Source organism: Sparus aurata, chromosome 16, assembly GCF_900880675.1.
Source record: "Sparus aurata chromosome 16, fSpaAur1.1, whole genome shotgun sequence".
Classification (NCBI taxonomy): domain Eukaryota; kingdom Metazoa; phylum Chordata; class Actinopteri; order Spariformes; family Sparidae; genus Sparus; species Sparus aurata.
The window spans coordinates 27,374,682-27,604,539 of record NC_044202.1 but is presented as its reverse complement, the minus strand read 5'-3'; the positions used below and the strand labels follow the sequence as shown (position 1 = coordinate 27,604,539).

At 41.1% G+C, this 229,858-nt stretch overlaps 7 protein-coding genes across 17 annotated transcripts; 3 read left to right on the top strand and 4 right to left on the bottom strand.

Moving 5' to 3' along the window:
- Positions 1–51,950: 51,950 nt before the first annotated feature.
- ccr6b (chemokine (C-C motif) receptor 6b) lies at positions 51,951–55,138 on the bottom strand. Its single transcript, XM_030443861.1, has 2 exons — positions 54,905–55,138; positions 51,951–53,509 (listed from the first exon to the last, which is right to left on the bottom strand). Exon 2 carries the CDS (start codon positions 53,498–53,500, stop codon positions 52,424–52,426), a length of 1,077 nt encoding a protein of 358 aa, XP_030299721.1. The 5' UTR covers positions 53,501–53,509; positions 54,905–55,138; the 3' UTR covers positions 51,951–52,423.
- Positions 55,139–57,067: 1,929 nt separating this feature from the next.
- Positions 57,068–109,306, top strand: crybg1a (crystallin beta-gamma domain containing 1a). Of its 2 annotated transcripts, none has more exons than XM_030443859.1 (23): positions 57,068–57,447; positions 75,119–75,260; positions 79,357–80,738; positions 82,628–83,760; positions 86,107–93,611; positions 95,415–95,453; positions 95,559–95,677; positions 96,031–96,208; positions 97,149–97,288; positions 97,685–97,811; positions 97,903–97,938; positions 99,464–99,624; positions 99,787–99,913; positions 100,174–100,319; positions 101,582–101,708; positions 101,902–101,931; positions 102,027–102,139; positions 102,442–102,574; positions 102,680–102,819; positions 103,091–103,214; positions 103,626–103,784; positions 107,865–108,027; positions 108,495–109,306. In XM_030443859.1, the coding sequence occupies exons 1-23, from the start codon at positions 57,113–57,115 to the stop codon at positions 108,581–108,583; spliced, it is 12,648 nt and encodes a 4,215-aa protein (XP_030299719.1). In that variant the 5' UTR covers positions 57,068–57,112; the 3' UTR covers positions 108,584–109,306. The 2 variants fall into 2 exon arrangements, with proteins under 2 accessions (XP_030299719.1, XP_030299720.1); XM_030443860.1 differs by lacking the exon at positions 57,068–57,447 and adding an exon at positions 74,006–74,049.
- Positions 109,307–110,807: 1,501 nt separating this feature from the next.
- On the bottom strand, positions 110,808–138,823 carry rtn4ip1 (reticulon 4 interacting protein 1). Of its 7 annotated transcripts, XM_030391512.1 has the most exons (10): positions 124,304–124,379; positions 123,349–123,448; positions 122,810–122,961; positions 120,034–120,102; positions 119,528–119,652; positions 118,739–118,787; positions 118,190–118,326; positions 117,663–117,846; positions 111,682–111,774; positions 110,808–111,603 (listed from the first exon to the last, which is right to left on the bottom strand). In XM_030391512.1, exons 2-10 carry the CDS (start codon positions 123,416–123,418, stop codon positions 111,481–111,483), a joined length of 1,002 nt encoding a protein of 333 aa, XP_030247372.1. In that variant the 5' UTR covers positions 123,419–123,448; positions 124,304–124,379; the 3' UTR covers positions 110,808–111,480. The 7 variants fall into 7 exon arrangements, 6 of the variants coding, with proteins under 6 accessions (XP_030247372.1, XP_030247376.1, XP_030247373.1 ...); XM_030391516.1 differs by lacking the exons at positions 123,349–123,448; positions 124,304–124,379 and adding an exon at positions 138,802–138,823; XM_030391513.1 differs by lacking the exons at positions 123,349–123,448; positions 124,304–124,379 and adding an exon at positions 124,815–124,934.
- Positions 124,945–139,249, top strand: qrsl1 (glutaminyl-tRNA amidotransferase subunit QRSL1). Its single transcript, XM_030391510.1, has 11 exons — positions 124,945–125,074; positions 126,093–126,252; positions 126,327–126,425; positions 126,529–126,625; positions 126,786–126,947; positions 127,043–127,218; positions 135,751–135,863; positions 137,526–137,718; positions 137,838–137,955; positions 138,213–138,418; positions 138,839–139,249. The coding sequence occupies exons 1-11, from the start codon at positions 125,051–125,053 to the stop codon at positions 139,048–139,050; spliced, it is 1,560 nt and encodes a 519-aa protein (XP_030247370.1). The 5' UTR covers positions 124,945–125,050; the 3' UTR covers positions 139,051–139,249.
- Positions 139,250–150,801: 11,552 nt separating this feature from the next.
- Positions 150,802–175,503, top strand: iars2 (isoleucyl-tRNA synthetase 2, mitochondrial). Of its 3 annotated transcripts, none has more exons than XM_030392281.1 (24): positions 150,802–151,270; positions 151,712–151,834; positions 152,020–152,173; positions 152,264–152,412; positions 152,631–152,680; positions 152,781–152,890; positions 153,002–153,089; positions 153,637–153,752; positions 153,859–154,028; positions 154,297–154,387; positions 154,541–154,692; positions 154,811–154,971; positions 155,116–155,218; positions 157,498–157,591; positions 159,581–159,661; positions 160,363–160,471; positions 164,494–164,596; positions 165,158–165,280; positions 165,377–165,508; positions 165,600–165,706; positions 165,864–166,009; positions 166,135–166,325; positions 166,911–167,055; positions 174,686–175,503. In XM_030392281.1, the coding sequence occupies exons 1-24, from the start codon at positions 151,004–151,006 to the stop codon at positions 174,829–174,831; spliced, it is 3,111 nt and encodes a 1,036-aa protein (XP_030248141.1). In that variant the 5' UTR covers positions 150,802–151,003; the 3' UTR covers positions 174,832–175,503. The 3 variants fall into 3 exon arrangements, with proteins under 3 accessions (XP_030248141.1, XP_030248140.1, XP_030248142.1); XM_030392280.1 differs by having other exon boundaries at positions 150,803–151,270; positions 152,999–153,089; XM_030392282.1 differs by lacking the exon at positions 159,581–159,661 and having other exon boundaries at positions 150,804–151,270; positions 152,999–153,089.
- A 65-nt stretch (positions 175,504–175,568) lies between these two features.
- Positions 175,569–204,405, bottom strand: rab3gap2 (RAB3 GTPase activating protein subunit 2 (non-catalytic)). 2 transcript variants are annotated; one of them, XM_030392278.1, is made up of 35 exons: positions 204,001–204,405; positions 202,937–203,025; positions 202,540–202,657; positions 202,381–202,462; positions 202,065–202,112; positions 201,861–201,936; positions 201,609–201,710; positions 197,188–197,287; positions 196,434–196,532; positions 190,791–190,939; positions 190,184–190,263; positions 189,579–189,671; positions 189,320–189,459; positions 188,940–189,135; positions 188,554–188,697; positions 186,021–186,103; positions 185,875–185,939; positions 185,678–185,768; positions 185,383–185,504; positions 184,993–185,203; positions 184,590–184,687; positions 184,030–184,138; positions 183,754–183,914; positions 183,325–183,499; positions 182,971–183,156; positions 182,717–182,823; positions 182,339–182,405; positions 182,070–182,140; positions 181,943–181,978; positions 181,659–181,787; positions 180,826–181,041; positions 180,634–180,723; positions 180,330–180,554; positions 180,041–180,205; positions 175,569–176,293 (listed from the first exon to the last, which is right to left on the bottom strand). In XM_030392278.1, the coding sequence occupies exons 1-35, from the start codon at positions 204,107–204,109 to the stop codon at positions 176,141–176,143; spliced, it is 4,185 nt and encodes a 1,394-aa protein (XP_030248138.1). In that variant the 5' UTR covers positions 204,110–204,405; the 3' UTR covers positions 175,569–176,140. The 2 variants fall into 2 exon arrangements, with proteins under 2 accessions (XP_030248138.1, XP_030248139.1); XM_030392279.1 differs by having other exon boundaries at positions 176,141–176,293; positions 181,713–181,787.
- Positions 204,406–210,298: 5,893 nt separating this feature from the next.
- On the bottom strand, positions 210,299–221,766 carry kcnk5a (potassium channel, subfamily K, member 5a). Its single transcript, XM_030392409.1, has 5 exons — positions 221,284–221,766; positions 214,061–214,172; positions 213,613–213,779; positions 213,314–213,482; positions 210,299–213,088 (listed from the first exon to the last, which is right to left on the bottom strand). Exons 1-5 carry the CDS (start codon positions 221,467–221,469, stop codon positions 212,136–212,138), a joined length of 1,587 nt encoding a protein of 528 aa, XP_030248269.1. The 5' UTR covers positions 221,470–221,766; the 3' UTR covers positions 210,299–212,135.
- Between the last annotated feature and the right edge of the window lie 8,092 nt (positions 221,767–229,858).

Genomic DNA, 229,858 nt, shown 5'->3' with positions numbered 1-229,858 from the left:
AGCGTACTCTGCAGACTGTTTGACCAGCAGGCTGTATGACAGTGTACAGTTTTCACTCTGACTTAGCTTCTGCTTAATAATGATGTATGTGGCTCGGAACGATGGCTTTAAGTAACCATTTGAACGCAGTGCGGAGTGAAAAATACCCGATGTTAACCGGTGTCACAAGGTAACCTGGACGCTGCGCTACAGCGAGCAGCTAACAGCTAACATAAGAGCTAACAGGGGTCTCCACACCGCTCTCGAGCCGACTTGCAAACCACTGCTAGACGAGCGCTATAGAGCACAAATCGTCCAAAAGTGCATGTTGTCGGTCTCATATCTTTGTCTCCGTCTGCACTCTCAAATAACTCATGGGTGGAATAGGCTGAGGCATTTGTTCACGCCGAGCGGCTCGAGAGCACCGTGGAGACCCTTGTTAGCTCTTATGTTGGCTGCTCGCTGTAGCGCAGCGTCCAGGTTACCTTGTGACTAGGGTTGCCAACTATCTATTATTCATCTATGTATTACTTTTATGTATTATTTATCTATTTTATGTATTCATCTATCAATTGTATGTGTTTATTACACTAAACATTTTTTGGGCCACAAAATACTGACATTTATTGGACTTAAAAAACATTCTTATTTTTTCTACATACCATATCTGCCTCTGGTGTTGCCTGGTGGACAACAAACCAGTCAAGGGTCCACCTGGTTGTCCCTCACGTGTAGACCACTAGATGCATGCTGTTTCACGTCAAACAGTTCACCATGGGCAACAGAAAAAGTGCGCCAGCAGACATTATCTACACTATTTCCAGCCACGTTTTCTTTTTCTCATTCGAGTCTGTATTTTTGCAGCCTTTTCTTTTTTTATCGGGGGAGTAACGTTACTGCACATAGTGGAAGGCGTACCGTCTGCAGTGTCCTGTGAACCTGTGTCGTTGTGAGCCATGCTGGATTGTTTTGCCAGTTGCCTCAGTCTCTTCTCTTCCCGGTATCTTCTTGCAAGCAACAGTACCTCGACCAATAAGAAGAGCCGGATTCTGCATTGTTATTCTCGTGTGTGAGGGTGCTGTCAGCTCATTGGTCACAGAGCAGGAGAGGGCTGGCAGTAAGATTACCGTATATTTTCATATAAAACACCCTGTCATTCATTGATTCCATTGACATTTTAAAGACCATTTTGATTCTCACGGAAATACGGGACAAAGTGCGTCCCTTTTAAGCTCAATACAGGACGCGTAACTTTGTTCCTAAATAAGGGACGATTCCGTTTTTCAAGGGACGGTTGGCAACCCTACTTGTGACACCGGTTACCATCGGGTATTTTTCATTCCGCACTGCATTTGGGATTGGGATTGCTTGGGATCAGGAATCGTTTGCTTTTGTCTGGCTCTCCGATTTGACCAATCATGCTCTTGACTGAGGTTAGGACCTCCTACCTCCTCATTAACATATGGACACAGAAATACAGAAATACAGAAATAAATAAATGTAGGTGAACAGAAATGTAGAAATAAATAAAAAGCATTTATTCTTTTATTTATACTTATTACTTATTTATTTAACATTTATTTCAGCATATATTTATTTATTCATTTATTTATGCATGTATTTATGTATTTATCTATGTACTTCAGCATTTATTTATGTATTTATTTATGCATTTATTTATTTATTTATTTATTTATTTATACTTATGTCAGGTTTAGTCCTCCATATCCCAAAGCCTCTAGGCCCTAGAGACATTCACCTTTTTTTGTTTGCTTGAGCCAAAGAGCCTCTAGCTGCAAGTAGACAACAACATCCGACAATATCACCTGTCTCCATTAAAGAGCAAAAGAATAATTTGTCATTATATGCAGATGATGTCTTGCTTTACGTGTCTAACCCACATGAGTCCTTATCTGCAATTATGGAGTTGTTTCACCACTTTGGTTCTCTCTCTAGGTTTCAAATTAACTGGGATCGAAGCAAATTTTTTACTTTTCACTTTTTGAACAATCAAGGAACAAATATGATCTCTCGGCTCACACTTTTTTTCGATATTTGCAGACCTGGAACTTTATAAAAAGTCTCATATAAATACATTTGCTGACATACCACAACATCAGATATTTGGTCTAGATAAAAGGTCTAGAATGGAGTGGGAGACAGAAATGGGGGTGTGCCTCACTGAGACATTTTGGGAATCATGTCTTATAAACATTTGCCAGCGCTCAGTAAATGTTAGACATAATCTGATATAATTTAAAGTAAAACATAGGTTGCTACTCAAAAGGGAAAGTAAACAAGATGTATCCCATTGTATCAGCACTGTGTAACAAATTTAAGAAACAAGCTAGCACTCCTACACATCAATTCTGGATATGCCCCAGTCTCCACTCGCTCTAGACTTCTATATTTGATTTTTAATCTGAAGCATTTAACAAAAAATGGGAGCCTGACCCCCTTGTGTCCATCCACATGTTTCAAAACAGGGCGGTTTATACTGTCATCTCTGATTGCAATGAGATGGACTGAGATCGAAGAAACCTGGAAGGCCAAAAATAACCTCCAAGAGCAGGCTAAATTAGCTTAAAATGAGGGAGGCTCAACATCTTGCAGGGAATATGGAACTATGTAGTAAGGGAGTAAATCACAAGTTTCACCAGTATTATGTATTTTATCGACTCTTTGGGCAATAATACAATATTTGCCGAAATCACAAAGTTTGCTGCGTTTGCTGCGTTTGATCCCATTCAAAGGCCTGTGATCTATATGAGATGATATCATTTAACCATTTTCTGTTTTTCACATATAAGAAAAAAAACAACACATACATAATTGTAAAGAATTGCAAGTAGTTAAGTTTTTTTCAGCCCATCATTGTTGGAATAGAGCAGCTAATGTTACTGTAGCAAGAGCAACATGTTAGCAGACTGCTGTGTGAAATACTTAATTGTTCCCAAATCCAAAATATTTACACATTGAAGATTAATTCCTTAAAGTAGTAAATTCAGGGGGACTTCCGGTTAGCACTCTGATGGAGTAGACGCACGCATCCGAGCTCCCGACCATTACCACTTCTACATGGTCATTTGACCGCATCTATCCCCCCTCAGCCTACACGTTTTGCATCTCACAAAACTCGAGAGAAACCATGGCGAAAAAGGCGAAGAAGGAAGAATAGTGGCGAGAGGAATCTACCGTCACTAGCTCGATCTCAGCACAGCTAACGACGCAGCTAGCAGAGCACAAACAGTCACATTTGGCGGAGATAAAAGACACCTACGCTAAATACGAAGCTAAACTGGACTCGGTACAAGCTACCGTGAATAACTACCAACAACGCATTGAGAAGTTGGAGCAGTTCGCAGACTATATCGGAGATGTGGACCCTAAGCTAACTGCTATGGCTTCTGAGAATGCTAAGCTTAAAAGCTAAAATAATAGACCTTGAGGGGAGAAGTCGCCGCAACAATATACGCATCAGCGGTCTCCCTGAAAACATAGAGGGCTCCCAACCGACTGCTTTCTTTTCCCAATTGCTTTTCGATGTGCTTGGTACCGATGTCCTGACGTCTCCACCTGAATTATGCCGGGCCCACCGCACTCTAACCGCCAAACCGGGGCCATCGGGTAGGCCACCGGCTGTGCTAATTTGCTTTCACCGATTCCAAACCTCGGAGCAGGTGGTGCGGGCGGCCTGAAAACTGCGGGGAAAGTTGAAGAACGACGACCACCTCATCCACATCCTGGAGGACTACACTCCCGAGGTCGCAGAACAACGCGCTCAGTACCGAGATGTCATGAAGAAGCTATATGACCTGGGTCTTAAACCTGGAAGACGGATTGAGGAAATTTCCCCCCAGGGTCAAAGAGGCTACAGACTTTGTTGCTTCGCGTCTCCAAGACGTACAGCCTGCTGGTAACTGATATTTCACCTGTTTCAGTTTTAAACACAGTCGTCACTACTGTGCTGTTTAATGGACACAAGCTGACTGTTACTGACACTTCACTTAGTCGCCATGTTTGCAGTCCTCACTACTGTACTGTTTATTGGACACACACTGACTGTTATGAAGTGATGTGAGGCGGTGTTATGAACCCATCTTTTTTTTTTCTTTTATCCCTGAGCGCGTGCCCTTGTTTATATCTTAATATGTTTGCTCTTTTCTTTGTTGTTTATATAGTTATCAATGTTGGCAGGATATTTCTGCCCGATGATGTTTAGTGACCAAAACCTAAAATGTTTTATTGAAATGGGAGGTGGGAACTCCGGAAAGAAGGAAGTCTTATAGTGCAGTTAGCACTATGGTGTAATGGACACAAGAGCTTGTTTTTCCTTTCATGTGGGAGTTTGCAGGCACACTTTCTTTCTTTCCATCTTCTTTTCTTTCTTTTTTCCTCTCTCTCCATTGTTCATTTGTCTTCCCAGTCTCTTCGCAGAGGCTTACCCTTTCTGCCTCGCGCGCCTCCAACCCAAATTGTATGTTACAGATCTTCATACATCCTGGTGCCTTTGTTTTTGAGGTATGACTTCAAATATCACACTAAGGTTTATTTCCTGGAATGTGAAGGGGACGGGAAATGCCACAAAGCTGAGCCGAGTAATGACCCAGCTGAATCAGCTTAAAGGTGATGTATACTTTCTCCAGGAAACGCACATGCTTAACAGGGAGACAATTTGGCTTAAAAAAGGCTGGGTTGGAGAGGTTTTCCACTCAACATTTAACAGCAAGGCCAGGGGTGCTGCCATACTAATTCGCAGGGGGGTTCCATTTACTGCAGATAGATCAATATCAGACCCGCAGGGGAGGTATATGATGGTTTCGGGGAAACTCCAAGGAATTCCTGTTTTGTTTGTCTGTGTCTACGGCCCCAATTGGGAAGATAACCTCCTCATATCTAGATTATTTACATCCACCCCAGACCTTGAAGGTCATTATATAATCATGGGAGGCGATTTTATTTTGGTTCAGGACCCGGTGCTGGACCGATCATCCAACAAAGTCGCTCCACTATCCAAGTCAGCAAAAACTTTATCTACCCTGTCACAACAATTTGGCCTTGCTGACCCGTGGAGACATAGATTTCCAGATTCCAAAATGTACTCATTTTTTTCCCACGTCCACCACTCCTACTCTCAGATTGATTTTTTTCTTTTAGATGTAAGGCTACTTTCAAAAATAATTACAACAGAATACCATAGTATCGCTATTTCTGACCATGCCCCAACCTCTCTTAATCTGGCTTTGTTCACACGACTGCAGCCACTGAGACCCTGGAGGTTTAACTCTGTCCTTCTAGCGGAAGAGCATTACAAACAATTTCTGCAGTCGCAGATTACCATGTTTTTTTGTTGTTTTTTTTTTAATTTATTTTTTATTGAAGTTTTCTTTCAACAATTACAGTTTCAGGTTTAACACACTCCATAAAGCAATAAATCACATATCGGTGTCATTACTGTCCAGTAGTACTGGTGGTGTCCTCTTGCTGTGTTCTATAATCTGTCCATTTTTTCCATTTTTCCTGAAATTGTGTCTCTTGAAGTCGTAGTTTATGTGTAATTTTTTCCATTACATATATTTCTTCCACAGTGCTCACCCACTGCTCCACGGTTGGTGGTTCTGTTTTATACCATAACCTTGTAATGGCTTTTTTACTAGCCGATAGCAAACTTTAACAAGATACTCATCTTCTTTTCATATTATGTCTTGTGTTAGATTTCCCAAATAAAGTATCTTACATGACTCGGGTATCTCATATCCTATTATTTTTCTTAAACCCCACCATATTTTATCCCAATATCCTATTATCCCTTGGCAAGACCAAAAAATATGCATATGGGCAACATTCATGTCTCCACATAATTTCCAGCATGGTTGCTGGTTACCTGTAGTTTCCTTCCTAATGTTTGGGGTTATGAAAAATCTGACCGTATTTTTCCAATTGAATTCTCTCCAACTTCTGGAGCTAGTGGCTGTGCACTGGGTTTTACAAATAACAAACCATTCCTCCTCCGTAATTTGTTCCTTCAACTCTTTTTCCCATTTTTCTTTGATATAAAGAGAGGAGGTCTTCCTGTAAGACAACAAACCTTTGTATAGGGTTGAGATGACATTTTTTCCCTTCATAGGCTTTCAAAAACACATTAATAACTTCATTATCAGTGTCAGTTTTTATCTCCTTCTCGTAATAATCCCTTATTTGTCGGTATCGATATAGTTCATGCTCATCTAGTCCAAATTTATCCCCCAACTTTTCAAAACTCTGCAGCTTCCACCGCTCGACCATGGTACATATCGCTGTAATGCCTTTTTTTGTCCATTGTTTAAACCCTTTATCAATCATACCAGGTACAAACCTCGAGTCAGATGCAATTCAACTCAGAATCTTTGTCTCTTTCTCCCATTTGTGTCTTTCAACAACCTTGTTCCATATTTCAATGTAGTTTTGGTTATTGCATCCAATTGGTTACCTAACTTGTGCAATAGTCCTTTGTGGGCTATTAAGTTTCGTATTTCGATGTCCTTTTGCCCTAATTCTATACTTTTCCATCTTGCAACATACTCATCCTTGCACCAATATATCAGAGGTCTTATTTGTACGGCATAAAAATATTCCCTAAGACTTGGTAAAGCCAGGCCTCCTTTGCCCTTTGGGAGCTGCAGAGTTTTGTATCTGATCCTGGGTTTCTTTCCTGCCCATATAAATCTCGATATCCACCTATCCCATTCAATGAATTGTTTTTGTGGGATCATCACTGGCAGTGATTGAAACAGATATAGAAGCCTTGGTAAGATATTTATCTTAATTATCTCTATCCTTGAGCTGAAATCAAAATTGGCTATTGACCATCTCTCCAAGTCCCTCCTAATTTCTTGATTTATTTTTGTGTAACTCGCCTCGTAAAGCTTGTCTAGTCCTTTTGGGATATTTACCCCTGAATACTTTATTGACTTAGCATTCCACTTGAGCTTGTATGTTTCCTTTATCACTTGAGATGGAGAATAGTTTATTGACAAAATCTGTGTTTTTGTGACATTAATTTTGTATCCTGAGTAGATTCCATAGTTCTCTAATAGTTCCATAATTTTTGGGAAGCTTTCATTAGGTTGTTTTAGGAAGATTAATATATCATCCGCGAATAGCCCTATCTTGTGCTCCTCCTGTCCTATTGTCACCCCTCCTGCCTAATCATCTGAGGTAATGGTTCGACAAACAGCGCAAAGAGACTTGGTGAGAGGCAACAGCCCTGCCTCGTTCCCCTTTTCAGATTGAATCGATTCGTCAGACTACCATTTATTCTGATCCTTGCCATTGGTTCCTGATATATTGACCTAATACAGTTTACAGATTCCTCATTAAATCCAAATTTTTCCAAGACCTTATACAGAAATGCCCAATTCACACTGTCAAAAGCCTTTTCCGCATCTATGCTTACCAAAATTACACTTTCTCCCTCCCTTTGTACCTTCTCAATGACATGTAGAGTCCTTCTTATGTTATCTTGTGTTTGTCTTTCTTTAATGAAGCCAGTCTGATCTTCATCAATCAAATCCTGCATAAATGTCTCTAATCTCTTGGCTATAATGGAGGTGTAGAGTTTATAATCTATATTTAGTATTGATATTGGTCTGTAATTACAGCAATATTCTTTATCTTTACCTTCCTTTGGAATAACAGTGATAATAGCTTCTTTCCATGAGGGAGGGATCTTGCCTTTCTTGAGAGTATAGTTAAATTAGTTGCATAATAGTGGGGTTAACTCCTCTTTGAATGTTTTATAAGAGGAAGCACCCAATCCATCGGCTCCTGGTGATTTCCCTGATTTTGCCTGACTAGTTGCCTTTTCTATCTCTTCTACTGTTATTTTTGAGGTCAACGTCGCATTCAGCTTTGTACCTATTGTTGGCAGATCTAACTGATCTAAAAACTTCCCTGAATCCTCTTCACCCACTGAGGGAGGCTGTGCATATAATTTACTGTAATATTCCACAAATATTTTCTCTAATTCTTCTGGTTCATATAGGATTTTATTGGTTTTAGGATCTCTTATTTTATGTATATTATTTAATGCTTGTTGTTTCTTTATACGTCTCGCAATACTTTTTGTGGCTTTAGATCCTCCCTCATAGTAAGTTTGTTTTATATACCTAGCTTTCCTTTCCACCTCTTCCAACAGGATATCATCTACTTTTTTCCTAACTTCTTTTATCCGATTAAGTATGGCCGGATCTTTTGTCTGTTTATGTTGGTGTTCCAATTCTCTCAATTCTTCAATTTGTTTCTGATACGTTTCTAATCTGGCTTTTTTGGCATAAACTGTGTATGAAATCAGCCTCCCCCTTATTACAGCTTTTAGGGCATCCCACAAAATTGTTGGGTCTACTTCCCCATTATCATTTTCCTCCCTGTATCTAATTATTTCCCCTTTTAATTCTTCAACTAGTCCCTTGTTGTTCAGTATACCTTCGTTAAGTCTCCATACTGTATTTCTCCTCTTGCTGTTCAGATTAATTTCTAGGTAAATTGCACTGTGGTCTAATATATCAATTACCCCTATCCTGCATTCTTTCACTTTATATATATCTCCCTTATTCATTAGAAAATAATCAGTTCTGGAGTACATAGCATGAGGGGCCGAGTAGTGGGTATAATCCCCATCAACTGGGTGGAGTTCTCTCCATACATCTAACATATCCATTTCTGACAACACTGTCTTCATAGATCTATTAACTTGCTTTTTGTTTTTCTTCATACTTGTTGTGTCCAACCTGTAGTGTAATACCACATTGAAGTCCCCGCCGCATATCAATGTCCCTTCCGTTTCCAAATTTATAAGATCAAATATTTTCTGAAAGAAAGCTTTCCCGCTTTCCGGAGGGGCATACACATTGAATAGTGTCACCAGTTGGTTTTCTAATTTACCTTTAATCATGATATATCTTCCCTCCTTATCAGCAACTTCCTTGATCAATTCAAACCATATCGTGTAAACAATCAGTATTGCCACACCCCTCTTATCATTTTGACCAAAAGAACTGGCAAATGAATTCCTGTATCCTAATTTTTTAAACTTTTCGTGCTCCTCTCGCGATAGGTGTGTCTCCTGTAAAAAAATAATCTGCATCTTCTCTTTTTTAAACTTAGTTAAAGCTTTACCTCTTTTTTTATTATTGTTTAGGCCATTGATATTCAGTGACACCACCTTTATATCATTATATTGCATTGTTTATGTCTCTTGCAGTGATTCCTGACCCTTCCACTGTAATATTATCAACCCTCATTTTCCTACGAACAAAATAAGAACAAACACAGAACCTGAAACTGAACTCCCAAGCAAAAAAGGGCCATATTCCCCATAGGCCCTGTCTCCCTGTTGGTGGGAGTGAGGGATGACCTTTGGTGTACAAAGGGCCCCCCCCCTAGCGATTTGGGGTAGACCTGAGAAGGTTCTTCCCATCCTACTAGATAAGTCCAACAGTCACTAGTTTAATAGGTCTCCTTGTCGATTCTTTTGTTACATTAGAGAAGTCTTGCATTTCTGGAAGAGCGGGGAGGTATTGAGAATCCCCATCCCCCCCTCTGTTTCAGTGGAACCCTTCTTGTTGAATTGAGTATAGTAAAATGAAAAATAAAGATAGAAGCCCCAGTCAGAATCACAACACAAAAGTTAACTATAAATCAAATAGTCCCCCTATAACCCTTGTGTAATATCAAAGTAGACTGGTTATCTGTTCCGTTATAGTGGCTCTGTTTACTCACCAACCACTGTAGAGGCTTTAACTCAAAAATAGGAGACATTTAATTCGTCTGGGTTTCCTGTGGGTTCTTCCCCTGCATTCTCTCCCCCCCATACAAACTCAACTGAGCTTGCCTTTATCAGTCTCTTGTTTGTTTCTAATTTTTCTCCCTTGATCATTTCTTAAACACTTGTAGCCTTTCCCTCGCACGGCTCCCTGCGTCTCGGCGTTCCTCCGAGGCGGTGGTCCCCCCGTTTATCCCCGGCTTCCTTCCAGCGCGCTGCCATGTGGAGGACCTCAGAATGTTCTTCCAGTGGGGGGTCGCAGCTGCGCCTCTCCAGTACCTCCAGCCCTCTGTTCCTCATGTCCCGCGCTGCTTCTTCAGCGTTGTTGTAGATCTTGGGTCCCTCCGACCAGTGGATCCTAATCCTACTCACCGGAGTTTGGAAGCGGATCTTTTTGCTTTTTAGAGTCTTTTTAATCTCAGAGTAGGATTTACGTTTTTTCATCACCTCTGTGGGATAATCATGGTAAAAAAATATCTGTCTCCCATCGATTTGTATTTTCTCCTTCCAAGCTTTGGACAGAATATTTTCTTTGGTCTCGTATTTCAAGAAGTTGACCACTATGGACCTCGGGGTTGCTCCCGGTGGTGGTTTCTTCCCCAGGCTTCTGTGTGCCCGCTGTATGTGCAGTTCAGTTCCCTCCGGTATCCCGAGCTCCCGGCGAAGGAGCCCGTCCACTAACTCTGGTACAGATTCATTGTCCTGTTCAGCCACATTATAAATTCATTATGAATTCTGCATCGTCTTCCGTGTCCTTCAACCTCGGTCAACTTTTCTTGTAATTTCGTTTGCTGTTTTAATAGAGTAACAAGCGCCTCTTTAGCGTCCGTGTTCCACTCTTCCAGCTCTGAAATCCGCTCCTGTGTCTCAATGATATCTTTTCGCTGCTGTTGTATTTCCGTGATGTTTTCTGCCATTTAAATTTGTCTTTGAATTTTGAGAGGTCCTCTTTCATTTCTCTCTTGAGGTCTCGTTTCTTTCTTCGTTATACTTGCGAGGCCTTCTAGCACCAAGCTGAGTTATTGTTTAGGGTCGCCATTTTCATCGTCGGCTAACTCGTCTTCAAAATCGTCTTCTTGGTCTTTGGATGTCATTTTTTTCCTTAGGCTTCTCTGTTTTCGCCCCCCACTCATTTTGTGTTAGTGTTAAAATTGTATTCTCTGTCCTTTCATAGTTTAGGGGGTAGTTTTTATTTCATCGACTCAGGAGCTCTGCTCTACTCTGCCATCTCGCTCCTTGACCCCGGAAGTCTCCTACCATGTTTTTTTAACTGAATGACTTGCCCGACACAGGCAGAGGAATACTTTGGGAAGCATCCAAATCTTGCATTAGGGGCCACCTTATCTCCTATATATCAAATTCCAGGAAGGTTGAGAATGCAAAAACTGCCAGACTCCTTAAAGATATAAAGGCTATTGACGAACGCTATGCTGCCAATCTGCTACTAAAATCTAGACAGCGGTTCTACGAATTGGGAGACAAAGCTGGCAAGTTACTCGCACACCAGGCAAGGGCTGAATCAACCTCAAGTCTAATTCAAGAAATTAAATCAACTGCGGGAGAAATATTTAATGACGGTTTTACCGCTGAATATTATAAGTCCTTCTCAAACTTGCTTAGCCCTTATCTGACTGATATGTACGACGAAGATTTCGCCCTAGGTCGCCTCCCTGAAACCCTGTCGGAGGCCTCCATCTCTCTCCTCCTCCTTAAGAAGGATAAGGACCCCCTCCTTTGCGGCAGTTACAGGCCAATTTCGCTTTTGAATGTCGATTTTAAAATCCTTTCAAAAATTCTCGCCCTACGACTTCAGACTGTTTTATCACCTATCATAGATCCGGACCAAACCGGTTTTATGCCAAACCGACAATCCTTTCACAACACCAGGCGCTTGTTAAACATTACAGCTTCATCCTGTTCTCTCTCCCCAGAAGTTGTGGTCTCCCTCGACGCGGAGAAGGCCTTCGACCGGATGGAGTGGGGTTTTCTACATGAAGTGTTGGCCAGATTCGGGTTGGGTGGTGCTTTTGTTAAATGGGTTAAACTTCTCTATTCGTCTCCAAAAGCCTCAGTCCGAACCAATGATATTTCTTCTTCTCCGTTCCCTTTAGGCCATGGCACGAGACAGGGCTGCCCTCTCTCCCCACTTTTGTTTACTCTTGTCATAGAACCACTGGCTCTCTGGTTACGCTCGGACGCTGGCTTCCAGGGTATCACTCGTTTAGACACAGTACACAAAGTTTCCCTATATGTGGACGACCTTCTTCTATATGTTTCAGACCCAATCAGTTCATTCCCAACTATTTTTAAAATTCTCAATGAATACAGCAGCGTTTCCAGATATAAACTCAATTATCAAAAAAGTGAGATCTTACCAATAAACGACTTAGCCAAGCAACTTCCCCAGTCCATAGTACCATTTAAATGGTCAAATAATGGCTTCCAATATTTAGGTATTCACATCACCTCATCTCTCTCTCTCTGAACTTTATCACAACAATCTTGCCCCCCTGATTTAAAAGACTGAAGAAGATTTTGGCCGCTGGTCGGCTCTACCCCTATCGCTAGTGGGTCGGATAAATTTAATTCAAATGGTTGTTTTCCCCAAATTCCTATACCTCTTTCAGCACCTCCCTGTTTTATTGACTAAATCATTCTTCGACGATTTGGATAAGAAAATCTCGACATTTCTATGGAATGGCAAACCAGCAAGAATCCGCAAATCGATTTTGCAGGCCCCTAAAGACAAAGGCAGTTTTGCCCTCCCTGTATTTAGATACCACTATTGGGCAGCAAATGTGCAAAAGCTTCTCTTTTGGGTGTGTGAAGATCAAGAACCCCTGCCTGTGTGGGTACATTTGGAAAATAAAGCTTCCCCATTTCCTTACGTTCAGTTCTGTGTGCACAACTTCCGCTGCCTGTGTCGAGTATGGCTAACTGTCCTATTGTAGCGGTCTCTTTAAAGATCTGGTGTCAGTTTAGACAAGCTTTTGGCCTTCCGGCTCCATCTACTCTGACTCCCATACACAGAAATTGCGCCTTTGAACCATCTAGGTCGGACTCAGCATTTTGGATTTGGCATAACAAAGGCATAAAATCAGTTAATGACTTATACACAGACAAGGTCTATTCCTCTTTTGCACAACTCCTAACGAAGTATAACTTCCCGCGACATCATCTCTTTCGCTCTCGCTTTCAGGTTTGTGACTATGTCAAAAAACTATTCCCCTACTTCCTGAATCGCCCCCAGAAACCTTAGTTGACACTCTTTTAAACAGAGATCCGATCGCTAAGGGATGCATCTCTTTCCTATATAGATCTATCTGGGCTGCATCTTCAACCTCCCTCAATGCTGTTTAAAGTGTATGGGAGGAGAGCGTCAACGTCAAACTAACTGAGCAACAATGGGAATCTGCACTCTCTCTTATTCACTTATCATCAATCTGCTCTCGACACAGGCTGATTCAATGCAAAGTGTTCTTCAGAACCCACTATACAAATGCAAGACTCGCTAAAATATACCCCTATGTCAGTGATGCTTGTGGTAGATGTGACTTTTCCCCTGCAAATCATGTTCATATGTTCTGGTCTTGTGCTAAACTGGGGTTGTTCTGGTCGTACATCTTTGACATACTATCTAGGGCATACGGCTACGTTATTGCTCCAAACAGTCTATCTGCAGTTTTTGGTATTGCTCCCCTTACTGGCGCTCCTAAAAATTTGAAGCAGGCCTTGGCATTTACTACCCTGTTGGCCCGTCGGTTGATTCTCCCTAATTGGAAACTTCCCAATCCCCCTGCACGCTCTCGCTGGGTTGTTGAGGTGCTTCACAACTTGAAACTTGAAAAACTCAGGTTTACACTAAAGAGCTCACTGAAATCGTTTCATGTCACATGGGATCCCTTTCTGAGCTATATACACTCCTTAGACTTCTCCTCTGAGCTGGAAGACTAATATTTGCTATTGTATCTTTTAGTATTCATTTACCAATTTTTTTTTTTTTTTAATTCATTTAATTTATTAGTTAATTTATTGTTTATTTAATACTTTATTCTACCTATTATTATAAGCTTGAGCTGTTTTTTTTGTTTTTTTTTCCTATTTATTTATTTATTTTTCCCTTTTGTTTGGATTTCGTGGGGTTGGCCTGCCAGTGGGTGGGGGGTGGGAAACGGGGAGGGAGTTGACATTCAGTTGTGATAATCGATGCCTTTTTGTACCCTTGTGGTTGGTGCTGTACACCACACCTTCTGTCTAAAATGTTCAAAAGGCTCTATAAATAAAGTTGGAAAAAAAAGAAAAGAAAATAAGTAGTAAATTCATCATTTTGTCATTTGTCATTTTAGTTTGTTGTCATTGTAGCATGTTGTCGTGCAGATTTGTCTGGTTTTGTTTGCAGACATACAGCAGAGGATACTAGGAATGTCTTAACCTCCCAGGCTTACTGAGCTACTTGCTAATGGCAACTAGAAGCTACAGTTGAAGATAGCTATGGCAAAGAGTAGCAAGTCCAGTATAGTGAGCAGCGATATGCAGTGATGCTGCCCCTTATAGTTTTGGAGCTACCTTTGAATTCTGGCAAGTCTTACAAATTAATCCTTTGAGGACTTCTATTTGTTCGTGCTTTTTTCAACAATAACAGTTTATTAAGTTTACTTAGACATTACATTAACACTCCATTACAATTGCAACAGTACCGCAAATGGTAGCAGATCAGATTTTTTGTCTAGTAGATGAAGGTAAAAACAGACTTCTTCATAGGACTAGATGTTAAAGATCCCTAAAACAGCACAACAATTGGGGTTGGAGCTGTCCTCTTGGGTGGGATGGAAGTGGCCACCAGTCATGCAGTGCTACCAGCACGACACATCATCAATTGTGTGCCCCAACGTCATTGGGTGTTTCGGCCACTTATCACAAGACACCCTCTGTCGAGGTTGGCCCACCACAGGCTGATCAGACCTGGGCGTGTGTTGCACGGTGGCACCGCGTGGTCATTTGGCAGCCCATGTTGCGTCTCTACGCTTCAGCCATAGCCAGTGACTGCTCCGTCCTGCTGCAGTGGCAAGGTCTTTGATTGCCTTCGGTTGGGCCTGCCCTCTGATCCCTACCTCCTTCAGGAGCCTTGTGGTGGACCTGGCTACAATGCCTCTGCAGCCCACCTCCACTGGCCACACCTTAATGTTCCAGCCCCGCCCCTCTGCCTCAGCTGCTAAGTTGGCGTACTGCAGCCTCTTCCATTCAAATGCCTCATCGATGGCATCTTCCCATGGGACTGTCAGCTCAACGATGAAGACATGGTGGCAGGACTTGGTTGCTGCAATTTCGGATGGGAAGGTGAGCCTCTGGCTGAGGTCCACCCACATTTCCCAATCCCAAGCTATGCTTAGTGGGCCCGAGTCCTAAGGGCGGTCTTTGCAACTGCGACTGCTGCAGATGGCTTCCATTTCCTCCCCGTTGCTAGGGTTGGAGCAGCACCTCCGATGAATGGATCCCGGGATTCTGCAAGAGTCATTTCCAGCCTTGATTTGGCACAATTCTACTTCTCCACCAGGCTGGAGATTGGTAGGGAGAGGGCTCCGTTGCCATACAGGCCAATGCTGCTAAGACATCTCGGTAGTCCAAGCCACTTCCTCATTTGTACATTCACCAGTCTCTCCAGCCGTTTGGCACGTGATAATGCTACCTCATAGATGGACATTGGCCACATAAGGCAGTCCAAACTGAAAGCACCACAGTTTCAGCTTCCCAGGGAGAGCAGTGTTGTAGCAGTGTCTGCTTGAGGCCACTGATGGTATCCTGCCTGAGTTGTTCCAACTGCTTCGAGTCTTTGAGTTCTGCGCGATACCAGCGGCCAAGGCTTTTGATAGGCTTCTCCAGAATTGTTGGTATTGGCTCGTTGTTGACGTGGAACCTCTCATTTGCAAGCTGGCCTTTGACAATGGAGATAATGTGGGATTTGCTGGGTTTAAACTCCATTCGTGCCCATTTGATGTTTCCCTGGAGCTTATCCAGCAGGCGTTTGGTGCATGCGCTTGTTGTTGTTATTGTCGTCATGTCATCCATGTACGCCCTGATTGGAGGAAGACGCAGCCCGCTCTTCAACCGTTCCCCTCCAACCACCCATCGGGATGCTCAAATAATGAGCTCCATTGCCATGGTAAACGCCAGTGGGGAGATGGTGCAGCCCGCCATTATGCCTATTTCGAGGTGCTGCCAGGCAGTGGTACTAGTCTGTGCTGTAACACAGAACTGAAGGTCCTGGAAGTAGGCTTTGACCAGCCTTGTGATGCCCAATGGGACTTGGAAGAAGTTGAACGCTGTCCACAAAATCTCATGAGGCACTGACCCAAAGGCATTGTCAAGATCTAGGAAAACCACATGCAGGTCTTTCTTCTCCTTCTTGGCCATCTGAACTTGATGCCAGATGACATTTGTGTGTTCCAGACATCCTGAGAATCCACTTATCCCTGCCTTCTGCACTGAGGTGTCTACAAAATTGTTCTTCTGCAAGAATACTGAGAGCCTCTGGGCCACAACACTGAAGAATATCTTTCCTTCCACATTCAGAAGACTGTTTTGGCGGAACTGGTCGATGGTTGAGGAATTCTTCTCTTTGGGAATCAGGATCCCTCCCGCCCTTCGCCATGACTTTGGTATAATTCCTTTATCCCATGCCACTTTCATCAGCTTCCAGAGGTACTTCAAGACGCCCGGCGTGTTCTTATAGAGCCTATATGGAAAACCGTTGGGCCCAGGAGCTGATGCTGTTCTTGCCCGTTTTACTGTGCTCTCAACTTCGCTCCATGTAAGGGGCCTTGCTTCCATCTGGTGCTCAGGTGGATGGATTGGTGGCATGTCATCCGGAATGCTGGCTGGCACATGTCTCTGGTTGTCAGAGTAGGTTTTCCTCAGGTGCTCCCCTAGCTCCCTTACGGGTGCTTTGAGGGTCCCAGATTTCTCCTTGACAAAGAGGTCTTTGACGAACTTGTAGGGATCTCTGTAGAAGGCAGTCCTCATTTGCTCCTTCTTCTTTCTCAAGCATTCTGCTCTTCGCAGTGTTGCAAGACGCTGCTTGATGTCGCCCTGTAGTGCCTCAAGTCCTTTCCTTTCCACTTCTGTTGCCTTCTTCCACCGTTTTCTCAGGCATCTTCTTTCTTTCACAAGTCTCTCAATCTCTTGTTGTCTTCTGGACTTGAGATGGGCTGATGGTTCCTTCTGTGTCCTCTGGTTCTTACTTTTCACTCCGAATCTCTCTGCTCCATAGCTGTAAATGATCTCTCCAATCTTGTCCAGTTTTCTTTCCACGCACCCGTTTAGATCTTCTAGAAGATGGACTAGGTCTGTGTTGATGGTTTCCCACTCCTTTTTCTGGCAGGATTTAGGCCACAAGATTTGGGGCTTTTGCCCATTCATCTTCCTCTCTACTGCTGTCTGTGGCTGGATGGGCTCTGGAATCATGTTCGTTGGTGTCTCCGTGCTTGGTTGAGCAGGTTGAGGAATGTAAGAGTGTAACAGAACTGGAAAAAAATTGAAATATTGCACTGAATCTACAAAAACACTGAAAAATGCAGGTCTAAATACTGTATGTTAACTTACTACTACGGTGATACATTGTGAATGAGTGCAGAGAACATCACACTTGGGCCCTGCTTTTATGCAGAAGCATAATATTGCAGTTACATTCTGCTGTGACTTAAGCATTAAATGTCTGGAATAAAATGACTGGAAGCTTGTTGAGGCTTGACAGGTCACACTCTGCCAATAAAGAAAACAGAAAGAGTGACACTGCCAGGCAGTGGTAGATAAATGACCTGTCTAACTGCGCCTGAAAATGGCAACACAAATATGTCCAATTATACTCTATTCCAGGTTTGACAGGCTATTGCTCTTTTAGCCTAATTTCCAATTAAACTGTTAAATACTTTATTACATGTCCTATTGCCTCAAGTACTTACTCACATTAGCCCTCATTTATCAAATGACCGTACGGCAGAAAACCGTGCGTATGACCATTTCCATGCAAACTTCGGCATTTATCAATTTGGACGTGAGCGGAAGCTACGATCAGATCTCACGTCAGGTCTGAGCTCGTGTACGCAAATCTGAGTCTGTGGATTTGCAGTGCAGCCCAGCAAAATCTGGCTGAGTCTGAAAATAACAAACCTCAGCTTTCATTAAGCATAAGCAGTCACATATTTAGATCAGATCAAAACGGATTCTTAAAATGAATAAAACAAAAACAATTTTTTTTAAAAAGCCCACTTTTGTACTGATACCACTTTTTTGTAATATAAAATATGATAGGCTAAATAGCCTAACATGACAACTAATTAACAGAATAGCTAATAACCCTGCTACAGAGCAGGAACGCAGATTCAATAGTGCGCACACACGCACACGGGTCACAGTGGAGCTGCTTCGGGTTGCTGAAGGGCAGGTGGCTCTGTCTCGGACCAGCAGGGGGAACGCTGCTATATAACCCGGAGAAAGTGTGCAATATTATTTTGGCCTGTCAAGTTTTGCACCACATTGCATGAATGGAGTGCCTTGGATGTGCCGGCGCAGCCAAATGAGCCAATGCCCATGGAACCGTGGCCAGCACAGCCTCCACTGGGGGCTATACAGAGGAGACAGGACCTCATTCATCGCCTTTCAAACGTAAAGTATACCTTGAACTCTTGCAAATGCTCTGCAGTATTTAATCAGTAATGTGAAGTATTGGTGGAATTGGCTAAAGCCATACTAAACACAGAAAATGGACAACATTTAGTAATTTTAACACTTTATTAAGGCTTTTTTAGAGTTTCATTAATGTCTTTTAATGTGTTTTTTATTGCCTCAAGTGCGCCGACAACTGAGGCCAATAAACTGCATATCTCTGTTTTTCTGTCCAGGACCTCTGCCGTGATGATATTTGGTCTGGGCGCAGCACCGGGGCCGGAGGGCACGCACTCTGGGGAGGAGACCTCGCCGACATGATGCTGGTGCCTGGCTCTGAAACATTTAAAAATACAATAAAAATGTATACCCATGTAACATGTGTAAGCCTAATTATTTGTAAGAAATGTGTACAGTCAGAGTTTGATAGATTTTACAATGCAAAGGGGGTTGTTAGTTACCATTCTGCTCTGGCTCTGACGTGAGTGCGTCTGCGTCACCTCAGCCGGAGTCCGTTCCTCTGGCAACGCTGTTGACTGCCTCCGTTATTCTCTTCCATACAGCGTTTTTATGAGCTCCTTTAATTCCATTTTTCAGACTGCCAAAAAGCACATCTTTGTTTTGCTCCAACTCGGATGTCAAGATGCATATCTCCATTTCGGAAAAGTTTCTCTTCTTGCCAGTGTTTCTTCTCTCCATGTTTGACCTCAGTGGGCGAGGCCTCCGAACCAGGAATATTTAAGGGCGTAACATGTTAATGACGATCGAATTCAGCCGCCGCATTTATCAAGACCCGCCCGCTCATTTCTACGCTGAGATTGGTCAGATACGAATGTTTCATAAATCACACGTGTGTCCTGTTGTACGACCAATTCTGCGCTCAGATCTGCGCCCGTTTTCACGCAAGATTGATAAATGAGGGCCAGTGTGTTTTCAGCGCTGTCATATTAGAATATCGTCATGCATACTTGTAGCTCTTCCAACCAGGCATATCCAAAATATGAAAAGGAGTAATGAACCTGAGTTTCATATTCATTTTGAAATTCCGTCCCAGTCTGTTTGACACTGCAGGGTTGGAGCTTGAAGAATAAGGCTTAAATCCTCAAGAATACATCACAGCAACACATTATGGAATACACAAATGTATTTAAAGTCAGATATACTTAAGCCCTAATGATGCTAGCAGCAATATATTTTTCAGCTGTCCTTCCTGCATTTGGAAGTTGTAATTATGTGTTAATGTTTGTGATTGGTCATTTGTTGCAAACACTTCCCCTTTTATGGGAATAAGCTATTGCAAAATTTTGGGGATAGTGAAGCCAGACAGAAAGATATCCTGGTTATGTTGAATATTTTTCGCCGTACAGGCATCTTAAGTGACTGGTTCAGTTCATCAGAGAAGTTGCTTGTGGAAACGAGAACAAATAATACTCTCTTGTCCCTCCAAAACTACTACCAAAGTGATCTTTTGCCATGCACTTTGACAGTACCACCATTTCTAGAAGGTATCAGGCATTATTTTAATAAAGAATTATCATTATGGAGAACTCAAAGCTGCACTAATTATATTTTTTATCAGTTACGAAAGTATTTTGTTATATGTCACTCAAAATTACAAACCTACAAAAATGTTTTTGCAACTTGCAGTTCACAGATCTGTGCAGGGATGGGTAGTAATGAGGTACATTTGCTCCTTTACATGTACCCCAATACATTTTTTGAGTAAAAAGAACTGGATTAGTTTTTGTGGCGATAGGAGCCATTAGCTCTTCTATCTACTAGGTGGCAGCCTAGTCCTGAGTTCTACTTGTGTCGCACAGTTACGTTGCGTAGACACACAGGAGTAAGTGGCGTAGAAGAAGTATATACAGTATATGACCTGTTGTTAAAATACATTAAATGGCTGAGCTTGCCAACAGAGAGTTTTCTCAGATGTTTTATTGAAAACATTACAGTTTTAATGCGCCATACTTTCCACTCTTACTTGAGTAGATTTGTGGGGAACAATCACTACTTTTACAATGTTGGACACTTTCATTGGGTTAGAGGCAGGTCAATCTGTTATCTTATCCCTACCAAAGCCCGATTTCCACATGATTTGTTTCCAAGCATAACAATGATGGAAGCTACAGCAGCAGTATGGCTAGTGCGTACTGCTAATCTATCTATAATACAAAGAATCTCTGTCTGTCTGTGTGTGTGTGTGTGTGTGTGTGTGTGTTCCTCAAATATCTCTGCGGATCAGGGTCAGACTGACCTGAGACTTTCAACATGGCTGCTGCGTGGTTCAGTGGTGTGCAATAAGCATTTGCTTGGACTGCAATGATAGCGTGAATAAATTATTTCATAAATGCTTTACAAATTCTGCAAGCATTGTCCACCAGAGCAACCACAGTCACGTGGGCACCAGAGCCAACCACTGCACACCGTGGCCACGTGCGCACCAGAGCCAATCACTGCAGAGCTCAAACCCACGACATACCTTAAAAAACAATAGGATTTATACCTGCAGCGGCACGAGTTGGACCGGGATTTTGCCGGCAGTTCCGTCCCGTTCTGTGCATCTAAACTGACTGTTGTGGATTAATGAGATTAAACAAGTCCAGACTGAGTCTGTTCGGGTCTGAGGAGATCCGGAGACACGCGGTCAACAAAGTGGGATCGGAGTCTGTGGATGTTCGTGTGTAGCTAGCTGCTAGCCGCTAGCCGACCCACACGGCCTAACGTTACCTACCGAGTTGACGGAGCGGCACGTCCAAAACTGGATTTAGGGTAAATAATGTCCAACATGCTTTTTCGCGAACATTGCCGTTACGTTTGCTTTATGTCTAGTGCTGGAAGAAACAGTAAATATGTGCTTTTGTCACAAAAGTGTCCAGGCAGCAAGTTTGGTTGTTGAGGAACAGGATGATGTGGGAGGGACATCGGCGGATGATTGACAGCAGCAGTGATGTGTTGGAGACGGCGACAGAGATAGCGAGTTTTGAGAGTTAAGAGATTTGTGACATATAGCGTGTTTGGAGTGTATAGTTAGTGTGTTATGTAGTGTTTGGTGTAGTGTGTTTAGTGAGTAGTGGAGTCGTGTTGTGAGGCAAACCAAGGAGGAGACAGCTGAATGTGGAACAGGCAGGAATGAGCTGAGGAGCCTGAGGCATTGCCTGCATTTAAATGTAAATAGTTACACATAGCTTTGTAAATTTCAAAAACTTATGCACCAATTTAGCAAACAACAATTTATATTTGCATTATAACTAATGCAACTGGTCCATTAAACATATTTGTGGTTTTCACAGTAAAAAAACAAACTTTTTCTACTCTGATTTTATGTTATTTTGTGATTTTAGGTCCATAGTGTTAATATAGTACCTTAAAATGAAAAAATAACTGTACAGTCACACATGTGAGGTTGTGCTAAAAATAATTACACCAAGTAAGGCAAGGTAAATAGTTTTTAAGGTGACATATAATGGTATGATCAAAAGTAGTCAAAAACAGCCAATTATATCCCTGACGACCCACCTTCAAACACAGCCTCATTTGGCCATCCATGAAAAAGCTACTTAACCTCCCACTTTTCTAAAGAAATACATGCTTCCTACGGGCAATGCACTAGTATTGACAAAAGAATCAAGATTACATGGTGTAGCAGGCTGTAGTTGCGAAGTCATCAGAGAACGTAGCTGATACTGAGCTGACCAAGAGCAGTAAGTGTTTCTTCTTTGTTAATGCTAATAACTTTGATAACATACAGTATATTTTACACAGTCTGTCACTCTTCAAAAATACTGCTACTCATGCTTCTCAGTGCCGTGTCAGTTTTGTTGACTCTTGTTTGCGTTTTCCTGTTGTGTTTTTTCTTGACCTGTTTTCCCCCGCCTTTTCCCTGCTCCTTCCCAGTGTGTGTTTGTGCTTTTGGGCAGTGTTTCCACTGCAGCCGAGAGATGCACCTAAGTCAGTCATATGTACATTGTCCATCCTGTCAACCCCATCACAGGAGGTCGTGGTCACGTCTGTGAGCTGTGAAATAAGCTTGTCCGCCACAGTGACACTAAAAATATCAGTCTGCTTCAGACAGGATCCACAAAGTCCATATGTAGAGGCAAAAGAACAGTTCATAGTGATAAATACACATTAAAAGCACATCAGAATTCATGTTTTATGTGATTTGGTACATGTTGATAAAAAAAGTGTACTTTCCCTTTAAGACTGTATACGTGCGCTGGATATTCTGTTGATTTGGGGGGCGTGGAATCAGTGCTTGAGAGCTATGGAAAGCAAATGGTTTTCTTACCTTCTGTTCAGTGATTAGTAATTAGTTACAACAAGTGTGTTAACCAGCCACATTCATTTGTAAGTCTGTGGAATTATAACTTTGAATCGGAATAATAAACAGATTTTTTAAATTTTCTTTAAAACAACATTTCTGAAGTGGACTTATGTTGAACTGTATAGCTGGGCAGGCTCTGGACACTGCCTGTGGAACGTAACTTCTTGCTAGCAATAGACAACCGAGTAAGCCATTGCAAGATCTCAAGACAATTCAAACCTCTATATTAGTAGGAAAAACCCACTAAACATTGGACACGGAGCCTTTGGAGAGATTTGTGGAAAGTGGAGCAAGTATTCAAGATTCAACGAGGGACCTCTCATTCGTGAGTACTTAGCTAACGTGTTAGCTAGCAACGGACAGTAGCGATCTCAACGAGGCTCGTCTCTGCTTCTTTGTGACTGTTGGTTAGCAAACGGGACCCGTGTAGTTACTGGAAGGACCGACCGTAAAGCAATCATGTCGGGGACAGGAACAGAAGAGACGGTAGGACAAACTGAGGAAAAGGAAAAGAGAGTTGTTAAACCAACACTTAAAGGATTGGAACATAATCTGCAAATGCAAATAACCTCAAGAAGAGCCATACTGGGCCATCTTACTGAGAAAAAGAATGGATTGCATGCTTTAATGGATGATGATGCACATGTGGAACATGAAGCAAAGGAGCTGTTGACCAAATATGAAGGACTGATAAAGGAATTCAGTGAAATAAATGTGACCTATTTTACCAAATAGGATGTGAAGATAACATGAGCACAGATCAAAGGGATTGGTTTGAGCCAAGAATTAGTGAGCACATCGGCTTTGTACAAGATGTGAATCTATGGATACAGGCGGTTAAGCTACGCCAAGAGGAAGCTAAGAAGGTAAGTGATGAGATACAACCTGAAGATAGTGTGTCAGTCACATCCAAGAAATCAAAAAAATCTAAGTCTGTCAGCGCTGCTTCTAGAACATCGGCAGCTCATTCTGAGCAGTTAAAGGTGGAGTTGGAAATACCTGCTCTGTTAGCAAAGTCAGCTACATTGAAAAGAAAACAGGCTTTAGAAGAGCACAAACTACAGCTCAAGGCTGAAAAGGAAGAGTTAGAGCTACAGGCCGGGCTTGCTGCAGCTGATGCGCAATTGGCTGTGTTAAGAAAATATGAAGGTTGAGAAGCAGATCCAAAGGAAGTCGGGTGTATGTTCTACTGTCTACTCCAGTGAAGCATGATGTCAGCTGCAGTAAGAGAGGTGTAGCCAACGGTGGCAGTCAGCATAGCCACACAATAAGAAGAGATGCAGGTGACAATGTGATACAAGCTCCTGTATACTCAGTGAATAATTTTGTGAATACAGATAATCTGGTTACCGTCATGCAACGTCAAAACGACATCACCGAAAGCCTAATAAAGCGGCAGAAGCTCTCTACATTGCCACCAGAACATTCCTGTTTTAAAGGGAGATCCAGTAGAATATTGTCCCTTCATGAGAGTGTTTGAACATGGCGTAGAGAGTAAGACTGAAAATAGCAAGTCTTTACTATTTAGAACAACGCATGACTTAGTGCGTAGCTGCTTTCACATGGACCCAGAACACGGCTATGCTGAAGCCAGGAGACTTCAGAAAGAACCCTTTGGTGATAAATACAAGATATCCATGGCTTACCTTAACAAGGCTTTAAACTGGCCTACCATAAAAACAGATGACAACAAGGCACTTGAATCATACACCCTCTTTCTCACAAGCTGCAGTAATGCAATGTCAGACCTCGAGTGCTTAGATGAGATGGAAAATGCTGCTAACATGCGCACGATCATTGCAAAGCTTCCCTAGAGGCTGAGAGAGAGATTCAGGAGTGTCGCCATAAATATTCAAAGAAAGCAAGATCGGCGGACAAAGTCCAAAGATGTAGTGACGTTTATTAACACGCAGGTGGAAATGGCATCACACCCTGTGTTCGGTGAAATCCCAGGGCAAACAAAACGCCAGACAGACAGTAAACAGAAAAGTCAAGTGGAAAGAAAAATATCACAACACTGGCCACCTAAGTAAAGCACAGAAAGCTGAGAAAGGTGCAGGTGCTGAACACAAGAAAACTCAGGAGAAGGGAACAAATGTGAACAAGGCCTTCAACAAACCAACTATCTTCTGTCAGGGGTACAGATAGTATTCTCGCCATCGTTCCTGTGAGAGTAAAGGCAAAAAAAGGTAACCAGGTGCTGACTTGTTATGCATTCCTGGATCCAGGGAGTAATGCTTCCTTCTGCACTAACAAGCTGGCGAATGACCTTCACCCGCAAGGAAAAAATGTGAACATCCTACTCACCACCATGGGAGAACAAAAGGCATTCTCCTGCAAAGCTGTAGCAGACCTAGAAGTGAGCAGCTTAAAAGGTGATGACTTCATCGAGCTCACAGAGTTTTTTGCACAAAAAGATATCCCTATGAGTAAAGAGAACATTATAACTCAAGAAGACGTGGATAAGAGGCCACATCTGCAAGGTGTACAAATCCCTTCCGTCAGCGCAGATGTCGGTCTTCTGATTGGAACTGATGTGTCGAAAGAGGTAATCCGCAGGGTCAAAGACGGACCATATGCAGTGCCCACAGCGCTGGACCGTAAACGGACCACTGCGTGAAAACATCAGAAGCCGGACAAAGCATGGATATCCACAGATCATGATGAATCGCACCTCAGTGGCTTGACTGGAAGAATTATGGACTCAGCAATTCAAGTATGATTTTCCTGAGAACGCTTAGGAGATCTGGAAATGTCCAAGGAAGACCAGCTGTTCATGGACAGAGTCTCGGAATCAGCCAAGCTGGTCAATGGCCACTACTCTATTGGTTTGCCGTTGAAGAACAAAGATGTGAAAATACCGAACAACAGAGCAGTGGCAGAGCAATGAGCACTCAATGAAGAAGCTTCAGAGAAAACAGATGTTCAAGAAAGACTACATTAGCTTCATGAACGACGTGATCAACAAGGGCTACGATGTAAAAGTCCTAGAGGAAGAATTAAACCGGAGCGGCAGAAAGGTGGGGTTTATCCAGCATCACAGCATCTACTACCCTAAGAAGCAGAAAATACAGGTGATATTCAACTGTGGAGTTTTGTATCAAGGAACCACACTCAAGGTTCCATCAAGAGCAAGTTGCAGTAATGGCGGATGTGGAATCAATGCTCCACCAGGTGAAAATCCCACCAGAAGACGCTGACCTTCTCAGGTTCCTGTGGTGGCCGGATGGCAACGTTTCACAAGAGCTGCAAGAATACAGGATGGAGGTTCATTTATTTGGCGCCACCTCCTCACCGAGTTGTGCTAGTTACGCTTTGAGAAGGTGTGCCGAAGATAACAAGAACAGTTTTGACGCAGCAGTAGTGGATACGGTCTTACATAATTTGTATGTAGACGACTGTTTGAGATCTGTTGCCTCCGAGCAAGAAGCAGTCATACTATACCAAGACTTGAAGGCCATCTGTCAAACAGGAGGATTTAGACGAACGAAATGGATGACCAACAACCAGGATGTATTGTCAATCATTCCACGAGAGGACCAGGCAACAGAAGTCAAAGACCTCGACCTTGACCAGGATTCACACGCCATTGAGAGAGCTTTGGGGATACAGTGGTGTATCTGGTCAGATCAGTTCAAGTTCCATGTGAACATCCAGCAAAAGACTCTCACCAGAAGGGGAAATTTGTCAATGATGAGTTCAGTCTACGACCCACTGGAGATGTTGTCTCCAGTCATACTGCCTGCTAGAAACGTCCTACAAAAACTGTGCAAACTGAGAACAGGATGGGACGACGCCGTGCCAGACCATCTCGCACAACAACGGTCGACGTGGATGGAAAAGCTTCAGCAGCTCACCGACTTTGGAGTGGATCGGTGCTTCAAGCCACCAGAGTTTGGAGAAACAGTGGAGGCTCGACTACATCACATTAGTGACGCGAGCGAAACAGGCTATGGTGCTGCCACTTACCTGGTCCAGAAAAACAGCAGTAACCAAATACACTGCTCATTTGTCTTGGGAAAGGCAAGGGTTGCCCCTCTCAAGCCCACAACTATTCCACGGTTGGAGCTGACGGCTGCTACCTTAGCTGTGAAGGTGGACGTCATGCTGAAGAGAGAACTACAGCTGCCACTGTCAGATTCCAAGTTCTGGACGGACAGCACCGCAGAACGAAGTATGAATCTCAGGGCCTGCCTTCCTCAGCAAGCCAGAAAGGCCTGATCATTTAGAGGAGCTTACAGTAGCAGATCCTGAGGTCAAGAAAGGCATACTCATTGCACTGATGCAATGTAACAACTAACAGAATACTTCTCTTCATGGATAAGGTTAAATAAGGCAGTGGCGTGGCTCACTTGAGCCAAAGAAACCCTGGTAAACCTTTTTAAAGAAGAGAAAAGAAATGAATGTATTATACAAGGATAAAGAACAAGTCAACAAAGAAATGAAAAGCTACAAGAGGAGTCTCAAACAAACTTACCTGACCGTGGACGATTTGCGACAAGCTGAGCTGGATATCATCCACCACTGTCAAAAGAAGTTCTGAGAGGAAATGTCTGCTCTTCAGAGAAAAGAGCCCATCAAGAAAAGTAGTCGAATTCACAGACTGAATCCACAACTTCAAGAGGGAATCCTTCGCGTTGGAGGGAGGCTCAGTCGAGCATCCATGCCAGCCGAAGCCAAACACCTGATGCCTCTGCTAAAAGACCATTGCGTAGCTGATCTGATTCTCCACGATGCACATGAGCGGCTGGGACACAGTGGACGTAATCATGTCTTGCCCATGTACGTCAAAGATACTGGATTATTGACGCTCCCTCACAATAAAAAAAACCACTGTATCGCTGTACTACCTGTCGATGACAACATGGTGCATCAGGCACACAAATGATGGCAGACTTACCAAGAAACAGAGTTGTACCGGATGAACCACCTTTTACCAGAAGTGGAGTGGATCTGTTTGGACCATTCAATGTAAAACGTGGCAGATCATCTGTAAAAAGGTATGGTGTCATATTTACCTGCCTCGCAAGTCAAGCAGGCCACATCGAAATGGCAACATCGCTGGAAACAGAGTCCTTTATTTACGCTCTGCGTCGCTACATCGCAAGGAGAGGTCAAGCGATGGAAATTCTGACCACGGGCTCAGAAAGGCTATAAAGGAGTGGAATATCGTCAAGACTATGTAGGATGAACATGGAATGGTCAGCAAGGTTCGAGTCAAGACAAAGACTAATGAGCTCGAGAGGCCGATAACGAAGCTCTGCTTACTTTAAGAAGCAGTGTGAGTAGGATTGTTATTTACCTGAGTGTTACTCAGAAGAAAGACATTCTAAGAAAAAATGTGTTCTTCAGATAAGTTGTAATTGTTTCTACCCTTAAAAGCAATTATGTAGAGGCAAAAGAACAGTTCATAGTGATAAATACACTTAAAAAAGGTTAAGAGTTTCAGAATTCATGTTTTATGTGATTTGGTACATGTTGATAAAAAAGTGTACTTTCCCTTTAAGACCGTATACGTACGCTGGATATTCTGTTGATTTGGGGGGCATGGAGTCAGTGCTTGAGAGCTATGGAAGAAAATGGTTTTCTTACCTTCTGTTCAGTGATTAGTAATTAGTTACAACAAGTGTGTTAGCCAGACACATTCATTTGTAAGTTTGTGGAATTATAACTTTGAAACGGAATAATAAACGGAGATTGTTTATATTTTTCTTTATTACAACAACGTTTCTGAAGTGGACTTCTGTTGAACTGTATAGCCTGGCAGGCTCTGGACACTGCCTGTGGAACGTAACTTCTTGCTAGCAATATACAACTGAGTGTACCATTGCAAGATCTCAAGACAATTCAAACCTCTTTACCATCCATCTCTCCATAGACACTGTTGGAGCCAAAATTATAATTTGGTAATTTAAAGTATTGTAGTGGTATGAGGCACCACTGCCTTATTAGACTTAGTTTGGCTGCACCACGGCCCCTCTGGCTTATTAGCCAATCACTGCTCTTCCCAAGGGGATAAAAGTAGGCTGTGTCCCCCCTCCTGACCTCTCGCTTCCTGCCTTTTCGGCCCGCCTACTTCCGGGTCGTCGTATGTGCCGCTAGCGCCCGAGCACAGGTAAGCACACATTGCCGTGCTGTTTTGTGTATATTCGTCCGTGTTTCATTTAATTAAAACCGTCGTTCCCTAATAGACTTGGCGTCTTCACCGCGGTCGAGCCAACCGGTCAGGGGCTGTTTATTGCTGCAACTAGAGCATTGGTGAGTGATGACATGCTTCTGCCATTTATTGCTGTAGCCAGGTGCTAAGCCCCTCTTCCGCTCCTCTCCCTCTAACAGTCTGCTGGTTGTGTGCTGCATGGTGGCTGTCTTCCCTGCTACGTTTGGTTTCTTCACCCCTCTCCCTCTTTGGAAGGGATGCCAATGCACTCTGACTTATAGCTTGAACCACGCCCGCCGATAGGGGGAGACAAACGGGTCTGTTGTCCCGGGCCCAGGGGGGGGGGGGGGGGGGGGGGGGGGGTCAGGCTACAGGTGAGAGAGAAGAGAGAGAGAGAGAGAGAGACAGTCACAGTGGAGCGGGAGGCGCTCGCTGCCCCGGAGCAGAGGGACAGAGTCAGGCTACAGGTGAGAGAGAAGAGAGAGAGAGAGAGTCACAGTGGAGCGGGAGGCGCTCGCTGCCCCGGAGCAGAGGGACAGAGTCAGGCTACAGGTGAGAGAGAAAAGAGAGAGAGAGAGAGAGTCACAGTGGAGCGGGAGGTGCTCGCTGCCCCGGAGCAGAGGGACAGAGTCAGGCTACAGGTGAGAGAGAAAAGAGAGAGAGAGACAGTCACAGTGGAGCGGGAGGCGCTCGCTGCCCCGGAGCAGAGGGACAGAGTCAGGCTACAGGTGAGAGAGAAGAGAGAGAGAGAGAGAGTCACAGTGGAGCGGGAGGCGCTCGCTGCCCCGGAGCAGAGGGACAGAGTCAGGCTACAGGTGAGAGAGAAGAGAGAGAGAGAGAGAGAGTCACAGTGGAGCGGGAGGCGCTCGCTGCCCCGGAGCAGAGGGACAGAGTCAGGCTACAGGTGAGAGAGAAGAGAGAGAGAGAGACAGTCACAGTGGAGCGGGAGGCGCTCGCTGCCCCGGAGCAGAGGGACAGAGTCAGGCTACAGGTGAGAGAGAAGAGAGAGAGAGAGACAGTCACAGTGGAGCGGGAGGCGCTCGCTGCCCCGGAGCAGAGGGACAGAGTCAGGCTACAGGTGAGAGAGAAGAGAGAGAGAGAGAGAGAGAGAGTCACAGTGGAGCGGGAGGCGCTCGCTGCCCCGGAGCAGAGGGACAGAGTCAGGCTACAGGTGAGAGAGAAGAGAGAGAGAGAGAGAGAGAGAGTCACAGTGGAGCGGGAGGCGCTCGCTGCCCCGGAGCAGAGGGACAGAGTCAGGCTACAGGTGAGAGAGAAGAGAGAGAGAGAGAGTCACAGTGGAGCGGGAGGTGCTCGCTGCCCCGGAGCAGAGGGACAGAGTCAGGCTACAGGTGAGAGAGAAAAGAGAGAGAGAGAGAGAGTCACAGTGGAGCGGGAGGCGCTCGCTGCCCCGGAGCAGAGGGACAGAGTCAGGCTACAGGTGAGAGAGAAGAGAGAGAGAGAGACAGTCACAGTGGAGCGGGAGGCGCTCGCTGCCCCGGAGCAGAGGGACAGAGTCAGGCTACAGGTGAGAGAGAAGAGAGAGAGAGAGACAGTCACAGTGGAGCGGGAGGCGCTCGCTGCCCCGTCGGAGAATCTGAGCAGGATGGATCAGAGACTGATCTCACACTTCATTTAAGCGATCCTGCATTATGGCCAACTAGAATGACTGACGCTGATAGAGTGAACCTCGTACGTGTGATGGCAAAACGAGCACCTTTCTCAGAGAGGACAAAGGAATTGCCAGCAGATGCAGAGGGCAGGGAATTCCCAAACTATTTGACGTATTCCACATCCCACAATGGAAGGGAAAAAATCGACAGGGACTGGATAGTCTATAGCAGCTCAAAAAAGGCCTTATTTTGCCTACCATGCTTGCTGTTCTCCTTTGAAGTAGAGAAAAGGTCAACTAGTGCACTAAATTCCACAGATGGGATGGAAATATCCAATATAAAATACAGAAAGCTTTATGAGAGATTTCCAGAACATGAAAGAAACCGCGCACACAAACAAATTTTTATTGGAAATGGAAGAACCTACAACATTCTGTCCTACAGACTTCTGGAATTGACAGCCAACAACAAATATTAATGGAGACAGAAATCGAAAAAAACAAAGCACTACTGAAGCGGCTGCTGGATGTAACACTGTACTTAGCCTTCAGGAATCTGCCATTCAGGGGCAGCACAAATACACTAGATGAGCCAGACAATGGAAATTTTCTTGGTATAATTGAGCTGTTGGCAAAGTATGACAATATCCTAAATGACCATTTACAAAACATTAGAGAGCACCGGCAACAGGGAAAGAGACTCCAAGCTCATTACCTTTCACCTGACAGCCAAAACGAATTTATTAAACTTTGTGCTCAGCGTGTTCTAAACACTATTTTGAGGGAAAGGCAAGAAACAACATTCTATTCCATAATGTGTGATGCAACCTAAGATGTGTCACACTTGGAACAAAACGTACTGTTGCTGAGGTATGTCAGTCAAACGTCCCCTGAGGGTGGGTGGGAAATCAATGAACGTTTCCTTGAATTTAAGGACTTTTCAAAAAAGACAGGAGAGGAAATCGCCACAATGGTGGAACAATCACTAGATGAACATGGGATAGATCTAGCTGATTGCAGGGGTCAGTGCTATGATAATGGAGCTAACATGGCAGGAAAAGTGAGAGGAGTGCAAGCGCGCATACTGAATAAAAATCCCTTGGCCACATACTCTCCATGTGCATCTCACACGTTAAACCTAGTTGGTGTCCATGCAGCCCGGGCCTGCCCAGAAATAGACATATTCTTTGGCTTCATCAATCAGCTGTACAAACTATTCAGTGGCAGCCCTCATCGATGGGAAATCTTGCAAAGAGTTTTGGGTTGTTCTCTGCACAGCTTGTCTGACACACGATGGAGTGCGCGGATAGAGGCAGTGCGCCCGGTGGCAAAACATTTGCCCGGTGTGATCCAGGCATTAGACACCGTTATCACTACAGGTAACCTCACCAATGAAGCCAAAGCTGAAGCACAGGGTCTAAAGACCTACTTTCAGTCCTTTAATGCAGTTTTGCTCCTCACTTTTTGGGTCAAGGTGTTACAATGCATAGAGGATAGAAACCTTACCAGCCAGTCCTCAACCATCTCACTTGATGTGCAAGCTGTCAATATAAAGGAACTGGAGGAGGAGATTGCCTGCATGCGTGCATCATGGGACAGTTTTCTGACAGAGGCAACTGCTGTTGCCATGTCCATGGGCATCAAATCCCAGTTAGAAATGAGACAGAGAAAGAGGAAGCGTTTCTTTGATGAGTCAGAAAAGGAAGGGACAGAGGAGCAAAGCCCAAAGACCCTATTCAGAGATAGAGTGTTTCATGTTGCAATGGACAGCATAATCTCTCAACTACATGTACGGTTCTCATCAATGCAGCAGATATGTGACGAGTTCTGCATCCTGTGGAAATTCAGAGATATGCCACAGGACAGCATCAGTGCATCATGCTCACAGCTCTCTGAGAAATATAAGAATGACCTCACAGAGTCCCTTGAAGACCAAATTCAGCACTTAAAGAAAATATATAGTGCAACTTTTGAAGACGGTCTTGGACCTCTGGACCTACTTAATGCCATATACACAAGGGGACTACAGAGCATTTATGGAGACCTGTGTGTCCTGCTGCGTATTTTCCTGTCTCTGCCTGTGACTGTGGCTGGAGGTGAGCGGGCCTTCAGTAAAATGAAGATAATAAAAAACTACTTGCGCTCTAACATGTCCCAGGAGAGGCTCAACGGTTTGGCAATGCTCTCCATTGAGCGTCAACTTGCCAAGAAACTGGACTTTAAACACATCATAGAAGATTTTGCCACAATGAAAGTTCGGCGCATGGCATTTGGAGTTCAAATCTAAACATGTCATACAGCAGTAGCGTAAAATACAATGGTAAATATTAATTTATTTCCTGCTAGTGTCAGAATTCCAGTACATATGAAGAGTGTATTTGGCAACAGCTTATGAGTAGTTTGTTAATGTTGACCATTATTGTCAATGCTTGTCACTTGTCTTTCGCAGAGAGAGATGTGAGGAGAGGAGAGGAGAGGAGAGGAGAGGAGAGGTTTTTTTGGTTTTAAAAGTCCCTTTATTGAGCCTTTTCAAGACGCCAACAACATTACTCGTTCGTTTACTTTAGGATACCAACAACAACAGCACCAACAAAGCAAAAACGCGTTTCAGATATGTATATCCAAACCCCCGTCCTCCGCCACAGAGCACAAAACCTCCCCAACAGCCCATATATGTTTAAAAACCTTCAAAGTGTCCATCATTTTGTAGTAGGCAAATTCCACCCGCAGTCGGGCCTTCAGCAGTCCTCTCAGAACTGACACCGGCTCCACACTGCCCACACTTTGCACTTGGTTTCTGCGGGTCAGCCAGATGGCCAACTTTGCAGAACCAGAAATAAAGTTCAACAGTGTGTGGACAGACTTCTTCTTGACACAATATTTTGGGCCAAAAATAAACAAATCAAAAGAAAAAACCTCCCCAAGACCGCGAAACCAGGTTTTTAACAGTTCAAACAAAATGTCCAGACGAGGACACTGAACAAACAAATGTGCCAAAGTCTCAACCTGTAAACAAAAAATGCATCCCTCCCCGAGCTCAGGATCAAGGTGCACTCTGTATCTGTTTGTAGCTATTGCCCCGTGCACAATCCTCCACTGGAGGTCTGCTGTCCGTTTTTCAACGGGCAGCTTGTACAGGGACCGCCAGCTGCCTTTCGGGGAAATGTCTGGGCCAAAGAACTCAGTCCACCTCGACTCCTCCATCCCTGCCAGAGACTGCACATTCAGGGTTTTTATGCTGATGTGATATAGTGCTTTCTTTTTTACAGCCTGAAACTTGTCCAGGTGAGGAGTTGCGAATGACAGCAGCTGACCGTCTCCCTCCCGCCACTCCCCCACTGCTGGGGTGATGAACAGAGAGGGGAAGCTGTATTCACAGTCCTCACTCCACTGATCACACAGCATGCGATCTTTCGCAGTCTCTCTAAGGTGTTGAGGCAGGGCAGCACAGACTTCCTCCACCACTTTATGGATCAGCCTGATAGAGGTGATGTTGCTCTTCTTTCTCAAATTGTCCAGAGATGTCGCCGTCATCTTCATTAGATGTCCGAGTTTGGTGCAGCCAGCTCCTCTAAGATTAGCCCGCAGGCTGGCAGACTGCAGCGTTTGAGTGCTGATGAAGCTGCTGAAGAACAGGGGTTCCTCAAACAGCCACATCCCCGGAGTCTCTGCAGTGTCGCGCTTGATCTTGAACATCTGCCAAGCCTGCAGGACCGAGGTGTAGAATGGTGTCAATCCACTTATGTCCATGTTCTCAGATTGTAGGAGGAACAGGTGTTTGTCATAGTTCAGCCGTCCGGCTTTTCTCAACAGCCAGCGAGCTGTGTCGCACCAGCTTGGGACACAGTCATAAAGAAGTTTTTGTGCTGTTCTGAGTCTAAAGGAGGCGATCTTAGATTGGATGCTGATCAGTCCCTGTCCCCCTTCAGCTACAGGTAGATAGAGGGCAGCTGCACGGATCCAGTGTTTTCCAGACCAGAAAAAGTCCAAGATGGCTCGCTGAATGTCCTCTATCAGGCCTCTCGGTGGTGTCAGTGCTGTTAGTTTGTGCCAGAGGGTCGAGGCAACCAAATTATTGGCAACCAGAACTCTTCCCCTATATGACAACTGGGGTAGCAACCATTTCCATTTAGACAACCGAGCACACACTTTCTCCTTCACTCCCTCCCAGTTCTTTTTCTGGTAGCCCTCTGTGCCCAGAAATACTCCCAACACTTTCAATCCCTCTTTCCCCCATTCAAGTCCTCCAGGCAGACCTGGCATCACCTGACGATTATTGTATCCAACCCACAAAGCTTCGCTTTTTGCCCAGTTCACCCGTGCCGAAGATGCCTTTTCATATAGGGACAGGGTGTCCTTCAATCCCTGTACATCCCCCTGATTGGAGAGAAAAATATACACATCATCTGCATAGGCAGACAGGGTAGGGAAACCACGTTCAGGTTTGAAAAAACCAGTCAGTGAGAGACCACCGAGGCGATCTCTCAGCCTGCACAGCAAGGGTTCAATGGCCAAGCTGTACAGCTGGCCCGAGATTGGACACCCCTGTCTGATCCCGCGCTTTACAGGGATTGGCCGACTCAACCCTGCCCCCACCTTCACCAAACACTGTGCATCCCTGTACAACAAACTCACCCAAGACAAAAAACCATCACCAATACCAAACGCCTTGAGTGCAGAAAACAAATAAGCGTGATCCACCCTGTCGAACGCTTTTTCTTGGTCCAAGGAGACAATGCCAACGCTGACATTATCGCTTTTACACACATCAATCACATCACGAACGAGGAAAATGTTGTCCATTATTGTCCTGTCAGGTATACAGTAGGTTTGGTCGGGGTGTACAATTATTTCCAAGATGTCCTTTAGTCTGTTTGATAAGGCTCTGGAAAGCACCTTATAATCTGTACAAAGGAGAGCCACAGGCCTTTAAGTAATGCCAGGTCTCCTTTTTTTGGCAGCAGGGAAAGCACTGCACGCTGACAGGAAACAGGAAGCGATCCTGTTCTAAAACACTCCACTAGAACACTGTGCAAGTCAGGTCCGAGTATATTCCAAAAATGTTTAAAAAAGTCAGTGGAAAGACCATCAATCCCCGGTGCCCGTCCCGATGCCATCTGGTTGACAGCAACCGTTAGTTCCTCCAGGGTCAGCTCGAAGTCCAGAGCAGCTTTCTCTCCATCACTTAGCTGTGGAAGCCCCTTCAGGAGCTCCTCACGGCCTTCCATGTTGCATGTTTCTTCTGCAAAGAGATTTGTATAGAAGTCCATTGCATGGCTCCTCATCTCATCTGGACTGGTGGTCACTCTGCCTCCTGGCAGCTCAAGGCAGGTCATCTGTTTCCTTTGCGCCACCGACCTCTCCAGGTTGAAGAAGAAAGAGGTCGGGGCATCCATGTCCTTCAGCTGAAGGAAACGAGACCTTACCAGAGCTCCCTTCACCCTCTCCTGCAGAAAGGAGCTCAAAGCCAACCTCTTCTCTTGTAGCAGCTGGCCTTTAGTTGGATCCGAGTCTCCCTGTAATTCCACTTCCATGCTCTTTATGCTTTCTTCAAGTTTCTGAACTGTTGATTTTATCTTGGCAGTTGAAAAGGAGGTGTACTGCTGGCAAAAAACCCGAATCTGTGCCTTGCCCACCTCCCACCACAGCTTCAGAGAACTGAAGTTAGCTTTTTGAAGCTTCCACTTTTGCCACAGAGATTTAAAGTGCTGGCAAAAAACAGTGTCCTGCAGGAGCTTGTTATTAAAGAGCCAGTAGGACTTAACCCTTTCACCTGGTGAGATGTTCAAAATTAAATTCACAAAATGGTGGTCAGTGAAACCAACTGGATTTATCTGGCAGTGAATCAGTCTGGAGCTTAGGTTTGGGGAAATGTAGATCCTGTCCAGTCGTGCAGCACAGACCCTGTTGTTACTGACCCTCACCCATGTGTACTGTCTGGACTGTGAATGTTTTACCCTCCATGTGTCTAACAGATCCAGATGTGTGATGATGTTATTCAGGCTTTGAGCTGACTGAGGATGAGGTTCCTCACTTGACGAAGCAGAAAACACTGTTATGTATTTCTGCTTGTACAATGAGCAGACGGCCCTTGACCACTTCAGTGCAGGATAAAACTGTTGCATTAGCTGTTGTCTTAAACAAAACAGCTACTCCTGCACTGCAGTTAGTGCCATGACTGAGGACACATGGACCCTGCCACCATAATCTCCAGTCTGTTTCATCTGCCGTATTAGAATGTGTCTCCTGCAGGAACAGCACATCTGTATTTTTTAAAGTGGAAGCCTCAGAAATCAGAGCTCTTTTGTGTCTGTCTCTCCCTCCATTAATGTTCAGAGACCCTATTTTAAGACTCCTCATGAAGAAGTTTGAAAGAGGGAAAAGACAGGAAGAAGCTATCAGAAAACAGTAAATTGAGAAACCCAGCATGTTATTCATGATCGCGTTTTACTTTCTGGTCCTTCTTCTGAGAGTTTTGCCTTTTGTTGCTTTCCTCAACGTTGTTAAATGTTTTTTGAGGCGAAAGCGCTTCTTCTCGTCCAAAAGGTCAAAACCAACCAATCTTTTTAAGACATCAACCGATCTTATGAATTTGTCAGTGTCACTGAAATAATCACTGACTTTAACAGATTTTTTGTAGGTTTCATCCAGAAACTGATTGATGTCTTCTAGGGAGTAAAGATCTGTGGTCCTGGTGGTTGTTTCGCCTACAGAGGTGGCATCTGACTCAGAGTCATACTCCATCTCATCTGCTTCCCCTGACACCTGGCTGCTGAACACAACCAGTCCTTCTCCAGTGATCTCACTGTTCTGTGTGTCAGCCACACTTGTAGATGTTGTCTCAGTCTGTCCTCCCTGAGCTTCAGCAGCTGCACACTGAGAGCTGCTCAGGTTTTCTGCAGCTGCATCAGCCTGCTGCCTCTCCGGCTGACTATCTTCCTCCCTATTATTTTTGAACAGTGCACCAGTAGCACCGGCCGCGTCCACTACACCATCATCGGCACTGGCTTCGGGTCCGCTGGGTCGGACCGCGGCGCCCCTGCCCGCAGCACCGAGCGCAGCACCGACACCGGCCGCGGGCCCGGCGCCACCACCGCCGCCGTCAGCGGCAGCGGGCCTGGCACCGCCGCCGGCAGCGGGCCCGGCGCCACCACCGCCGTCGTCAGCGGCAGCGGGCCGGTGGAGGTGTAGCGCTTGTGACCCACATCTCCACATTCAAAACACTTGAGTTGTCCTGAGCTAGCGTACACCATGTAAGAACCGTCTCCGTGTTTCACTCTGAATGACACCTCCAGTGTTTGTGAGGGCGAGTCTAAAAACATAAACACCTGTCGCCTTAGAGACTGGACGTGTTTCAGTTTCGGGTCCTTACACCCTAAACTCACAGTTTTAAAGCCGCTGGCAAACTTCCCGTACCTCCGCAGCTCATTCTCCAACAGCTCGTTGGGAATGAACGGCGGGACACCGGATACGGTGATCCGCGATGAGGGAGCTGACAGCGGGGACACCTGCACAAACAAATCTCTGACGAACACTCCACTTTGCACCAGCTGATGAACAAGTGGCTCGTCTTTAACGAACACAACCACTGCTTTGTTCATCCGCGATGCAAAGCAGAGGCTGTCGTGTCCCACCTGCTCACCTGCAGCCAGCAGAACCTCCTCCACACTTACGCTACTATCCGGCGGGACTATCCGCACTCCCTGCCGGATAGACGGAGGTGGCGTCTCGGCGGACGCCATCCCTCCCAACAACCACCAAAAACCCACTGATTAGTCGGTCACTCAGTAAAAGTCAAAAAGCTTACCTGATCATGCACATACAGGTGAAAACTGATATACAGGGACCGAAACAATTCAAAACTCCGCGCCACTCGCACATCCACCACCACCAACCACTCACGCTCACTCACGCTCACCGGAAACGGAAACGAGGAGAGGGGAGGAGAGGAGAGAAGAGGAGAGGAGAGGAAGAGCAGAGGAGAGGAACAGGAGAGGAAGAGCAGAGGAGAGGAACATGAGAGGAAGAGCAGAGGAGAGGAACAGGAGAGGAAGAGCAGAGCAGAGGAGAGGAAGAGCAGTGGAGAGGAACATGAGAGGAAGAGCAGAGGAGAGGAACAGGAGAGGAAGAGCAGAGCAGAGGAACATGAGAGGAAGAGCAGAGCAGAGGAACAGGAGAGGAAGAGCAGAGCAGAGGAGAGGAAGAGCAGTGGAGAGGAACATGAGAGGAAGAGCAGAGGAGAGGAACAGGAGAGGAAGAGCAGAGGAGAGGAGAGGAAGAGCAGTGGAGAGGAACATGAGAGGAAGAGCAGAGGAGAGGAACAGGAGAGGAAGAGCAGAGGAGAGGAACATGAGAGGAAGAGCAGAGGAGAGGAACAGGAGAGGAAGAGCAGAGCAGAGGAGAGGAAGAGCAGTGGAGAGGAACATGAGAGGAAGAGCAGAGGAGAGGAACAGGAGAGGAAGAGCAGAGGAGAGGAACAGGAGAGGAAGAGCAGAGCAGAGGAGAGGAAGAGCAGTGGAGAGGAACATGAGAGGAAGAGCAGAGGAGAGGAACAGGAGAGGAAGAGCAGAGCAGAGGAACATGAGAGGAAGAGCAGTGGAGAGGAACAGGAGAGGAAGAGCAGAGCAGAGGAACAGGAGAGGAAGAGCAGAGCAGAGGAACATGAGAGGAAGAGCAGTGGAGAGGAACATGAGAGGAAGAGCAGTGGAGAGGAACAGGAGAGGAAGAGCAGAGCAGAGGAACATGAGAGGAAGAGCAGTGGAGAGGAACATGAGAGGAAGAGCAGTGGAGAGGAACATGAGAGGAAGAGCAGAGCAGAGGAGAGGAAGAGCAGAGGAGAGGAACATGAGAGGAAGAGCAGTGGAGAGGAACATGAGAGGAAGAGCAGAGCAGAGGAGAGGAAGAGCAGTGGAGAGGAACATGAGAGGAAGAGCAGAGCAGAGGAGAGGAAGAGCAGTGGAGAGGAACAGGAGAGGAAGAGCAGAGGAGAGGAACAGGAGAGGAAGAGCAGAGCAGAGGAACATGAGAGGAAGAGCAGTGGAGAGGAACATGAGAGGAAGAGCAGTGGAGAGGAACAGGAGAGGAAGAGCAGAGCAGAGGAACATGAGAGGAAGAGCAGAGGAGAGGAACATGAGAGGAAGAGCAGTGGAGAGGAACATGAGAGGAAGAGCAGTGGAGAGGAACAGGAGAGGAAGAGCAGAGCAGAGGAACATGAGAGGAAGAGCAGAGGAGAGGAACAGGAGAGGAAGAGCAGAGCAGAGGAACATGAGAGGAAGAGCAGTGGAGAGGAACATGAGAGGAAGAGCAGTGGAGAGGAACATGAGAGGAAGAGCAGAGCAGAGGAGAGGAAGAGCAGAGGAGAGGAACATGAGAGGAAGAGCAGTGGAGAGGAACATGAGAGGAAGAGCAGTGGAGAGGAACATGAGAGGAAGAGCAGAGCAGAGGAGAGGAAGAGCAGAGGAGAGGAACATGAGAGGAAGAGCAGTGGAGAGGAACATGAGAGGAAGAGCAGAGCAGAGGAGAGGAAGAGCAGTGGAGAGGAACATGAGAGGAAGAGCAGAGGAGAGGAACATGAGAGGAAGAGCAGTGGAGAGGAACATGAGAGGAAGAGCAGTGGAGAGGAACATGAGAGGAAGAGCAGTGGAGAGGTAAAAGGAGAGATCTGGGCGCGGGGGGGCCCATCTAAGATGATCTTGTCCCGGGCCCAGGCAAGACTGACAGCTGGCCTGGCTGGAACTGTAACGCTAACGCTAAAGCTAATGCTAACGTTAGCTGCGAGCACAGCTCATCAATCACGGCTTTTACCACTGCTACCTTGCTACCGCTGCTTCACTGCTGTCTGCAGCTGTCCTGCTGCTTAGCCGCTGTGCTGCTGCTGCTGCTTTGCTGCTGCTGCTCCGACGGCCTGGCTCTGGTCCGCTCAGCCGCCGGTGGTCAGCCTGTTTCCTGCTGCTAAGTGCAGTGCTGCTTCGTGTGTGTGTGTGTGTGTGTGTGGCTGTCACTCGTACTGGATGCGACGAGTTTGCCAGAACTCTCAGCCACTCACTAAAACTGTTAATTATGCGTGCGTTTATGTGTGTGTGTGTTTTAAGTGCAATCTGGCAAGGTTTGGTTTAATTGTTTATTTATTTATTCTCTGTTTAATGGTTGAATTTCTGTTGTTAATTTGATCAATTTGAGTTAAAACTGTTAAAACTGGTTAATTGTTGAGTTAATATCTCTGGCCAGAGACTCGTTTCATTTGTTTGTTTGATTTATTAATCTAATTTAACACTTTTCAGTTTATTAATTGATCATTTACATTTGTGGGCACACATTATAAAAGATTGTTTGGACCACTGACGGTGGTGGTGGTGGTTCTCCTGGGTGGTGGTGGTCCCCTGTGTGCTGTGTGATCCCTTTTCAAGATTTTCTTTGTTTACACGTCACTTTTTGCTGTGTGCGTGGGGTGTTCTCCTTTTTCTTTTGGATGTCACTTCCCCTACCAAACCCCTCTTCCAGCCGGTAAGCCTCAGCCTATGTCCCCCTTTTTGGTTGGGCTCCCTTCTTCCTTCTGTTGCATTGCCAATCTTGTGCTTATCTTTTAATAAAGTATTGTATATGATCATTGAACGCCGTCTCTCTCCCTCCCTGAGTGAACGAACCTGAGTGTCCTTTTCGTTTTGAAGGTAATAATTGACCTTTAGTACGGGTCCTTGGGCCATAACCCAAGGTGGCGTTGTTGGTATCTGGTGTATAACGTAGTAATAGCCCTCGTGGCGCCACATAATCATAGTAAAATTATTATCGTTACTTTATTATTTTGAATTATTTGAATCGAATTATTATTGCAGAAATTGATCATTTGTTAAATTAGGCTTTGTCCTGACGTGCAGCCACTCTGACAATCAGCTGTTTGTTGTCAGAGGGGGCGGCGTCATGTCAACCAGTTGATCAGCATGTACCTGATTGCCGTCAGGCCCATCAGCTGGTGTATATATAGGTCAGGAGCGGTACGTGAGTTGCTCCTCTTTTGGTTAAGTAGACGCACGTTTTTTTACCGTTTGAATCCAATAACTGAGTTTCATTGAGTTCATTTATTGCATTTGTTTTGTTACTTTCAACTTGACACTGCTCTGCTGCACTGGTAAGAAAATCCTTTGTTTATTCACAAGAAGAAATGGACAATAAACGTAACCAAAAGGAATCGTGGACTCAGTTCATATTTTAAACGTGTCAACCAAAAGCTCAAACAAAAAAGGGACCTGTTGGAAAGTTGCACTTTTACTCGTCAAAAAACCTCCGCTGCTTTAAGAGCCGTTCAAATTGTGTTGGATCTGTGGACTCAAAACCCCAAACAACCTGTCAAACTACCACTCAAAGTTTCCTCAGCGTCTGCATCAATGTCTCCTTTTGTTTATGAATGAATGACGGGACCGCTCCGCATGGATGGACTTGTCAACTGTGTGTAATGATGGTGCGTTCAAAGGACGTGAATTCAGTGGGAATTTCAGAAGCGTATGGAAAACGCCTTTGGACCAATGCAAACAGCTGCGCAAAGCAATGCAATTCATTGGAAGTTTTAAAATAATAAAGTGAAATACAAAAGGAGGACTTGGAGTCAAAATCAAAATACAAAATGGAGTTAAATGAAAAAACTGAGGATTTGGAGAGCTTGGAAAGTGACATTGAGAATGTGTTTGGGGAAAGGCTCAGGAGATTGAAAGCATCAAGGAGTGCAAAATTGGGTGCATTAACAAGAAAAAGGAATGAAATCAAAGAGTAAATGGAAAATGTATAATGTTGAAGTTGTGAAATCTAAAATGGAAAATGAGTTTCTTAAACTATGCAAAGAAATGGAAGAGTTGAATGATTTCGTTCATGATTTAATGAGCACTCAGGATGCAAAAGAAGGAGAAATTGATCAGGTCGAATGGTATAAACCCAAGGCAGCTGCTTTAAAAGAATTCACAGATGAAGTGACAAAATGGACTGCTGCTGCTCCTGTATATGTGTGTGAGGAAAAGGACGTTAAATCAAAAATTATTACTCCACAGGACAGTGCTTCAAATATAAAGAGTACACATTCAAAAGGTTCAAAGAGGTCCTCACGATCTTCTATTGCATCTGCAAAGCTCAAGCTGGAAGGACAAAAGGCTGAATTGTTGGCACGTGCAGCCATGCTGACTCAGAAACAAGCTCTGGAAAGAGAAGAAGCTATCTTAAAAGCTAAAAGGGAGCAGCTTGAGCTGGAAACAGAAATAGCGGCTAACACAGCAAAACTTAGTATCATTAAAGAGTTTGAGCAACTACATGTTGCCCCACCCCCTTCAGGAGATGGGATGAATGACTACTTTGAAAATGGATTAATTGAGGACCCATATAATGAAACGAGTGAAGTATACACTCAGGGAAAGGCCCTGCTTGCAAGTACAACCCTGGAGCCTGCTAACGCACATACAAAAGCAGACAAGCAAAAAAACAAACATTCAGGTGAGAAAACCTGGAGGATGATTCTGATCTACTCCGGTTCTTGTGGTGGCCTGACCAGCACACTGTGTCGACCCATCACAAAGCTTGTTCTGCTGTTGGAGGCCAAAAATGGACTGTAACATCGCGCCCCCCCCTTTTCACACACACACACACACACACACACACTGCAATCATGGACTGTTTAATCGTGTGTTGAAGATGGACATTACATGAAGTGGACTTTACGTCATTAACATGAATTTGAAAAAAAAAAAAAAAAAGGGGGAGTTGTTGACATTTATTGGCTCCATTATATATTGTTTGTAATTGTCATGAGATGTTCTATGCCAATTAGGGGACGGGATGTTGGAGCCAAAATTATAATTTGGTAATTTAAAGAATCATAGTAAAATTATTATTATTGTTACTTTATTATTTTGAATTATTTGAATCGAATTATTATTGCCGAAATTGATAATTTGTTAAATTAGGCTTTGTCCTGACGTGCAGCCACTCTGACAATCAGCTGTTTGTTGTCAGAGGGGGCGGCGTCATGTCAACCAGCTGATCAGCATGTACCTGATTGCCGTCAGGCCCATAAGCTGGTGTATATATAGGTCAGGAGCGGTACGTGAGTTGCTCCTTTTTTGGTTAAGTAGACGCACGTTTTTTTTACCGTTTGAATCCAATAACTGAGTTTCATTGAGTTCATTTATTGCATTTGTTTTATTACTTTCAACTTGACACTGCTCTGCTGCACTGGTAAGAAAATCCTTTGTTTATTCACAAGAAGAAATGGACAATAAACGTAACCAAAAGGAATCGTGGACTCAGTTCATTTTTTAAACGTGTCAACCAAAAGCTCAAACAAAAAAGGGACCTGTTGGAAAGTTGCACTTTTAGACACTGAGGTCCCCAGACTGTCCAGTGTATCCTAGATAGGGAGGAAATGTATACCCAACAGTAGGCTGCTGTGAACAACCTTACACTGGCCCAAGACATCACTGATTTTGTAGATGTGCGTCTTGGGGTTGCTCTCGACAACAGTGTACACCACAGGTTCCTGCTTGTCAGACAGTTTTTTCTTGCCCTGTTCTCCTTCGTTAACAAGCAGCAGTCGATCTCCAACATGTGGAGAGACACCATTGACTCTCTTATTGTACTGATGGGCCTGGTGTTCTTGCTCTTTGGTGGCATGCTGCTGGGTGATTCCGGTAGCCTCAGAAAGGTATGACAGGAAGAGTTTTGGAGTAGTTGCTTAAGTCCGCCACAATGGGATCATGCCAGACAGATTTGAACATAATGTTGACAGGAAGCCTTGGAACACTGTGAAACATCAGGTGGAAAGCTGCGCAGCCAGTGGTATCCAGGCAAAGGTCAATGTCTGGATCTGTTGTGGCCAGTCTCGCTTGGCTCTGAGAGGGAGGGTTCGCAACATATTGCCAAGGGTATGGTTGAACCTCTCTTTGCCACCATTGCCGTGATATGAGACTTGGTAACGCCAGACGGCTGCAGCAGCTCTGACACTAGTTCACTCTCAAAGCTGGGACCCTAGTCTGAGTAAATACATTCAGGGAACCCATAGACACAAGAAAACACAGTCCCACAGCTTCTTGCAATCTGCTTGGTAGTCTGGTTCCTGTATGGGAAGGCATGTGCCATTTTTGTGAAGCTGTCAGTCAGCACAAGCACATCAACAGAGCTTGTGTTCTTGTCTTCTGCCAACCAGAAGTCGATGCTGACGAGCTCCATGGGGACTGAGGTTTTGATTTCCATGGTGCTCACAGAGGTTCGGCGACGGCTGAGCACAGAGGCATGATGCTCTGATAGAAAAAGAAAAAAAAATGCCCCAAAAAGATTTGTGCTTTTTCACAGACGGAGTGCAATCATCCTCTTCCACTAGGGCTTCTCTCAACATGTTAGAGATCTCATCAACCTTAGCAGGATCCACAGTGACACCACTCAATGACATGATTAAGAAACCTGACTGACTTCCGCAGCAGATGACATTTCTTTGGGGTTGAGCTTAAGATTTTGGACTCTCAGCTTTTGGAAGACCACCCGAAGGGCATCTTCTTCAGATAAGAAGGTCATCCAAATAGCTGAGCAGACTGGTGAAAGTGAGATTGCTGCATAAACGAGGCTGGACTGTTGCAGAGCCCTTGCAGCATCCTGTTGTACTCACGCAGGCCAACATGCAGTGTGACTGCTTGCACAATTATAGTTGGAATTTTTTTATGGTGCTCAGTTTGTAATAGACCTTTTTCATAGCAACATTTCGTGTGACAACACACTGACTGACGAAATTACTGGTATTTTACATGCTTGTTTACCACTAGCATGATGTAATGATACACCTAAAAGAACAGTGCCACCATTAAATGTCCCATACTGTAAACAGTGAAATTTCCATGGCATTTTTAATTGTAAAGCAGGCCAAGGTGCTATATAAACTGTGTGAAAGTACTAAAATGCTGAGCCCACAGAGAAATGCACACAGCCTGTATTCAAAAACTATGCCTTTAATCAAGCTGTCAGGACACTCACCACATTCAGCCCTGCCCCAGCACACCACTGTTACAAAAACAAATCTGATACATAAAGACAGTGGGCGGTGTCTGTTCAGGCGTATGAGAACTGACAAATCAGAGCAGGATGTGCTTTTCTCGAGCAGGGCCTTAAGAGACGGGCACTATGTGATGGCCGCAGTAGCAACCCCACACTGAATAACACACAAAGGGTGGTAACTCATCTAATTTATTTACTTTTGTTAGGTTTCTTTACATAATACTCATAAAGACAGAAATAACTGGACACAGGTTTTAACCATTCTGTCAAAACTACTAATAAAAAGTGTCATATGAAACATATGACACTTTTTATTAGTAGTTTTGACAGAATGGTTTCCTTTTATAGTGCACACATTTAGATAACTTTTCTTAGTCAATTTTGCTATTTGTTTCAATAATGTCATGAATTGCATGGAAAGTTAATGTGATATTCTTTGAGTTACCAGTTCCTGGGAGTTGCAGTGGAGTTCCTGGCTGGCCAGCAAAAGGAGGCCAATCTGCATCAGCTGGCCTTAAATAGTGCTGGCTGCTTATTAATTTTCTTCCCTAAAGATCAGGTAGACTAATTAGTGGTGATTTGTGTTTCTTTGTAGTCTTGCTTAAGTGGTTATGTCTTTGTCTATCCCCCAGTGTGTCTAAAATGGCCTGATCAGCCAGTATATATGTGAACCCCTATGTTTCATTTGGTTGCTGTTAGTCTGTCCTGAGCAGTGTTGGGAAGATTACTTTGGAAATGTAGTTGGTTACAATTACAAGTTACCCTGTTGAAAATGTAATAGTAGTGTAACTATTTCAATTACTTTCTCAAAGTAATGTAACTAATTACATTTGATTACATTATGATTACTTTTCTTAATTTTGAATGAAATCTCTCAACTGCTAACCATTTTCACATTTTAAGACCTATAGTGTGATAAACCTTTCAGTTCAAAGGTTTAACCATATATTATGAGTCTGACCTTAGGCCTGTACTGCAAAGGAGGCTCACTTCCTCACTAAATAGAGCGACAACGGGCTGATTTCAGCCAAGAGGAGCAGGTTGTTTTAATGGAGAGAGTATGAGCAATACAAAAAAAGCCTGATCACAGCCTGAAGCAACAGGTTTGCTGCAAATATGACAAGAGGAGGCTGATTTTAATTTCTGACAGCTCTACATTGAGCTGCTTTTAAATATGAAGCTTTAGAGCAACAACAACTGTTGTGTTATACTGTGTTTTATATTGTTTTCATATATTTCACTGATCGCAATTATAAAATGCCAGTGTGTGTTTTATTGAAAGCGAGGCTGGTGTGCGTATGAAAATAGGTTACAGTGGGTTTTTTAGGTGCTGTAGCTACAAGCAAATCTCATGTTGTCTCTGTACAAAGACCTTTTTAAATGTGAGAAAACACAGTAGACCTACTCAAGATTTGCGTTTGGGCAACACATAACAGGCGAAACAATTTATTCATGGCCACATTAAGTTAAATTATCTGTCCTGCTGCGAGCGCACAACTTCTTTCAGTGGTGACTGACTGTATATAAAAGTAAATAGGCTATAGCCTAATAAATGACCTCCTGACGCCAGTCGGATCATCAGCTGAACATCTGTAGAGACGCTCAGAGAGAAAGTAAACAGCAGCGGATCAGTGCGATCTCTCCCCCCCGTACAAATGCTATGTTCTGATCCAGCTCCACTGGACTTTCAAAATAAAGGTGAAATTAAAATCAGCCTCGTCTTGTCATATTTGCAGCAACACTGTTGCTTCAGGCTGTGATCAGGCTTTTTTGTATTGCTCATACTCTCTCCATTAAAACAACCTGCTCCTCTTGTCTGAAATCAGCCCGTTGTCGCTCTATTTAGTGAGGAAGTGAGCCTCCTTTGCAGTACAGGCCTAAGGTCAGACTCATAATATATGGTTAAACCTTTGAACTGAAAGGTTTATCACACTATAGGTCTTAAAATGTGAAAATGGTTAGCAGTTGAGAGATTTCATTCAAAATTAAGAAAAGTAATCATAATGTAATCAAATGTAATTAGTTACATTAGTTAGTTACACTACTATTACATTTTCAACAGGGTAACTTGTAATTGTAACCAACTACATTTCCAAAGTAATCTTCCCAACACTGGTTGTAAATGAGTTAAATAGTGAAACAGCAGCGCTTTTATAGCCGATTTTATTATAAAACTCTGAACAGAACCTGGTCGGGACCAGGTTATGAGCTAAGCATAAGTTACCATGGTGATCTAGCCGGGTTAAAAGAGAGCCACCTTTGTAATACAGGGAAGCCTGGCTTCTGTCTGTATTAAGTGTTTTTGTATTTCCAGCCCAGGAACATCATGTGCGCCACCGACACTGTTGCTGCTGAGTCTGACTGCCGCCGTACGGTTTGTCGGTTGAGTCGAATGGCACATGACCAGAGAGAGCCAATCACAAGCGTCAGTTTTGGAAGGAGGATGTTGATATGAAAATAACTAAAAACAAACATGAATCCAGGGGGGCAAAAACTATTTGATAAATCCGAGCTTTTGCTGTGATTTTTCAAATGTAACTTAAGTTGTAATCATTGAAATTTCCAAAAGCAACTGTAATTTAATTACATATTTTCTCCCAGTAATGTAACGGATTACAATTACGTACATTTTGTAGTTAAATTACGTAACGTCGTTACATGTAATTCGTTACTCCCCAACACTGGTCCTGAGCTAGGGTGTCTTTGGTTTAGGTTAAGTTCTGTTTAGTTAACCTATTTTAGAGGCCCAGAACTTTATTCAATATTTTGTTAATTATTTATTTTTATTTGTTTGTTAATAAAACTCATTTTTTGAAAATTACACTGTGCATTCTATTGCCTGCTGGCTCGGTCCCTGACACACTAAAACAGCGCATTGAGATAGAGGGTGAATAGAGGTGCTACCATAATGGACAGTGAAGGAAAATTAATGTGTTTATTAAACATTAAAGCATGTAAATATTTTCTAGTAGACACCCAATTAAAAATAACCTGAATAGTGCATCATATGGGACCTTTAATGTTACATCCATCACCTACACCTGTGCTCTTACTTCAGTGGGAAGGACTAAAGTATTTCAAAATGTATTCTGAAATTTTATCACACACAGTGTACACAGTGTAATGCAATGCTGGAAATTGTGTGTCATCCCTGCTTTTCGGTTCTGCAAACACACACGCACACAAAGATCATGTACTGGTTGGTTTAGGTTTTGTACGTCTGTCTACATCTATCGTGGCTATCATTAAGCAAATAATAAACAGCTGCACTGCAAGTCATGGTTTCACAAAGAGGTGTGCAGACAGTCAGCTGTTCAAGTTTTGGCATGACAACTTTTTGTATATTGTTTGTTTCTGTTTCTGAGAAAAAGTAGAAATTGTTCTAAAACTCAATAATTTGCTAAATGATTGTGGAAGTTAAGACCATACAATGTTCAGTTTTGATTGCAAAATGTGTTGGATCCCGTCCTATCAAGGATTATCTTGTGTCCAGATGTATCCAGACTGTGCCTGCATCCAGCTGAGTTTAACTGCAGTTCACATCTGGCATTCAAATGGGTCTCAAGTGAAATATCAATTTGACTGAATGATTCAAATTGCGTAATGTTAGTTCTGGAATTTCCATACAGTTAACTTGTGTGACCAGCTGGCTCGATGTCAAATGCATAAGGGACTGCAGGATAACCAAACCCAAAAGATAATCATAATGTTCATGAAATGCATGTATGTCAATAGCTGTGAGTGCATGAAACATTTGAATGTGTGGTGTTGAAAGAAAGAGGTATGAAGCCAAAGTAAGGAAAGATTGTCCAAGAGTGACGCCCCAGTACAGATGTTACCGGTTTGAGCCAGTTGTATGGCAAACAAAATACAAGTGGGAGGGTTGTCAGGATGGAAGATGTGAACAAAACAGTTGCTATTGACATGTAGCTTGCCTGCTTTACATTCAGTTAATTGTATGGAACAACAGGAGGGTGGATACGGTGGTATATCATCCATTAAGTATTTACAGGACCTAAAAGTGGGTTGACAAACAAAGCATAACATTCAGCTTGAGAGAGGCTTAGATGTTCCAAACTCAACTGAAAATCATCACTTTGACGTTTCTTTAGATTTTGCAAAGAGAATAGTTATTTCCACATCAAAGCAAGGTTTCAGAAATAGTTGCTTATATGCAGCCTTTTGCTGAAGTCATACTTAAAATCAAAATTTATTGTAGATCTTGCTTTAAAAATTAGGCTCTTAAGTGAGGCTTGAGGTCCTTGCAAAGTTTCTCTTTCCTGAAAACAATAGAGCAGACTTTAGTAATAAGGATGCAGAATTAGCATGATGATGGTTCAAGATCATTGTTCAGAAAAAATCAATGTCATGCTTAAAAAAGAGACGTCAGCAAAATCCACATATACTGGTGGGTATCTGAGCATTTAATAGTACTAGTAGTTTGTGTTTTTGTCAGTAAATACTTTTGTTACTTTAGACAGTTGTGAGCAGTTCTGTTGCGTCTAACCAGACAGGGATAAAACCATTACCACCAATGACTTTCATACTATTGTTGTCAACTTTATTTGCCTTATTGTGGTCTTAGGGTCATTGTCTGTTTGGCAGTTAAAGGCACAAGGAAAAGGATTTTTTAATCTGTTTCATGCCCAAAAACAACACATTCACAATGCAGGAACATGTAATATCTTTAATTAAGAGTTCTGATAAAGCTACAAATGGGTTATTTTCTATATTGGTTTTCTTAAAATGTTGTAGAAGACACATGGTGTATGCATATTTGCATTCTTCAGCTGCATGAACATGGGAGTCGACAGTGTTTCCAAAAGAGGACTGGAGGCATTTGCATCTTGTCTCCAAGTTTGGCATGCTTGTTTTATTTTCCTTCTTACATTTCCCTGCCTGCACATCTTCATCACAGACACCATCTCCTCCCAGCCAGAAGTACAACAGGCAAAAATGCTGCACCACACATAGATAAGATTTATCTGTCATTATCAGCAGCATCTTCTCTCTGGGGGAAGATAATGTGCTGACACTCTTCCACTTTCTCTGTTATCTTATTTCAATACTCAGAAAAAGTAATTGAACCTTAAGTTAGGGTTAAGACACAGAAAGTTTATATAACATACAAACAGACGAGTGTGTGCCATAGTATTCAGGTATGCTATTCAGGATTTAAATGTCAAGTTACTGGATACTAAGTCATTTGGTATCATTACATGGTGCTTGGTGATTTTATAAGCTGGTTCAAAATACATTATTATACACTGAATGTATCATGCTTAACATTCTATTCAGTGGTACAATTTATATTTTTACAGCATTATTTATGTAATGATCAAGAGGTTACACCAACACTGGAAACTTAAGTATCATCTGCAGTGCTTTTTGAGACAGACCGTCAATTTTCACAGCATCTGATTGTCAAGAACTTAAATGTGTTGTCTGACAGTGTAAAAGAAAATGTTTTAGACTTAAAGTTTATTCAGTGTGATAGAAGAATATCAGATATAAAAAATAAAATCTTTATAATGTATGACAAAATAGGGTATATGCACAGTATATAGCTGTTGCAAGTATGGTTTACAGGATAAAGATTGTGTAGCTTAAATGCAGATAAGAGCACAGCTTTCTGGCTATTTGGAGAGACAGTGATTATACCAAACCATCAAAATGAGAAAAAAACTTGCTAAATATATCAAGGGATAAAAGGAAAATATTTATAAATTGTCAAATGGCTCCCAAGTCAAGGTGTGGAGTTGCCTTCAAGTATTTGGGGGATAGATTTCAGTATTACTCTGAATACAGATGTTTGGAAAAATATTCACAAAATCTCTAAATCTGTGAAAAATAGACTATGGGATAAGTAGACCTTTTTTCTTGGGATCTTTCTGGGTTGCACAGTCACAAGGGACCCTCTATTGTGCCTATTGGACTTTAGATAAACTATGTAACCAAAATCTATTCAATGGAAGTGCAGTGCTCAAGGGTAATTCCACCAATTTGTCACATTAATGTGCATTTATAGGTCTTGGGGAATTCTACTTTATATGTGAAAAACGTAATGGAAAGCCTTTTGTAACTCTAGAGGATGCTGCATATAATCTGATAAATTATGATTAAATTGCATTGTGGGTAATGTAGGCACCAAATTCTGGAAAACTGACCACTGGTCTAGCATTGCACTCCTTTAAGTCTGGTAAACCCATTATGGACAGTTCAAAAACAAATGATCAAATCGATGCAGCAGCACCAAAGTTTTTTTTTTTCATGCATTCGGTTTATCAAACTACATGTAGCTTCCTCTGGAGCCACAAACTTGTTTTCATGTATGCTGTAGAAGTCCTCATTAACACTTTAATGTTACCCTTTAATCACAAGAATACCCTTCTGAAGATTTAACAATCAGTTTTACTTTAATTATTTACAGGTAGATATTTGGTTTTCCAATAAAACAAATTACATCCAACTTGAAAGTAACTGTCTAACGTGGCCCCTATGGAACCATGTTGAAACCTGATGCAACTAATCATTATAGTCATTGTCGTTTAGTCTGTTCAAGCTTCACTGTCATTTTAATTTCAAAGAGTTCACTGTCATAGAGGAGGAAAGAAATCTTCACAAAATATTCACATTTAAGAAGTTTTAAGAATTTAACAACTCAATTTCAACTAGTCGATTAATCATTGCAGCTCTAAAAAAAATGTTTTATAAATTGTTGTATTATATTAAAATTAACTTACAAATGTTCTCTCAGAATAATGTAGATATTGATACATTATGTTTTATTTAAGCACACTTTGCACAGATGCCATCATCACTACTTATGTGTCTACTTTATTAATGGCTTTGCTAATTACCACTGCAACATCATGCAGTAAAAGATGACATGTTGTTATTTCCGTCTGAAGACATGGCGGCTGAAACGCACATTTCAGATGTCCCACGTGATGAACGAGCATTGTAGATGTACTTTTTGCTAAAGCACCAGAGGTCCAACATTATCTGCTTGAAGTGGCTCCGGAACTTTACCCCAATGAAGGCATAGAGGATAGGATTGAGGCAGCAGTGGAGGTAGGCTACGCTCCTGGAAATGGCCAGAACTTGGAGTTTAATCTTTTCTGCCCGACAGCTCCTCTCGGTAAAAAGAGCCAATGTGTGGTCCAGTAGAACTGCGTTGTATGGAAGGTGGCAAAGGATGAAAACCACAACAACCGCCAAAATTACACGAACTGCCTTATGCCTCTGGCTGCTCTGTGCTCTCAGCAAGGTGTAGACAATGCTGGAGTAACAGAACACCATCACCAGCAGAGGCAGCAGGAAGCCGATGGCCATCTGAAGGCTGGGAACCAGCACCTTCATCAGCTTTGCTATCTCATAGTTGTTGAAAGACAGCTGACACATCACAGTGACAGGCTCAGGCCCCAGATTCTGCTCTTCAAAGATCTCAGTGTAGATAAGTGTGGGCAAAGTTAAAGCCAAAGCAAATACCCAGACAACTGAGCAGATGAGGCGGCTGTAGACCAGAGTGTGTGAGCGAGCACCGAAAGATCTTCTAGCTTGAACAATAGCAACATAACGATCACCACTAATGCATGCAAGCAGGAGCATGCCACTGTAGAGGTTGATACTGTAGGCTGACCTTAGTATCTTGCAAGCCACTGATCCCATTAACCAACTGTGCTGCTCATTGTATATGATGAATGGCAGAGCTGCTACAAAGATGAGGTCTGCCATCGCCATGTTGAAAAGATAGACATCTGTCATTGTCTTGGTTCTCTTGTAGAATATGTAGGTGACAATCACAAGAGCGTTGCCAACCAAGCCGAAGGCACAAATGATGCTGTGGATGTAAGTTTTGGTGATGGCCTCCATGGGGTTAGGGTCCAAGTTGCAGAGTCCTCCATCTTCTGCGATATCATCATAGTATTGAGTGACTGAATCCATGTTTTTAATCTGCAGAAGACAAGATAATTGCTTACACCAAACAGAGGATAATAGAAGAAATACAACGAGGAGTTTCAACTATATTAGATTATAAATATAATAATATAATATATAATATATTTATATATTATCTATTTACTATCCCTCTCTCTCTCTCTCTCTCTCTCACTGTATATATATATATATATATACAGTGAGATATATATATATATATATATATATATATATATATATATATATATATATATATATATATACATACATATATAACTGAATGTAACTATAACTTTTAACTAAGAGAATCAACTAAAAAAATTTAAGTACTTGTAGTAGCTTTGAGGAACAGATCTAAATGTCTTTTCCACTACTTAAAAAATGACAAATCACTTAGTGGGTACACTTCAATGCTCTGAGTAAAACTGACATTACAGATTTTGTCTGTTTACAGGAAAAAAGACCAGTGTTCTAGTTAAGCTCTTCCTCTGGTTGTGAATGACCCAATTTCAGTCCTATTAGAAATCAAGTGATTGTACGCATTGGTAGGCTGCAGGTGTTTGCGCTCTGTGCTTTGTCTGATCCTAGAAGCTGATAAGAGCCCTATCGGATCCTCAATGTATGACTGAAAACCAGGGTGTATATACACATACACACATTTTCTTTTCAATGTAACTGATGGATATTTAGTCACACCAACCAAAACTTGCTGCACATTTAATACAGCACATTTCTCACGCGATTTAAATAGAAGTACATGGAAGACAAATTGCACGCTTCAGCTTACTTCTTCAAAAACTTGATCTAAAGTACAAACATGGCATGTGATAGTATCTCTTGTCACAGAACTTTCACTTCTCAAAAAACACAAAAGTAAGATTATATATAGTGTGGTGTAGCAGCACTTGTCAATGAGGAAGGTATTGTACATGTTTGTTTACGAAGACAATAGAACAGGAAAGGGATGAGCCTTTTTTATAGAAATGCATTTTGAGAACTTCAAGTGTTCTGTAAATATTTTGCAGAACTGACAGCTTTCGTGAACTGAAACAAGTCCAGTTGCCTACAATACAGCACTTAGAATTACCTTGACCTGGATGACTGAGAACCTTCATCAACATTTTGTGAGGTGTTCCGTCAGCGTAATTTTAGTTTTCCGTGAACAAGTAATTATAATTTGAATATTTAAAAATTGTCAATCATTTCAATGATTTAAATCTGATCCGGCCCCTAACCATGATCAGTCCAATGCCATTTCAGGCTTCAAAATGTATCACTTGTAGAAAAAGCCTTTAATATCATTAAATATTAAATGCATACTAAATGCATTTCAAAACATTATGAAGTAACTAAAATTCAAGACAAAATTTAAAGGGTTTTAGTGCTTACATTTTTTTAGAACATACATACCTTGCAGAATGATGCAGATTCTCTCCTGTGTAATGTCTTTGTCTTTTGGGTCTGATGTTGTCAAGTCAAGAGAAAATACTATATTCCTCCTCCGCCGTTGTCAAAGCTGCTTGTAAAGAAGAAGATTTCTATGCGGAGGCTTTACATCAAAATGACTGTAGAAAAGATCTCAATAAAAGATTAAGCCAAACCACATCGCACAGGCTCTGCTGATTTGTGAGTACAGTACTTCTGTGATCTTCCTGCTTTTGATCTCAAACTGATCCGATCTGCCCACCTTTGTACATAGATCATACCAACAAAACAACACTGTGTAGCTCTCTGATTGCAGGGAGATTCCCCCCTGCATGCTCAATGCATATTTAGTTTTTTTTTGCTTTCCAAGCTATGATTCATTGCAAGATGACTGATAATCTCATGCATGCCCTGAAACCTTAGCCAAGTTTTGTTTGTATTTTCTGGTTTAATGTTTAATGGTTGAAGTTTATTTATTATTATTATTCTATAATTGTAAATTATTTAGTCTAATTCACCCTTTACTTTTTTTACTTCAAAAACCATCAAATAGTGGATATTTTTGGAGATTTGTTTTCACCCATGTCTGTTTGTTTGTTGGTTGGTTGGTTTGCTTGTCAGCAGGATTACACAAAAACAACTGATTGCCACAAATTGGATAGAGGACAGGTCTCGACCCAGATTAGACCTCATTAACTTCCTCGCGAGAGCCAGATAAAATGACATATCCAAGATTTTTTTTCTCACTGTATTCTTCTTCATTTTTAGTAATTTATCAGGGAATAATTAACTGATTTTGATGAAAAATAAAATCAGGCATAGGTGCTTTTCCTCAATATGACCAGCAGATAGAGCTGTTATTTCAGTGGATAGCAGATAATCAGTGGAGTTTGAGACTGACAGACACAATGGAAAAGGTGCATTATAATGAGCAATGACTTCTGTTTTTATTATTATAGACAGAATGATATAAAGAACTGTGTGTTAACCCATACTGTCTGTAACCACTTTATCCCTTTTATGGGGTCATTGGGGTTTGTTGCTGTCTCTGGGTGAGGGCAGGGTACTCCCTGGACAAGTCCCCAGCTCCTTGCAGGGCCCTCACTGATGATGCAAGGTGCCAACAGAAATTTGGGGTTCAGTATCTTGCTCAAGGACACTTTGGCAGCTCAGCTCAGCTCAGCTGAGATTTGAACCAGCGACCTTCCTAGCTTCCTAGCTAGCTGACCTGCTCTACCCGCTGAGCTACATCAGGTCTCTTAGCATACACACTAAACAATCCACAGACACATTTTCAAACACCAAACTCAGATGTTGTTGTTGTTTTTTTTAAGTATTTTTTTTTGGCCTTTTACGGCTTTATTAACAGCAGCGGAAGATATGACAGGAAACAGGGAGAGAGAGAGGGGGAGTGACACACAGCAAAGGGACCCAGGCTGGGAGTCGCACCCGGTCCGCGGCAGAGCCTCAGCACATGGGACGCCCGCTCTACCAACTGAGCTAAACGGCGCCCCCCAAACTCAGATGTTTTAATTACGAGGGATTCATTTATAATGAAATGTATGTCATAGGCTGATTAAAGTAGCCTATTTCTAGTCTCCTTATATTTATGTATTAGTTTTTTGTTGCAGTCAATTTCAATGATAGAGAGAATTAAATACTACAAAGAAGAATTCCACAGAGAAAAATACTTCCCCTTTCTTTCTCCGTTTCTCTCTCTCCTTTACGTGTGTAAAAATAAAATAAATCGGTATTCATCCACCATAATTATATTTTAATTAGAATTTAAAATAAAAAAGCTTTGGTGCTTAAATACTCGGGTTGGCATCCAAAATTACATATTCTTTTAACACGATACACCATGTCAACAATTTACGGAATGTTGTTCGAACAAATATTCCTTAATAGAATAGAACAGAATTACTTTATTGATCCCAATCATTTAAATACGTAAAGGCATTTTGTTTTGAAGGTAACAGTCGGAAGTGTAACGTAACTCTGGTGTGTGTGTGTGTGTGTGTGTTGACACTGCTGGAGCTTTCTCTTACCTGATGCGCGCGCGATTAAAGTGGGCAAGTCCGCCCTCGCGGTAACCCGCTCTGCAGGTTAGCCTGGTGAATCACTCCTCCTGCATTTATAAGTAGGACAACTCACGTCGTAGTTTTATTTTCCTTCTCGCACCTTACGGACACTATGAGTAAGTCCAGCACACTGAAACTAAAGAGCTTGTTTAAAGTTAAATCACCTGAAAAAGAAAACAGGGAGCTCAAACGATCTGGCCCCCTCAAAGATGGAGAGACCACAAACCCAAGAGACGAGCCGGGGACCTTACCGGCGGTCCCCGGTCCCCCCAGCGCAGGAGACAACGCTACAATGGGGGATGATGGTTTGCCCGTGTCCCCGAAATCAAAGAAGGGAAAGAAGCTGTTGTCATTTAGGCTGAAACGGAAGAAATCCAAGCGAAAAGAGGAGGGAGGAGATGTGTTCTTCCCTGAGACCGATGAACTGGACAGCTTCAGTAGCCACAGGTAAGATGAAAACAAGTTGAATAATTGATTTTCACTTCTTGATTTTATGGGCAGTGATTTGATTTGAAGAGGCTTATGTTGTCCAAATAATTATCTTGCAAACTTTATCTAGGCGAAATGATTCTCGTGTATGTTATTACCACTGTAACAATGTCAGAGTTTGAAATAAAAATACCTCCAATAAATGTGGTCAGAACCTCCCATTAATAAATTACCCTGGCAGATCTTCGTCAGCACTTTGAAAACTAGTGTACCTATTTCACAAAGTGACTTACCTGAGGGAAGAGCTGCAGTGTGGGAGCAGAAGAATGTCACAGAGCGACTGTTTTCCCCCTGGCACTAAGAGCTGTGGCATTGACTTATGGTTGAGCTAGTTTAGTCATGCATCATTTTTGTTTGGCAGCAACTTTTGCAAAACAAGATAACCAGCAAAGAGGAAGAGCAGTTGAAAGTACTGAGTTTTACTCTTAGAAGTTATTGAAACTGAATGTGAAGCACAGACTGACCCCTCTCTTCTAAGGTGGCCTGAGGCAAGGCATTTGACCTCCACCCTTTTAATCATTTCTCAGTGGCTGACAGGGCGAGACTCTGGCAGCTCCTTGATGGGAATGTGGGGAACTGTGCAGCAAATAGCCATTCTGAGTCACTCTTCCCTGGATAAATTAAAGATTGAAAAAGAGACTGGTTAACCTCAAGTGGTCATTAAAAATTGTCAAATAAGTTCCCAGTTCTTTATGTATCCCTGATATTTCCATTTCTCTCTTCATTTTTCCTCAAATATGTTTCATAGATGCATCCAAACCAAGTTGTTGATGTGTTTTGATCTATTGTATCTGACACAGGTGTTATTGTCAACTGTTGTCAGCTTAATTAAGGTATAATTGACAGATGCTGTTGTGTTATCAGGAAGGCAGGTTTGCATCACACTGACATGAAAAACCTGCTGTGCAAGTATGACACATATTCTTGTTCAGTCTAATTAAATGTCACTACATCAATGTGATGATGTGTCTAAGCTGGTAAATATGACTTGGACAGAAGTCAGAGCAGCGATGATACCTGTACCCTTGGTACACTGTCACACAGGTGAGAGAGATGAATGTCACTGTCACTTGTTTTAGGACCAAGAGAACAGAACAAAAGGGTGCACAATAAGACTGATTTGGTTTTCCCACTCAGCTAGGTGTAATAATGTAAAATGGCTGCAGATTTTAAACAATTTCTGATTCTCGATTGAATATGGTGGACGTTTTTCCCTTAGGAATATTCTCTATGTTTGATGCAAAATCAAACATATTTTGATTTCAATTGACTTGAATGAATGGTAATTAACACAAATTGATGACTTAACATTTGTCTGTTGATATTCAGCAACTGGTAACCTGGACAATTCACACATTTCCCCCATATTCTGCATCTGTGGTACAGTCGGGGACTACCACTGCATCGGTTCTGCCTTGACAAAATAATGGAGGTGAATTATGTCACTGCACTTTTGGATACCAGGCCTGTGACTTACTGGAATCTGACCATTCTAGCACTTGAAAAAAATCATGTACACAGAGAACAGGGAAAGTACAGCCTGGTCAAACTCACTGATAATACCGAGGGATTGTAAAAAGTTCAGAGGTTTTGTGTGGGGGCTGTTTTGTTTGAGAGCTAAGGTGATTGGGCCTGTCTTCAACATATAACTGTGATGATACATACACAAGTCTGTAGGGTCTATAAAAAAGTTGAGTACGGTAGCTTTGACCAAGGTATTTGATACTTGATTAGAGGGAAGCAGTGCTCCAAAATGCTGTTACAATTTAGGTCATCACTACAGTGAAGGTGTGGTGTTAAAAAGCCAAAATAAACAAGCGAACATTTGATTGACTTAAAGGCATATAGATAAAAATCAATGCTTTAGCTAAGCTGCATCATCCAGTCACAGTGGCTACCAATCCAGTTTAAGCTTTAGTGCCAGAGTGTTCCCATCCTTTAACTTATATTCCATAAAATGATCCCAATGACTGTGAGGCAAAAAAGTAGGAAGGTTGCAAATCCTGCCCTAATTATTTGGTCCTAGGTTCAGCTGTGTAATGATGAGGGTTTCATGATGTGATATTTAGAGCTAAAACTTACCTTTCTTATGAGCAAAACTTTTTATCACATTACGATTTAAAATAGAACTGACAAAGGATCGAGTATTGGGCTGTTGAGCGGGTTTGTTCAGAGGCCAAACCTGTGTTGTCAGATCTGAAGGCTCAGACTGTCTGAAAGTGAAAGTATGTTTGTGAACAACACTGTTGGCTGGCCGAACTGAGCAGGAACAGGAGGTTATTAGTGAGAATTGTGGTGTGAGACACAAAGGATGGAAGAGGATGAACAGTTCTTCCAGTTTTCACTGAGAACTTGCAAACTTGATGTTTCAAGCTTTTTATTAGAAAGGGAGACATTTTTTTTATATTCAACCATGGAATAAAAAGTTGGGAAATACATTATTATAGACACACGCTGAATCTAGCATGAAAAAATGTGTTCAGTCATGTTGTCCATGTCAGCAGATCTTCCTTTGGTTGTGATCCAGTTCTTTAATCTGCTGTTTCTCTGCTCTGTCCTGTCATGGGTTTCTCTTTGCAGGAATGCACTTAGTTAGGGAAAGGTTTTGACTAAAAGCACTTTCAAGCAGATCACATGATAATAAATGATGTACTGCTGATTGAGTACTTGAACAACACTGCCAAACCTTTTGCAGTCTTAAACAGATATTACCTCACTTTAAAAGATTACAGGGCTTTTAAAACTGGGAACTTTTGTGACATTTTCAACGAACCAGCATTTCATCACATATCGAGTATTCAATATTGAACAGTTGTGTGCTGTCTAGATTATTCTGACCGAGACAGATTTTGCAAGATGACTTGGAGGAGATAGCTGTGCAGGTGGGGTAAAGAGGACTTACTGGTATGCTGTAGGGAGGGTTGGGAGAGAATAATAGATTCACTCACGTGTAAAGGATGTCGCTCCAGGGAGCTGGCTGTGAGATATATTGTTTTCTGTTTGAACCGTTGACAGGTTATTGTTTTTTTCCGAAGTTAAAAACAGCTTTGTAGGTTGAGAAGTAGCCTTTCTCTTTACAGAAACTGCAAGTGCTAATTAGGTTAGGTCTTCATTTAGGTCCTTTGTCTTGCATTTCATCTGTGGCTTTGACATGCATATGTTGTTGTTCTTGAGTCTAATTATGATCTGTATTACATTGTTGGGATGCTGTGTAAAACAAAACAGAATATAATAATCAGCTAATATATACTCTATTGAAAACAGCATAAAGACAACATATTTAATGTTAACCAGATAAACTTATTGCTTCTTGTAAATATATGCTTATTCTGAATATGATGGCAGCAACATGTTTTAAACAAGTTGGGGCAGGTGCAAAAAAAGACTGGGGAAGTTGTGCTATGCTCCTAAAGCACCTGTTTGGAAAATTCCATAGGTACACAGGTTCGTTGATAACAAGTGATAGTATCATGATTGAGAATAAAAAGGGCATCCCTGAAAGGCTCAGTCGTTCACAAGCAAGGATTGGATGAGGTTTACTACTTTGTGAACCACATGATTGTATGAAGGAGATACGACATTACTCATTATTTTTTTGTTATCGGGGTCGTGTAACCACTTTCATGACTACTTACTGACTAGCTGAATGTGTGGAGGTTGTTAATTTCTGGCTTAATGAACCACATGTCTCTGAGGAATGTCTCTTTCCCACGTGCCATTTTCTGAAATGATTGACGGTGGCAGTTAAATGTGTTTATAGCTGACAGATCTGTCAACAGCTCAAAGAGAAATGGATCTAAAGACAGTTAAACATGATTGCATTACAGCCCCGTGTACAATGGAACTGGTTAGCCTTGCTTTCAGTTATGCCCAGTGGCTACTTCTGGTATTGCAGTGAAAAATTCCCCTGTGGCCCAAAGAACATTTTCCCCATAAACTATTATTAAAGAGAGGTCTGTAAAACTGTTGACAGGACACCTCGCACTGCAAACATTTACGACTACTTACGACTCTTTCTGTTATGGAACTTTGACTAATGGAGGTTTCATATTTCATTTCAGATTTTAAAATCTGTGACATCATCAAAGTGTAAAGTCTATGTGCCAGCAGGACCTCACAGGCAGGGTCAGCGGGACATACTACATAGTCAATGGGCCACATGACCAGGAATTTAACCTGAAACCTAGAAAACTTTTGTGGTCATTACACTAGGTTAGTAATTTGCATTGGACTGAATAGGCACCATCTTTGCATTTGTTATCTACTTTTTCTTATAAATCTGTGCATTTAAACCATACCTGTTATTGACTAAATTGCTAAAAAAAAGTTTTCCATAGTATATCTAGCCCCACTAGCAGCTAGGGATGACAGTCACCCTTGTCACACGGAGACTCCTGTTACCCGCAGAGAATGCTCGCCTTTGTTTGATCACGCTGATCCAAGCAGTGCAGGCGTAAAGCTGCACCAGTGTGTCAATTTACACAGCACGTCAGCGCTGCGTAACCAAAAGAGGCATAACGATACATATAATGACCATGACATCTGTGTGTGTTTTTTTCCCTGTGATTCCCCTGGTTTCCACTAGGGATGCACCGATCTACATTTTTTCACTTCCAATCCAACCACGATACCTGAATTTGGATATCTGCCGATACCGATACTATTCCGATACCAGAGCTCTGTTTGCTTTAATATTATTATTATCATTATTGTTGGTTTTATATGAGGCTGAAATAAACTCCTCTCTACAGGCAAGTATGATGTGTACATATATATGCATGTATGTCCCAAAAGGCAACTTGAGGTAAGTGTGAGGTCAGAAAAGGACGTCAGAAAAAGCTAACTTGGTTGACACTCGGTTGTATAGTTCAGGTAGCGCAGTCTCTGATTAGTACCTCCTGGATGGTAAACTATACCATGGTTGCAAGTGTTCAATGAGGCTGCGAAATCCTGCGCTTTTCACCACTGATAACGGTTGGTCATCGAGTACGATGCAATTGAGCAACTTCTTGGTAATCCCTTTAGCTTTCACGTTGTCTGCTGGGTGTTTACCTTGCTTTTGGAATGACACCAGAAGTGATGAATTAAATGTTAAATTGCATTAGTGGTGTTGTACGTCGCAAGGGAGCTTCCGCCTCTCTGAATAACGGCTTGGCAAACATTGCATTTTGCTGTCTTGCTTTGCGGTGTTACTAGTGCAAAATATTTCCACACAGTAGCTAGCCACAGTGCTGCTCAATTCTAGCCTGCTAGCTGGCTGCAAACTGTGGAATGGATTTCATGAACGGGGGCGTGTCTCCCAGACAGCGTGCACACTTTCTCTCCCTGGCTAGCAGTGATGTGAGTAATGCTAGTACTACTACAGGTAGCATCACACATTTCAACATACAAATGTCTTTGTTGCCTTTCTAGAGGAAATGTTCCCACACTGAGCTTTTATTAGCGTGCTTTACTTTTTTACCTCAGACCGCTCTAGTGGGACATTGTGAAGCCTATGTATGCAAATTCACCAATAGACCAACATCAGAATCAGAATCAGAATACTTTATTAATCCCTGGGGGGAAATTGTTTTTGTTCCAGATGCTCTGTGCAAAGTAGACATAGAAATACAGCATGAATTGAAACAAGAGATAAAGATAAGGATATAAATAAAAAGTAGACAATAAAACAAAAAAATAAAGTAGACAATAAAACAAGATAATAAAGTATACAATCTCAAGTGTTTAATGACCACTCCAAGTATTTACAGATATACAGTGCAACTATATATATATATATATATATATATATATATATATATATATATATATATATATATATATATATATATATATATATATATATATCATTGGCGGCTGGTGACTGAAAAAATTGGGGAGGACAGGAGGAAAACCAGTCCACAGTGTCATGTTATTTTATACAAGTCAACTAATTAACCCTACTTTCTCATATTCAATGAAAATTAAGCAATAAAACAATGACTTACAAGACTTCTTTAAAAAAACATTTTATTAAAAGGCTAATATACAAGACAAAAAATAAATAAATTTGTATCCCTTTCAAGATTCGAACCCCAGTCACCTGAATGGCAGGTAACTGCGCTACCCCGTGTGCTATCTTAGCCGTTAACGCATCACTTTCACGACAGTGGCTTTGTTGCTGCTCTGTATTGTGTCCACTGTAACTATGTTGCTGTCCCGGTCGTGCCGCTAACTTTATGTCCTCCAGCAGGACGAACGAAAGAAACGAAAACTATGAATTATGTTTCTGACTGCTTCTCTCTGATTTCTCCGAACAGTTTTTTTTCTTTCAGAAAAATGCTTATATTTCCTTTGAAAACCGATTCCAATATCGCTGAAAACTCCATATGTCTTGTCCGAGCATGGCTGGCTGAGAATGAAATTTAGGAACTGTTATTGGACCAACCTGCTGTCAATCTTGTATTCTGGTTGCTGATTGGTAAGGGAGGACGTCCTCCCTTAGCGCGTCATTTTACGTGTCTTAGCCAATCATAGATCAGCATGAAAAAATCCTAAATGCATTGAGTGAATGGAAGGAGATCCCTCCCACGGAGGACAGAAGCCCTCCGTCCTCCTCTAGCCCCCACCTTCCTGCTCCCTGCTCCTCTCACAGACTGCTCTGTCTCCTCCGTCTGCAGCTGTCGCTGTTCAACCGTTTTAGGTGGATTTTCTTCCAAAGAAGAAACTTTTTTAATGATATAATATATATATAATATTTTATAAATGATACTGAGATTTGGTAATGATTTATTTCAACCAGTTACTCTTTCTTAAAAAAAAAATGGATCTTCCTCTTGCCTCTCAAAAATAGAGGAGGACCAACCTCCTCTGCCTCTATGGACGAGCCTCCTCTGATATATATACACACATATACACAGGAACTGTTGGTATCTAACTTTGCATATTTTACAATTTTCCAGAATGTTACCTATGATATTAAGCATACATCCTCCAATGTCTCCATATTCCTGAAACTGCAGAAATGAATGATAGGGCATTGTTTGGTGGGGCGCAGTTTTGTCTAAAGAGGGGGGCCACAGCGTCAAACGCCTGTCATAATCAAAAATGTCCTGTTAAGCTAAACTCTAGCTATGTGAGGATTCTAAATGGGGCTTTGAAATAAGTAGACTAACTACATTCTGCTACTGGATGAACCAGGTTCAAATGGAACAAATTAACGTCACCTGATAAGTTGGTTCAACCTTTTTTTAACAGAGGTCCAAATGTCAAAGCTGGATTTAAAAACAACAGCAACACCACAGTAATGTAACTTGTCCACTCAGAAATACAGCACCACTTCTTCTGTGGAAGCTAAGGCAGATTATTAGATAAGTATCAGTATACTGTGAGGACAAAGTAGAGCTATTTTTCTCCTTGTTTCTTGATGTAGCCTGTGGGATGATGATATATTGACTAGATTAACTCTGGGGATTTATGGCCTATGATCTAAAAGTGCAAAGTGCAGAGAATCTTTAAAGGTTACACTGTAGTTTCACCATTTTCTTTACATGTTCAAGTGTTTAAAGGGGGTAATACTGCATATGTGAAAAAGTATCAAACTCTCGGTGGCTCCAGAGGAAGCTATATGTAATCTGATAAATTGCCTCCAGAAGAGGCAAGATGATGTTACTCAGAGGCTTAATTGCATTGTGGGTAATGTAGGCACCAGGTTTTGAAAAGGAAGAAGAGTATGTGGGATAAAAAAGGTGATATCTCTGGTTCTGCTGTATCGATTTTGATCATTTGTTTCTAAACTTTGGATCATCAGTCCGACAGTAATATAGTGCAACCCTAGACCAGTGACTGCTTTTAGAACCTGGCACCTACAATGTAAAAAGTGAAGTGAAGTTAGCCTCTAAGTTTGTAATTCTGTAGAAGGGCATATTTTTATTATGTCTGCAGTTTGCTATTTTGTATGCAAGTGTGTGCATCTGTTTATTTTGGAGTGTATGGTTGTCAGTTTCTCTTTTTGTCAGTTAGTATGCATCCTGAGTTCATCTTGACAGGTGATAGCTGTGTTTTGCACACTGAATGGCTGTCAGGAAGGCTAAGTGTTAACTCCAGTGTAAACACCTAACCCCAACCCGTTGTTCGCCCTTGCCCTTTTGTGCTGCAGTAGGCTCTCAAACACAGCCATTACAATCAAGTTGAAAGAGCAAACATGCAGGTAAAACAAAGTCAATATGACCTAGCTTTGGTCCTGAAACTCATATGTATTGGTGCATTTCTTTATGGGTGGGTTTTAAAAAAATAAGCTATATAACATATGCTACACACAAGCAAACTTTCATGTAGTGTTACAAAGTTCTCACACAAGCGCACCTCAAGGACTATAAAAGGAGTATTCACTCCAGTTGGCATAAGGCAAGCACTGTGAACTGACTCAGACGTGCAGTCTTATCTGCTCTATTGCTTTGAACTTGCAGCATGTGCCTCAAAGTATCCATTTTAATTTTTGCATTAAAAAAAAGAATGAATGTGGTATATTTTAGGGCTGGTGAGAAAGATCCTGTTTACAGTGACATATTGCATTGATCCTCCCTCCACAGTTATATGTATTGTTGTGGCAATATGGGAAAAAAGAGAGTGAAAGAGAGAAAATGGGAGAAAACATTACAAAAAGTTTTTTTCCTTTCCCTCTCCAAAATAAAAATGTCAGCATTAATAGCAATGCAGCCATTGTGACATCCACTTCTACTTCTGGTAACATCACAACTGTCTGTGGAGATGATTGCAACAATAATACACAGTGCTGTATACATTTTATCACTTCCACTGCACATTGCCACCCATACATCTGGAGCCTACATACTGGAAGTACACTTCAATTTGTCTTAAGTTTTTTAAAATGTCTGCACTCTGCAGTTAAGGAAAACACTTGAAAATATTCACAAACATGTTGGCTTTGTTTCCATTGCATGCTATCATAGCAGTTATTGGTCCAAGTGAAAGTGTAGTGGCTGCAGCCTACTGGTTGCTGCCGACCCGCCCAGCATCTGGCAAACACTCAACCCTGCAGCAGCTGTTCCAGGCACTCCCTATTGCACAGTCACTCTTGCAAACAATGAGTGTTTTGGATTCATAGTGTGAAGCCATGTTAGAGCCTATTTATATCTTGTCAGCAGTGCTTCAGGTTAGTGTAAGGATTTGCATCATAAATGTATCTCTCCTTGCATAGCATAACATCAGTTTTCAGCCATAAAGAAAACTTCTGTAGTGTCTGAGTGCGAAAAGAGAAAATTAGACCCACTGTAAGCTTGATCCTCTAAATTTTTGCTGCGTTGCACTTAATTTTAGTGGCATGTTCCAAGTTTCCTGTCGGGCAGCTTGACCTGGGAGCAGGCCCTTACGCCAGGCAGCAGTCCAGCCGTGCACAATTTGTGTCATCAAGCAGCGCCCTTCTTCAGTGTGGTCTGGATTTTTTGTTTTCTCATATTAGAAAAAGAAAATCTTCCATCAACTGTTTTTAGTCACTCATTATACCCCTTGTGACACAACAGAGGGTGAGTCAGTAGTTGAATCCTTTCCATCCCTTGTTTGAGTTTACAGTAGCCCTGCACAGGTCTGCAGGTTTGCTGGGCTCACTTGAATCTGTTTGTTTTATTTGCCTGGGTGTTCCTGTGCAATGAAAGATGAGTTTGTGTGATAACTTTTTTCTTGGCACCATCATTTTTGATCAGTCTGTTGTTATTTTGTGGGTGAGCTAAATATCTGAAGTGGTTCAAGTTCATAGAGGTTTGGTGGAAGTTTGTGCAGGCAAATGCCTGGGTAATGATTCCTGTTTTAAGTTAATGTAGCTTATGAACAGTGTGTATCCCATAGATTTGGGTTTTACCTTTTTCAGAGACAAAAACAAGGAACAAGTTTCTCAGGCTAAATCAAATTAGAATGAAGCCCAATGAAAAGCATGAGGCATGTTCCAACATGTGTTATTAACAGAATGTAAATAATTCCAGGATTTACAGTATGTGTTTGATCATTACAAAGACAAGGGAGTGACTTTCTAGTCCCCTAAGGTTGCATTGCAACATCACTGTGATGTCAAGACTCTATAGAAATAAAAGCTTGGGTGAATGGCACTGTTAGACAGGTACACTATAATAATAAAATGGTTATCCTAAATCTATTTTTAATGTCCTAATGTATAATTATCACATTTATACATTATTTGTTGTAATAAAAATGTTTTTCTTCTAAATTGTTATTATTTTTTTTATTATATATGTAGAAAATGGTAACATTTTGTTTTTATTGCTTCCTTGTCATGTGACCCAGTGACTTCAAAATGAATTGTATCACTACATTGGAAAGAGTCAGCATTTATTTGAAAGCTTCCGTACCATATGAGCAAATAAACAAATAATAATAATAATAATAATAATAATAATAATAATTAACACTTTCTTGGTCAGATCTTGATTTTTTTTTTTTACCTAAGCATGGCATTCTAAAGGTAGGTGCACAAACTCTATGAGCCTTGCAAGTTCTACAGGTTTTGCCACCAGTTTTTTTCTTTCAAAAAAACTACAACAGCAAAAACCCAAAGATTCTGAAAAGTTTTCATTTCTTGATCCCAAAAATCATGCAGCAATAATTACATATATTTCCCCTTCAGCCTTCACTAGTTTTGTTAACTGTGTGCAGTCTAGAATGTAGTATTGCAACATGTCAACAGTGACACAATCTTTATTCAGAGTCCATAAGTGAATGAGTCTACTAGCTGTCTTAAAAAGGATTAGATAAGATGACGGCAAGGGTAAACTTAAGAGCTGTCAGGAGACTTCACTTTTCTATATCTAACCTTTTTTTTATATCATTTTCATAAAAGTTTAAATCATCTTCAGAGATAAACCTTTACCAGATACCGGATACTAGATGTACATTTTGGTTATATTTCTTTTTCAGTTTCCATGGGATGCCAAAGGCATAACAGCAAACATTCCTTGTTAAATTCTCAGAAATTGTGCACTTACAACAGTAGAGCTTTTCTCTGTGGTGTAACAAGGAGAAGGTTCAGACAAGTTGAAGCTGGTTTGTGCCTGCACATTGACAGGGTGCTGGAGAAACACATTTTCCCCAACTGATTTTGTAACTTCAACCTTAATAAGGTCAGGGGTTATTCTCAGCTTGGTTCTTTTAGGTAAGGGTGCAAAGGTCACAATTATCCTCTCAGACTGAGCAGTATCTGTTTTGAAAATGACCCCCGGCCCTAAGACACATGTGTGCTTGCTGACATTCTCATTTGAAAAGTAGCCTCAAGGTTATGTTAGAGTCAAAGGTTACAGAGTGCATCGGTCACTTTTTCCCCTTACAGTAAACTTTTGCTGAATTTAATGGACATTGGCCTCCAACCTGACCAGCTCTAATGTGAAACAAAAGCCTCTTACCCTTTTTTCAGTAATGTCATCCTTATATGACCACAATGCAAAGCAAATACAAGATACATATATTTTTTTAAAGATGGGTTTATGTTATTGGGTTATTCCATACTACTACTACTACTACTACAACTACTACTACTAATAATAATAATAATAATAATAATAATAATAATAATAATAATACTTATTTTCAACAACACTACACACATTTTGGATTTGGCTCAACAGCCTGATAGAGCATATCCCTCTAGTGTTGCTCTGGTGCTACGACAGCCCAGTGTGAAATCCGATGCCAGAATATACAGTAAATCAATGAGAGAAGCAATATCTGAAGAAATTGCAGTGTGAATTCTTTATCTTTACAAGCTGAGGTTAAACTGCATTTTTGGCTTTTAAAGCTGAATGATTTCAATAATGTCTAAAAGTTGTAGAATATTTTAAGATGTGGTGAAATCAACTGAAGGAGCATGAAGAGTTTGAAATGTGGAAAATAGTCTAACTTCAACTTAAAGTTGAATAAAAGTCATAATACATGACAGATCTAGAACATTTTCTTGTTTGAATGGAGTTGGCGTAAAGTATAAATAAGTACATGAACATTGTAAAGAGTATGAATAGTTATAATTTAAGATGAGAGATGATTATTTGCCTCACTAAATGGTAGCGAAACTGCCTTAGCCGGCTTAACCATATATGAAGAAGCATCTTAAGGAATACCAACAGTTGGAAAAGTGGGAAAATTGGCCTATTCACCGGTTCGCAAAGTCAGGTCTGCAGACCCCAAGGGATCCTTGAGAGGGTTCTGGTGGTACCCCAGCAAAAAGGGGAATAATACATTTTAACTAGGATCTTGTCCGTTGTAAGAGTGTAACAATGTATAATGCAATCACGCAATTTTTGTCAGTTAAGAGGCCCTTGATGTGAAGTTTGACAACCACTGTTCTAATTAAGGGTTAGGGTTAGGGTTAGGCACAGGGTTAGAGGCACAGTGCGCTTGTATGTTTAGGGCATGTCCAAATCCATTTTGCTAGTTAACGGTGGATAATCTGACCCTCTGCCCTGCCATTTCACAATCATCTGTCCCATCCACAACCCTGTTTGACTGCATAGGAAAAAATACACTGATATTTATCGGAGTAAAAGGAGGAGCACTGCTGCGCATCCCTCTGTGTGTTCGTAGATGTCAGTCCGAGGATCATGCGGGACGGGTCATAAAAAGTATCACTCTGATCAATAACGGGTAGGATGAGAGGGGTGGAACTACTTCTGTTTTTTTTACAACTACATATTTACACAATGTGGGTGCTGGGCATGAAAATGTCCGGTGTGTCAATCTGAAACTAGCAAAGACATTTGTGCAGCGCTGTGCGCCGCTTTGCACTGAGCGTAAGATAGAACCCTATTAGTTTGGCAGTGAGAGATGCTTCAATATGAAATGGGACAGGGTAACTAATGGTAGTGTGTAATTTGAATAAACATTAATAGATAAAATCTTACTCATAACCAACAGTGTGATAGACTGTGTAGGTCTATCTTCCTTAGGTCATGTAAACAATGGGAGGAGTTTAACTAGCTCCAACAAATTGTGCAATCAGATTATCAGCCTGTTTTATCAAGTGCAAACATGAAACTACTGAGGTTCATACCTGGTGAGGTGTGGTCGATTCATCCCACTGCTCAGTCTGTACAAAGAATGCAAATATGGTTGATTATCTCTGTACAAACCCTCTGGATCTTCTGTTTTTATTCTCTTTTCAGATTTGTCAGTATAGCAATCCACGTACTATGCATTGATCATTTAATATAACTTCACAAAGTAAATGACTGTACATTTGCATATTTTCCTCAGTCAGTCAAAAACTATGGAGGCTGACTTCAAAATCTTGGCACATTTTAAAACAGGCAAACTGTAATGTCAAATGAATTTTCTTTTCGTCAGCTTGACTGTAGAATCAGTCTAGCTCTGCCCCCTTGTGGGGAAACAACATATTGTTTCATGTGTTTGTGACTGGGGAAAAGGTGCTGCTAAAGGGACTACTGCAAAATAAATGCCACAGCAGTCAACAATACACTGTCCTAATTGTCAAATGTGCTGTTATTGCAAAAATAAATCCCAAAATTGAAGCAGCCTTGGATTAATGTCCTCTCTTTTGGATATGTTGCATTTTGGGAGAATAAATCATATCACACCTGGGGCCCGTTGCACAAAACTAGGTTGAGGGATTAAGCCGGGATATCTTGGTTATCCTGGCTCAATTTATCCGGTTGCACAAAAGCGGGATAGGGGGCAGTAGGATATGTTATGGTATACATTACCATGGAGATTTATTCTGTGGAGCTAGCCTGCTCCAGACCAGGCTAAGTTCCAGGATCTATTTAATCTCATCCCTTATCTCAGTCAGCAGTCACCACAAATGGAAACCAATAGTTATTCCACTGCCCACTACACATTGTTATCACATATAACTAGACCCACTGTCATTATTTAAACGTTGGTGATCATTAATTTCAATCATTTTGGATAAATTATGATTTTAGATGATGTTGCTATCATTAGATAATTTACAGTTTCCCATAGACTATAAGGCTATATATAAAATGACGGAATATTAGGGCCACAGAGAAAAAAAACAAAATTCACAGACTTCGAGAATAAAGTCATAAATTTACGAGAATAAAGTCATAATATTGTAACCCGTTGTTTTAAAGGAGGAGAGTTGTTAAAATTAGGGCTGTGGAGCATTTCGTGGAATTGTACTTCAGTATAGGTTTCACAAACAATCTTAATCTTAATCTTTTGGCACATCAGCATCACATTGTCATAAGTATCAGGACTTTAAAAAGAATATGCAAGAAAATGCATCTTTTTTTCCGCAGAAAGAACCAGGCTCAAATGTATGACTTTTTCTTTCTTCTTAATACTCCGTCGTATAAAATACACATCCCATATAAATATGAATACACATCAAAGTGTAACATTATGTTCCTTTACTGAATAAGGATAAAGCAAATAGGGACGTAACGGTTACCGGTGTCACGGTAAACCATGGTAAAATTCCCGACGGTAACTAATGTAAACTGACCAGATAGTGGTATAACTGAACGAAGTTGATCCGTGATTTAGCACGTTATCTGAACCGCTTATTAATTGTAGATTTCACTTTTTAAAGTCGACCTAATAATTCCCCAAACATTGCTGCAGAGCTGCAGTGAGGAGGATTTGACACAAACACGTACTGGGTGGACTGAGTTAGTGAATATAAACTGACTGAGATGACTGACTTTCATCTCAGCTCCGTTCACCTGAGCAGCGTCTACCTGTGGCTCAGCAGACATCTGACCAATCAGACTGACAGAGTCCACTGACAACAGACGAGCAGGCAGACAGAGAGACAGACAGCCAATATATACAAGTAATATCAGAAATGTGTAATACTTGTGGATTATTTGTAGAATAGACTATATATAAAGAATAATATAAAATGGTGAATATAACAAGTGTCTAGATAGAGATAAGAGCCAAAATAGAGTATTCATAATTCATTTAACAACAATAATTCTTTTTGTTTTGATCTAAAAAATGATCCAACCTGTTCCTCACAAAAGTGATGTGATCTAAATTGTGAGTTTTGTGAGTAACAATGACAGTAATAATTAATAATGACATTTTCATTCACTTTTTTCACAGAGAGGGTCTGCTGGCCAATCGAGTGCTGCTGCCACTACATCTCATTCTACCACTGTAACATTAAAGGACACATTTCAAAAACAGGCTTATGTGCCCTCATCACAAAAAGCCAGTGCACAGTTTTGATACATTCTTTTATAATTATTTAATGTTGATTTTGCAGTGTTTTGTTAAGGTTTTGGATTTGGACTATTTTAATATATAATAAATATATTTAAATATAAATCTTGATGAAATTATTTCAATTTATCAGTGTTTTTTCAACATTTTGAAGACATTTAAAAAAATACCGTGATATACCGATAACCGTGATAATTTCAGTCACTATTACCGTGGTGTGAAATTTTCATACCGTTACATCCCTAAAAGCAAAACAGGTAAACCATCAGCTCCTTTCAAAACTGAAGTCACACAGTGACTCTACAAGATGGAAAGCACAGAATCAAAGCATATTATACAACACAAGGATAAATACACATTCAAAGGTCTGTATATAATCATCCCCGCATGTCTGCACACTGAAATAAATGCAGGACAAATCCATACACATCAAAAGAACAGACAAATAAATGGATGCAGTAGCCTCCCTGCAAGCTTGTACACACAGTTTACAGCACAAACATCATAAGAGGCCAAATCAATTTAAATTAAATAAAACATTTAAAAAAAAACACAAATCCCTCTGCCACTGCAGGACATATTTAACTTAAATTTAAAGCATGCATATTAACTAAAATAATGTAACACATATTGGTCCCGCTGCAGTTGCTCACTCGCCATTGTCAGAGCAGAAAGGAACACACCATTTTGGGCCTTCATATAGGCTACTGGCTCACTTGACTTTACGAGGATTGACCTTTCATTTTTTGTATTTAATTTGTGTCATCTTCTTGGAGCTGGGGAGGAAAGGAGAATAATGATTAATACATTTGTGTTACAGTCAGCATACAGTGTGCATTGAAGGCATAACTCACCTCCCGCTCAAGTTTTTTTATTTCAATGTTCAATTTTCTAATTGTCCTCTTTTTTATTTCGGACTCCAGTGCAAGGTTTTCCATCTTTTTCTTCTTGTACTGTATATCTATATCTGCCAGTTGTATTTGGCGCCGGAGGTGGTTATTATTATTATTATAATTAGCTCATCTATTTATCAAAGAGTTATACAGTCTGATGGAGTTACATTTACAGTTTCACTCATATCTGCAGTCAATTTCAAAAAATTCAACTGATTCATAATCAGAGTAAAACTGCGTTTTTGGAGATGTGAATTAACTATTGGATTGTAATTGTGATGTTTCAGCGGAGCGGTGAGTGTGTAATTGTGCACTTCTTACGCATTCAGGTGGTCAGCAATACTTTGCCACGCTTTTCTCTTTGCTTTATCTCTGTGGCGGTGTTGCCTTTCTTTTTAATTATGTCTTTTATCTCCTCGTATGCCTCCATGAGGATTTCTGCCTCCGGCGGGGGAAAGTAAGCCGCTCTACTTGCCATGGTGAATCAGTGAATCTGTGATCGGTGGCGGGGTCTATTTGAGGGAGCCGTGAGCACGCACTTATCCAGGATTGGTTTCACCTGGCTTGATGAATCCGTGTCTGCTCATCCTGGCTTGGACTTTGTACAACCAATTAAGCCTGGACGCTCTTGTTTTGGATTCATTGAGCTCAGCTCAGTCACTGATCCTGGATGTCTTAATCCTACTTTTGTGCAACGGGCCCCTGGAGTCTGCCATTTTGTGGCCCTCATGCTTTTAAACCCATGATTATGTTGTCTAATAGTGCTATCATACAGACACAGTACAGCATAGCTGAAGTCCAAATTTAGCAAATGTGTTGTTTTGATGAGGTGGAATGCTGTCAGTCAGTGTATTAGGCTGCTCAGAAGACTGTAGTTCCAGACTGGGTGTGATTTGTTTATAGCAGACTAACTACAGCTGCAGAAAAGCCCTTCCTCTTGAAATAGACTCACCTCTTCAAGTCTCACATGTGTTCTAGAATCCCTGCAGGCACTCTAATTGCTCAGTGTGTGGTTTACTGCTGGGGAGTGAATGTTGTCCGTCAAGTGTCATATTGTCTGTCTCCTCTGTGTGTGTGTTTGTTTCCAACTCAACACAAATGGAACACATCACTGCAGCTAACAACATTTAGACAACAAACATGTTCCACAGCAGACTGGAGCAAGTTTGGGTCAAAGGTTGGAACATCATGTGAACACTGATTGGGCACCGCCCATGATCCTATACGTAACTTTAGTAGACAAACAAAGCAGCTTATGTTTAAGATTGTGTGATCATGCTCTTATGGTCATATGAATTATACATGTTTTATCTACTTTCATTATTTTTTTTATCTTTTATTTGTTATTGAAAAATCAGTACACATTCACAGAGATATCTGTTAAAATATAAAAGCATATACTACTGTAAAATCATAAGTACGCTGTATTGTGAGAAAAAACAAAAAAGCCAATGACATAACATCCTCTCTCTCTCTCTGCCTCTCTCTCTCTCTTTCTCCCTGTTTCCTGCCTCTCTCTCCACCAGGAGCTTTGACCAGATGAGTGTTTCCACTGAGTGCAGTTTCCGGACAGAATCGGACTGGGACCCTCAATCTGAGTCCACCTCCATGATCAGCTTTGACATGAGTCAGCCATACAGCCCTACTTCGCCCACAAAATTCTTCAAGGTTTGTTTTCTGAACTCATTTTCACATTTATAATCAGTGTAAACTAAAAGGATTGTAGCAAATAGTAGAAACGTGTTACAGTTTAGTGTGTGTGTGTGCGTGCGTGTATTTCTGCATGGCAGTTTTCAACAGTACAGTATCTGCATATTCTAATAGTTTTTATAACACACAGTATTACCCTTTTTCTACAATTTGCATCACTAGTGCAGTGCCCGTAAGAAAAATGTGTTCCTGTAAAAAAAAGTGGAAGGCTAAGGAGCTTTTTCATGGATGGCCAAATGAGGCTGTGTTTGAAGGTGGGACGTCAGGGATATTTAGGTTTGTTGTGAAATCCGATATTCCAGGGTATAATTGGCTGTTTTTGACTATTTTTGATTTTGCCATTATATTTCACCTTAAAAACTATATATTTGGTGTCATTATTTTCAGCACAACCTCACATGTGTGACTATTTTGACATACTGTATTAACACAATGGACCTAAAATCACAAAAAAAACATAAAATCAGAGTAGAAAAAGTTAGATATTTTTACTGTGAAAACCACAAATATGTTTAACAAACCATTCCAAACAAATGTGAAGTCGCACACCCTTGAAACACGCAGCAGCCATGTTGTAAGTCTCAGGTCAGTCTGATCCTGATCTGCAGAGATATTTGAGGAACACACAACTTGAACAACTGAACACAACTTGAATTAGAATAATTCATTCATTCAAAACCAGCGAACACTAAGGAAAAATAAGGGAATACTAATGATGCACCATGACTTTCGCAACTGCCTTCTGCTTCACCTGTACTCCACTGAGGAGGGGTTTTCTGCTCGTTTCTGCCGGCATGTCAGTGACACCATTTTGACACCTATTAAAATACACTGTATGACTTTGACAAAATCATTTTGAAGTTGTTGTAAAAAGTTACATAATGTTACCTTAAATTAAACAGTATTGTCCTTTTGGCTGTTTACTTTGCTGTTACTAGCATTTCCGTTTATAAATATACACACAAATGATTTAATTAGCAATACACTTTACCTTCACTACAATAAGTAATTTGGTCATAAATAGAAGAAGGCGTGGCAGCATACAGAAGAGAGTTTGTGTGTTTTGTGTACCTGTAAACTCAGAAAGAACAGTGTGTGATAATCTCACTTTCTTGTCTGTAGTGGACTTGGACCTTTTCAATCCATACCTTGTGCATGTTCCATTTTTGTCAAGGGGGCTGAATTAAATTTAGGGTTAGGACGATATGGACGTAATTATCTTACATTTTCAGTTTAGTGTCCAAACAGCTGCACAGCTCCATGACATCACCAGTTCACACTGTTTCTGGTTGAAGGAGACAGAATGCAGACTGACGGACTAGCCTGTCATATTTGGGGCTGTAAACGTGTACTTCCCCTTTAAGACTGAATGAATATAATCCTAGGGGATGTCTCTGTCCCTCGGCTATTTTCCATAGACTGAAAACCTGTCAAACCTGCTGTTGGTGTCATTTGTGTCTTTAGGATTATGCTCCCTTCTTTATTAATAATTGTTTTCAGGAATTCAAGTATATTATATTTAGAGTATATAACAACAGGAAAATCTTTGAATTTCTTCAGTTTTATAGCTTGAAAATAGATTAAAACATCAGCCACACTAAAAGTCTTTACACTTTTGCATGCAGTGTGAACAACCCTGCGCCCTGCAGTATTTAACTTTAATTACAACATCATTGTTCCTTTATTACTAGCTGCTGCTAAGATAAAATGAATGAAGCAGAGCTTTGGCTAACAGATAAGGAAGTGTACCACAACACAAACAGATATGGTACTTTATCTCCACCCACGATATTTGTCATCACTGTGAGTAAATAAAAGGGCCATGCTTATTGGTGAGCTGTTTGTAGAAGCTTTGCTTACAGGAACAACAGGTAGCCATTCAAGACATGGACAAAGGATACTTCATTTATACTCCTTTTCAATGTACTTTGCCATAACTTGGTGGATTTGTAAATGAATCAAAACAGCCTGGAGGTAGAGTATCACTGCTTCGACTATATATTAAAGCAAAACCAATATTTGATCTAAGTGAGGCTTTTAAGTTTTTAGGCTTCTGTGTTTCATTCTGTTTAGACTTGAACTGGAAAACCTGGCCACAGTCTGTCTCTACCTGCTGTTTGCTCAGTGAATTATATGAATGTTTGACAACACTGGAAACAGGTTTTTGTCATTGAAAACTTCCTGTTCAGAACGTATTTTTTAAATATTCACATTAGACCTTCAGAGCAGTTGAGATAAATGCAAACTGTATTGCACATTTATTTACGAACTCACACTGCACTAGCCCCGTTTAGCCATTTCACTGTGGTAGGTAGGCTATAGAGTTAGGTAACAGATAAAAATAGAATTGTTCTTAAATAAAAGCATAGTAGATAACAGTTGTCCTATTGATTTGCCTGGCTTTAGAATGAGGAAGGGTGGGGTTTTATCTACCAGTTCTATCTGCACCCTTTCAGTTTCACTGGATTGTGTATTCTTTCCTTGTTTGCCATGTGAACCATCTTTCACAATCATGTTTTTACACTGTAGCTGTGATGCAAATGGCCAAGCCCTCAAGTCAGACACTTACTTGAGAGCTGGGAAACTGAACTGTTGACACACACCAGGCATACAGCCAGTCCTGCTTGACTGCTTATAAGAGAGGATTTTGTTTTCTATGCAGTCGGCCAAAGAAGTACGAAACTGCCTTTAATATTTAACTTTGTGAGTACCTTTGTACTTACCTACTTTAAGGATCATCATGCTTATCATTCTAAAAGACATACATTTGCTATGATATTGCTACTTTTGCAATCCAAGCATTAATTTGACATAGAAAAAAGATCAGACTACAGGAGGTCAAAATGGTATGTAACTGTTGCTTTGTACACTATGGTCTGTAACTGTTGTTTTTTACGCTGTGGTGCATCTTGTTCTAAAATGTACTCTTTCTACAGTGACTACAGTTAGGCAGCGTTTGAAAGATGTGTTTTGTATTGGCTTGGTGTTTTTCATTTGTGTCAGGCTCTAATATAAATCCTGTTAATAAGTTTTATGGCAATGCTTAAATGTGGCATTTAACTAACTGCCCTGACATTAAGAAGTCTCTGCTGTTAAACACTGTACCTAATGTTAATGAATATATACTCCTAGTGATTATTAGACTCTTTTAGGGCCTAAACCTGTCATATTTGACTTCTTTACTCTGCTGTTCATGCACAGTTAGTAGCTGGTCTGGGTGACCTTTGAGCTGAACATCAAAGAAGTTTTATGTCTGTCTGCTGTCTGGTTAGTTATTAGTCATAGCCTGATTGTTTTACCAGTGTGTTGTTGTTTGCAACAGGTTGTCTGCATTTAGCCTGTTAGATTGGTTTAGTTTTGAGCTATTTTAAAGTTCTTGAAGAGACTTAGTAACTCATAACTGTTTTAATAGACCTCAATTTAATAGTGCCTCAATATAACAATAGAGACCATCAGCAATTCTGTATGATTCCTCCAGCTACTCTTAATAATTGTCACTGTGTCGGTTTCTGAGTGCGACAAGGTTTTTGCTACATTGCCTTGAACCTTTTTATGTCACTAATAGATTCTATTTAGGTTGTTGAATCAGTATGATAATATAGTGCATCTATCATTCTCTTTCCAGGAACTGAATGCAGTACTTGTACTGTTCTGCATGTGTTTTCCATAGCTGATTAGTTGGTATATTCCTAGATATTCTTTAAATCTTTCCTGAACTTACACATATCATGCTTGTCCCTGTTCTAAAATGTTATGCTTTAATTTGAGATATTAGTTAGTAGTTTAGAGGGCGCAGCTCATTTATTGACTTGACTAAGTTCAATATAGTGTAAATAGCCTCTAACCTGGGAATATCAAACAAAAGTGTGGTAATTCACATTTTATTTGCAGATCTTCGAAGGGAATGTATGGTTATTATGTCAGTTGTTCTCGCCTTTAGCTTTCAGCTACATATCTATGGAAGAGCACACCTTTTACAGAAATGGGTGTGCCAGCTACTCTTTCCAACTCAATATGTATCTTTCTGTCTGCTTCTTGTCTGTCCTCTTTTCAGAATTTGGAGGAAAAGAGGGGAGTCTTTAATCGCATTACCAATTTTTTCAACTCAAAGAAAAAGAAGAGCAGCAGCAGGCATCATTCAGATGCTTCCACAGATCTAAGTTCCCCAACATCTCCCTCGTCTCAATTTTCACAACGGGAGGATGGGCTTAAGACTCCAACGCCCTCTCTCGATAGCAGAATGGGAGCAGCAGGTGGCGAGACCCTTAGCCAAAGCTCCAGTCACAGCGCCTCAAGCTCGGCTTCAGTGCTGACATGTGAAGCAGACCTCCCTTTTGCAGACAGCGACAGCAGTGGCAGAAGCAGTGTGAGGCAGGTGCATGTGTGCCGGGTCAGCACAGCCAGTGATGAAAGGCATTCTGGGAATGTGACTCCCACCACTCCTGACCGCGCTACCACCACTCATCCAGTTGTTGATTCAATCTCAGAACTAGGCTTTGCAGAGTCAGTTGTGGAGGAAGTAAGCAAGAGGCTGCGGGTCAGTTTGGAAGAAAATACCCTGAAACACACAGAGGGTAGTGCAGATAACCATACCACACTGTCGTCATTAAAGATACCACTCTCCAAATCAACAGAGGCCTCTAGGTCACCTAACTTAACCTCGATAAGCTTAGGATCAAAGAAAACATCAGTGACAGTTGGAGAAAAGGGCCATATCACAGCTCTGAAGGGAATAACTTTAGGCACTCAGTCGTCCAAATCACACGTCATCGCAACTAAACAGGTAGATAAAGACTCTCCAATCACATCAAAGGAAAACTCTGGAGCGAGGAGGAGGGCTCAGATATTCTCCTGGGACACTGTGGCTACAGCATTGAACCCTGAGGAAGAGGAAGTACTCAGAGGTGATTCTCCTGTCCAACTTCACAAAGCCATATGGGTAGAAACACACATGGGAGAGGAGGATGACTGGGAGAGGGAGGAGGAGAAAGAGAATGATGTAATGAATGAAGAGGAGGAAGGCTTCAGAGCTGACTCTCCCCCTGTGCTGGCTGTACCTGTCACAGTAATTCCTGAGGACGACTCAAACACCCAGGGAGCTGCAGAAAGCTCTTCTACCTCCTCAGAGGCTTTGTTGTCCAGTGGCAGCACACCAAAATCAGCCATCTCCTTGGCATTGACTGCAGGGGAGTTCCAGCTGCAGCCAGACGGGCCTGACACTGGCGGCCTTTCAAAGCAGGGTTCACTCCAGGAGAAACGCAGATCGGGGGAAACTCGTGTTACGCGCAAGACTGTGAGCTTGCCTTCAAAACACAAGGTTTTTGCCCACAAGGTATATGTAAGCCCAGAGCCAAGTTTAGATGGGAATGAACCGGCTGGAGAGGAGTATAGCAGAGATTCAACTACAAAGGCTTCAGACACAACTAAAGTAAAACCGTGAGTATCCGTCTATTTTAGTTTTCTGTGGTTACTGTTTAACAGTCCCTTTGATCCCGGGAAAACAGAGAGCAAGGGAGGTAAAGAGAGCTAAGCATGCATGCAACCTGAGCTCTGAGTTCCCATGCTCCATTGTAACAGAACAGAACAATACAGGCTAAACTCGCACCGAGGCACTGAAATATTCATGTTTGGTCCTTAGGTTTTTCTATGACGTACAGCAAATAATGCTTGAAAGTTCTCAAACGCATTTATCACTTAATGAAGATGATAGTAATAAAGAAGTCAGGATTCATTTTCTTTTTGGGAAGTTTGAATTAGAATTAAGCTCACCTTTGCTATGTTTACCTATTGTGTAGCTTCCCTGCCTAAAAAAGTTATTCATGACAAGTTGGTTGTTCACCTGTTTGATTTTAGGGTTACTTGGTAACATGCTGTAGGTATAAAAGACCAAAAAAATAGCTGAAGAGATATAGCTGAAGACAGCCACTTCACCCCATCACATGTTTTTGCACTATGTTACTTTAGCGAGAGGGTTAGGTCATAGTGTTACATGTTTACCGCAAAATACAAATTTTCATAACATAACATTATTATGACATAATGAGTTTTGTCAGTAGTTAACACCTACATTATGTCTGACAAATTGGTTCATCACACAAAATGACGTTTTTTACATAATGTCGCTTTAAGTTTTATGGACACAGTAAAATTGTGCAAATTCAGACAAAGTCATTCCAGACTCAACAGCAATGAGAGAAGCCTTTTCTTGGTAATGATAACTCATGCCGACCTAAGAATACGTCAGCAACCAACCTATCTTTCACAACTTTTCACACTTTGTGTTAAATAGTGAGTTCATTAGGAAGCCATGTTAGCTGTTTCCCCTCCTTTTTCCAGTCTTTATCTTAAAGCAAAACTCTCCCCAAAAAGCAACCAAGGCTTTATTTGGGATTGAATATGAGTCAAACCTTCATGTAAAAGCATAATTATGACGAAAGAGGCACTTTTAAGATTTACCGTAGTTTCGGTTTTGGGCACGTTAATTTTGAACGGGAGAGCTAGGCACTATTTTTAGAACACTGAAAAGGCTCGACACAACATGAAAGTTTGCTCGTAGCATCACCAGGGTCTCTACTCATGAACACGAGCATTGAGAACATTGTTTGTGTACACAGAGTTTATGAAAAAGAAGGTTTTTGAACAACTCACGTTAGCTGCTGCACCTCATGATGCAGCAGCAAAACCTTCTTTTTCTTAAACTCTGTGTACACAAACAATGTTCTCAATGCTCGTGTTCATGAGTGATGGTTATGCTACGAGCAAAGTTTCATGTTGTGTCGAGCCTTCTTAGTGTTCTAAAAATAGCGATTTTGATGCTAGCGTATCATGCCCCTAGCTCTCGCGTTCAAAATTAACATGCCCAAAACCAAAACTACGGTAAATCTTAAAAGTGCCTCTTTCGTCGTAATTATGCTTTCACACGAAGGTTTGACTCATATTCAATCCCAAATAAAGCCTTGGTTGCTTTTTGGCGAGAGTTTCGCTTTAAGCAAAGTTAACCAGCTGCTGGCTTTAACTAGGTATTTTCTGTTCAGCTGTGAAAGCAGTATCAATCATGTCATCAACTGAAGGCAGAAAGATAAATTCTTGTATTTCATAATGTCAAATTATTCCTTTACTAAGTCTATTCCTCCTTCCTGTTCTATCCAGTGTCCCTTAATTAAATTGTCATACGTCTGAGCTTATTCAGTTTACTGTATTTCTGTTAATCTCTCTCTCTCTCTCTCTCTCTCTCTCTCTCTCTCTCTCTCTCTCTCTCTCTCTCTTTCTCTCTCTCTCTCTCTCTCTCTCTCTCTCTCTCTCTCTCTCTCTCTCTCTCTCTTTAGATTGCCAAGCCTCCAAAACAACAATGCGGACCTCGAGGCTCAAGCAAACCTTGGACCATTTCAAACAACAGATGAGACTACACTCTCTGATACAAATTCTCCTGACCTCCTAGTTAAAGAAAAAACAGAGTCTGAGGCCTCTGACTTTAATGATAACTCTGCAACCTCAGATATGTACAGAGCAAAGTCACAAATGGTAGAGTCTGGGGTAAGAGGCCAAGGCCCTAACCAGGCTACACCTTCTATACAAGGGGTTAAATCAGCATCACAAAGTCGGCATACCACAGTAAGTGGAGCAAAGACCTCATCCTCAGCAGCTGGCAGTAAGGCCAAAAATGTGATAACAAAGGATAAAGCCTCAACAGAGAGCACAAGAGCTGGAACTGCCAGTCATATACCACCACAGAGGGAACGCAGCAATGATAAAACTGCATCTATGTTACCAACACATATAGACCAAAGCACCAGTGATACATCAAGTGCAACAGGTTCAAATTCTAAAATCCCCAAAAGGTCAACATCAGAGGTCCATATGATATCACAAGAGACCCCAGATAAATCATCACCGACTGATGCCTGTGGGTCAGAGGTCTTTTCCAAAGTGCAGAAACAACTCAGGACCAAAGAATCTTTAAAATCTCCCGTCAGTATAACCAAAGCTGGCAGGAAACCAACGTTTGAAGAGGCCAAGGGAGAGAAAGCTAAATCAGGAGACATTTCTGCTATAAAACCAACACTCAAGATGGGAACAAAGCATATTAAAGAAAAGTCAGATGAGGACACTGGCTCTATAAACCAGGCAAATGGTGTGGTGAAAGACAAAGAGGAGAGTTGTATTAAAACAGTGCACCCAACTGACAGGAAGAGCCTGGATGTCAAAAAACAAGGGCACAACATTCTGGAGAACAATGCCTCCATGGCATCAAGTAGTCGGTTACCCATCTCATCTCCGACAAGAAAGAGGAACAATGAGATAACTGAAACAAGTGGCATTAGAAAAATTACATCAAGTCACGCAGACTCAGATAGACCCAAGACTGTCCAGAAGCAGAATTCAGAGCGGCAAGATCTAACGCCTGACGAGAGGCCTGGCAGTGAGACACCACTCCCGCTCTCTGAAAGTCCTAAGAAAGGTAAGGCAGTATAATCACATCATATTGTATGCCAGACAGTATATTAGTCATTTCCAGTACTGTAACGTTGTCAATCAGATATTGGATACAGTTAACTTTGATGATTAAAATTGTTCATATGTTAAAGGACTAGTTTTGAGTTGAGTAATTATTTGCTTTTTGTGTGCTGAGAGTTAGTCTACATGTTCATATCACTCTTGTCTGTTTGTTCAAAATGTAGCTAATAGCTGATTAGCTTAGATTAGCACAAATACTTTGCAGTGGGAAACAACTAGCCTGGCTTTGTCCAAACATAACAAAATCTGCCTACCAGCACCTTTCAAGCTCACTAATTAACAAGGTATGCCTTATTTATTTAACCTGTACAAAAACTGTACCGATCCAATAAACAGATGTGCATATGCAATATGGAGGACTAAACCTGACGTAAGTATAAATAAATAAAAAAATAAATGCATAAATACATAAATAAATTAATAAATAAATGCTGAAATAAATGAATGAATAAATAAATGCATGAATAAATATATAAATAAATGCATGAATAAATAAATAAATGTATAAATAAATAAATGCATAAATAAATAAATGCATAGATAAATAAATGCATAAATAAATGAATAAATAAATAAATAAATGCTGAAATAAATGTATAAATAAATAAATAAAAGTATAAATAAAAGAATAAATGCACACTGTACAGGAATGTTGTTGGCTACCAGCAAGCCCGCTCAGCTAACTATTAGCTGCAGTTGTTGACATTTGTCATTCATATAGCTCTGGTTTAGTAATGAATTTGACTGGCGTTCATTTTAACTTGCGAGGGTCCCATGTGTGCTGGTGGTGTGGTTTGAGAATCCCGTCTGGAGGGCGCGCAGGTGGTCGAGTGGTTAGAGCGCATGCCATATACGCAGCTGACCCCTGTTCGATTCCGGCCAGAGGTCCTTTGCTGCATGTCACATCCCCCTCTCTCTCCAGTATTTCCTATCTGTCTACTGCTTAATAAAGGTGTCTATGCCAGAAAAAATCTTTAAAAAAAATTTTTTTAAAGGGAATCCCGTCTGGAGAGAGAGGGGTCCTCGGCCATGTCCGCTAACCAGGAAAAACATTCTGCTCATCGCTCCAAGTCATGTATATGTGTATTCGTTTTGACGTGGCTTGAACACTTCTATCCACACGGAGATGCCGGGGCTGCATTTGTTCACGACGAGCGGCTCGAGAGCGGCGTGGACACCGCTGTTAGCTCTCACGCTGAACTCGGGCTGGAAGTCAGCGTACTCTGCAGACTGTTTGACCAGCAGGCTGTATGACAGTGTACAGTTTTCACACTGACTTAGCTTCAGCTTAATAATGATGTATGCGGCTCGGAACGATGGCTTTAAGTAACCATTTGAACGCAGTGCGGAGTGAAAAATACCCGTATCTCCGTGGGGATAGAAGTGTTCAAGCCGCGTCAAAACAAAAACACATATACATGACTTGGAGCGATGAGCAGAATGTTTTTCCTGGTTAGCGGACATGGCTGAGGACCCCTCTCTCTCCAGACGAGATTCTCAAACCACACCACTGAACGCCAGTTAACCTGTCACACCGGTCGAGGCCATTAAGCTAACTGGAGCTGGTTTACAACGTTACAGAGAGCGAGGCTTGGGATCAGGCATCGTTTGCTTTTGTCTGGCTCTCCGATTTGACCAATCATGCTCTTGACTGAGGTTAGGACCTCCTACCTCCTCATTAACATATGGACACAGAAATACAGAAATAAATAAATGTAGGTGAACCGAAATGTAGAAATAAATAAATGTAGGTGAACAGAAATGTAGAAATAAATAAAAAGCATTTATTCTTTTATTTATACTTTTATTTATTTATTTATACATTTTTTTCAGCATTTATTTATTTATTCATTTATTTATTTAATCCTGTATTTATTTATATATTTATTCATGCATTTATTTATGCATTCATTTATTTATGCATTTATTTATTTATTTATTTATACTTATGTCAGATTTAGTCCTCCATACTGCAATACCACAACATGTTGTTTTTAAACACTTTGTGTGTAAACAAAAAATAAAACATGTTACTTAGTCAGTTTTAGAGGTGCGAGTTGGCAGATTTTATTACCTTTGGACTGAGCTGGGCCTTTTTCCTCTTCTTTTTATGCTAAGCTAAGCTTACTAGTGTCATACTAACCACAAAAATAAAGTGGCATTGATCTTCTTATTTAATTGTCCACAACAAAGCAAACAAGTGTTTAAACAAATTATTATACAAAGGATTTTTCTCATTTGTTATTTTGCTGTTGTCATCTAAAACTGTGTTTGTGTGTGTTTCCAACAGGAAGTATGCTGTCAACGAGGCCAACCAAACACACCTTTAAAAGAAGCGTTAGTCACAAAGAGAGTGACACACATAAAGAGTCTGTCTCTCCACCTCCTACCAAGCAAGAGAAAACAGTCTCTTTGAGGCTCTCCAAACAAAGTGATAACATCAAACACAACAGAAGTCCAGTAAAGGATTCAGCTGAGCCATCATCATCTGTAAGCAAGCTTCCTTTAAGAGGTCAGAGAAGCTCCAACAAAATGATATCCAGAAATATTACACTACCTGACTACTCTTCAAACACATCTACATCCAAACAGGAGGACACAAATCAGACCACTAAAACAGAGACAGCTGTCGAGGAGCCTGACAGTTCCATAGCAGATCAAGTTGAGGACAGTGCCGGTGATGATAGATTCAAATTCAAGTCTCAGTCTACAGAGGATGAAGAACACATGATAAAGCTCAAAGACAATCAGTCCAGCACAGGTGAATTCAAACCAAAAGGAAAAGGGACAAAAGAGGTGGAGGAGAGCAAATCCAGTCTTACAAATAAAAAGATTTCAAAAACTCAATCAATTCAAAACAACGATGTTACTGTTACAAAAAAGACTCAAGCAAGAGTTGCACCAGTCACAGGCCCAGGAGCTGAGGTATTTACTAACAGTGAGGCAATTCTATCTCTGTCATCAGTTACTGATGTAAATAAGGCTGAGGCTGATAGCAACGGAGGACAGTGTGAGGCCAATCAACAAACAAGAGTTGAGACTCCACCTGAAAATGTATCTCACATTCAAACACAGGAACAGGAAATGCCATTTTCACCAAAGATTTGTCCAGTAGATTCTAAAGAGAATGACATTTTGGAGACAACCAGAACACCAGATTCAATTCAAGAGAAAGAGCCAGACTCTGCAGGGTTGGATAAGGACACAATAGCAGCTCATAAGGATGTAACTGATATATCAGTCAAACCTGTTTTGTTTGACGGCATTGATAGCAGCTTATTGAACCACACTGATCAGGAAGGTGTTATGGCAGGCAGAGTTTCCCTTAACAGTGAAAAGCAGCAAAGGGAGTTATTAAAGGATCAAACCACAAATATCATTCTTGAAAATGATAGATTGCCCACATTCAGCAGAAATGTAGTAAAGGATTTTGAGGTAGAGGAGAGAAACAAAGAGGAGGTTGGCAGGAAACCAACAGAGGCTTTGGGCATACAAACAGAGACTGTGACTGTTTTTGAATCAACCAAGAATGCTGAAAATCAGCTGGACAAAGAGCCTCTTTTACTGGCAGGGAAATTTGAAAGATTGGAGAAAAACTCAAAACCAAATGAAAGGCAGAATGACGCAGCAGTGGAAAGTGCTGACTCACAGAACAATTGCAAAAAGGAGCTCAAGGGTAGAACTATTGAGGATCAAGCAGAGAAAGACATTAAAGAACCACAGAAACCAAAATATCTCTCATCAGAGGAGAGATGTTTACAGCCTGACTCAGAGAAGGAGCCAAGGATGGTAGTTACAGATGTCCTACAGGAGAAGAAGACAGAGACAGAGCAAACAAGAAGTGCACTTCAATACAATACAGACGATGTGGTCGATGCAAAAACAAAATGTGGGATCCTCTTCAGAGAAAATGCAGGAAGTGTCAATAAGGAAATGGATTTGCAGATGAAGGCTTCAACATTGAAAAATGAACTGGAAACCAAAGAACCTCTAACCAAAGATGAGAAAGTCAGAGATAATGAATCAAATCAGGACGACAAACACACTGACATTGTAAAGGAGAGTCAAACTCAAGAACCAAAAGCCTTAAGCATTATAACTCAGAGTGCTGAAGGTACAAAGAAAAAGAGTGAAACAAAGGCATCTGGTAAGAATTTACCAAATAAGATTTCAAATGAGACTGCTGAAAATGAAGTTAGTAGCCTTGAGGACCAGACAGCCATGTTTTCCAAAGAACAAAATGTGGACAGTAAAACAACAGAGAAAAGTGCTCCTGCATCAGCAGAATCCAAGTGTCAGAAAGCTAACCTAGAAAAGCAAATAGAGACAGAAAAAGCTCCAGGGAAGACAGTAGATGGCAAAGTTATACAAATTGATGCAACTCAGGTGAAAGACCTAAGTGAAATCAAGTTTGCTGAAGGAGAGACTGAAAGAAAGGATTCATCAGTGAAGAATTTGGTGAATGAGACTACATTTATGAGTGAAGCCAGTATCCAAGAACACCAGAAGTCCAAAACTGTTGTAGACAAAGATGAAGACATTACAAATCCAGAGAAAAACAAGTCAATACAATCCCAACATCCAGATGCTAACCAAGAACACAAACCAAAGACTGTAACAACAGAATCTCTAAAGATAAAAGAAGATGCAAAATTATCAGGAAAGACAACTAAAAAAGCTGTTAGAAAAACTGATAAGAAACAGGAAGAGAAAGCCATCATCAAAAAGGATGTTAAAGTTGAAAATGAAGTGACAAAGCAGGAGGAACAGCAGATGAAGGCATCAAAGATAGATGCCAAACAAGAGTCAAGACCAGTTATTTTAAAAGATGCATCCATCAAAACAAGTGGTGAAGAACAAAAAGACAAGACCACCGTTGTTCCAGATCAAGTCCTTGGTACTGATGCTGAGAAGAAAGATAAAGAAGCCAAAGAACTTCTAACCAAAGAGAAAGAAGTCAGGGAAAATGAATCGAATCTGGAGAACAAACACACTGATGTTAGTAAGAAGAGTCAAACTCCAGAACTAAAAGCCTCAAGCGCTAAAAGTCAGAGTGCTGAAGGTACTAATGAAGAGAGGGAAACAAAGGCATTTGGTAAGAATTTACCAAATGAGATGGCAAATGAGACTGCTGAAAGTGAAGTTAGTAGCCAGGAGGACCAGGCATCCATAATTTGCAGAAACCAAGATGAAGATATTAAAAAGAATGAGGAAAATACCCCTACAGGAAAAGCACCAGGGAAGACAACAGACAGCAAAGTTCTACAAATGGATACAACTCAAGAACGAAGTGAAATCAAGAGTGCTGAAGAAGAGATTGAAAGAAAGGATTCATCAATAAAAAGAATGGAGAATAAGACTACATGTACAAAATCTATTAATGAAGTTACTATCCAGGAGGACCAGAAGTCTAAAATTGTTGGAGATAAAGATGAAGACATTACAAAAACAGAGAAAAACAAGTCAATACAATCCCAACATCCAAATGCTAACCAAGTACATAAACCAAAGACTGAAACAACAGAATCTCTAAAGATAAAAGAAGATGCAAAATTATCAGGAAAGACAACTGAAAAAGCTGTTAGAAAAACTGATAAGAAACAGGAAGAGAAAGCCATCATCAAAAAGGATGTTAAAGTTGAAAATGAAGTGACAAAGCAGGAGGAACAGCAGATGAAGGCATCAAAGATAGATGCCAAACAAGAGTCAAGACCAGTTATTTTAAAAGATGCATCCATCAAAACAAGTGGTGAAGAACAAAAAGACAAGACCACCGTTGTTCCAGATCAAGTCCTTGGTACTGATGCTGAGAAGAAAGATAAAGAAGCCAAAGAACTTCTAACCAAAGAGAAAGAAGTCAGGGAAAATGAATCGAATCTGGAGAACAAACACACTGATGTTAGTAATAAGAGTCAAACTCCAGAACTAAAAGCCTCAAGCGCTAAAAGTCAGAGTGCTGAAGGTACTAATGAAGAGAGGGAAACAAAGGCATTTGGTAAGAATTTACCAAATGAGATGGCAAATGAGACTGCTGAAAGTGAAGTTAGTAGCCAGGAGGACCAGGCATCCATAATTTGCAGAAACCAAGATGAAGATATTAAAAAGAATGAGGAAAATACCCCTACAGGAAAAGCACCAGGGAAGACAACAGACAGCAAAGTTCTACAAATGGATACAACTCAAGAACGAAGTGAAATCAAGAGTGCTGAAGAAGAGATTGAAAGAAAGGATTCATCAATAAAAAGAATGGAGAATAAGACTACATGTACAAAATCTATTAATGAAGTTACTATCCAGGAGGACCAGAAGTCTAAAATTGTTGGAGATAAAGATGAAGACATTACAAAAACAGAGAAAAACAAGTCAATACAATCCCAACATCCAAATGCTAACCAAGTACATAAACCAAAGACTGAAACAAAAGAATCTCTAAAGATAAAAGAAGATGCAAAATTATCAGGAAAGACAACTGAAAAAGCTGTTAGAAAAACTGATAAGAAACAGGAAGAGAAAGCCATCATCAAAAAGGATGTTAAAGTTGAAAATGAAGTGACAAAGCAGGAGGAACAGCAGATGAAGGCATCAAAGATAGATGCCAAACAAGAGTCAAGACCAGTTATTTTAAAAGATGCATCCATCAAAACAAGTGGTGAAGAACAAAAAGACAAGACCACCGTTGTTCCAGATCAAGTCCTTGGTACTGATGCTGAGAAGAAAGATAAAGAAGCCAAAGAACTTCTAACCAAAGAGAAGGAAGTCAGGGAAAATGAATCGAATCTGGAGAACAAACACACTGATGTTAGTAATAAGAGTCAAACTCCAGAACTAAAAGCCTCAAGCGCTAAAAGTCAGAGTGCTGAAGGTACTAATGAAGAGAGGGAAACAAAGGCATTTGGTAAGAATTTACCAAATGAGATGGCAAATGAGACTGCTGAAAGTGAAGTTAGTAGCCAGGAGGACCAGGCATCCATAATTTGCAGAAACCAAGATGAAGATATTAAAAAGAATGAGGAAAATACCCCTACAGGAAAAGCACCAGGGAAGACAACAGACAGCAAAGTTCTACAAATGGATACAACTCAAGAACGAAGTGAAATCAAGAGTGCTGAAGAAGAGATTGAAAGAAAGGATTCATCAATAAAAAGAATGGAGAATAAGACTACATGTACAAAATCTATTAATGAAGTTACTATCCAGGAGGACCAGAAGTCTAAAATTGTTGGAGATAAAGATGAAGACATTACAAAAACAGAGAAAAACAAGTCAATACAATCCCAACATCCAAATGCTAACCAAGTACATAAACCAAAGACTGAAACAACAGAATCTCTAAAGATAAAAGAAGATGCAAAATTATCAGGAAAGACAACTGAAAAAGCTGTTAGAAAAACTGATAAGAAACAGGAAGAGAAAGCCATCATCAAAAAGGATGTTAAAGTTGAAAATGAAGTGACAAAGCAGGAGGAACAGCAGATGAAGGCATCAAAGATAGATGCCACACAAGAGTCAAGACCAATTATTTTAAAAGATGCATCCATCAAAACAAGTGGTGAAGAACAAAAAGACAAGACCACCGTTGTTCCAGATCAAGTCCTTGGTACTGATGCTGAGAAGAAAGATAAAGAAGCCAAAGAACTTCTAACCAAAGAGAAGGAAGTCAGGGAAAATGAATCGAATCTGGAGAACAAACACACTGATGTTAGTAAGAAGAGTCAAACTCCAGAACTAAAAGCCTCAAGCGCTAAAAGTCAGAGTGCTGAAGGTACTAATGAAGAGAGGGAAACAAAGGCATTTGGTAAGAATTTACCAAATGAGATGGCAAATGAGACTGCTGAAAGTGAAGTTAGTCATCACAAGGACTGGACGACCGTAGTTGCTAGAGAACAAGATGAGGACATTAAAACAACAGAGGAAAGTGCTTCTACATCAGCAGAATCCAAATGTCAGAAAGCTAACCTAGAAAAGCAAATTGAGACAGAAAAAGCTCCAGAGAAGACAGCAGATGGAAAAGTTTTACAAACGGATACAACTCAGGGAATAAGTAAAACCCAGAGTACTGTGGGTACTAAAGAAGACACTGAAACCAAGTATTCATCAGTGAAGGGTTCAGTGAATGAGACTGCAATTACCAACTCTAACAGTGAAGTCAGTATCCAGAGAGTCCAGAAGTCCATAATTCATGGAGATCAATCTGAGGACATTACAAAACATGACAACAAAAACATGTCCAGAATACCCAAATGCAGAAATGCTAACCCTGAACAGGAACCAGAGACTGTAACAAAAGAATCTCTAAAGACAAATGAGGATACCAAATTAGCAGAAAAGACAACTGAAAAAGCTGCTAGAAAGACTAATAAGAAACAGGAACAGCAAACCATCATTAAAGATGGCGACAGACAGATTAAGGCATCAAAGACAGATGCCAAGCAAGAGTCAGGACCAGGTATTTTAAAAGATGTTTCCATCAAAACAAGTGGTGGAAAACAAAAAGTCAAAACCACTGTTGGTCCAGATAAAGTGCTTAATGCTACTGAAGCTGATAAGAATGATCAAGGCACAAAACAGAAAACAAAGATAAATAGTGGTGTCAAACAGGATCTGCAGACTTCAAGAGAGAAAAACATGAACCTCAGTGATCCACTAAAGCCTACAAAGCCATCACTCATTGACAGTTCATCTCTTTTAGCTACAGTGAAACCATCCACTCCATCTCAAAGTCTTCAGCTAAAGAAGGAATCCCCATCTAGCTGGTTGGATGTGGAATATCATCAAAAACAGAAGAGAGAACAGAACAGAAGTCTAAATGCCTCGGCCAGTGAGGATGAACCGCTTGAGTCTGATGACTATGATAATTTTATTAGGAGCATTAAGCAAGGCAGCATTCCTTTCTCAGAACCTCCAAAGAGGCATAGCCATAAAAAGTCCCCGTCCCCACCTTTTGCCATGCCAGCCATTAAGGAGGACCACTTTGAGAGAACGTTTGATCCAGAGCAATTCCAGTTTGGCCTAAGCAAAAAAAGCAAAAGTGTTAGGGATCTTTCTCCAGGTATGGTTATTAAAGAAAAAGCAGCTAAAAGGGAGGGACGGGCCAAGGAAAAACATGCACAAGATAAAGGCAAGCACACAGCAAGAGACCAGATGAACTCACTTGACGAGGTGAAAGGGCAAGATGGAGTCAAAGAGGGGATTAATATTGATTCAGGAGAAGAAAATAAACAAAACAATGGAGAAGGGCCTGGGAAGCTAACGTCACGGCTTGGAAGGATGTCCATCCTTTCCAGCTTACTGAGCACTCCTCAGTCCTCCAGGAAGGCCAAAAAGGAAGCTACCTCTGCCTCAAATAGCACACTTTCATCTAACCAGCAACAGGACCTGCCCTCAGCTGGAAAGCAGGGAGTTGTTGATTCACCTCTGCCTGGCATTGACACAGATAATAAGGGTGTGAAAGGTACAGATCAAGGCCCACCTGTGGGTGCTGGTACAGGTACAGTGATTGAGTCAGCACCCAGCTCCTCCTCCCCCCCCCCTCTGCAATCGTTCTCTGAGATAAAGCTGCCTGATCATTTAGAGAAATACCTCAAGACAAACAAAAGAGAATCGGAGGCCTCCCAGGGCTCTACACAGAGGAATAAAACTACATTCAATTCTGAGGGTAGTACTATGATGGACCACACCTCAATAGCAGGAGCAACTAATGTGGATGTTGGGCTGAAGGGCCCTGCAGGAATGCCTCCAGCCAGCAACTACAGCAAACAGACTTCTAGAAATGGACTCTCTACTTCTAAGCCTAAGGTTGGATTTCAACATTGTAATATTCAGTTCAATATTTTCTAAGTCTTGAGCATTCTAGAGAAATAATAGCCTAAAGCAGGAAGGGCTCTTGAACAGTTGTTTTAAGTTTTAACAGATAGATATTCCCTACTTTATTTCCATGGCGATGTGTCTCAGTTTCCTATCCTGTTCTTTTGTTTTGTTGCTGTTGCAACAAAGTGATTTTGCAAGTAAGGACAGGTGAAACAAGGAGTGTGTTCTCAGTCAGGAATTTTGCATGGGAAATTTTTGCCAAGATCAGCCAAGGCTGGACACATTAAGGTATTTGCATCAACATGTGAATAAAGCAGCACTATGCAAAAAATAAAACCCGCTGCACAACATATTTCTTTCCCATTCGGCCCTTGGCATCACAAGACAATTGTTATTGTTTCTTTTAATCAAACTGTGTACTCAGTGACCCCAAATAGGAGTCCTTGTACCCTAGGGAGTACTTCTGCAGTTACTAGAGAATATGTAAAATGATTGTAGAGGAATTAATTAGGTAAAATATAAATTACAATTAGATTTTTTTAAAACGTATATATATATATATATATATATATCCACACACTGACTTAGCCTGACACCTGAACACACGTGCTGCCCTTTAAAGTGTGTGAACATGAGCAGAGGATTTCTTTTAGTTACCTATAATTAAAGGATAAATTGTTAGATATGTAAAAGTAAAGGATAATTAGAGAAACAGCGAAGTGCCTGGATTACCAGGGAATACATTTTAGCTGCAAGTAATGGATAAATGATTGAAAAATTCAGCGTAAGGGCTAAACACTGAATATTTAGCTAAAAGTAATGAATAAACTATTAAAATTGTTTGCTAAAAGCAAAATATAAACAGAAAATATTTAGCTTAGATGAATGAATAAACAATGGAAATAGTTAAAAGTAAGGGATAAAGTGAATATTGAGTTAAAAGTAATGGATTTACAATATTTAGCCTAATGCACAGGATAAACAGTGAATATTTAGCTTAGAGCAGTGGTTCCCAACCTTTTTTCCTTGAAGCCCCCCTTGCCTGTGTCCAAGACAAGCCAGGCCCCCCCAACCCCAACCTGCGTACACTAAAAGAATAAAGTGATTAATTACAAACTTTTATTTGCAAAAATAAACAACAGTTGTAGGTTTTAGCTGTTATTCTCCTTAATTACTACACACACACAGTTTAATTTTTGACCAGAATAGGCCTACCTCATAGAGGTGTTGGTGATAAATAGCTTAATGAATTTAAATGTGGACCAAAAATATGTTTCAGTTTGGATTATACAGAGTTTTAATTATCCAGTTGGGTGTGTTATTGGGATTTTATAAATTTAATGTGCACAAATATAATTTTGGTAACCTCACAACTTCAGAGCAGACGAAGTTGTGCGCACCCCCTGCGATCTCTGGTGCCCCCCTAGGTTGGGAACCACTGGCTTAGAGTTCGATTGATAAAGTTAAAAGTAAGGGATAAACTGAATATTTAGCTAAACGTTATGGATAAAAGATGTAAAGAGTTGTAAGAAGATGCTAGTATAGGCAGTAGTAGTATAAAACTTGTAACAATAATAGCCATTTTAAATATTCTTAAATACCTTCTAGATTAAAATAAATTCAAATGACAACATTTGGAACTAGACTGGTGGGGAAAATAAATATTCTTATTTCTTGACATAATTTGGCTCTGAAAAGGCTAAGCATCGATTAGCTCTAATCTTTGGAGGACTGGGGTTTTTATATAGCATAGGTTCAAGTTTATAATCAAAGTACTACATTTTCTTTCAGATACCTGCAGTAAAAGGGTTCCACAAAAGACCTGGAAAGGTATGATTACAGGTTATTTACTAGTTTTTTTTTTACTAATGGTTTGTGTGAATAACACATTGTTTGCTGTTTTATATCTTATGAAATGTCTATTTCCTCATCCAGATTGTCATACATGAACAAGCGCAGTTTAGAGGGGAAGCGTTTGAGCTCTACTGTGATACAGAGGATGCCACCACAATGACGCTGTCCCCAGTCATCTCAGTTAGAGTCATCAGAGGATGGTAAGGGTCTTTGTACTAGTCTCAGGCTCCTGCAGATTTAATATTAATGCTTATGATCATAAGTGTAATTCACCAAAACCATAGACGGTGGGAACATCACTTCATCTTTTTCTGTGATGAAGTGTTTGGCTGATGCGGTATAAGCGGTAAATGACTAACCAGGTTGTACTGCATGTCTGCACTTGGTCTTTTTACACTGGCAATGTTTCAAAGCCTGCATTCTCTTTGTCATTACAGGCATCTATCTAACAGAGCCTTCTGTTGAGCTATTTAATTATCCCTGTTAGTTCACCTCAAACTATAATAATGAGAAATTGTTTAGATTTTTGATTTAATCATTTTCTTTTTCTCAGCTGGCTCCTTTATGAAAAACCTGGCTTCCAGGGTCGTATCATTGCCCTTGAGGAAGGTCCTACAGAGCACATAGTGAATGTGTGGGCAGAAGAAGGAACTCCAACAACATTAGACCAGATGGGTCAGCCTGTACAAACAGCACCAATGGTCATAGGTTCTGTTAGATTAGCAGTCAGGGTAAGTACTGATGCGGTCAATGATAGAATTCATTTGTCTATCATGCTGCATTCATATAGTTACAGTCATTACATTTCCTGTGATTTTCTTTAATTCCTGTGGTTCATGTGAATCATGTGGAACCCTCAATAGGGTTGTCTATTGGATATCAATACTTCTGGGATCAACAAAATACTGTTCTGTTCAGTTATTCAGTTCAGTTATCAAAAGGTTCCCATCAAAAGCTTAAACTGATGGCTGAATTATATACTCTACCCATTACCTTACTTGATAATAGAGCCCGACCAACATATCAATGGGATGATATTATCGTCCGATATTGGCTGATGACAGATATATCGGTATTAGTGTATATGTTGTCCGACATACGGTGTTATGAAAACAGTTTTTTTAGAGATCATCATGCAGAAGATTATGCTTGGGGTCATTTATAATGATTACATTCCCAGTGCAGGTTACTGTTTCAGTGCACAGGAGTCATTTTATACAATAAAGTGCATTGCAGAGTAGCTGTAGGATGTCCTGCCTCAGTTCTACTTCTTTATCCATGTTTGATAACCACATTAATCAAATTTGTCTATCAGCAGATATATCAATATCAGAATATTATGCTCCCTGGCATCAGTATTGGCATCAGCTCTAAAAAAAGAGTTGAGCTCAACCTGATAAAATACTGGATATGAATTATAGTCATGCCAGTTTGAGACTGTAATTTGTTTCTGTGTGGTTGCTTGTGTTTTATCAGTATTTAACATTTAATATATACTTTTGTCTCTTTTACTAAATGAAAAAAGAGTTTAGTAGATTTTTTTGATAACATTCAAATTAAAGCATTACAAAATGTTGTGTTAGTGTGATGCAATCGTCTAATGATAGCCTTCACCATCCGTAAATATTCAAATTAAAATCTTCTCACACTTTTTTATTTTGTGTTTTACAGGACTATAGCATGCCCCGAATTGACCTGTTTGCAGAGGTGAATGGGTTGGGGAGGATGTCATCTTACTGTGACGACACAGTAGAGATTGGCTCCTATGGGATGCCACAGAGCACTGGCTCAATTAAGGTCCATTCTGGAGTGTGAGTTCAGCTGACACTGAAAGCCAACGGCTCTTTTGTGATACTCATTTAAAGTGATGTTGAATTCTGGTGACATAACAGTGTCATGTTGGTGGGAAACCACCAGAATCTGTATGCAGCATTCAGCTCTGTCTCGGTACGAATGCTTGCTGCAGGCTAGAGCCTGTGGCAGACATAGTTTTAACTACTGCTGATTATTGATGGTTAGCACTTACATTTTTCAACTGGCTCATGTTGTAGAGAGTGGAAGTAATATATTTAGTCACTTTATTTATGTGACAGCTTAAAACAGGGTTACCCTGCGAAGATGTCACTCAATGGTCATTACTCTGTCATGTGTCAATTTTCTTCCCTCCCTTTTTTTCACTTTCTCTCACATGCCGTCTCTGTCTGTAGCTGGCTGGTGTACACTGATCCAGGGTTTGGAGGTTTGGTAGGAGTGTTGGAGATGGGGGAGTATCCCTGCCCAGAGTCCTGGGGTTTCCCTCAGCCCTTCATCGGGTCTCTCAGACCCCTCCGAATGGTACAGTACATTGAATATGGATATGTGTTTGCACAATACTGTCATTTCCTCACTTGTATTGCTCTGACAAATATGCTTCTCTTTATTATAGGGAGCAATAAGGGTGGAGCATCCTAATGAATTCCAGGTGTGTTCTGTATTAAATTACATTTGTTGCTTCTATCAATATCAGCTGTTTAGAATATCTTGCAAATGATAGCTGAGAAGATGAAAAAGATGGCTGAGGATATTGAGCGATTTAGCTGAGGCATGTTAACTGATATGATTCATTATGTTGATGGCTTGGCTTATAGTCACATTGGTTTGGGAAAATTGCAACTTTCTTAAGCATTTGTGCTCCCAGACTTGAGCTGAATATTTATAGATTTAGAGAAATTTAAGAGTCATACCATCTAATATTAAAAATAAGAAGTTATTTTGTGAAGGTATCAGGTGTTACAGTAGTGAAGATGTGATGTGACCACCTCTAAAAGTTTTTGTTGAAGGGGAACTGATATTTTATGTTATAGCTAAAAAAGCAGTCTGAAGCAATGATTGCATGTATTATCTAAACTACTACGGGGGAACATCATGCTCAGATTTTTGGTCGAGCAGGCAGAACTGGAGTTTCATTGATTCAGTCAAAAGAAAATTAACCGAATTAACAATCCATAGTTGTAGTATTTTTTTCAAGCAAAATATCAGATATTTTCTGGTTTTCAGTATCTCAGCTTTTCTTTTACGGTGAATTAAATATCATTATATTTGGGACTAAACAAGCAAATTGAAGAAATCACTGGATACATTGTAAATTACTTTATACTAAACAACAAGTAACAAGGTGATGCATAGGTTTAAAAGGACAAAGCATATCTAAGTCTGACTTCTGGGATTCCACAATGAAGTAGTCATACATTTATCTTGTAAATTACGCAAATATATTTAAATGTATACAGACTATGCATTGGTAAGGGATTTTTCTTTTTGACCTAAATGTTCCTGGAATTATAGTAATGATGAATATGAAACCATGGGGAATAAAGTGGCAACTAAGTCCATTCTACACATTCTGGTATGTTTCCACTCTATCTGAAAAAGGATCAGACAAATAATTTACACAAGGAAGAGTCACTCTGTTGTTGTTGTATTTGCGTGACTCTGCTTTTTGAGTGAAATGCCAGAAATTAAAAAAAGAAATAGATTTGAAAGAGATTGAAAAGCTCAGATCGCACACAGTCTGCTGACTTTTAGATGAACATATATTTCTGGTTAGGTGCATAAATGTCGTGAAACGATCAGAAAAAAAAATCTGATTTCGATTATTTTATCAACTATTCTTTTTTTCACTCTTTCTCTCTTCCTGGACCCATGGGAAAGTTCCTGCGATAAGGAATTCCCGATAAATGTCCTAGATACAACAAAAAAAAGCTCAAAGTTCCAGGCCAAGACAGCATATGAGATATGTCAAGTTATTTTGTATACTGCATTGCACTGTTATTGGTGGAATGGCAGTCCACAGACAGAAATTAGCCAAAAACACATAGAGGCATAAACTCTACACTTACAAACACACACACACACACACACACACACACACACACACACACACACACACACACAAGGTCTGTGACTGAGGCTCATCTTTAACTGCTTCCTTCCTTTCTCTCATTCAGGCCTTAGTGTTTGAGAAGCCCAGCTTTGAGGGAGAGTGCATAGAGGTCAACAGTGACATGTACAACTTGCACGAAGAACCGCAAGAGGAAAAAACAGATGAGAAGCAGGAGAACAAGAAGACATTGTCCACAGTGGGGTCTATAAAGATCCTTGGTGGTCTGTGAGTATCATTTTGAGTCAATAAATCAGCCGTCATTGTTAACCAAGATAATCTACTAATCACGCTTGTTTCACAGGAATCAAATATGATTTAAGTGAATAAAATCAAATAACATAAAGGTTGTGAATTTTTTAGTCATTTTTCTTTGTTTTGTTATTGTAGCTGGGTCGGCTATCAAGAGGTAGACTTTGAAGGGCAGCAGTACATCCTGGAGGAGGGGGAGTATCCTCACTGCAGTGACTGGGGAGGGTCAGAGGAAGGGCTCCTGTCACTTCGACCAGTGTGCACAGTAAATATCAGCCTTATATTACTGACACTGACACACATTTCTTGTCCGATCTTGTTTCCATTTTTGGCGCTCAGCATGGATTGCTTTGGGGGTTTTTTAGCTCCACCTTTAACATTCATTTAAATTGTGCCAGCTCTGCCCCTGATGATTCTGAATTATCTACAAACATAAAAGACTTAACATTTCTGTGTTTTTATTTTCTGGACAGTTAAGAGGCTTTTTACTTTCTTATTATTTCACTGTGTTTTCATATTCCCAAGGATTTCCTGTCCCCCCATGTTAAACTGTTCAGTGAGCGGAACTTTGACGCACTGGGGCTCAGTGTGGACTTGTTGGGTCCTGTCATCAACATGGAGGACGTCGGCTATGGTGTCAAAACTCAGTCCGTCAATGTCATGAGTGGAGTGTAAGTCAAACGGTTTCTGTATGAAAAATAAGTTATACCTCTCTACATTAAGATTAATAATGAAGGACAGAAACATTTTGACTGTGTGTTGTCACCCGTATAGTGTTTCTAAGGGCATGTGCCTCTCACCTTCCAGACATGACAAAAAGTTCTGTCAGTGCACATAAGAACATACACACACATGTGTGTGATAGGCCAAACATATAGCCTCAGAGAAAATAATTATGTACAATCTAGTGTGACAGATCACTTGGGTAATTAATATGTCAGGTTTGACAAAGGATGAAAAAACTCATCTCTTGAGGGCAGGGATTTGGATTGACTGAGACTTGAGTTAATAATTAAGATATAGCTAATGTTTCAGCAAAAAAAAGGCCTTGATCCAAGTACAGTAAATACTGTACAGTTTATGAAGTTAAAGTAAAGTACCCAATTGTTTACAAAAAGTTTCATGTTTTAAACACATTTCTTATCTGAAATGATATCTATAAAACGTGACATACATTTCTTAGTCAGCAGATTTTTGGCAGTCTGCCAACTGCACATTTGAGCTGAGTGAATTTGTTTAATCTTCATCAAGAACTTTATGTAATGTTACTGTTTACTTTACATCTGCCTCGCCTGCTGAATTGCTTTACAACCCTCAAAGAAGCACAGATGTTCTCCTTTTATAGTGTTAGTTTGCATGTCAACACTGTGATTTAATTCAGATTCTTAAGGTATACTGTGAACAGACAGCTTTACCTGTACAAAGACAATATATTTCATTTTTGAACTCATCAACTTCTTGATTTCTGTAAATATATGCTTATTGTGAAACTGATGCAGCAACAATGTTTTAAACAAGTTTAGACAATGGAAACAAAAAACTTGGAAAATTGTGGAATGCTTCAAAAACACGTTTGGAACATTCCACAGATATACAGATTCACTGGTTCCAGGTGATAGTATCATGATTGGGTATCATGAGGGGCATTCAAAAGAGGATTCTGTCACAAACAAGGATTGGGCAAGGTTCAGCACTTTGTCAAACAATAGTTGTATATAGGATATTACTATATGGGCTTAAGAACACTTTGTAAAACCATTGTCAGTAAACACCGTTTTGGTTGATAGTTGTATTTAGAAAAACGCTATATATTTGAAAATTATTGCTTTCTGTTTTTATTTACGATTTACACAGCACACCAACTTTTTTTGAGAATTGGGGTTGTAAATGAGTTCTGATGAATGGCTCTGTCGTGTTTTCCTGTCTCTGGCAGGTGGGTGGCCTTCGAGAAGCCTGGATTCAGTGGAGAGCTCTACGTCCTGGAGAAAGGCCTATATGGAAGCCCAGAGGATTGGGGTGCCCCAAACTTCAAGATCTCATCCATACAGCCAGTCTTCCATGTACGAAATGATTAACAGAATGTAACCCATCAGATTCTTTGACATGGAAATGCGTCTTTCGCTGTGATGTTTGAAGTAAATCTAATCTTTGATGTAAAGTTTAACCCTTTAAAATAAACCCTAGCAACAGTCAACTGTTTGTTTGTAAGAGTGCACAGTTGATGTTAATCCCTCCCTCCTGTTTGTTCTATAGGACACACTGATGGGAACAACTAAATTTAAGGTATCAGCCATTAATTCAAGGCTTTATTTTTCCTCCAACATCCTGGCTGCCTGTTCTCGCTGGGTCACTAAGTTTTGTTTGTATATATGTTTCAGGTGCAGCTGTATTCTGAGCCAGGTTTCCAGGGAAGGCTCGTGGCTCTGGAGGACAGCATAGCAGCTTTGGATGAGGACTTCAGACCCAGGTCCTGTAAGGTGCTGGCTGGCAGGTAGGCACATCTGGTGCCTGGTGAGCACTGTGTTTATTTGGCATTAAGCTGGAAAAAAAACATACTTTTATCTGTTTTTTAGTTGATTTACTTGCATCTCTGAGTTGGAGAAATGTGGTATCCCTCAGTGCTAATGAGAGCTTTTAGGAACACACTGAATAAACTCAGCTGCACCAAATTGGGGGAAGTGCTATGGAGTTGGATCTAATGTTAATGAGTCATGATTTTATTAAGGATAAAGAGTTATGGGCAAAACTGAAGAGCAATATGACACCAATGATATGTGTGTCTCTGTGTGTCAGCTGGGTTGCATATGAAGGAGCCCAGTTCACTGAGAACATGTATTTGCTGGAGAAGGGAGAATACCCCAACACAGAGGCCATGGGCTTCCTGTCCTCAGACACTGCAGTCTGCTCCATACAGACTGTTGGACACGTAAGTATTGTCCTTTTAGATGCCCACTCCAACCTTGTTGGTATAGAGGACTCACTGTTAGTTTTTTGCAGATGACAAATGAACCTCTCTGGTCTTCTTGTTCAGGAGTTCTCTCTGCCATCCATCGTATTGTTCAGTAAGGTGGGCTGTAGAGGTCGCAAAGTGGTGTTGAGAAATGGAGCTGTGAACCTGCTGCAGACAGGCCTAGACGCACGCGTACGCTCCCTGGTGGTGGAGGGAGGAATGTAAGTCACAACTTACCAACAGTCAATTTTCACTGTTATGTTTTGGTACATTTAAAGGCACAGTTCGTAATCTGAATGTACACATGCGCATAAGTAACAATCCAAACAGTGGTTTTAAAAACCTGCTGTTAAACCCAGTAAGACTTACAGTGTGAGAATGCAAAATGGTTCAGTAGAAAAACATCTAAATCTAAACGGTGCTTTTTGTCCTTTTTGTAGCTCAATTATATAGATATGTTAAAATTGTGACTGTAACTTGTCCTCTCCCCAGGTGGGTGTTGTATGAAGGTAGTAACTACTGTGGTCGACAGCTGCTTCTTCAGCCACTTCACGTGGCTGATTTGTGTCAGTTCAGTGGCTGGCAGAGAATAGGATCCCTACGTCCATTACTGCAGGTATGAAAGGATCAATATGGGCCCATAAAAAAAATTGGTGTACGACTTAGTCTCATACTTTGGGCGCCGCTTAGCTCAGTTGGTGGAGCAGTCATCCCGTGTACAGAGGCATTGTCCTTGCTGCAGGTTTGAATCCCGGCCTTGGGCCCTTTGCTGCATGTCACTCCCCCACTCTCATCCTGTTTCCTGTCATATCTTGAGCTGTACTATCAATAAAGCCATATAAAAAAATATACATTTGTACAAAAAAAACTTAGTCTCATACATCATATTAATGTTTTGTATCTTTATTCTTGTTTTTTTCCTGGGAAAATTATTCAACAGCAGTAAATCAGTTCAATAAAACAAGTTTGACCTTGACATTCATGAATCAAATCTAACCATGTGGTTTTGTGGTTTTTCCTCTTACAGAAGCAGATGTACTTCCGTCTGCGGAACCGGGAGACAGGATGTGTAATGTCCCTGACAGGAACTTTGGATGACATCAAGCTCATGAGGGTTCAGGCTGTGGAGGAGACAGGGGGGGTAGAGCAGATCTGGCTCTATAGGGATGGGCAGCTTACCTGCAAGGTACAGCACTATATCAGCAGCACTGCTAATACATCATCTACTCACCCACAAAACTATAAACTCTACTGAAGCTCACAAGGACAACAGACAGAGCTATATTGATCTCAGAATCATTTAAGTGAACAGAGCCTTCATTGTCACGCTCAAAAAATGCAAACTATGACCATAAAACTTCAAGCAGCAACTACAGTGAAATCCATGGTTTTAATTTACAAAAACTTGTGGTATAGGATTAAAGTCAAATAATCACCTTGTTATCTTCAGTATTTTGCATTTACAGTCTTCAATCTTATGGTTGCACAATCGCCCTCCTAGTGCTGCAAAATGTATTATTTGAGCATAGCTATTATTATGTGTGCATGCGCAATTGTCACATTGAAGGTCATGCAAAGCAGGGTCTTCTTTGGTTGTCAGTAAAGTGTAGTCAGAATAATAATTATTTCCAAATAGAGCTATTCAGTAAAGTTGTTCTGGTGGAAATTCATATCATTTTTCATATCCCAATCTGTATTGCAGAAAACCAAAATATCACATTGTCATTTTTTTTTTTACAATATTGTCCATCCTGACAGTAACAAGTTCCCTGCCACAGGTGAGCCCATAATATTAAGTATGTGTATTTGCAAACAGCTTTTAATGTTCTGTAGAATAGAATAGAATAGAATAGTCTTTATTGTCATTGTACAGGAGAGTACAATGAAATTGAGGGTGCTCCCGCAGCAACAAATAAAAAAAAGCAACACATAGAACAAATAGTAATATAAATATAAATAAATTATATATATATAGCCCTTTAAGGTGCTAAAGGGAGGTAGGAGGAGGTAGATTGGGTTTGTTCTTGTCGGGCGGGGGGGTTTGTGAGTGTATCTGTTCGTATTTGTAGTTCGTATGGCCTAGGGGAAGAAGCTGTCTGTTAGCCTGCTGGTGTGGGACTTTGTTGACCTGTAGCGTCTCCCAGAGGGCAACAGATCAAACAGGGGGTAGGCAGGGTGTGAGGGGTCTCCTGTGATGGCCTAGGTTCTCCTGAGACAGCAGGATGTGGTGATGTGTTCCAGGCTGGTCAGAGGGCAGCCGATGATGTTTTGGGCAGTGTTTATGACCCTCTGCACCGCCTTCCTGTCCTCGGCTGTTGAGCCTGCGTACCACACACCTCTCATGCGTATCACACCACGCTCTCCACAGAGGAGTGATAGAAGGCCAGCAGCAGCTTTGTGTCCAGTTTGTTTTTCCTGAGGACACGCAGGAAATGTAGTCGCTGCTGAGCCTTCTTAACCAGGGCCCTGATGTTGTAGGTCCAGGAGTGGTCTGCGGAGATGTGGGTGCCCAGAAACCTGAAGGTGGTGGAAGGTCCACCTGTTCTCCATTTATGAGGAGGGGGGTGTGGTCATATCTGTTCCTCCTGAAGTCCATGATGAGTTCTTTTGTCTTTTGGATATTCAGGGTCAGGTTGTTGTCTGAGCACCATAGTGACAGTTCCTCCACCTCGGCCCTGTACAATGTCTCGTCCTCGCCTCGGATGAGTCCAACCACTGTGGTGTCAACAGCATATTTAATAATGCGGTTGGTTGGGTGATTTGGAGAGCAGTCGTAGGTGTACAGGGCGTACAGAAGAGTGCTCAGAACGCAGCCTTGAGGGGAACCAGTGCTGAGTCAGTGGAGTGGAGTGGTGGGGGCCGAGTCTCACAGACTGTGGGTGACTTGACAGGAAGTTTCTAATCCAATTGCAGGTGGGGAGGGGGATCTGTAGTTCCAGCAGTTTGGTGATGAGAATGTCTGGAATTATGGTGTTAAATGCTGAGCTGTAGTCCATGAAGAGCATCCTCACATAGCTCTTCTTGTTCTCCAGGTGGCTCAGCGCTGTATGGAGTGTGAGGGCGATGGCGTCCTCTGTAGAACGGTTTGCCCTGTAGGCAAACTGGTGGGGGTCGAGGGAGGGAGGGAGACTCTGATGTGCTGGGAAACTGATTGCTCCAAGCACTTCATGATTACAGACGTCAGAGCGATAGGTCTGTAATCATTCAGGCTGTCTATGGCAGGTTTTTTGGGGATGGGGACAATGATAATGATAATGACGATGATGTAGGGCTGCAACTCACAACTATTTAAAATTTTTGATTAATCTGCTGACTATTTTGATAATAATAATGATTATATAACAAGTAGTTCCGACCAAGCAATCTCATTGGTCAACAAGAAATTTAGACCGTGCTCAAATCAGCATGACAGCACGCCTGACTCATTACTCAAAATATTACTCCGCCAAGTCTTTGGCAATAGTGTATCCATCTCCATGGCAACATAGTAACTGTCAGAGCTGGAGCAAAAATAAAAAAAAGTACGGCTTGAAATTCAAACTTTCTGTCGTAAAATAATTATACAGAGGAAAACTTGGGAGAAGCAGCCGCTAGACATTTCTCTGTTGACCCCAAGAGAGGGAAAGATTGGCGATAAAATAAAACGGAGCTGTCCGAGGAGGACAGCAGTAGGGCCAGGCTGCCAGCTGGAGGGAGGAAGAAGGCTAGTGAGGAGCCTGAGATAAACATGCAGGGATGAGTTATCAGCAAACGGGCACGCCACGAGAGAGTGTCCCGCAAAATGATCAGGGTGATGGAGAAACAAATGTCCGCCACCGTGAGTGACAGCAGAGATGAGGAGTTTGCAGCGAGTGCTGGTCGGCTGAATTGTTTCCTCCGCCGCAACAACTTCACTTGCAGAAGACAACTATTGCCTAGCAGGATGCCAGAGAATTCACCGACAAGCTGGCGAAGTTTGTGACATTTTCATCCCGGATTTTTGAGAGGAAGGAATTAAACGTCTGTCCCAAATTGCCCCCTGGTCCTAAATAAACGCCTGGTCTGTTAAGTGATTGAAACAGATAAACACCCGGCTATTATTTATTTTCCCTTCGGTGTGAGAGACACTATTGTGACCGCAGTGAAAACATTTTATAAAAAATATAAAAGAAAAAAAATCAACATCTTTGTTATAACTTGGGCGATAAAAATAAGCAGTTTCTATTTATCTGTGCAGTATTGATTTAGTTCAGGAAATCCCGAGACCGCGATAAAACATGAACGTCAGCTCAGAGTTCATCATCTGGGACTAGAACATCCTTTCTGTTGCTAGGTCGTTACTAAGGTTTGGATTATTTGCTGTGGTAGAGTGGTAAACTACGTTCCATTACACATATGAGTCACCTGACGTGACTGATTTTCTTTCAGTTATTAGTCAGACCCCATGTGTTTCCATGGAAACGCGACGCACACTCGCAAAAACCTTTAAAATTTGAGAGCAAATGTCCATCAACATGGATATTTTTTGATTATACATTTTAATTTTGTTGGTATTAGTTGTATAATCGTGCTGCTTGCTGACCGCATCACTGTCAGGCTGAAATGATGTTAAAGCACACCCTCGAGGGTAATATTGCTTAATTAATAATTGTTAGTTTATGGCATGTTCCAGAGCCCAAAGTGGTGTCTTTGAATTGCTTCTTATGTCTAACTAACAGTCCAAATACCAGAGACTCTTAAGTTACTTTCATAAATGACATAGAAGGGCAGCAAATCCTCACATTTAAGAAGCTCGAACCAGCAAATATTTGATTGTTTTGCTTGAAAATTATTGAAATGATAAATAGATTTTAAAAAATATTATTTTCACCTAATTTTCTTTTGATCGACTAACATGCTCGAAAGTTGTTGTTTCAAACGTGGCTGTAGTGAAAAGTTAGTTAGCTGTGTTCATGTTGGTCAAAGCAGGAAAGAACATGTCATGCTTTCTTTGTCATTTACAGACTAAACAAATAATTGATTCATCTTTAATGAATTATCAGAATAGTTGCAGTCCTAATCAGAGGTACCCTATGAGAGTTTTGTAGTTTATTTTGTCTTTTGCTATTACAAAGTTGACCAAAGAAAAATGGGTTTTACAAATTTCTCAACTTTTCTTTGTAGTCTATGACAACCAGTTTAGTGTAATATAATGACAATTAAACTGGATTTTAATTTAACAATTAAAGTGAACCAATACTAACTAATGTATCTTTATCCTCGTTTATCATGTCCTCTGTGTCTCCAGCTGGTGGAGGAATGCATCTTGCAGACTTCAGGCAGTGTGGTGATGGCAGGCAGCAGACTTTGTGTTTCTCCAGAACAAGGCCCAAGCAACCTGCTGTGGAGCATCACCCGAGATGGCCTGGTGTGCTGCCACCTCAAACCTGACCTGGTCCTGGAGGTCAAAGGTTAGATAGCATTTTCTTAACTTCAAACATAACCTTGTCAAATGTTATTAAAGCTCCTGTTTGTAAGGTGGTAAAGCTGACGCTTTGGGTTTCCCAACTCGTCAGATACTGACGCTTTAGGATTGTAGGTCGGGTCGGCCGCCATCTGAAAGCGTCAGTATCTGACGAGTTGGGAAACCCAAAGCGTCAGTTTTATCATCTTACAAACAGGAGCTTTAAATAAATGAACAAGGTTCAACTAACCTGAGCAGTAAAACACTGCCTGATTAACATTCAGTCCTAGTCCTACAGCTCCATCTCCTGGTGTACTAAGGAGGTACAATGATTACAGATATCAGACTGGCTTGCCAAAGCAATCATATAGTTCTGTTTTGTCCTATGTTATCTCTTTTTTACTGACAGTTCATCAGTTGGTGTCAACAGTCTAAACATATTTTACAATCAAAAACACCGTCTTTGCTTCCTAGGTGGTCATCAGTATGACAAGAACCAGGTGATCCTCAACACATTTGATGAGAGAAAAGTAAACCAAAGGTGGATTGTGGAGATTCTGTGATCCCAAGAGCGTTGACTTCTTGGAGCCTTGTCCAGAGAAGCTTTTCTGGGTTCCTCATAGCCCTTTACTGTAGCTCTGTCAGACCAGTGAGCACTGTGATTCCGGTCCTCCCCAGAGAGATGTGATCAGTATGAGGGCTTTACGCAAACACTGCACTCTTATGTAACATATTACTATAGTAACAAAACTTTTAAAATAAGCACTCACATGAAATAATGTCTTTTTGTTTTAGAAAGAACAAGCAGCGCTAAAATGTTGCCTATTTGTTACAAAAGTCCCTGCAGCCTTGTGTATGTTTTCACTGCATGGACTGAGAACTCAGCACTGTTTCAATGCTGCACACCTCTCCTAATTTTATGGTACTTTTCTACTGCATTCCTGCTTTCTGATCATAATGTTGGAACATTTGCATGTATACTGTCTACTGACAGTGGCAGTGCCCGCCTACACTCCAGTGATCTCTGTATGTTTGCTCCATCTATTGTAAAGTTTTGATATCTTTTTAAAATTTTACACAAGCTGTACTTTACTGTATTAGGTTGTACAGACACATCAAGTGTATACGTTTGATTTGAAATTTCAAAGCAGAACTACTACTCACAGGTCTGCTCTCTGCTGTAAATGTTTAAATGTAAACACATCTGTTACACATGAAAACAAGAATGTGATTTTCTTTCTTGCCCTTTTTTTAGAAAATAAAAAACCTGTTCTTAAGTTTTTATTTAGCTGTTTTTTTCTGTTTCTATTTTGTAGGAGTAATTTCTCTGACAGTCCAGTGACTCACACAAACTAATTTTGTATGATCCACTGGTGAATACATGTTTATATTTAGATGCTTGGCACAAAATATCATGTTTGCCCAATCAGTCTAAAAGTAAACAAACTCTAATTCACAATCGCTGCAACCAGGCCTGCCTAGGCATCCATTTGTTTATGCTTGTCACAAACACTTGACCTCCATGGCAAATGTCACAGATCTGTGGACCAATGAACTGATACAGCATAAAATGGAAGACTACTTTTGTGCACCACTTGTTATTATTTACTTCAACAGGGATGGTATGTAAAATAAGTACATTTACTCAAGCTCTCTACATAAGTACAACTTTGAGGTACTGTACTTAGTATTTAAATTTTATGCTACTTTACACTTCTACTCCAGTCCATTTGGAGGCGAATGCTGGAATTTTTACTCTGCAACATTGATTTGATAACTTTATTTACCAGTTACTTTGCAGATTGCAGGCTGCCTCAGCGCCAAGGCAGCACATTTTTAAATGTATTTATTTTCTGTGTGATTGGGTAAAAAAAACACTGATTCTGACAATTACAGAAATATCAGATATCAGATCCAATAATTGGCAAGGTCAATAACGTCAATAATTCAGAAAACGCCATTAACACCAAGTCATCACTTTATAGATACATGTAAGTGTATGCTTAAAGTAACTTACTTTTGATATGTGAGTACATTTATTGCCAGCAAATTACTAATACTTAAATATATAATATCAGGTACTTTACTCAGGTACTATTCTTATGGATGACATTCACCATACAGCAGTGTTGGGGCTCGTTACTCAAAAAAGTAATATGTTACACATTACTCTCAAAAATAGGGATGCCTTACATTACATGATTACTCCCTGAAGAAAGTAATTAGTTACATTACTCGTTGCATTACTCGTTACATTCTTGCTACTTGCTCTATAACATTGCCTGAAGACCCCCCGCTGCGTAAAGCCACTTTTGACTGTTGGAGATACAAACATTACTTTGAATTTGTTGAACGTAAGGAAAATAACTTGACTGTAAGGTGCACACTTTGCCCGTGTTGGAAACTTCTCTCCACCGCTGCTAACACTACCTCAAACTGAACCAAGCACCTGCAGAGACAGCACGCATACACAAAGCTGGTTGCTAAGGAACCGTGGAGCAACATGAATGAGACGCCAAGCAAGCAGCCAAAACTTTCTTTTCAACAGAACCAGAAGGTACTGACAACATCGAAATCTGAGATGAATATGCTTGTTGCCTCGTACATAGTAGGGCAAGTCATGTGACTTCAGGCAAGTCACATGCAGCAGCATGTTCTGCTCGTGTTGTTGACGCTGCCATTGTTATCCCATCTCCCCTTGCGGGTGGCGACTAACCAATCGGTGATGGTTAAAGATACCTCGTGCCAAACCCCAACCAATCACTGTTCCATTATTGACGGCCTCTCTCACTATATTGAGCGTTATTTTATTAAGATAACTGACAAAGTCTATACAAATATTTACACTATTGAGGACAAACTGTAACCAGCCAAGCTTGTTCTCAAATGTCAGAAACATGACATCAAGCAGAGGCAGCAGTCACATTCACTGCATGTTAAAAAGGCCCTGATGAGCTGGATAAATACATCTTAAAGATCACGCTCTCTCATACACATACATTTTATACTGACGGATGTTTAAGTTATTTTGTCTACCACAATTGCCCCTGTAATGCAAAACACACAAGTTAAATCATTATAACCTTCATGAAGGTCGGATTTATTCCAGGGCTATAATACTACATTTGTAAAAAAAAAAAAAAAAAAAGACTTCTATTTTACTTAATTCAAAATGTTTCATTACTCTTTGCATAAATTGACAGTGCTTACATGTTCTATTTACTTCAATCATTCTTTTTTATGAAAAACAATAAAAAAAATGCCAAACATTTTAAGTTATACAACAGCATCTGTAGTACTCACAGACATTTTCAGCAACCCAACACACACAGTAAAGCTACAAAACTGGTTCCTTGTTTACAGTTGTGGCTATAAGAAGCTAACCCTTCAAAGGTTCAAATTACTGTCATTCAGTTTGCTTAATAATCGCGCAGAAAAATGTTTCCTAGTGTCAGTGCTTCTAGTCATGTCCCGCTCCACTGATCTGGACCACAGTCTTTCCTCGAGCGTGACCCATCTCCACCTTATTCAGGGCCTGGGGAACCTGAGAGAAGCTGAAGGTCTCCTCCACCACGGCCCGGATCTGATACAGAGTAGATAGAAGAAGTCACACAGGCCTTGTTTCTCAAATATCATAAATTTCAAACATCCTGTCCTGTACCTGTCCTGCATCCACCATCTCCCTCACTTCATCCAAAGCAGGACCACTAGGTGCAAAGAATCCCCAGCGGTAGTGAACACCTTTGACAAGGTGCTACAAGAAAACAAAATGAGAGAAATCACATGAAGAACAGAACAATTCCAGCATGTGCATTGACAAAACTTCACTGTTGATAAGGTTAGCCTGACAGTGTAACATAGTAAGGTCACAATCCTGTAATAATCGTTGTAATAACTAACTATGCTACTGGTGCATTATAGATAGTACAACAATGTGTGAGAGAAAATTCAGACAGACAGGTTAGAATTGTTTGTCTTTATAAATGTTGATAATCTTTGCTTTTAAAAGACAAAATGAACAATTGCTCCACCTACAAGTTAATAAGTTGAAGGTCTTATTGATAACATCTTTATGTAGAAAATCATGAAAATAAAAAAATACATCTACAGAGCTTGTAGAACAGTGCAGACAAATGTATCTCTTTTCTATTACGACTGTGAATGATTAATTTCAAACATTTTGTCAAGTCGAAACTAATTGTTTTGTTTATCTCTGTGAGAGAATTCTGACCGTTGGATCCAGATTCTAGCAAGGTTTGTGAGCCAATAGTACAATGCAACAAAAAATAAAAATAAACAGAAAAATGGCTGAGTTCTACAGTATTCACACGGCATAATGTACTACCCTTTAGCAGTCGCTTTTGTCCAAAGCGACTTGGAGTAATTCATACATACATTCATACACTGATGGTGGTGCCTGCCATGCAGCTCATCAGGAGCAGCCTGGGGTTCAGTATCTTGCCCAAGGACACTTCGACATGCAGACCAGAGGAATTGAACCAGTGACCTTAGATAACAAGACACTGGCTCTACCCCTGAGCCACAGCTGCCCGAACAACAATAGTGTTATGACTTGAACGCAATGGAAGACATTGAATTTTCGCTTAACTTCGCACAATCTGTTTTTTTTTTTACTGGAGTCTAACTTGATCATGTATGACCAATAGCGTATTATAGCTAATGTTAACATTAGCCTAAATAAACTAATCCAAATCTAGTTACATTTTGTTCTGAAAGTCACATCACCAAGAAAATATGCTGACATTGGGACTTGCTGTTAGCATTTAGCATTAACCCATATAGTAGTTGTCTATAGTGGCCACATCACCGTCAGCAAAACTCTTTAAGCTTTAAAAGCTAAACTGTTCTTAAAAAGTCTTGATGACATTTGAAATTCCACCATGCTTGTGTTTATTAGATGCATTTACACCCCTTATACTTTGATCAAACAAGTGTGAGAGGATTGCCCACATATCTGCTTAGAATTCTTGTGTATTTGAAGGCCTAACAGTGATGGAGGTGCAGCTGTATCTGACTTTGTCATAGACAGGGTTTTTCTGAATTCTTTCTTGACTGGAGTATGAACTGCTATTCTCAGTTTAATGCTCAAAGGAGTCCAGGAATGTCAGAATATTTTACAAGCTGGCACAGTCTCCTCACAACCTGCTGACTGATGTTATTACAGCATGATTTGACAGTGTCCATGACAGCCGGGAGTCCTTGGTCTTCTTTGGTCTTTTAGTTGTGTTTGGGTTTATCCACCTGCAGTATGAATCCTTCTCCACAAAGCTAAAACCAGAGGGTGGAGCATCCCTCTGAAGAATGGAATGGTACTTGTAATTGGTCAGGGTGGAGTCAATTCTGTGCAGGTGTCCAACTCCAGAGTAGACAAAATAGCCCCAGACTTGAATATTCCCACCGCCATGTTTCACCAGGATTGACAGGTCTGCCATTGGCGCCCTGTTCCCTTAACAGATGAGAGCAGGTTTTACACTGAGCACATGTGACAGTCGTCAAAGAGTCTGGAACAGGGTGAACGTTATGTTGCGGGTAATATCATCCAGCATGACTGGTTTGATGGTGGGTCAGTGATGGTCTGGGGAGGGTTAACCTTGGAGGGTCGCATGGACCTCTATGTCATAGCCATTATATTTTTTCTTCCAGCCGTTAATGGGTTGATGATTTTGGTTTCTACTGACTTTTGTTTTATTCACAACAAATTAAATAATGTATATCAGTGAAGATTTCATATATAATTCATTCATCAAGATCTGATGTGTGTTTAAAGTGTTCCATTCATTTCTTTCAGCAGTGTATAATTGAACATATTACTCAATGTGGGTCAATATCCAAAGAGTGTCAGGCAACAGGGTGGAGACACTGCCCATTTGCCCTTGAGCCTTTAACAGCTGAGTAGGATTCCTTGCAACTCATGACAAAAGAAGAAATGAGCTGACTTGCTCTTTTGTAATGTTTGACCCGGTGTGCATATGTGTCAGCTATAGAGATTTGGATATAAAAGCAGTTACTTAACATGTTTCCTTTAGGCCTCTTAAGAAATGAGGACACTGTGACAAGTCCATCCGATGCCTCTCTGGTTTTCCTTTTATTAACGTACACAGTGTGTTAGTGAACAAGGAGATATACAGTATAGAGTATTTTTTCCCCCTGTCTGTAAACCCACAAGGTACACACCCCTTCCTGTTCTTTTAGTTGGAGGCATCATCATTCTGATGTTCAAGCTCTATGAGAGAACATCAGTCATGAACAATGACACCTTTGCTGCATTAGTCGGAATAATCTGTCTCAAACTAAAGTTTTGATTGGAGGGAGAAGGTGGGCGCTAAAAATTGACAAAGTTGTTGTAAATGAACTCCCCACCCCTCCTAGTCTTACTAATATTACACTGTCTGAAGCACAAGGTGTTCCATGAAAAATTATGATGGTGGGTATACAGGCAACATGGCTGGTCATGGCATTTCTATGGAAATATCAAAAGAAAGAATATTTGTAAGGTGCCATTAAGGCATCATATTACATGACATACTATACTATCTGATTACACTTGAAATGCAAAAGGGTTAAGGATCAGTGGTACTGTAGAGAGAGAAGAAACTGGACACTATGTGCTGGGAAGGAAGTGTAGAAATTCAGTGAACAAAATATGCAGCTGCTGCTAAAGTTTTATATCTAAATGGTATTTTGTCACAAGGAAAGCAATGAACGCCAAACTCTCCCCATGGTCTGCATGTTTAGCCTGTGCCATCCCTTTGTGACAACCTCTGCGGCAAACCCAGTGGTGTAACTCACATTTAGCATGAAAAAAAAAAAAGCAACTTTCTGAGGCTGTCCCAACCTGTTCTCCATGCTCTCTTTCTTAAGTTTCACCTTCATGAGAAGTCTAACTTCACTTGAAAGCAGTGGGGCCAAGTTAGCATGTAGGTCTACTTTTTGGCTCTATTTTGCTCTCAATCAGCTTTTGAGAAAAATATCTGTCTCTTTAGCTGCGAAATACTCTTTATGTTTAATTGCTAGTAAGGTTGTTGATAACGTGGTTTAAAACAATCACAATACTCTACCACTATTTCATAGTATCAAATAAAGTGTACCTTGTTGTCAGCTATAAAATTAATCACCAACTTTCTGACTGATGATGTGATGATTGGTTTGAGTATTATGTTAAAAAAAATTGAATAGCCTCTTCAATGTGAATATTTTATGGTAGTTTTCCTCTTTCATCTTTTGGTTGTAGATGAAACAAAACACTTGAGGGTCATCATCTTGGGCTTTGAAAAACACAAATCAACCATTTTCTGACATTTTATAGAACAAACGACTTACTGTTAAACTGAAAAAATTATCAAAAGATTAACCCAAAACAAAAATAATCATTAGTCGCAGCAGTAGTAAAAATGTTGAGAATCCTGTTTTGTGTTTCAAATACCTCTTGCTAAAAAATAATTCATGCTTACAACTACATAATAAGAGCCAGCTAAGGATCATGAGCAAATAAACATTAAAACACATTGGAACAATTTTCAAAAGTTTTCCACATCACCTCGACCCCACATCCTGTCTTAGTTAGAAATGTGTCAACACACAGTTTCTTTTTGACTGAGTGATGTAATGTAATGGAAATAACTTGTTGTATGCTCTAATTGCTGGGACCAGATAATACGCATGCACATGGTATACATGGTGTAACTACACAGAACTTTCTTTATTTTGCTGCTTTATGTATGTATGTACATATATATATATATATATATATGTATATATATACTTCCACTCTAGGTAATTCATGTTTAAAAACACCAAATTTAGCTTTAGCTGTAACCAATGATTGAACCAAAGAAAGTGAAGTGTTGCCACACCAACATTGAAACACCAATTTCAATGCATTTGTTCCATCAAAAGTCAGTTCATACTGTGGACTGTGTGGTTAAGACTCGAGTGGAAAGACGTAGTGCACAAGCCACAAATGCACTGTATGCAATCTTTGCTCTGCACAATGTTCATCATAGCAGGCACACTGACAGGATACCACTTACACTGAATGTATTCAGCTCCAGGAGCCCGTCTGTGGTGCTATATTCTAAATTTGAGTATAACACCACATATGTACTGAACAAACATTAATGAAGTTCAGGAAGGATGTTTTAATCGCTGTTACACTGAAGACTATGACTGACTGAGAAACACTGTAGCTATAGCAACTGGAAAAATAAACATTACAACATCTGTGGTATTGGCAATGAGCAGTTTCCTCCGTTATCTGAAGGGAAATGACAGGCACTTTAACTCAGTTTGTCTCTGTAAAGGCCAGCTGGAGTTTGGACCAGATTACTGGACTATGTGATGAGCTAATCAAGACTGAGATCTCCAGTGTTGTTGCTGTGTTAGATGTTTGTCTGCCTTTATCTATATTTCCAGCTAATGCCTTTTTAATTATATTATAAATATCTCATTGCTCTTTGCCTGGGGACTAGAAGATATATGCTGCGGGTGTTCAAGCAGCCTTACATAATATTTTAAACTAAAAATCAATTATACAAATTGAATTGCCAACCATAAAATAACATCAGAACAGGGCGTCCCTCTAGCTCAGTTGGTACAGCTTTGGTTTTTGTCTTTCCTCCACTGTGTGTCATCTCTCCAGCTATCCTCAACTCCTCAAATAAGGAGCACAAAAGCAGTTAGCCAGTTAGCCCTGTCCTCCCCAGTTCAAAGCTCCTATGGAAGCAGTGACAAACACCTGGTGCTTTAAGCTCTCAGTCACGACCACTAGATGCATGGCTAAATGAGCTAAACTGCTAATGGCAGCCAAAATTAGCTGTAACTCTGGTAAAATGCTGACCCATGCTTGTTTAAATACTTCTAGTACTACTACTACTACTACTACTACTACTACAACTAATAATTATAAGAAGAAGAATAAGAATAAGAATAAGAAGAATAATAATAAAGGTAATAATAATAGTCTTCCTGGGACTGACAAGCAGGGGTAGCAACATTCTTGTCAGCTCATCACACACATTCTTAGTGGCAACATCCATCCAAATTCATATTTTAGAATTCTGTGGAAATCCCTGCTAGAATAACAGAGACCAATATAGCAGCAGATTAATACTATAAGGTTTTGACATGTTCTAATCAAAATATGGGTATAATTGGCAGCAATCATTTTATCAACCGTCACAAGGTAAACAGTACAAATTAAGTTTTCAGATCACAAAATCATTAACCAGCTATGTGCACCTGCGCATACACTTTACAGTATTTACAGGGTGACATTATATTGTGTTTTGAAAAAAAAAGTTGAGTCAGATATCTGTGTTTTTTTTCTTTTGCTGGATCACCCATTATGTCAACACAGTGGTCAATTTCAAATGAATGAGGGGGCTGCGTTTTTTTTTGTGATGTTGAATGCAGCCTACTGAACTGAATGGTTTGATGATTTTATGGGTTTTTTTGCAGAGATGTTTTTGGGCTGTTTGAAAGAACTTTAAGAACTTTTAGTTTGTCCAACTATTCTATTCTTGGCATGGTAAAATAAACCATGCCATGAATGAAATACAGCAACTGATATCATTAATGCATCCTTCAATAAATATGTCGATCATGTCATTCTAACATGATTACCTTGAGGGCTTTGGTGGCCATGGTTGCAGCAGTCTGCATCATCCCATCGGCAATGCCCAGCCTGTCAGTGTTCTGGAGGAACGATGTTATAAGGGTGACATACTTGGCGCCGCTCCAAGGCTTAAGCAGACTCAGGGCCCAACGCTCTGTGTCCCCCCCAATGTTATCCAGGATCAAGTCAAATCTTGAGGTGAAGAGGAGTAGTGTTGGTGAAAAAAAAGAGTCGCAAGCAAATATATATACATATAGGGAGGATTTGTAAGTGTAAAAAGAAAAAGATGGCTGGGCAGATGACGGAAATAGAGAATGATTATGATTATGATTAAGTTCTGTAACACTGAGCTAATATAAATATAATAAATATAAAGGGATGGGGTTGCCTTTGTAATAAATGGGCAAGTCATTGATACACAAACACACAGCATCTCCAATTAAAAACCAACACTAATAACAAATGACTGTAGATGTGTGTGTCTCCGTGTGCATGCGTGCATGTGTGTGTGCGTGTGCATGAGTGATTCTCTCACTTCTCCAGTGCACTGAGCGGCTCCTCAACAGGTCCAGCAGTGTAGTCCACCACATGGTCTGCACCCAGTTCCTTTACAAACTGCTCAGCATTCTGGGAGCAGGTAACAGTCACATGGGCTCCCCAAGCCTTCAGCATCTGAATACAGGCAATAGTATCAGTTCCATTTTTCAATATGACTACATGGAAAAAGTATGTTAAAATTATTAATTCTCATGATAATATGTAGAATTTATGTCCCAACTACAAAACAAGTCTATGTTTGGGTTCCCAACATTTGAGAAGAACAGATAATGTATAATTAATGAGATCAAGTGTGACATCTGTGTAATGTGAGCTACATTATTAAGGTCACCAAGCGAGGTGTGCAGTAAAGTCTGAAACCTGACAGACTTTTTATAACACAAACACCACATCATCAGCGCTCTTGTTTATTTCTGCACTGCTGTGATAGAGTAAGTGTTAACATATACACTTTTGTATTTAAAGCAGGCTGGTGTGGTTCAAAATTACATAATGTGTATAACATACAGCTCCTCTTAGTCCTTACCTGAATGGCAAATGTTCCCACTCCCCCAGATCCTCCGAGAATCAGAATCCTGTGGAGATGAGGAGATGCACATGAGAAAAAAAAAACTTTAAATGGGGGGAATAAAATATGGAAAAACCTCAGGAAGAGCCACGGAGGAGGGATCCCTCTCCCTGGATAGACAGACATGAACTAGATGTGGCATATACAGAACAGAAATACAAACTCACAGTTTACAAATTGCCTTCACAGACCACCTGATACAAATTACCGTGAATGAAATGCACCATGAATGCGTCAACACTGTTGTCTACACTATTGTTGCACAGACTCTCCCTCATTAGGATTAATGTCAAATGCACTCTAGGCTTTATCATGTCAAGATCACTGCGGTCTGACAGAGTGTGTGAGCCGTTGCCAGAGTACCAGAGCACATCACCCAGAGGCTCATTACAGTGAGGGCTAACAGGGGCTGAGCTTAGAAGGACCACTGCGGGAATAATTGTCTAGATCAAAGACAGGGAGCTTTTTTGGGGTGGACAGAGATTAACAAGTGGAAAGTGTGTGTGTGTGTCTGTATGTGTGTGTGTGTGTGTTGCAGGGAGCTAAATGATGGACTCCATAACATACATCATTTCATTTTAGAGTGAACACTTAGGTTAAGGTAGGGTTTAGAGTTAGGCAAGTGTTAGTCAGGGTTAGGCTCCAGGACATTAATGTAAATCAATGAAATCTCTCTAAACGTGACGAAAACAATTCTGTGTGTGTGTGTGTGTGTGTGTGTGTGTGTGTGTGTGTGTCTTCCCTCACCGCTTCTTAGCACAGTTGTCCTTACTGAGCCCCCCGGTGTTGACCAGTGCCGACCAGGCAGTAGTAGCCACATAGGGAATGGCTGCTGCCTCTGTGTGGCTCAGGGACTTTGGTTTGTGGGACACCTGAGCACAACACACATTCATAATAACAGCAATTATACAAATAGCACTGCCTGCACACTTTGCTGCAGTACAACTGCTGAGTCATTATGAGAATGCACAGCTGTGCCAGAGTTAGCCGATCTAACCCTAAGCCCATTTGTAATGCGCAGCAAGAGGTGGACCTGCCTTTAAAATTAGAAAGTAGAAACACACATGTTGTATACACTGGTGATGAAACAGGTCAAGTGTGTCACTGACTGAAACCACAAACAACAAAAAAGGAACGTATATGGCTTACTAACTCTACACACAGACGTCAACCTCAACACTAAAGTGAGAAATTTGCTGCAGCACTAACCACATCAGCTCAAAACAACAATGTATCGATTAGATGAAAAGTACCTCATTAGCACTTAGTACCACAAACTCAGCCAAGCTGCCCTGCTTCCACGGTGGGATAGCTGCCCAAACCTGAGGGAGACAGTAAAACCACAACCGTTAACCAAAGACATAAACAATTGTGTGTCGTCATTTCTATACAGTCACTTCACATTTGTTCAGGATGAAGAGGTTGTACGGAAATGTATCAAATCTCTCTCAGCAAGCAATTTATAATAAAGGATCCAAGTTAAATTTTTGTGAAATAAAGATCGACATTATAGGAAGCAGAGGCTGGGGACTCAGAGGTTGACCCATCCATCACCCAAGCCGAAGTCACTGAGGTAGTCCGTAAGCTCCTCAGTGGCAAAGCACCGGGGGTGGATGAGATCCGCCCTGAGTACCTCAAGTCTCTGGATGTTGTGGGGCTGTCTTGGCTGACACGTCTCTACAGCATCGTGTGGCAGTCGGGGACAGTGCCTCTGGACTGGCAGACCGGGGTGGTGGTCCCCCTATTTAAAAAGGGGGACCGGAGGGTGTGCTCCAACTATCGGGGGATCACACTCCTCAGCCTCCCCGGGAAAGTCTATTCCAGGGTACTGGAGAGGAGAATTCGGCCGATAGTCGAACCTCGGATCCAGGAGGAACAATGCGGTTTTCGTCCTGGCTGTGGAACACTGGACCAGCTCTATACCCTCCGCAGGGTGCTCGAGGGTTCATGGGAGTTTGCCCAACCAGTCCACATGTGTTTTGTGGACTTGGAGAAGGCATTCGACCGTGTCCCTCGTGGCATACTGTGGGGGGTGCTCCGGGAGTACGGGTCGGGGGCCCTCTGTTAAGGGCCGTGCGGTCCCTGTACTGCCGGAGCAGGAGCCTGGTTCGCATTGCCGGCAGTAAGTCAGACCTGTTCCCAGTGCATGTTGGACTCCGGCAGGGCTGCCCTTTGTCACCGGTTCTGTTCATTACTTTTATGGACAGAATTTCTAGGCGCAGCCACGGGCCGGAGGGGATCTGGTTCGGGAGCCAATGGATCTCGTCTCTGCTTTTCGCGGATGACGTGGTCTTGTTGGCTCCTTCGAGCCGGGACCTCCAGCATGCCCTGGGGCGGTTTGCAGCCGAGTGTGAAGCGGCTGGGATGAGAATCAGCACCTCCAAATCCGAGGCCATGGTTCTCGACCGGAAAAAGGTGGCCTGCTCCCTCCAGGTGGGAGGAGAGTTCCTGCCTCAAGTGGAGGAGTTTAAGTATCTTGGGGTCTTGTTCACGAGTGAGGGAAGGACGGAGCGTGAGATTGACAGACGGATCGGTGCAGCGGCCGCAGTAATGCGGTCTTTGTATCGGTCTGTCGTGGTGAAGAGAGAGCTGAGCCGAAAGGCGAAGCTCTCGATTTACCAGTCAATCTACGTTCCGACCCTCACCTATGGCCATGAACTCTGGGTCATGACCGAAAGAATAAGATCCCGGATACAAGCGGCCGAAATGAGTTTCCTCCGCAGGGTGGCAGGGCGCTCCCTTAGAGATAGGGTGAAGAGCTCTGTCACCCGGGAGGAGCTCAGAGTAGAGCCGCTGCTCCTCCACATCGAGAGGAGCCAGCTGAGGTGGCTCGGGCATCTGTTTCGGATGCCCCCGGGACGCCTCCCTCGGGAGGTGTTCCTGGCATGTCCTGCCGGGAGGAGACCCCGAGGAAGACCCAGGACACGCTGGTGTGACTATTTCACTCAGCTGGCCTGGGAACGCCTTGGGGTCCTCCCGGAAGAGCTGGAGGCAGTATCCGGGGAGAGGGAAGTCTGGGTGTCCCTGCTCAGGCAGCTGCCCCCGCGACCCGGCCCCAGATAAGCGGAAGAAAATGGATGGATGGATTATAGCATCAATCTTTTGTTTGTGTATTTCATAAATCATTTTCATTCAACTTCGTTTCGCTCCATAGTTTTCCCATGATAATCCCCTCAATTTGAGAACCACTGGTCGCACCTGTTATTTTTGTGTCTTTTTTATGCAATCAAACAGAATAGATTTAAGAGCAAAACTATCAACACTGCAATTCAAAAACGTATTAATGCAAATCCAAAAGTTTTGTTTGCAAATCCAAAAGTTTAGAGATCGCTGTTGAGCTGTATCTTGTCGATTGGACTGTCGATTTTTATTTTTTAAACCCAGCTGTTTGAAGGATACATGATGATGTGGCAATGTATCCGGTTGTGGCTATATGAGATTAATAACTATAATATGAAGAAGGTGGAAAAGCATTGAGTCATGTCATATTTCTAAGACAGGTTGACATGACGGTGCATAATCCTGGCAGAAGGATCGCTTTAACAAAGCATACACAGTTGCCAGGAATGGATGAACTTGGTAATCCACAATGCGCAGACACAGTGTGGTGATGATGATCAGCTGGCTTTACAGAGCTTGATGTCAGCCAAAAAACACTCCCACTATTACATCACCAGTTGCTTGCACCATTGACATGCTGACAGTCTTCCTGCTAAACACAGACTTAGCGCTGTCCTCAGAGACGAGGATTCATCAGGACAGGTTATCTGTTTCACTGTTTTAAGAGAGACTGAATTATTCTTATTCTCTGTAAGTCCATCTCGTCAAATCTGTCTTTCAGCAAGGTGTTTTCATGCGCGGCTAGATGATTTTGTTTATAGCACCCTCACTGCTTACTTTACACTCATACTTTATTCATATGTGACTTACTGAGTGCAGGAACAAGTGGTTACCATAAATATTTGTATGCACAGTGGTTACTGGGTGAGAACGCACACAGCTCCATCATCTGCCATTCGATTCCTTTACCTCATCCCTTTCTCTGAAGTACTTCACATCAAGGCCACACTCCATGATGACCCCAGACACATCCCTACCCAGGATGAGAGGAAACTCACTGCCCGCCTGCTTGATATTCAGAGGGTCTCTCTTCATAGACATCGTTGCAGCACCATAGCCTCCTGTAGGGAGAGAGTGTCTGATTACAGCCTGAGTTTACAGCTTCAGTACAGTCAAACATGAAAGAATGATCAAAAGTTAGAGTAGATTATTTGCTGTAACGACAGAATAATACAATTTAATGTTTTACTTTTGGGGACTGCCTAATGTACCAACCAAGGGAGTAAAAAAAGGACAAGATCAGGGCCACCAAATAATTCTCTTTTTGGTGAAGTATACAGTGGTCAATAGGGTTGTTTTTATACCGATACCAGTATCTGAAATTCCTCCAATACTGCTAGGCTGTATACTAAATACTAAAAGGCTGGAATTGGTATCAGTGACTGCACAAGTCACATAGATCCAGAACCACATCATTTATTTATCAGAAACACAACCCTGCTACTTACCCATGGTATCAGAATCGGTATAATAACTTTGGTGATCCACTGATTTGTCCTCTTGTGCCATGACTTCCATGGGTCATGGCTTCTCGAAAGCTGAAAATTGCTGTTGAGTTTTTCAAAAGTTTTATTTTGGACATCTCAAGTCGAGTGCCATCTAGTTCCTTTATCTAGAAAAGAAAGCTCTACAACCAATGTCTGTAAAACTCTGCAACTTACACCAAAACAATCTAGATGGATAAGGTACAGCTACAGGTAAGAGGAGAAATATGTATTTCTGATTTTGGGATGAACTGTCCCTTTAATTATTCTTACATGTGATAAAAGTGTTTTATCTGAGCTCCTCTTTGCACTGAATGTGCCAAGGGAATAACTAACCTCCACCAAACTTTTTGGACTGTCCCAGGTCAGGGTATCGCAAAAGATACGTTTCATGTTTTCCTATGTCGTAGTCATCCATATGACAACAAACATGTACTAAGGCAGGGACAACATAACACCTTCCAACATGCAATCATCCAAGAGCATTGGAGCTAATGAAACTTACATTCTCACTGAGTGCCCTTAGAAACTATCATGGCTTTTGCCCCCTTTCTGTTCACCCCCACACCAACCTACCTCCTTCTAGATCACTGTGTGGTATAACTGTTTGTGTGGGAGAAGGATGATGGGTTGCATGATTCATTGTAAGAAACATCTAACCACAGGAAACATCAGTGTGAGACACAATATCCTCACTGTTTAGTATCTGTTTGCCCACAACAGAAGACATTTTTTTTTTTTTTTTTTTTTTAACTATACTCAATTTTAATCTTGGATATGCAGCCATGTGTCGAAACTATTTGTTGGATTAATTTCCAGTACAGTGACGAGAGTGCCCACACTTTTCTTTACCTCAGTCCTGCAGGTTCAAATCTGATGCCACTTTTATACTGTTCATGCAAATAGGCTTGTCACTCACCTCTCATGCTGACATCAAGTGGGTTAAGTCCTGCTGCACACACTTTGATAATAACCTCATTTGGGTAGTTGATGATGGGGAAACTGGCATTTTTTGTGAACCGTAACACATCATTGCTGCCATATTTATCAATAACCCAGGCAGGCATAATAGTCATGCAGGTTTTGGTAGTACTGAACAGTCTTGACTGAATGCCATGCCAGCAAAGTGATGTGTTCACCCTTCGTGATTTACTAAGTTGAATTAACCACCTGCTGTGCACTAAGTGTCTTACAGAACACATCTTTGCAAACCTAAAAGCTTAAAAACTGTCAAATAAAGAAACAACTGCGCAACTGTGACTTAGCAGTGCTTTCAGTCCTTGTTACCTGCAGGAATAATTCAAGCGTACAGCCTGTAAATCCCTTAACAAACGTCTTAATAACTGACGACTACCTTCTGACTATGAACATTTCATTTTTATATACATACATGTCTAACTACGCGTTTCGATAAAATGAAGTACTTCCACTGTTTATGCTCATTTCGACTCAACGTCCTCTTCTGAAACATGCCACTTCCTCGACCGGTGTCTCTGACAGCGCACAGCCATTACACCAATCAGAGCGCGGTTTCCTCAACAGCGGTCCAACCACATAGAGCGGTATTGGACGTCTATTATGGAAATAAACATGGCGGCCTGCTAGTGATACACACTGTGTGAAGGTTGCTGTTAATTTGAAAGATTGTCACAAAAATGCTGCAAATATGCTCGGCTTGACAATAAGAGAGGTTAGTACGTCTGTTCACTTGCTCTTTGAGCTCAGTTCTCCGTGTTTGTCTGCTCTATTTAGTTGCATAGTAGACGCTGTTTGCTGTCAATAAGCAAAAGTGAAATAATATAGAATTTCTGATACTTTAGCTCCCTGACTGCCGATAGCTAAAACATATCGTCAGGCAGGTGTTTAATATCTATCAATCTATCTGGTTGAAGTTGTATTACGTAGTTTTTCTGAATACGTTCTAGCAAAAGATTTAAGTAAAAAAAAAAAAGCTACTAACCTGCTTTCCTCTCTTGCATAAACTGAAATAAATACAATCTCATGCAGTCTCAACAATTCAAAATTCATAAACAAAACAGTGACACTACTTAAATGTGTTTCGTGGTTGTGAAGAATTAAAAAGTAATTAAAAAGTAAAATAAGCAATATGCTTATTTAAGTTGAAGTAAGTATTAGCAGGAAAAATTGAAAAAGTATTTTAAAATTCATTACGCAAAATAACCCCAAACAGTGTTTTATGGTTTATTAACGTTAAACTACAATATGAATGATGAGTTGACCTTAACTGCATTTTAATTTTAACTGCATTTTAATGCAGTTAAGGTGGGCATGATATCGACTACTGTAAACTCTGTATTTGCAAAGTCGTTTGTATCAAACTGTCAAATTAATGTAGTGGGGTAAAACAAAAAACATTAACCACTGAAAATTAGTGGAGTAGAAATACAAAATAGTAGTAGGATAAAAATGTAAAATACTCAACTAAAGTACCCCACAATTGTTCTGTAATATGCCTATTTCATGGAAGGCATTTCACAATAAGAAGGAAGAAGAGCACAGCAGTAAATAATATAGTTAATTGTGATGGAATTCCATTTAGCTGCTTCAATGTTAGTGTACTAGTATGCTGGCCCATCGTCATCAGTAACACACATTTCCTGCAATGACAAGTCAACTTGTCTGCTGTGAAAAAAGACCTATTGAGTAAAAGATCTGAGTTACATTACTGCTCTATTATTGTTTTCCAGGTATCTTTAGCATTCAGCGAGGGAAAAATCTCCCCAACAGAGCTTTGCAGGAAGTGTCTGAACCACATCAAGAAAACACAACATCTTAATGCATACATCACTGTGACAGAGGAGTCAGCACTGAAGCAGGCTCAAGAGGCAGAAACCAGACTGTTGCAAGGTATGGACAATTGAGTGTTACTTTATTTTCTGTGTAGAGTCATACTGTAACTTTGTGTTCTTGTTTTCCCTCAGGTGCCCCCAAAGGTCCTCTGGATGGAATCCCCTTTGCAGTCAAGGACAACTTCTGCACAGAGAATATCAAGACCACATGTGCTTCCAGGATGCTGAAAGGTACGTATAAACCTCAGTATGTACAACTGATCTATTTTCCACTCTTTGTCCAGGGTTAGGTAATAAGTCCAGTAATAATATTCTACCATTATTTTTGCTTCAGACTACACCCCACTCTACAATGCTACAGTGGTCCAGAAGCTCTTGAACCAAGGAGCTGTTCTCATAGGGAAGACCAACATGGATGAGTTTGCTATGGGGTAAGGCCATTGTAGTGTCAGAATGAATAGCTTTCTACTCACAGCCAAATTTTAATAACAGTTTGTTACAAATTTAACTCTTTTTATTAATTGACTGATAGGGCTGGAAAAACAGTACATTTTTCAGGTTACCGGTCTTATTTATGTATTTGTCCCACAGTGCGGGCAGTACTGATGGGGCTTTCGGCCCAGTGAGAAACCCCTGGAGTTATGCAGCCCCCTACAGAGAGTGGACAGGAGCAGTGGCAGACTCTGACTGGGTGGTCACTGGGGGAAGTTCAGGAGGAAGTGCTGCGGCTGTGGCCTCCCTCACTAGCTACCTGTGAGTGAACACATTCACTGGCTAACGAACGCTGTTCCAAAAAAAAGAAAGATTTGAATCAAATCAAAGTGTACTGTTTTGGTAATACTCGGCAGGGCTCTGGGTTCAGACACAGGCGGTTCTACTCGTAACCCTGGAGCACTATGTGGTGTTGTGGCCTTGAAGCCCACGTATGGTCTGTTGTCCAGACATGGTCTCATCCCATTGGTCAACTCCATGGATGTCCCTGGCATTATGACCCGGAGTGTCAGTGATGCAGCCGTTGTCTTAGGTAGGAAACTGTTGATGACTCATTGGTACTAGGACTGTGCCAAGTACATTTGACATTTCTGTTGAGGTTTTTCGAATGATGCTTTGAATATTTTCACCATGAATATTATTTTTATGATGTCATTACTCTTAAAAAAACAATTCATGATTTGTTGGATTAAATGGAGTGCCAAGCCACAACCAATAGTTTCCAGTGGTTGCTATGTGGGATTGTTAACAACCCGTGTTAAACATTTCCAGTAACTATGTAAGGGATAATGTATAGAACGGCGGTCACTATCGGGAAAATAAGTCCCAACTGGACGAACCGGACCCCAACGCAAAGCGGGGGGTCTGATTCGTCCTTTTGCCAAGAGTTGAAATCACCGTATTTTCCAAGAATATTAAAGTTAATGTAAAACTCATCCATACTAGTAGCCTAGGAGTAAGTTTTTTCCAATATGAAGTAGACTACAGATCAGCTGACGTCGCTTAGCATCCGAAGACGCTGGGGTGAAAAGTGACCGGACTACTTGCAGAGCAAAGATTTTAGAGCGGGGAGTGCTGCGAAATATGTGAATCAGAGGCAAAAAGGCCACTTTCCTTGACAATGGTCAAATATGCTTAGCAGCGGTCAATTATACGAAAATAATTGACCGCCGAACGTTGGGAAGGCCCATTCAAGTGAATGGAGCATTCAACAGCATTAAGAAGAGTTGTGTAATAAAGGGCATTCTAACATCCAAAAGTCAAAGTATATTAAAGTGAAACTCGCCAAAAAGCAACCGAGGCTTTATTTGTGATTGAATATGAGTCAAACCGGACTTGCGGTGATGCAGCTGAACTAGGGAGACGTGTGCTCCAGAGCTCTTAATGAAAACTCGGATTTGAGTGATAAATAACGCCTGCTGTACCTCAAACTTCATCCAACTGGTGAAGTATGGACTTGAGATCTCGAAATAAGACGCAAAGCTCAATTATCGACCACTTTTCTTCTCGGGAAGCTGCAGCACGTGAAACGAGCGCAGAACACAACATGGCCTTGGAAGAGCAGTGTGGAGTAGAAGGAAGCTTCGCCATACTACAGGAAATAAAACGTGGTAATGAAGCACTCTCCCAGAAGCTCGACGCCAAAACTGCCGAAATTAATCACTCTATTTCGGGGTTGAAAACGGCGATAGACGGAATGAGTTCATGTATTACAGAGGCGGAGGAGCGAATTAACTCGGCTGAGGACAAGCTAGCTGACCTGGACACCCATGTCCTCCGCCTGTTGAAGGAGAAGGAGCTCCTCATGGACAAAGTAGACCAACTAGAGAACCAAAGCCGGCGCAACAATGTACGCATTGTCAACCTACAGGAGGGCGGAGAGGGAACGGATCCGGTGCGATTTTTTACAGATTGGATCCCCATGTGCTGGGACAACAGCACTTTCCAGAGCCACTGATTATTGAAAGAGCACATCGGTCCCGACATACCGCCCGCCAGGAGAAAAGCGACCCAGACCTGTTCTCATCCGTCTACTGAAGTACCAGGACCGGGACAACATTCTCCGAATAGCCGCCAAGACATCCAGAGAAAAAGGTGGGCCAATCACTTTCAGTGGAAATGCCGTGATGTTCTTCCCAGATCTGAGTGCAAACCTGGTGAAGCGCAGAAAGGAATACAACCACGTTAAGAAGGAGCTGCATGCAAAGAAGCTCCAATTCAGCCTCCTCCATCCAGCGATTCTGAGAGTCGTCCTACCTAACAGAGAGAAAAAGGTCTTCTAATCACCTGAAGCAGCGGCGTCTTTTCTCCGAGACCTCCCGGGAGGTGAATAGTCCTGCTCCTCACTGGTGGCTACAGGTGCAGCACTGCAGCTCCTCTACTGCTGAGGGGAGAGCGATTCCTGCATATCCTTTTCACAAACTTTTCACAAACTTTCTAATGACTCTTATGTAAGTGCAACGATATCCCCGCTATCCCTTTTTTTATTATTATTATTATTTTTTTTTAATTATTATTATTACCTAAAAAAAAATATATATTTTTACAACAACCTATTTTTGGACATTATGGCCTTAAAGGGAGCTTATCCTATTGTCGTGAGGTTGCACTCGAACTTTTATTTACTTCTGGTTAAAGCGGGTGTTACAATGTTTATATTTGAGGTTGTCTTTATACGAATGATAAAAAGTTTATATACAAAAGAGCTCCAGCCAAAAAGGGTGTTAGCTAGGTATGATAGTTCTAAGGAGCATTCAACGGAGGTCCCGGTTGGTGATTTTGGATGGTGCCGAGTGTTCAGGGGGTCGGTGCTTAAGGGAACGGGGAGGTTTTGACCTTATTTGTTTTTTTCTGTTTGGTTCAATTGAAAGAGAGGCCTTTTCTTTAAGCTTATTGTTGAGAGGCTGCAGGACAGGCTACTGCCAATTCTTTAAACTTTTCACATGAATAAGGTGGTGAAAATTGTTAGTTTCAATGTCAATGGTTTAAATGGGCCCGTCAAGAGGAAAAGGGTGTTAACATATCCAGTCCAATCCAATCCACTGTATTTATATAGCACGAGTTTAAACAAACACAAGGTTTCCAAAGTGCTGCACAAAAGGATAAAACAGAGATGAAATAAATAAATAAATAAGTACATTAAAAAAAGAAAAATGCATGTGCACACATAAAACAAATAAAATCACATAAAAACACATAAAATCAACACTCTACGTGGTGTTAAAAGCCAAAGAAAAGAGGTGGGTTTTAAGAAGAGTTTTGAAATGAGACAGAGAGGAGGCCTGTCTAATGTGCAGCGGCAGACCATTCTAAAGCTTTGGAGCTGCTATGGCAAACGCTCGGTCCCCTCTGAGCTTAAGCCTAGCTTTAGGCACTGTCAGGAGCAGCTGGTCAGCTGACCTGAGAGATCAACTGGGCATGTAGGGGTGCAGCAGCTCAGAGAGGTACAGTGGGGCAAGGCCATTCAAGGCTTTAAAAGCAAATAAAAGAATTTTAAAATGGATCCTAAAATGGACGGGCAGCCAGTGGAGTGAAGCTAAAATAGGTGAGATGTGCTCATACTTGCTTGTGCCAGTTAAAAGACGTGCAGCAGCATTTTGTACCAGTTGAAGACGCGCAATGGAGGACCCGCTAACCCCCATATAAAGTGCATTACAGTAATCCAGCCTAGTGGTCACGAAGGCGTAAATTGCTGTCTCTGAAGGACTGGTTTGATTTTTGCCAGCTGCCTCAACTGGAAAAAAACATACTTAAAAAACAGATTGAAACGGATATAGCCTTTATACATGAGACCCATCATACCATGCAAGAACACAACAAATTAAAAAGAGGATGGATAGGCCAAGTTTTCTCTTCCTCTTTCAACTCTAAGGTGAGAGAAGTCGCTATTTTAATAAATAAAAACATTCCTATCACTGTTCAGGAAACGTTTAGTGACCCATTAGGCCGATACATTTCAATAAACTGTCTAATCTATTCTGAACAGTGGACTTTACTAAACCTTTACACCCCTAACTATGACGACATTTCCTTTATTCAGGATATTTTTCTTAAAGTATCAGGAGGCCATGAACACATTCTCATGGGAGGAGATTTTAAGTTTTGTTTAGACCCAATTCTGGACAAATCAGCTACTTCCACTTCGAGGCCTAAATCAGCCTCAACCACTCTATCATTCATGAAAGATCTTAATCCCCAAACAATAGACTGTTCTTATTATTCAAACCGTCATAATTCATTTACTAGAATAGATCTTTTCTTACTGTCAACACATGTAACTTACAGAACATTAGAGTCTGGTTATTTGCCGAGGATACTTTCTGATCATTCCCCACTCACTTTATCAATAGTAATGCCTGAAAAAATGCCCAATATGTACAGGTGGCATTTGAACTCGACCCTTCTTAAAAAACCTGACTTTTGTAAATTTGTCAGGGATCAAATCAAATTATTTTGTGAAACAAACTGTCCTTCCTCCCCTAATAGTTTCATGCTATGGGACACATTAAAAGCTTATTTAAGAGGTTAAATAATTTCATATACAAAAGGACTTAAAAAATCATACGCAGCAGAAATGGAAGAACTAGAGAGAGAAATTCTTGGGCTTGAAAAAGACTTTCAACAACATAGGGATAGGAAGATATGTCAGCTTATTGGTAAATAAAAAACTCAAGTATAATACATTATGCACCTATAGGGCTGAGAAGAATATTTTGAGAACGAGACAAAGGTACTGTGAACTGGGGGAGAGAGCTCATAAAGTTCTATCCTGGCAATTAAAGAAAGACGAGAGTTCAAAAACAATTAACCAAATTGAAGATGAACATGGCTGTATTACACAGAACCCAAAAGAAATAAATGAAACTTTTAAAAAGTTTTATGTTGATTTGTACAAATCAGAATCACCAGAGGATCTGTCCATGATAGATACATTCTTAAATAATATTGAATTACCTAAACTGAATTAGGACGACCAAAGGGATCTAGATTTACCGTTTACCTAAAAAAAAATCGAAAGCGTTCTTTCAACACTGCAATCTAATAAATCACCAGGGGAGGATGGGTTCCCCCCCGAATTCTACAAAGAGTTTAAGGATTTGCTTATTCCTCTTTTTATGGATGTGATTAATCTAGCATCTAAGACACAAAGCCTCCCTGATTCATTTTCAATGGCTATAATTACAGTGATCCATAAAAAAAACAAAGACCCCTTGAAATGCTCCATGTTTTGACCAATTTCACTCTTGAATGCAGATTATACATTGATTTCTAAAGCTTTAGCAAACAGGCTGAGTAAATTCTTACCAAATTGATAAACCTAGACCAAGTGGGTTTTATCCAGAAGAGATCCTCTGCCAGTAACATGTGTAGGTTACTTAATGTCATTCATAGGGCAACCTCCAATCCTGGACCTAGTATAGCTGTTACCCTGGACGCTGAAAAGGCCTTCGATAGGCTTGAGTGGCCCTATTTACTCAAGGTCCTATCTAAATTCAGATTTGGCTCTTATTTTATTAATTGGGTCAGAATGCTTTATAAGAAACCACAAGCCAAAGTAATTACTAATGGACAAATGTCCACTGCTTTCCCCCTGAGTAGATCAAGCAGACGAGGGTGTCCCTTGTCCCTTGGGCTTTTTGTTATGGCCGTCGAGCCTCTGGCTGAGATGATCAGACAGGACTCAGAGATAAAGGGTGTAAAAGTGGGCCAGACCATACATAAAATCAATCTTATGGCAGATGATATAATTCTTTACTTAACAAATCCATTTGATTCCCTTGCTAAATTAAAAACTGTTTTGCATACATTTGGAACTGTTTCTGGATATAAAGTAAATTAAGACAAAAGTGAAATTCTCACACTCTCAAACTTTGACTATGTGGAACATCAGCAAAGAGGCCCGTTTAAATGGTCTCCAAGTGGGATAAAATACCTTGGAATTACGCTGGATAATAACCTTAAAAACATGTACAAACTTAATTACTTACCACTAGTTAGTCGAATAGTAGAGGATTTACAGAAGTGGATACATTTACCTATTACTCTGATTGGCCGAATAAATTGCATTAAAATGAATATTCTGCCAAGACTGCAGTACCTCTTCCAGTCCTTACTGATTCCAGTGCCACTCAGCTTCTTTAAAAACCTTAATAAACATATCAGACAATTTATATGGAATGGTAAGACTCCAAGAGTCTCAATAGAAAAACTTACATGGGATTATAAACTGGGAGGTCTTGGACTGCCTAATTTTGAAAAGTATTATTTGGCTGCCCAAATGCGACTTATTTCTTTTCTTTTTGAGGGTGAAAATGTCCCTCCCTGGGTTTCAATTGGAATGTATGCTCTTAAAGAAAATACCCCTGCAGACTTTATCTATAAGTGGACTCCTACAATTATCTCCAGAAGCACTGATAACCCTGTCTTGATTCATATCATCAAAACTAGGCATGAAGTCCAGAAAAATATTGGACTAAAAAACATATTTTCACCCAAAACACCGTTGAAACAGAATGAACTCATACCTATGTCAGTGGATAATAAGATCCTGGAAATATGGTACCAGAAAGGGATCCGTCATTTGGAGGACTGCTATGAGGATGGATCCTTGATGTCTTTTAAGGACCTAAGGAGGAAGTATGATCTGTCCAGCAGGAATTGTTTTTGTTACCTACAGTTAAGATCATTTCTTAAATCTGTTTTGGGATCTGAAATGACTTTACCCATGCTTAACGATCTGGAAAGACTGCTTCATGAGGGTAACGCACCTGGTCTTATCTCAAAAATGTATTCTCTCTTGATGGATGATGCTTCAAAACCAGGTTTACATAAATCAAGGGAGAAATGGGAGTCCGACTTGGGTGTGACAATGGGTACAGAGCTATGGTCTGCATTGTGTCAAAAGAGTCTAACGGCCACTATTAACTCCAGATACAGGCTAACCTATTACAACTTTCTACATCAAACCTATCTTACGCCACAGAAATTGCATAAATATAATCCTGAGATACCCAGCTTGTGTTTTAGATGTAGTATAGAAGAGGGCACATTCCTGCACTGCACCTGGTTATGCACAAAACTTAATACATTTTGGCATGATATTTCTGATTTCATGACAAAACTTCTAGGAGTGCATCTCCCATTAGATCCTCAAACCTGCTTATTAGGAGATACTACAAATATTGATACACGATTAAGAAAGGCTCAAAAGAAATTTCTCTCACTGGCCTTGTGTGTTGCAAAGAAGTGCATAGCCATCACGTGGAAGTCTGACTCCCACGTTTCTATAGGAAGATGGGTTTCAGAAATGAATAGCTGTGTTCCACTCGAAAAAATTACATATACACTCAGGAAAGACTATAATACTTTTACAGAGATGAGGCAGCCTTATTTGGCATATTTGGACACATTGTCCACTTCTATGATGGACGGGTTGTAGATTCTTTGCTGTCAGTGCTTATTCTTTGTATGTATGTATGTATGTATGTAGGTATGTATGTATGTATATGTGTATATATATTTTATTATTATTATTATTACTACTGTTTTTGCCCTCTCTTTCTCTCAGTTTGTGGGTGGGTGGGTTGGAGGAGGGGTCTGGAGCTGTGTGTTCGTGTTTTCATGTATATTTTGTTGAATTGAAAACCGAAAATAAAATATTCTAAAAAAAAAAAAAGAATATGAGTCAAACCTTTGTGTAAATGCATGTCCAAAAACCTTATTTTAAGTAAACTCTGCGTACACAAACAATGTTCTCAATGCTCGTGTTCAAACGTGTAGAAGAAGACGGTAGAAGATGGCAGAAATGCAGCCTTTGGTCGGGAGGAAAGGTAAAGCAAATTCTGTGGTGTTGAAACACTTCAGTTTCGAGGAGTCTGACTCGGAACAAATGAAGATATTGTGTAAGATATGTCACTCCACCGTGTCTGCACTTCAAGGGAACACGACCAATTTATTTAACCATTTAAAGTCCACACACAGAGTAATACATGACCAAGCAGTGAAAGAACAAAAACACTCAAAAATGAAAAGCTCCTCGACTACTGCCACCGCCACATGTTCATGTGTGGAGACCCTGGTGATGCTACGAGCAAAGTTTCATGTTGTGTGGAGCCTTCTTAGTGTTTTAAAAATAGCGATTTTGATGCTAGCGTCAGAGTGCCCCTGCACTCCATTGAAAATTAGCTTGCCCGAAAACGAAACTACGTTAAATCTTAAAAGTGCCTCTTTCCTCGTAATTATGCATTTACACAAAGGTTTGACTCATATTAAATCACAAATAAAGCCTCAGTTGCTTTTTGGCGAGAGTTTCATTTTAACTGTAATCATTTCCAAAATCCACAACATAGTTTTATCTACCAAAATATTCTGCTTCAATTCATATTTCTTTGCATTTAACCTTTCAAAAACAACATTTTCATAGACGTCAAAAACTGATTGCTCCCCTCTTGCTGCTCATAAACACAGGTACCTGTAGGCCATTAAACAGGACAGTCTATCAGAAATCTAACAGCACCATAAAATACATGTAGGTATATAAGTGCAATAACAAAAAAATCTATTTTATCCACTTTTTCTGCTCAGTTTTCCAAACCGTGTAGAGGAGGTGTTCGTGTTCCTCCTGGAAGTCATTTAGTACAGTATGCTTGCCAGTCTATGAACAGGTAGCATTTAATGCACAATAAATATTACGGTTTGTTTTTAGTCAGATACATCAGAAGTTAACTGTTGGCTCTTCAGGAAGTGTGATTGGACAAATACAAAAAAACTGTTCCATACCCAGCAGCCATGACATTATGGTAAATCACTTCAGCTTCCTCTATATAGGAGAGGTTGGCATGTAAACCACTTTTCTTTGTTGCAGTGTTTCCGGTCTGTGTTTAGTGTCAATAAATTAAGAAACTGAACAATAGTGTAGTTTAAATGTAGACATGTATCCTTACCCAAACACTACAAAGAATACTGATAATAAAAGTACACTGGGGCTTTTTTACCACAAGTGTTGCCTTTTCATACTCCCCTCAAATTATGGACCTAACGTGGATTTTGTTGATATTTTACACAGACATCCTTCAAGGTTTTGATATTAGAGATTCAACAACAGTTCCCGCACCCTCCTCACTGACTGAGCTACCTGATGACTTTGCTGCCAAGAACATCTGTGTAGGCATCCCCAAGGTGAGTTGAAGTAAGTCCTTTCTTGTATTGTCCCTGAGTTACTTAAAATTACTGGAATTGTCAAACACTTAAGCATTTCAGTTGTAGTTGCCAGCTGACATAGTTTTAAATGTAAGATGTTAGTAAGTAGAGCAGGGCGATTAATTGAATTTCAATTTCGATTTCGATTTTGGCTTCCCTCGATCATGAAAACAAGATAATAGTAATAAAACGATCATTCTGCCGCACGCCGTGTCTTGTGTGGTAAATGCAGCGAACCCTTCCATCTCCACCTGTGCACTCCGCTCCGCCCCCGCCTGAAGATTTTTGCTTTCAGCCACGCCGGTGTGTATTGCCAGTGCGTGTTTTGAACAAACGTGTAGAAGAAGACGGTAGAAGATGGCAGAAATGCAGCCTTTAGTCAGGAGGAAAGGTAAAGCGAATTCTGTGGTGTTGAAACACTTCAGTTTCGAGGAGTCTGACTCGGAACAAACGAAGATATTGTGTAAGATATGTCACGCCACCTTGTCTGCACCTCAAGGGAACACAACCAATGAATTTAACCATTTAAAGTCCACACACAGAGTAATACATGACCAAGTAGTGAAAGAACAAAAACACTCAAAAATGAAAAGCTCCTGGACTCCTGCCACCGCCACACAGTCCTCAATTAAGGACACACTTTACGATGCCACCACATCTCCACCCAGCTCCCACAGGCATAAAGAAATAACGGATGCCGTCACATACAGGATTGCCAAAGATATGTGCTTTATCAACACCGTTAGAGACCCGGGGTTCAATAAACTGATTAACACATTGGACAAGTGGTATGTGTTACCATCACGTCACCATATCAGCAGAATTGCGCTGCCTGCCCTTTATGATGAATGTCGCGGAAAAGTTGCAAGAGAAGTGTCAACAGCATTATATTTTATAATAATAGAATAATCGTCTTTAATAGTTCCTTCGACCTCATGATTCTCATTTGCTCTGACATGCACTGTGAGCTGTAAGGTCTTATATAGACAGGTGTGTGCCTTTCCTAATCAAGTCCAGTCAGTTTAATTAAACACAGCTGGACTCCAATGAAGGAGTAGAACCATCTCAAGGAGGATCAAAAGAAATGGACAGCATTTGAGTTAAATATGAGTGTCACAGCAAAGGGTCTGAATACTTATGACCATGTGATATTTCAGTTTTTCTTTTTTAATAAATTTGCAAAAATGTCTACATTTCTGTTTTTTTCTGAGTGTACATTAATGAGAAATAAAATGAACTTTTTTGATTTTAGCAAATGGCTGCAATGAAACAAAGTGTGAAAAATGTAAAGGGGTCTGAATACTTTCCGTACCCACTGTATGTATGTGTATATATATGTATGTATATATATGTGTATATATGATGTGTATATATGTATGTATATATGTATGTATGAGTGTGTGTATGTACACATACATATATATATGTGTGTATATATATTTATATATATATATATATAGAGAGAGAGAGAGAGATTCATGTTTAAACAATATGTGCAATGTATATGCAAACACATGCAATTTTTTTTAAACATTCATCAATGATTCAAGGCAGTTGGCATTAAAATAATATTTTTCAACTACATTGATTTCCTAAAAGTTCCTGTCTTTTCTGTGTCTCCTGTCTCTTAATAAATGTTAGGAGTACCACGCCCCAGGGCTGTCTGAGGAGATTCTAGTGCAGTGGAGTCGTGTTGCTGACATGTTTGAGAGAGCAGGGGCGCGGGTGGTGCAAGTATCTCTCCCCCACACCCAGTACTCTATTGTGTGCTACCACGTCCTGTGCCATGCTGAGGTGGCGTCTAACATGGCCCGTTTTGACGGCCTAGAATACGGTATAAACTACAATGCTTTACCCTAGTTGGCATAGCACATGAAATTATGAGAGTCTGGATTTTTTACAGTGCAAGATCAGGAAGGGTAATACTAATGATTTCCCGCCCTCTTCGGTCAGGCAATCGTAGTCCAGTGAGTGGCTCAACGGAGGCCATGTATGCTTCAACCCGACATGAGGGCTTCAACGATGTAGTGAGAGGGAGGATACTGTCTGGAAACTACTTCCTGCTCAAACAGTGAGACAACAGATTGATTCATGCACCCTTATGTTTCAGTCTCTTACCTTCAATCCATTGTGTAGCTGACACTTTTTTGCTTTGACTTTTTCTCTGCTCTCTGATCTTTATTGTTATTTGATCTGAAAGTTATGAGCACATTTGTTTACTAGCCAAGTTGTCTTTCATGAAATATAAGACAGAGTAACATTGTCTGGTGGAGCCTTTAATATTTCCAAAGTAGCAAGAATTAACTGTAGACATCCTTATTTTGTCAGGAACTACCAGCACTACTTTGTGAAGGCACAGAAAGTCCGCCGGCTTATTACAAACGATTTCAAGCACGTGTTCAGCACAGGTGTGGACTTGCTGCTGACGCCCACCACTCTGACTGACGCAGCCTGTTACTACGACTTCACACAGGAAGACAACCGAACTCGCAGCGCACAGGAAGACGTCTTCACCCAGCCTGTCAACATGGCAGGTACAGAGAGAAAAACAGAACTGTTCACGCATGGATAGGAAGTGTGGGAGGAATCAGGAACTTATATATTCTTTGTACATGGATACACACACACACTATAATACCCCCACACATTCAGAACAACGAACCTTTCATCCAGAACTACTTTTTGCCATAAGAAAAGCACAGTAGAGAATAAATGTCAAAGTGGAATTGAAAGAGGAAATAAGTAAAAGCAGTTCCCTCACTTTACTTTGGTAAGCTCTGATGGCAAGAAATACATCATGACTTCAGCTCAATGTATCTCACAGTTTGAGTGTTTCCATTCAGTTAAACTTTCTCCCGCTTTTTATTCCTCTCCAAACTAACCAGTAACTAACCTTGAGATCTAATCATTTCCTTACCTGAGCTTTTAATCAGCTCTCCTTTTCTTCCCCCAAGGTATCCCCTCTGTTTGTGTGCCAACCGCATTATCAAAACGGGGCCTTCCCATTGGTTTGCAGCTTATCGGCCCCGCCTTCCAAGACAAGAAGCTCCTTACTGTTGCCCAATGGGTCGAGCAGAGGGTTGGGTTTCCCTCCATCAGTGACTATGGAGACAAAAGGAGAAAGGATACAGGAATGACTAATGGGGAGCAGGCTTCAGCTGTATGAGGTCAACTGTGGACACAAGTAACTGACTGTTGACAAAGTGACTAAACAAAGGTACACAGAATGGACTATGCTGTTTGATGGACATTCTTAGCTTGTAGCTTGTAAGACACCTTTTCAGGACATTTTGGTGAGGCCAGTGCTTAGGCTTTAAATTTCTTTGATGGAATGAAACACAATTAAAATAAGTGACAAACTCAAAGACGTGACCCATTTTCTGCTTCAAGTCTTTACTTCACCTGCATCTGTTAACTTGGTGATAGAAAAGAGTCTGGATTTTTTGGGCCATGCTAGCACAGACTTGCTACCTGAAATGGCTGGGCCCCTGAGCGGGTCAAGTGAATGGGCCTTCCCCAAACCTGCTTTATTCAACTCAACACATCTGCATACTCTATATCTTTTACATAAATATGTACATCCTCCTTCTCACAGGTGGGTTAGGTACCTATCATTGTCCTCCTGGCTATCAATTGCCTCTTTTGCCTAGCTAAGAGCGGCTTTCTGAGCAATGACAGGCTTAATACCAATAATCTACATCTGGGAAGTTATACCCCTTTTCGACCAAAATAAGTGGGTCTACACAGGGTTTTTTTTAAACACGGGTATTGTAAAAAGGTAAGCATTCCTGATACAACAGGTCTAGACCCTGCCTTAAATGTGTCCATTCAGACGACATATATCAGAGTCAAATGCACACATCAAATCTTGACAGAAGAAAGACACAGCGCAGAAGAGTTACGTAACAACTTCGTTGACCAAATACCTGCAGAATCCTAAAACCCCTTTGACTCAATAAGATACTTTCCCTGAACTACTAAGACTGTCTTCATTTAAGTGTTGGAAACAATTCAAGCCAAATCAATCCATTCAGCCATTTACAGTACTGGAAATTGGCTTTAACCAAGGAGTGCCTGCAATAACCTTCTCTCAATCGACTCTAGCTCCATGTAATCATGATCTATTTACATGCAGGAGGGAATCTATACTTGGTCCTTGTAACACTCATGACTAATCTTGATACCGTAACTCAGCAGTTTTCAAAAAGTGCATACAATGGAATATTATTTTTTACACATATTTAATGACTTGATGTGACTGTTGCTGCATTATCTGAGAAATTGACATGCTCAAGTCCCAGAATCGCCACTGTACAGCTGACAAATGAATTTGATTATATTAGTGACCTTACTTCACTGGTGTGACAAGGCATGTACTTCTTCCTCTTTTCTTCTTCTCTGTTTTTAGTGTCTATATGCGAAAAAAATATATGAAAAAAAATGCGCTCAGGGCTCATTTCAGGTGTCCTTTGGTCCATGTTTTACATTACACACAAACGTAAAACCCCAGTCTACATATAATTCCTTGTCATAGCTATAAAATATTACCTGTGGATTATCATTGTGCTGTCAGATGGACTCAGCTCAGGGAATGAGGCCAAATCATGTCATGATTAAATGCAATAACATTTGCTAACATTACATGGGCATGACAGTATGCATGATGTAAAATCACTTTCAGGATTTGCACCTTCAGCAAAATGCATTTAATTGCCCAAATGTACAATATTTATAACAAACATAAGCACACACTTACACTCTCTGGCGGGCACATAATGCCGGTGGCGGAGATGAGAGCACCCGTTGTCAGCGGGACGGAGAGGGTCGCAGACGGGCACATAGTGCCGATGGCCGTGATGGTGGCACCCACTGTCGGCGGGACGAGAGGATGCAAGCCGGGGACGGAGAGGGTCGGTTTGGCCCCACTGACCAGCGTCAGCGGACTCTGCAGATATCCAGACTTTACCTGGTGACAGTTGCTGTAACTATCGGGGGTAAAGTGGACACTGCAGAGACGGGTGTTGGTGGTGACTTTGAACTCTTATCTCCACGGTAGCTCCTCTTGACAAAATCGATCCACCGTTTCCTTATGTTAAATAAGCGAACAGCGCATTACCCTGCACACTGTGGCATCCAGGAAAGATGCACGAGCGATGTGGAGGAGACATGACTGGTTAGCTGACTGGTTGACTGGTTAGCTAGCTGCTAACTATGTAAGAGATGCTAGCCGAGACTCTAGAGCGAGCGGGAAAACCACCGAAGCTAATGCGCTGAAAGTACTTATACTGCTTCCGCAGCAGGGTGGGGTTTATGCAAATCATGGCTGCGTTACGTAAAGCAGCCATCATTTCTGACCCGCCCATTAAGTCCTGAACACAGAAATTTTGAAACAGTTTGTGAGCCTATCTCCAAAATTAAATTCTAAATGGTTGAATGGCTTGTTACATGTTTTAAGGAAATACATTTATGACCTATTTAATGTGTTTAGAAGAAAATGGCTGAATTTGCTTTACACGGACTTTAAGGTCTTTACTAATACCTCTTGCAGTACAAAGTGGTAAAACAAGACAGGGTGGGCTGATGCTAGCTGGTGAGCATGCTAACTTGAGTAGACACCGCTGCAACACAGTACATAGATGTCTATGACATAACGTCAACACTATTCTTCACATTCTGTTGATAATGTTCATTTTTGTATGTTTTAAACTAAGAGTCTGTCCATATTCCAAATTGCCCCTTTAATGACAAAGGAAATCATACTGCAGGTCAAGGTCACTCTAGGTGGTTATAACAAGGAAAAGTTACAAAATGGCAGTCTATAACCTAGGTAGCTCAATGTATTTGACTTAAAGCGCTACATGCATTGAGCTACCTTTGTTGTTTCTGATATTGCACACATGCAAACACACAGCAAAACACCGATAGCCCCTGCTGGGCTCTTGTTTCTTTCGACATTCTGCTTTCTGGATATGTGGATTTGCGTGGCATCACCTTCTCCCCTCTTTCATCCTCCCTCCATCCATCCCACCTACCCGGCTCTTCCAGGATAATTTGATCCTGGTCTCTGTGTTCATTACGCAAATGTCGCCCTTGCTCGTGGCTGACTGAGAAGGACATGCTAATGAATCTCAGCAAGGCAAGGACTCCTCACACGCTCACATAAGCCTTGACTCTTTCACAGAAATCATTCTGGTACTCCTACATGGTAATAGGATCACTCTTAGACAGAAAATGCCTTTAATCTCTGCTTGAGAGTCACAGACACTTGTATATTTTTGGTATGAGTTGCAAAGTTTGGGAGATATTGGCTGTAATGATGTCAGACTTTTCTCCACTGTAAGGGAACTAGATGGCACTCAACTTGTGGTGCTTCGAGCGCTGCAAAGAATAGATTTATTTTAAAGGTCATCTCAACAGTAATGTCCCTTTCCAGAATTCAAGATCTAGTTACTCAAGATAATCCACTGACCTTGTTGTGAGCAGTTTCATGTTGAAACTATTTTCGTTCTGTATCACTATACAGTGGGCAGTGCATTTTCTATGTACAAGAGGCTATCAAACTAATGCTAATGTTTCAGCTCAGCAGAGAAGGACACCATTAATGATTGCTGTGTAATGATTAATGATGGCTGTGGATTATCTTGAGTTATCGAGACATGATTTCATGAAGGAAACATTGCTGTTAAGGTTTTCAAATGTATGTTTTTGGTGCTTTGAGCATTTCAGAATTTTTCTTCACTAATTTAAACACTGAAAAATGGGGTCATGCTATCCAGCCAATAAGTCAAATACTGATAATTGATGCTCTATCGTAAAGTAAACTGCAGTGTTTTTTCACATTACAAATTGGTTTAATTGTAAGTGACTTGAGCCAATACTGCTACACACATTTAGTACAGTGTGCTTCTTACATGTAAACTTGAACTGGTGGCAAGCAGAGTCTGAGAGAAAAGCATGGTTTTGATGGGTATTCCAAAACACAAATATTTCTTTCTTTGTACAGTTATTAATTTTAAAGGGAAGCTTTCATTGTGTTTTTTTTCCTTCATATTGTCTGTTTAAAGTGATCATATACCAAACAACTAATCAGTGCTGATAATACTCTATACTAAAAGGTAAAGGAGTGATCATAATACAGTACATGCTTGCTAGATGTAACTACGCAGTGTTCTTAGCAGACAGGATGTGTGTGTGTGTGTGTGTGTGTGTGTGTGTGTGTGTGTGTGTGTGTGTGTGTGTGCGCGCACGCACGCGTGCATGCGCCAGCGGATCAGTGACACAGCTGGGCAGTGTGAGGTGAAGGGATTTTCCCAACACAGAGTTACCTTCTTCAGCTTGGTGCAACTTCCGAAGATTAAAATGTGGTTGCATAAGTTCAGCATTCTTTAAAATGTGGTTTTTGGAAGGCTGTTAAGGTCAAACATCACTGTTGTTTGTCTATGTGTGTGTATGTGTGTCTATGCCCTCTGATGGACTATGATGGACTGGTGATCTGTTAGGTGACCTGTTCAGGATGTACCATGTCTCTTGCCCAATGCCTGCTTGGATCCATTTATCATCCAGTTTGCTTCTAGAATAAATGGATGATGATAAACAGATGGTTGCCATGGTAGCCAGATACTTGGATGATAAGACTATCATTAACCGCTCACACATGGATAACACAAATGGCAATGGTAAGGTGCATACCTCCATCAAGGCCCAACAGCCCCCTATAGTAGGTCTAAATGATAAACAGCTGCTTTATGTGATGGAATGAGTTTGGCTGTTCTGCTATCTTTGAGATATTCTCAGTGTGTATTTTTACAGACATAGCCATTGTTTATGGGGGTTTTTTTTCTCATATATAATCCTTCACTATATGGTTGTCTCATGTTATATTCTACTATTTCTTTACAGCCTAGATTTTGCCTAATTCGAATTCTATGTCATTTGTATTTGTTTAGGGACAGGCTCTAGAAAATATATCAAGTTCCAATCAGTTCTGTACTACTAAATTCCTGTTGTGTGTATTTGATTGTGGAGACGTACCTTCTGAAAGATTAGACCTTGCTTACTAGTGGTCTGGATGATTTACCACTTAATGTGATGTCATAAGGTGGCCTTTTCTGTAATCTTTGATAGGAGTGACTTTTACAACAATGTATTTCTTTAACTGTCTTCTTCATGATATAGTTGTCTCAAGTTAGAGTTTGTCGTAATCAACTTCTTCATAGTCTAGATTTGTGTCTATAAATATATATTTTTCTTTTGTGCCTAATTTAATGTACCTATCAGCTCTAGGTCCAGCCAAATCAATCAACTATTTTATATTATATGTATTTTTTGTTTATCCATTTATTCTTTGTTTTGTTTGTTCCATTTTGTTAAGTGTCCTTGGGTACCCTGAAAGGCGCTATAAAAATTAAATGTATTATTATTATTATTATTACTTTTTGTTCAAGGACAGGCTCTTGAAGACATATTAAGCTGTAACCTACTTTTGTATTACATGTATACTGTTATACTATTTCTGTTGTGGACTTGCAGGCATTTGGTTTTCATTCAGCGGTGTAGATTTGTAGGTCCAGGTGTGTTCGATGGGATTTTGAGGGATGTCTGTCCGAAGTGTAGCCTGATTGGTCCACACGAGTCTACAATATGTACATTGATTAAAATGTTAAAGAAATTGGGAAAAAAATCCTTTATCCATCCCTTTATCCAGATCTTAGAGTAAAGGGAGTTATTTCTGGGCTGAGATACATCCTCCATCCACGTTTCTTAGAATTCTGTTTTGTAGATTTTGTGTAAGCCTGCTAACAAACCAACCAACTGAACAACAAACAAACACACAAAACAAATGTATTGTTCAATCCGTTTCCCTTTTCAAATGTAAATTGCTTTATGGCATGATTTCACTAGGTTGCCAGGTTTGTCTCTGTCTATCACTCTCATTGGTCAGGATGTTATCACTCAATTCATTTTCATTCATTTTCTTTTTCAGTTTCTTTGACATTGTATGTCTGAAGTTGATATCTAATGATGGATGCACTTTTCTTTTTCTTTGGCTTTTTCTGTGTCAGGTGGCTACTTACTATCTTGCCTATCACCAATTAACAAGCTTAAGGTGTGGACAGAGGTAGCTTATCATCAGTGATACATTCATATAGCATAAACAGATGGATAAATACTAAACTTAGAACATTTTAGCCTACATGAAACTAATCATAACAAGACTATGGGCCTATAGCCATGCTAATGGCTCTGTAATAAGGCACACCAATTGTATGAGCTAAATGCTAATGTCAGCATACAAACATGTTATACCTTTAACAGATGTGATGTTTACTACACTGCTACTGCTTTGTTAAAATCCATGTTAGTGAGCACTTATTTCTAAAGATAATACATTTACTTGACAGGTGTGTCATATCAACATGCTGATTAAACGACATGATTGGCACGATAAAAGACTACTCTAAAATGTAAAAGATTTATCACACAATACACCGCCACAAATTTTGCAAGTTCTGAGGGAATGTGCAGGTGGCATACTGGCAGCAGACTTGTCTTGTATTATTATCTTGCACATTTTAGAATTAACTTTTACTGTGAGCACTTCAAGACAGCTCTGTGCACTAATCATGCTGTTTATTCTCCATCTTGGACTCGAAACACCTGTTCGGTGGATGGCTTATCTACGCAAAGAAAAGGAGCTCACTGACATAGATTTAATAATAAATTCTGCTCAAAAGTTTAGATTAATAAGCGTATGTCTGCACAAAAGACTTTGAAGATCTTTTATTTTAACACTGAGCAAAAACAAAAGTGTTGCTAATTTATTTTTGTGAAGTGTAGTCTAGTGTGTTTGCATGCTTGAATTTGCTTATTGGCACTAAACATCAAGTACAGCTTGTGCTAACCATCGAGACACTAAAGTTTTGACCTGGAACTAAATGAATAGTAATCACCAATTTTGAATTGGCAGGAATGTCCAAATCAGACTTCTTGGCAGTCCATTTGTGGAGACATTGGCTCCAAACCACTGAGAAGAACCTGCAGTGGAGCTACAGGAAAATTGAGGGGGTCACCAAAATGATTAAGAATCATCATAGGATATGTGAATATTTTTCTGTCTGGTAGTACTAGAGGGTCAGAGGATCATCTGGTAGATTCATTTTATGGTCAACATCATCTTTGGCAAATTTTATGGCGATCATAATGACACTGCCATCCCTAAAGCCATGACACCAGCATACATTTAAAGTCTAAATTCTCAGTTGCTCTCAAACATACATTTACACAGAAACAAATCATAGCAGCATCTCACTAGGAACTGCATCTACCTCACTTCCCTTTAACAGTAAACCAACGGCATGACTCAGAGGATGAGCAACATGTCATTATATCAGGGGCTTCACTGTTTCAGTTCTCTCACAGTCATCATGAACAGGTACAGCCAGTGTAAAAGTAGTAGCTACATAATAACCCTCCTTGAAGCTGTTTGGTGCTGGGAACCCACAGCAAAGGCGATGCGATACCCGCTTCCAGCACATGATAGTCTTTGACTTATTGATAAGCAACAAACTCGGGCTGCTGTGTTAGAGACACTGTGGAAGGACTGCTGACTCATTGTTGAGGGACATTTTCAGATAAGAAGGCTGTGATGGTAAAAAGCAGTGTTGCCATTTAGTGGTTGCTGTCACAACACTTATCAGAGGCTTCGTGGTTTTGAGAGTTTTGTAATGCAGATTCCTGCTTTTAAAACAACAGATGTGTTAGCACTTGTCCATCAAAGCAATGAAAGCTTTGATGGCGTATCCTTCAACTCTCACTAACCCCCCCCCCCACCCCCTCATTGGTTACCTAGCATATGCTCCCTCCCCCACTCTTCACCAGTGAACACACATCTACACCTGAACTCAGGTTTCTCCTTAGGGTTCAGGTGGACGGAAGGACATGGCTGGAGTGGCTGGAAGGGAGGAGGAGGAGGATGATAAGTGGTCACACTCTGACGGTCAACTAAAGGAGAACCCTTCTCTTATCACCTGACTTCACTCCACTGGCATTAAAGTTTCATGGTCGCACTGCAGGAATGTGGTTAGAGCTCCATGAGGCCTCTTCTGCTTTAAATTAAGAAATAGAGTGAGGGGAAAGAGACAGAGTAGAGATGGAGATCCACTCGTTAAAAAAGAAAATGTTTATGAGGAAGACACAGAGGTACGTGATATAGGAGAAACAAGGATGAGAGTGAGGCTAATGGAGGTTCTGATCTGAGTCTCGCTATGGAGAAGATAAGTTTGACAATACAGCCTTTGTCATGTGATCAGGGTGGGATGCAATTCCTACACAGACCAAGAGTGGGTGTACAAGGAGGACGTGGAGTTGGGGTTAGGTAACAGGTGAATTCCAGCAGTCAGTCTCTCACAGATAGAGAGACCCTTTGATGGAAAAGCCCCTGCACCAGGTGAAGGAGGAGGTTTGGCTCAGCAGCCTTTGAATTATTCATCCCTCTTCAGTCAATTATTAAAGTATTTGTTTAGTGCTCACATTGACCCTTTGTCGAGAACACACTGCTTTTTTGAAACTTTGGCATGTGTGGCCTCATGATGATAGAAGTGGTTAACATGGGGTGATTGCTTTACATTAGGGTTAATTAAAAAAAAAAAATAAAAAAAAAAAAAAGTATTAAGCCAACTAAAGCTTGGTGTTCCAAGACCTGAAAAGTCTGGTCTGAATAACATGAAATAAGTTTTCCACAAAATTACCTTGTTAAAAGATCCCAAAATTGCACATCTTTCACAAACAAAATACACCCTTCTCTCAGACTTTTAACTGTTGGACACAAGATATCTCATCCTTCACAAAAGGGTTCATCCCTGTATGTGCACTGGAAGTTTCAAGTTTACACAGCACACATGAGCTGCCTATTGGACCAAATCAGTCATAAGATGTGCTATGTGCATGTTAAACTGAGATTCAGCGTGAACAATAAACCTTTCCTTCTTAAGCAGACAGTCATCTTGGGAGCCCTGCCCAGACACACCTGAGTTAAATGAGGGTCGTTATCAGACTGTAGAGCATGAACTGATCAGTTGAAACAGCCAAAATATGCAGAGCAGAAGACAAAGACTCACTGTTCTGTAAAACTGCACAGTCTACGTTCTGTACAGTGACTGTCAGACTTGATGTAACACAAGCCCATGTGTTTACAGTTTATCAAATGTTTCTCTACATGTAGTTTCAGTGCAAAACGACAGCTGCAAGTGTTGCTGTTGTGACCCTACATTAAATTCAAAAACTACACCATGTACATTTGCTTATATTCAATACTGCATTTGAGTTGACATGTCAAGTTTCAGGTCTGTCAGGACATAACTTTGAATACAGCATTTGTTCAAAAGTAGGGCTCAGCATTCATCTCCAAGGCACGGCAAGTTGCCATACAAATGTGCTTAACAGCAAAAGAAAATCATGGGCCACCTTGTCACATACAATTCAAATCTTTATTGGACTTACAAAAATTTAGATTTCTAAAATCACAATCATGTTTACACCAGACATTTACCAAAGTTTCTCCAAACATGTCTACAATCACTTTTCTTAGAAACTCTGCTGTCAAGTATCAAGACATAACTTTGGAGTTTACAGTGGGCATACAAGTTATACCTGCCAAAAATATATTCCAAACACCCCCAACCAAGAGATGGGCCTTTCCATAAGGTCCGTGAACGGCCCTTGCAAAGAACTGCAGGACGAGTCCTGGTTGGTGCGTAAAACTGACACAGCGTTCTGCTATGGACGTGCGCGCTCCTTTTAAATCAAATCCCCCAAAAAAAGGACACAAATTTTGTGAACTCCAAAGTCAGTTTTATGCGAGATGGGATTTTTAAATAACTGCTCTTGAAATGACATTGTGATCCCAGTCCCACCGTCTGGTGGCGCGTGTCCGGTGCCAAGAGCCATCAGTCCGCTCATTGGGAGCAGCTCAGCAGCACAGAGGCTGCGAGTGCAAGTGGGAGCAGCAGCGTGAAGGCGTCCATCATCCCAGAGCCGTTTTTGGGAGTCACCATGACAGTGGGCGTCATGGTGTAGTTAGACATCATCGTGGTCATGTTCATGGGAGCGTCTGTGGCGTTCGGGACCACCTATAACATAAGAGCACATTACATTTACAAATTAAGTTCATGCAGGGTTAGGGCTGTACCACAATTATGCGTATTGAGCAAACTCGTTCGTCATTCCTATGGACAGTTGTTTGGGCTACCATGTGCGTACGTGTCAAGATGCCAAATTCTTGCAGGCAGATTAAATTTCAAACACGTATTCATCTCTGCACCCTGCAGACAAAATGATGGCTTTTGTAGACAACGCTTCTCCAAAACTCAAATTCCAATGCCATAAAAAGAAGAACTCGTTAAAAGATTTGCGTCAGTGCGTTTCAGATAATTCCATGACTTTTAAAAGTCATTTAAGGTTAAATAACCATGTACATTCATCCTAAATGCCAGTGAGAAATGGCGGGGGTTCAGTTGGTTATGTCTTGTTTAAGACCCTCATCCGACATTAAAAACCCTCAGACAGACAATGCTCAGAGTTACAGGCAACTGAACAGGTTTTTTTCCCTGTTTGTTTTAAATTGTAACTCCTGCTTAAAACGAGCCTGTAGCCCGCTGCGCTGCCTTTTCGACAGTGATTTTGACCAATTCACTTTATTAGAAATTAAAGCCAGCAGAGCGAAGTTGGAGTTCTAAAGTCACTACAACACCTTAGAATTAAGGTTAGCATATACATTAAATCAAAGCAAACACCAAAAAGAGGGGAGAAACCCAACCAAAAAAAACTTACCTGTGATGAAACGAGATGGAGAGCCAGCAGGAAAACTCCAAGGTGAGCTAGACACATCTTATTCATCTCGGTGCTGCGTGAACAAAGGATGGCTGCTCCGCGAAGGTCCGACGGTTAGTGGATCGGTAACTGAAATCGGAGAGGCAGGCTTGCCTTTTATACCCCGGTGACATAATCAGCCACTCAAAACCATCTGATGTAGCATGAGACGTGCTGCATTCGGGTGCCGTTGGAAATAATATATTAAGTAAAGCACACTTGAACGACTCTAATTTACAATGTAAAGCTATTTACTTTCCTCTTTGAAGATAACGTTTGTATGGGCATTCAACTACAAGGACGGGTATTAAACTGTCCGGCAAAGCCGTCATGATGAGGGACAGTTTTCGGCTAATAGTTTGCCTACACTCAAAAGTCGGATACTACTCACTGATGTGTGCTTGTTGATGCGTTCCTGTGCCACCGTGAAGCTCTGAAATTAGGGCGTCGCGGTTGCAATTAAACGTCATGGGCATAATCACAAGATAACTTAAAAAGAGAAACGTCCATAAAAAATTGAGGGCAAGACTGGAAAGAAACAGCTCCAGCAACACTTGACAGGACCACAGAACAACATTAGCAACTAGATCACATGATATTTATAACAATAATATATCTATATATATATATATATATATATATATATATATATATATATATATATATATATATATATATATAATTACTCATTGTTAACACTGGCGGATAGTAGACTTTTATAAATACTGAAGGCTGGAATCATCACCACTAAGACAGACATATTAGCGTACGCACAGTCATTCTGGTGATAATAAATCATGTGGTTTTTTTTTATTATGAATGAATACAATATCAACATTAGTATTAATTAGATGAATGCGTGCATTTTGCTACTTGAAAATATTAATCTGTATTAATGGCATCATGAATATGGAATTCCCTGCTGTGACCACTAAAGGGCAGTGAACATTAGTCATGATTCTAAAAACACAAGACAGACGTAGACTTCAGTCGCTGTGTCGTAAGAGCAAGCTACATAGTTTGCCTTGAAGAAGGATAAATAGCGCCTCCAGTGAACGCCTGTACACCCAGTCAAAAAAGCGACTGGCGTTACTTTAGAGTCTATTGTGTTTCCGTAGTTGTCCTCTCTACAATTTCTTCCGGGGGGATACAACATTGGAAGAAGGCGGAATCTTCGCCACAACTCAGAAACAACTGCAGTTGTCCATTTTTTTGTTTTGTTTCGCTTGGCCACAAAGCTACCTCTCCTCTCCATGCTGCTGTGTCGGGTTTCGGCAGTAAGCCGGACGTTCGCGAGTTGGGGACGGGGGTCACTCAGGGGAGGCGGCCTCCTGCACCGTGCTCTCTCCTTCAGCTCAAGCCGCTGTCATGATGTGGGGTCAGGAGAAGGCAGCGCTCAGCCCGCAGAGACGGGCTCTGCTCGGGCACTGTACCGAGACACAGTGCTCCTTCCACGTACTGAATTCCCAATGAAGCTAACCGGACAGAAGCTGCTGGACCGGGAGCTCGAGATTCAGCAGGTACGTCGATAGAAGCTAACGACTTTCCACTCAAAATAATGCCAAGTAACGTTAAATGTTTCTCTCGTTGACAGGTGGACACATATTGTAGAACATAACCTAAAGTGCTCTACATTTATTTAGGATGTATTCTCATATTCTGCATGCATAAGGTGCGCAATTCTTTTCGATTCCCCCCTTCTTTGTGAGATAAACAGACGTGTCTCTGAATTATACAGACTAAAAATAAGGCCAACTATTGACTTAGGTTTGGCGACGCATAACTAACTGACTTATCGTCTTGTGGTCTCTAGGTTCGTCTGTGTGTGCATACTCAGCTTTGCACAACACAAATCCAACTGTCTGCTGAATGCTGATGGTTAAGCACTGCTACAGACAACTCTGTGTTAATGATACTTTGTTTTTGTCCTTCATAAATACTAATACTCTCTCCATATGCAGAAGTGTGGATTTGCAGATTTGTACTCCTGGCAGAGAGAGAGGAAGGCCAAGAAGGAGTTCTGTCTTCATGATGGACCACCTTATGCCAATGGAGACCCTCATGTAGGACATGCACTCAATAAGGTGATCAGCATATGGTGTGCTTGTAGTGTTTCAGTTATTCCCTACTGTTATGGTTTGTTATAACAACTATGCACTGAGTTATTGTTTGACTGTTGCCAATAAGATTTAGATGATCGGCTTTCTGCTAGCAGTGACAGCTCAAACACTGTCCAGATGATCAAAGTGTTATCTTGTTTTTGTTCCAGATCCTGAAAGACATCCGTAATCGTTTTGAGATGCTGAGGGGGCGACAGGTCCACTACATCCCAGGCTGGGACTGCCATGGCCTGCCCATCGAGCTGAAAGCTCTGGGGGAGTTGGCAACCAGCGGCCTTGACCCGCTGCAGATCAGACATAAAGGTAGAGGCAGACTGACAGACAGAAGGCTGAATAAACATTAGGTCTATTCAATTTAAAGATGCTGTAATGTGTTCTTTTTGCCCCATCCAGCGCGGGCGTTTGCTGAGCAGGCCATAGCTCGTCAGAAGGCTGCTTTCCAGCGCTGGGGGGTGATGGCTGACTGGGACCAGTGCTACTACACGTATGACGGGGCCTATGAGGCAGCTCAGCTGAAAGTTTTCCAGGAGATGCACAACAAGGTGGGCAATGATGTGTCCGGCCCAGGCTGAAGAGGCCATCATTTATTAACATAAACAGTAACATTAGTAGTTTTTATAAGTATCTAAAACCAACAGGAAATAAAGCATGTGAATGTGATTGAAGCTAAATCTTTATCTCTCAGTGGCTGTACAGTTTGATATTATTTGCTTTTCTTTAGACAGTCTAATATTTTTCATTTCACTTGGTTGTTCTTCAGGGGCTCATCTACCAGGACTACAAGCCAGTCTTCTGGTCTCCTTCATCACGGTGCTGAGATAATATGCTTACATGGAGTCATATATTTTCAAATTCTATATTTATATACCAGGTATTTTACTGTTCTGTGCTTAAATCTGTGCCTGTTTAGAACGGCCCTAGCAGAGGCAGAGTTGGAGTACAACCCCGAGCATGTGAGCAGAGCCATCTATGCCACATTCCCCCTGATCACACTGCCGCCTAAGATAACCTCAGAAGCAGGTAGTACAGACACACAAACATACCTGTAATTCAGAGCTTCATTGAAAATTTCACCTCTGTTTGGTTGGTTGAATCTCTTGACTTGTGTGTATGGTTTATGCACCTCAGCAGGTCTTGAAAATGTCTCTGTGTTGGTGTGGACCACCCAGCCTTGGACCATTCCTGCAAACCAGGCTGTCTGCTACATGCCCAACGCCCAGTGAGTGTCTGCTTCATGAAATGACATGAGAATGTGGAGCTGTCTGTGGTCAGCCATGACTCACCTTTTATCTACTCCAGCTGTGTTTTTTTCATCTTCACCTGTTTTTGTTGCGTCCAGGTGTACTTTTCAACTGGGCTCACCTGGGGTTTCTAGGAAGTTGCAACATTGCTTTTTTCCTCTTTAGTTGCTGGTACAGTACGTTTGTATTTAGTATCAGAAAAGTTGAGAATTATATTACTGAGACTACAGAATAATAAAAAAAAAAAAAAACTGGCTAAGCCATTTGAGCCTTAAATTCTTCTTGTCAGCGGCCTTCTTTGTTTATGGTTATCTTAATATCATAAAATCAATTTGGTAATGCTGTTGTAGGGTCTTGTTTGAAAATATATAACTACTCAAGGTTTATAGATATCTGGTTTGGGGCTTTTGCTGTAAAATGACTGACAAGTTCATGTCTTTGTTTTGAATAGTGATGTGGTATCATATGAACTGTGTAGAGTTATTTTTGGAAGGCTCAAGCATATGTCTTGTTTTGTGGCGACAGGTACTCGGTGGTGAGGAGGGCCGACAACTCTCAGCTGCTTTTAGTGGCGACTGAGCGCACAGCCAGCATGGCTGCACTGCTGGGCACAGAGCTGGAGAGTGTGGGCTTGTTCACCGGTAACACACACACACACACACAGACACACAAACACACACACACACACAGACAGAGCTGTCCTAGGGTGTGTTTTTTTGCTAATGGCCCCTGTGCTTTTCTTCCAAGGCTCCCAGCTTGAGGGTGGGATTTGCAAACATCCCACAATTACTGACAAGGAAGTGCCACTGTTGCCGGCGAATCATGTGACTATGGCAAAAGGAACAGGATTGGTCCACACAGCACCAGCTCACGGCATGGATGATTACAGTGTTGCTTCACACTTTAAACTGTCTGTGGTAGGTTGTATTTTTAAAAAACTTTTAAATCAACCTTTCAGGAAATATGACAAGCTTGTCATACCATTTAAGATGATGTGTTTGGTGGTCCCATAAACCTCTATGACCATAACATTCAGTGTCAAAATGATTACCCAACAGAAAAGTTCTAAACAGTAATTTCAGATAATTGATCAATTGTTATTTATCAAGTAAAAAGCAAAACGTGGCTGATATGATATGATTCAAGATCTGTATAACCCTGTATGGGGTTTTTCTTCTACCTAAGGAGTGTATGGTGGATGCGGATGGCAAGTTCACTGATTTAGCTGGTCCTGAGCTGCAGAATCTGTCTGTGATGACAAAAGGGACGGACAAAGGTACAGCTAAAATATGTGAAATTAACAAAACACTATCTTAGACCATGTTGATATGTCAGTGCATTGTAAGTGATCATGTTATTTTTCATATCTTCGTCTCTAACTTCTGTTTTCCTATTTCCTGTTTGTGGATTTCCTTCCTGCACATGTTAGTGATTTCCATGCTGCAGGAGTGTGGGGCTCTGGTGAAGGAGGAGCAGTGTATCCACAGTTACCCATATGATTGGAGGACAAAGCAGCCTGTCGTCATCAGGCCCAGCAAACAGTGGTTTGTTAACACGGCCTCACTTAAAGACAAGGCCAAGGTAAAGCTGGAAAACAGAAGCCTATGGTCAGACAGGAAAAAAAAGTGTTCTGTTTCTTCGCATTTGCGGTTTGTTTCCAAGAGAAAAAAAAATGCCTATGGTGTGTGTGTTTGTCCAGGAGGTGCTGCAGAAAGTGCGTATTTTGCCAGAGTCAGCACGGGGCAGCCTGCTGGCCATGCTGGACAGACGGACCTACTGGTGCATCTCCAGACAGCGAAGTTGGGGCGTCCCTATCCCTGTCTTCTATCACAGAGAGACTGGAGAGGCTCTCATCAACAAGTAAGTTGATACACACCACATATGTGAAAACGGGCTCATACACTTGCTTGGATACACACCAAAACTACATTCTTTCATGCTCAAACACAGACAAACACAAATATGATATATATGAAACTTTGTCTATGACTCTGGCCTCTGCAGATACTCAGTGTCCCATATAGGAAAGCTGTTCAAAGAAAATGGCAGTGACTGTTGGTGGGAGCTTCCTATTGAGACTTTGCTGCCAGCAGAGGTACTTAAGAAGGTGAGAATTCTGTGGGTAGTGTAATTGTTCTCTCTAATAAGATGAGCAGTATAATTACCTCTGCCAAGGAGGTTATGTTGTACACATGTCCATTTGTTTGTTTGTTGGTTGGACTGTCAGCAGAATAACATGAAAACTACTGAATGGATACCCACCAAACTTAAATGGAGGATGGGTCTCAGCCCAGAATAGATCCTGATTAACTTTTGGTGGGGATGTGGATAAAGGGATAGACCTAGGACATTTTTCTCACTGGCTTTAACACCTTGAGAGCCTGTGTTTTTTGAAAACCCTCTACACGTGGATATGAGCATTGAGAGCATTGTTTGTGTACATAGAGTTTGCTAAAAAGAAAGTTTTTGGACAACCCACATTAGCAGATGTTTCCTCCGCTCGCCGCCGTCCTGCCAGTGAGAAGTGTCGATCAAATGTGACGTAACATGGAGGACAGTTAAGGTGGACCGCTCCTAAAGCTTCGTTCCATATTAATGCAGGATAATTCATTGTTTTGTTGTCAGCGAAAAACAATAGTGACCTTGAAGTTTAAAAAGGAGCCTCATATAAGAAACAATACTAAAATAAAAAGCCGGAAAAGTCATGTGAGATATCGCGTGGATAGTTGTTGTCTGAAGACAGTAGCGGTCCACCTTAACTGTCCTCAAAGTTACGTTGCATTCTGAGTTCAATACTTCGCGGCTGCCATGATGACTGGGAGCGGAAAAAGCTACTGTTAAGGTGAGTTGTTAGAAAAGCCTTCTTTTTAGTAAACTCTGTGTACACAAACAATGTTCTCAATGCTGGTGTTCATGTGTAGAGAACCTAGTGATACTACCAGCAAAGTTTCATGTTCCTCGAGCCTTCTTAGGGCGTTTTCACACCTATAGTTCGTTTGCTCTGGTCCGAATCAGGGACCAACTTGTTACAATGTTGCATATTACCTCGAGTTTGGTTCGTGTTCACACGGAAGCATTTACAAGTGGACCAAAATGTGTGATGCGCGAGGAAACTGCTCTCTAATTGGTCTAAATTTCGAAAACGAGGCAGCAATTCAGCTGAATTTAACGCCAAGCAGACAGGAAGTCAAGCACTGAAACAACTACAATATGACATCCGGTTACTTTTCAAAATAAAACACTCCGTGTTTACACCAGCACACAAATCTCAAAAAAGAGACAAACACAAGCTCTTCTGCTGATCCTTCGGTCGGGAACACTTCCTGTCGTTGTTTTTAGTAACACAGATCTATAACTGCGGTCGCGAGTGATCATGTGATTATCGCGGAAACTCCTCGGCCTCGAGATGCCAGCTGTCTACTGTACTGCGCCGTGTCCGACCCAATACGCAACCGGGGGTTACCGGACGGCGGATGGCAGAGCAAAACACCTGATCGGCCGTAACGCAGCGGACACGTATCCAGTGGAAATTTGGAGTTAAGCACTGATGCTTCCTGCAGTTGGGTCGGATCGAGTTGGATCATGTTCTCACCACAAACGAACTGTACCAGAGTTTTTTTTGGAACCGGACCGAGACCACCTCTTCGACAAGGTCTCGGTCCGGTTGTTTTGGTCCGCACCCGAGTGTGATTGATGTGTTCACACCTTCCCAAACGAACTGCACCAAGGGGGTAAACGCTCCAGGGTTTGATTCAACCGAACTAAACAAGGCAGGTGTGAAAACACCCTTAGTGTTTTAGAAATAGTGATTTTGATGCGTAAGAGTGCCCCCGCACTCTATTGAAAATTAGCTTGCCCGACAACAAACTACGGTAAATCTTGAAAGTGCCTCTTTCGTCGTAATTATACATTTACACGAAGGTTTGACTCATACATTCACAAATAAAGCCTCGGTTGCAGTTTTGCTTTAAGGTGTTTAATGAAAGTGTTTTTAAAGAAGTTTTATATTGCAATAATCAACACATTACATATTAGGAACAAATTGAATGACTGTGCGTAACATGAAAAGACAAACTCCCATCTTCAGTCTCTGGTAGCTTATTGTTTTGCTAAACACCTCTCATAAACCAAGTGTACACTGCCTGCCAAGCAGACAGATAGTAGCAGACACAGTTTGAGCAGGTGAAATAATGGATTTTTAGGCAGAGAAAGACAGACATGTTTGTCAGGAGTTGGTACAGTTTGAGTTATTCTAGTGGCTTTAAATTGATTGGGCAGCTTAAACATGATCATCAAAATTGTCATTAGTTGTCATCTGTTTTTCTGTTGACTAACTAATTAATCACAGATTGCTCACAACCATTTACCCGTTTGTGTCTTTATCAGAGTAAAGCAGGTCCAGCGACGGACTATGTTCGTGGAGAAGATGTTCTTGACATCTGGTTTGACAGCGGAGCATCGTGGGCTGCTGTACTAGAAGGTACATCTGATATTTCCTTAGTCTGTCCTGTTCTGCAGATCATAATAAGTGCAGATAGATTTAGTTGAATGGTAGTAGAATGAGCATCTGTGAAATTGTGCAAAACTCTAACACTAATAAAAGTATTTCATCCTTAGTGGTTGATCCTGCTCCACAGAGAAGATGTGGTGGTTGAAAACTGTTGTCCACAGTGACATATGTGTCGCCTGTTGCGTACTTACTCTGCAAAAATGAAATGGTTTCTTAATCTAGATAAAGTGACTCCTTCAGTAAGCATTGATATTGTACATGGATGTGTTAATGTTGCTCCCTTTCTCCTTCTCTCTCTCTATTCATACTCATCAGGGTTGTTCTCAGAGTATCAGCAGTTAATTCTCCATCTCATTTCAATGACTGTTTGCCTTCACGATGCCTTTAATCAATTCTAATTTCATTAGGTTTATTGTGGAGAAATCCGCTTACACTTTGTGCTGATGATATACTTTGCAAAGCAAGTTAATTAGACTACATAACACGTGTAGTTAGAAAGCAGCACAAACCTGGATTAGAAGGCAGTGCAGTCTCGGCATACCATGTGTCTGCAACTCAGCATTCGTAGAACTGCAGACAATAAAATGAGTGAAATCAGAAAAGGCTGCCAGTTGGAACTTTCTTACCTAGGTTGGAACTTTCTTACCTAGGTTGGAACTTTCTTACCTAGGGATTGACCGATTATTCGATCCTATGTTCAGCCTTATTCTGATCATTGGAAACTGTTGTTTTAGTTTTATGTCCAATTGCTGACATGATAAATATTTTTAAAAAATGAGCTACCGCAGCTACTTTGTATGTGTGATAGATTTGGAACTATATATCATGCGGTAGGAACTAGCAAAGTGCCAGTGTGGGATAACGTTTCAATGGAAGAAGAACAATGTGTTTTACTAATCTCACTGATGACTTTTATTAAAAGTACAGCAGCTGTTTCTCTCCACATGTTAGCTGTCAGTATACTCAAGTGCATTTTTCTTTTTAGCCACGCCTTGATCTAGATGGATATTTCTTAACAGCTGTTACCAGTAGATGGCTCATCTAAAATTTTGTACATTAACTCCCTCAGATTTTTTGGGTGAAATTGAAAATTTGTACAGACATTCATCTCCACCTGTGTATAAATTGTATTAACTTTGATGATCCTCTGACTTTCCCTCTAGCACAGGGCTGCCCAAAGTGGGGCTCTCTTGCCAAAGTTAGCTCGCAGATTTGGCCTGCCAGATGTTTCTTGCGAAATATTTTTGAATTTAAAAAAAGTTCCTGCACCACTGCTCTGATTGAAAAGGAAAGTGGGGTGATGTTTCATAGTTCACAAAACAATTGTGGTGCTTCACAGCAAAACAGTGTTGCAGCATTCTCTCAACTGAGCTGCTCTATACAGCTCACTAAGTCTTAGGAAACCCAGAGATCTCCCATTGATTTGAAAAGACAGTGTTTACATCCTCAACACACTGTTGAGCTTGTGCAGCACCTTTAGATGGGTAGGACACTAACGTGTTCATTTTAGCAGTTACAGTGAAGATTTAGTTTTTAAATAGGTATAGATAACGTCCTCTCAAACTAATTTTGGATCTCTGGGCTTCTGGAGACTTGGATTTTTTTTTTCTTCCTCCATCTACTTCAGTTGTTTAGGAGAATGCCACAATGCTGTTTTGCTCTGAAGCTCCAGAAATGTTTTGTGGACTACAAACCTCACCAAACCAGAGTTTTAATTTATTGTTGAACTGATCCCTCAAGTGCTGATGAGCAAATGGTACCACTGTGAGCTTTGTGATGTGCAAATATTAGCATTTAGTTTAAAGAACAGTCTCTTAGAGCAGCTGGAATGGCTGTAAACTCTGGTTGTTGTAAAACAAGTCACATGGATAAATAACTAAATAAATAACTAAAAACCTAAATCAGAACACAAGACTTAATAACCTGTTAAAGTGGACTGTTACCATTTGTCATTTCCAGAGGAGATAGAGGGAGACACTGAGGAGCCTGAGTCCCGTCTCAGCTGGCTCCCTGCTCCACTCCGCAAACCCCTGGTCACAGGTTTATTGATAATCCACCTACTATAGCCGACACAGCAGCCTTTTTCTTCGCTTTCTTCCTTTTTCTGTTCTTCTTTGGCCCTTTCTCTCTTTATTTCCCAGGCTTTTTACTATTGTTGTGTCTCCATCCTTCTTACACATCTTCCTTTGGCCTTCAAATGCTCTTGGATCTGTTGTAATTATCAGTTGAATATACATGAATGTGACATGATCTGCAATACCACATTGGTTTGACATCAGTTACGTCCGGATTAGTATCTCTCATCTGCTCTTTGAATCAAGGCCAAAAGCATTTGAGTGAGCTTTAAGGTCCAAACACCAAAACTGCAAGCAGAAAATTGTGTGGAATTCTTCGGGCTAGCATGAATCTCAAACTCTCCTCTCTCCCTTATGCATGCAGTATACACACAGAGGGCCTGACTTGGGACAACACTGTGACATTTTGCCAATTGGCCAACACTTCCCTGCTGTTTGTTTTCCATGGCTGCAACGTCTGTCTATTTGTCCATTATGCTGCCTGTTATAGACAAGGCAGTTGTCACGTTTGATTGTAGTTGTTGCAATTTTACAGCTAACACTGCCTGGTCTTTCTTCTCTTTTCCAGACAATTCTGTTATCTGGGTCGTATACTAACCATTTTGTTAACCTATTGTTTGTGCATGACTGCAAGTCACATACATTTGCTCTCCTCTACCCCTCCAGAGTCAGACTCCAGGGCAGATGTATATGTGGAAGGGAAGGACCAGATTGGAGGCTGGTTTCAGTCCTCGCTGCTCACCAGCGTAGCTGTCAGGAACAAGGCACCTTACAAGTGAGTATCCAATCCACTCGTTGTAGTCTACACTAGGTCCAATTCACTGTAAATGACTCTGCGTGTGAGATGCATAGAAAATAAGAAATTGAATTGCAACTACTCATTGCAGTTGGGCTGAACAATTAATCAAAATATTAGCGTAATATGGTCAAGTGCATTATGCAGTATGGTAGGGCTGCTCGATTATGGCAAAAATCATAATCACGACTATTTTGATTGATATTGTAATTAAGCAATATTATCATGGGTAATATTGCAATTACACAACTAATACCAACAAAATTAAAATGTATAATCAAAATATATCCATGTTGATGGACATTTGCTCTCAAATTTTAAAGGTTTTTGCGAGTGTGCGTCGCGTTTCCATGGAAACACATGGGGTCTGACTAATAACTGAAAGAAAATCAGTCACGTCAGGTGACTCATATGTGTAATGGAACGTAGTTTACCACTCTACCACAGCAAATAATCCAAACCTTGGTAACGACCTAGCAACAGAAAGGATTTTCTAGTCCCAGATGATGAACTCTGAGCTGACGTTCATGTTTTATCGCGGTCTCGGGATTTCCTGAACTAAATCAATACTGCACAGATAAACAGAAATTGCTTATTTTTATCGCCCAAGTTATAACAAAGATGTTGATTTTTTTTCTTTTATATTTTTTATAAAATGTTTTCACTGCGGTCACAATAGTGTCTCTCACACCGAAGGGAAAATAAATAATAGCCGGGTGTTTATCTGTTTCAATCACTTAACAGACCAGGCGTTTATTTGGACCAGGTGTTTATTTGGGACAGACGTTTAATTCCTTCCTCTCAAAAATCCGGGATGAAAATGTCACAAACTTCTCCAGCTTCTCTGTGAATTCTCTGGCATCCTTCTGGGCAATAGTTGTCTTCTGCAAGTGAAGTTGTTGCGGCGGAGGAAACAATTCAGCCGACCAGCACTCGCTGCAAACTCCTCATCTCTGCTGTCACTTGTACATTTCTTCCGCCATCACCCTGATCATTTTGCGGGACACTCTCTCGTGGCGTGCCCGTTTGCTGATAACTCATTCCCGCATGTTTATCTCAAGCTCCTCGCTCGCTCCCAGCCTGGTCCTGTTGCTGTCCTCCTCGGACAGACGCTGAAGCAAATAAATCAAAATTAACAACAAACCGATCCATTTTGTAGCCTATTTTTCTGCCGTTTCATACTCCAGCTCTGACAGTTACAATGTTGCCATGGAGATGAATACAATGTTGCCACAGACTTGGCGGAGTAATATTTTGAGTAATGAGTCAGGCGTGCTGTCATGCTGATTTGAGCACGGTCTAAATTTCTTGTTGACCAATCAGATTGCTTGGTCGGAACTACTTGTTGTATAATCACGATTATTAAATTATTTATTGATTTGAGAACAAGCACTTACTGAACTTTGAACTCTGGTATTTCTTTAACACGATAAGTTTGACCTGAAAAACAAGAAAAATGCCAATAAATAAGGGAAAAATATATCAATAAAATTAATTAAATGATATGAAAAAAAAAAAAAAAAAAAGGGCAGGCAGCGCAATTCTGCTGATATGGTGACATGATGGTAACACATACCACTTGTCCAATGTGTTAATCAGTTTATTGAACCCCGGGTCTCTAACGGTGTTGATAAAGCACATATCTTTGGCAATCATGTATGTGACGGCATCCGTTATTTCTTTATGCCTGTGGGAGCTGGGTGGATATGTGGTGGCATCCTAAAGTGTGTCCTTAATTGAGGACTGTGTGGCGGTGGCAGGAGTCCAGGAGCTTTTCATTTTTGAGTGTTTTTGTTCTTTCACTACTTGGTCATGTATTACTCTGTGTGTGGACTTTAAATGGTTAAATTCATTGGTTGTGTTCCCTTGAGGTGCAGACACGGTGGCGTGACATATCTTACACAATATCTTCATTTGTTCCGAGTCAGACTCCTCGAAACTGAAGTGTTTCAACACCACAGAATTCGCTTTACCTTTCCTCCCGACCAAAGGCTGCATTTCTGCCATCTTCTACCGTCTTCTTCTACACGTTTGTTCAAAACACGCACTGGCAATACACACCGGCGTGGCTGAAAGCAAAAATCTTCAGGCGGGGGCGGAGTGGAGTGCACAGGTGGAGATGGAAGGGTTCGCTGCATTTACCACACAAGACACGGCGTGCGGCAGAATTTATTACGATTATCTTGTTTTCATGATCGAGGGAAGCCAAAATCAATTAATTGCCAGCCCTACAGTATGGAGAAGCTGCAGCATTTTGATATAGGTAAAATGCATGTGACAAACAGCACTGTAATGAAGTGCTGCAGAGATGCCCTGAGCTGTAAATCTTGTTCTTCAGGTGTAAGAAAGCATGCATGTTTGGCACATCATCATTTTATGTAGTTTATTTAGCGAAAATGTAAATTTGATGATAAATTGATCATTCCCACTAGTCGAGAATCAGTGGATAGGTTAACATCTGTCAACACAATCTCAGTGTGATTTATTTATTTATTTATTTTTTTTGCAACCTTCATTGCAACACAAGCTTGCAATTTCTTGGATACATTATCTAACATTAATAAATGGTGTTCGTATGAAAAAAGCATCTGATAAATAGTGCTTTCGTAAGCAACACCACAAGTTTATCAGTTTGCAACAATTTATAGATTATTCATCAACTACTACTACTAGAAGACATTCTAGGACATCATCTTGGGCCTGACTTTAAAAAATAGATTTTTAGTTTACATTTTTCTGATTTGTATACAACTATATAAACTACTATTTATGACAGCTGAATGAATGAATGAATGAATCTAGAAAATAATCCACGTCTTAATTGACAATGAAAATAATCTTGAATTGCAGCCCTACATGGTAAAACTGGTTCAACAAAGAATGGTCAACAGTGAAGCAACAGAGGTTCAGATATTCTGACTTTTGGTCTCTAATATAGTCCATCCATCCATCCATCCATTGTCACCCGCTTATCCAGAATCGGGTCTCGGGGGCAGCAGCTTCAGTAGCGAGTCCCAGACTTATCTTTCCCCAGCCACATCGGCTAACTCTGACTGGGGAATCCCCAAGTGCTCCCAGGCCAGAGAAGAGATATAATCCCTCCACCTGGTCCTGGGTCTACCCCTAGGTCTCCTCCCAGTTGGACGTGCCAGGAACACCTCCCTAGGAAGGCGCCCTGGTGGCATCCTCATCAGATGCCCGAACCACCTCAACTGGCTCCTTTCCACGCAGAGGAGCAGCGGCTGTACTCCGAGTCCCTCCCGGATGGCTGAGCTTCTCACCCTATCTCTAAGGGAGACCCCAGCCACCCTGCGAAGAAAACCCATTTCGGCCGCTTGTACCCGCGATCTCATTCTTTCGGTCATGACCCATCGCTCATGACCATAGGTGAGGGTAGGGACGAAGATTGACCGGTAGATTGAGAGCTTTGCCTTTCGGCTCAGCTCCCTTTTCGTCACAACCGTGCGGTGAAGCGCATGCAACACTGCACCCGCTGCTCTGACTCTCCTGTCAATCTCACGCCACATCATCCCCTCACTCGTGAACAAAACCCTGAGGTACTTGAACTCCTTCACTTGGGGCAAGGACACATTCCCCACCTGGAGTAGGCAATCCACCGGTTTCCTACTGAGAACCATGGCCTCAGATTTAGAGGTGCTGATCCTCATCCCTGCCGCTTCACACTCAGCTGCGAACTGATCCAATGAGTACTATACTCTAGTATAGTTTAAACTCTAAAATCACCTAATCCTACATTCCCCATGATGCAACTTGATGATGTCCTTCAAATGAGTCTCCCCTTGCCTCATACAGTATATGGCCGCCACTTTCAAACTTTTTCTAAACCTTAGTAAGCGATCTGAGGCTCTCATTCTAAAAGAATGCCAATTAATAGCATTTTTAATTATTTGCGTCTGACATTTATATACCCCATTCATTTTATTTTTTTTTATCCTGATTTTGCCGTGTGAGACACTGATGCTGTGTGTTTTTGTGTCTAGGTCACTGGTGGTCCATGGCTTTGCTATCAGTGAGAAGGGAGAGAAGATGTCCAAGTCTCTGGGCAATGTTGTGGATCCTGATGCAGTCATTAGTGGAGGGAAGGTGAGGTCAGGAGAGATGGTAAAAAGTCCCCGTTAAACTGTTGCTTTCTGGTAAACTTGCAATTTGAAGTAGTCTTCTCCAGATTTTGGGGGAAGTTTAACTTCTCTATTACCTTTTTATACCTAGTGGTGTATCCCTAGTATACACAGAGATCATTTTAGTTCTGTTTGCCAAGGATTTCAAACTTTAGATATTTATATACCACCTTTCAAACAAATCAAATGGAATTCAAAGTGCTTTACAAGTGATTGCAAAAGTAGGATATTTAAAAAAAAAAATCCAAAAACATAGATACAGCATCTGCTGCTGAGAAATTAACCACACCCTAACAAATGGTCTAATAGAATATCCTTTGTATTGTATATTATTTTTTAAATGTCATTGGGATTATACAGTACACACTATTGCAATAGTTCAGCTTATGTTTCAAAACTATGACACACTAGCATTGCTTATTAACATTTTAGATACCCACAAAGAGGGAGTTGCAAGTTTTATCTGGATGACCTGAAATTCTGACATTTTAAAGTTAAAATGGTATTATTATTTATATATTTTCAGGACCCCAGTATGCCAGCCTATGGGGCGGATGTGCTGCGTTGGTGGGTGGCAGAGTCGAACGTCTTCTCTGAGGTTCAGATTGGACCCACTGTTCTCAACGCAGCCAGAGACAACATCAGCAAGGTACCAGTGCAGTAAGGACACGATACACGTGACCACTTACCTTTTTTATGAACAATACTCACTGCATCTACTTTTTTTCCCATGTTTTTTTCCCAGTTGAGGAACACTCTGAAATTCCTGCTCGGCAACCTGCAGGGCTTCGACCCTCGTGTGCATGCTGTGGACCCCAAAGAGATGCACTACATCGATCAGTACATGTTGCACCTGCTGCGCGAGTACAGTATCAAGGTGTGTTTATGTGTACGAACAGAGCCAGCAGCTGACTGAAACAAGGGTAAATGTGAAAGCCAGCTACATGTGTGTATGTGTGTCTCTACAGGTGACAGATGCCTACAGTGAGTATGATGCTGGCAGGGTCATCCGTGTCCTCCAAGCCTTCATCGCAAGAGACCTCTCCAGCTTCTACTTTAGCATAATCAAAGACAGGTAAAGGCTTGCGACAATATGAATACCACAAAACATTAAACTACATTAAAATACTTACTGGCAGTAAGTAGCTATTGTACTCGCACACCTCTCTGTCCTCCTATGTCTCTCCCTTTATCTGTTTATTTCTTTCTTTCTTTCTGCAACTTTCATTCAGGTTGTACTGTGATCCAAAGGACTCACTGGGCAGAAGATCATGTCAGACAGTTTTAGAGGAGATTCTTGATGGAGTGACCAGATCCATAGCTCCCATCCTGCCACATCTAGCTGAAGAAGTCCATCTACATGCACCAGGACATGACGGTGCGTGCCTGTCTGGTTTAGTTTACACACAGATTTAGGGTTACTCCTTGAAACTGTGAATGAGCTTCTCATGAGTTTGGCTACTTGCTAACAATAGTGTTCTTAAACTGTAATTGTCTCTTTAGAAGAGGGGACGTTATTCAAGAGTGGATGGATTAAAAGTAGTTCAGTTTGGCGGCGACCAGGATTGGAGGAGGCAGTGGAAGGGGCATGTGCCATCAGGGACTCCTTCCTGTCTTCCATTCCAGGCAAAAATCCAGCTCAGTTTGACCTCACTGTTGCCATTGAACCTGGTTTGCTGTTTGAACTCATGGAGGTAAATCAAACATTGTGAGCAAGCCACTATACATGGTTTAAATGAATGCAATACAGTCCACAGGAGATGCAGGAAAATAATTTGTATGTACAAATGCTGAAGAAATGGACCATGTCTGTAAATGGACAAATTAAATATAGTGACTTTGTTTGTAGTTGTGTAACTGCTTTAAAAAAAAACAAAAAAAATAGAAATGGGTATAGCATGGCTTCAGGACATCACATTATCTTTCCCAGAGTAACAGAATAATATTTACGTTATTAGATGGAATATGAAATGTACAACTTAGTGCGTTGCCAATGTCACCTGTAATGTGTTGTTTTCTAGCATAACACTACATTGATCAAATCCCAGGCTTTTACTGTATCACTTTATAAAAGGTGTAACATATTTTGCCCAGGTAGTGTAACCTCATATACTAACAATATTATCCATCATTTAATAGATAATAAGTACAAAATCTAAAATATGCATGACACATGAATTAAATATGGATTCAAACAACTGATTTTTGTATAATGTTAACTATTATTTAACGGGACGGTGTGAATACAAACTCACACCCTCCTCCACATACCTCCACAGTCTCTCCAAGAAGAGCCCACCTCCACCTCCTCACAGCTGGCTGAGCTGATGATGGTAGCACGAGTCAACCTGACCAGTGAGCTACCCCGCGACCTGCCCCCAGATGCCCAGCTCAGCCATGGGACCTTCCTCATCAATCTGGAGGGTGAGCATGCAACACTAGGCTAATTATATGTTTAAAGTGTAAGTAAACCATGATGTCATACTAGACCTTTCTCACGAAACGTTTCCACCTGTTAAAGGGCCCGTTTTAACCAAAGGTACGTTATGCAAAAGCTTTTGTTTGTATTTAAAACATTTTTTATTTATTTTTTCTTCATTGTTTTTATTGCAGTTTTTGTTTCCATTCGACAAAACAGTGTCTACAAAAACTAGACACACAACAAAACAAACACAAAACGGACACAAAAGCTCTTACATGAGAGATGAACATATGGCATAATACAAGAGGTAGTGGATCAGTCTTACAGTACCCGAATGTCGTTCAAGTGCACAACAGTCCCTTTTATAGAATGGGCGCCACACTCTGTAGAACTGATCTACGCTGTAATGTATGACGTTGGTAAGATATTCTAGAGGGATCAGTTCAAAAATTATTTAACGCCAACCACAGACAGAGGGAATCTTGTGTCACTGACCCACTGCAAGAGAATATTTTTCCTAGCTGCAAACGTTAGAATATTATACAATCTTTTGTTAAGTGCTGTTTTTAGACGGTCACTTGGAAGACCCAGAATCAGGGACAAGGGATCCATTTCTATATTAATGTGAAAAATTCTCTCCATTTCACTTATAATTTCAACCCAATATCTTTGAAGTTTATGACAAGACCAGAAACAAAGAGTTAAAGTTCCCACATCAGTTTTACACTTGAGACACAAAGGGGAAAGAGAGCGGTTGAAGAGGTACCTGCGGTGAGGGGATATATGTAATCTGTGTAAAATCTTAAGTTGTCTTGCTCTTGTCCGAGTGCAAATTGAAATCTTTTTGCAAGAGACCAAATGGTATCCCACTTTTCTTCATCTATGGTCGCAGACAGCTCCTTCTCCCACACACCTCTGACCCCCTGCGCATCAGTAGTAGAAAAACCATTAAGTACATGGTAAAATGAGCTCAGAGACACTTTCAACTGTTGTTGAAACAGAATTTTCTCAACAGCAGATATTTCAGGGTGATCAATAAGGGTTGTGCTATGAATGATAAAATGCCTTATTTGCTAAAAGCGAAATAAATCTTGTTTAGCCAATTTGTAACTGTTAGTAAGCTGTTCAAATGACATAAGTTTATTATCTGAGAAGAGGTCACTGAGACATTTAATATTCTTATAAGGCCATTGTTGAAAACCGGGGTCTGAAGAACCTGGGGGAAAAGCAGGATTATTTATTATTGGGGTAAAGATGGATGTTATATTTGATCTTCCCTCGAGACGGCGGACAAGCCGCCATGCTTTTAGAGTGTTGATTGTTACAGGATTTGTACAAAAGGTTTTAATTTCTTTAAAATTATTACAAAATAATAGGTCACTTAGTTTGCACTGTGATAATGCTGTCTCAATATCCAACCAGATTGAAGTTTTACCCTTAACCCAGTCGTTTACAAATCTTAAATGGGCACAGAGTTGATACATTTTAATGTTGGGTAAGTCTAAGCCACCCATTGAACTTGGTAGATGTAATGCTGCCATCTTAAGCCTAGGTCTGCGCTTGTTCTAAATAAAAGAGCTGAGCCATCCATTCATGTCCTTCAGTACCCTTTTAGAAAACCAAATAGGGATCATTTGGATAGGATACAATGGCCTGGGCAACACATTCATTTTGACCAGGGCAATGCGTCCTAACCAGGAAACAGGAAGTGACGTCCATCGCTCTAGGTCCTGCTTAATTTTACAAAATAAGGGTGCAAAGTTGGCTTTGTACAGTTGATCGAAGGATGGGATGATGAAGATTCCCAAGTACACAAACCCACTGGGAGACCATTTGAAAGGAAAGGAAGGAACAGTAGTTGGTATTGTTGAAAGAGTACCAAGAGGCATGGCCTCTGATTTAGCCAAATTGATTTTATAGCCAGAAAAACAACAAAATCTGTCAATCACATCAATAAGGCTTGGTACAGATGTTTCAGGGTCAGTCAAAAGGATTAAAACATCATCCGCGTATAAGGTTATTTTATGACACAGCTGTCCGATCTCTAAACTACGTATTGAGGATGTCACCCTTATAGCCTCAGCAAGTGGTTCTATGGCCAAAGCGAATAGGAGGGGCAATAAAGGGCAACCCTGCATCACCCCCTGTAAGTGTTGAAGTAATCAGACCTGAACCCATTAGTCAGGACTGCTGCCTGTGGATCCCCAGTGTATACAGTAAGTAAGATCATTAAATTCGGTCAAATGCTTTCTCTGCATCGAGAGAAAGCACCAGACAGTTAATAGATTTTTGTTTAAAAGCTAGGATAGCGTTCAACAAACGTCTAACATTGGTGGCTGAATTCCGTCACCTTATAAAACCTGTCTGGTCCTCCTTTATCAGTACTGGTAAGAGATTTTCTAAACGAGAGGCTAAGATTTTAGAAAGCAGCCTCCTAACCACATTTAAGAGGGCTATGGGCCTGTAGGATCCGCGAAAAGTCAGGGCACTTCCCTTTCTTTAGAATTAAGGAAATACTGGCCTCCCTCAGTGTCTGTGGGAATTCTCCTGTAGTGAAGGAGTGGTTGAACATATCAAGAAGAGGTTCTACAAGAATATTTTGGAACTGTTTATAAAATTCACAACAGAAGCCGTCAGGTCCTGGTGACTTTCCGTTTTGTAATGTTTTAATAGCTTTGATCACCTCAGTTTTAGTTATGGGACTATTAAGGGCAGTCTTCTGCTCTTCTGACAAATTTGGTAAGTCAAATTGAGCAAAGAAATTGTGCATTAGTTGCTCCCCCTCAGGAGCTTGTTCGGAAGAGTACAGGTTTTTGTAAAAATTCTTAAAACAGTTATTTATCAGTTTATTCTCGTGTACCTTGTGGTCTTCTTCATCAGAAACAGCTGTGCTGGTGTTAGATTCTGCACGCTTCTTAACGTAGTACGCCAGAAATTTACCCGCTTTATCTCCATGCTCATAAAACCTCTGTCTAGTATATTTCATTTTCTTCTCTGCATCTCTAGTAAGAAGGCAGTTCAGCGCTGATCTGAGTGTAGTGATTTCTTGCCACAATGGTGGTGACGGAAAGGCAATATATGCTTTTTCTTTATCCCTCAATTCACTCTCTAAAGTTTTTTGTTTCTCCAGTCTTTGGCGCTTCTTTGTTGCAGAGTACGAAATAATTAACCCTCTCGCATAAGCTTTGCATGTTTCCCATAAAACGGAGGCATTACTGGCTGATGAAGTGTTGATTTTCAGAAATGCTTTAAGTTCAGTAGAAAAGTTGGAAGTAAATTCCTCATCTTTAAGAATAATGGTATTAAGTCTCCAGTGACGAAACTGATTAAGCGCTGTGATCTGAGATAATTATACTGGTTATGTCACATGATAAAACTGAACACAAATCACTTTTTGGCAGAAAAAAGTAATCAATTCTGGTTTGGCACTTATGCAGAGCCGAGAAAAATGTATATTGTTTGTCAGAGGGGTTGGTACACCTCCAAGCATCAATAAGCCCAAACTCCTCACATAGAGCACGGAGCGTTGCGGCCTGAGGAGAGGGGGGTGCAGTACTATGGGGAAATTTGTCAATAAGCGGATTTAGTATTAAGTTAAAATCACCACCAACAATAACGGTGGAGTTAGAAAGGAATGGAGCTAAGTCCAGAAACATTTTGGTAAGGAAGGTGGTTGGCTGGGCAGGTGGAAAGTACACATTCATCATTACAATATTTTGACCTTGCAAAGTTCCCTTGATTATCACATAGCGACCCTTCACATCTTTAACACAGTCAGATATTGTAAAAGATAGGTTTTTCTTAATCAACACTGCCACTCCCCTACAGTCCCCTCCCGACAGGTAGCGGTATGGTGACCAGAGCGCTGCTGTCGGTGCTGCAGCCCCGGCTCGGAACAACAGGCTGTTCTACTGTTGTGCTAACTGTGGCTATTGCTCCATGCTCGGCGCCCCGGTACTACCACCACACTCCATACGCATAGAGACCGGAGCTTAGGAGCTCCGGGACAGAACCAGATACACAGAGACTTGGACACAACAGGAGAGAGCTTGAAGAAAAGTCAGCGAGGTAGTTGGACTCTGTGTTGCCCAGAGACGGCCGGCACACGGGCCCTAACATGGTGTATTGTGGCTGGACCGTCCAGCCCCGCCTTCCCGCAGGCTGCTGCCATTACCTTCTCAAATGATATGCAAACCACGCTCTACTTGCCCCTCCCCTCAGGCCCCTCCCTCTCGATGCCAAAACAGTGACAGAAAGTTGAAACTGAAAATCAGTGACACTGAAAAAAAACTGACATTGTAAAAAAAATCTGTCACTGAAAAAAAAGTGACATGAAGAAAAAATCTGAAGATAGTCATTGAAAAATACAAAAGAATCCAAATAAAATAAAATGATAAGATTTTCGGATTTGAATTATTTGAATTACTTTCTTTTTTCAGTGCCAATACTTGTTTCAATGCCAATACAACTGGTTTCAATACAAATGTTTCAATGACAATGTTTCTTTTTTCAGTACTGGTTTTGTTTTCAATGCCAATTTTTTGGGGGGATGCCAAATTTTAATGTCACCGTTCTGGCTCCATACAGAGTCACACACGCCTGAATTTGGCAGGTACTCACTTTGCTTCATAAAGCACAGTCCAGGCACAATGTTAAATGAAAGGAATAGTCCGGTGGTTACAGAAATTTAGGGCAGCGATTCCACGTAAGTCGCAGCTGCCTCCGGTGTGTTGAATCTCTTCTCCTTGCCGTTGACAGACAGCTTCAGCGTAGCGTGATATACAAGCGCATAATCGCATTCTTCCTCCTCAGACAACTCTTGACCTCGTCAAAGGCCTTGTGCCACCGCCGCCGAATAATCATGAAAGAAGGAAACTCTGATCCGGTCCGCTGGCTGGTTCGGCTCCGTAGCAAGGCGCCGGACTGCGGCCATTACTCGTTGTTTATCAGCAAAGTTGTGAAGTTTCATGATGATGGGTCTGGCGCGTTGGTTAGTGCCCGGCATTGGTGCTAGGGAGCGGTGAGCGCGGTCCAGCTTGATCTTCCCAGGTTTAGTTGTGAGATTGAGATAGGAGGGGAGCCATGTCTCCATCAAAGTGACTGCATCCTTTCCATTCGTGCCCTCGGGTAACCCAACCAGACGAAGGTTACATCTGCAGCTGCGGTTCTCTAAATCATCTATATCTATATGGTCTGCCATGTCGGTTATTTGTTTTTCGAGTTGTGTCACTTTAGCCTGCAACACATCCGTTGTGTCTTCGTGTCTGAGATCCGTGTCTCGGCATCACCAACCCGCGTTGCAAAGCCTGAGATGTTTGTTCGCGGATAGCAGCAAGCACAGTGTCAACTTTAGCATCCAATGACTTTGTAATGTTGTCAGTTATCTTACTTAGAGCCGAAAGAATACTCGGATTAACATCACTCCCAGTTTCCTTGGCCTCGGCAGTGGCTTCTACCTCGCTAGCGTTAGCTTCTTCGGGCTCAAACGCGGTAGGCTCCACAACGCCGCTAGGATGCAAAATAGATAGGATTCGAAAAATAGTCGTCCAGGCTCATTAATTAGGGATGCAACGGTACAGTTTTCCCACGGTTCGGTGTGCATCACGGTTTTTGGGCCACGGTAACGGTACGGTTTCAATATCTTAATATAAAACTACTCAGACTAGCAAAGGCAATATTGCATTGTAAAAATAATTGCACAATTCTTTGTGCATTGTCTGTGGTTACAGGAATTTGGATATTTGCTCTCTCTAGCTTCCATTCAGTAACTGCATGCACTAGTTCTTCATCCAGGTGTTCACTTGTGTGGCTCTCATACAGTGGATGAGTCTGCAGCACAAAGCCCCTCATTTCCCAATCAAGTAATGTAGTGTACAGTCACTGTCAGGTAGCTTACTGTTGCACGGGAGGTCCAGCTATCAGTGGAGAGAGCAAGGTAGGGTGCTTGCCTCAGTTCGTTTTCAATATCCCCCCGGCATACTTCATAAAGTTCTGGGATCACTTTACTACTAAAATTGGTGCGGGTAACGAGGTTCAACTGTTTTCATCATGTGACGAAATCCGTTGTGCTCAACCACTGAATACGGCTGCATGTCTTTCGCTATGAAGACGCCCGCTGCTTTTGTTATTGTTTTGTGTTTTCCCGAGTTTGTCGTATACAGCTGTTGGAGGGCCGCAGCAATTGTCGTTCAACATTTGCATGCAGAGCGCTGATTGGCTCCTAGTAAATTCAGGGATGTTCTGATTGGCTCTGAAGGCGGCATGAGCAGCACATGGCACTGAGCCTGAACAATGTGCTGCTCTCATGCCTCTGCTCCTGAGGGGATCACACAGCATGCCTGGCTGCACAGAGTTTTGAAAAAGTTTTGTGACGGGGAAACGTACCGAAAATGCCGTTGTTTGTCATTGTGCATTGAACCGAACAGGGCGTATTGAACGGTTCGGTAAAATACCGAATATTGTTGCATCCCTACTCATTATAGAGCTACTCTCACGCACATTTATAACGTTTCACCAGGTGAACACGTATTTTAGACGGATATTCAGGAAACCTCACCGGTGTGACAAGTTGCGCCATCTTGCCCGTATTTTAAAAATTAACCTAAATTATCAACAGAGTGTAAAGAACAGTTTATTTTATTTTAAAGACAAGATGCCATCATGCCTTTTTTAGCCATCCTATCCTTTTCTTGTAAAACCACTCTGAGCTCCCAGTCCAGACAGCTAGCTCCACAGCTAACTGAGCTAACTAGCTAATGGAGCTAGAGCTACATTTTGCAGTTAGGGGTGGGTTATGTGCTGTTCCTTATTTGTTTAGAGTTTTAATTCAAGAGGTGGTCAATTCTCATATTTGCACCTTTTTAAATTGAGCTGAAGCTGTCCACATAGGGCTGTACACAAAACTTGTTGTGCTGACAATAACCAAATTAGAAAAAAAAGTCTTCTCTGGTTTGAGAGCATGAAGACATTTACTCAAACAGTTTCAAGTATTTGTAATAATTTATGTTGACATATTTTTTATACTCATACATTTGTTCATCACAACTTAAAGCAGCAAAAATGTCTTTTTTACTATTAAAAAAGACAACCGTATTCAACAAGGCCTATCAAATAATTCCTACATTTATTTAAAGCCTTTATGTAAATAATTAGATAGTATTACTACTGTTTCAACAGCTTTTTATTCTGTTTTAATTGTGCGATTATGTGTGTGTGTGTATCTCCTCATGAATATCACTTATTTTGCTACTGCAATAGCCAAATTGTCCCATAGAATCACTGTTTAATTAATTGTCACATCGGTCATTGTTCTAATGATGTTTGTGATTACAGCTCCAGTGCCTGGGATATAAGGGATTCTATTGGCAGAGAAAGAACATAATAGATTTATGTTTTAATTATATAGTACCTTTTATACCAGAGATGGGGACTTGAGTGTGCGACTTGGACTCATGAACAATCTTTAACAATCTCTTGCGTGAAGCTAGAGATACCAATGAGAGCCAGACTTGATTGAACTTGCTCAGGCCCTTGTGCTCCTCCTGCTTCGACAAAACAAAAATATCTGCAGTGAAAAGGTCTATATCATTGAGCAATAAAGAGTGAATAATATGTGTGTATCTATCCTGTCAGGTGGTGTTATCCGTGAAGACAGTGCCTACAGTATAGCAGTGGTGCCCACTGCTGCTGCCCGGTGCCCGCGGTGCCGCCGCTACACTGCAAAGTCAGCAGACTGCCTGTGCCCGCGCTGCCAGACCGTCGTTTCACAGGCTCAGTGAAGGGTCTAGATACTGCATCACCCTGACGACCGGCAAACATCATTTTGGCTGTTGTGTTTCCCTGCTTCCCATGCATTTGCTTTGAAGGGCTGAATATCAAGCAGGTTTTTACAAATATTGTCTCTGTTTGCTGAGAGATCTTAAACTGAATCCAGATCACTCATTTTCTCTCACAGCAAAGACCTGCAGGTCTGGCATTGTAAAACCTAATGGTAGATAAGCATACTATTTCTCAATGTGCTCCACACTTCACTGTAATGTACTTTCCTTCAACAACCTTTTCAAACTCTAAAACCAAAATGTCCAAAGTGGTTTAGGTCACTTGGCTGTGGCATCAGTATGCTACTTACACATGTGGTCTAGCGTGATCAGGATTCTTTACTGTGTTTAGAGTTGGGAACTGGAGATATTGATTTGATTTTCAGTGTAGAAGGGATGCCATTAAATGGAGCTTATGATTTTTAAATGTGTAAATACGTTGAAAAGGAATTCACTACCAGTGAGTGTCACTGTGTGACAACAGTTGAGAGAAACCTTTTATATATTGGGCGTGGGTAAGTTGCCAATGCCTACATTTGTGTAATAAATTCTGTTCCTTGTAAACTTAAATAATTGATGGTGTATAAAAATATCTGTACATTACAAATAAATCGAGTTTTATCTCTGAAAATGTTATGTGTGTCAGCAGAATTAACATTTAACCAATAAGAATGAATCATGTCAACAGAAACAATATCTATCTTTCTGAGAAACCTCTTTATTCTGCATTGGATGAGCCCAGTGGGAGCTGCTGGACATGGGACTACAGAACAGGAGGTGTGCAGGCACAGCTAGTACAGTATTGTCTGCATTTATAAATAAAAATAAGGTCCATTCTTTTTTTATGATACATCTCTTGTCCATGAGTGGGGTGAAACGTCAAACAGAACTTTCATATGGCACACAGGACATCCACACACTAACATGTCATCTTAAACATTTTCAGACTGAAACTGAGGGTGAGGTGACAAAGAAAAGACATGCCCCATTCCTTAATATCCACCTCAAACATATCCAACCCACAATACTCTTCATAACATAATTTATGTTGCATGTATGAAAATATAATGGATTAAAAAAAGTTAAAAGCCTATCATATCCACTGTGTATATCATTGCCTTCAACAACGATGTTGTGAGGATGAGTTAATCGTATTAACATGAAATGAAAAACAACATAAAACCTCCTCCATGATCATGATGAAAAGGGGCAAGAAGGCAGTTTATCATCTGTTCACTGCGGTGCCTTGACCACCCTCTCCTTCACAGGGTCAGTCCTCAGTGGTGAGGGCCTCCACAGCCTCCAGCAGGTGCAGGGCCAGACTGTACTGGGCGTGGTTCTCTGGGAGGATTTCAATCAGACGGCCCACCAACCTGCTGGTCTGTGTCAGGGGGACCAGGGGGCACCGCAGCTCACTGGGGTCCTGCAGCACACAAAACAAATGATGTACAATACAGACAGGCAGTTAGGCCTTTCAGTACATAACCGTATAGCACCCAATGAGGTGATATCAATATTTAAAGAACATAATGCAACACAAGTGTGAGTTGCAGTCTGAGTGTTGCAGCCTGCAGACTCTAAAGCATGAAATAACAAGAGAAAGTGGCATTGTGGGTTAATTTTCACTCTGTCACACTCAACATGTCTATATGCATTGGCATATTTATGACACTCTTATTGTCTTTTTCGCTTCCTTTTGTGCAGTAGGCAGAGCAGTTCACATTCCTAGAAAGACACTGCAGTTGTTCATTACTCTGGTCGTGGATACTCTCTGAATGGCTCTGTATCAGCCCTTTGAAGACTGACGTTTGATGCTTCCACCTTTTTTTTTTCTTTTTTAAATATTGGTGATAAAGTTTACAAACAAACAAGTGCAGACAGAATGACAAAAACAAAAAAACCTTGAACAACCTAATGGTCAATAGAAAAATACAGACAATAACAACCAAGGCAAGAAGTTTTCGAATGCAAATTTTTGAAAGATTCATTTCTTGGCAATAGAGAAATGAGTACTGGGTTTCTATATTTAATTGGGATAGTGAATTGTGTCAAGTCTCACAGCAAGCAAAGCAATGGGGACGGTGGGACTCCGCAGCCCAAGATAGAGGACAGTTTTCTAGTGACTGTTATGCAGATTAAGTGAGCTGGTTGGCAGGCCCAAGTGGCATGAAAATAATTGTCTGTGCTACCCAAAGTGCATTGTGAACAGATATCTCTGTTTGCCAATCCCATTTTTAACATTTTCCCTTGTTGTTCTGTGAATAGGTTTATATAGTATAAGTTGTACATTTGTGTAAGTGGTCATGGCAAACATGTTTATTGATTTGTATCCAGAAGTCAGGGTTAGGAGGCGGTGCCAAGTCCTTTTGCCATTTTGTGAATGGAAGTGTTATGGAGATACCTGACAGGGACAGAAGTTCATAAAGTTTTGAGATCATTTTTTACGAGTTTGTAATTTTCCTAATCTCTTCCCTTCACATTGAGAGGGTTGTAGTGTGCTGTTGGTTATGCTAATTTGAGATTTTATTATGGATTTTAATTGTTGGTAGTGCAGAAGTGATTCCCTTTTGTTGCCATGATAAAAAGTAAATGGGGCTGTTCTGTAGCTGGGAGTCTGGACAGCTGTGGCTCAGGGGTAAAAGTCAGCATCTTGTTATTGGAAGGTCGCTGGTTGGATTCCCCTGGTCTGCATGTTGTTACTGTTTGCACTGTATAAATGGATGGACAACTGAACATTGTAATACCTCACCACAGCTGTTACCGGTGATGAGACATAAAAATTGTATGCTGGTCTGTTCAGATCGGGTGTGACTGTGTTGGGTCTTTTTTTTAAATGAATATGCACATCTATCCAGATCCAGGGTTAGAGTAAACAGGCACTGCTCAGAATTTTTTTTGCTGGGACGTGGTACACGTCAAGGTGACGCTTTGTCACCCTCTTTGATTGCACTCAGCATTGAACCGTTAGCCGAACTGATAAGATCCAACTCCCTTATTCAGGGAATACGTGATGAAGGAAATAATCAGCATAAATTGGCACTTTTAGCAGATGATATATTAATATTTTTGGAAAATCCTATCACCCCTATCCCTGCTCTTCTACATAATCTTAATGAGTACAGTAACGTTTCGGGGAATAAGGTTAATACGAACAAATCTGAAGCCATGGTGATTGTTGGGGACTGGCCCTCCCAGTTAGATGACCTGGTTTCTTTTAGAAGATCCAATCAGGGATTCAGATATCTCGGTGTGTTTATTACACCTAAAACCACACAACTATTCTCGTCTAATTACAATAAGCCGATCAAGGAAATTAAAAAGGATTTGAATAGATGGGATGTGCTCCCCTTGTCACTCTTTGGCAGAATAGAGTCTGTGAGAATGAATGTTCTACCAAGACTACTATTCTTGTTTCAGTCCCTCTCTTTCTTAGTACCACAGTCCATATTTAAGTTATTAGAAAAATTAATATCAAAATGTATTTGGCAAAATCAAAGACCAAGAATACGGTTGAAAATACTGATGTCAGCAAAAGAGAAAGGAGGCTTAAACCTGCCTAATCTCAAATTCTATTACTGGGCAGCTCAGCTGCGAGCGGTGGTGGCCATGGGTTGTCGGGGACTTAGAGACCGGATGGGTCTCGATTGAACAAAACACCATACCAGGGATACCCCTGTCTAGTCTTCCATTTCTTAGCCAGCAATCTCAGAAAAAACTTAAAATCAATAACATGTGGGTCATACATACATTGAAGGTCTGGAATCTAGTCCAAAAGCAACTAAAAGGCGTTGTGGCCCTGTCACGGGCCATGCCTATAGTAGGGAACATAGAGTTTTTACCATCCATGTGAGACAGGACCTACAAAAGGTGGGCGGAGAATGGTCTGATAATAATAAATCAACTCCTGGGTGGACACATATTTCAATCTTTCTCACAACTTGGAGACAAGTTTGCCCTGCCATCAAGACCTATATAGATATTTTCAAATCAGACATTATGTTACGAAAAATACAGATTGGGAACATTTACGAAAGGAACCTACAAATATAGAAAGTCATTTTATACATCTGTTTGAACACGGTTCCTCAACAAAAAAACAAGTATCTCACATGTACAATAAATTAAGGCTAGATATGTCGGATAATACACTACACATCAAACAACAATGGGAACTGGAGCTGAATGCAATAATAGAGGATGACTCTTGAAAAAACATATGTTCCAGATGCCATGGGGGGGGTTGGAAGCCAACTCTATAAATAATTTGACTGGAAGGTCAAAACCAGGTTCTTCAGGACACCGATAACAACTTTTGCCTCCAAAAACAATCCCAGCAACAAATGCTGGAGGAATTGTGGCATGGTCGGTGACCATACTCATATATTTTGGGACTGCCCGAAAATACAAATATTTTGGAAAAAGACCAAAGAAGAACTGGAAAAAATCTTGGCAATGGACCTTCCCATGGACCCTCTGTTATTTTTATTAGATGTATTTCCTGACCACATGTTTAACACAGAACAATGTTATATACTACATGTTTTGTTGATGATTGCAAGAAAAATGATTACTGTCAACTGGATGAAACCTGACCCACCCACGATCGCTCAATGGTTACAGAAAGTAAAGCATGTTTACATGATGGAATATATGACTGCCCAGTTACAGCTAAAAGTACACAATTTTATGAGAAGATGGACTCTAGTTATTGACTATCTTGCTTAAGACCCTCAAAAGCTAAATTCTATTTAAACAACTACTGTAATTACCACCATTGGACTTACTTTTGCTAGAAAAATGTATGTGTGCTCTATCTTTATACAATGATATCTGTGTGCGACAGATGAGACCCAATCTCAAGATGATTTTCAATTATTTTTTTGTGATGTTAATTGCTTGTTAATGTACATAAAAGGCAATAAAGTTAAAAAAAAAAAAAAAATGAATCTGGAAAAACTGTAAAGGTTTTTCAGCACTATGCAAGGTCCAGCAGCCAGTAATGTTATTGGTTATAGGATTTGCAATGTCGGGGACCTGTGTTAATACTGGAAGACAAGAATGAACTGAATGGAAAATGCTAGGTATAAATACGCATTATGGAAAAGAGCATCTAGACTCATATGAACCTGTGACTGAAAGTGTATAAGTTGAAAGAGTTTTGGTCTCTCACCATAGCCTTGAGCCATGTGCAGAGGGTGGGGGGCAGGCGGGCGAGCAGCTCCATGGCAGCCTGCGTCTGGCTCTGGCTGTGGAGCAGTGAGTAGCTCAGTCTCTGGCCAGTTAGCACCAGCAGCTGGGAGCCCAGCACGTCCTTATCTTCCACCTCTAACATCACCTGGGTGAGAAAATGTGGATCCACACATTTAATATGAAGCACTGCAGTCACTGTAAAGGTTTAACAAAAGTGGTGGCATCCAAGTTTTAGCTAATGTCTGCTACAAAGAAAGTTCCCTTATCACCTCTTCAGCCCGGAGGTCCAGGCCCTGGTTATAGAGCTCACAGACGATGTGCCGTCTCAGGATGTCTGGGTTGACCTGCAGCAGAGAGCCTAGCTCCAGACACAAGGAGGGCCACCAGTCAGCCTTTGGGCCACAAGAGGGTAGAGGTGCGGAACTTGTGACTGGGGCTGAGCTGGAGAAATCATCAATAGCCTGCACCCAGCTGGTCAGCACCCTGAGAAGGAACTGCAATGGAGGAGAAATGACACAAAGATTAGAAGAAGAATGAGATGAATGTTGAAATTGACAATAGTCAATCTCTCACCTCTTGCCGTAGTGAGACCAGGCCTGGGTCCATGTCTCCACTGGGCATCAGCTGGATGGTTGTCAGATCTCTGAAGAAAGCATTCTTACCCTGGAATGAACACACACATGTTGGTGTATAAATAAATTGTAACTACAATGTATTTTTTATGATAACAACAGCTCTTAAATGTGCGTGTGTTTGTCTCCTCACCTTGCTGTCAAACAGGCTGAGTGGTTTGACCTTCAGACTGAAAGTCATAGCAGCATGTAGCAGGGAGGCTAACAGGCAGTGGTGTTGCACCAGGGGATAGTGCACGCCTCTCTGCTCCAGGGCAAGTTCAGCTATGGATGCAGGGCCCTCCGCCCCACACCACACCTCCTCAACAGACAGCTCTGGAGCAGAAACCTCCTCCACTGCAGAGTCCGCCTGCATGAAAAAGGAACACAGGAGACAGTGAGGACAAAGGACTGTGAGCTTCTAAAGAACCTATTCACAATTCAGTTAAGTGCACAGTTAACACAGTGAAGTTCAGAGCAAAGCACATGCAGACACTCCAAAAGACCCCTACAGTCAACTTTATTTGGCTTATTGTTACTTCAGTTTAAATGTTATACTTCACCTTGTAGAATGATGTATGCACAGAGTCTGAAGTAAAGCTTCTGTGCTCACTTTATATCGAAGTCTCTGTACCAGCAGGCTTTTTTGACATCACAATAAGATAGGAAGTCATTGTGGTCCAGTATGCAACTTAGACAAGTGTGTAAACAAGTAGGGTATGTTAAGTCTGCCAGTTTAACTTTTAAAATTAAAATTTCTATACTTTTCTCAATGAGGGAGAGTGACATAGTGTAATTTTAAGAATGATAACAAGGTGTTAACTATTAGCCGAACTATTTTGTATTTTTCTGTCCTAAGACAGGAGGAGATCTTTAGAGCTAACTAGCTAACAAATCAGATGCATATCAAGAACTGGTGTAGTTAGTAGTGGTGGTGCTAGTAGTGATCTGTTTCTCCATGCTTTTTGAAGAAATGTCTTTACTTACATGGTAATTTATAAAAGATAAAGGGCACTGATTTTTAACCAATACTCCAGTCACCTCCATGAGGATCTGCAGCAGCTGGACACAGCAGCCAAGGAAAGACGTCATAGCTTTGTCTCCCATCCCAACATCCTGCACACATGAACACATGTCCTTAACATATGCAGCTTAATACTTTATTTGCAACAGTCTACATTTAAAATAATATTAAACCTGAAATAAAAGCTGCTATCATATATTTGTCACAACAGTGATGTTTTAGAATTCATACCAAAACAAATACTAACCCGTCGACATAAGCGATCTTTGGGTGCTTTCCCCACCTAGAAAAGAGAAGCATAAACAGTTTATACACTGTACTGCCTCACAGTGCCTTCTCTCAGGTGGACAATGTACTGTCAGTGCATGACTTACCTTCTCCATGAGGTAGGCTGCTGCTGACAGACGCTTGACGATGAATGTACTCCACATCATTGTACAAATACCTGTGAAGAAGGTTCAATGAGAAAGTCACAAACATTTTTCATACCTGACATAACTGAGCTGGTATTTGGTACATATCTGAAGAAACGCACACCATTTTCCACAACATATTATGATGTACAGTAGATTAGGCACATTATTATTATGTAAATAATAATGTAAAATATAAAGTGTGTAAAAAAAGCCACTGAGCCCCTCACCTAATTGGATATGTGGACTGGAGACCAGCCTCAAATGTTCCACAGCCCAGCACAAGTGTTGACCCTCCTGAGAAGAGAAGCAGGTGTGAGTTCAGCCACTATTTCTGTGTTGTCCTTTTTCTTGGACATTTGAAAATGTGCCTTTGAAAAGTAGTGATAATATACACTAGGACAATGTGGACCAAGAATGACATCTGGGTTTTTATAAAAACAGACTAGATCAAGTAGGTTCATTATATTATTAATGCACAGCACAGAGAGAGAGTTTTTCTCGGTTCTATATGTCCTGTGTTTTTTTTAACACTTTTAAAGAAAACTCTACTTGTCAAAACACAAAAAATATCTTTCTATGTTTGTATACGATGAGTGAATGTTTACCTCAGGGTCTTTGTTCCACTGCACTACATATTCCCAGCAGCAGTGGGCGAAGAGCAGGTCAGGTGAGAGGGAGTGTGGGAACCGCTGGCACACTGCTACCAACAGCTCTGGAAAACACAGAGGACATTGTGGATTTAATTTCAAGCTTCGAGGGTAAAGAGGCTATATATAGTATACACTACAGCATTGCTTAGGTAAAGTGCTGTTAAAGTTTTCGACTTCCTTCCTGCAGCTACAAATTCCTTAGTTCTGACCTGCTGTCCTGTCCGTGTCCGTGTCCTCCTGGCTCTTTCCCTCCTGCTCTTTTAGTCCATCTCCAGCCTTCTGCTTGAGTTTATCATCTTCCTCTTTGTCTTCTTTCTTTTGGAGAATTTCCTTCAGCCGCTCAGGGGCCAAGTTCTGCCTGAACACCCACTTGGAGACACTGTCAGCGATACCGCCTTCATAGATAGATGTAAAATCAAAACAATGACAAGGACAAAGAATGAGAATCTGTCTTATGTAGCCACATCCAGAATCTAGAAACAATTACAAGAAGAAAGTCCAAGACTTAAAGCTCATTTAGAAAAAAACATAATCTAAAAATGCCAACTTTTGCTGAGCATTACCTGTGCCTCCCTCCAGCAGTGTTTTGATGGAGCACTGTGCTGCAGCACCCCCTGCTGCTCCCTGAGGAGGAGGCACCAACAGCAGAGTCTGTAGCACCAACACATCCTCTAGCTGGCGCACACACACCACCCACTGCTCCAGCTCTAGGGACACTGCCTCCCACTCCGACTGCAACTGTGTTATGCAAGAAGGGAAAATAGGCTGAGTCATGACTGTGCTGGGAGTGGCTGACATTTTGAGTAGTAGAGGAAGAATTGTATTGCTGTAGTACTGTAAATATATTCAAGGTGAGGTATTCTCCTATTCATGTAGCAAATTTAGATAAATATCATTCACCAAAAAACAATTCATGTTTTCCATAATTTCCTTTTCCATGACTCATGTATGTGTGTCGTATGCGCATGTGGGTGCGAATGGGACTTATCTACCTTGCTGTCAGCCCGGCTTGTGATGCAAGCCTTGACAGCATGGTGGGCAACAAGGGCAGCCAGCAGAGCAGCAGCAGCATTGTGGGACTGGATGCATATGCTGCGAACTTGCTGCCACCAAGGGGAGACAGACTGGGGGTCCCATGACTCCTCAACTGCACCTGGAGGGCAGGAAGAAGAAGAAGTGGTAACTCCTCTCCTCTCATTTTCATTACTTGTGATGGGTTGACAGACACTGGGGCAAGAAGTCAGCACACACTGTACACACACAGGCACCTTTCATGTTGCTGAGGGCGATGAGTAGTGTGTGTAAGTTTCTGACAGTTTCCTCTGGTTTCTGTAGCACCTCTTTCTCTCTTTGCAGCCACACACTTAACAACAGAGACTGAAAGGTGGAGAGAAGGGGGTTAAAATGCAGCATTAGAGAAAAATACATTTATTCAGAAAGATGGTGCGAATAAAAGCAAAATCTGCAATTAATTGACTAGTTGTCAGCTATAAAATGCCAACTATTTTGGTTATCATTCAATCACTTTGAGTAATTTTCTAAATGCGAAGATTTTGTCTTTACTCCTCTACACAGTAAACTGAATATATTTGGGTTGTGGACAAAACAAGTAATTTGAGGATCACATCTTGAAGATGGCTTTAGGAAACACTGATCGACAAAAGATTTCGCAATATGAAATAAAAACTACATATCATTATGACATCTGTCTACCAATTTGTGACAATGAATCAGCAGTTTAATTTCCTATTCTCCTCTAGACATTTCCATGTATTAACCACATGCTTAACTTAATTTCAAACCATTCCATAAATCCCTCCTATCTTACCAGTAGCTGCTGTGGACCGATGCCAGCCTGCTGCAGAGTGTCACACACTTTATGGAGTGGGCTTTTTCCACTCAGACAACCCCAGAACATAAAGTTCCCTGCAGAGGACACACAAAAGCGGAGTCCTCAGTCTGGATTTGTGTGATGTACTCCCTCTATGTCTGATGTCACTGAAATTTCTGTATATGACATGTTTGTTTGCGTTTGCTTTTTCCTTCTCAGTCCTCATTGTGTAAATCCTACCAGCAGCACTACATCTGTGGCTAAAATACTGACACTGCCGCGCATTAATCAATTAATTTGATACCTGAGAATAACAAATGTGATAGATAACATCTTACATTTTTTACTGTGTCATGGTATAGTGACTGTGTAAAGGTTAAGCCATGTAACTTTGCCATACCTAACTGATTCCATTCAGTTTCTGACCCACGGATCACCCTCAACTCCCCCTCCTCAGTGCACTCCATCTGGGAGAGAAAGGCCTGAGCAGGCAGTGGTGAGTCAGGCGAATCCTGGGCAAAGGAAACACTTGGTCTCAAGGTGAGTTTTGAGTAGCGCTGCAAGGTCGGGCCAACACGGGACAGTTCCTCCTCTATGCCATCGAGGGAGTCCTGCATGGTGAAAACACATGAATGTTGATCGTGGCATTCTGAGGAACAATAAAGAGCAAGCAACAACACTGACCCAATTGGTGGCTTTACCACAAATCTCATTACTGTTACCTGGAAGTATGCTTATGATAGTAACCTTAACAAGTTTTCTGTATGTGTATATGTGTGTTTCATCTCACATTTGTTGAGCAGGTCTTTGTGTCTGCAGCAGAGTGCAGGTTCTGGATGCCAGTATAGAGCTGAAGCAGTTTCAGCTGCGAGGAGCAGAACTGAAGTAATGCATCATCCACTTCCTCGGGGTCTAATGCACAAATACAGACGCATAAATAAAGACCATTTACATGTGTATCATTTTACATTTCAGTCATTTACCCAGCAAATTATTTTGAAATCAGTACATGACACTTTGGTCTTAATATGACATCTTAGAACAGAACAATCTGTTTTCTTCTTAATAATAAGCTGGTACTTTACCTTGTTGCTTCAGAGTGTCATATAATGAGCATGTGATGTTAGTGAGACAAGAGACGGGAGGATTCTTATTTGACAGCAGGGACTCCAATGCCTAAAAGGAAGTGTAAATACTGCACTTACAAACTTGGGTGTTACTGCTAAAGATAATGTGCCTCTCTGTTACTGTAAGGTCATTTGTACTGTATCTTTGGTCATACCTGCTTCTTAATGGCAGGGTGTTTGATGTCCAGCAGCACACTTTTAGCTTCACTCTCCAGAATATCTGAAAGAAAAGATGAATGACAACAAACAGGAATACACAGATTCACACCGCTGTCATCTAATCTAAGCGCTTGTCTCTTACCAGGCTCCACCTCTCTGCTCCTGAGTAGAGTAGTCAATCTCTTAAACAGGTGTATATCTTTGGCTCGCTCACTCTTCTTGTCACTGAAATGAAACAATACAGAACAATGGGGTTTGGATGGGTTGCTATCTTTAACAGCTTGACTGGGGAGAAAGTATTCCTCTGGTTGAAAACCTTGGTTAGAACAGTGAATGATAACCAGTGCAGTTGTGATTAAATTTCCTTCCCTTAAACGGTTCCATATTATGCTCATTTTTAGGGCCACACTTTTTTTGGGGTGACTACTATGAAACGTTTACATTCTTTAATGTAAAAATAATTTATATATTTGTGTTTTTCTCATACGGTTTACTGCTACATCACTTTTTATTCACCCTCTGATCAAATGCTCCATTAAGTGCCTGTCTCTTTAAGATCCTTCTCCTTAAAATAGTCTCTGATTGGTCAGATCTCACAAGCCTGTGCAAGCACCCCCAATTGTTTTTCCACTTCAGCTCTGTTGGTGTTTTTGCAACAGAAGCTGTGCTGGGGGTGTGGCTGAGGGTGGTGACTGTGTAGTTGTGACATCACAACACTACAGAAGTTCAGTCGGCTCTTTCAAAGATGCATTTCCTGAGTACAAGTTGTGTGTATTTCTCAATCAACCAATCAATCAATCAATCTTTATTTGTATGGGGCTTTTCATACAGAAAAGTAGCACAAAGTGCCTTACAGAGATTAAAAACAACAACATGGGGCAGCACCCCCAGCGGCGGACCAGAGACAACTCCCAGTCTGGCAGGCCTCCTTGAGGAAACACTGGAGATTAAAAACTGACAGACTAAAACAGTAAAATAAAGTGAAAAGCATAGAGGCTAAAAACACGAGAGACTAAAACATAAAAGCATAGAGGCTAAAAACACGAGTGACTAAAACATAAACGCATAAAGGCTAAAAACACTAGGGACTAAAACTTAAAACCATAAAGGCTAAAAACACGAGAGACTAAAACATAAAAGCATAGAGGCTAAAAACACGAGTGACTAAAACATAAACGCATAAAGGCTAAAAACACTAGGGACTAAAACATAAACGCATAAAGGCTAAAAACACTAGGGACTAAAACATAAAAGCATAAAGGCTAAAAACACGAGAGACTAAAACCTAAAAGCATAGCGTGAGAGATTAAAACAGTAAAAAAGGATAAAGGATACAAGTGCTCTAATTTGCAAAGCATAAAATGAATTAAAAAGAATAAAAAAATTAATTAGAAGCCTGGTTAAAAAGGTGGGTCTTGAGTTTTTTTTTAAAAAGCTCAACAGTCTCCATGACCCTGAGGTTCTCCAGCAGGCTGTTCCACAGTCGGAGGCCATAATAACTGAAAGCCGCCTCCCCGTACTTTTTTTAACTAACCTGTGGGATGGTCAAAAGGCCAGTGCGGGGGCTGATAGTGTTAAAGCAGGTCAGATAAGTAAGAAGGCCCAAGACCATTAAGACACTAAGAAACTAGTAAAAGAACCTTAAAATCAGTCCTGAAATGCACGGGGAGCCAATGCAGCGACTCTGAAACCGGTGTAATCTGCTTCCCCCCAGCTGGTCCTTGTCAGCACTCGTGCAGCTGAGTTTTGTAATAATTGTAAATTCGAGATGCTCTTTTTGGGAAGGCCAGAGAGCAGGGCATTACAGTAGTCTAAGCGACAAGAGATAAAAGCATGCATCAGCACCTCTGTGCTGGCCTGAGAGAGAAACAGGCGGACTCTGGCTATATTCTTAAGATGGTAAAAACCTATCTTTGTTATATTTTTGATGTGTGGAATAAAACTGAGCTCAGAGTCAAAAATCACACCCAGATCTTTTACAGATTGTGAATCTCTATTGATTTTTTTCACTCAGCAGCACCCAGAAAAGGAGGGTATAGGCCTGATAGTACCTTTACAGCTTAGCTATGATATAGTCAGACACTCAATGTATAAAGCTAATGGAGGCAGCCGTTGGATACGGAAAAAAAGGTCAACCAACGACCACTGGCAAATCAGGTGATGTTATCCACCATTAGAACTGGCCCTAAGGGGTGGTGTTTAAGAAATAGGTGGACACCTACCAGCATAAAAGCAGGAGTGCAGAGAGACCTTTTTAAGTTTGCTCTCTGGACCGAACTCACCATTTCCTGGTGTTGCTGCCTTGTAGAACCCAGTAAACGCCTATCAAATTCTGCACCTCTCCAGTGATCTGCTTCGAGCCTATTTCTTGATTCCAGCCTACACTGAAGATTACGATTTGGTAAAGTGTTGGACCAAGTACCAGGAACCATCTGCTCCATTTTCTGGTCCCTTGGGAATTAACCATTTTGATACTTTTACAGTATTTATACAGCACCACTTTCTCAGAGAAGACAGGAAATTTTAATTTCTATAAAATGGGATCTTAAACATTCTTTAGCATTTAGTGTATGTGAGTAATTCTATATGGCTTAAATAAGTGAGCTATAACATGCAGATTTACATTATCTTTGAGGTTAATATGTATGTGTGTGTCTTTCTGTCTGTGTACCAACCTGAGGGCCAGGTGGAAGGGTATGTTAACTGTCCTCAATACTCCTGTGATGGGATCCAGCAGACACACCTGCTGGGTGTGGAGCTGCCAGCCCTGACTGGTCACACTATTCACCCCCATCAGACGGTAGCCAGCATAAAGCAACCTGCAAGCACGCACGCACATGCACACACACCATTATTTTCAGTCAAATGTCAGTGAAACTGTGAAAAAAGCACATCGCAGTTACTCAGAGTGACGTCTTCAAATAGTTTCTTTTGTATAACCAACAGGCCAAAGTGACAAAGAAATGCAGCAAATCTTTGCAGCCACAGGTGTGTTTTTTTTGTGAAGAATCAGCTGCAAGTAAAATTTAAAACCTGCATTTTATAGTTGCATTGTTTATACCTGCAGTGTTTGCCTACTGTGAAGGCTCCGACTCGAGGCCCCTGCTGCATTGCCCACACCTCCAGGATTCCCCTGCGTGGGGCGTAGATGACCAGGAACAGAGCATGGCGTCTAGGAAGGGCAGAGGAGGGGGAGAACTCCCGATCGCCTCGCTCCTCTGGAACCTGCAGCCAACCCAACTGAGCATCTCGGTAACCTGCAATTAAATTAATTTCTCACTTTCATCACTCTCATCTCTCAATAGAGAGAAGAGAAAGGGAATATACAAGCAGGATATAAAAGCTCTATATCTTAGCAGGGCTCTGCATTTAACCTAGAATTATAGAATTCTAAATTAGAATTAGAATTTAAAAAATAAGGTCTTTTCTGTTCTACCTCACCTTTCCACATGCGAATGCAAATGCCCCTAGCCAAGTCCAGCAGTGTGACTCGTCCAAAGTCGTCTGTAACTCCAGCCAGTGTGTTGCAGGGGGACAGACAGATTGACTCGCCGTGGCGCCGCGAGTCTGGGAGACCAAATCTGTAGGAAAAGAGGAAAGAGGTTTGATTTGAGAATGATGATGATGAAACAAGCTTCATGCTGCAAATATCCATAGTAGACAACAGGGGATAAGTGTACTGAGATATCACGATTGGTACCTGATCCCCAATGGTGTTGCAGGCTCCACCTTGGGCTTGTGTTTCTGAACAGCCTCCTCTTCATTCTTGTTTTTGTGCCAACCTAACCATCCACTGAGAGGAGCAAAGCAAGAGGGAGTAAAGACTCAGTGAAAAACAGTAAGAAAGAGAGTGAACAGGAAACAAATGAGATGATGTAAAGAAGAGTAAAAGAAAAGCTTATGCAGGAGAGGAGGCGACAGACAACATACACTTCAGATACAGTAGAAAAAGAGTGAAAGGAGACTTGGAGGATGAAGGCAGAACTGCCCTTCTACATGGATTAAGCTGGCGTCGAGGAGAGAACAAGCCATAATTCATAGTATTGATTGGGCTGCTTTGTGCTGTTAAAGCAGCAGTTGACTGTCAACAGTACTGCAGGAAACAAAATCACAGTTGCACTGAAACACTTGACAACCCCGTTTGTCATTAAAAGGAGTTAGTTTGATCTCACACCTTTAATGTTATTACTTGTTGACTGGTGGCTTGTCTTAATTGCTGTATGTTTTGGTAAAACTGCTGTTAATCAATGGCAATAATCTTGCTTATACAATAATGGAAGCTTGGTTTTACACACACATACACACCTGGCAGCACTGAAGAGAGCTGAGGTGAGTTTACTGGCCACAGCCAGAGCCACATGAGAGAGGAGAGGCTGGGAGCTTCCCTGAATGTAGACAGAGAGACACAACAAACAGCTGAATTGAATCTCAAAAAAGTATTCATTTACACACTGTCTTTGCATTGTCATTTGGATGTCATAATCACCACTTGAACTGGGGGTGTTGCAATATACTGGTATTGACAATAACTGTGAAGAAATACCATTATTGTGTGGATAATATACACACAATATTACTGTGTAGATAATCCAATGGCGATATTTTTTTTATCAACTGCACTATTCATTAAGTGTAATTGTTTACTTTTGTACAATAATGCTTAAGGACTTTCTCTCCACCTTCCTATACTTGTGTTGAGTTACAATTTATTTACCAAAAAAGAAACACACACACACACTCACACACTATCATCTGTATATTTCTTAATAATTCTGTCTTGAATACATGTGATCGTGATAATGGTTTACTGAATATCTGATATCATGACAGCATTTTTTCTTACACAACATTCTTATTCAGAAATAAACAGCTTAACTTGCTCCATCTCTCACTCACTCACTCACTTACTCACCTCAACAGCATAGTAAAAGCCTGTGTACGGTCCACCTCCCACAGTCACATACTGGCACATGGCAGGGGGGCTGCCCTTGACTGAAGCATTAAACCCCCCCAAGATAGATGCATTCCTCATCTGGTCGAACACACACAGCGTCATAATGCCTAACAGCAGGAGAGAAGAGAGAACAGGGATGAACAAGAGATGTACTACAAAAGGAAAAACATACATTCAGTATTTCATTCTAAATAACACCATCTCTTCCACTGCATGAGCCATTTTATTCATTAAAGTGCACACATACAGTCATGGTCAGAAGTTCACATACACTTTTAAAGAACATGTATTTCATGGAAGGCTTGAGATTCCAATAATTTCTACAACTCGTTTTCAGTGATGAAATGAGCGGAACACATTCTACCTTGTCACCAAAAAACAACATTTATTAAGTTTGGTTCAATAATGAATTTATCCAAATCCAAAATATACATACAGTAATTCTAATATTTGATTAAATGTCTCTTGGCCATTTTCACCTCAAGTGGATAGCCATCCACAAGCTTCCGGTAGTCCTCTGACTGACTTTTAATTACTCTTCTTGACAGAATATGTGAAGCAAACTACATTTGTTGGCTCCCCGGAATGGGCTTGTTTATTCAGCACAGTCCACATCTTCTCAATGGGATTCAAGTCGGGACTTTGGGAAAGCTATTTCAAAACCTCAAGTCCAGCCTGATTTAGCCATTCCTTTACCATGTCTGATGAGTGTTTGGGATCACTGTCCTGTTGGAACACCCAACTACACCCAAGACCCAATCTTCTGGCTAATGATTTTAGGTTTTCCTGAAACAAATCAGACATAATCCTCCTTCTTCATTATTCCATTTATTTCTTTAAAAGCACCAGATCCACTGGTAGTAAAACAGCCCGACAACATAATATTACCACTACCATGCTTGACAGTAGGTATGGTGTTCTCAAAGGCCTCCTCTTCAAACATATTGCTGGTCATTCTATCCAAACAACTCAATTTCTGTAATTATTTGCACAGTTGATCTTGGGACCTGTAACTGCTTTGAAATAGCTCCAAGTGACTTTCCTGACTTGTTAAAATCAATAATGCACTTTTTCAAGATCAATGCAGAGCTCCGTAGACTTTCCCATTTTAGTGCTGGTGGTGGAGTCTAATGTGGTATCAGACAAGCCCCATCAAAATGGACCAAGAAAAGTCATCAAGTGTTAAGTTAAAAGGCCTTGCCACAAAGCACATTTGATTGAAACACAACTTACTATAATCACTGAAATTGATTGTTAAAGTGGTTGTATGTAAATTTTTGACCCAGCAGATTTGGTCACATTTACAGAAGAACCTGTAATAAATTCATTATCGAAGGAAACTTCATGATGTTTTTTGTGACACAGTCGTATGTGTTCCACTCACTCCATCACAGAAACATGAGAGTTTCACAAATTGGAACATTACAACTGGAACTCAAGACTAGGGATCGACCGATATGAATTTTTTAGGGCCAATGCCGATACCGTTTTTTTTTCATTAGCCTTAGCCGATGACCGATACGGACTGCCGATTTTCTTGAGCCGATATTTGGAGCCGATACTACTTTTGCTCCCTCAATTTACATCATAAAAATTACATAATGATGATAACAAATGTTAAGAGTCTCAATTTTAAAAAGAGGATCTATAAATACAAGGAATCACTGTCTGTCTGTGTGTGTGTGTGTATGTGTCTGTTGGTCAAATATCTCTGCGGATAAGGATCACACTGACCCGAGACTTTCAACATGGCTGCTGCGTGGTTCAGTGGTGTGCATCTAAGCATTTGTTTGGACTGCAATGATACCATGAATAAATTATTTCATAAATGCTTTACAAATTCCGCTGAGCATTGTCCACCAGAGCAACCACAGTCACGTGCGCACCAGAGCCAATCACTGCACACCGTGGCCACGTGCGCACCAGAGCCAATCACTGCAGAGCTCAAGCTCACGACATACCTGAAGAAACAAGCGGATTTATACCTGCAGCGGCACAAGCTGGACCAGGATTTTGACGGCGGTTCGGTCCGTTCTGTTCTGTTCTGTGCATCTAAACTGACTGTTGTGGATTAATGAGATTAAACGAGTCCGGACCAAGTCTGTTCGGGTCTGAGAAGATCCGGAGACGCGCGGACAACAAAGTGGAATTGGAATCTGTGGATGTTCATGTGTAGCTAGCTGCTAGCTGCTAGCTACACGGCCCACCTCCCGAGGCGAAGGACCGGACGCATCGGCATGTCCAAAACCTGACCTAGGGTAAATAATGTCCGCCGCGCTTTTTCGCGAACATTGCCGTCACGTTTGCTTTGTGTCTGGTGCAGGAAGAAACGGTAAAAATGGGCTTTTGTCACGAAATGTCCAAGCAGCAAGTTTGGTTGTTGAGGAACAGGAAGTTGTGGGAGGGACCTAGGTGGATGATTGACAGGCAACGACGGTCGGTGTGTAGACAGCGATATTGAGAGTTGAGAGATTTGTGACATTTAGCGTGTTTGGAGTGTGTAGTTAGTGTGTTATGTAGTGTTTGGTGTAGTGTGTTTAGTGTGTAGAGGAGTCGGTTTTTTGTTTAATGAGTCAGAATAATGAGGAGAAGCTGAATGTGGAGCAGACAGTCCAGCTCTTAAGGAGCACAGGCAGACCTGAGCATTGCCTGCATTTAAATGTAAATAGTTACATATAACTTTGTAAATTTTTTAAATGTATGCATAAATTTAGCAAACAACAATTTATATTTGCATTATAAGTAAAAAAAAAAAAAATGGTTTGTTAAACATATTTGTGGTTTTCACAGTAAAAAAATCTAACTTTTTCTACTCAGATTTGATGTTTTTTTTGTGATTTTAGGTCCATTGTGTTAATACAGTATGTCAAAATGAAAAAAGAACTGTACAGTCACACGTGAGGTTGTGCTGAAAATAATGACACCAAGTAAATAGCTTTTAAGGTGAAATATAATGGCAAAATCAAAAATAGTGAAAAACAGCCAATTATACCCTGGAATATCGGATTTCACAACAAACCTAAATATCCTTGACGTCCCAACTTCTAACACAGCCTCATTTGGCCATCCATGAAAAAGCTGCTTAAGCTCCCACTTTTTTTTATAGGAATACACTTTTCTTACGGGCACTGCACTAGTTTATTGAAATTAAAAAAGGTGAGGTAGAACAAGAACAAGTAAACATTATTTAACAAATATTAAAAACAGGTGAGGTAGAACAAGATCAAGTAAACAATATTTAACAAATATAAAAAAACAGGTGAGGTAGAACGAGCCTTTCAAGGAGTAGGCTCTGTGAAATGCTGCCACGCTGGATTGGTTTTCTGCTCTGCCATTTCTTTAAAAAGAATAAACAAAAACACAGATCAGTGTCAATCTTGTGCAATCATCTTACATTCATATCACCCACATTATGTGTGCATCATATGGATGGGTGCATATGGTTAACTGTGCGAGGGTAAAAGGCTTCCACATCTACAACACAGACCTGATGATGCATTGCTTGCTGACATATTATAAGACAGACATAATCAGGTCATCACAAAATGTCTTTTGTCAACACATTTAAATAATTTAAGAAAACAATAAACAATAAATAAATAAGTAGCCGTTGAAATAAAGTGCTTGATTTGTAATTTAAGACTGCCACGGTTTAAATTTTTCTACATAAAATAAAATGAGCATGTCTTAGGCTACTATGCCACCTAATATGCAAAGACAACACACTAGTAGGTCTAAACCAAAATGTAAAAGAAGCTGCCAGAATGGCAACCCCAGAACATAAATTAGCAGAGGAAAATAACGTGATGTCAGATGCGCATTAAGCAACAAACTGTTCAAGTTTCTCCTCTAAATTTCATCAACTTTAACAGGAATAAATATTCAACCAAGTATAAAACTGTTTCTCAAAGTTTTAAAAGCTCTCCTTCAGTCGGCACAGCACTCTCATATATCGCTGTGATGCGTCTGTGTCCCACTGAGTGAGACGCACACGCACACACACACACACACACACACACACACACACACAAACACAGACTTCTGTTTGGTAGCTGACGCTGACTGAAAAACCCTAACCCTAACCATTGAACTGGATTGCTAATGCTAATGTGTGCAAACGGCTCTAAACACTAGTAAGGCCATCTGGTACATGATAAACGTTAACACAAATTAATACTCAACTACATATAAAACATATCTCTCATCATTAAAGCTCTTCATGAGGGGGGGTTGCACTATGATATCACCGCGATGGCAAGGGAACTCCGCCCGGCTCCAAGCAGGGAGAGGGAGAGAGAAACACACACACACACACACACACACACACACACACACACACACACACACACGTCCGTAGCTTCAGCCAGGTGGTCGATAAATAAAACAGCTACAACACCATGGAACCACAGAACAACGTCGGCATTACTTAATCCTATGATCAGTGTTCGTAACAGCTACCGTATGAATACATATAGCCATATTGGCAAGCAGTTTGATAGACGAGGCATTTGGCATTCCCGTTTACCATTTGGACCCACAAACTTGCTTAGCTATAGTTTCAAGCAAAACACATATAGAGCATGCATTTGGCATTCGTGTTTCCACTTTCAATACGGCGATATTTCAGCTAAGTTAAACAGTTAAAAGATGCTTTGAAAGTTTAAAACTTACCGTTGTGTTGAAGAGCAGGCTTCCAGCACTCTCCTAGTGGGGGAGGGGCTATGCATGGTCTGCACGTGCACTGCAGCGTCTCCACCAACACGGAGCTGCCTGTGGACGCTTGTCTGTAAATAATGCCGGATCGGCGAACGCAGCAGCCCGCATCGGCCGATGCAGACACACGTAAAAAATGCAATAATCGGCCGATAATATCGGCCGGCCAATGTATCGGTCGTGCCATCAGAGAAGAAAAAATCCACTGATGGAAAAACCTGGTCATTCAAGTATATTCAGGCAGTCAGATGACCTTATTTTTTGGGCACATAACGTTGCTGAACCTAGACCTGACCAACTGAAACAACCCCAGATCATAACACTGTTCTGTAGGCACTAGGCATGATGGATGCATTGCGTCACCCACCTCTATTCTTCCGTAGCGAATGTAAGCCTTTTTTTTTCTTAGCCTCACTGATAAGTGGCTTTCTTCAGGCTACACAACTGTTTAGTTCCAGTCCCTCGAGTTCTCATTGTGCATGTGGACATGCTCTTACTTTTACTATTAAACATAGCCCTGAGTTTTGCTGTTGATTTTTTAAGTTTTGATTTCATCCATCAGTGTATGAATGTGTGGGTGAATGGGTGAATGTGACAGGTGTTGTAAAGTGGTTTTTAGCGGTCAGTAGACTGGAAAAGCGCATTAGAAATGCAAGTCCATTGACCAATTTGTTTGCCCCTTCCCTCGGATGTTTTTATAGTCAAAATATTGTCAGAAATGTTTCTGTGAATCAAGAATAACATGACTTATGTGCAGTAAAAAATGCAAGAAAGATTAAATCCCCTTTGATCACTTTTACCTGTGATGGAGTGGTAAATCGAAAGGCAGGGAAAAAAGAAACAGCAGTGTGAACAAAATCAATTAATCTAAAAATAATAGTCTCTTACCGACACTACTGTGGTCCACAATGGTCTCCATGTCCTGCAGACCCCACTTCTTATAGGCCAAGGGAGGAGGCTGGATCACATCACTACCTGCTGCTGCCGCTGGAGGCAGAGCACAGTCAATTAACCATTAGGTTAGCAAATCTTTGACAAGACATGTCATCAACAATCTCCTCTAGCTCATAAGCTTACCTTATGTTAAGCACTACTAGATGTTTTGAAGCTTGGCTACCAAGCTTCTAGAAACTGTACAATGTGTGTGTGTGTGTGTGTGTGTGTGTGTGTGTGTGTGTGTCTGTGTGGTAGTTGTGCGTTTGTCTCCTCTGTACCTGAATGCTTTGTAGCAAACACTATCCAGCAAGAGAGCAAGTAAAAAACACATCTCCGGTTAACACACTGAAAAATAATTGAATATTTAACACGACTCCCATGAATCCCATGACTCCCATCCTACAATATAACACACACTTATGCACACACTGTAGATACTCCAAAATCCCAAAAGGTTTGGACACTGTAAAACTTAATAATGCCATGATATGCCAATATTTTTCAACTTACCTTTAATTCAACACAGTAGAAACATATCTCATGTTCCAACTAAAAGACTTCTAGTATTATTTTTTTTCTAAATGAATACATATGCTGATGGTACCGACATACTTGATGCATACAACATGTATAGTGAGAAGAACCACAGCACCTCAGCTTTATGGTAAACAGGATTGAACACACATGCTTAGTTAAGCAACAGCACCTCTTGCAACCTGGTTCCTGCAGGCCCTCAGAGACTGAAAGAGGCTGAAGCCATCGATGGTGACCAGAGCAGCAGGGTAGAGGATACTTAACTCTTCATGCTGTGATAGGATAAAGACAATAATTATCAATTTCTAAATTATTAGAACAATAGCCAACTACTTTGGTATTCGCGTAATCTTACAACTTTGGAACTCAAGACTGCCATTATTTTGCCTCGGCAAAATAAATATATCACACACTGGACTGCCTTAAGCTTTGATAACAGCGAACATTCAGCATTGCATTGTTTTGATAAATTATGCAATGTCACAAGATTTGTTTTCGTCCAGAGTTGCATTAATTTTTCGCCACTGCATAGAGTCTGATCCAGCACACCCCAATGATTCTCAATGGGGAAAATGTCACAGGGCCAATCCATGTATTAAAATGATGTCTCATGGTCCCTGAAAAACTCTTTCACAATTTGAGCCTGATACATCGGGGCATTTTAATCTTGGAATATGTGCTAAATGAATTGTTCAACATTTTGAGAAATACACTTATTCGCTTTATTGATGAGAATTACAGTAGCAAAATTATACCAAACCTGCATGGTAAATATGAGGGTACAACCAGTATGCAGCTTAGCTTACAAAAAAGACTGGAACCAGAGGTGAAAATGCTACCCTGGCTCTGTCCAGAGTAGGGATGCACAATAGGGTAAAAAAAACATACTGGGATTATTTTTACAGGTGATTGTGATGAGGATTCATTATTTGTGGGAATGATCATCTTTGCATCCCGTTTTCCATTTCTATTTTCCTTACTGCAAAAAACTATTAAAATCATGATTATGTACCAAACATGTTTTCTTACATGTGAAGATCAAGACTCTCTGCAGCACTACAGAAGTTGATGCTTTTTTGGCAAACATTTTACTCGAGCTTCTGTGATTTGGATATTGCAAATATAGCGATTTTGATAAAATGTTATTGATTTAGATTAATTGTGAAGCCCTGGTCCTAATGTTACAAAATGAACCCTACTAAAGCTCACTAATTAAGACGTTATAGCTCATTTATGTTTTCTGACCTTGAGAATTGACTTCCGGGCAAACTGCAACCAGCTGAGACTTTTCTAAGGTAGTCAGCTGCTGGCTTTAGCTTCCATATTAACCATCCATCCGTCCATCCATTTTCGTCCGCTTATCCAGGGCCGGGTCGCGGGGGCAGCTGCCTGAGCAGGGACACCCAGACTTCCCTCTCCCCAGACACTTCCTCCAGCTCTTCCGGGAGGATCCCAAGGCGTTCCCAGGCCAGCTGAGTGACATAGTCACACCAGCGTGTCCTGGGTCTTCCTCGAGGTATCCTCCTAGCGGAACATGCCAGGAACACCTCCCGAGGGATTACCCAAAGTTCATGACCATTGGTGAGGGTAGGAACGTAGATTGACTGGTAAATCGAGAGCTTCGCCTTTCGACTCAGCTCTCTCTTCACCACGACAGACCGATACAACAAGCGCATTACTGCGGCCGCTGCACCGATCCGCCTGTCGATCTCACGTTCCATCCTTCCCTCACTCGTGAACAAGACCCCAAGATACTTAAACTCCTCCACTTGAGGCAGGAACTCTCCCCCAACCCGGAGGGAGCAAGCCACCTTTTTCCGGTCGAGAACCATGGCCTCAGATTTGGAGGTGCTGATCCTCATCCCAGCCGCTTCACACTCGGCTGCAAACCGCCCCAGGACATGCTGGAGGTCCTGGCTCGAAGGAGCCAACAAGACCACATCATCCGCGAAAAGCAGAGATGAAATCCAGTGGCTCCCCGAACCAGACCCCCTCAGGCCCGTGGCTGCGCCTAGAAATTCTGTCCATAAAAATAATGAACAGAACCGGTGACAAAGGGCAGCCCTGCCGGAGTCCAACATGCACCGGGAACAGGTCTGACTTACTGCCAGCAATGCGTACCAAGCTCCTGCTCCGGTCGTACAAGGACCGTACAGCCCTTAACAGAGGGCCTCCGACCCCGTACTCCCGGAGCACCTCCCACAGAATGCCAAGAGGGACACGGTCGAATGCTTTCTCCAAGTCCACAAAACACATGTGGACTGGTTGGGCAAACTCCCATGAACCCTCGAGCACCCTGCGGAGGGTATAGAGCTGGTCCAGTGTTCCACGGCCAGGACGAAAACCGCATTGTTCCTCCTGAATCTGAGGTTCGACTATCGGCCGAATTCTCCTCTCCAGTACCCTGGAATAGACTTTCCCAGGGAGGCTGAGGAGTGTGATCCCCTGATAGTTGGAACACACCCTCCGGTCCCCCTTTTTGAATAGGGGGACCACCACCCCGGTCTGCCAGTCCAGAGGCACTGTCCCCGACTGCCACGCGATGCTGCAGAGACGTGTCAGCCAAGACAGCCCCACAACATCCAGAGACTTGAGGTACTCAGGGCGGATCTTATCCACCCCCGGTGCTTTGCCACTGAGAAGCTTCCTGACTACCTCAGTGACTTCGGCTTGGGTGATGAATGGGTCAACCTCTGAGTCCCCAGCCTCTGCTTCCTCTATGGAAGGCGTGTCAGTGGGATTGAGGAGATCCTCGAAATATTCCCTCCACCGCCCAACGATGTCCCCAGTCGAGGTCAACAGGTCCCCACCTCCACTGTAAACAGTGTTGGTGGAGGACTGCTTCCCCCTCCTGAGGCGCCGGATGGTTTGCCAGAATTTCTTCGAGGCCGACCGGTAGTCCTCCTCCATGGCCTCCGCGAACTCTTCCCAGACCCGAGTTTTTGCTTCCGCGACTGCCCGTGCTGCCGCACGCTTGGCCTGCCGGTACCCGTCAGCTGCCTCAGGAGTCCCCTGGGCCAGCCAGGCTCGGTAGGACTCCTTCTTCAGCTTGACAGCATCCCTTACTTCCGGGGTCCACCACCGGGTTCGGGGATTGCCGCCACGACAGGCACCGGAGACCTTGCGGCCACAGCTCCGGACAGCAGTGTCAACAATGGAAGTGGAGAACATGGTCCCTTCGGACTCAATGTCCCCAGCCTCCCTCGGGATCTGGTCAAAGCTCTCCCGGAGGTGGGAGTTAAAGATCTCCCTGACAGAGGGTTCCGCCAGATGTTGCCAACAGACCCTCACAATACGTTTGGGTCTGCCAGGTCTGTCCAGCTTCGTCCCCTGCCAGCGGATCCGACTCACCACCAGGTGGTGATCAGTTGACAGCTCAGCCCCTCTCTTCACCCGAGTGTCCAAGACATACGGCCGAAGGTCAGATGACACGACCACAAAGTCGATCATTGACCTCCGGCCTAGGGTGTCACCCTATGGACACCCTTATGCTTGAACATGGTGTTCGTTATGGACAAACTGTGTCTAGCACAGAAGTCCAGTAACAAAACACCACTCGGGTTCAGATCGGGGAGGCCGTTCCTCCCAATCACACCCCTCCAGGTAACACTGTCGCTGCCCATGTGGAGTTGAAGTCCCCCAGTAGAACGACGGCATCCCCGGTTGGAGCACTCTCCAGTACCCCTCCCAGGGACTCCAAGAAGGCCAGGTACTCTGCACCGCTGCTCGGCCCATAAGCCGAGACAACGGTGAGAGACCTATCCCTGACCCGAAGGCGCAGGGAAGCGACCCTCTCATTCACTGGGGAAAACTCCAACACATGGCGGCTGAGCTGAGGAGCTATAAGCAAGCCCACACCAGCTCGCCGCCTCTCACCGCGGGCAACTCCAGAGTAGAAGAGAGTCCAGCCTCTCTCAAGGAGTTGGGTTCCAGAGCCCGACTATTTCTAGCCGGTACCGCTCAACCTCCCACACCAGCTCAGGCTCTTTCCCCCCCAGCGAGGTGACATTCCATGTCCCCATGGCTAGAGTCACCATCCGGGGATTGGGTCACCGGGGCCCCTGCCCACGACTGCCACCCATATCCCGCTGCACCGGCCCCTTCTGAACCCTCCTGCAAGTGGTGAGCCCACTGGAGGGCGGGCCCACGTCGCTCGTTCGGGCTGCGCCCGGCCGGGTCCCGTGGGCAAAGACCTGGCCACCAGGCGCTCGCCTGCGAGCCCCGAACCCAGGCCTGGCTCAAATTGTGTGAATTCTACCTAATTATAGTATTGAAACATGGTTTCAGCTGTTATATCATTAGTTTTAGTTAGAAGTATTTTCTGGCCAAATTTGTGCTTTTCAGAGCGAAAGACGCAGTTTTTTGCACTCATGACAGACTAAGCTGTATTTCAGTCAAATTTTCAGTCCGTCCCCCGGTTGACGGCTAGGAGCTCCCCCCCCCCACCCCGAACAGACGGTGCGCCACAACACTAAAAATTTTTGTCATCTAACTCTTGGCACAAAGATAAAAATGTTCTAAAATGTTAAACTTTTCCTTTGAATTTGAATATCATTTTAATAAACATTTCTGATTGTTCAGCATGCACATTACCTGCTCAGTTACTCCAGGATGACGAGGGATCTCATATGTGCGACACTTGAGCCTCAATACAGGGTCCTCATGCAGCAGCTGGGCCAGAAGCAGAACCCCATTCTGACCAGAAACAATTGATGTTAAATTTAATATGTTCACTTCTGAGTATTGAACAGTTCCAATTTCCTTTTGTTTCTGCTGATTGTCTGACAAAAGTTTTTTTTACAGGCTAGAAGTAAACAAAAAGGAGAAATAACATTAACAAGGTACCTCTGTGTAGAAGCGGACATAGCCAGAGGTGAAACCCACTACTACACATGTCCAGTCAGGCCGCCCTGTGGAGCTTCTACACACACACAAACAAACACACACATATATATATATATATATATTATGCCATATATACACACACACACACACAGGCAGGCATTTTGCACAGACACCTTCTCTATTTCTTCTATGAGTAATTCTTACCTCTTCTGGCTTGCCAATGGAATACAGATAGAGCTGCTCACACACTCTCTGTTGTGAAAAAACACACAAAGCAGTTCCCTTTACAGCGTTCACTCGAAAGAGTCTTGATCTTATCCTTTATCTCACGTTTCACTTGTTTACCGGCGATTTAACGATCCCTTTTCAAAGCGAACCGACTGTATCCTTTTTTTTTTAAACTTCATTTTCACCTCAAAGTTTCTTGCATTCTGTCTTCCAATATTTTGTTATCTTCCTTATTCCACTTATCCTTTTCAGCATTTCCATTCCTCTTAAGTTAGTCTTGTTGTACTCTTACCCTTCGTCATTGCTCAGGGTTCCAGTCCAGGACACAGCCAGGGTCATCTCCTCCCTGCCACTGTCAACTGAACGCCACTTAGCTGTAAAAATCAATTCACATTAAAATATGAAAACTCCTCTGCGCTCTTAGATATGAGTGTTTGTTTGAATATCTGACCCGAAAGAAAGGCAGCCTTCTGGTCATGTGCCAAGACTAACAGGTCAGAGCAAGGCGACAGGGACACGACGCAGTCCTGCAGCCAGGGTGCACTCTGCACTGTGGTCACCTCCTCCACCTGTGGGGCAAAGCACTCAGTAGATATTGTGCTCCATTACTTGGTCTTCAATGTTATTTAATTCCCCCGACCTTTTCCAACATCTTTTAAAATTTAAGTGGTTTCAACAAATACTCTGAGTACAAAAAATATGGTAATTATGGGACAAATGGGCAATATTCTATATATTGTCCTTTAAAATATTATTAATTAATACTGTGTGTTCGTGAGTAGCTGAAGCAGTTTTGCAATGCCAGAAATGAAATCCTGAAACGGCTGATGAAATACAAAAGAACAGACCTTTGAGGCAGAAGTGGCTTCCTCCTCTTTGTTGTCACCACTATCCCATGCTGACTCCCAGTCAGAGGTGTCCCATGTAAGCTCATTTTCTGTTAGGGTAAAAGGAAACAGGGTCATTTAATTACAATTATTTTTATTTGTGACACTATGCTGATGGAGCAGCTTATACAGCGGTTAGGAACTGACTAGATGTCCTGTTGCTCAGGTCTCGTTTTTTCATAAATATCACATCATAAAACAAAGCCAATAAAATTGGAAGATTTATAATTTTAAGGTGAAGACTTTAAAATGACCAGGCACTTACTGACTGGTTATTCACGTTTCTGGTGGTCAACACACAGCAAACATACCAGTCGACATAAGTTCCAATAAAAGACCAAAGTGATTGATGTAATTATTGTTGGGGTGTGAAATTACAGGATACAGTCACAGCTAATACTGCACAATAAGGAAAAACAGATATTCTGATTGCAATATCAGTCATCTTTAGTGGGAAATATCATACATTGCATCACACAATTCTCCATTTTGGAGAAAAAACTAAAATCATGACGATGGAACATTTGCTGGGTTCTGTACCAGGCGAACATGTTTTCTCACATCTGGGAGCAAGATATGTAGGCCTGGACATCTCTGCAGCACCAAGGTACTTCGTTACAATGGGGTTTTGCCACACATCGAAATAAACCAAATTTGCAGCTTCTGCAATTTGGATATTGCACCAGGCCGTACTGTGATTAAAGATGTGTAAAAGACATCTGCCAACGATACGAACCGATACAAGAGAATGCAAGAAAAGGGGGGGCTGACGAAGGTAATTCTTCAGGGAAATAACCTAAAAATATCGAACCGTGGGTTGAAGACAGAGCGACAGATGAAGTAGCAAGACACTTTGCCATAACGTTATTTAGCTTTATGTTTAGTGTTTTTTAAAATCGTAGTAAGCAGTTACTGTGGCAAGCTAGTACCAAACATAGCTAACATGAGTTGTCACTTGACTTAACGTTAACACTTAAAGGCTGTAGCATTCTACAGAAATACATATATATATATTTCCATGGTACCTGTAAGATTCTTCTCCTCCACTGGCTCAGTTTTCTGACTAAGGAACAAGAAGTCCCTGACCGCTTTAAGATCTTGGAGCCGACAAAACTCTAAAAAGCTGCAGGACATCTCTGTCGCGTCCCGTCAGGTCCCAAGCAGACAGGGAATCAGCCAGTTAGCCTGCTTGCTAACAGTCCAGTTGTGGAGGAAGCTCAACGTAGCTTGGCAGCTTGAGTCCTGCTATCCTGTGAACTTTATGACAGCCTGTTCACAAAGACACTAGTTCTTACTTGTCTTGAACTATCCCTTAAAGAAATAGTAACATGAATCTAATACTCTATTTTCCCCAACATTTGCAGTTCCCACCATAGTCTGATGTGTTGATGACACACCGTTAGCACAATAACACTGGAGTGTTTCCGGGTAAAAGCTCACTTCAAATGTTTCAAAATAAAAGCATCCCAAGACACATTCGTTTTCAAATATCACCTCAAATAACAGTTTAGAATGACGCTAACATTTTAAATTCGGTATATTAATCCAGAATTTTAAAAATCAACAAAATTATATTTTGGTATTTAAAAAGTGTAATATGAGGTTACATCACAAGAGGGTGGTAGAGGAACATGTTTCAGGTGGCTCTCTTGGGCGTGTGCCTGTTACTTTTAACACATTTCCCATATGTTTTTACCACAATGCTCATGCTCAGCTCATTTTACTCTACCAGCACCAGAACTGCACGGTGTATGTTGCCATTGTAGTCCGACTTCAAACTCAATCATGACGATGTGATTTAGAAAAATCGAGAAAACTTCTTTTCATTCTGTCCCTTTGGGTGCATCATGTTGATGTAGTTGAAGTAGAGTGAAGTCAAGTCTTCTTTTTTTAACAGCTGAGAGTTTGATTTTCTGCACTCAGTACACAATTATACCATATCAGCCAGCACTGCTCAGACAGAGGTTTGCCCAGTGTTTCTTGAAATATATACCACTTTGTGGTATTCTCCCTTAGTTTGCTCATTGTTGTGTTTTGAGTTTTGTGGGGTTTTTTGTAAAAATATGGCAGCTCTGGGAAAAAGGCCTTTGCTTTTTAATTTTAGGGATTGGAAAGAACAACCTGGAAATTACAACAAATGTTTTAAATACCTTTTCTTCCTTTGATGATAACATTATTCTTTAAATAATTGTGCACAGTTGCATAGTGTAATCCTACTGCTAACTAAATGGTTACATTAAACTGGTCACATTTAACACTGTCCTTTTGACCTATTCGCCATTTATTATCATTCTGAAATTGAATGTTTCCAAGGCCGAAACATTTAGTTCTTTCAGAATATTTTGTGACTCTTGGACTACTTGACCCCATATGGATTTTCATATTGGTGGAGTCTTGTGGGGTCAGAGGTCAAGGATACTGCTCTGTGAACATAATGTAATGCCTGTGGTCAACATAACCATCTGTTAGTGGCATTGTTCAACACTGCACAGCGTCTTTTTCTAATCTTTCCTATGTTCTTTAAAAAGCAATGGGCATTTTGCCAGTGTACTTCCTGCATCTTCACTAACAATCCAACCGAACATCCAAAAGACACACACACACGCATGCATGCATGCATGCACGCACACACGCACACACACACACACACACACACACAAATACATAGTGCAGTCAGTGCATGCACGCATAAATACACAGATACAAACTCACTGGGGGGTGTCCAAAAGTTTCCGGTCCGGAAAGCCAGACACAGAAACTCAGGAAACAATTGGGTGTCAGAAAGGTCCTTGGGCCTGTCTCACTCACATTTCCCCGTTGTGTGCCATTGCCTGTGGAACTGTCGTTGCATCAGCTGTTTTACAGTCCACAGAAACAACGCCCTACCTGGTTCCCCCTCTTCCTTTGTTGACAAGGAAGGGAGCTGGCATCATTTTATCCCAGGATGGATGTGTTGCTATGCACAAAGAGAGATGGCATTGATTTATTTAAATCAACTGAGTGTTCGTCACTGTTATAAGACCTTTTAACAGGGGAAGTTTAAATTTGATATCTATTACTAAATGTTTTCCCCTATTCATCTCTTGCGCTTCGATTGAGAAGATAATTATTTTTTATTGCCATGTAAAACACAGTGGTGACCTATATTAAGTGATTTGTTTGCTGCGTGATCTGACTTTGAGAGTGTTTGCCAACCAGATTTGAACGCAGCCTTGATTTAATCTCTTCACAAGTAAACTCTACGTCTTGGAAACACAAACAGTAGTTTGCACAGGCCAGTATGCTGTCTGCTTTCAGGACCTCTTGCATAATCTGACTCTCTAAATGAGTAGTACACAGACACATGCCCATACAAGTGTGAAAACCATGCAAGTCACTGGAAGGTCAATATGACGCTTCTTCTCCTTAGAGATGTCTGAGTGGGATCATTAAGGCGTCATATTTATGAAATTTCTTAAAAATGTCAAGGCAATTTGAACTATTCTCACATAATATTGCAAGATAATGTGTTCGTTTTGGCCCATGGTAGCTGGCTGTGTTGCGCCATTCAACACATCTGTGTAAAATTTCAGCAGCTCATCGCATCAAGGGTTCATTTTCTGCTCTGTTTCTTACATCTTGAGGAAGTCATGGTCATTTTGCATTTATATACTGTATTAATGTTGATACCTCCTAACTAATTTAGTGGATAGGGGATATTTAACAGTGCAGCTATGAAGGATATATTTTATGTCCAGTATTACCATATCTAGGTCTGGAGGGAACTCTTTTTTGAAACAGAAAATTGTGTGATAATTGTTCTACTTTTGCACCTGACCCACATTTAACAGGCATTTTATAGAAATGTGACTATTTATATGCTGCAATCAGCATTCCAGATGTCAATGTTTGAATTTCATTATGTGTGGAATCCAGTTCTAACTTAAAGACAGTAACATGGATCCAGAGGTCAAACAGTCATGTTGTATAGGTTTTATGACGAATAAAATCTGTTCTCTGAACTCTGCAGTGCAAGTCTCTACATATTCAAAGACAGTGTGTTGCCAGTTTATGTTGGTAAGGCTTTTGTGCAAGTTTCCGGAGAAATAAATAAACTGAAATGGAGCATATTATCTCAGAAGCACAAACATCTCCTGGTCGCTTATCCTCATTACCATACAAAATCATTAGTGCTGACGTTGGGATAAAGTTTGCAAAGTTTAAGTGGTGTGAAACTGAAAACATGAGACTCTCTGATCCTCCTCTACCTGTTGGTATTGCAAAATAAGCATGAAGGCATTCAAAATCACCCAAACAAGCATATATACTGTAGCTACCTTTGTGAGCTTATCAGCAGACAACCCTGGCTATGAATCCTCCCTTTGAGTCCCATCACAAAGAGTGACTCAGACAAGTCAAAGACTATTTTTCCTGTTGACATGCCCTCACTGCTTTCCAAAATTTAAAGAATTATGAAGTAAGTAAAACTGCAATAATTCTCCCAAAATTTGTATGATATATTGCTGTCTTCAGCTTTTAATCTGTTTACATGATGAGAGGCCATGAAAATCAACGTCCAGTCAAGAGTTATGGGGCCCTTCATGAATACAAATTTAGTCGCTAAACTTTAAATAGTTCTGATTATTTCAACTGAGAGATTTGGTCAATGCTTTTCTTACTGGTTTGAACCGAGAGGGGTTCTGTTGGAAAAGGCGATATTACACACTTCACCTAACCAATCAGGGTTTGATAATATCACTTAAAGTTTTTTTCTGTTACATGGCTACTAACAAACAAATCTAATCAAACTATACCCACACAGTGAATGTAACACAGTAGCACAACTTTGATTGTCGTTTATTTAGCTGTGAATAGGTGCATTTAAGAATTTTAGCTTAAAACATTCAAAATGTAATGAAAATATCAACAGAATGTGGATCAATAACTGTTCTGACATTATGTCAAAGACATCTATGTATAGCATTGCAGAGTTATCAGCTGAAGTTAGCATGCTAAGCCCCAGGCATGAAGACCTCTTTCTCCCACCAACACTCAGCTAACTGAGATAACAAGCTAAAAGTAGCTACAGTCATGGAAGTCATAATTAGAATATAGCTAGCAGGAGTTAGTAGTTACTGTAATGAGTTAAGAACCTGTGTTGGATCCATGCCCCTTGTTTCCTGTAGTCGCCTGTCCATCTGTGGCTGTAATTAAGACACACAGATACACAAAAATGAACTTTAATTATCCCAAAGTTAACAGGTTTTTTAAACAACTGCTTCAGTATCCAATGTAATATACTCATATATCTTTGATCACACTTCAGAGTGAAGAGCTTGAAGACATAAAAATGCCTGGAATCCCACAGTCACGGGAGACATTCTGGTTTCCACCAGGCTTAGCACATTTTCACAGTGACCATCATCAGGGTTTAGCATCAGGGCAAAGCTTTCCCAACACCACAGTGTAGGGAAACACTGATGGCAGAAGTGCAATGAAATATGTTTCTATTGAAGATTCTTACATTCTGAATTTCCCTCGCCGTCACACTGGAAGGCAATAGTATTATTCAGGTATTTTAATTAAAAAAAACCCACTGTGTTGCCGTTCAGTTTGACTTCTGTTAATGTTGACAGGTCTGTAGGGTAAATTCTTCCCTCAGGTTAGAACCAGGGAAACCAGCCTGTGCCAACAACAACTGACTGCCATGCACATGCTAATCTCGTGTCTTTTTGGCAAATCAGGATATATCAACCACCTCTCTCCTCTGGCTTGACACACTACCACCACTTTCCAGTCATTAACTGATACTCTAACACAAACTGTTTGGGTAGCTTATAAACGAGCACAGATAATAAAGGGAGGAATCTACCTTGTGAATGGAATATTACTTATTATTTGTCCTATGGTGTCATGACTATGGCTAGGTTTTCATTTCAGCTTTCTGCTCCTTAGTAGTGTGCTTCACATGTCTGGAAGCATGACCTTGAAGTCTGTGTGCATAATGAGCTGGCCAGGTGTCACTCTCACTAAGCACACTAAGCAAATTTTGCACAAGGACTCGTTAACACTGAATGACGACTTAAATTTCCTAAGAGTAGCCAGAGAAAAAGGCTGCTGTTTACAGGTAGATAACATCACCAGGTTAAAGTGAATGTTTATAATGCTATCATTGCATTGTAAATTATATTTTTAATTTAAATGTTACTCTATGTAACATAGAATAGAAATTGATTAGAATGTCTTCCTAGTTTATATTGGAAAACACTTATTATGAAGGACTGAAATACTGTTTAATTTATTGTTTGCACTTTTCCAGGTTCTCCAGGTCATTTATGGACATGCTCAAGAGAGGGCCGGCATTCAGTTGTATTAAGCAAGGAAATACCTTGCTTCCTTGCTGCGCCTCACTTGAGCATCCACACAGACACCTTTGCTGCTCTAGGGCAGCTACTGCCTGCCCTAACTTTTAACATGACGTTTGCCTTTGATATTTATCAGTAAATATGATGACATGATTTTCCTTTAACCATTGTAGTGAAACACTGGCATGATGTAAATTTGATTATCTACAGGTCGTTTTTCCGTATGTTTTTGCAGAGCTGGCCGTATGTTGCAGTAAAAATAGCCGTGCTGAATGAAGCCGCGCTTGGCGGGCTACTCTAACCAGCTGCAGAATAAAAAGCAAGACATTCCACCAGACACACATGCTGATCATGCAGCCAGTGTGTCCAGCTTGTAAAGGTTCAATGTGTAGCAGTATCTAGTGCTGAGGTTACAGACTGCAACCAACTTAACACACCTTTTCTAACCCCCCCTCTACAGAGCCTTGCTTGCCTTCCCTAGAGCCAGTGTTTGGTTCGTCCATGACGGGCTACTTTAGAAACATTGCAGACTCTGCAAAAGAGGATACGCTTTCTCTGTAGATATAAATGGCTCATTCTAAGGTAGGTAAGGGCTTTTATTTACAAGTAATTATGCAATAACACCAAAACATTGAAAATGTAATACATAATGATTATTATTATATTCCATTTCTACCAATAGATCCCCCTAAATTCTACCTACTGGACTTTAAATGGCTACTCCAGCAATTCCATAAAATTAATGAGAGAGAAATGCTTAAAGAAAGGAATGGCCCTAGAATTGCTTGAATTCTTGATCTTAAAAAAAAATGATAATAATTAATTGAATTGTGATCAAAGTCAAATCAATGAATTTAGAGAAATGTGACACCCCTGGTGCATGCACAAGTCTGCAGATGTGACCATGCATAAAAGGAGTCATTGTACAAGGTCACCAGAGTGCCACTTTAGTATAATGTTGGAATGATCACAAAAACACTCAAGTTTTATTAAATGTTTATTTTCATGAAATATACAGTTTTGTTTGGAAATCATATACAAACTTTTACAAATATGAATAATTTAATCATAAAAAAGACTAAAACTAGAAACAACTATACTGGAGTTTTACACAATGGAGCAACATTCAGAGGCAAGCTTGGAACAATGGGTTTAACCAGCCTAACCGGTTCTTAGGTAATAATCTAGAGACATGCTTGAAATTCAGTCAGAGAAGTACCATGGCTGCATAACAATGCTGCACTAACACATCCAGGAAAACTGGCAAAAATGAGAGGGAGAGAACAATGTTAGATGGACAAAAGTGAAGAAATAAAGGATAGGGACAGGGGAAAACATAACCACCCAATGTGAAAGATCCCAACTTTTTAGTGAATCAATACAAGATCATTCAATAGATGTTACATAGTAATGTATATCCCTCTATTTTGCAGAAGATTCAAAGGCATTTTCACTTAAAAACAGATGCTGACGTTATGTCTCATGACTAACGCATATGTATTGATCTGTTACAAGTTAACCATGGCTACCTGTAATAAGCGGTACTTCAGTCATTCATGCCAGTGCAAGCCCCCAAATGCAAATATGAGCATCAAGGCCATGTCCTGAGCAGAGCTGTGTTTGTGACTTCTGAAGGGTGTTCAGCCAGTATTTACATGGCAAATACAATGAAGTGAAAGGGTGCTAAGGAAAAAAAAAAGTCAGAACAGTATACTGTTGCTGTGAAAGTTTCATTTCCATTATGCACTTGGAAGCTAGAGGGCCCAGGGGCCACAGAGTGACAGTTGACATGCTGTAAGCAGCAAACCACAACAATAAAGTGTATGTGCACTTGACCTTGAGTGTATTCTGAGAGGCGTGTACTTTTTGTCACAATGGGAGGATCATTTCAGGATCAAGCACTTTTTTAAAATACATCTGCTTCGATCAGAGGAGTCAAAAAAGGAAAACAAATCTTAGTTTTGAGCTACTCTCTGGCAGGATATTCAGATTTTGCTACAAATGCTTGTGTTTGGAAAATTAATAATTTTCCTTTTAAAAGTCAGCTCAAGGTGGTCCTAGAACCCAGATGTTGTCTATGCCCTACTGATTACAGCTATTGCAGTCACAATTGCTTACAGTCTAAAACAGAAATCTCAGCCACAACAACATATCAAGGACTTCACAAAAGAAACACCAAAGAAAGGAGAATTGGCCCTTAATCTACTTCATTTTCTTTAAACAAATGTTTGGCTCAGGTTATAAAAAGACAATCTGCACTGAAATGGACTTTGAACTGTCCTCATTTGCTGGAAATGTGCAAGGGGAGAACCCATGTAGCCAGTGTATAAAAGCTACAATGTCCTTCATTTTAATAAATATTATTAAAACACCAATATGGTGAATATGCATATAAGAAACTACATGAAACCAAATAAATGTCCATATATAATTTGTTACCAGCCTGTGTCTTAAAAAAAAAAAAAAAAAAAAAAAACGACTCACAGAAAACAATTATTGGTATGGACATTATAATAAATGTGGGGCATATAGTTTCTAAAACCGTATAAAATACATAAATAGAGCAGATGTTAAATACTCTTAGTACTATTCAATAGTCCATGTCAAGATTAAGGACATAATTGTTCAGGAGTTCATAGGAAGCCCAACTCATAGAAATAGTTGGTGAAGTTGATTTTCACAGTAGATGAATTTGAAATTTGATCTCATCTTTGCAGTCTCTTATATCAGATGCCCAAAAGTGCTAGGGATGTCAGACAATCTTTAAAAAAATTATTAATATACATATACTTCAATATTTGACAAACAACAGAAGATCAAGAGTCTGTATTTTCTTCTTTTGCATATTCCTCTACAAGTTTCTCATAGGAGTGGCTGTGTTCTGAACAGTCACTAGTGAAAACCGACCCTTCAGATTCAGAACTCTGTTCCTCCTTGGAGTTAGTTTCAATGTTTTCATCGCATGTAGTGATTGACAGTTTTGCTTTAGAATCATCATCATCATCACCTTCATCATCATCATCATCCTCCAAGTTATTACTGAGAAAGTTCTCCTCGTCTATAAAAGTAATGTTTGCATTTTGAAATGTAAGAGGATGGTACTCTTTAGAGTCCCATGTCCTTCGACCACCTGCTCCATAGTCTCCCACTCTGTTCTCAAGGTCGATGTCCTTGTCAAGCTGGTTCTCATACATTTGGTCCTGGTCAAGTTCTAGATTACCCTCTACATGGTCCTCTGTAAGCAGCAAACCATTATCTGAGCCCAGGAGGTAGTTCTTGGACTTTGAAAAAGCAACAGTGACGCGGTCACTGAAGCTATAGCGTCTCTTTTGGCGTGGTGAACGATCCAGACTGAGGATGGTGTGACCATTAAACTTGGGAGCATCATTGCAACTCTTGGAACGACCAATCTCTTTGACTTTAATGATGGTGTTGACACTGCTGCTGTTACTTCTGCCATCTTTTTTGGTGCCAATCTGCTTAATCAAGTCATTGTAGCCTTCTTGCTTCTTGGACAGGAAGCTGAAAATGTTGACGTCACTGGGAGTAGGTGGCAAACGAAGAGAAGCCTTATGAGACTCTTTGTAGTGCCGGAGCTCATCAAGAGATAGCTTGCGCAGCTTGCGCCGTTTCTTGAGTGCCTTGTGAGCCTCAATCACCATCCGGACCTTCCAGTTGAAGAACAAAGACAGCCAGGCTAACCCCAGATAAATCCAGACTTCTACAAAGTAACGATACAGAGTTGGGTATTCTTTATTTGGTTCCACACCTGCAAGGACAAACACATTAGTCAATGATCATTTGAATCCAAAGGTTCAATAAAAGAAATAAAAAGTCCAAGAGATGGGCCAGTATGCCGCAGGTATTTGTGTACAACTACAGTCTTAGAAATGGGATATGTTCAAGACAATTAAAGAATGCCTTTCATTTATGCTTGTTACTCAGGGTTTATGGCTTAGGTTAATTAATAAGTAGTATTTATTTATAAACTTACCTGCTACCAAGTCCCCAAAACCAATAGTGGTCAATGTGACAAATGAGAAGTACAAGCCTTCAATATATGTCCAACCCTCTTGGGACATAAACACAAAAGGTGGAAGGACTAAATGGACCAGCACACCCCAGAGGAGAAAAATAGCTGTGCAGGTAAACTGAGCCTTTCTCTGGAAGACAACAATAAAAAAACAACAGCTTGGTTTTAGGTGAAGGCTTTGTGACACATTGGACAGATTCAAGTACTTTTCCCAGTAGTGGGGTGGGGGGGGGGGGGCAAAAAAAAAAAAAGCTACTTACCAGTGAAAATCCCTTCTTGGTCAGATACTGGCCAAGGTGCTTTGCTCTGCCACCAAAGAACTTTCCAAGCTCACTGATCCATGTAAGACATAAAGGCACACCAAACAGCCCATAGAAGATGCAGAATACACGGCCTGCTGATGTTTTAGGAGCAATGTTTCCATATCCTTTAAAGATTGAAAATAAAAACAAAATGGTTAGGGCTAATATTGTTTCAACTATCTACAGCTATGCCGTCTATTTAGTATGGCCAAAGTTTGTCTCATGGACCAAAGTAAGATGGCTATTAAAGTTTGCATGACAGCTCAGTGAAGGTTTTTGCCAACAACTATAACATTACAAAGTCACACTCTGGAGCATTCAAGTCATGTTTGACATACAACGAAAGAATGGCTTGCTTCCACATCAGAACTAAATCTGCAACTGCTGAATGTCCAAAAGTACTTACCGATAGTAGTGATAACTGTGGCAGCAAAGATAACAGCATTTGGCCAGTTCCAATTGTTGAAAGTCTTGCTGCCAGTTATGGTGACCCCTTGGCCTGCAGCGTCAGACACCACCTGAGTACAAACATTCAAGACCACAAATTCAATTCAATTACAGAGAAATTAATGGATGCAAAACAAATGAATGTCATCAGTTATGAAATAGCCCAATCAGGCTAAGATAAAGGAAGACAGGAAGTTCATCACGTGTAGGCACCATTTCTTCTACCACTTCCTTCCTGTGACATGTTGATGGTATCTCCAGTGGTACTGATGAGCTGAAAGCACCCCGGAGAATTGCTGAGGGCTTTATAGTGCAAACTACTGCTTACATTGTGTGGGAAACAGGAAGACAAGTGCTGCATCCCTAAACAGCTATTTCATAATCATACGATGATGCATGGAGTTACAATAGCATCAGGTGGCTCTTCAGCGGTTGCTTTTGCCTATGGTTGTTTTCCTTTTTCGTGATCCAAAGTTGCACTGAATATGGACCATACAAGAAATTCTCCAGGAGCATAATTTGAACATAATGCAATATTTGCTTCAACCCCAAAGGAACATGGGATACATCAGCTCACTATGAGGCATTTTAGTATTGTTGACATCTAAAGGAGACAGAAAATGCATAATCAATCATTCCTGACCATATGTGTGCTTCTACAGCCACAACAGAAACTTAACTCCCCCTACTGGGTATTCACAGACACCCTGCCATGTGTGGTAGGATAATGCGTTCCCCCCAGGACAAAGTTTTTCTTTCTAAAAATGTGCTTGAAAGGGGGGAAATGTGCAGGGGCTGGCTAAATCCACATAAGCCCTTAAATACTAGAAGATACTTGGTTCTTTGATAATAGCAGGTCTGTGACAGCTCTGCTCTGTAATTACAACACAAGGGGAGGCCATTCTTTTGTCTGCTGAAACAACACAGTTTCTCTCCTGGGCTTAAGTAAGACAGCAGTGATGACCAAGTTTGTGTTGGAACCATGACTAGAAATTAAAGAGGAAAAACCTCAGTTGAGTTAAGTGTCCTGCTTACGCACTTTCACATATGACAGTCCTCTTGACAGTCTACAGCATGTGTAATTATTGGTTACATTTATATGTGTAGGTAACCTTATTATTGTCCATGTTCAGGCTAAAATCGTATTCTTAATAGGCTGATAACCTACAACTGCATAATCCTGTTGACCTGAGTTAACATTACAGTCTTGTAGTTCTATCAGTCTACCATAGGGCTGTCCCCAATTAGACTTGGAAGGCTTTGAAGCTTCAGCGTGAATATTTCACAAATATTCAAAGCTTTCGCAGCAGGGGTAAGGGGATGCATTATTTACTTATATATATTTATAAAGCGTAATTATGAGTAAACATTTTTGCATGATTGGTGATGCAACTAATGAAACAAGGACATACACCACAGCAGTGTTGAACAACCAAGAGAAGAGTACTTTGGAAACATGATAAAGAACATGTGTGTTCACTGCTCAGTTCTGCCCACAGAAAAAAGGTAAAAGGCATCATCACATGCACACCAGGTTCACAACACTGTGGCTCATACCAACAGAAAGTGATATGTTCTGCAGCATTTACAATAACACAGCTGCACAAGTTTTACAAAATGAATCCCAAAACAAAGATCATGATTCATTAACTCAACTGTTCTGGCCAATTTACGCCACAATGTTACATATATGAGCTGTATGACACATCTATGGTCTGTGTGTGTGTTAAGCTCTGAACCTTCTTCTGAAGAGGGTGATTTGCACCTGTTTGCAGGTTCCGTCTGCCAGATTATAAGTGCTGAAGTTTGAAACTTGCAGAACGCTGATTCAGAGTAAGACAATGAGGGCAGAACGCAAGCTAAATAATGGGAGTGTCGTGACCTCAATGTAGTCACTTTAGTAGAGGTCAAGGGCTTACTTAAGAGGTGAACATGTAAATTCAAATCTTTCACACAAGCTAAGGAGAAGTAATTTTTTTCCTGGGTCCACAAAGCACTCACCGCTGAAAAGATCCTCAGAGGGTCAAAGGGTCAGTCACTGGTCAACCTATGGTTGCCCCAGGTCACAAATGACCCTGAGAACAAGGCAAAAAGCACACACACTGGGGGAGACAGATAAAAGACACTTTGTGTCCAAACTAGCTGCAGAGGAAGTTGTTAAACAGGCTTATCTGCAAGCCACTGGAAACCTGGATATAGGACCAGGGCTACCATCATGGATATACTCTTGCTGGACTTTTTATGAAAAAAAGACTGATAGGAGTGTTTAGAAGAGCTCATCAGAAAACAAAGTACTGGAAAGCTATCATGACCTTGGGAAACACCATCTGTAGGAAATGCTTCACTGGAACTGTATTTCATCTGTAAATGTCAAAGTTAGCTCAATGTAGTAACAACATGACAGAATGCTACAAGCACAACATTTTTGCTTAAAAAAAAAAAAAAAAAGGTGCTGTGCACTACAAGTCGCATTAAATTGGAAACAGCATCAGAGAGAAAGAATCCAAGGAAGATGATGTGACAATTATTTTTATCCTGTTTGAACTTTGCCATGAATTACACAAATGTTGGTCAATTTGAGAGACAATTTTGCAAATCAGGGAAGTTTGTTGTAAAAATTGTAAAATACCATTAGTTTTGTGAAAAAACTCTCAGTGAACTCCATTATCTCACAGTCTACATTACTAACGCCAACAGTAAAAGTACCAAAAAAGGTGAAAATCTGAACAAGCCTGGCCAAACTGACAGTAACAGTTATGTGAGCTAGTCAATGAGCAGGACCCAGTCTATAAGGTTTCAGTTATGGGTTTAGTTGCGCACTAAGCAAGACATAACCTAAGCAAGGGTTAGGTGTGTAGTCTTTCTGATAATGTACTTTCACAGTCTTGCATTTCATTTGTTTTATTTTAATTGAAAAAATTATCTTTTAAATTGACAAACATGTTCAGAGGCTGTGTCCTAGCTGCAGCCCAGGGTTCACGTCTGACCAATTGCTGCATGTCATTCCCCCTTTCTCATCCCGTTTCCTGTGATTTATCCTATTAAACAAAGCCATGAAAGGCCAAAAAAAAAAAAATTAACTCAATATAAAATGCATAAAACCCTAACACATGATCAAAATGAGCCACACTCTTCAAATAAAGGATTCCCTTATGTTTGGCAAAAATGAAAATATTGCCAAACTGCAGCCACAGCAATCTGCTGCTGCCACACTCTGATAACCCAAGACCAGCAAAAACCACAATAACAAACTACAATTGTTATCAGGACAGCTGGCAGCCCAGCATACCACTCCAGTTCCTTGGTATTTTTCCAAGCTTCCAAACAGCTGCCTTAGGGAAGGATTGTCAATCTTCAAAACAATTAGGTCACTGCAGCTCTTCCACAACAGTATGTATAGATTTCTGATAGGAGATGGATGGGTTGCAAACAATGCATCTGGAAAACAATGCTTAGATTTCACTGTGTGCACCAATCAAAGATTCATGACTGAGTGTAGGGGCAACACTTGCATGACTATTCCAATGCAAAAAAACAATCACACTTTCACAAATTAACATTGAGAAGAAACTGGTGTTGATTCAGTCAAAGCACAGACAACATATGTCGATTTTGACAGCTTTCTCTGGGTTTGGTAATGCTGTAAAATTCCCAGACAGTGAAAGGATTCTAACATCTGTTAAGCAGAGCATATTAGACCATTAACAGAGTCGTTTTAAATTGGGCTGTTAATTCCGCATAAGACTGAAAGACCTAGTTAATTAACATCACATATGGCAATTTTCTTCATTCCCCAATGTGCAATGAGCAGGTAAACATTTAGGAAAATTTAACTCAGTTGAAACCTTGTATGGGCCTGTTGAAAGGTCATTGCTGAACTAGGTTAACCTCCAGAACCATGTGGAGTGGCTGCAATTGGTCTGCTGACTAAAATGGTGACAATCTCACATTGTACTGACAATGTACAGTGCATGCTGCCATCAGGGTCTGAAGTAAAATCTCATTAGGCACACTGACAAATAAAGACATTTCTGTCTTGCTAACTAATTGCCTAAACCCACACTCCACTCGTGACATTCAAATACATTGCCACCTTCCATGACGTCAGTGTTATAATTCTTTTAACACAATTCCAAAAGGGAAAGAATGAGTTGACTATTTCAAGCCAGCGTCCCCTTGACAGCACCCTAGGCACATGACGAAGTAACAATCCCCCAAAACAGAGTTCTACTTCATCCCCTTATGCTTTTTTTTATTCTTACCAGGGGCCATGTTTCACGCATGTGACAGCAGTGTGATGAGTAGTGTTTGCAAACCTCCAGACAAACGTGATCTTAAAGTCATGTGCAGCAGGAACTCAGTGCAAAAAAAATCTAATCAATAACCCCATGCCCCACTGCAAAAGAAGTTTGCAACTCATTCTCGGTTTAATTCATTACAGGAGGTCTTTTGAAAAAAAACAAACAAACAAACAAACAAACAAACAGGCAAACCCTCATTTTTAAACATATTACAAAATGCTGTATTTTTACTTTAACAGCAACCTAGAATGCATAGCAGCTGAGACAGCGTTTCAACATTTTGTAAGTGTGAAGCGCTTGGATAGTTTTAACAAGATGTTGCAATATCCCGTTTGTGAAAATGGCAACAAGCCGAAACATAACCCTAAAACAATGTAAAAATCCAACATAAAAAACTCTACAGGTTCAACTTCTCTGTGGATTCCAGAAACCTACGCTGCCAACATTCATTCTTGTTTTGACAAACAAACAAACAAACTGAAGGCATCACTGTGGGCCTTAAGAAATTGTGGTGAATTTTTGACTTTTTACATTTCATAGACAAAATGATCAAGAAAACAATATGCAGATTCATCAAAAACTAAAATAATTGTTGATTAAGTCCTACGTTATGTACATTAAATTACTGTTTGTTGTTTGTGTGATTTGAAAGGCTTCCAAATACTTAACAGTTATCTAAAGCATAATCTCTGCTACTGTCATTTCAAGAGAATAGTTTGGAATGCTCTTTTTTCTGATGAGTGCTTGATGTAAAAGTTTTGAGGCTGTAATGATGAAGGCACCAAAGACTGAAACTGAGGAAATTATGGGACAGGGAGCAGTCTGTGTGGGATTAGCTCAATACTCAGTAGGAGCTGTTAAAACACTGCTTTTTGACTAAGATATATACAAGTATGGTTTAGACATTAGAAATGTTAGAATGCATTCTCCTGCCTGTGTCCACTGTGCTTCTGGGCAAAGCTGAAAGACATGCTGCTTATATTAAATGCCACCACCAGGACGCAGCTCTTATTTGCAGTAGAGATAATGTGCAGCCACCCCCCCAATTAACTTTTATAACTTCTTATACTCCTCAAGTGCGAGCATTGATGGACCATAAAATCCACTCTGTAAACGTTGACCACTTCAAGGCTCCTACAGTTAATAGTAAACTCCTTGTTAATATAACAGAAGACTAACTTTTACAAGAGTGTTGCCTTCTCTTGTTAAGCCTGCTTATATATTTTAATTGTTTACAAGCTGAGCAAAGTTTCCACAATGGAAACCTGATAGAATCTCTGCTACTAACGGTTACTCAAGGGTTGAAACACTGTAGGTTTATCTGTTTAAATATACATACTCCAAAACCTTTGCAGCAGGTGTCTTGGCACACACCAACAGAGGAAAAAAACTGCTTGTTGACTATTGGTCAGGTAAACTCTAGAATGATAACAGGACAACACACCTGACTAACTGGGGAAAGGGTTAACAAGTCAAACATGTGATTTTATATTATCTTGTGCCTTGGAACCCCACAGATGGTATTATGTAGTCTCTGTCCCCCAGAGAGCACATGGAAGCAGGAAATGGTTCAGTTTCAGTTCAGCGATCTCTTTGAGTTCAAGCAAAAATCACAGCTCTCATTGAGCTGCTTTACAGGAGTGAACACCTAACAGAAATTTCAAAACAGTTTGAACTGTTAATATTCCTGACTATATTCAGAAGCAAACCTGGCTGGAGCAGGGATTTGGCCATTACAGAGATGCCACAAAATGGGGGAGGTTCATGGGCATATCCCTTTCAGTCTCCCCAACACAAAAGGAAAAGCAGAAGGAAGCAGAAGGGGGTGGGGGGTAATAAATCTCCCCAAAAATGATGTGGGCCCAAAAAGGGGGACAGGTTGAGACATGTTTCTGGTCGTACTTGCAAATGCGAAGAGCCAAAACAATAAAGAAAAAACAATATTTCCTAATTTCAACAGAAACGAACAAGTGTTACAAGTGAAGTAATGAAAAGAAAAGGAAAGAAAAGAAAAGAGTATGATGCATACAGAACTTCAATCTTCTTTCTGAATGCTTCTTCCTTGGTGAGGGATTTGCCCCTTAAGATCATATCTGCTTGTCAGACATAAACATACAAATCAAGGTCATAAAACCTACACATTTCAAGAAAGTGAACAAACAACACATCTAGGGTGAGATCATATGTGAAATCACAGGAATGTAGGCTTACTACGTGCTCATTCAGTGCTGATGGTAAAACCACAGAGGTCAGATGGCACCAGTTAAGGAACTGTCATCTTGACAAGAAACTGGCAATGGAACACCATGTACTGCAGCTTTTATAGAGCTGAGGTTACAGATTGGCCCTCCACACCCAGTATCATAATCATTAGTCCAGACAGTCAGTCTGTTAGTTTTACAACAGAAAATGAACCCAACAAGGTAATAAAATAATTAGCATCTTTAGGCAGAAACCTCACAAAAGATAATATCAACACCAGATAATATCAACAAATCCTTCATGGAAATTTTAACAATTCAGGGAATTTAAATAACAGTATGACAAATTGCTGTTATGATATTGTAAAGTCCATGCCTTCAAGCTGCTAAACTTAGAGTGGATGTGTTGACCCACAAAGATGAACCATAAACTGACAACATGTCATTCTTCAGGAGTCTTGTTAATGTTTGTTGTAAGCTCATGTACCAGCTGAGGCTCATTTAGCACTCATGTGTCACCACTCTCAAGTAGCAGCAAGGCAACCTTTAAACACTGATCAGATCATCCTCTTGGATATCATCCTCATGGGGACTAGAATAAGAGCGTTGCAGATACCATGGTTTGCAGTAGGATATAGTGCAGAATTCAACAGGAAAAGTGTTCAGTTTAAGAAGCATACCTCTAATATTTTGTCCAAATCATCTTGCGTCAGACAGGGATAGTCCTCAAGTATTTTATCCTTCCGGGCGCTATACTGCTTTGCAGCCAGCTTCCAATTGGGCTCCTCCAGGACTTGAAAAATTGCTGCCCCAATGGACAGGTAAAAAATAATGGCAGAAGTCAACAAGGGGCCTTTATCTACCATACTTATGTGCAATACCTCAACTTGGAGAACGCGGGACAGGGGAAAAAGACAGAGAAAGGAAGGGACAGATAACGACAAGTCCCTAAGTTATGCGGGACTCATTCTCTGCAAGTCTATTGCTTTACAAAATGTTCCTTCTTCCGCGCAAAGGCTCTGAAAAATGCGTGAAAGGTGCCGCTGCAGACAGCATTGGGCTCGAGACACAACAAGATAAAAGTAATCATGAAGCGGGCCTGAGCGCGCGTGGGACCGCAGCCGCAATAGTACTCTCTCCACGTGCGCAGACAGAGAAACAGTGGCTGGTGTAGAAGTGAACTCTGAGTAGGGGAGTGGAGAGGAGCAGCGAAGATCCGCCCAGAAACAAAGCGACCGAGGGGTGGAGGAGAAGAGGGGAGGGGGGTTGGGTTGGGTTGGGTTGGGGGCATTCTGCAGTTCTTCTGTTCGTTTTCCTTTTTGCCTACAGGTGTTCAACTGTCAGTGTGGTATGCAAAAGTACTATAGGTTTAGAGCCAGACTTCAAAGTGTGTCTCTACAATACAGTGTTTCAAAAGCTCAACCACATCTGTATGTAATACAATTACACAAAGTTTATTTATTTTTAATTTTTGTTTTCAACGTACTTGTGTGACGTGGTTTAAAAATCATACCTTTGGCAGATAAAGAGCTGGTGATATAACCAAAAAAGGTAACTTGCTCAAGTACTGAAGGCTACTTAATAACAATCTGGAGTACTTGCACCTTATTTGAGTATTTCCCATTTTCTGCAATGGTATCCGTCAACTCCACTGCATTTTGTGATAAATTATTGTACTTTTTACTCACAACATTTATTTGATCACTACTTTGTATCCTGCATGCTGCACCAGAACAAATAAAAAATAATAATCTGAAAAGTATTTATATATTGGATTCAATATATCGACCGTATAGCCTACAGTATTTAGATATGTAAAATAATGTGCTTTTACTTGTACTTTGATTTCAACATCTTCCAGAAAAATGCTTGGACTTTAAAGTAGGATTAGATTTAATGTCAGATACTTCAAGTATTATTCATCTGGGTGACCTTCACTTTTACCAAAGTAATATTTCAACATGATATTCACTTACACTAAAGTATGACTTTTGTGTACTCACAGTAGGGCTCCACTAGCCTCTAAATCAAAGTAGCTGCGTATTTTACATTTCTTCCATAACTTTTCTTTAGGATTAAGACCAACCATTGTAACTTCAGCAAATGATGGTGTGGTTTAATGTCTGAAAATGTCCATGTTCAATAGAGTGCAAATAAAGGGTTTTTGTAGCTAGAACTGCCATTGATTGCATTGATTTGCAGCCTCAAAACTCCGGCCAGATTGACTCTTTTCTTGATTTGGTTTTTGTTATCAACTGGGAAGAAATTGGCAAACATTTATCTGTAATGCCATTGCATCTGTGTCTCCCAGCAAAATATGTAGGTTATCAATATTTTGTACATACATTACTTCGCCTGTGGTCACGTTGAGAGTCACTGTGAAATTTGAATATGCTTAGGGTTGCAGATGGAATATCACATAACTGAAAAGAATGCCACCTCAGACAATACAATATTATTTATAATATCATTTATAAATACCAGGTGTTCTTTAAAAAAAATAATTTACCACCCAAAAAACAACCTGTTTGACATGTCAAGAACCAGGTGTGGCCTAAATATCTTTTTAGCATGTTGGATGTGATAATTTTGATCAGTATGTAGCAATCTTTCATTAGTTGCATGCACATGAAGGTAACATGCGTCAGTGTCCAGAACTCAACTGCTCAAATGTTTGCTCAAGTGATGCATTCTGTGTTCTTTGTCAATGCTGTGAGGAGCAAAGATCAAACAAAGGAACACATATATTGATCAGGGTTTAAGCAGAGCCACAGATCCTTAGACTAAGATAGCACACTATAATCATACCTGTCAATCAAAGCACAGTGTTGCCACTTGTAATCTGCATTAGATTGCATTAGAAAGTGCGAGAAAATAAAGAAATCTCATTGATTTACACCTCAGTCACAAGATTTCAACATACTTGTGGTCTATCAATGTAAGTTGGCTGCTGTGTCAGATTTCATGATATGCAAGACAACAAGGTATTGCATCACAATCACTGGTGTACCACTTGCCCAAGGCCATTTTTCTCAATGTGTGTGTGTGTGTGTGTGTGTGTGTGTGTGTGTGTGTGTTTTGTTTCATGCTCCAGCAAGTACAAGTTAAGTTTCAACTCAAGTTGTGCATTTTTAGACAGCTGCTCTCCCACATATTTCTTAAGTATATTTCTTTGGCCTTTTATTGACAGAACAGCTTGGAGAAACGACAGGAAACAGGTTGAGAGAGAGAGGGGGAGTGAGACCCAGCAAAGTGCCCCAGGCCAGGACTCGAACCCCGGGGCCGCTGCGAGGACCAAGCCTCTGTACATGGACGCCCGCTCTACCCACAGAGCTAAACGGTGCCCCCTTCCACATATTTCTTTGGTGCTTTGATTCCCCAAGTTAAAAGTGAAGTTTATTCTTAGCTTCTACAGCATGTTGATTGAAGCTCCTTGTCATAACAGACAAAGGTTTTAACAAGGTAAAGAGGTGATTTATTTTGCAGTTCATTATTCTACACAAACATACAACATATACAGTATACAGTTATTTGGGCTCTAAAGTATATACATAAACCTGTATTCACCCAGTAAATTATTTTCTACTGCATTTTTTGCATCCAGGTGAATGTAAACAGTAGCAACAAGATGGTGATGATAACATGGTTATGGTTAACATTCGGTTAATACTGTCCATCAACTTTGACTTAGTGCGAGCTCGAAACACAGTCAGCTGTCGAGTGCAGCAGCTTGATGGAGGTTGTTGTGCTGGAGACAGGGCTCTATTAAGGCATGAGCACAGCAGTTTCTGATTACCCATTGTGAGGCCAGCTTGAGACAACAAATTACACAATTGCATTGAATCAAATGGCAAATCAGTGTATTGCTAAAGTTTAAAATGTAGGTGGAACCTTATTTAAGCTGGAGTTAATGTCAGCTAGTGAAACTAAACTCAAGTGCAATCAAGAGCAAGTGTTAAGCTTTTCTTGTAACAAACCAATGGAATGAAAGTTGTTAAACCATCTGAACAGTAGCTTAGATTTTAACTACTTATACACAATATCTTCCTCCATTAAAATATTTAGGTTAGCATTGGATTGTCAGATCGTCTCCAGATTGTCTTTGTTGCCTCCTCAACTGTTAGTAAGTAAAGAGCAATTAGATTATCAATCATACTCTATTATGACATGCAGGTTCACACAGATTTGGTGACAACTGATGAAACACACTTTTTAGGCATACAGAAGATACCTTAATTCATCTAGTTCAATTTACTTTACTTCTTTACTCATTTAAATAATGGATTTTCTTTTGCCAGGAAAAGCTCAGCTGGCTAATGGCACCAGCTACACATGACCACATCATTTGTATTATCTCACTCCTGGCAGGAAAGCAAATAATCTTTTTCCCCTAAATGTCAGATTATCCCTTTAAAAATACAAATCTGATGTGCATGGAAGACATGGGAGAAAGATGGCACTGTCCTATGGAAACATGGTGTTGATCACTCTGTTTCAACAGGTGGAGCATTACAAATATTTGCCCATAAAAATCTCCTCCTCTTTGAAGTGGAAAATCAACACTATAACAGTGCTAAAGAAGGCCTAGAAAATACATATTTTTTTAAGACGGCTGAAAAGATTCTCAATTTCACAGGAGGGTATGGTGCAATTTCATTGTGCTGGGATGGAAACCATCATCATTGTTGGAATAACAGTATGGAAACAAAACAACAATAGGCAGTAAATGTCTGGGCAAGATAGTACGCACGTCGTATGGCATAAAAAATTACAGGGTAGAAGCTTTCAACCCTTGGTGTGATAAACACCATTAGACTTAAGACAACTGTCACAATATTCTTCATGACTCCTCCAACCATCTTTTTACCTTCCCCTTTTTCATTTATTAGACATTAAGGTATCATAACTATGACAGCCAGATTCTGCAACAGCCCCAACTTTGGCTATTTGTGCCCTTAACACTTAAATCACTGTATGGGCTATGCAGTTGTATGGACCATAGCTGTTTGTGGTACTGATTGCTTCCTCATGGGAGTGTTGTTTTAATTAAATAATAATAATATGAATAATATCAATAATAATAATAGTTATTGTTATTATTATTATTTACTTATTATTATTATTGTTATTATTGTTATTACTTATTTACTGACTTACTTACTTATTATAGTAATAATGAGTAAGTAAGTAGGGTGTTTGATTTGGGTGTCCTCGTTGTAAACTGTAAAAAATCTCTTAAGGAGTTATATAAAAAAATCGCCTTTTAAATCAGCTGACTCAAATGTGTACTGATGTTGGAGCCAGATCTGCTGATGTCTTTGTAGTAAGGTCAGAGATCAGAGATGAACTGTGGAACAAATCAGTATCATAAGCAACAGCACAAATTCTTACATGACACTCATTTCTCCGAGGCAACCCAATCGAAAACTTGACCTTCCTGAGTAAAAAGCAAATTCAAAACATGTCAGTCAAGAAAAAAAGAAACCATGAAAACAAATGATATCCTCATCCATTCTGTAACTTAAGAAAGGCATTATTTAGGTTTATAATGCGTTATTCCACCTTTTAAACAGTGCATCAGAAACAAGTACAATTAGGGGGTGGCAATAGCTCAGTCCTTAGGGACTTGGCTTGGGGACTTAAAGGTCGCTGGTTCAAGGTTGTGGGTTCAAGTCCCACTTGGACCAAAAAAGTATGGTGTGGACTGGCAGTTGGAGAATTCTGGTTCGCATCCTGGGCATTTCCGAGGTGCCCTTGAGCAAGGCACAACCCCTAACACTGCTCGTTGGGCACAGTGGCATGTGTGGCAGCCCCTTCGCTCATCTCCTCTACACTGCATGTGTGTGTGCACGCCTGTGTGTAATGTGAGTGGAAAAAAGAATTTCCCAATTTGTTATTATAATAGTATATACAATTAGAAAAAATAAATAAATAATTAAAATCCATTGGCATCAGTTCTATCCCAACTGGAGAGTTTATTTCCTTGAAAGAGGAGCAAAAATGACCCTAAAGCCTTTTCCCAATAAAAAAAAGACTTTTATTGACCAACTGTCCTCCGCTGGTGGTAGCGCTTTCCTACTGTTAATCTGATTTGTTGAAGTCAGCCGGGACAGATGACGATCACGGAAAGTTCATCCATTTACCTTCATAGTTTCCGTGCCTTCCCAAATAGTCTGACAAACCATCGTGCACATCAGAGTAGAGACATATTGAAAAAAACAAAATTCCAAGTAAAAGCTAGACATCTGAGAGGGCATATAGTATGGCAGTTACTCAATAGTCCTTAAAATTGAACTCCGCGAAAACAAGAATCTTTGTATGCACTGGCATGACTGTAACATATCTGGGGCAGCAAGATATCAAGTTTGATTAACAGACTTTTTCTTACTCATGTTAAAATGACAGAATCTGCCCAGATAAATGGTCCATAGGGAAGACAGCCTGTTCTGTTCAGAAGCTGGGGCTGCCGTCTGACGTTACAGGTTGCAAAATATCTCATTATTATTATGACAATTAATAATTGATGCTATAGATTATTTTTGTTACTTAAAAAATAGCCCCTAAAGACCCAGCCACTGAGTTCTCTCAATCAATGAAATGTATAAATGTTTATCGTATGCGCTTCCTGTTTGTTAAGTAATACTGTGTGCCATCTCTCTCTGAAGAAATATTTTTAGCACGCGTAGGTGTGTACAGTGATTTGACCATGTGAAATGAGTGAAGAGCCGCTTCCTTGTCCCATTGTTTTCTGTTTGTGTAACATTTTTTTTTTCAGAGCTTCTCGGCGGGAAGGAAACCTGCACAGAGGGCTTTGTTTTTGTGAAACTGTTTTCTGGTATGACACCTAAAACAAAAACATAATCAGCATGAAAATGCTAGGGGGTGGCACAAGAGAAGAGGCAGAAACTCAAGGTCCATAGACATTCATGAAGTCATTGTCCTCAGTTGTTAAATCTGGTTTAACAGATCTTAAAGGAGCAATCCACCTTTTTTACACATCACAATACATTAACTTATAAGGGGGCAGTAATACTTTTATGAAAACTCTGATGATGTCATCAGGGTGATGCTAGTTCGGTTTTGTAGACTATAAATCTTTAGCTGTGCTTAGCCCCAGACTAAGAGATGATCCTGGGATAACCTAGCCCCTTTTAACACCTTAGCCTAAACCCAGGGACATATGATTCACACCACACTTTTACTAGCTTTGGGTTAAATGTTTGTTGAAACTCTTTAACGCCTGTGTTTAGTCATCTTTCAGAGCATAACACTCAATTTGGGGCTAATCCTGCTCTGGAGCAGAGCCAGCAGACCCTAGACTGGATAAACCCACTTTGGAATGTGCCGGAACTGTGCCAGTGTGAACTCTCTCTTAGCCTGTTGCTAACAGCCCCCTTAGCCTGGGGCTAACAACTAACTTAACCTGAGGCTAAGAAAGTTCTAAGAATGTGGGCCTTGGGATAAGTGCAGTGTGAAAGTCACTTTTATGAAGCAAACACTGTTGTGTCCATTGTGAGATATGATGCTAGTCTTTTAGATAAAGGTACTTTTTTTAATCTACACTATGTTCCAAATTACTATCCAAACATGATTAAACAAAAAAAGTTTTCAATTGTGCTGCTTCTCCTGTCTGTTTAGGTCACTGACATCAATCTCTGACAGGTTTGGTAATTACTTTGCCAGGTGAGCTAATTACAGGGAAACTACTTAAGGAGGTTGTCCACATTATTAAGCAAGTCACAGGTTTCCTGCAATATGGGGAAAAAGAAAGATCTTTCTGCAGATGAAAAGCATGCAATGGTGCAGTATCTTGCAATAGGTATGAAAACATTGGATATTTCCAGAAAAAAGAGATTGTTGTATTGTGAAAAGATTTGTGTGTGATTCAGAGTGCAGATGGGTTTGTTCAGATGAATGCATATTAAGGACAGGTATTTGAAGGTGCTGGTGCCTCTCGATGCAGGATCCTCCAGAGGCTTGCTAATGTGCATAAAGCTGTATTTTGTCCACCCTTAACCAATGTCCGCAAGGAGAAACGATTGCAGTGGGCTCAGAAATACAAGAAGACTAATTTCCAAACAGTTTTATTCACTGATGAATGCCATGCTACACTGGATGCAGTTCTAGATGGTTGGCAGATGGCCACCATGTACCAACAAGGCTGCGATGTCAGCAAGGAGGTGGCGAAGTGATGTTCTGGGCTGGAATCATGTGAAGTGAGTTGGTAGGGCCCTTTAAGGTGCCTGAAAGTGTCGAAATGACCTCTGCAAAATATGTGGAATTCCTAACTACCCATCTCCTCCCATGGTGTAAAAAGAAGAACAGTGCCTTCCGGAGTAAAATCGTTTTCATGGAAGACAAGACAACGCACAATCCCATGCTGAAAAGAATATCATCGAGGCCTTGGCTGCTATGGGCATAAATGCAAAACAAATGATGGTGTGGCCACCATCATTACCTGACTTCAACCCTATTGAGAACCTGTGGAGCATCCTTTAAAGGAGGGGGGTGGGCAGCAGTTTACCTCAAAACAGCAGCTCTGAGAGGCAATTCTGGCACCCTCAAAGGTAATACAGGCCGAAACTGTACATGAATTTACAAGTACAATGGATGAGAGTCGTTAGTGTGATATCAAAAAAGTTCTATGTTAAAATGTAACTTGATCTGTAATGATGTTTTTGATTGAAATAGCTTTAATTTTAGAAAGATTACCTCCTAATGAAAAAAAATACAACAGATTTCAGTTTTCAATCCTTTTCTTCTGTTTTGAATAATAATTTTGAGCACTGCATTTTGAGTTGTTTTGCAAAAAATGACAAAATATTTTTGTTTAATTAAATCCAGGTAACAATATAATTGTTGAGGAATAAAAAAGTATATTGACTGCCAATTGTATATAATATTTAGGAAAGAAAAAAACAAAGACAGGATATGCATAATCATTTGGAACACATTTGAGAATTTTGACACTTATAAATAAGCAGAATTTTACTTAATCATTGATAAGTGAACTGCTGCACTGCATTGTAGGACTGTAAGCATATTGATATGGACACTAGACACTTGTGTTGCATTTTTGTTGTTTTTGACAGAATATTACAGTGAATAAGAATTTGGATACTGGTACATATACTACATAGCAAGTAGGAACTGGTGTCAGACATGGTGATTTTGATTTGAACTACAAATACAAATCATTGGATCAATGGCTGATGAAGTGTTGAAACTGATGTTAAATGGCAAGGATTAGGTTCA

Bases quoted from the DNA above. Each gene is read 5' to 3' on its own strand.
- ccr6b (XM_030443861.1), bottom strand. From the start codon at position 53,500: ATGGATTCAGTCACTCAATACTATGATGATATCGCAGAAGATGGAGGA.
- crybg1a (XM_030443859.1), top strand. From the start codon at position 57,113: ATGAGTAAGTCCAGCACACTGAAACTAAAGAGCTTGTTTAAAGTTAAA. The intron at 57,448-75,118 runs GTAAGATGAAAA...TCTCTCCACCAG, and splicing joins GACAGCTTCAGTAGCCACAG to GAGCTTTGACCAGATGAGTG. The intron at 103,215-103,625 runs GTATGAAAGGAT...TTCCTCTTACAG, and splicing joins CCCTACGTCCATTACTGCAG to AAGCAGATGTACTTCCGTCT.
- rtn4ip1 (XM_030391511.1), bottom strand. From the start codon at position 124,586: ATGTGTTCTGTAAGACACTTAGTGCACAGCAGGTGGTTAATTCAACTT. The intron at 122,962-124,303 runs GTGAGTGACAAG...CTCTCCCTACAG, and splicing joins ACTTGATGTCAGCATGAGAG to GAGGCTATGGTGCTGCAACG. The intron at 120,103-122,809 runs GTAAAGGAATCG...TGTCTCCCTCAG, and splicing joins ACTTCAGAGAAAGGGATGAG to GTTTGGGCAGCTATCCCACC.
- qrsl1 (XM_030391510.1), top strand. From the start codon at position 125,051: ATGCTCGGCTTGACAATAAGAGAG. The intron at 125,075-126,092 runs GTTAGTACGTCT...ATTGTTTTCCAG, and splicing joins TCGGCTTGACAATAAGAGAG to GTATCTTTAGCATTCAGCGA. The intron at 137,956-138,212 runs GTGAGACAACAG...TTATTTTGTCAG, and splicing joins AACTACTTCCTGCTCAAACA to GAACTACCAGCACTACTTTG.
- iars2 (XM_030392280.1), top strand. From the start codon at position 151,004: ATGCTGCTGTGTCGGGTTTCGGCAGTAAGCCGGACGTTCGCGAGTTGG. The intron at 155,219-157,497 runs GTGAGAATTCTG...TGTCTTTATCAG, and splicing joins CAGCAGAGGTACTTAAGAAG to AGTAAAGCAGGTCCAGCGAC. The intron at 166,326-166,910 runs GTAAATCAAACA...ATACCTCCACAG, and splicing joins TGCTGTTTGAACTCATGGAG to TCTCTCCAAGAAGAGCCCAC.
- rab3gap2 (XM_030392278.1), bottom strand. From the start codon at position 204,109: ATGTCCTGCAGCTTTTTAGAGTTTTGTCGGCTCCAAGATCTTAAAGCG. The intron at 203,026-204,000 runs GTACCATGGAAA...TTACCCTAACAG, and splicing joins GGAGGAGAAGAATCTTACAG to AAAATGAGCTTACATGGGAC. The intron at 183,915-184,029 runs GTGCCTGTGTGT...CCTGCCCTCCAG, and splicing joins CGCCCTCAGCAACATGAAAG to GTGCAGTTGAGGAGTCATGG.
- kcnk5a (XM_030392409.1), bottom strand. From the start codon at position 221,469: ATGGTAGATAAAGGCCCCTTGTTGACTTCTGCCATTATTTTTTACCTG. The intron at 213,780-214,060 runs GTAAGTACTTTT...CAATCTTTAAAG, and splicing joins CACAGTTATCACTACTATCG to GATATGGAAACATTGCTCCT. The intron at 213,483-213,612 runs GTAAGTAGCTTT...GTTGTCTTCCAG, and splicing joins CCAAGAAGGGATTTTCACTG to AGAAAGGCTCAGTTTACCTG.